The sequence below is a fragment of the Mustela nivalis genome (genome assembly GCF_964662115.1).
Source record: "Mustela nivalis genome assembly, chromosome: 19".
NCBI lineage: Eukaryota > Metazoa > Chordata > Mammalia > Carnivora > Mustelidae > Mustela > Mustela nivalis.
The window spans coordinates 27623260-27832687 of record NC_139038.1 but is presented as its reverse complement, the minus strand read 5'-3'; the positions used below and the strand labels follow the sequence as shown (position 1 = coordinate 27832687).

At 45.9% G+C, this 209428-nt stretch overlaps 3 protein-coding genes and 2 long non-coding RNA genes across 42 annotated transcripts; 2 read left to right on the top strand and 3 right to left on the bottom strand.

Moving 5' to 3' along the window:
• Positions 1-12871: 12871 nt before the first annotated feature.
• MPV17L (MPV17 mitochondrial inner membrane protein like) lies at positions 12872-25755 on the top strand. The gene is made up of 4 exons (XM_082715023.1): positions 12872-13232; positions 16186-16256; positions 20309-20338; positions 20626-25755. Exons 1-4 carry the CDS (start codon positions 12923-12925, stop codon positions 20803-20805), a joined length of 591 nt encoding a protein of 196 aa, XP_082571149.1. The 5' UTR covers positions 12872-12922; the 3' UTR covers positions 20806-25755.
• Positions 25756-50456: 24701 nt separating this feature from the next.
• Positions 50457-73117, bottom strand: LOC309855090. 2 transcript variants are annotated; one of them, XR_014306607.1, is made up of 3 exons: positions 73054-73117; positions 72806-72886; positions 50457-50796 (listed from the first exon to the last, which is right to left on the bottom strand). It is a non-coding gene; the product is annotated as an uncharacterized lncRNA (long non-coding RNA). The 2 variants fall into 2 exon arrangements; XR_014306608.1 differs by lacking the exon at positions 50457-50796 and adding an exon at positions 63240-63962.
• Positions 53350-159674, top strand: BMERB1 (bMERB domain containing 1). The gene is made up of 6 exons (XM_082715024.1): positions 53350-53621; positions 119579-119702; positions 147536-147609; positions 154269-154383; positions 155673-155755; positions 158113-159674. Exons 1-6 carry the CDS (start codon positions 53516-53518, stop codon positions 158223-158225), a joined length of 615 nt encoding a protein of 204 aa, XP_082571150.1. The 5' UTR covers positions 53350-53515; the 3' UTR covers positions 158226-159674.
• LOC309855093 lies at positions 159365-165270 on the bottom strand. The gene is made up of 2 exons (XR_014306614.1): positions 164290-165270; positions 159365-159979 (listed from the first exon to the last, which is right to left on the bottom strand). It is a non-coding gene; the product is annotated as an uncharacterized lncRNA (long non-coding RNA).
• A 3456-nt stretch (positions 165271-168726) lies between these two features.
• MARF1 (meiosis regulator and mRNA stability factor 1) lies at positions 168727-208800 on the bottom strand. 37 transcript variants are annotated; one of them, XM_082714966.1, is made up of 28 exons: positions 208620-208800; positions 204673-204874; positions 202764-202840; positions 201813-202502; positions 200893-201067; positions 199747-199973; positions 198324-198441; positions 197565-197737; positions 195919-196347; positions 195563-195720; positions 195317-195475; positions 194084-194273; positions 193201-193379; positions 191593-191673; positions 189185-189421; positions 188954-189073; positions 188059-188234; positions 186527-186747; positions 185621-185763; positions 185319-185452; positions 184014-184216; positions 182922-183149; positions 179430-179660; positions 176248-176460; positions 174956-175016; positions 174743-174868; positions 173122-173292; positions 168727-171353 (listed from the first exon to the last, which is right to left on the bottom strand). In XM_082714966.1, the coding sequence occupies exons 4-28, from the start codon at positions 202491-202493 to the stop codon at positions 171109-171111; spliced, it is 5079 nt and encodes a 1692-aa protein (XP_082571092.1). In that variant the 5' UTR covers positions 202494-202502; positions 202764-202840; positions 204673-204874; positions 208620-208800; the 3' UTR covers positions 168727-171108. The 37 variants fall into 37 exon arrangements, 35 of the variants coding, with proteins under 35 accessions (XP_082571092.1, XP_082571123.1, XP_082571120.1 ...); XM_082714997.1 differs by having other exon boundaries at positions 194084-194246; positions 208620-208750; XM_082714994.1 differs by having other exon boundaries at positions 194084-194276; positions 208620-208749.
• Positions 208801-209428: the final 628 nt, after the last annotated feature.

The following is a 209428-nucleotide window of genomic DNA, read 5'->3' as shown; positions in this document are numbered from 1 at the left end:
TCTCCCTCTGACCTTCTCCTCGCTCATGCTCTCTCTCACTGTCTCTCTCTCTCAAATAAATAAATAAAATCTTAGAAAAAAACAAAACAAGCAAACATCCACCTCTTTTTTCAATTACGTTTATGGTCTCAATTTTCCTCACACACGTACCACCAACTCATTTCTTTTTTTTCTTTTTTATCTTTTTTTAATTTATTGGACACAGAGAGAGAGAGAGAGATCACAAGTAGGCAGGGAGGCAGAGAGTGGTGGGGCGGGGGGAGCAGGCTCCCCACCGAGCAAAGAGCCCGATGCAGGGCTCGATCCCAGGACCCTGAGATCAGGACCTGAGCTGAAGGTAGAGGCTTAACCCACTGAGCCATCCAGGTGCCCCCACCACCAACTCATTTCAATCCGTCTTCATTCCACCCAAACCTTGCTAAAGTCATCCCCGTCCATGATACACAATGTGTCCGCTGCCTTGGATCCAGATAATGGCCTCCTTTTGGAAACTGAGACTCCCCTTGTCTCCCAGGATCAGATCTCTCGGTTGTGCTCTCTGCCTGCCTCTTCTGCATCCTTCATCCTCTCTTTGACATTTCATCGCTGGATTTCCTCTTTTCTCCCTCTGCCTTGTGTCCTCCGCTCTTTCCCTCAACATCTACACCAGTGTTGTTTTCAAACTGACAGTCAACTCGCTGATGAGTTGTGAAATCAATTTAGTGGGTCGTGACTAGCAATTTTTGAAAAACTGAAATGGAATAGAAAACATCACGGTGCATTATGGGGAGGAGGGATAATTAGGAAACAATCCAAATGTCCATCAACAGGCAAAAAGGAAAATACTTCTTGCCTACTTGTGCGACTCCAGCCCTATGAATACTGAACACCATAAAAGCCAGCATTTTCTGTAAGGATCCTGGTGGCACACAGTAATTATTTCAGGCTTTGGGGACCATTCAGCTTGTCACAACTTTGCAGAGCATAAAGGTACTCATAGACAATATGGGAACAAATGGGCCAATGGTATGTCTCAATAAAACTTTATTTATGGACACGATTTTGAATTCCATACCATTTTCACACTATGAAATATTCTTCTTCTGTTCCCCCCACCACCCAGACATTTTAAAAATATAAAGTCATTCTTAGTGCTTGTACTTTTTTTTTTTTTTACACTCCTCGGAATTTTATGTAGATAGTCGGTGGGCCAGATTTGGCCCATAGACCATAGTTTGCGGACTCCTACCCTAAATGAACCTCAGAAACATTATGCTGGCTGAAAGAAGCCAAATACAAATGAAGACATACACTGTGTAATTCCAATTACATGACATGCTAGGCAGTGCAGACTCACCTGTAATGACAGAAGGCCTGGGGCCAGGGATGGAGGGGAATTAACTGCACATGAGTGATAGAAATTTTTGGAGGTGATAGAAGTTTTATTTATTTTTTTTTTAGATTTTATTTATTTATTATATTTATTTATTATGATACAGAAGGACACAGTGAGAGAGGAAATGCAGGCAGGGGGAGTGGGAGGAGAAGCAGGCTTCCCGCTGAGCAGGGAGCCCAATGAGGGGCTTGATCCCAGGAACCCAGGATCATGACCCGAACCGAAGGCAGATGCCCAACAACTGAGCCACCCAGGCACCCAAGAAATTTTTATTTTAAATTGTGGTGGTATACAGAGGTGTACGCCTTTGTATAACTCATTGAACTGTACGTGTAATATGGATATTTTTAATTATATGTAAAACCTACTTCAATAAAGTTGGTTAAAAATTATCAGAGTGTATCATATGCAATAAGGGTCACCATGTTTCTGAAACTTGTGACCCCGTTACATACATTCATAGTTGGGCATCGAACTCATTCTCTTCGGCCCACAACAAAGAGCTCCTCGACATTCTCCTTCCAGTAAAGGCACCATCACCCACCAGGTGGTTTCTCCTTCCCCAACCTCATCCAGTCCTCTTAAATATCCCTCACAGCTGTCCCCATCTCGATCCACACTTGGACGGAGCCATACCGAAGCAATCTCTGTAGCCCCACCATCCTGAACACACCCATCAGAGTAGCCTGTTAAACAGGAAAATTGGATCCTCTGCTTAGAAACCTTGGGTTGTCCATGAAGTGAAGCATGCCTCTACAAATGCCCTTCACATGGTCTACAAATATGGTGGGGCCTCTTTCCACCTCCTTGGACCTCAGCTCTCATTTCTCCCTCCTCCCTCTCCTCCTTTTCCTTCTTCTCCTTTTTTAGATTTTATTTATTTGAGACAATGAGAGAGAAAGAGAGAGAGAGAAGGAGCAGGGAGAGAGAAGCAGGCTCCCCACTGAGCAGAGAGCCCGACGTGGGGCTCCATCCCAGGACCCTGGGATTATGACCTGAGCCAAAGGCAGAGGCTTAACCACCCTGGCACCCCTCCTTTGTGCTTCTTCTTCTTCTTTTTTTTTTTTTTTAAAGAATCTATTTATTTATTTGACAGACAGAGATCACAAGTAGGCAGAGAGGCAGACAGAGAGAGAGGGGAAGCAGGCTCCATGCTGAGCAGAGAGCCCGATGTGGGGCTCGATCCCAGGACTCTGGGATCATGACCTGAGCCGATGGCAGAAGCTTTAACCTATTGAGCCACCCAGGCGCCCCCTCCTTTGTGCTTCTAATACACAAGCTCTTTCCTGAGAAGTGGTTTTCTTTAACTGGATTGTTCTTTCCTTCCTTCCCCTTGTTAAACTTCTAACCTCTTCAGTAGAAGTTTAAGTATCATTTTCTCAGGGAAATATCCTAAGAGTTCGTATAGGCAGTTGTACTCCTTCCATGTACTTATTAGCAGAATTGTAATTATCTGCTTAATGTCTGTCTCCCTTGATAGACTGTAAATGTTATTTCTGCAGAGACAGAGTCTGTCTGTAATATTATTTTGTCCCCAGTAACTAGCAGGTAGACTCTAAAAACGGTTGTGGAATGAATGGATGGATGGATAATGAATCTACACCCTGGCACAATGGAAAGATTTTATTTCCAGACATATCCAGTGTTTCCAATCTGGTTTTAATGAGTATTACATATGAAAGACATTCCATAGGCCAAGCAAGCAATTTTACATCCCAAGTCTCCTCCATAGCCCAGTGTCTGGAACATAGTGAGAGTTCAGCGAATGTATGAATTTGTTTATTGAATGAATGAATGAATGAATGAATGAATTTATTGAATGCATTAATTCAACAAATACATTCTCAGAGTCCACTGTATGCCAGGCAGTCTTCTAAGAATCAGGAATACAATGATTAAAACAGTCTCTGCATTTGCGAATCTTCCATTGGAATGAAGAGATAACAAACAGCTCTGTAATATTAAGTAACTGAAGGGCACCTGGGTGGCTCGGTGGTTAAGCCTCTGCCTTCAGCTCAGGTCAAGATGATCCCAGGGTTGTGGAATCGAGCCCCACGTCCAGCTCCTTGCTCGCCCAGAAGGCTGCTTCTCCCTGTCCCACTACCCTTGCGCGTGTTCTTTGTCTCACTGTGTCTCTATCAAGATAATAAATAAAATCTTTAGAAAAAATATATTAAGTAGTTGTAAGTGCTGTCAGAAAAACAGCAGGATAAGAGAATAGAGAGTAAATTATGAATGAATCCACCCCTCAGGCTATAAATTCTGTTCCAAAACATGGAGAATATTTGTTCCCTGATAATTAGCTGGAAATAAAGGAAAATTAGCCAAACCAGCCACTACCATGGGCAGTTTATCATGACTTTTCAAGACCTTGAGGAAGGCATTCCCATTGATTTTTCTATTGCTCGAAGGACCATTCTTTGATGTTTGAGCAGTTCGTGCCATTCACAGACCTATTATCCTCCAAATATCATGTGAGCAGGGCTGGGCATGAGGTCTTGGAAAATCTGAAGCAGGTGTGTTAATATTGATGCAGCCATACGGCAAAAAAAAATTTTAACTGACATTTTAAGCTCCATTTCAACTTATGTTTTAAGACTCTTTCCTCCCTAAAGTAAAACTTTAGATGATACTTAATATTTTAGTTGACATGTTAAAAGGTAAAATAGTGTAAAAAAGATAAATTCTACCTTTCGTTTGTTTCAGATTCATTTATGTTTTATGAAATAATTCAGCCTTCTCTGAAACTTTGTGTCCCAAAAGATAATGAACAAAAACATTTACAGTAATTAAAAAGGAAAAATGTGCAAATGGTCAATAAACACACAAAAAATCAACATAACTACTGATCAAAAAATGCAAAAATCAAGTGAGATAGCATTTTAGCTTATTAAAGTAACAAAGTTTTTTTGTTTTAAAAAATTTTTTTTTTAAACATTTTGTTCATTAATATGACGGAGAGAAATCACAGGTAGACGGAGAGGCAGCCAGAGAGAGAGAGAGAGGGAGCAGGCTCTCTGCTGAGCAGAGAGCCCGATGCGGGACTCGATCCCAGGACTCTGAGATCATGACCTGAGCCAGAGGCAGCAGCTTGACCCACTGAGCCACCCAGGCGCCCAGTTTTTTTGTTTTTAATAATATCTACTGTTGGGACGCCTGGGTGGTTCAGTCCTTAAGCATCTGCCTTCAGTCAGGCCATGATCCCAGAGTCCCGGGATCGAGTCCCACATCAGGCTCCCTGCTTGGCGGGGAGCCTGCTTCCCCTCTCCCAGTCCCCCTGCTTATATTTCCTCTCTCACTGTATCTCTCTCTGTCAAATAAATAAAATCTTAAAAAAAATAATATCTACTGTTAGAGGTGCCTGGGTGTCTCAGTCAGTGAAGCATCTGCCTTTGGCTCAGGTCAGGATCTCAGGGTCCTATGATTGAACCCCACGTTGAGGGCTTCTGTCTCTTCCCCTCCCCCTACTTGTGCATGTTCTCTCCCTCTGTCTCTCTCTCTTGCTTTCTCTCAAGTAAATATATAAAATCTTTAAAAAAAATCCACTGTTAGAGTAGAAGAAAATAAATACACTTATTCGTTACTGATAGAATTTCAAATCGCTACTAAACCTTTTATAGGTCCCAATGACACTGAACAGAATGCAATTTGGGCATTTATCATCTTCTGACTCCAAAATGCATTATTTTTGCTTGCTCTGTAACAATGGATCTGGGCCCTGCAAATATTTGCTCCTTGTCAGCTGGTGCAAGGTTAAGTTTTGTCAGTAGAGGGCGCCGGGGAGCCACTGCAGGAAGAAAGGGTTTGGATTCCAAGTTCTTCCTGGTTCAGTGCCCAGCTCCTGCAACTGGTCTTGAATGTGAAGAAAACTACTGTGTGTCTCCTCTACTCAATTCTCTATTACAACACTACTTCATTTCTGACACCAGATGTGTGGGTTTTCCATTCACCAAGCCATTTTCTGTGTCCTACCATTTAACCCAGTTCTGACACTGTCTACCCAGACCTCATGTGAGATCCCACAAGGTTTCAGTCCCACAGCTTGTCCTCCCCCTTCAGATGCCCAATGCAAGAGGGTTGTTTCTCTCTAATCCCATGGTCGGTTTCCCTGGCAACCAAACCCCCACACCTCCTCCCATTCCCCCACCTGCCCCTGCCCAGAGGCTTTCCAAAATCCACTTCACTTTCAACTTCAAGGCTCTGGGGCTATTTCAGGAACTGAGGACAAAAGACCAAATACTGTAACAAAAAAATGCTCTCTTATCACTCAAGAAATTCCAAAAGTTTTAGGAGCTCTCAGTCAGAACCAGAATGAGGACCAAATATATATTTTTTATTATAAATCACAAGATCCCATGTTGGAACCCCCAGCCCCCAGTGGTTTTGCAGCAGAGTACCCTGCCCCATAAAAGCTTACCCTAGAGGGCAGATTTCCAGCAAGTGCCACCGGCCAGCAGGGCACGATAGCCACTGACATTGCCATTCCGTGAGCCAGGGCTGTGCCCTCCCAGCAAGGTCAGGATATCAGCCCTGGGAGGGCAGAAGTGTCTTCCTTGTCTGTTTTATTTCCGTCCCGGAGGTAGCGCTATCCCCGTACAGCTGCTCCTTCTAAACTCTAGACTTCTCGTACTATCCAAACCCTTATTATTCCAATTCCCCATGAACAATTCTGCACAGAGTCAATCCTCATTATCTGTGGATTCCATATTTGCAACTCAACTACTTGCAAAAGTTTATTTGGAAGCCCAAAACCTATCCTTCTAATACTCCTGCTGTTACTCAAAGTCATGATTCAACATTCGCTAATTTAAGTGTTCATAGCAACTTTATAGAATATAACTACTTTGAAAAATAAGAATTGACTGTATTATACTTCCTCCTTTTTAAAAATGATTTTATTTAAAAAATTTTAAAAGATTATTTATTGGGGCGCCTGCGTGGCTCAGTGGATTAAAGCCTCTGCCTTTGGCTCAGGTCATGATCTCAGGGTCCTGGGATCGAGCCCCGCATTGGGCTCTCTGCTTAGCAAGAAGCCTGCTTCCTTTCCTCTCTCTCTGCCTACTTGTGATCTCTGTATGCCAAATAAATAAATAAATCTTTTTTTAAAAAGATTTATTTATTTATTCGACACACAGAGAGAGAGATCACAAGTAGACAGAGAGGCAGGTTGAGAGAGAGGGGTAAGCAGGCTCTCCGCTGAGCAAAGAGCCCCATGCAGGGCTCTAACACAGGACTCTGAGATCAGACCCTAGCCAAAGGCAGAGGCTTAATCCACTGAGCAAGTCCAGGTTGTCACATCCCTAAAATTTTTTTTAAAAGATTTATTTATTTATCAGAGAGAGAGGGAGAGAGAGCGAGCACAGGCAGACAGAATGGCAGGCAGAGGCAGAGGGAGAAGCAGGCTCCCCGCCGAGCAAGGAGCCCGATGTGGGACTCGATCCCAGAACGCTGGGATCATGACCTGAGCTGAAGGCAGCTGCCCAACCAACTGAGCCACCCAGGCGTCCCCCTAAAAATTTTTTTATACAGTTTATTTACTTATTTGCCAGAGACAGAGCATGAGAGAGTACAAGCAGGGGGAGCAGCAGAGAGAGAGGAAGAAGCAGAGTCCCTGATACGGGGCTCCATCCCAGGACCCCAAGATCATGATCTGAGCCAAAGGCAGACAATTGATCAACTGAGCCACCCAGGCGCCCCTGCTTTCCCTGCTCTAATTACGATGTGACTTCTCTCTCTGATCAGATCAGACGGGTAGAGTACTAAACTCCTTCCCAGATCGGTATTCTACTAATTAGTTATTTCTTCCACATATTAGTAGAGTTCTACATTTCCTATAGTAACTGGAGTTTCAGAGGTTCAAAAAAAGCATAATTGGAGAAGAAAAGCCTTCGTAATTAATTCACCTTTTATGTGGAAATTCTTAATTCATTAGTATTTTGAATAGGCAGTATCTTTTCAGCTACCTCTAATGTTGGGTTTTTCATGATTTCAGATTTTAAAATTTCCTCTTTTTAATGCATTTAGGAGGACTTACTTGCAAAGCTATTTCTTTTTTTCCTAAAACTTAACAATGGAAAATTAATGAAATAAATGTAATTGCTCTATTATCCCACACCAACTGTGGGCAGAATAGTTACTTAAAATAAATCTGGTGAAAACAGAGTTTCTGAGCCAGAGAAAGGCTCTACTTCAAATATTTCTTCCAAATGGCACCATTTCAAAATACCAAGTTGTAGGTTGGAATCTCAAGTCCACCATCCCTGTGGAGAAATCCATGCAAATATTTTAGTATTCTATTGGGGGAAGGGTAGAAGGCTGAGGAAGTGTTCCAGACTTGCTAAACGAGAGCAAAGAACAGATACAGCTTTAGCCTCAGTGTTTTGTTCCAGCTCTGGCCAACATCAAGGTGTTCTAAAACCCATCCTATGGATCCAAGCACCTTTCCCATAATTTGTGTCAATGTCAAGTCAATGTCAATGTCAAGGGTGTGAGAGTTTCCTGGGTCCTAGAGACAGAAATTTTAGGCATGGCTTTTTCACATTAGGGCTGAGATGTAATCATTTCATGACAGAATTGCTTACTGTTGTTCTTGCTTAAAGGAGAAACTGAAGGGCGCCTGGGTGGCTCAGTGGGTTAAGGCCTCTGCCTTTGGCTCAGGTCATGATCTCAGGGTCCTTGGGTTCCAGCCCCACATTGGGCTCTCTGCTCAGTGGGGAGCCTGCTTCCCCCCCTCTCTCTGCCGGTCTTTCTGCCTACTCGTCATCTCTGTCTGTCGAATAAATAAATAAAATCCTTTTTTAAAAAAAGAAGGAGAAACTGAGGTTCTGGTGGGAAGCAGGCTTATAGCTTCTTCTCTCTAATGTCCCATCTGACCTTCTCCAGCTGGAGCACCTGTCCTTTATCTCTGAGTGCATGTTCAGACAGGGAGTAAAGTCACGGCGGTGCCTCACTCTTACCTCCATCATTTCAACCCCATTGCCCATCCAAATAAAAATAAATTTTAAAAAAGATTTTATGTATTTATTTGAGAGAGAGAGACAGAGCACGAGCAGGGGGAGGGCTTAAAGGAGAGGCAGACTCCCCGCGGAGCCGAGAGTCCAATACAGAACTCGATCCGAGGACCCAGGATCATGACTTGAGCTAAAGGCAGACGCTTAACCAACTGAGCCACCCAGATGCCCTCTCTTTTCTTTTTTACTTTTGAGGGTTAGCTTTGACTGACTGCTTTCTCCGCTTTTTGGAAAACAGCCCTGTCTTGCAGCCTTTTAAGCACAGAAGCCTTCTGTTTGTTAATAGAGACTTCAGAGAAATCTTAAAGAGGAGATCAAAGATTTTAGACACTGTGGCCCACAGGGTAGTTCTCACGAACTCCCCTCACTTAAATAATAGGAAATAACCACTATTACAATAAGCTTCATTGTAGGGGTGCCTGGGTGCCTCAGTCATTAACCGTCTGCCTTCGGCTCAGGTCATGATCCCTGTATCCTGGGATCGAGCCCCACATCAGGCTCCCTGCTCCGCGGGAAGCCTGCTTCTCCCTCTCCTGCTTCTGCTGCTTGTCTCTCTCTTTCTCTGTTAAATAAATAAATAACATCTTTTAAAAAAAAAGTTTACAATAAGATTCACTATAATCATCCTAATGTATTTTTAATGTGATCCATAGTCGTTCATTGAGACTCAGCTCCCACATCAGAGCTTACTCCCTGCTGAAAGGCCTCCTCGAAAAATTCCTCTCTTATATTTTCACAGAGTGCTGTGTTCTCCAGCTATCGCCCACTGTTCAGGGATATTAATGTCACATGGAATGCGTTGCCTCGTTATTGCCGGAGGGCTCCGAATCACAGCAGGCCCAGATGATGAAGCACCGATGTAATGAATTAATTTATCTTAGAGCATCTCCTCCTGTTTGAAGGCTATGCAAGTCCTTCAGCATTTGCTTGAGCAATAACTTGTCCTTAATAATCAGATTTTTTATTGTTTTTAAGAAGAGACAAGTATATCACAACCCATGTAAAACCATCTCAGCTTCTCAGTATTTATTTCTCTTTCTTTCAACTCCCATTAAGCGAATACGTTGAGCTGCTTGATAAAGACGACCATAGATTTTGGAGGGTCTATGTCCCTGCAGATGGTTGGCATGTCCCCCTCCCTCCCTGGGTTTCTAGGAATGAATGGGTTGATGCATTGGATGCTTTGTAGGTAACAGACCCAGGTGTGGGTTCCCCAGGATTGTCGGCACCACGCTCTGGGGTGCCAGATTTAGCAAAGTAAGCTTATAAAACAGAGAGTGCTCCGTCCACTTTGAATTTCAGATGAGCAGTGAAAATTTTTTAGGATAAGCCTAGCCCAAATTTTGCATGGGGTATACTTATACTGAAAAACGTATGCATTGTTCATCTGATAATTTAAAGTTAACTGGGTCTCCTGTATTTCACTTGACCACCGCCCTAATCGCTCCCCACCCCACTTTCCTGCTTCCGGTCTCCAACCTTGCTCTAGTATTCTAACAAATTTGGTCAAGGGAATGGTGTAGAAACCATCAGGGAAATTTTCTTTTTCTTTTTCTCATAACAAAGGCCACAATTTCTTCTAGGCAGCTATCAGGCTTTTTTTTTTTTTTTCCTAGATTTTATTTATTTATTGACATACATAGATCACAAATAGGCAGAGAGAAAGAGAGAGAGGCAGGCTCCCTGCCCAGAGATCCTGATGCGGGGCTCGATCCCAGGACCCTGGGATCATGACCTGAGCCGAAGGCAGAGGGTTTTTTTTAACCCACTGAGCAACCCAGGCACCCCAGGTTTTTGTTTTTTAATTAACATATAATGTATTATTTGTTTCAGGGGTACAGGTCTGTGAGTCATCAGTCTTACACAATTCACAGCACTCACCATAGCACATACCCTCCCAAATGTCCATAACCCAGACACCCTCTCCCTCTCCGGCCACCCCCCCCCCCTCCCAGCAAACCGCAGTTTGTTTCCTGAGATTAAGAGTCTCTTATGGTTTGTCTCCCTCCCGATCCCATCTTGTTTCATTTTTTCCCAACCTACCCCCCACGATCCCCTGCCCTGCCACTCAAATTCCTCCAATCAGAGAGACCCTATGATAACTGTCTGTCTCTGGGCAATCAGATTTTTTAAAAAGGCATTGCGAATACAAATCCTTGCCACAAGTGCATAGTTTGCATATGCTTGGCATATCATAGTGCTCGAGAATATTGATCTATTGACTGACTGAATGAAAAAGTGCCGGGGCAACAGAGAAAACGGGCAGTTTCATTTCGGCCAACATAATCAATGGCTGTCAGAAGCGATCAGAGGGTTTACAGAGAAGGAAAACATGATAAGGGGGTACAGTAGGCCGAATAATGGCTCTCTACAGATGTCCACGCCCGGATCCCCAGAAATACTTTATTTTACACAGCGAAAGGGACTTCGTAGATGACCCTTGAGGTAAGGATCTTGAGATACGGAGATTATCCTGGGTAACCCAGATGGGCTGAATGGAATCACAAGGGTCCTTCTAAGAGAGAGACAGGCAGGTCAGAGTCAGAAATGATCGTGCGACAGCAGAATGGGGGTGGGAGGGCGGCCTGGCTGCTGACTTTGAGCAAACAGAAAGGGTCAAAGAACACAGAAATTGGCAGATTCCTAAATATTGAAGAGAATGGGTGTATTAGCCAACCAGGGCTGCCAGAACAAAATACCACAGACCAGGTAGGTGGGTTAAAAAATAAAATTATTTTTCTCACAGCTCAAGAGGTTTGAAGTCCAAAGTCAAGGTGCCAGCTGGGCTGGGTTCTCCGGAAGCCTCTCCCCTTGGCTGGCAGGTGGATTCCTTCTCTCACAGGGTTCCCCCATTGTCTTTCCTCTGTGCGTGCACTGTCCTGGTGTGTCTCTGTGTACACATTTCTTCTTCTTATGAGGACATCAGTCAGATCGGACTAGGGTCTTATTCTGAGGGCCTCATTTTCCACACAATTACCTCTTTTTTTTTTTTTTTAAGATTTTATTTATTTACTTGACAAAGATCATAAGTAGGCAGAGAGGCCAACCGTGGGGCGGGGAGAAGCAGGCTCCCTGCTGAGCAGAGAGCTGGATGCGGGGGCGGGGGCGGGGGGGGGGGGGGGGGCTGGATCCCAGGACCCTGGGATCATGACCTGAGCCGAAGACAGAGGCCTTAACCCACTGAGCCACCCAGACACCCTCAGTTACCTCTTTTAAAGGCTCTATCTGCAAAACCATCACATTCTGAGATACTGAGGGTTAGGGCTCCAATATACCCAATTCAGCCCACAACAATAAGGTGGACAAGTGGAGGAAGTATTCAAAACAACCCATCAGTCCCCCAGAGTGATAGTAACAATGCAATGCAATGCAGAGAGATCCGGGCTTGGATACCTGGAGAAAGAACTTTAGTGGGACAACTGGCAATGATTTGAATGAGGTCTGTAGATCAGGTAACAGTATTACATCAGCGATTATTTTCTGGTTTTGATCATGGTACTATGGTTACGCAAGATGTCAGTATTTAGGGAAGCTTGGGTGATGCCTATAGGGGAACTCTGTACTATTTTTGCAACTTTTTCCTAAGTCTGGAATAATTTCGAAATGAAAAGTTAAAATTAAAACAAATTCAAATGAGGGGCGCCTGATGCTTTCCCTCTCCATCTGCCCCTTCCCTCCGCTCACGCGTGCTTTCTTTCCAATAAAATAAATCTTTTTAAAAAATTAAGATGAAATAAAATAGGAATAAAATGGATAGAAGGGAGAGAGAGAAAGAGAATAGGATTGGAGGCGTCAGGGAAGGAAGAAAAAGCAAGGAGGACTGAGTTCCTTGGGGTCAGAGATGGTACCTTGAGGTCCCCATTGGACACCCCCCCCACCCCCGCTTTTGGAACACTGCCTAGGAGCTCAGCATGTTTTGCGAGGCAATATTCAGTGAGTCACGCACTGAAGAGAAGGCATTAGGTCCCTCCAGCCTCCCTTCCCATTCACGAAAGGCTTCATATTTCGGGTTCCGGATTTGTCTCCTAAGTGACAGGACACCGGACTGCGTGCGTTGGAAGCATGAATTCTTTGCATATAAACATTTAACATACACCGTCCTTTGGGTAACTGGATTTTGGTATCCCTTCTTTCGCAGTTTTCTTCCCATCTCTTTCAACCTTTTTTTTTTTTTTTTAAAGATATAATTCATATACCATAGACTTCACCCCCCCCAAAGAACCGCACACCCGCCCACTCTCTGACAACCACGGGTCTATTTTCTGTCGCTAAGCATTAGCCTATTCGGGACATTTCATGCAAATGAATCATGCATTCCGTGGACCGGCCGCATTTTTAAAGCTCAGCCCCACAATGGCTAGTGGCCAGGGGATTGGACGGCGCGGGTTGGGTGTGCTCGGGGCGCCCAATGGCTCGGGAGCATCTGGGAAGACAGGTGCAGGTGGCGGAGGCGGCGCGGAGGGCAGGGCCGGCGGGCGGGCGGGCGTGGCCCAGGGAGCCGGCGCGGCGGTCGCTGGCGGGCGCCCCCCGCGCGGGCATGGCGGCTTGGTGGCCCGCGATGCTGCGCGCGGTCCGGCGCTACCCGTGGCCCACGAACGTGCTGCTCTACGCGGCGCTCTTCTCCGCCGGCGACGCGCTGCAGCAGCGGCTACGGGGCGGTCCGGCCGACTGGCAGCAGACGCGGCGCGTGGCCACCGTGGCCGTGACCTTCCACGCCAACTTCAACTACGTGTGGCTGCGCCTGCTGGAGCGCGCGCTGCCGGGCCGTGCGCCGCGCACGGTGCTGGCCAAGGTGCTGTGCGACCAGGCGATCGGCGGGCCCGTGGCGGTCTCGGCCTTCTATGCCGGTGAGGGGCTGGGATGGGGATTAGGGGCCAGGGCGAGATCCGCCGGGGGTAGGGGAGCAAAGGATCCAAGGTTGGGTGGACTGGAGGCAGGGGCTGGCGGGGCCCAGGGCTGGGGGCGGCAGGGGACTGGGATGGAGCGGGAGCCGGGGGCTCTGGGATCGACTAGGGCTGGAGGCCGTGGGGGGCGGAGGTGGAGGCAGAATTTCAGGATGTTTCCTGAGAGGGCCAGGGTTGAGGTTCCAGAGCAAAGTCTGGGAACCAGAGATAAAGTGGGAGAAGTTGAGAGGTGGTGCCCCCGGGGAGTGAAGGGGTTAGGGTCCCGGATTGCAGCTGGGACTCCAGGGTTGAGTATAAAGGTTTCAGGGGGGGCTTGGGGCATCGCCTAGAACTGGAGGGAGGCAGGGCTGGGGTTCCATTTCCTCCTGGAAAAGGTCCACATGAATGTCGAGGCAATCACAGCCTGTGGCCATGGCGGCTGCCACAGCTGTGACCCAGTCGCGGGACCGGGCTGTCCTGCTCCAAAGAAAATCCCCTCCAGGGACTATGGCCCTCCCTTTCCCCTGACAGACACTCCTTTTCAACACACCAAGCAAATGCAAGGGGCCTCAAGACCATGGGAGCAGAGCAGGTGGAACCTGAGGTAGTAACAGATTCCCCCAGAAACTTCATGCTCAAGGCCTTAGTCCTGCTTTGGTAACAAGATTTTCCTTTGGGGTTCTGTCCCTCTGTGAAAATCCAAGAAAATGTGCGTGGACCACGGACCCTGCCTTGGAGAGCTCTCTGCCTGTGAAAGTCCTGGGAGGCCCCTCCTCAGAAAATCGCCCTGGGGCCAAAGGCCAGACTTTGGGAATCCTCCTTAGGGCCTTAAATACCAGAAACAGTGGGCGGGTTTCTGTGGCCTCCACCCTCTCTAGCATTTTCAATAGCCTGCAAGGGAGGGGGTGGGGGCTGTCACCAATTCCCCAAGAAAAGGCAAGGGTCCTGGGCCTGGCATTTAGGGATAGAGAAGGTCTAGAGGAGACCCAAGAAGGTCTTCTTTGCAGTAGCTGCTAATGCCTTCTAAACCAGTGTCTTGAAGAGACCGACCCTGCCCTTTGGATCTTATTTTGGGGAGCCAGGTCTGGTTCCTTTTCTCACAAAGCCCAGAGGAAGCATGAAGGACCTGGGAGTCTCAGCCAACCGCAGGGCCGATGGGGTCCGTGGGGGCAGCGACATCCAGGACCCAGGGAGGGGGCGCTGCTGGGTGCCTGGTCCCACGGTGTGACTTCCAGGCCACATCTGCAGAGGGGCTCCTCAGGTCCATCACTACAATTACCTTGAACCCTGGTGAAGGAGTTGGGACCTAGGGGCTGGGCCTTTAGGAACTCAAACAACCCAGGAGGCAGATTCGCTTTGTTCTTGCCGTGTTACAGAGAAGGAAACTGAGTCTCCAAGGAGGTTAACCGACTTGCCGGAAGACAACAGAATCCAGATCTCGGTCTTGAGTGTTGTTTTGTCTGAAGCCCGGAAGGGGCCCCAGGAGGCCGGTGATTTAAATCTGAGGCTTCTGACTCGGATTCCGACCCACATGGCTGCTTTGCTTTGCTTTGTAGATTTCTGGCCCAATTTCCTTCCCTCTCTTCGTGTGAAAGAGAAGGTGGGGGTGGGGCGGATGTTTGTTCAAGGCATTTCCGACTTGGAAATTGCCTATATCAGGTGATCCTTTGTGCTGGAGCCACCTTGGGGAGCTCAGATTGTGATGGAGAGGTCTGGCCTGGAATCCACACCTCGGTTGGACTTGGTCCCATATTAACCTCCCTGAGATTCTTTTTTTTTTTTTTTTTTTTTAACCTCCCTGAGCTTCTTTTCTGCCTCTGTAACTCCCAGCCTCAGTGGATTGTTTAGGTGGGTGGGAGGGGCAGGTGTCCAATGAAATAAGGCATAAAAAGTGCTTAGTGCTTATTAATTATTATTTAGTGGAACCCGATACTACTAATTCGGGCCTGGGTATTATAAGTCCTGTTCTAAGAAGCTCTTGCAATTGACTAAAAAAACCCCACTCATTTCCCCTTCCTCCTAATCGGATTTGAAGGAGACTTTTTAAAGCACTTTTATTTTTACTCCTTTCTAAAATAGGAGGATTTTTGTCTTTGCTCCCTGAATTTCTTCTCAGGGTTGTTGAACATACAAAGTTTTCAGGATGTTTTTAGAAAGGCTGAATTGGTGTTCTGCTTTCACATTCTGATTGGGATAATTCTGATTAGAAGGCTGATGGGAACTTGGTAGTTGCCAAAATACCCAGGGTCCATCAGCCTTTTTTTTTTTTTTTAAAGAAGGAAATTAAATTTTTAGAAATTTATTTATTTAGAGATTTTATTCATTTGAGAGAGAGAGAGAGAGCATGCATATGAGTGGGAGCTAGAGCACAAGCCAGGGAGAGGGGCAGAGGGAGAGGGAGAAGCAGACTCCCCAATGAGCAGGGAGCCCCCATGTGGGGCTCCTTTCCAGGACCTTGGGATCATGACCCAAGCAGAAGGCAGATGCTTAACCAACCATCCAGGCACCCTAAATTTTTAAAATGTTAAACATTTTACAAAAAGTTTGGAAGGCAGAGGAGAAATCACTGATCGTCCTGAACACTGTGAATTCTCTTACAATTTATATATAATATAACTCATTTATATATAAATACAGATCTTTCTGCTGTCTCTTTGGTACCCTGCTATTTTCACTTCATATTTATCATTCCTTTAAGATTTATCTAGTTTTATTTTTTAAATTCTACTTATTTTTTAAAAAGATTGATCTCATTTTAGAATGGAGGTCATGTTGTTGTCAATGTCAGGTCAGAAGGGACATAATGAACCAGAGGTACTGTGGGTACTTCGCATATGAGAAGAGAAAACTTGAACTGTTACAGTTTTCTTTCTACTGAGTCTTGCAAATTTCCCGTGGTGTGTGTTTTTACAAATAGGTATGAGTATTCTCCAAGAAAAGGATGACATATTTTTGGACCTGAAACAGAAATTCTGGAATACGTATAAGGTAAGACAGACTTTGGAAAGGCAACCAAAATCTTTTAGTATATTTGTAACATTAGATACGTTTTAAGAAAACTAATTTTTTTTTTTTGAAGATTTTATTTATTTGAGAGAGAGAGAGCAGGAGAGAGGGAGAAGCAGACTCCCTGCTGAGCCAGGAGCCCAATGTGGGACTCAATCCTGGGACTTCAGGATCACGACCTGAGCCAAAGGCAGTCGCTTAACTAGCTGAGCCACCCAGGTGCCTTTTAAGAACTATTCTTAAGGGTTCCAATTGGTTGGCACAAGGGTATAGTATTTTGACAGAGAGATCTTAAATTTGTTTTGAGAGAGAAATGAGAAGAAGCTTTAAGAGTGTCTCTAAGTTAGGAGAGACACGGGTGTCTCTGAGTTTTGGTCAGTGTTCACGAAGATTCCTGTTTTTTAAATTTACTCTTGTTAGTGACTACAGTTTATTTAGTGAATTTTGGAGCCAAAGAGGCTATTGCAAAATAGGAAAAGCAGAATGTGAGTGATGAATGGAATCGTTCCGGAGCCAATGTTCCCAGGTGTCCATTCTGCTGAGTCCTTGTGAAGGATACCGTTCCCCAAGATTACTTCTAGACTTAAAGCAAGTTACCTGTTGTACTGTTTGCTCAGGGCAAATATTCACACCCCAGTCCAACAATAATTATTACCTTACTCAATGGAGATTTATTGAGCAGTATCCGTGAGGCCTGCCAAAAGCAGGGATGCCTTCCATCTCTCGCCAACAGGAAGCTTGATTTTTACTAATCCCAATGAAGTGAAGTTTCAGGATTGTAGAATATACAGACTCGCCTTGGGCTTTGCATGTACTTAATTCCCTATCAGAAGCCGTACCAAGCCACACCTGCTATTGCCTTACTCCTTCTGGAATTTTCTGTTGACACTGAGCCCCAGCATCACCATTGTCGCTTGATGGTTGCAGGGAGATGACAGGGAGTGTGGCGGCCACATGCTCAGGGATGGTCCTGTTCTTCCTTTTAAGGGGAAAGAGTATTCAGAACTTGTTACTTCTCCTGGGGCAGAAATTATGAGCCTGTTGCATCATCCGAATGCGATTTTCTTTGGCTCTATTTTGGAAAAAGGAAGATGTTTTCCCACTATGTCATGGATCCTGTGGAGGTGTATACATTTAACATTTAAGAAAAGAGCAAGCGAGCAGAATTGGGGAAGAAAGAGGCTTTAAACGGGGGTTTGCAGATGCTTCAAATTCTCCTCCTTTAATGAAGACACACAGGCCCACTTTGTTGGGTGTTGAACGTCATGCCAAGGATCCTGGATGTTGGCAATAGTGGCAAGAGAAACCAGCTGGAATGTTATGGTAACCAAGTTCACATAAGACACAGGGAATGGGAATAGGGATGACCGGAGAGCTATTGAGGAGGCAGAATTGGTAGCTCTGGGTGAATGGTGGTCGGGGTAATGGGCAAGGACCATCGAGGATGACCCACAGGTTTCTGGCTTGAGTCACTCCATGAGTGGTGACTCAATACTTGAGAGAGGACATAGTGAGCCAATTGGAAAAAGAAAGATAGATCATTTCAGTTTGAGAAATGCTGAATTCTAGGAGGGCCACCTGGGTGGCTCAAGCGATTAAGCATCTGCCTTTTGGGTCAGGTCATAATCTCAGGATCCTGGGATCGAGTCCCACATCGGGCTCCCTGCTCAGTGGAGTCTGCTTCTCCCTCTCCTTTTGCCGGCTGCTCCCTCTTGCTTGTGTTCCTCTCAAATAAATAAATAAATAAATCTAAAAAAAAAAAAAAAAAAAAGAATATGCAATGGAGATTTCCAGGTGCACAGAGGAGAACCCAGAGCTAGGGATGTTAGATACGGGAGAAGATGGGTTAAAACCAGGCTCTCAAGTCAACTTGGTCAATGAAACCAAGAGCACGAATGGTAGGAGTCAGAAGACAAGAAGCATCCAAAAATAATGTCACTAAAGGCTTTCTTGTAGCCCAAAGGATATGTGAGTAAGAGGAGAACTGTTTTGTTTTGGGGTTTTTTTTGGTGGCAAAGGAGTCAACCCCCTGCCCAATCCACATTCTTAGGATGAAGGTAGAAAGGACACTGCCTAGTTTCTTTGTTGCTGACATGTAGGTACTATTTGAGATTTTGGTTGATTTGGTGGGGGGTTTTTTTGTTTTGTTTTGTTTTGTTTTGTTTTTGTGTTTTGCAGATGACATGCCATTTCTGTCTCTTTCCACAAGCTAGGGTAGGGGGGCTCCGGGGGGCTCTTAGAAAGAAACTTATCTGATAATTACATTCATCTCTTTCATCGTTTTTGAAAACTTTAATTTGGAAATAATTTCAAACCGATGGAAAAGTAACATGAATAGTTCCAAGAATACCCTTTACCCATCGTCACTGACGGTTAACGTTTTGCCCATTATTACTTTCTGGCCGGATCCATCTATATCCATCCATCTTTCTGTCTGTTTCCCGGAAGCATTTGAGACTAAGTGGCACACAGAATTACCCTTTACCCTAGGACATTTACGTATCTGTTTTCTAAGTATCGATTTTCTAAGAATAAATAGTTCTCTAGGAAGCTCCAGCAGAGTTAGCAACTTCAGTACATTTAACAATGGTAGTGAGCCTTTTATCTCTTTCACCTTCCTTCTGCCATTTTTGTCAATCGACTATCTGATGGCCTTTATAGCATTTCTTTTTCCTTTTAGAGATTTTTTAAAAATTTTTATTTATTTGACAGACAGAGATCACAAACAGGCAGAGGCAGGCAGAGAGAGAGGAGGGGAGCAGGCTCCCCGCTGAGCAGAGAGCCCGATGTGGGGCTCGATCCCAGGACCCTGAGGTCATGACCCGAGTGGAAGTCAGAGGCTCAACCCACTGAGCCACCAGGCGCCCCTCTTTTTCCATTTAGTACAGGATCCAATCTAGGGTCAGACAGTGCGTTTAGTTGCTGGGCCTGTTTAGTCTCCACTAATTGGGAAAGTTTCCTCAGCCTTCTCTTACCTATTACAACACTAATATTTTTGAAGAATGCAGTTCTGTTCCCCCTCCCCCAAACAACAAGAACCAACAAAACAGCAGCAATAACAAATCATTCCCTTTTTGGGGGGCATTTTGTAATACACAAGAATGTCAGTTAAATTTATTCTATAGTAAGAAATAATAGAATATATTATTTGCCTTAAATCTTTTTTTAACAACAACAAAAAATCAAACATTTTAGATAAAATAGTCACCTATGGCTCTTACTGCCTGAAATAGTATAAGATATTATTGCTTTTTAAAAAGATTTTATTTAGGGCACCTGGGTGGCTCAGTTGATTGAGGATCTGCCTTTGGCTCAGGTCATGATCCTGGAGTCCCAGAATCGAGTCCCACATTGGGCTCCCTGCTCAGCAGGGAGTCTGCTTCTCTCTCTGACCCTCTCCCCTCTCATGCTCTCTCTCTCACTCTTTCTCTTAGTAAATAAATAAAATCGTTTTTAAAAAAACGATTTTATTTATTTATCAGAGAGAGAGAGAGGAGAGAGTGAGGAGGGGGAGGGGGAGGGAGAAGCAGGCTCCCCACTGAGCAGGAAGCCCCGAGATGGGCTCGATCTCACGACCCCAAGATCGTGACCTGAGCCGAAGGCAGACACTTAAGTGATGAATCACCCAGACACCCAAGTAGAACATATTATTAACAAATCATTCCATGAAGAATGACAAATTTAAAACTTGACTGATGATCCTTTTGTAAATATATTCCCGCAGCATTTGCCTGGGCTAACGTATACATATATGTTGTTATTTTGAAAGCGGCAGTTTAACAGAAATGGTGCTGATTCTGGACGCCTTCTCATTCTGGACCTGTGACTAGAACTCCTATAATCGCCTCACACCTCCAAGCTCTTTGCACTGCTCCCACCTTCTCCTACTGGAGGGACTCTAAGGAGTCTGATGTAATCAGCTTAGTCTGAAATACAATCTCACCTCCGGGGTTTATCTGCCTGGTATTTCTTAATCTTCTGCATTGCTTCTTTGTGATTAAAAGGCATACTAATTGAGTTTTTCTGTATTCCAGAGCGGTCTGATGTACTGGCCTTTTGTGCAGGTGAGTTTCCAACTACTCGGAATGCTAACTAATGGGGGCACCTGGGTGGCTCAGTCATTAAGTGTCTGTCTTCAGCTCAGGGCATAATCCCAGGGTCCTGGGATCCAGCCCTGCATCGGGCTCTCTGCTCGGTGGGAAGCCTGCTTCTCCCTTTCCCACTCCCCCTGCTTGTGTGCCCTCTCTCCCTGTCAAATAAATAAAATCTTTTAAAGAAAATATTTTAAAAAATGCAAACTGATGGCAGAGGTTGACATGGAGCTCTAGAACACTCTTTCTTTCTGTTGCAGCTGACCAACTTCAGCCTGGTTCCTGTTCACTGGAGGACGGCTTACACGGGACTCTGTGGTTTTCTGTGGGCCACCTTCCTTTGCTTTTCACAACAGAGTGGCGATGGCACGTTCAAGTCGGCTTTTGCCTTCCTTCATGTAAAGGAGGCCAGTGCCCTTGAAAGGTCTCCCAAGGAATGAGAAGCCAAGGACTCCCTAGCAATGCCGATTTCTTTCATTCCTTCCTTCTCTCTTCCTTCTTTCTCTCCTCCTCCCTCCCTCCCTTCCGCCCGTGCAGGGGCTTGCCTACAGATAACAGAGTCTCCTTACCAGTTACTTGCTCCATTTTGGAGACTGACTCTCACATAGACCCCATGGTTTCATTATCCATGAGTACTTAAAATTTTATCCAAACCTTTCTTTTCCCCCCATTTTGGTCTAAAGCCTCACTTCTCTAATATTTTTACTCCTCTAATTCTTTGGTTAATATTGGTAACAGTGACGTCGTGGCACTTTGCAGTTACTCCGATTTCTATGCTTATATTTTAATGCTGGTTGATTTAAAGAACCTGTTTTGATCATTTACTTAACGTCGAAAATCTCAGGTTATCCCCCACCCCCAACACATACTTTTGGGTCAGTTTAACTTTTATACCAAAAGTAGTCCTTAGAGAATATTTCTATTTACATAGAGCTCAATCGAAGAGAAGACTAAATAACCAAATTTTTTTCTCTCGAAATACTTTATATAATAATTTATGGTTATACTGATGGTCAGTTCTGTAAGTGCATTTTATGCTGTCAAAAAACGGTATCTGATGGGTGTGTCCCATATGGAATGTATTTTTCATTCAGAGATCTCATTCAGAGATCTTCTACTTTTGTAATTTTTTAGTTAAGCGCTTTTTAGTTAATGTGTTCTAATTTTGAACCTATTCAGTTGACTGAAGGACCCCATTTTTCTAGACAATAAGAAATTTACAAAATTTCTGGCTTCTTAAAGACATCTATTGAATGAAGTTTCTGTGAAAATGAGCAATTTTTCTTCCTCTGGAAAGAAAAACTCTATTCCATAGATTTCCAGAGAAAAGAGTGACCCCAAATTTCACACGAAGATTATATTTAAAACAAAAAAAAAAGCAATGCTTTCCAGGAGTACCTGTGGCTCAGGTGGTTGGCGTCCATTTCTTGATCTTGGCTCAGGTCTTACTCGCTCAGTCATGAGTTTGAGCCCCAAGCTGCCTCCACGATGGGCGCCGAGCCTACTTAAAAAACAAACAAACAAACAATGCTTTCCAATAAATCGTTATCAGTAATCTTTAAGCTAGACATGACAAACTGGATCCAGACTTTCAGATTTACTCAGTTTGTCTAACCTCAAAACCAGTGGATCTAAAAGTGATATGACTATCTGAAGAAGTTTCAGCAAACTTCACCTAAGAATTGTACCAAAATGCTGCTGCTTCCAGTCTTTTTTTTTTTTTTTTCAAAGATTTTGTTTATTTGACAGTCGGAGATCACAAGTAGGCAGAGAGGCAGGCACAGAGAGAGAGGAGGAAGCAGGCTCCCCGCTGAGCAGAGAGCCCGATGGGGACTCAATCCCAGGACGCTGAGACAATGACCTGAGCTGAAGGCAGAGGCCTTAACCCACTGAGCCACCCAGGTGCCCCTTCCGGTGAAGTCTTGTATGAATTTTAAGGTGGGAAGCACTGGGATGTTAATAATACATTCATCTTGCAAATTTGTATTTAAGATTAATTGAGAACATACCCTTCAATTTTTTACGCACCTAATTCGTAATATAAATTAATGTAGGTTCTAAGTATCTCATGTCTATGATTTATTTGAATTTAATTGGTATTAACCTATATTACCTTATTGGGACAATAGTAAGGAAATTTCTAGATACCTTCTAAAATAATTTGTTACCTACACTGTTTGAAAGTTGCTAATATAACGGAAAAGCTGTTCCATCACACTTAAGACGAATTCTTAAGTTTAGAAATTCATTAGAAATTGCATCTTGAGGGCGCCTGGGTGGCTCAGTGGGTTAAGCCGCTGCCTTCAGCTCAGGTCATGATCTCAGGGTCCTGGGATCGAGTCCCGCATCGGGCTCTCTGCTCAGCAGGGAGCCTGCTTCCCTCTCTCTCTCTCTGCCTGCCTCTCCGTCTACTTGTGATTTCTCTCTGTCAAATAAATAAATAAAATATTTAAAAAAAAAAAGAAAGAAATTGTATCTTGAGTAACTATGCGAAATTACTAACTGGCAATTTCTTAGATGAGCTTCAATATTACTTTTAGGATGGAAGAGCAGTGTTTGCATTTTGTGTCAAAGTCATTGGGAAAACAGACCTTGTTTAAATTGTCGAGAGGAAGAAGGCTTATTCATAAACAAGCACGCCTCATCCATCTCTACCCAAACCCGTGCTGCTGTATGCTGTAGAGAAGGCACAGCATGTGTTCTCCGCATTTCTGCAAGTAATGTACTTAGGATTTTTATGCAATAGTGCTTTTCTGTTTTTGTGGGTAAAATGGAAGATATTCCAACTAACGCAATGTTTGTCTATTTTAAAAAGCTGCCAGTCTTGGTATAATACACTCTGAACCTTCCCAGGTTTGCCACTGGACAGGTGGCCCCTACCCTTCCTCCAGATTTTCCTACTCTGTTAAGTGTCTTTAACTTGGTTATGTGTTGTTTCAGCAGGTTCTTCTGGCCCCTGTGCTTGCTCGGGCAAAGGGAAAAACCCATTATTCATTGTCCTTGACAGAGTGGAGACAGACTGGATTTTCAGTTTCCAGTATGTGTGGAAAACAAAAGGGAAATTTGAAAGGGGAATCTGTGAAATGTCGAAAGCATTTACAAAATTTTAAACATTTTTTAAAAAATTTAAATTCAATTTAAAATGTAATTTCAATGAACATAGAATGTATTATTGGTTTCAGAGGTAGAGGTCAGTGATTCGTCAGTCTTTTACGACACCAGTGCTCATCCCATCACGTGCCCTGCTCATGTCCATCACCTGTTAGCCCTCTTCTCACCCCACTCCTGTCCAGCAACCCCCAGTTTGTTTCCTATGATTCAGAGTCTCTTTCGGTATGTCTCCCTCTGATTTCATCTTGTTTTATTTTTTTTCTCTCTTCCCCTAGATCCTCTGTTTCAAAAGCATATTAAAAAAAAAAAAAAAAAAAGCTTATAGGATACTCAATTCTGATCCTCTTGTAAGTTAGCTTGAACTCAGGGATCACAAATCCTGCCGTAGGTCCAGGCTTTTGGGCTAGCTACCCTGTGGCTCAAATAGCGTCTCCCGGCATTCCTTTTTTCTCACTCTGATTGTCACTGATTGTCACCACTGACCACCCCCACCAGGGAGCTATCTCCTTGGCCCTGCTATCATTAAAATTAAGAGTGCTCCCATCCCATCTTATTGGACGCCTGGTTTCCATCTCCAGGCCCGGAAATGGGCCTCTTACTTAGATAACTCAGAAACGATGTCTCAGTCGAAGGGAGAGCTTTCTGTCCACACAAATGGATGTGACCATTGTTATCATCCACCATTATAACCGTAACCATAACCATGATGATAACTGTGTGGAAAGAATCATGGCCTATTCCAAGAATTATGGACTAGAAGTAAAAAGATGGATAATCAAATTCTCAGGACATTTAGTTCAATCCATCATTCAGTGCTTGAGCAGTGCCTGTGACAAGTGTTTCAATGGAAAGCTTGGATATTACCCAAGCAACGCCACCCAGCCGCAGGTTACTGGCATAAGCAGTGGGTACTTTGAAATCATGCTGCCCTGGGTAATCAAGGAAGGCTTCCTGGAGGAGATGCCTAAGTTGCGTCCTGAAAGGATGGAAAGTCACAAGACTAAAGGCCTGTAAATTGGAATGGGGATGGAGGATCAGATGAGAGGAGATGAGATCTTGAAAGAGAAAGCTGAGAAAAGGCCTGTAAGTTCTAACATAGTGGGACATTTCCATCGACTCGTTCCTCAACTTTGGGTAATGTAAATGGTCCTAGCCAGCTTACTTGTGTTTAAATATCATGTAGCACCTGCAACTTCTCAGTCTTTTTCATTTGTAGGAGAATTAATAAAAGTGATTCTCTTTTATCGATATCATGGTTGGGGGAGACAGAATTAGGGAATGTGAGAGTTTGTGTATGTTTAAAAATGTCCCGATACTGAGTTTGAAAGAAGCATGCAAAAATATTTTTCTTGGAATCTGTGCAGTAGGTGATTCTGTAGACAAAGTAATTATTTTTCCTAAGGATTTATTTGTTTGAGAGAAGGGGGGGGAAGGGGCAGAGGGAGAGAGGGAGAGAGAATCTCAAGCAGACTGTGCTGAGCACTGAGGCTGACTCAGGGCTTGATCTCAGGACCCTGAGATCATGACCTCAGCCGAAATCAAGAGTGAGATGCTTAACTGAGCAATACAAGTGCCCCCCCAAGTAATTAATTACTGACCCCCCTATACAGTCAGTGAATTTGGCCTTGGGGGGGCTCATACAAATGAGGGGATGCTTCAGGAAAACCTTTTCTCTTTTGTATGGATGCTTTGGGGCCAAAATAAAAACTGTTTCATGACCAGAAGGTATAAATACAGACAGGGTTCAAAGAGGGAAGCATTTTCACATTCTAGGACTTCATTAATAATTATAATTTTGATTCTTTAATACATTGAAGAAAAATATATTTCTTTCACAATAAAATCTGTAGATAAAGAGATCTAACTTTGCCGTTTGAGGCTGTATCTAAATAGGGTCCCCAGATCAACTATGTTAACCACAACCAACCAAATTAAAGGTACGTCGTCTCTTCAATTGAGGTACATTACCCAGAACTACAATTTCTAACTCACGTATCACTGCTTGATACTTTACTTGTTTACTGTTCTTCTTCCAAGGATTGTCATCCCTTAGACTTTGTTTGAAGCTCTCAAAAAATACTTTTCCCTGGGGCACCTGGGGGGCTCATTCATTGGGCATCTGCTTTTGGCTCAGGTTCTGATCCCAGGGTCCTGGGATGGAGCCCCACATTGGGCTCCCTGCTTGACGGGAAGCCTGCTTCTCCCTCTCCTACTCCCCATCCTTGTGTTGCCTCTCTCACTGTATCTCTGTTAAATAAATAAGTAAAATCTTAAAAAAATATATGTATATATATTTTTTCCCTGTGTGGGCAATTTGCTTTTAATTCAGTGGCACTTTATGTGAATTTCTAGAGTATGTGCCAAAACAAATTCTATCCAGAACACACGCAACATATTCTGGAAGCAGCTTTCATTTGGAAATTAGATTCATCTTCTGAAAGTATTAGAACGTTAGTAGATTTTTGTGTCTCAAGATTTAGACTTTGCATTGGCTACCTTCAATCTACCTTACTAATAATGTTTGGAACCTAAAGGAACCAAATCACAGAAAATGCAATTTATTTTTTTTTAAGGTTTTATTTATTTCTTTTGAGAGTGAGTGAGCAAAAGACCACAAACAGGGAGGAGGGGCAGAGGGAGAGGGAGAAGTAGACTCCCACTGAGCAGGGAGCCCAATGCAGGGCTCCATCCCAGGACCCCGAGATCATGACCTGCGCTGAAGGCAGATGCTCAACCGACTGAGCCACCTAAGTGTCCCAGAAAATGCAATTTAAAAACAATTGAAAGGGGTGATTGCTGGCTCAGTCAGTTAAGCATCTGACTCTTGATCTCAGCTCAGGTCTTGATCTCAGGGTTCTGAGTTCAAACCCCGCACTGGGCTCCACGCTGGGCATGGAGTCCACTTAAAAAAAAAATTGGAAATTTTCCTTTTAATACTGTTAATGGCCAATAAGTGGAAGGGGGAAATCTGGAGTTCAAAGATCAAGTGTGTGCTTGAAGTTTAAAGGTAACAGGAAGAGCTGTGAACGGTAGCCAACCAAGGGGAACAAAAGAGAGTAATTAATAATTGAGTGACATTTTGGGTGTATGTCAGTTCAAAGCGTTTCTTTTCCCAGTTCCCTTCCCCTCCCTAAGTCTGTCTTTCCTTACATAAAAATTTTTAAAAGATTTTATTTATTTATTTGACAGACAGAGATCACAAGTAGGCAGAGAGGCAGGCAGAGAGAGAGAGAGAGAGAGAGAGGAAGCAGGCTCCCTGCTGAGTAGAGCGCCTGATGTGGGGCTCGATCCCAGGACCCTGGGATCATGACCTGAGCCAAAGGCAGAGGCTTTAACGCACTGAGCCACCCAGGCGCCCCTCCTTACATGAATCTTAATTCATCCACGTATTCTTTCGAATGGCTACACCTTCGATCCCTGCCCCCAACCACGACTGCCACCCTAACCCTCCAGGAGAGAATCAGGGCCATGACAGGGACCAGAGCACTGAAGCGATGTGGCAGCCTTGCTTTTTAGAGGGTCGTTGGCAGAGATCTCCTCTTTGGGAGAATTCTGAAATGAGCAAACATTCGGAGGCAGCTTCTACCTGCAATTAGGCTCATCTTCTAAAAGTATTAGGAACTTAATGGATTCTCGCGCGCCCCAAGACTTAGACCTTGCGTTGCCCAATTTCTTTTCAGAGCTGTTCTCTTTCCTCCAGGTGCCCTTTACCCACAGTCTCTCAGGCTACAGTGCTGTGTCTTCCAAATTAGTTCTCATTTCCTCTCTTTGCCTCTCAAAACTCCCATTCTCTTCATGTGGCTGATTTCGGCGGGATGTAGAGATGTCGTTTATTACACTAATTTGCTGAAATGTGGATGAGAGCCTTTCTAGCTGAGTTTTTTTTTTTTTTTAATTGCTAGCACAAATCTCTGGATGGAATTTCACGAACTGTTGCTGGGGTGGGAAGGGGTAGAGAGAAGAGGATGTATTTTTGGCAGAAGACTTTGTGATACAAAGTTACACTGTGCACTTCCCACTGGCTCAGAGCCAGCCGGGCAACGATGCTATGAACTTTCCATAATGGGAGGCCGTGATCTATTTGTATATCTGTGTGTCCTACCAGATCGTGGGCTTCCTGAGGGAAGGATATATTTCTTATATATATTTGTATCTGAAGTGTCCAGCACACAGCAGAAACTCAGTTAACAGTGTTGGATGAAGTTAGGTAGTTTGTGGATTTCTCATCTGTTGTTTTTTGCTGGTGCTGAGAAATCTGCACTGATATCACTTTTTTCTTCTTTTTTTTACAAGATTGCTATTTATTTATTTGAGAGAAAAAGAGAGAGAGTTGGGGAGAAGGGGGAGAGGGAGAGGAAGAAACAGACTCCCCGCTGAGCAGGGAGCCTGATGGAGGGTGTGTGTGTGTGTGTGGGGGGTGATCCCAGGACCTTGGGATCATGACATGAGCCAAAGGCAGATACAGACTGAGTCATCCAGGTGCCCCCAGACTATTACCACTTTCATTTTCATCCCATTTGCAGACAGCTCTCCTGTCTTAAGCTCAGCACAGCCTAGACCTTCAACCTGCTCCATCTGTAGGCTCAGACAGTTCTGTTTTCTTCCGGATGCTTAGGACTTGTGGGCTTTGGTTTCCCTGTGCCCATCTTGCACATGTCCCCAGAAGGACGTCTCTTCACATCTCTACAAGGCTGGATTGTTTGTCTTTGAGACTAGGTGGAATTATGGTAGTTGGACTCTCTAATTACTGAGAAATCTTTTGTGATGCTTAATTTTATGCATCATCTTGACGGGGTCCGGGGAATTCTAGATATTTGGTCGAACATTCTGGGTGTTTCTCTGGGGGTGCTTTTGGATGAGGTTAGCATTTAAATTAATAGAATGAGTCACGTGGATTACTTTCCCTAACATGAGTGGGCCTCATTTCATCCACTAAAAGCCTGAGTAGAAGAAAAAAGGCTGATGTCCCCCAAGTAAGAAAAAAACTCTTCCTCCTGCCTGCCTTCAAACTGGGACGCTGGCTTTTTTTCCTGCCTTTGGACTCAAGTGGACACATAGGTCTTTCTGGGTTTCGAGGCTGCTGGCCTTCAGATAGGGACATGCCATCAGCTCTCCTAGTTCCCACGCCTTCAGACTCCGAATGGAACTAAACCATCAAGCTCTCCTGGGTCTCCAGCCTCCAAATCACATGGTAGAGGAACTTGCCTCACAGTCATGTGAACAACTTCCTTATAATAAATCCATATGTATACACACACACGTACATCCTATTGGTTCTCTTCCTCTGGTGAACACTGACCTATACCCCCTTGTTTATGTGCATTAGTATTCCATGGTTCGTGGTTCATGCCCTGTGGTTGTCTGTGGACCATGATCACCAGCTCGTAACTGTTACAGAATTACAATGAACATTACTTTCTGGGAGCCCTGAAATCATACCGTGTAGGTGGTCACCCACCCTGCATCTGTAGCCTCTTTAACAGGACCACTAATTATATAATCTGAAAACAGAGGTTCAGCCAGATAGCCAGGTAACTGGCAAATAACTAACTGCATATTCACTTAGCTTCACAGTGGATGGAATGTGCGTGTTGTGATTGTGTGAATGTTGGGGGCGGAGAATGGATTCTAGTTAGACTGTAAGCCCTTTTGGCGCTCAGACCATGAAGGGCTCCACCGGCTCTCTGCTCTCCCTCTGCCTGCCGCTCCCCCTGCTTGTGATCATTCTCTCTCTCTCCCCTTGTCAAATAAATAATAAAAATCTTAAAAAAAAAAAAAACAGTACAGCAAATGACTCTGCCTATATTGTGTTATTGTGCTGTGAATATTCTGGGAAATATGTAAAGGAAAGGAGATTCATATCCTGTAATCTTCCCTAATCATCTCTATTGGTAATTTGAAATTTATGCCCTTCCTTTGGATTGGGATACAAGTTGTCCTTATCTGTTTATATGTGTTATCTGTCACGGAATTCTTTCTAAACGTTTGGCTTATTTCCTATGTATGTACAGACGTACATATTCTCACAGAGCTGAAAACTTAGAATTGAAATTTTTCCCAACTGGTTTCTCAAAAGCCATTCTTTTTGAGCATAAGTAAGAAAAAAAACTGCAGTATTGGGTTGCCTGGGTGGCTCAGTGGGTTAAAGCCTCTGCCTTTGGCTCAGGTCATGATCCCAGGGTCCTGGGATCGAGCCCCACATCGGGCTCCCTACTCAGCGGGGAGCCTGCTTCCTCCCCTCTCTCTCTACCTGCCTCTGCCTACTTGTGATCTCTGTCAAATAAATAAATAAAATCTCTTTTAAAAAATCACAGCATTAGGATTCCTCTTACTAATACCGTGGAGGCAAACTTGAACTTCAAGTTACTAAGGCTACTTTTTCCACCATCTAGTGCTGACATGGCTCCTTTGGTCTGCAGTCCGCTATTTTCTTCTTTTGTGATTTAAATTCTTTCCTACTGTCTTGACGGAAATAGATTTCCCTGCACACAGTCCAGGAGAATGTGTTCATTCTCCACTGAGAAGATGCATTTGAAATATGTGTTGCATTGCTCTGGCGTTGAGTTCAGCAAACCTTGGTATGACTGTCCTGTTTGTGAATGTGTATACTCACGGGCCTCAAGGTCACATTGATCTTTTCTGTGGCTACTCTTGCCATATTTACTGCATCTTCATTTAAGGTTCCTTTCTGTTGCTTCACTATTAGAATCAAACTGTTGTGGGGGGGGTCCGGGGGGGCTCAGAAGGTTGAGCGTCTGACTCGTGGTTTTGGCTCAGGTCATCATCTCGTGGGTCCTGGGAACGAGTCCAGCATTGAGTCCAAGCTTGGCGGGGAGTCTGCTTGGACGTCTCTCCCTCTTGCCTTCCTCACATGCACGTGTTCTCTCAAATAAATCAATAATCTTTTAAATAAATCAGTAAGTTTTAAAAAATGTTTTATGTTTTTATTTGAGAGAGAGAGAGCAAGCAAGCAGGGGAAGCAGCAGGCAGAGGGAGAGGGAGAAGCAGGCTCCCCACTGAGAAGGGGGGACTCATCATGCAAGGCTCGATCTTAGGACCCTGGGATCGTGACCTGAACCGAAGGCAGCCGCTTAACCGACTGAGCCATCCAGGTGCCCCAGCAAATAAATAATTATTTTTAAAAAAGAAACTGTTGTAGGTAGAAGAGAGAGAGACACATGAACAAATAGACTCTTAACTCTAGAGACCCCACTGATGGTTCCCAGAGGGCGGTGGGTGAAACGAGAGTTGGGGATTGAGGGGCGCACTTGTCCTGGTGAGCACTGGGTGACGTATGGAAGTGCTGACTCGCTATATTGTACCCCTGAAACTAAAATTACACTGTATGTTAACTATCTGGAGTTAAAATTAAAAAAAAAAAAACTGTTATGGGTATAATGGACATAGTAAGCAGCTATCAGCTATATAACACAACGCTTGCCTTTTAATTCTAAAATGTAAACGGGAATTGATCGTATGGAATTAACTTACACATAAAGTTCAGGTTTGTTAAATTTTCGTGTACCATTCTATCTGAATATATTCTGTTTAAGAGTTGTAAACCGAAAAATTGAAATAAAAACAACTAAACCAAAGTGAAAATATTCCCTGTTCACCTGATTTCTGTAATAGCAGACTTCCAAATTGAAAATCAGGAGAATGTTCTTAACAACAACAAAAAAATTGTGTCAGTATAGGCTCTTGTGCATTTTTGGCCAGTTTTCCTTTTTTGCTACTAAAAGAAAGTGGGGGGGGGGGATCAGTTTATGCTGGGGCTGAATGCCAGAAAAAAATGCTTTATAATACTTAGAGGTCTTAATAAAGAAACATGAAATATTACATTAATATACTGAACAGTAAGATAAAAACCCACCAGGCAGAAATTATAATCTGTCACATTTTTGCAGACTGTTTTTTACTCCATTATGATAAATAATAGGAAAATGAATCACGATTTCCAGGATTTGGGCCAATAACAAATTTGTGAGGATAAGGTTAGAGAATTTCCTGCAGGTGATGTGTGAAAATTTTGAATAGAGTTAATGACTGCGAATGGTTTATTTTATCCTCTGGGAGAAATGATAAAAAGTGATATCTACATCTTGAGTCATTTCTCAACGGTTTGGAGCAATGATGCTTTCACCTGAAGAAATGAAAAGCTCACAAGGAAAATAAGAAACTATATAAGATACTCAATTGTAAGGTGAAGGCTAGAGGAGGCAATTTTTAACGGCAAATGCAGAGAAAGAATGATGAACGGTACTCGCCAATGTTAAAAGTGAAAAATTGACAATTCCTTTATTTCTCCCCTACACTGCCCCCCTGCCATAGACAGGTTTCTTCATGGTTCTATCAGAACGTCTGGTATTTGCTCATGCGTCCCCTCTTAGGATATTGTGTCTTTGCCTCTTTTTTTTAAAATCTGAATTCCACTCATAAATCCACTTCTGGGGGTTAGGGCGGGGGGATGGCTAAGTTAGTATTCATTCCTGTGCTGGCTTCGGTCAGTATAGGCTCAGAAGGCTCTCCCTGCTGTTTTTTCTCCCAGGGTTAGAGAAAACAGGGCCTGTGCACACGGGGTAAATTAGTGGGCTGGGCCACTTCGGAGCCACAGACATGTCCGTCTTGCTGGAAAGCAAGCACGCACGCAAAGAGAATCACCCTGTAGATCCTGCTCCCGGATCAAGGCGGGCGTTGGCTTAGGCAATGATCTGCACCATCTTCCAACATGGGTCTAGCCCCTCCTTGCTGGTGAGGTCAGTACTCACACTGGAGCCTTTCAGAGCTCATTCAACTCCTCTCCAGACACGGTCTCTCTGTTTCGAGCCCTCCTCAGACCTCTCTGCTCTGTCTCCTCGTTCCATTTCACCTCCATCTGCCTACCTCCTAGGGCATGGTGATCTGAGTCTTCGTTGATTCTCCACAAATCTATTAATCATTGCCAGAATTTATGCTTTGAGACTTTGGGACTCAACTTTTGATTCTCAGAGGTAAATTACTAGACTGTAAGGGATATTTAAAAGTCATCCTTCCATGATAAGTTTCCAAAGCCCGTTTTGAAATCCAGGAGCTAATGATTGACTAACTTCTGGGTCATCTCTGCTTTTTCACTGTGTCTTCCTTCCCATGAGCTGCTGGGGGTAGGGAAAGGCCACGGACACCATACATGGTGGTGGGGAACTCAAAGCAATTCACTATAGCACCTACTACTCATTCATCCATCTATCCTTTTTAAAAATTTTTCTCTTTCTTTCTTTTCTTTTCTCTTTTTTTTTTTTTTTTTTTTTTTTGCAGTAGGCTCCAAGCCCAGCATGGACCCCAAAGAAGGGCTTGAACTCAGGACCCTGAGATTAAGACCTGAGATCAAGAGTTAGACACTCAGGGGTGCCTGCGTGGCTCAGCAGGTTAAAGCCTCTGCCTTTGGCTCAGTTCATGGTCCCAGGATGCTGGGATCGAGCCCCACCTCGGGCTCTCTGCTCAGCAGGGAACTTGCTTCCCTTCCTCTCTCTCTGCCTGCCCTTCTGCCTACTTGTGATCTCTATCTGCCAAATAAATAAAATAAAAATCTTAAAAAAAAAAAGAGTCAGACACTTAACCAACTGTGCCACCTGGGAACACTTTCTATTTATCTATTTATTTAACAAATAATTAGTGAACTGAGTACCTACCTACTCTATGTTTTACACTCGGTGCTCAAAGCCCAGCCCCAAACACCTTGCCCTGAGGCCATCTCTGCCTGTTCTGACTATGCCTCTAGCTCTTCGCTTCTGATTCTCAGACCATGTACCACCCAACCCAATGCTTAATAGTACATTATTGTGTCTTTTAAGTCATCCCAATTATTTTTTCCTCCCAACAAAATTGAAGCTCATGGATGTTAAAGACTACGTTTTAGATTTGTTCTGTATCCCTCCAACCCAGTGCCTTGCCCAATGGCGTTCAGGAAATATTGGCTGAGTTCTGTGTAAATGGGCACTGACATTGGCATCCTTGTATTCATGCAGAGAAAGCTCCTGAAATTTGAGAAAATGGATTTCTTTGATTTTGCTAGCTAATATAATCAATAATATGCCATTAAATCTCAAGCTGGTGGAGAAGGAAGAGGAGAGAAAGGCAACTGGTTCTCAGCTGGGGATGAGTTTGCCCTCCAGGTAGCATTGTCAGATTTAGCAAATAAAAATAAAGAATACCCAACTAAATGTGAATTTTAGATAAACAATGAATAATTTTGTGGTCCAAATATGTCCCAAAGGTTGCATTTGGGGCATATGAATAAAAATATTTGCTGTTTATGTGAAATGTATATTTAACTGGAAGTTCCGTGTTTTATATGGCAACACAACACCTAGGGGTTATTTGGCCATGTCTGGAGATGTTTTGGGTCATCACGACCTGGCGATGGGGGGACGTGCTGTGGGCCTCTAGTGGGTAGAGGCCATGGCTGCTGTCAGATGCCCTACATTTCACAGTTAGCTCCCACAACAGAGAATTATCCTGCCCCAAAGGTCTATTGTATCACGTTGATAAACTGTTCTACACGTATAAAGAAACTAGTTCCAGGATATTTTGTCTTTGCGGCACTGTGAACACAGCGCTGAGGGTCTCTGGCCTTTTTAAGCGTGTATAGAAATGTTTGACACTTGGAATGTGTGGGTAGAGACACACACATATGCCTTTCAGGTATATCCATATACATATATGTAGACACACACAGAGGTATAGCTTCAAAATACAAAAACTCTCAGAAAATTAAAATGAATAAACTTATATGTCTTTAAAAAATAACAAGTTTTGGGGCACTTGGGTGGCTCAGTTGGTTAAGCGGCTGCCATCAGCTCAGGTTATGATCCTAAGATCCTAAGGTACTGGGATGAGTCCCGCATCAGGCTCCTTGATGAGCAGGGAGCCTGCTCCTCCCTCTGCCTGCCGCTCCCCCTGCTTGTGCCCTCTCTCTGTCTCTGATAAATAAATATTTTTTAAAAAAACAAAGAAGATTTTTAAAAAATCATGTTTGCTAATCATCTGCAGCTCAAAGCCCATAATTCTAGCATCTCTATTCTTTAAATGTATTTTTTATTTAAATTCAATTAATTAACATATAATGTATTATTCATTTCAGGCTATCATGTATATTAAATATGGGATGTGGGTGCAGTTTAATACATTTAACAGTATGTAAGGTAAGCCTCTAAAAGATGGGGTGTCTGGGTGGCTCAGTCAGTTAAGCGACTGCCTTCGGCTCAGATCATGATCTTGGGGTCCTGGGATCCAGCCCTGCGTCAGGCTCCCTGCTCACTGGGGAGTCTGCTTCTCCCTCTCCCTCTGCCCCTCTTCCCTGCTTGTGCTCTCTCTCTCTCTCTCTCTCTCAAATGGATAAAATCTTTTTAAAAAATAGAATAAAAGAGAAAACATACTTCCACGCATAAATAAATAAATAAATAAATAGGAGTCCAGGTTTTACAGAGGTTTAAAAATAGCTCTGCTGAAGTCCAAAATAGTGTTTCTGGGTCGGCACACGGAAGGAGAAGGATGAGGTTTCAAGATAGAGAGGATACCAGAATGTTAGGTCCACTTACAGATTATAGTTGAAAGAGCCATAGATGACTGGTTTGAAAGCACAGGGTAATTAAGGACAGAAATTAGAGACAAAGGGGAAAAAAGAAAAAGCTTTTCTGGGGACCTCTGGCTGGCTCATGAGTAAAACAAGCAACTACTGATGTCAGGGTCAGGAGTTCAAGCCCTGTATTGGATGTGGAGTCTACGTAAAAGTAAAAGCTTTTCTGCATTACCACAAATAATAGGAAATAATTTGTAGGAAAGTGGCCCAAACCCTACCCTCCTTTCTAGTCATCCAAAGGGTGAGCCATTTTACATCACTCCCCCAAGAATTAACCCCTGCAATAGCTCTTCATCTCAAGCTGAAGAAGAGCCAAGATTCTCACAACAGTTCAGAGATCTAACTCCAAACCACACACCCTAGTGTCTTGTCCCTGACTTTTGTTCTATGTCTTTTATCTTTTCCTCACATTGTCCAGGAACATTTATCTCCCATGTTGCTGTATAACAAATTGCCTCCAAATGTAATTCCAACAACTGACATTTTTCTTCTTTCATGGAGTTTCTGTGGGTCAGAAATCTGGGATTGGTTTAGCTGGTGGCTCTGGTTCAGGGTCTCTCAGGAGATTACAGTCAAACATCAGCCGGAGCTGCACATTTGTTGTCCCTGCACGGACAACACTGACCAGCGCTAGAGGATCTGCTTCCCACCTCACTCTTTTTCACTGTTGGCTGGACGCCTCAGTTCCTCATGACATGAACTTCTCCGCAGGGAGGCTCCCAACATGGCTTTCCTCAGAGTGTGAGACCCAAGAGAAAGAACACTAAAGAGAATGCCAACACATGCTATTTAGGACTTAGTTGTCAAGACACACTTCCACTTCTGCCACACTCTATTCTGTGCTCTTCTAAATCCAGCCTTCAAGGGCATGAATACCAAGAGGCAGGGATCACTGGGGGCCATCTTGGAAGCTGGATTCCATAGGGTCTTTGCATGGGCTCTTCCCTATGACAACCTCATGGCCAATTCTCTCAGGTTTCTCAATTCTTTGCTCTGATGTATCATCTCAATAATGTCTTCTACTCCCACCACCCTGGTTAAAAGGTCACCAGTTCCCGTTCCTCTTATACTCTCCCAATCCTTCTTACTCTGATCAATGGCACCTAACATCTTTTACTACAATAAATAGGTTATTTATTTATTACATTTATGTTTGTTGTATGTCTCCACCGTTCTCTTCCCTCAAGTTCCAGGTGGACAGGGGTTCTCTTCCCTCAAGTTCCAGGTGGACAGGGGTTCTTTATCTATCATACCCACTGATGTATCTCAAGCTCCCAGAAAAACACCTGGCATATAATGGGTACTCAACAGATATATTTTTTAAGATTTTATTTATATATTTATTTGCCAGAGACAGAGACAGAGAGAGAGAGAGCACGCACAAGCAGGTGGAGCAGCAGGCAGAGGGAGAGGGAGAAGCAGGCTCCCAGCTGAGCAGGGAACCTGATGTGGGGCTCAATCCCAGGACCCCAGGATCGTGACCTGAGCTGACGAAAGCAGACGCTTAGCTGACTGAGCCACCCAGACACCCCACTCAATAGATATTTTTCAGCAAATGAAAGAATAAAGAGCATAAGCAGAAACAGTTTATTTAAAATTTTAGAATTTTCTGATGTCTCAGATAAATAAAGCATGTATCAGAGACTCTTTATCTCAAAAGGGAAACTGGAACTTAATCAAGTTTAGCCTTCCACAGGGTAGAAGAAGATGGAAATGAGAGATAAACCAGAAGTCTTTTAATAGATGCATGCGGGTAAGAATGGACAATTCTGGCCCACAGAGTGCTTTTTATGGCACCCACAAGGTTGGAAGACTTGGAAGATTTCATATTAAAAATTCTGGGTTCCTGGCATCATCTAAAAAATGGGAAGATCTGGCCCCACGGTTGCTGTGGTCTCCATTAAGCGTTGTGCAATAGTATCTTCCCATTAGGAAGCTCACCATGGACTTCCACTGCTATGGTCTTACAACCCCCAATGTATTTATTTCCATCACCCACCTGAACACTGTACTGGGAGGGGGCGATCCCTGTTTCTGATGATACACCATGTTGGTGACGTTGGCCGAAAAAACCACACATTGAGCTTAGTTGATAAAGAACATAAGACAATGAAGGGACACAGTTCTGTGACAATATTTCCCGCATCTGTCCACTGATATAATGAGAGACCTATTGGTCAGAGATGGTCTAATTCCGTCTTGCTCACTATTTAGCACATGATATATTAATAGTGGTAACATTTGATGTGGTACAGTATGATTCAGATTTTCTGTTCCATTTCTCATGGCAACAACAAATGTTTTCCTTCTGAGTCAGCATTACCTAGATGCTACTGCTGACCAAAATTAGACCATGTATTCTCAACCACATAAATACGAGCCATTGAGGATTTTCTTAATATTGATGGCGTATGTGGGTCATATAATTAGCCTACGTTTATAGTTCTGTGATCTATGTTTGGCTGCTACAGAGCCAGAAGGGGAAATGCAAGAGCATTTTCTCTGTTATGCAAGCATCATTACATTATAATGAATAGGTAATTTAAAATTGGGCTGATGAGTCATATTACAGTAATCCAATATTTCCTTTGTAAAGTCCCTGAGGTTTATACAAGGAAATCTATTCTAGGAATAACAACGGGGATGATGGAGCTTGTGCCTTTCAGCACCTCAGTCTCTATTTACTAGTTGTGTGATCCTAGGGACAGAGTTCAACCTTCTGTAGCCTCAATCTACTCAGGATTAAATGAAATTAACGATGTGGAAGCTTGAAGGACAGTACCTGAACATAACAGGATCAATCCAGGTCAGTATATTTTTTAAAATAGAGATTGATTCTTAAGATTCACTAAATGATAGACGAGCCCTTCTCTTGAAATTTATGTCCCTGTGTAGTAGGGGATTACATATTGGGTGCACAGAGGATGGTTCTGGAATAGACATAAATGGGGAAAAGAAGAAGATTGATCTTTTTCCTTCCAGCTCTCAAGCCAGGCAAAAGGGACCAAGGCCCTTTATTTGGCATTTCTTTTCTGAATTGACAAAAAATTATAGCAGACCCCTAAAACATGTACTGGAGTAGATCCCATTTTTAATCCCAGTCTATAATTCAGCTGTATCCAGCTCACTTATCTTACTAACGCCATGAAGCAGCAAGAGTTTATGTTTTCACGTTCCCCAAAAGTCTTTCTTTCTCTTCTGGTTAAGATAATTCCTGTAACTTTATCACTTTGTATTTCCCATTCCGATCGTGAACATTAACAAAGATTTAAGCTATGGCCCAGCTGCCCTATGACACACAAGGGAATTGAGGTAAGAAGAGGACCCTGTTCTCAATAGAGAGACTTATGAGCAAAATAGAGCTATCAGATTTTTTGTTTATTTAAGATTTATGTATTTATTTGAGAGAGAGAGTGAGAGAGAGAGTGAGTGGGGGCAGGCACAGAGGGAGAGAATCCCCAGGCAGGCTCCCTGATGAGCATGGACCCCATGTGGGGCTTGATCCCACAACACAGAAAATCAGGACCGGAGAAAAAAACCAAGTCCCACGCTCAATCCACTAAAGCCACCCACGCGCCCCTTAGTGCCACCATTTATTGCGTGCCCAAAGACTGCTGACAGGGCTCCGTGCTACACCCTTCATCAAGCACTAACAGCAGTGGCGCAGTGAATAGTTACTAGATGCTTCTCCAGCATTCACTCTCCACTCACCCTCCCACTTTCTGTTGGGGATCTCAAGGATGCTACGCCCAATCCCGGCTCACGCAGGGGAGCACATGACCAGGGTTAAGCCAATCGGTGCACTTCCTGCCCCTGGTGCGTGATTGGTTCAGAGATGGCCACGTGACCCACTGTGGTCCAATTAGAGTGAACTGCCTCCCTTCTGCTGGGAAAACCAGGACCAAGGCCTGTACGCTGTCGTTGTCGGGTTTGGGTGCTAATACTGGACGCCTGTAACTGCCGTGACCCTTTTTATTAGCATGAAGGCAGGGCACATAAAGAAGCAGGTAGCACAGCAGGAATCTCAGACGAACAATGAGGATTTCATCATCTCCGGACCAGCCTATGCTGAAAGCCTACCCTGTCTCCCGGCTTCTCTGTTACAGAAGCTGATGGATCTTCGTTATTGTGTAAACCGCCGTGAACTGGGTTTCCTCTGACTTGAAGGAAAGCATCGCACATGATCTCATAGTAAATATCAGGCCCATTTTCATAGCTGAGCAAACAAGAGTATTTGTCTCCATCACCACGCCAATACATAGCAGAACTATGATCTCAGTCAAAGTCCGACGGACTCCGAAATCCACGCTCTATGACTGTACGTCCCGCAATCCTAACGCAGTGTAAGAGGTAGATGAAAAGTACCGTAGTGACAGAAAGGAAGGAAGGATCAACTCTGTGGGTGTGTGTGTGTGTGTCTGTGTGTGTGTGTGTGTGTGTGTGGTGGGCGTGGAGATATTCCCGGAGGAGGAATGACGTGTTCAGAGGCATGCATTGAGTGACTGGCTCGTGACATATACCGAATCAATGTTTTCTGTTTTATCTTCTTTCACCCATTTCTGAAAAATACACATTGCCAGAGAATCCTAACCTGAGGGTCCCCATCTCTTCATGGGGCCTTGAAGACAACACAGGCAACTGAAAGTAAAGTTACCATTCTAAAGCAGAGTTGCACAGATTAATTCAAACATTCCTCCTTTACCGTTCATAAGAGCTGTGTCAGACCACTGTGGCTACCCCTTGCCACTTGGTCAGCAAGTCCCGTTGTCCCTTTAATGTCATTTTGATCTAGACCCTCCTGCTGATATCACTGCCATTGTTCATTGTCATGTAAAGCCTTGCTACTCAAAGTATGGTCCACAGACCAGCAGCCTCAACATCACATGGGAACCTCTAAGACTTTCAGAACCTCCTCTGAAACCACCTGGATCAGAATGTCCATTTTAGCCCATTAAACTTTGAGAAGCACTTTTGTATTTTACTGCCAGAGCCTCCCTGCCTCTAATTTTATGTCACCTCCACTCCCCACCCAATTTTCCTGGGAACCACCAAATGACATTTCAGAAATACCGACTGTGCCACTATCCTGCTGAATATCAGTGGTTCCTTCCATGGTCCCCTTGTGGCCTTCTCTATATTCCTTTGACCTAGGTTGTGACTAGGTCACAAATGTGACTCTTTTCTGCCTGGGGAGTCTCATCTCTTGCTGGCCTTGACTCCTACCTATATGGCAGCTTAGTTGTGGAACAGCTCAGTGGTTGAACACATGGGCCTTCGGGTCACATAGACTTGGGTTCAATATCTGGCACCACCCAGGGTGACTTTGGAAATCTCACTTAACCTCCCTGAGGCTGTCTTTGTCTGTTAAAAAGAAGGGGGGACAAAAGGCATGTATGTGGGTATACAAGTAAAGCCAACTCACTGGCTTGTAACATGCATAGAACCCAGAACTCTGAGCCTGGCTCAGAGCAAGCCCTCAATAGAGCAGCCATTTTGGTTTGGACTTCCCCAAACTCATTTGCATCTTTTTTGTATCTTTCCACTTGCTGTTCCAGCTGCCCAGAACTCTTTCTTTCACTCTTCACTTGATCACTCCTATCTGTACCTCAAAACCTAGCTCAGGTGTCACCTCCTCCAGGAAGCCTCATTTGTCACCTTTGCCATCTAAATCAGTGCTTCTTGGCATTCGTGGCTTACCTCTATCATGACACTTCAGAAGTGCCGAATTACACAGGTATTTCTTTAATAAAATGGGAAATCATACGTATTAACAAATGTAGCTTGTTTATAGACAGAACCTAACAAAACAGGGCATCCCCAGGGAAATGAATATACAAGGTCTTGGTTGAAACGTTTACGTTCCTTCTCATGAGAATGTCCCAGGATGCACTTTGTGACACGGTTTTAAGGACCTTGTAACTGATATCCAACAAGAGGGTTCCTTGTTGAGAGAAGTGTGGGAAACACAGGGACAGGGCTACACAAAGCCGAATAGTTCTCAGAGCTTCTAAGGTGCTAATATTCGTAAAGAATTTCCAAGAAGGTGATACATTATGCACTGGCCAGCTGCCCCGGCCACAGTTTCTGCCAACTACCGAACAATACTTCTTCATGGATGAACCCTGGAATCTTGCACGTTCTCTGGCACTGAATTCAGGCTCACAATTACTTGTTGGAAGAGTAAATATTAAATGTATATTGCATTGTCCATGGGGAGACATCGCTGGAACTCAAATTAGTTCAACAGTAATAGAAACAGAGAGGAAGGGACAGGCTATTGGTTAACCAATGTCAAACCACTCAGCCTAATATCAGCAAGATGTGTAGGTCGAAATACACATTTTCTGGCTTGAATGACTGGCTGGAAGAAAAATGTCATCTGCTGTGGCTGGTTTTGAAGAGAAGGGATTCGATGTGAGGTGCTTCTGGGACATTTAGTCTCTAGTGGAGCTGTCCAACAGAGTTGCTTATACACATCTGGAAATACAGATCTGTGAACTTGTGGCTCCTCTACTCACTTTGCTATTAGGTTTATGTCAGCCTTTTTCTAAGAGAGTACGTGACCTGCCTCGGGGCTGACGGAAAATGGTAGAGAATAGAACTGGGTCTGTACCTACACAGCCAGTGTGGATAGGATACAAGGATTTTGCTCCCTGGATGGAGCAGTATTGTAGAGCATCTGGGAATATCAGCCTCGTGTACAGAGGGGGGCTCCCAATCATTCCACATGGAATAGTCAGGTGCACATAGAACAGCACAGAGCATTTGTGTTATGACATGCCTGTGAGAGCTATACACAAATCAGGGAGTTTTTAATAGACTTCTCTTCCACTTACTTAGTTCATTCATTCACTCAACAAACATTTACTGAGTACCTACTGTGTGCCATTCTGTATTCCAGCTCTGACGATTTGCAAATGAATAGAGCATAATTCTACTCCATGGATAGACTCATGTAAACATGTGAATTGTAATAAGCTGTAGTACACACTTTTTGTATAATTATTTTAAAAATATTTTATCTATTTATTTATTTGAGAGAGAGATGGAGAGTGGGGGAAGAGAGCACATGGGTGGGGGAAAGGGGAGAAGGAGAAGGAGAGAGCAAGAGGCAGATTCCCACTGAGCACAGGACCCAACCCTGGGCTCATGACCTGAGCCAAAGGCAGACACTTAACTGCCTGAGCCACCAAGGGATCCCCATGTAGTACACAATTCTGGTGAGTATAACTTGGCAGGACAACTCTGGAAGACAGTTTAACAAAAGGCATCAGGTGCCCTTGACAATGTATATATCCTTTGACTCGGCAATTTCACGTTTAGGAACTCCTCCTAAGGACAGAAAGGATGTCTCCAGAGCTTTCACTGCAAGACTGTTCTCACAGTTTTCTAGATCATTCCACGAAGCTGGGGATAACCTGAATTCCTCAAAACCAAGGAGATAGGTTACATCAATGATTCTGCAGGCAATGGGAATGCAATGGAGGATTAAGCACACGAGGGGCATTGAATGTGTGTGCGCTCCTGGATAATTTTAGAAGCAGTGTGGAGAATGGTCTCTAGTCGGGGGAAAACAGAGAAGATGGTTTTTGCAAGAGTCTAAGTGAAAGATGACGCAGAAGTGAGCTAAAACAAGGCAGTGGAATGGAGGGTACAGTTGGATTTGGGAGAGCTGTCCACGGTAGAACCAGTAGGATTTGTTGACCAACTATGGTCAGGGGGAGACCACAGCACATTGGAGAGTGAGGTACTGAAAAAAAAATGTGAGATTTCTAATTCAGGTGGAACAGATTTGGGCAAAGACCTAAGGACCTGATCTTGAAAAATGTTCGCATCTTGAGGTTATAAACCTCTTTTCCTGGGCATTGCCATGGTGATTCCTTGAATGGAAAGGAAAGCTTTGAGAGGTGGTGTGAACTGTGGGTAAGTGGCCTCTGGAACTGGTGGGCTGAGATTGAATGCAGGTCCTGCCTTTTATTGTAAGCAGTTTACTTACTTATTAATGAGGAATTCTCTGAGCAACAAGCCTCCATGTCATAGGATATTGTTTGGAGTACAGAGTTAAGTAGAGTAGGTACTGGGGTGCCTGGGTGGCTCAGTGGGTTAAGGCCTCTGCCTTCAGCTCAGGTTATGATCCTGGAGTCCTGGGATCGAGCCCCGCATTGGGTTCCTGCTCAGAGGGAAGCCTGCCTGCTTCCCTCTCTCTCTCTGCCTGCCTCTGCCTACTTGTGATCTGTCAAATAACTAAATAAAATCTAAAAAAAAAAAAAAAAGAAAAAAAAAAAGAAGAGTAGGTCTTGTAAAGTGCCCAGTTTGTAGTAACCGATCAATAAATGTCAGTTAAAAACAAAACAAAACAAAAGGGGCGCCTGGGTGGCTCAGTCAGTTAAGTGTCTTCCCTCAGCTGAGGTCATGATCCCAGGGTCCTGGGATCGAGTCCTGCATCAGGCTCCCTGCTCAGCTTCTCCCCCTGGCCCTCCCCTTCCCATGCTCTCTCTCTCAAATAAATAAATAAAATCTTTAAAAAGTATTAAACAAAACCAAAAAACTAGAAAAGCGCCATAATACAGAGAGAGTCCCCATGCACCCTGGGGATTTTTCTCCGACTCCCTCCATACCCTACACCGGAACATAGCCTTGGCTTCTCTCATAATAACTTCACGTCTCAGCATGGCTGAAACACCTGATGCCCTCCCCTTGAGCATTTCGTGCAGAAGCACCAGTCCCAGCTCTCCAACAGATGCAGGATTTCAGGTCTTAAGTCTTGGGTCTATATTTCCTTAGCTTCTTTTCTCTCTCCTAAGCCTCCTTCAAGAGTGTGCTTGAAAGCACACAGTGTGCTTTCTGGAACTCTCTTTAACTCTGTTTGCTCCTCCAAATCCATTTCCCTCTTTTGTCAATTTTACCAAGACGGCTGGGTATTTCCAAGAGGTGGTGGGGGCAGGGGTGGTGGAACGCGGGGGAGGAACAAGGGCTGCGGATGGAAATCAGAAGCCACTGGGGTCGGGGCCACCGCAAAGGATAGTTTTAAGTAGGAAGGGGTGAAGAATGAGAAGAGAAGAGCCAGGAGGGGATCAAGACCAGAGAGGTATCCCTGAAAGCCGTGAGTGATGGGGAAAGAGCTCGTAAGGGAGATGGAACCGTGGGGGCTGGAACCAGGATGAGCAGAAAAGAGGAGTTCTGGGAGGCAGGTGCAGTGGGAGTTTAGAGAAGGGTCTGCTTTGCAAGGCTATAATTTTTTGGAGGGATCAAGCAGGATGATGATTGAAACAAAGAGAATGGATATAACAAGAAATGGGGATCTTGAGCCATTTCAGTGGAATGGAGAGAGGCGACTTGCCCAAAGGTTATGAGCTGGGCAGCGGTGTAGCGAGGACCCCACGCACACTAGAATGTTAGTGGTGTCTCTTGTGTGTTTTGAAAACTAAGGATATGTTATTGCATTGTTCAGGAGACGAAACCCTACACCCCAAGCTCATACTTTTGTGCTTAATCCAGTATTCACTTCTCCCTAAGCTGGGAGGAGGTCTGTCAACACATTTGGTCTATTGTACCCCATCTGTATTTATTTGAGATGCCTAACAAACACATCCAGATTTGCTTTATGGAAGCTTATGAGCTCCTAAGACATTGATCACAGGCTTTACAAACAGAGAACTGTGGGATTCCCAACTCTGCATGAAGAAAAGTACACAGTTCTGCTTTGGAACCAACCCTCCTGGGCCCCCAGCCCTAGGCAACCACTCACCTGCTTCCTTTCTCTATAGAGTTTCTATAGATGTGCTTCCTATATAGACAGACATCCCAGGCACTCCATATAAATGGAATCATGCAATACACATGTGGTCAGTTACGACTGGTATCTATCACTTAGCATAGTGTTCTCAAGATTCACCCATGTTGTAGCATGCTATCAACACTTTTTATGGCCAAATACTATTTTACCTTAAGAACATGCCATGTTTTATTTGTCCATCGTTGTTGATGGACTTTTCTGCTGTTTCTAGCTTTTGGGATCTCCAGAATCGTGCTGCTATGAACATTGGTGCACACGTTTTTATATGGTCGTATTTTTTCATTTCCTGCGGGTGCATAGTCAGGATTGGAATTGCTGGGTCCTATGGTAACTGTGTTTATCCTTTTGAGAAAGTGCCAGGCTGACTTCCAAAGTGGCTTCTCCGGGGTACATATCTACCCGTAACATGTGAGAGGTCCAATTTCTGTCCAGAGTCTGTTTTAACAGATCTCTGCTTTGTCTTGGAGACCTGAATAAATGCCCTCAAGGTGAGAACTCCAAACCATCAGCCAGCACAATGTAGTAGCAGGAATAATAATACAAACAGCAAAGATGATGACAGTTGTTTTGGGGCCCTCCGATGTCACGACACACATGTTCTCATTTTGCCATGGCGGGAGTCCCCCCGCACAGTGTCATTAGAGGCTGAGAGTTAAAGAAAGTGAAGCTCAGGGAAATGAAATGGTATGTCACACGGGGTAACGCAGCTGGCAGGTGGCAGATTCAGGGCTGGAACTTAGATATTCCAGATTTCAAAAGCCTGCGTTTTTGAGCAACATGCTGTTCCGGATACGCTCGGGGTTGCATCCATTTACAAATTGTTAACATGCCGAATAAAGGATCAAATTACCAAGATGATATTGCATTATTTTCCCTTTCAATCAACCCAAATGACAGTTATACAAGTGTGTGGCACTAGCCCTTTGTAATCATCCAGCATCCCCTACGAGTCTGGCATTCCCAGAAGAGAGAGGCGCAGAGCCAGGATGGGAAGCCAGGGCTGGAAGAACCACTTAATAATTCCACGCAGATGGTTACTTCAGTCAGTTACCGACCTTGAAGCATTACCACCCTAGACTAACACAAACAGACAGGGTTCTGGGCATGGCTGTGGCAGAGCTCCTTTTGTCCCCTAGGATTACGGAATTGTATTACTCACACATTTTTAGAAACAGAATTCATCCGCCTTTCAACGATGCAACAGCACGTGCTCAGTAGAGATGACTGGAGAATTCAGAAGATTAAAAAGGAAAAGGTTTCCCCCAACTTTCTACTCTTAGAAACAACTACTGTGAATATCATTGTGTATTTGCTCCTAGTCCTATTTTCCATGCATTAAAAAACATTACTGATTCTTTTTCTTTTTATAAAAGTAACACCTATCCCTTCTGGGAACATTAGAGAATTCAAACAAAACATTATTTGTTATCTTGACGGTCCATAGGTAGTCACTCTTAATGCTTTGGTATATGTCATTTCAATGTTTTCTTTTGGGGCACCTGGGTGGCTCAGTTGGTTAAGCATTTGCCTTCGGCTCAGGGTCCCGGGATGGAGTCCCACCTTGGGCTCCCTGCTCAGTGGGGAGTCCACCTCTCCCTCTGCTCCTCTACCCACTTGTGCTTGCTCTCTCTCTCTCTCAAATAAATAAAATCTTCTAAATTTTTAAAAAAGATTTTTATTTATTTATTTCACAGAGAGAGATCACAAGTAAGCAGAGAGAGAGGGGAAACAGGCTGTCCACCGAGCAGAGCGCCCAATGTAGGACATGATCCTAGGACCCTGAGATCATAACCTGAGCCAAAGGCAGAGGCTTAACCCACTGAGCCACCCAAATGTCCCTCAAATAAATAAAATCTTAAAAAAAATAAGTCTTGTTTTATTGGGTATGTATATATGTGAATGGATAACAAAATTGGATCACAGCATTTTTCATTTAATTTCTACTATTATCATTTTATGAAATACTTAATATGACTGAGATCACAGTGTACACTTGATCTTAACAAAAGATCAAAAACAACAGCCCATACTTTGCATTACACCGTGTTCTCTACTTTTCCATCTTAAGTTTTGGTGAACGTTGTGTTACAATGTTTCCCTGTGATATTTCAAACTTTTTGTAAACATAATTTTACATTAAGTACAGAATTTATTTAGCCATTTCCCTTTTGTTAGATACTAGACTTTTCCCACATTTTACAGAAATTATAAGAAATACCTTGTGCATATTTTTCTTAATATTTCAAGTATTTCTTAGGGTAGATTCCTAGGAGTTGGATGATTGGATCTAAGAGGTCTGGCTATTTTTTCTTTTCTTGTTTTTTTTTTTTTTTTTAAATTATGACATTAATTTTAATTTAATTTAATACAGAAAATTAGAATAACATGACAAAGATCCCTGAACCTACTGACCATTTTGTCTTTAATTTTATTTATACACCCTTTTGTTTAGTTTCTTTAAAAAAAATATTTCATCTATGTATTTGAGAGAGGGATTGTATACATGAGCAGGGGAGAAGTAGGCTCCCTGATGAGCAGGATGAGTTGTGGGGCTTGATCCCAGGACCGTGAGATCCTGACCTGAGTGGGAGGCAGATGCTTAACTGACTGAGACATCCAGGTGCCCCATTTAATTAGTTTTTAATACTGAAATATAATTTCCACACAGTAAAGGGCATTTATATTAAGTGGTTTTCTCAATGAATACCCATATTCACATATATATTATATCCATGTAAGTCATATATATGTGTTTGTGTATACACACACACACCCCACCATGTCATCAATCATTTCAGTACATTTCTAGTATTTTAACGAATCCCTCTTCTTGTGTATGGTTCAGTAGCCCCCTTAAAGTAGCCGCCTTTCTGACACTTATCACTATAGATAAGTTTTGTCTGTTTTTGAAACTTACAGGATAGAATCATTCAGTATGTACTATTTTCCATCTGGTTTCCTTAGTTTAATATTAAGTCTCTACATGTCATCCCTTTTTTGGTAGTAGTTTGGTCTATTCCATTGATGCGGGTATAATCCCCCCAAATAAGTACGTATTGTAAGTGTTAGTGAGGATGTGGAGAAATGAGATCCCTCCTACATTGCGGGAGGGAATGTAGGATGGCTCAATCACATGGAAAGCAGTGAGGCTGTTTCTCAAAAAGCTAAACATAGAATTACCATATAACCCAGCAAATCCAGTCTTAGGTACCTTAAAAAAGGTACTCGAACAGGTATTTCTATGCACACGGTCACAGCAGCACTATTCACCATAGCCAAAAGGTAGAAACCACACACATGTCCATTGATGGATAAACCAAAGGGGGTATATTCATACATGGCGTGGCCGTCCAAAGGAAGGAAATACTGATTCATGCTACGGCATGGAGTACGCAAACAGTACGCAAAGAGCAAGAAGCTGGACACAAAATTCACACAGTGTATGATTTCATTCATGTGAAATGCCCAGAACAGGTAAATTCATACAGAAAGAAAGGACTGGGGGTTGCCAGAAGCTGGAGGGAGAAGGGAATATGGGATCACTACTTAATGGCCGTGGAAGTTTCATGAAAGTGTAATGAAATGTTTTTTCTTAATATTTTTCTTTAAGGTTTGTGTTTTGGGTTCTTAGCTAACATAAGCTTCTATTGTGAAAGAATAAAGATATTCTTCTATATGATCTTACAAATTTAAAAAAATTTGTTTTTTCTCATTCAGGTCTTTAATCTACCTGGAATTTTATATATGATATGTATCTATATTAGGAAGTCCAAGGTTGACTTTTTTTCTTTTTTTAGTTCTCCATTTGCTTAGGCAACTCATTTAGTGAAGAGTCTATCCTTTCTGTACTCATTGGTAATGCCTTCTCTGTCATATACCAGCTTTCCATATATATGTGGGTCTATTCTGGGGCTCTTGATTTTCTTCATATGTCTTAAAGTTTTACAATAGGTTTTAAAAAATATATTTTATTTATTTGATACAATTCTTATGCTTTATTTATTTTTCCTGTCTAGCCAGACCAGGATCTCCCAAAGTGGAGATGACAGACATCCTTGTTTTGTTCCTGACCTTAATGATCAGGCACAGAGAGTCAATAGTAAATGTCAAATGTTTGCTGTTGATTTTTTATAATGACTCTCTAGAAGGTTAAGGAAATGATCTTCTATTCTTAATTTGCTAAGAAAAAAAGACAGACATATATTTGACTGCTGATTTTTTCAAATTTTTTTTCTGTACCCCTTAAGGTCATCCAACAGGTTTTTCTTTTAATCTGTTACTATGGCATATTCTATCAATAGATTTTCTGATTATGAGGTCATTTCTACATTTTTAAAATAAACCTCATTTGTTCACAATGTATTTTAACATTTAGAACATTTGTACCTGTGTTTATAGGTGAGTTCACTCTAGAATTATTTCACTGTGCCATTTTAATCTAGGTTTGATATCAAGGTCATATATTATCCTTATAAAATGAGCTCTGAAATAATTTTTATGAAATAAGGATTATCCGTTATTTTGTTAAAGCTCACCTATAAGGGGCACATGGTTGGCTCAGTGGGTTAAAGCCTCTGCTTTCGGTTCAGCTCAGGTCATGATCTCAGGGTCCTGGGATCGAGTCCCGAATCGGGCTCTCTGCTCGGCAGGTAGCCTGCTTCCCTCTCTCTCTCTGACTGCCTCTGCCTACTTGTGATCTCTGTCTGCCAAATAAATAAAATCTTAAAAAATTTTTTTAAAAAAAGCTCATCTATAAAACTGTGTGAGCCTGATGCCTTTGTGGGATTAAGGAGAAAAATAAATTTTTATATTAAGAATTCAGCTTTTGGGGTGCCCGAGTGGCTTAGTTGGTTAAGCAGCTGACTCTTGGTTTTGATCTCAGGGTCCTGGGATTGAGCCCCGAGTCAGACTGTGTGCTCAGCGGGCAGTTTGCTTGAGGATTGTCTCTCTCCTTCTCCCTCTCCCCACCCCACACTCACTCTCTTTCGCTAAAATAGACAAATTAAAAAAAAAAGAGAATTCCGTTTTTGAAACAATTATTGATTTTTTTTTTTTACTTCTTAAATACATTTTAGTAATTTATTTCTTAAAGAAAGTTATCTATTTAAACTGGTTTTAAAAAAACCTTCCTGTATTTGTATCATGTATCCCTCTTCATTCTTAATTTTACTCATGAATACCTATCCTGGTGGGTCTTGAGTAGTTTGCTTTTTTTTCTTTTTAATTTTTATTTATTTATTTGACAGGCAGTGATCACAAGTAGGCAGAGAGGCAGGCAGAGAGAGAGAGAGAGAGAGAGAGAGGAGGAAGCAGGCTCCCTGCTCAGCAGGGAGCCTGATGCCGGGCTCAATCTCAGGATCCTGGGATCATGACCCGAGCCGAACCAAAAGCAGAGGCTTTAACCCACTGAGCCACCCAGGCGCCCCAAGAGGTTTGCTTTCTTTACTAGTAATATTCCCCCCAAGGAATGAGCTTTTGGTTTTATGGGTCTCCTCTACTGCTTCTTATTTTTCCATTTTTTAAATTTATGCTCTTGTTATGATTTTTTCTACTTCACAGGTTTGTTTTTTTTTTTTAAGATTTTATTTATTTATTTTAGAGAGAGAGAGAGTGGGGTGGAGGGGCAGGGGGATAGGGAGAGAGAGAGAAACTGAAGCAGACTTTGCATTTAGCATAGAACCTGACGCTGGCTTGATCTAACGAACCTGAGATCATGACCTTAGCCAAAATTAAGAGTCAGACTTTAGGGTACCTGGGTGGCTCAGTGGGTTAAGTAAGCCGCTGCCTTTGGCTCAGGTCATGATCTCAGGGTCCTGGGATCGAGTCCCGCATTGGGCTCTCTGCTCAGCGGGGAGCCTGCTTCCTCCTCTCTCTCTCTCTGCCTGCCTCTCTGCCTATTTGTGATCTCTGTCAAAAAAAAAAAAAAAAAAAAAAGAGTCAGACTTTAATCAACAGAGCCCCCAGGGCACCCCATCTATTCTTTTTCATCAAAGTCTTTTTTTTTTTTTTTTTTTTTTTTTTTAAAGATTTTATTTATTTATTTGACAGAGAGAGATCACAAGTAGGCAGAGAGGCAGGCAGAGAGAGAGAGAGGTGGAAGCAGGCTCCCTGCCGAGCAGAGAGCCCGACGCGGGACTCGATCCCAGGACCCTGAGATCATGACCTGAGCCGAAGGCAGCGGCTTAACCCACTGAGCCACCCAGGCGCCCATTTCATCAAAGTCTTTTGAGTTGAACACTTAACCCATTTTTTTTTAACCATTTTTAAGGGTACAGTCAGTGGTAATAAACTCATTCATTTGTATGCAGCCATCGCCATTCCTCCCCCAAATTATTTTCATCTTGTAAAACTATAAATACTCTACCCGTTTAACAGTAATGCTCTATTCTTCCCTCCCCCAGCTCCAGGCAATCAACATTCTACTTTCTATCTCTATGATATCTGACTCCTCTCAACAGCTCATATAATTGGAATCACACAGTTATCTGTTCATGACTGGCTTATTTCCCTTAGCATCGTGTCCTCAAGGTTTATGACATACTGTAGAACGCCCTTCCTTTCTAAAGCCAAATAGTATTCCGTTGTATGGCTAGACCATGTTCTGCTTATCCATTCATCCTTACCCACTTATTTTTAGCCTTATTTTTTTTTTGGGGGGAGTCTGTTGGAATTTATTTTTTAACCTAAATTCAATTACTTATTATATATAATTTATTATAATTAATAATAAATTCTAACTTATTACAAGTTATATATAATTTATTAATTACTTAATTATACATAATGTATAAGTATACAATTATGTAGTAATTATATATAGTGTAATAATTATAAATTACATATAATAATATATAATATATATTATATATACTATATTATATATTTTTATTTATATGCATAAATATTTTTATTGTATTTATTTATTTTTATTTTATTATAAATAAAATATTTTATGTATATTTATTTATATATAATATATATTTTTTCAGGGGTACAGCTCTGTGACTCATCAGTCTTATGTAATACCCACTGCTCATTATAACACATAACCTCCCCAATGTCCATCACCAATTTTTTTTTTTTTTACTGTAGGCACTGAAGGCTAAACATTTACTTCCACCAAAACTTAACAAGTTTTGATATGTGGTACTTTCATGGTTATCAGCTCTAAACAGTATATGATTTTCATTTTTATTTCCTTTTTCTCCCATGGGCTATTTAGAAGTTCATTATTGATAATAACTTTTTTTTTTTTAAGACTTCCCCGCTCATTTTGAGAGAGAGAAAATGTGTGTCTGTTGGGGGAGAAGCAGAGGGAGAGAAGCCCCAAGCAGACTCCCTGCTGAGCACGTAGCCCAGTGTAGGATTCGATCCCTTGATCCTGAGATCACAACCTAAGCTGAATCCAAGAGTTGGACACTCAACTGACTGAGCCACCCAGGTACCCCTATTGATAATGACTTTTTAAGGATACTTACTACCAGTGGCTAAATACTTTTCTTAAACAACTAGGCCATGCAACACTTCCACAAGCTAAACGGATATAAAAATCACCCCTGATGACATCTTAAAAGCAACAACAAACAACTCATATCCTCCAGCCTCCTTCCCACCCCTCCTGCCATAGAGAACACCATATCACAGCAGTGTAAGAAATCAGTCTGCTAAAGAGGCTATGTCCGGATTCAGTTGCTGACCAGGCTCCTTGGTAAGCGTGAAACTTGGAGCAAACCATCTTTTTGCACCTCAGTTTCATGCTCTGTAAAACAAGGCTGAGAAAAGAGCATCTGTTTCACAGTTATTAGGAAGTTTAGCACCCTGCCCTCATTCAATAAACTCTTCCTCATTTTTATCAATCTAGCTGCTGATTTTACTTTGTATTCTTAATGCTTCCATGCTGTGTTGCTAAGATAAACCTCTGAGTTTCTGGAAAGTAGAGATCCGTGATCCAAGCAGTTTTGTTATATTTGTGTCCAAAATATGTTCATGTCTCTCTCAAGTTCATGCAAACACCTAGGGAGTTGACACAGGGCATCGGGGTAGCAAGACTGTCCCATTCCACATTCTAGTTACATGCAGAAGCAAAAGCCCAGAGATTCTCACAAAATTGCACCCGACCAAGCTCAGAACCCCACAGATTCAGGACCACACTCTAGCTTCTGCACACTCCCCACCAAAGATGGATCCATCGCCCACAGGTAGAGAGGCGCTCACCAATCCCACTCAAAACCTAGCAGCCCGCTGACAGATCACAAAGCAGCGCAGTGTCCCGGCAAAGCATCACTACCGGCTTCAGCACGGGATGGGGCTATGTTTTTACTTCCTTTGGGTTGGTTCGGTTTTAGTTGTTGTTTTTGTTGTTCTTCTTAGAGTTATCATCTGCCCCTCTTTCTCTCTACCCAACCCCCCAGCCCCTCTCGCCTCCAGTGCGCATGCGCCCCACATCCCCCCCAACCCGCGCTGGGTACCAGTCAGCGCTCCCCGGCCCTGACGGCGGAAGAGATGTAGCAGCGTCACGAACGCCCGGCCCCTTAAAACGCTGCTGGCTGGAGCCGCCTCCCTCCCTGCAGCCCGCGGCGGGGATGGAGTAAAGGGGGACCCGTCGACCTGCCCGCGGGGATCAGCGATGGAGTTGAAGCAATCTCTGTCCACCCATCTGGAAACCGAGAAGCCTCTGAGGCGCTATGGGGCGGTGGAGGAGACGGCGTGGACAGCGGAGGGACTGGGGAGAAGTGAGTACTCGGTTGGAAGCTGGGGGAACCGTTGGGGATCCGTGCGCTGGAGCCGGTGGTCGCAGGAGCGCAGGGATCGTGGGGGAGCGGACCAAGGGGAGCGCCCCCGCAGCGGGGCTTTCAGGGCTGGGGGGGATGCGCAGCGCTGCGCAGCGACGCGCTCTTCCGCGAACCTTTTGTTAAGGGGAACCCTCCAGGCTGGGCTTCGCCGGGAGGCTTGGGAAATCTCAAGGCAGCAAGCCGGGAGCCTGGGGTGGACTCGGTAGTCCCGGATCCGTAAGCTCGCAGCTGGTCTTGGAAAGTAAGGTCTTGCCCGCAGCCGAGATTGGAGAGTCGGTTCTCCGGTTCTCCGCCTGGGATGCGCTAGGACGCTGGAGCGGTCGGACCATCCTGGAAAGCGCCCACGTCCCTGGAGGGGGGAGTGTCCGCTGGGTTTCTGCCGTGTTTCTCCCCCGGCGCCGCGAGGTTTAGGGCACACCTGAAACCCCCAGCTTTTCTTCCCCCGCCTTCTCCTGGGTCGCGGGTGGGACAGAAAGGGTTAGGGGAAGGTTAACCCTGTGTGCGCCCTTCTCCTTTCTCCCTTGACTCATTCAGTCTTTGGTTTGGGTATAATCCTAGAAGGCACTTCTGAAACGGGCCGACTTTATTTGCCGAGTCTGTCTACGGTATTTAGGTGTCCACAGTGTTTGCAGATAAACCAAGGATTTTTGTTGTTCATGAATAGGACGCAGCGGTTAAAACTCGTGCTTTCGAGTATAGAGGCAGCCGCAAGGGCCCCACAGAGGCACCAGCCCTCCCTGCAAAGCTAGGGCTCTCTGTGGTGCCCCTGCCTTTCCAGGGCTCCCCCTAGCACGCTGCCTCCTGCCGGGCTGGGAAGGGCCTCTCACCCTTCTGAAGGACCCTCAGCTTCCTGCCTTGGCTCTGGGTAACCGTGCTCATCTCCAGTCGCAGAGCTACGTTGGAATCAAAGTATTGAGTGTGCTCCTGTTTTGACTTGGTAGAAGACGGTGTGGGTCCATGCATGCGTGTGTGTGTGTGTGTGTGTGTGTGTGTGTGTGTGCACGCTCCTTCTCCACACCTGTTACGGCAAATTCAGAAAATCTTCCTAGAATGGCTCAACTGTCTTCTGGTTCTCAAGGGTTCAAGTTGAAATCACAATCAAATGCCTTCGTTCTGCACCTGGCACCCACAGTGCTCCCAACCTCTTTTCTTGCTCCTTTTAAAATCTGGATCCTTCCTCCTCTTTCCTCTTTTCAAACCCCGTTGGCTTTGGTACTTTGGCGTGACACGGGGGCTGAGGAGCTCTGCTTCCTACAAGCTCAGAATAATCCCCACAATGGCTGCCTTTTATTGCTAAGACAGACATGCACCAGGTTCTGTGCTATAAACTTTAAAGGCATTATCTCATTCAGTCCCCACAGCTATGTCCCGGGTGAATTCTGTTGACTCCCCATCTGCAGCTGGAAAAAGCACGGCTTGCTAGGAGCCGTGACGGTGAAGTTTCAGAGGCAGGATTTGAACCCAGAGCCCCTCTCCGCTTTTAACATGAAGGTTTATTGCTTTCACAGTTTCAGGAAGCTCTCTCAAATCTGTGTGAGTCTCAGAACATATACAAGTACACGGCCACCCTTTTGGTCTCTGGAGCCCCCAGTGGCCTTGAAAGAATGCTGGGTCCTTGCAGAGTGGAAGCCGTGTTCAAATACGCTCTGGGTTTGAATGCTGGCTCTGCCCCTCGCTGCCTATGGGACTGACTCAAGGCACATTTCTAAGCCTTACTCTGCCTCTGTTCTCTGAAATGGGGATGGTAACAGGACTTACCTTATAGCTCCACTGCAAAAACCCAGTAAGAAGGTATATGTCGAGCTCAAGGTTTAAGAGCTCAGTACATGTCAGCTGCTTCAATTATTTTATTACTACATCTGTAGAAGCAACAGATTCCATCCTTCCATCCTTTGCAAGGCACTGCATAAAGAACACACTGGACTCAAACTGCCATGATGGTCAGTTCCCTAATCATTCTCTTACAGCTTTTTATTTTCTCACCATTTTGCTAGGACAGTTTTCAAACATACAGGAAAATCACACTGAACACCTAATGTAAAGCTCCTGAAATTTTTATCCTTCTGAGTCTTAGGCTGCAAACCATTAAAAGCCTAGTAGAAAGGCTTTCTCATCTTCTCTGTTCCAAACCATCAAAGACTCTGACTTTTGCTTCCTATTCACATACAAGACTACAGTTTCTGATCTCCTTTTGCATAGATCCCCAAATCTGCTTTTTTCCCCTCCCGCTTGAACTTGAAATATTCTTAAGGCACCCATCCAGAGTCCCCTCTTGAATCATAAATCTGTGGTTGTTATCTTTAGAAAGCTTTGATCTCTGGACTTTTGTCTGCAATCTGACCTTTTTTATTTTTAAGTCTTTTTTTTTTTTCTTCTTCTTCTTAAAGATTTATTTATTTGAGAAAGAGAGAGAGAGCATGAGCTGGAGGGGCAGAGGGAGAGGGAGAGAGAGAATTTCAAGCAGACTCCATGCCCACTGCAGATTCCCACGCAGGGCTCAGTCCCAAAACCCCCAGGTCATGCCTGAGCCGAAACGAATGGTCAGACACATAATCAACTGAGCTACCCAGGCACCCCTTAAAAACAATTTTAAAAGGGGGGAAAAGATTGCAGAACTGGTCATTTTCAGGATAAGTTGTATGAACTATTATCTTCAATTTTAACTATAGTTTTTAGATGGAAGATACATTTCGATGGCAAGAATGGGAGTTTTGAAATCTGGTTAAATGGGTCCAAACCGGTTCTAACACTTTGTTGCTTTGTTAGAAATTGGTGAAACTGGTGAAACTCTCTGTGTGTCAGTTACTTCATCTGTAAAATGGGGATATGTTGGCTTGAGATGTTGGGAGCTTCTCCAAGGTGAAATTCAGAACCCCCACACATGGAGAGGAAGGAAGGAGAGACAGAGTCAGGATGCTCCAGAGAGACAGGTGGCAGGTGTAATCAGCAAGGAAATTTATAGGTGGCCGCAAGGCAAGTAGATCTCCATACCTACCCACCAGAATCTTAAATAGTTTCATAGTTTCATGCAGGCCTGAATAGGGTTCAGTTATATATACTTCCAGATGGTCCTGGCAACACCTTACTCTTTCAAGGCTGTGCCCTTGGAATAGCTCCTGCTGTGAAAATGCTTGTACATTTCAAGGACAGGGGAGGTAGTGAGGAGTCTGCAGTTGCTGGGGGGGGGGGCAGTTCTTGGGTCAAATGGTGGTCATGTCCTCTCCATAACCTCCCCCAACAGGATGATAATCATAATGATCACTTCAGGCTGTCAGGAGGTTTAATGGAATAATGTATATATTGCATTCAGCACAGAGTCTGGCACACTGTAGGCGCTCAATGCTATAAGGCTGTCATGATAGGACATAAGTGGATGGTGCCCAACAGCATGGGAGAGGGTTATTCCGAGCTCACCAGTCAGTTCTTGCTTGTGTCCATTGCTTTGTAAATCGCAGATAATGATTGTGTATACACCACGTTCCTCCTCGTGGGAATGTTTGGAGGAATGGCTTTTGAACCCTTGCAAACCACCTGGTATTTTCTCCTTTGAGAAGGATTCGAAGCAATTGCTTGCATCCACTTGAGACAGCATTTTGCCCCTAGCAGCGAGTTAGGTTTTTTTTTTTTTTTTTTTGTTTCTTTTTACTCAGTTGGAAAATGGATAGTGACATTTCAGTGTGGTTCGATGTATAAAAATATTGCTTTCAACCAACTGTAATTAATTGAGAGAGACACAAAGACAAGGTGACTTCTGAAAAAGCGTGGAGCTTTTTAAAGCACAATTGTCTGTGGTCATAGCCATTTCACAATAGGTTTTCATGTCCCCTAAAGGGTGATCAAGATTTTGGACAGAGGAAATGTGGGGTGTGGGGGTGGGTGGGGTAGGCACTGGAACAGCGGGGAGGAAATGCCCTTAGAGGTAAAAGCATTGGCAAAAGCACGGAGGTAGAAATAAATGAGCTGAGAGTGGGGGACTGGAATAAAGCAGAGAACTGAAACACCAGGGGAGGTGACAATTATTTAAAAGTCCAAGGGTGTGTGCTGACTAGCAAGCAGGTCATTCCACTGGCCAATGTTTCAGGTATTAACAGTGGGGGGGTGGAAATAACATGGGTTGCCGGCGATCTACGTAATCGATTCTTGGCAAAGGTTTTATGTTCCTTTCATCTGTCTGATTAACAATGCTAATTTTATTGTCTCAGTTTTATTTTGTTCTGGCATGATTTCTTTTTTCAAGTGTACAGACTAGTATGTGCACTTCATTAAAAAAACTGAAATTCATCAGAAATAGAAAAATAAAAAGTGAAAAATGACTTAATCTGTTCCTCCCGCCCATTCCCCATGTATTCATTCAACAAATAGGTATTGAGTGCTTTGTGACTGCCAGAAAGTGTTCTAGGGGCTTCAGATACAGTGTTGAGCAAGGCAGACAAGGTTCCCACCCATGGGGAGCTTCTGTTCAGGGAAGTGAAGGGGTCAGATAATACACAGGCAAACAAATAATGTAGCTCAAATGGTGTTACATGGGGAATAGGGGAGGAATATTTCCCATCTGGTGGTCAGGAAATGCTTCTCTAAGAAGGTGACATTTTGCCAGTAAACATCAGAGATCAAATGCAAAGGTCCTTGCCTTGTTAGAGGAAGAGACAGAAGGCCAAGGTGGCTGGCACCCAGAGAGTCAAGGAAGACAATGGAGATGAATCAGAGGGGAGCCATACTGGGTAGGGACTTGTAGGTTGTGGTTACCAAAAAAAAGTACATATTTTATTCCTTTTATGGAAGAAGCTACTGCTGAGTGTTAAGCAGGAGACTAACATGAGCTGGGTTTTGTATTTTAAAAGGTCACATAAGCTCCTGGATAGAGAATAAGACCACAGGGGCAAGTGAGGGTCAATGTAATTATCCTTTCCTGTGGTCCTAATGTTTCCTTCATCAATCCCATTGGTAAGTGGTAGGAATTTCCATGAGTGTGAAAGGTATGACAAGGGGTAGGGCAGCTCTGGCTGTCTGGTGGGAGACCAAGCTCTGGCTTAAGATTGAGGAACTGTGACCATCTCTGCTCTAGGCTGGATGGACAGCAAATGTGTAATTTACAGCAGGAACTATGTAGCAGGAACGCGAAGATTATGAACTTGATCGTTATCTAGTATGCACGTGGATCAAATCCAATTATTTATGTTTCTCTGTGTTCATACTGTTGTTTCATTGTTTTAAATTTATTTATTTGAGAGAGAGTGAGAGGGAGAGTAGGAGCAGGGGAGAGGGACAGAAGGAGAGGGAGAAGCAGGCTGCCCTTGGAGCAGGGAGCCCCATGATCATGACCTCAACCAAAGGCAGGTGCTTAAATGACTGAGCAACCCAGATGCCCCCGTTGTTTCATTTTTGCAAGCATTTCTTTCTTATGTATTAATTGAAGAAAAAACTATTTGTGCCTCTTCTTGGTCTCTGATTAGTTATTAAAGACTTATTAATAATAATGGTAGTTAATGAGCTCTAGCTGTGAACTTGAGCTTATTAAATTCTCATAACAACCCTATTATGTCAGCTGAATTCTCACTCCCCTTTTACAGGTGGGGACATCAGGGCTTCAGGAGGTTGAGAAACTTGTTCAAGGTCCCAAAGCTGGTACGAGGCAGAGGTCAAGCCCCCTGCCACTCTAGCCATCTGTGACTGTAAACGTTCCTCGCCTGTGTCTGTTATGCCTAGCATAGATGCTGCAGAGAATAAAAATGAGGTAAGACACAGCCCCCTATCCTTAGGAAGCTTCCAGATTTGGGAAGCGTGGAAACACAGAAGTAAAGAACAGCATAATCTGTAATACCAGTAACAAGAAACGAATGTGAAATGAAGGGACGGGGGAAAATGAGGAAAGAGAGCTCTGCTCTTCCTTGGGGACCCCAGCGTGACAGCAAGGACTGTCTGCACTGGGCCTGAAGGTTAAGCAGGGTTTCGAGGGATATTAGTGGAGAGAAGGGCATTTCAGTGAGCTGCCCAGCCCCAGACAGAGAAGTGGGGATCCCTAAGGCCAGGGTCCATGCACTAGGGTCCTTTTATTTTTTTTTTCCTGTTTCTTTCTCATTGGCTCTCAAGTCCTGGGACTCAGGTCTGTGTGGTTCACAGATGTCAATCTCTATTATCTGGAAGAGCCTGCGAGTTGGAGACCAGCACGGGCAGATGGTAATCATGTAGCCACGCAGACCAGTGCTCACAGAGCTCCCACAGGGATGCTGCCCAAATGGTTCATTTGTTCCTCCACTACTCACTTACGCGCCAGGCTTGTGCCCCTGTGGGGGTGCTAGCTTCAGAGGAAAAGAGAGGAAAAAGACCCAGGCCCCACCCTTACGGAGTTCTCAGGTTGTCTGTGTTCCAGGCCACCTCCTGCTGCATTTTCGCCTCATGATCTAAGCCCAATCACCTACCTTCCCTATACCTCAATTTCCTCCTCTGAGAAATGGGAGTGTACCAAATACCACTGAACTATTCTGGGGTCTGGAGAGAAAGTGGTTCTTAAAGCAGCCTGAAAAGATGAACAGTAATTCAGGCTCCTTGCTCAGCAGGGAGCCTGCTTCTCTCTCTGCCTCTGCCTGCCACTCTGCCTGCTTGTGCTCTCTCCCTCTCTGACAAATAAATTAAAAAAAAAAAAAAAGATGAACAGTATTTCATTAGTGATTGCAAGGAACAGCATTCCAGGCAGAGGGAACAACATGTGTGAAGACACAGACTGAAGCAGCAGAATATAGAAGGCTCACCACATTGAGACAAAACTTTCCTGCAGGGTCCAGGGGGGCACATAAGGACCAGATTCTTAGAATAAGTTTGAATGAATCAGAGTCAGACTTACTAATAATTACTTTTTTCTTAAAATGTCTGTACACATAGGGATGGTTAAAGGAGAAAAAAACAATTATTCTAAGGGAAGTAGAAGGGAATGATTATAAAAACTAACCCGCACAGAAACTTCCTACATGCCTACTTCATGGATGTGTTTATATACATCCTCTAGTTCAATCCTTACAAAACATCTTGTGATGTGAAGTACACAGAGATTATTTATTCCATTTTACAGATGAGGAAATTGGGACTCAGGGAGGTTCAGCAACTTGCCTAAGGTCACTCTGCCCATAGAGGGCAGAGTTGGAACTTGAACCCAAGCCTGGGAGACTGAGTCCTGCTCCCTTCTTGATGTCCTGGGAGTGGCTGGGGTTCCTATTCATTCAGACGGGTAAGGTCACTTAGTGCTTCTAGTACAGCTTCGTGTCTCCTAGTACTGATTCTGAATTCTTGGGCAACAGAGGGGCCGATTAGGGTCGTGTTTGAGAGTGGAACTGCTGCCTACATTTGAATCCTGGCTTTACCCCTCATAAGCTGTGTGGTCCTGGGCTGCTTCCTTAACCTCTCTGAAGTTTGGTCTTCTCCTCTATAAAATGGAGCTAATCACAGGACCTGCCTCATATGGTAACAAAGAAAATCCAAAGAGGAAGAGGAGTCATGAGGGCCGAGGTGGGTTGAACAGGGTCGCTACCCTCAGCCAGAGTAATCATGCCAGGTGTCTGGAGCAGGACAAGGGACAGAGGTAACATTTAGAAAGTAGCATTCAGAAAGACTTGTCTGGCAGTGGTTGCACCCTGGATGGAAGGGCAGGAAAGCTGGAGGGTTCTGGAAACATCTGGTCATGAGGTCACCTAGGCTGGGTTCTTAAAGCAGAGGCAGTGGGCGGGGAGGAAGGGGTGAATCAGATATCCCGAAGGGAGAAGACATTAGTACTCGATTACAGGGAGGAAAGAAGGAGGGTCTCCTACGAGCCACAGTGTGGTAGGGAGGGAATAACTGTGTGGTTAGCCTGGAGTCTTAGGGTTCAAATACACTGGCATCTGTGCTGCCCACTCTCACTTTCAATAGGGCTCGAAGAGGTGCAGGCGTTGTGTGTATGGGGAGAATAATGACCCCGTACATTCATACAGCACTTTCTAGTTCATACTTTTCCTGTGTTTTCTCATTTACTCTTTACAAGGAAGGGCTAAGAGCTGGAACTGTCTTGTCCTTTGGGATGTGGGTTAACAGGTTAAGGACTCACCCCAGGGAAGGGGTTAAGCCAGTAAGGACTGAGCAAGGATCTAATAGTGGAGGTGATTTGCCCTAGACCAAGGTTTCCAGGTACATTTTTTATTTGTGTAACATACAACCAACTGCATTATAAATGATATGTCTTGGGGCACCTGGGGGACTCTGCTGGTTAAGCATCTGACTTTTTTTTTTTTTTTTTTTACTTAGTTTTTTTTTTAGGTTTTCTTTATTTATTGTCAGAGAGAGAGAACACACAAGCAGGGGGAGCAGCAGGCACTGGGAGAAGCAGGCTCCCCACTGAGCAGGTAGCCTGATGCAGGACCCGATCCCAGGACCCTGGGATCATCACCTGAGCTAAAGGCAGACGCTTAACTGACTGAGCCAACCAGGCGCCCAAGCATCTGACTCTTGATTTAGGCTCAGGTCATGATCTCAGGGTTGTGAGATGGATCCCTGCATCAGGCTCCTCATTGAGCATGGAGCCTGTTTGAGATTCTCTCTCTGTGTCTCTGCCCACCCCTTCCCCCACTCTCCTGCCTCTCTCTCAAAAAAGAAAAAGAAAAACCCAAAACAACAACAAAACCCCAAAAGCAAAGAAACCCAAATGGTAATACTTGTGTCTAGATTCCATAACATCAAAATTGCAAAATAATCACAGTTCTGTGCATTTACTTGAAATCCCTGAGTAGGTCAGTCATTCATTCACCCACTTGCCCTTCTACCCATTCATTCCCTCATCCAGTCAACAGCATATTTATTGCTGGCCTCTTATATGCCGATTATTGTGCTAAGCTCTTGAGAATATTTTATTGAGTAGCATTTTGAGTAAGATGTTTACAGTTCCTGCCTTCAAAGTGATTTAAGGTCTACTGGCAAAAATAGAATTACCATATGATCCAGAAATCCCACTTCTGGGTATATATTTGAAAGAAATGAAAACAAGATATTGAAGAGATATCAGCACTCCCATGTTCATTGCAGCAATATTCCTAACAGCCAAGATATGGAAACAATCTACATGTCCACTAACAGATGAATGGATAAAGAAGATGTGGTGTGTATATCCAAAGTAGTATTATTCAACCAGAAGAAGGAAATCCTGCCATGTTCCCTTTGAGACAATGGAGGGTCCTTGAGGGCATTAAGCTAAGTAAAATAAATCAGACAGAGAAAGACAAAGACTGCACGATCACACTTATATGTGAAATCTAAAAAAAGAAAAAGAAGAAAAAGCCAAGTTCAGAGAAAAGTAGTAGAGAAGCAGTTGCCAGAGGCTGGGGGATGAGGGAAAGAGAGAAAGGGGTTGGTAAAAGGGGCAAACTATCATTTAGAAGAGGAGTAAGGGCAGAGGATCTAATGTAAAACCTAGTGACTACAGTTGATAACACCATATCCTATAATTAATTGAAACTTGCTAAGAGTAGAACTTAGATGTTCTCTTTCTCTCTCTCTCTCACACACACACACACACACATGAGATCAGTAGGTCACGTGATGATGGATATGTTAATCCCTAGATGATAGTTCTTTCATACTGTATCTCCGTAACAAATCACCACAATGTGATCTTACGAGATCTTACGATATCGTCAGTTACACCTCAACCAAGCTGAGAAGAGGGGGTCTACAGGGAGCGGTCCCTGTTTCCAGGGGTGCTGAACCAAAGGACCAAGAGATGAGGCTGTCCCTCTTAGTCCTTTGGAAACAGGATTCAGGTCAGTTGGGTGACCCAATGCGTTCTTAGTGAAATGCTGTCCAGAGATGAATTCAGTTGTTTTGCTAGATGTGTATTTCTGAAGGCCTTTGAGAAGATGAGTCCTAATGGGGTCAAACCACATTTTATGGGCAAATCCAAGTGCAGTGATGTGATCCCGTCTTCTTGCAAGAACAATGATTGCAGAAACCCTGGATGTCATCTGTCGCTGTTCAGTGCTGAATGCGCAGCATCGACCACATTGGCCGGCACTTAGAAGCCTCTCATTCAATCAATAGTTGCCGAGTTAGGGGGCTGTTAATCCACAAAGACTGAGGTGCAAAGGATTTAATCATGTTTTGCAAACCTCTGAAATCATCAAACTAAAGAGTAAAGTTAGCTGGAATCTTGGTCTGAATCGTCTGCCTGTCCCCTGGTTTAGACAGTTTGTTCCCGAGGCTGTAGTTAGATGAGCAAGCGCCCTTGCTTTCCTGCTTCCAGGGAAAGAGGCACGATTTTCAGATCTGATACAAAATAACAGGAATAGGCACTGGTTATTGCCAAGTGGCCCTGTACTAACAGTGTCACGATGGGAGTAGGCTTGGCTAGGTGCTTAATGTCTGAGTCATATCTCCTTGACAATTAGATGTCCACAGAGGCGGGCACGCCGCTCAGAGTTGCTCAGATCTTTTTGCAACCACAGAACCAAAACCCAGCATGGCCACATTAAATATACCGGGCCATTAAAAGACCTTTTAATTTCATGCAGAGAACAGAGTCATCTTAGACGCCGCTGGTGGAACTGTTTGGAATGTTCCAGGCTTTTTTGGAAAGCCACCGGATAACATCTATTAAAATTTAAAATGCTCAGATGCTTTGACCTAGCAGTTCCGACTCCTGGGACTCTGTCCAACAGAAATAAAAACACCAGCATACAAAAACATATGTGCACAAAATTTTTTTAAAAATGGACACAAAATCAAGGCCCAGCAGTAGCAGGATACATGAATAAAGTGTTCATCTTTGTGCAATGCTGCAAAGCCATTAAAAAGGAAAAAAGGTAGAGGAAGACCAGTTGTCTTAGAAGTATGATTGGGGGAGGAAAAGGAGAGCCAGGAAAACGTGTGTAACAGGATCTCGCTTCTGTAAAACAAAATTCTCTATGTCTCTGTCTCTCTAGCACATACAATATATAGCACTTATGTGCATGCGTCTGTGTGTGGTTTTATTAGGAAGAGAAAAACACAGAAGGATGCTTAGTAAGTTGATGCCATAGGCTACCTGGGGGAAGAGACTGGAGGCAGGGCTGATGTGAGGGAAGGAAGAGGAGGCGGCAGCCATCAGCCAGGGAAAAAAGAAAATTAAACAGCTATTTCCCTGGCAATAAAAAAAAAAAAAATCCTCTAATATTAACACACTTATCTATTTGTGCAAAGTTACACATTTGTGGGGTGGGGAAGAAGCATCCCAACGTCAGAAAGGTTAAAATGTGCTGGGAAAGGTGGGTCCCAGAATTGAGAGAGAATTTCCTCAGACTTAATCTTCACCACAATCCTACAAAGATCAAGCAGTGTGTGTGTGTGTGTGTGTGTGTGTGTGTGTGTGTGTGTGTACAGACATATATCCAGGAGCTTAGAGATGGAAATCTTGCCTCATTAGTCAAGAATGAAAGGATTTGAATCTCTAGACTTTCTGGTTAAGAAGTTCATACCTTTTCCTCTACAATGATTTGTAAATGTCCAAGCATATTAAATTCCATTGCAATTTCCCATTTTTTAAAAAAGGAAAGGCATCTGCAATAGTTTGTGGAGCTCTATTTTAAGAATCTGGGTCATCCCAGGGTGGACCATGTTCCTTTAGATCTTCTCTCTTTGCACTTCCCAGTTTCCCCCTGGTGGTTCCCAGCGCTGAGAAATGAAACCGCTCACTCCCCATAATCCCGGGTCTCAGAGACAAATTTGGGAAAAAGGCAATAATCAGGAGAGGCAGAGATCTAGAGGCTTTCCTCAACTCCTGTGTTGCTTCCTGTTACAGCTCAGGATGCTGTAACAAAAGGCCACAAACTGGGGGGTGGGGGGGTTATGAAAAACAGAAGTTTCTTGCTTATGGTTCTAGAAGCTAGACGTCCAAGGTCAGGGCATCTGCGGATTCTGTGCCTGCTGGGGACCTGCTTCACAGATTGTCTCGTAGCTGCGTCCTCACATGGCTGAGCATAGAGGGAGTTCTCTAGGGTCTCCTTGATCAGGGCACTAATCCCATTCATACTAACTTCACCCTCAAGACCTAATCACCTCTCAAAGGTCCCACCTCCAAACACCACCACCTTGAGGGTGAGATTTTTCACATATGAACTTGGAGGAGGGAGGGCAGAGACATTCTAGCATCCTCCTTAGTCTTGGAAGGAATTAAGATAGCTGGAAGTTGGAGATCTGTCCAGGCCCCTACTCTAGGGGTGAAATGCTTTTACCAGGTGGCCCTTAGAAAGTAGCCATCATTTTGACAAGGAACAAAACTGATTCCCATTTTGGTTCTCTTTGGTTTTTGCATGCCCAGCACCCCATGTGACGAGTTCTCCCACTGGGGTGTTTGCAGTGCTGTGTTCCTGCTGGAAACCAGCCGCCCACCGAGCAGGGGTCCGTCCATCTTCAACCTGTTGCCACAGACCTAGGGAAGGTGTTCCCAGAGCACGTCCTGCTGGTTAAATCCGGTGCAATGCCATCCGCCATCCACCATCTATAATAGCGGCTCAGCCCCGGCCCAAGGCGGCCCCGGGCTGGGTTCCAAGAGCTAAGACGTCTGCTTTCCCAGGGATCAGTTCTGCCTCAGAGCAGGGTTTTTGTTATTTCCCAAATGCTTAGCCAGGACTGGTTTAGTTTTATGTGTCTTTCTTCTCTACAGAAATAGAGATTTTTTTAAAAAACTGAGATAAAACTCAACAATACCATAAAATGAATGCTGAACACTGAAGTGTACAAGTTAGTGGCATGTAGCACGTCCACCATCTTATGCAACCCCTGCCTCCAGCTACTCCCAAGAAAGCGTGTACCCATGCAGCAGTCCCTCCCCATGCACCCTTCCCCTAGTCCCCGGCAACTGCTTTTTGTCTCTATGCAGTTACCTTTTCTGGATGCTTCAGATAAATGGAATGGATCAGTGTGTAAGCTGGCTTCTTTCACTGAGTGTAGTGGTTTTTTAAAAAAGATTTTATTTATTTATTTGAGAGAAAGAGCACAAGCAAGGGGAGCAGCAGGCAAAGGGAGAGGGAGAAGCAGACTCCTGCTGAGCAGGGAGCCCGATGTAGGGCTCCATCCTAGGATCCTGAGATCATGACCCGAGCCAAAGGCAGATGCTTAACCTATTGAGCCACCCAGCCACCCCCTCATTAAACCTAATTACCTCCTTATAGGCCTTACCTCTAACTACAGTCACATGGGGGGGGCGGTGCTAAGGCCTTAAAACAGGAATTTGGAGGGACAATTAAGTCCCTAACAAGAGACTTGGGATTTGGGACTGGACATCATGTTTTAGCATCATGAGGTCTTAGGGCTGGAGGGAAATTTGTGGAGTTCCTTTGTCCAGGATTTCTCGACCTTGGCCTTACTGACATTAACATTTGGAGCTGGATCATGCTGTACTGTGGGGGCTGTCCCAGGCATTGTAGGATGGCCAGCAACATTTCTGGCCTCTGCCCATTAGACGCCAAGTAGTACCACGCCCTGCACTCCTGCCCAATTGTGACAACAAAAAACCACCTCCCAACATTGCCAGATGTTCACGAGAGGGGAGGACTTGTCCCCAGTTGAGAGGCGCCGTTCAGATGTAATTCCTTTTTGATACAGACACCCTAATTTTGTGATGCGGACGATTCCAAAGATTTTTCTACCCCATCTCTGCACTTTGGTCCCAAGGTTTCTGGCCTCTTTTTCTCCACATGCCTCACAGTTTTCTGTTCACATGCACAGAAAGTACTGTTGATAAAAACTGTATGGGCTGTGTTCAGGAGTAAGCCAAGAGAAACCCGATTATGAGCTCCCTAAAGCCTAAAGAAATCTCCCCATGCAAAATGGATTCGATTTTCCTCAAGGCATTCCTGCCTGGGAGGATTTCTATTCACTATTGAAGTGAAGAAGAAATTGTCGCTTACACTGACAACAAAGAAAATGTTTCAGGGAGATAAACATCAACTCTTAGCTCTGCTACCAAAATAAGGGGGATTTATGTCAGCCTGGAGAACATGGACTCAAGGTTTTCTCTGGAAAGCTCTGTCCAGGGACTGACCATTTTTTTTTTCTCTATTACTACCCCAAAGAGCGCACAGACCATAATGAAAGGGACCAAGAAAACAGCACAATGGGTTACAGATGACATCTCCATTCTTGTGAACTGAAATGAGCCCTTGGTTTGGTGAGGTGGAGAGGAGACCGAACACATGGTTCCTTTAATATACCAGATGAATTTCTTTAGCGTAGACGTGTCCTGAGAAATTTATTTATCAGTATTCCTGTATTCCAGTATTTATTTATCAGTATTCCTGATGATTTGGGTGTCCTCTCCTCTTCTTAAGAATGACTGTGTGGGGGCACCTGGATGGCTCAGTGGGTTAAAGCCTCTGCCTTCGGCTCGGTCATGATCTCAGGGTCCTGGGATCGAGCCCCGCATCGGGCTCTCTGCTCAGCGGGGAGGGAGCCTGCTTCCCTTCCTCTCTCTCTGCCTGCCTCTCTGCCTACTTGTGATCTCTGTCAAATAAATAAAATCTTTAAAAAAAAAACGACTGTGTGTATGTGTCTGCCTATTAAAGTGTTTACGGTTCTAGTCCTTCTACAGGGCATAAGACAAAAATTGTTATTTCTGGAGATAGCCTAGCTCTGTGTGATTCTCAGCTCTGACTATACATTAGAATCCCCTGAGTAGCCTTTAGTACAGTTAGCCCACTTCCTCACATCCCTTTTTTTTTTTTTTTAACATTTTTTTTTTTTAAGATTTTATTTATTTATTTGACAGAGAGAGATTACAAGTAGGCAGAGAGGCAGGCAGAGAGAGAGGAGGAAGCAGGCTCCCTGCTGAGCAGAGAGCCCGATGCGGGACTCGATCCCAGGACCCTGAGATCATGACCTGAGCCGAAGGCAGCGGCCCAACCCACTGAGCCACCCAGGCGCCCCCCTCACATCCCTTTTTTATAAAGATTTTATTTATTTATTTACTTGAGAGAGAGAGAGAGGGAAAGTGTGTGTGTGTGTGTGTGTGCACGCACGCGTGTGCATGAGTGACGGTGGGGGGAGGCAGAAGGAGAGGGAGAGAGAAAATCTCAGGCAGACTCTGTGCTGGGTGCAGAGTCCAACGTGAGGGCTTGATCTCACAACCCTGAGATCATGACCTGAGCTGAAATCAAGAGTCAGATGCTTAAATGACTGAGCCACTCAGGTGCCCCCTCCCCACTCCTTTTTCAATGGACGAGATATTCCTGCCCCACAAGGACGGTGATATTCCCAAATGCTCAAGCTGCGCAGAACCAAAACTTGAACCCATTTATCCTGTCTATTCAAAAGGAGCTAAGTAAATAAGAGTTCCCTTCCTTTTTACAATATTATTTTATTTTATTTATTTGAGAGAAAGAGGAAGCATGAGCAGGGGTGAGGAACAACAGGAGAGGGAGAAGCACACTCCGGGCTGAGCAGGAAGCCCCATGCAGAGCCTGATCTCCAGGCCCTAAGATTATGACCTGAGCCAAAGGCAGATGCTTAACCAGTTGAGCCACCCCAGGCGCCCCCAGAGTTTCCTTCCTAATAAAGGAATTCCTCCCCCAGACCTGAAAACTCTCAGTAAAATAAATTACTCTCAGTAAAATAAATTACTAAATCCTCAACTGTAACTCTGTCCTTGCTCTTGGCAGAACAATTCAACCCACGAGTCCTGTTGCCCTAGATCTGCCATCCATTTCTGAATACAAAAGATACTACTGCTATTATGATTAGCAAACATGGTTCTAAAATTTGTCCTGGATCGAGAGAGGCATACCCAGTATTAGATGGACCAGCCTCTCCATTAATGTAACTCCTTTTCTGAAACACAATCATCTATATTTAGAAAAGATAATTGTTTGCTTGTTCATGTTTCTCAAAGAAACAGCCGGCTACTACACGATGATGTGGCAGTAGCAGGAGAAATTCACCCACAGTTCTAATGGGGCATAGGGCAAGAGACAGGGCATATTTGAGGGAACACAGAAAAACATTAACGTATCTTTGTTATTGTTAAAAGGTAATTTTCAGGGGTGCCTTGCGGGGGTGGGGGTGGTGCTCAGTTGGTTTAGCAGCTGACTCTTGGTTTCAGCCAAGGTTGATCTCAGGGTGGTGGGATCGAATACCACGTCCACCTCTGGCTCCACACTCAGTGGGCAGTCTGCCCGAGATGGTCTCTCTCTCCCTCTGCGCCCTCTCCCCCGTTCACACACTCTAAAAATACATAAATCCTTAAAAAAAGATAATTTTCAGAAAAAGGTAAAATCACAACTCTCATGATGATATAAAAACAAACATGTCACAGGGCACTGGGGCTCAGCTGATTAAGCGTCTGATTCTTCATTTCAGCTCAGGTCTTGATCTCAGGGTCAGGAGTTTGAGCCTTACTCTGGGCTCCGTGCTGCGCATGGAGCCTACTTTAAAAAAAAAAAATTATTTAACAGGAGAGCCTGGGTGGCTCAATGGGTTGAGGCCTCTGCCTTCCGCTCAGGTAATGGTCCCGGGGTCCTGGGATTGAGCCCCGCATCAGGCTCTCTGCTCAGTGGGGAGTCTGCTTCCCTCTCTCTCTCTGCCTGCTTTCTGCCTACTTGTGATCTCTGTCTGTCAAATAAAATCTTTTAAAAAAATTTATACACACACACACACACACACACACATATAGAAAAGAAAAAATTTTTAAAGACCTACATGGTGAAGATTTTATTCTGCTCAGTCCTGGGGGGAACCAAGTAGATGTTACAACCTGAATTCAACAGTCTGAAGAAGAGACTAATATACAGATCAGGAATATCGATACGACGGGGTAACAGAAAGTAAATCTGGATTTTCTTGAAGGAGAGATAAGTCAGTCGGACCTCTACTAGCTAGCTGAGGATTTGCAAGTGCACGAGCATTATTTTTGCCTCATTATACTACTACTTACAGAGCTGTAAAACAGCTCAAAGACAAGGAAAGACCAGAATCAGATAAGCCGGGAGGCGAGCCCTAGGTACATAATCTCCCTTCCAAGCCCTTTCCCCCTTACCCGACCCATGCCCACTCCTCAAGAGGAAGCAGGGGGAGATCAGGTTCTGAATTAACCAGCTTTCCCGCACAGAGAAAGCGACACGTTTTCAAGAGTTAACGGTTAGGAAAATCATCCTTGAGAGCTGAAAATGATTTCAAATGAAACCTGGTCTGGGGAAAGTCTGTACTTGCAAACGAGTCCAGAGGGGACGGAAAAATGAGGGAGAACACAGTCTATTAATTATCCAGACGTTGATCTCTTGATGCCAAACATTTTATAGACTTGAAAGCACCATCCAGATGTTCAGCTTGATTGAAGCTGAGAGAGGCTAAGTTGCTGCTCAGCAAATGAAAATTATCTCGTGTGTGTGTGTGTGTACACATGTATGTATATATTTTCAAGTTCATGTATGTATGTATATATTTTCAAGTTCAGGGTCATTTCCATATATCCTGTGACATATCTCCTAACCCTGCCTGGTTAACAGATCTTCCTTTCAAAGAAGACGCTGTTAAACATGGGAATTGGCACACACTAGGAATTCCGTGCGTGTCTGCCGAATTGCATTGCAGTAATTGATTCCTAAGCAACTGAGGCATGTTGCTTCTTTTCCAGGAGGAGGTAGGGATACTGGGCAGGATGTTCACAAGCTTCTAAAAATGGCCCTGAGAAAGAAATCACTTTGGCCTCTGTGGGACTGGAATCGGGTGTCTCCATTTACAGTACGTACTCAGCTGCCACTTGTATTATCTAAAAATAAAGCCAAGCAGCTTGGAGTTGGCAAGGGAGTCCAAACCCCTTGGTGTTCCATTACTTACTAGCTTGACATACGCAGCGGCTCGGTGTATAAGATCTGGAGACTCCTCACAGAGGCAAATCGGAGGCAGGGTTTAAAGATAGAAATCTGTGCATCCATTTGTCTTTTTGCCACATTTATGAAATCCGCCATCTGGACGCTCGTGGTCCAATAACATGATCTCTCATATGACCGGAGGCCTTTTCTCAAAGGCAGCATTTCCTAAGCCGTGTTCTGAGAAAGAGCAGCTGGTAATAGGTTTTCTAAGAAAAAGGGAGGACTCGGGGCCGTGAGCTTGGGAATTGCTGGGTGAAATTTAGTGGCGCACAGATCTTCATGGTAGGGATCTTCAACAGGCTAACGCCCGCTGTGAATTTCAAAGGTGCAGGACGTGCCTTGGGGCTGGTGTCCTGCCCTCACTTCTGCCCGCTCTGCTGCTGACCAGCATTTTTATCCCCCTCCTTTTTGGCTTATCTCCTCTTTCCCCCAAACTTCCCATTGCCTTTGACATCAAGGGCAAACTCCTCTACCATAGACAGATAGATAGACAGACAGAAAGATGGATAGATGGATGTATAGTTTTTTTTTTTTTTTTTTTTTTTTGAGAGAGAGAGAAAGAAAAAGAGAGGGGTAGAGGGAGAGAGGATCTTAAGCGAGCTCCACACCCAGGGCTTGATCGCAATCTCATGATCGGAGCTGAAATTAATTAAGCTGGGCACTTAACTATCTGAGCCTCCCAAGTGCCCCACCTCTATGATTTTTATGTTCTTATTTATTTAAAGGTTTATTGGCGTGAGAGCACGATTCAGTGGGGGAGGGGCAGAGAGAGAGGGAGAGAGACAGAATTCCAAGCAGGACGACCCGCCCAGTGCAGAGCCCGAATCAGAGCTGGATCCCACCACCCCAAGATCATGACCTGAACCGAGATCAAGAGGCAGATGCTCAACAAACTGAGCCACCCAGGTTCCCCTCATATTTACTTTTTAATTTGAGGATAATACACCCTGCCTGGTCTTCCCCACCCTCCTTAATCCGCACCTTCTCTCCCTCCCGACAGACTTATTTCCCTCCATGGTCTGCAATTCACCTCTGATCTGGGATCAGCTGCCTTCACATCCTCATCTGTAAAATGGGACTAATACGTCCCTATCTCATCATAGTGATGGAGAGTAATCAGTGGAGGTGAGGCACTGAACACAGTGCCCAGCACGTGATAAGGGCCTGAGCATAGCAACTGTTATTATTACTGTTGTCGATATTGTTGTGACTCCCTTCTTGGTGCCGTGCCACCCTCCTTTCTTCTTGTCTGCTTAAGCGTGCTCCTACCTTGCCTTGGTGGCAGGTCCAGTGAATTCCCTGCTTTTGCAGCTCCTTTCCTGCGGTGTACACAGCGGATCTCTGCTCCTTCTGTAAAAGAAAATACCAACATAGCCCCCAGGTCCCACCCAGACTGGCTCCAAGTCCCACCTACAAAGAATACACATGTTGCCAAGGTTTCAGGCTCCCCTCCTCCAGAAGCCCCCATATTGCCTTCCAGTCCCCCCGTATTTCGAAGAATTTCTTCCATCTCTGACCTCCTGTTATACTTCCTGTCCTGGGTCCTTGATCTGCCTCACCCCATTGATCCTAATCTCCCCTAGAGCAGGAAACAAGCCTTACCTTTGTTTTAATCTCCCTCTAGCGTTTCAGCCAGGGGTTGGCAAACTCTTTCCATGCGGGGCTAGACAGAAAATACTTTCGGCTGCTCAGTCCATACAGTCTCTTTCAAAATGACTCGGCCCTCCTGGCGGAACCCCAGAGCTGCCGCGCACGAGAACGCCCGAATGAATGGGCACTGCCATGTTCCTTATGAACTTTATCTCTGGACACCGAAATTTGGATCTCATGCCATTTTCCCACGTCGTGAGATTTTCTTCTTGGGATTGTTTTTTTCCCCAACCATTTAAGTGGGCGTCTTTGGCCTGCAGGCTTGTCAACCCCTTGCCTAGACAAATGCCAGGCAGAGAGAAGGCGGTCAGATCCCAAGTGACGGTTTGTTTGCTGCAGGAGGAGAAAGTTCTGGCTGCTTTGCCTTTGCTGTTGTGCCTGCTTCTTCCAGTCACCAGTGGCAGGCTTTCAGCTTGCAGAGCTTGTCCTGCAGGTGGGGAGAATATGCTGCCCGAGAGACCAGTTGGCGTGGTTTGGTATTTCTCTCATAGGTGCTCGTCTGGGGGCTTTCCGCACACAGGAGATAGGACTGGTTGACAAGCCAACAGAAATCGACTCTGGATAACCGAGAGGCTTTCCATGTGTGGGGGTAACCCCCTGATCAGCTTAAGGGGCTGCAAACAGAGTTTAAACAATGAAATAAAAGTGAATAGAAAATATGAGGATGCATCTAAGGTACTAAGGGTAAATATTAATTTGATTCTTTTTTTTAAAATTTTATTTATTTGACAGAGAGTACAAGTAGGCAGAGAGGCAGGCAGAGAGAGAGGGGAAGGAGGCTCCCTGCTGAGCAGAGAGCCCGATGCGGGACTCGATCCCAGGACCTTGGGATCATGACCTGAGCCTAAGGCAGAGGATTTAACCCACTGAGCCGCCCAGGCAGCCCAAATCTGTGCGATTCTTATTTTACTTCTGCTTATGAGCGTATGTGGATGACGGGACCACTCTGTGTGGGTCTCACTGTGGATCCCATTTATGTAAGCTTGCAGAGCAGAGAACCTTAAGGAGAAAAAAAAAAGGAGTTTATTGGAAGCACGCGGAAATCGTTACAAAGTAATAATAATTTTTAAAAAGGCTAAATAGCCAGGTTTTGAAAGGAAGAGGACCCATGATACTACCGAGTTCTGGGTACAAAATCAATCAATCAATCCAAGTGGCAGAAAATTCAAGCTGACTCAGCACACCCTTTCCTGGCTTCAGTCTCCAGACACTGTGCTCAAGATTCAAACACACAAGGAGAGGACAGAGAGACAAATTTCTGAGTTAACCAGTGTCAGCTGTGTTGCCTGAAAAAGATCTGACCTTCTGTGTGCAAAAGCTCCCGAAATGAGAACCTAGAAAGGCAGGCCAGATCCTACAAACTTTCCCAGTGCCTCCTCCCGATACTGACCTTTGCAACTACCCTCAGGCAGTGGGCCCCCCCTGGTCACGGTCACAGGACCGGCTCCATGAGCCAACAGTGGCTGCAGGACGGTTGGGGGAAGCCACACTAAGGTCACAGACAAATGCCTATGTTAGTGTAGCTCCATCGGTACCCAAGCCTGGGCTAGCAAGGGTGTGGCATCTTGACTGGCGGTCCCAGCACACAGCACTCCACAAGGAAGACTCTCACAAATACAACGGAGGTGCAGGGCCAGGGAAAGGACAATGGGTTTGCAGAGCAAAATCTCTCCATCCCTCAACAGATGACCTCCTCAGGCAGGAGGCTGCTTTTCCCTCTCCCATAAAAGTACCTAGGTTTTTTATTCTGATAACAAGAAGATGAATGCTCATTAATTTTTTTTTTTACTAGATCATCAGTTTATTATAAAAGGATATAATTTAGGAAGAGCCGATGGAGGAGATGTGTAGGGCGAGGTATGGGGGCGGGGTGGCGAGTTTCCAGAGGCCCGTCTCCCTGTCTGTCCACATGTTCAGCAGCCCGGAAGCTCTCTGAACTCTGTCCTTCTGCGGTTTTATAAAAGCTTCATCACCTAGGCACGGTTGAGTCATAGTCTTTTTTAATTAAAAATACTGCAGATTATCAAAGAAAGCAAATGTCACTTAAAATAATGCTGCCACCGTCAGATAGCCGCTGGCGACATCCTCTCAGGTGTCCCTTTGTCCTCCTCCCTTTCCTTCCCCTTTGCCCACCCCCGCCCCTCCTCCTCCTCCTCCTCTGAATCCAAGAGAGACAAATCATAGTTTGGAATCAGGTCCCTTTTCTCACACATTTCCACGGTTCTAGGGCACCCCCCCCCCCACTATGGACAGGAGGGAGGGTTCTTCTCTTTTTTAGTGTTTGGAGGCAGAGCTGCCTGCAGCTCACAGCAGGTGAAAAGGGGCAGCTCTTTCTCAGTGAGAAAATAGTCCTTGACAAATTGGATGTAACTCACACAATTTAAAGCCACGGTAACGAGAATGGGATGCAACCGAAAGTCTAACTTGACTCAATAAACACACGTTCTGATCCTTTGTGTACAAATGGCTTGCTGGGCACTGGGAGAGGGAGGAAAACCAAGGTGAATAAGGCAGAGTCACTTCCTTCCAGAAGCTCACCTTCCAGTAGGGGAGAGAATGACAGACAATGGGCCACGCCAGCCAGTGGTAAATGCGGGAAAACGTGATTAACATGCAGCTATCAAATGGGTTGGTTCTCATACATTTTCATTTCACAAATCAGCGGCATCCGGTCTGTCTTGCGTTCCACCCTCGCCTGGATCCCCTCCTGGTTGGTTGTTTTACTCTCAGTTCCCAGAGTGGGGAACCTATTCTGCAGGGGGCCTTTGCTTGGATTCTTGCCTTTCTCACCTGGCAAACTCCTCCTTCTCACACTTTAGGTGTTCAGTATCAGTGCCCCCCCTAAAAGGCTTTCCCTGGTCTCCCGCAGGCTCAGTACCCTTCTGTCTTGCCAGTTTCCTTCCCATCACACGGTTACTCTATCCATGACTCTGTTACAGAGGGGCTCACACGTGCTCTGTTTCTCCAGCGCTTGGCAAGGACTCAATTATGACTGGTTGAATGAATGAGAAATAAGTAAACGCGTCCAATGGGAGAACACACTTTTTGAAAAACAAAATCCAACCGAATACATTTTAAAGATCTTAAGGGCTTTAATCACGATTCGGGCAGCAGCCAATCTAGTAGATAGAACAGAACTCTGAAAAGCGGTACAAGGTAAGAGATTTTATAGCCACAAGGGAGCAGGAAGAAGAAAGTCGTACTAGACAAAAAGGTGGGTTGGTTATGACATGGTTACTGTCTTTAAGGGGATGGCACAGGTTTGCCAGGTAGAGGATGTAACTAATCTATCAGGCAAGTCTTGATTGGTTTAAGGTTCCATTTCTGGGAGAGCTAAAACTGCAATTAAGTTAAGTCTCAGTGGGGCCTGGCATCAGTTATTCCATTTGGGGTCTGCTGTCTAGTTTCTAACACACTCCAATGAGAAAAGGGAACTGAGACTCATTGTCCTGATTCAGACAGGGCAGCTCTGATTAGTTAACAAAGGGAGACACTAAAGCAGTGTGGGAGGCTGGACTGAATCTTGCAACAGAAAAAGAACATTAATGGGAAGAGTGGTGAATTCAAATCAAGTCTGTGGCTTAGGGAATAGTATTGCACCAGGTAAATTTTAAGTAGACTCCACACCAAGCATGGAGCCCAATGTGGGGTTTGAACTAACGACCCTGAGATCGAGACCCAAGCTGAGATCAAGAGTTGGATGCTTAACCGACTGAGCCACCTGGGCATCCCTAAAATTCTTCATTCGACACATGTGCCATTGTTCTGGAAGATATTAATACTGGAAGAAACTGGGTGAAGAGGACATGGGAACTTTCTGCAGTATGACTAGAACTTTTCTCTAAGACTAAAATTATTCCAAAATAGAAACTTCATTTTAAGAAGGGAGGGAGATGAGAAGCAGCAAAGAAGTCAGTGTGTGGGTATGACCAGTGGTGCAGAAGCTCTCTGAAAGTGTGAATATTATTATCTTGTTCTGACCTTTGTTTAGAACTTCTTCCAGAATGCTGGGATAGTGTGGGTCTTTGTTTCTGGCTCCATGATAGCCAATCCAGAAAGGTTTATCTGTGGTTAGTAAACTCATTCAAGTTTTGGAGGTATGGGATAACACTTCAGAGAAGGAAGCAGAGGGACCACACTGAGCTTTCTGTTCCCTCCTGGGCAGTGACCTGTGAGGGGTCACTCATTTTCAAGGCTGAATGAACAAAAAAGTCAACCACACTCAAGAATACGAGGGAAAATATTTAAAAAGTTTTTTCTTCCCATGTGCCAAGTTTTATGGCCCAATTTTGTATTTTCAGAGAAATATCAGGTCTCCCCATTTTTAATCACATTTTAAAAATTTTTTAATTATTTATTTGAGAGAGAGAAGAGAGAGCCAGAGCATGAGCAGGGGGAGGGGATGAGGGAGAGGGAGAAGCAGACTCCCTGCTAAGCAGAGAGCCCAATGCGGGGCTCGATCCCAGGACCCTGAGATCATGAGCTGAGCTGAAGTTAGATGCTTAGCCGACTGAGCCACCCAGCCACCCCTAATCAAAATTATTTAAAAAAATAAGAAATTCTCTAAATAATAAACCCTAATTTGATGCTAACTGAATAATGACTAACTCTATTTCTCCTACACTTGTCGAGCACCTCAATTCAGTCTAGGACATTTATCAAGGTTCTACTGAGTGTATGGGACAACAGCAGCCGTTATTGAAAAAAACAAGAAATCCTACCTCTGGGATCAAATAATTTTCAGTCTCCTAGAAGAGGGTCTTTTGTGATATCAAGAGTGTTTTATTTTTATTTTTTTAAGATTTTATTTATTTATTTGACAGACAGAGATCACAAGTAGGCAGAGAGGCAGGCAGAGACAGAAGGAGGGGGGAAGGCTCCCTGCTGAGCAGAGAGCCCAATGTGGGGCTCCATCCCAGGACCCCAGGATCATGACCCGAGCCGAAGGCAGAAGCTTTAACCCACTGAGCCACCTAGGCATCCCAAGAGTGTTTTAACTCTCAAAAAAAAAGGGCACATGGGTGACTCAGTCAGTTAAGCCCCTGACTCTTGGTTATGGTTCAGGTCATGACCTCAGGGTTGTGAGATCGAACCCCATCTCAGGATCCAAGCTCAGCGGGGAGTCTGCTTAAGATTTTTCTCTCTTCCTCTCCCTTTGCCAACCTCCCCCTGTGCCCAGGCACATGCACATGATCTCTCTCAAATAAATAAATAAACCTCTTTTTAAAAGTCTCATAAAGTGGCACCTGGGTCGCTCAGTGGTTGAAACTTCTGCCTTCAGCTCAGGTCATGATCCCAGTGTCCTGGGATCAAGCCCCGAATCAGGCTCTCTGCTCTGCTCAGCAGGGAACCTGCTTCCTCCTCTCTCTCTCTGCCTTCCTCTCTGCCTACTTGTGATCTCTGTCAAATAAATAAATAAATAAATAAATAAATGAATGAATAAATAAATAAATATCTTTAAAAAAGAAAGTCTCATAAAATGAGCTTGCAAAATTAATTCCTTTGCATTGCAATAATAAACACATGCAGTATACTTGTTTAAATGTATTTTGCAAAGTCAAGTTATACCTAATCAGATCATAGTGTCAAAACTTATGTCTCATTTTGTTAATGCCTAACTAATTTTTCCTTCTGTCGTCTAACTTGTAATCATTATAAGCTTAGCCATGGCCAGTATTAATTATTAACTGCATTGATGGAGAGCAGTCATGCTTGAATGTGTCCTTCTCAAACAAGCCACTGGAAGGGACCAAGAAGAACTGTCAAGTTTCCGGCCCTACTTGCCTTCCTTCGGGTCCGTTTCTCTTCTGAAGTACATATTAAAATCACCTATGCCCAGACAACAGCTCAATCTCAACACAGATTCTAATATCTGGGAACATGCAATAGGCTTTTGACCATAAATGACTTTGCATGAAGCTACAAGATCAAGATCACTACTCTGTTATACTGTGAACATGGTGGGGGCTGAGCAGGAAAAAATGGAGCTCAACACTCAGCAAATTACATTCGAAAGACTCTCCTTTGAACAGAGCAATAGTTCAGTTAGTGGAATCTGGTTACAATGAGTATTTTGTGAGAAATCATTTACATGGGCTCCGAAGCATCTATAATCTCTTGCGACAAAGAAGGCTTGAAATGAATAGGGGAAGGATAGAAAAATGTCACCTGAAAAATGCACAATGATGGCCACCACCAGGGTGTTCCAAAATCTTGATTGGCCTGGGACTGCCCCCAGTTGAGCACTGATAAGCCCTGCATTCCAGGAAGCCATCAGCCCCGGAGCAATCTAGGCTAGTTGGTTGCCCCTACTACCTGTTTTATGGAGATTGCAACATAAGAAAGTGTTTGCTACCCAATGGTGCACAATACAACTGGTCACCCCTGCTTATCCCTGACACGAAAGGCCAGGTACTGTGATGCTGGAGGTAGCTGCTTCAAGAACATGGCCCCCAAGGAGAAAAATATATGCATGGAATGAGCCGGTATACTGGATGCACATGAGCCAAGTCAACAAAGCAGGCTGATGTTAACTAGATATCAAGATAGGAAATAGCTTTATTTTAAGGAACAGTCCTTCCCCACAATTCCGGGTTGTGAGTTCGAGCCTCACATTGGGTGTATAAGGAACGTTCCTTTGAAGCATTCACCAACAAGGCAATTTAACCTCTATCCTGAAGCCAGGACCTTCTGGCCTGATTTTCCTTCCATTTTCTCAGAAAGGACTGTAGTTAATGTTTGACTGTTCTTTATAGCAATTTCTGGCTAAACAAGTTGACATTTTCCTTTCTCTTCAGGCAGTGGAGACGTAAGAGATTGAATTAATTTTGTGGTATTTATTGCAGGGGCTGCAGGAGATGCTGTCACTAGGCTTTTAAAAAGTCTTTTAAAAGTCATATGTGCTCATTATAAAAATTCAAGCAATACAGAATGTAAAAAGTAGAAAGTCAGAGCCATTTCTCACCCTCAAACTACCCCCAAATTTGGTGGACATATATTACCTTAAGTATTTCTTTAAGGAAAGGAATTATATGTAGTAAACATAGCCTAATTTTTTCACTCAAAATATCATGGCCAACTTCCTATGTCAATAATACAGAACTAGCTCATCCCCCCCATCCCCAACTTTTTTAAAAGATTTATTTATTTGACAGAGACACACAGAGAGAGCAAGCAGGGGGAGGGGCAAAGGGATAAGGGGGGGCGAATCGGACTCCCCACTGAGCAGGAGCTGGACTCAGGGCTGGATCCCAGGACCCCAAGGTCATGACCTGAGACGAAATCAGGAGTCTGATGCTGAACTGACTGAGCCATCCAGGTGCCCCGTAGCTCATCCTTTTTGATGACTGCATAATCTTCCAATGTCTGGGTACCCCTAACCAGTTCCCTACTGATGGACATGTAAGCCACATAATATTTCTGCTCTTATTGTCAATGCTACAGTAAAAATCTTTTTTAAGTTTCTGTCACATCTATCCCATTATTTCATCTGTTTAAATTCTTAAAAGTGGAATTGCTGGATGAAAGGTGTTCTGTTAGGTTTAGATTGTGAGAGGTATGTAAGTCTGAATTCATTTTGTGGGGTTCATTTTGAAACTATATTAAAATTTCTTAATTATGCCAAAAGAAAATGTGATTCAAAGTGAACATGATGTAGTAGAAAAAGTAGCAGACTAGAAGCCAAATTCCTTGGTTCCAGTCCTTGTTCACCCCCAACCTAAATGTCTGATCTCTGACAATTCCCGTAAGCTGACTCTTGTCTCCCACTCTCTGTCTCGTGAATCTTCCAAACAATTGACAGAGTCATTTTGTACAATATGAGTGTGACCCACTGTTTAAATCCATTAGGAATTCAACATTGCCTTCAGGCTGCAGCTGAATTCCTTTCTAGCTCCCTAGCAGCTTGCCTTTCTAGCTTTCTCTCCTTCCACATACCCTACCAGGACCTTGGATGCAGCTGCCAACATTTCCTTATATTACTTGCAAGGCTTACAGTTTAACATGTTTCCAGGCTGTGTTTGAGGTTGCTCCCTCCTTCTAGAATACACAGTTCCCACTTCTCTGACCTGTTAGTTCCTCCTCATTCTTCAATAAATAGCCTGGGCTTCTTGCCTCCTTAGAAGGATTTCCTGATCTCCCCAAGTTGAATGGGTATCCCTCCTTTTGGCTTTCATGGACATAATGTATTATCCCATGCGTCCTCGGTAATGTAGCACTAATCATACTGCACTATAATGGCTGACTGTTTTGTCTGGGTCACATCCCTCTTTAGAGGGCAGAAACTAGGACCTGCTCATCTTTGAGTCCCCAGCGTCTATCACAGTGTCTGACACAAGTAGGTGTTGGCTAAATCCTTGCAGAATAAACAACTGATCTGACAAAGAAGTGATTAGATTCAGTGATACAAAATTCTGTAATTTTATGAGAATTAAAAATTGACAGGAGCCCCAGAGCAACCACTAAATACCTCAAAATAAGATAGTGATGGGACTCCTCGGTAGCTCAGTTACTTAAGTGTCTGCCTTCAGCTCAGGTCATGAACCTAGGATCCTAGGATTAAGTCCCGCACTGGGCTCCTTGCTCACCAGGGAATCTGCTTCTCCTTCTGCCTTCCTCTCTCCTTCTCTGACAAATAAATGAATAAAATCTTAAAAACAAAACAAAGATGGTGGAAAACAAACAAACAAACAAAAGAATTAAAATGGCACACTAGAAAATAGAAAATAAAAGAAGTCCTTAAAGGAGCAACAGAAGAATAAAAAGACACAGAGAAAACAAATAGCAAAATGGCAGGTGTAAATCCAATCACATCAAAATCACATTAAAGGGACACCTGGTGGCTCAGTCTTAAGCCTGCCTTCCACTCAGGTCATGATCCCAGGGTCCTGGGATGAGGCCGATGTGGGGCTCTCTGCTCAGTGGAAAGCCTGCTTCTCCCTCTCCCCCTCCCCCTGCTTCTGTTCCCTCTCTTGAATGTCTCTCTCTGTCAAATAAGTAAATAAAAATTTTTTTAAAAATCACATTAAATGTAAATGGATTAAATGCTCCAATCAGAAAGCAGAGATTGTCAGACTGGAGGAGGGGAATGGGGAAGACCCAACTACATGCTGCCTATGAAAGACAAATGTTAGATTCAAAGACACAAACAGGCTGAAAAGGAAAAGATGGGAAAATATATACCAGGCAAACACAGGAGAGCATGAATGATTCTACTAATGTTGAACAAACTAGACTTTAAGACCAAAAAAAAAAAAAAAAAAAAAAACCACTAGAGACAAGGAGGGACATTTTGTCATGATGAAAGGGTCAATGTAATAGGAAGTTCCAACATTTATAAACAGAGATGAATCTAACCACAAAAGTAGAAGGGAAGAGTAGAATGAGTGGTATGTGTTTTCAGAAGCATCCCCTGGAACCTCTCCAAGTTCTTTTCTCTATTCCATTCAAAGGCATCAAGCTCAGGTGTACCCTAGTGGGGTCTCTGATGCAGGAAAGAAATCACAGCAGCATCGGTAGGAAAGAGCCTAAGGGAGGAGCCACCATCATTTTTAGGTGGGGCAGTGGGAGGGTGTTCGAGAGCCCATTCTCAACACAGCACCCCTGGTCCCCAGACTTTTGTTCTCTTCTTCTCTTCTCAGGTCTCTGTTCCCTTGGTTGCTCTCCCATTGCCACATGGCACATCTCATTAGCTCTGGTCTTGATGCCACCAACCTTCCATTTTCTGCATCGAATTAGCACATTTTCTACTTTAATTCCTGTCCCACTTTCAGATGGATAGTACCACCTTCTGGTGTAACCAGGAAGCCCTAACTTAAATGATTGCTTTAAAATTCCCCTAGCCTTCTCCAACTTCTAAGGGAGTGGACTCCCAAGAAGACTTCTCTGAGGGGGGTGAGGATTCTCTGATACAAACTGGAAAAGTCCAGAGAGGACTAAACAGCCCTACCTAAGAAAAAAACCCTAAAAACTACAGGTACAGGGAGTTGGGGGCAGTGCTTGGGACCCTGGAGCCAGCTTGCCAGAGAGGGGTGGGGGACAAAACTGGAGGAGATTCAGGGAAGTATCAAGGGTATACGAGGAAAAGAGATGCAAAGTAAGAAGACATTTAGATATTTTGCTCTGGGATGAGTCAGATAACCATCTCTCCCTAAAGCTTCAATTAAAGAAAAAATACATTACTTCCTGTTGGAGTTGGGTTTGTTGTCTTTGTTTTTCATTTTCATTTTTGATGTTGTTATGTGCCAAAATCAGCCTGAAGGTGGTCAAAGCAAGAAGCAAGGGTGGGCCACATTGAGACTAGGCAGTCAGTGTGACCCGTCAGCAAACCAGCTTAACACACCAATGACTACTGGCTGAGCACCTACCTACCAGCTCTGCCTAGTTCCAGGGATTCCAAGATGAATGACCCACTGTGCCTGCCCTGAAGGAATTTATGGGCTGATGAGAGAGACAGCCACATTAATACATAATGATCTCCTATGTTAAGTACCTCATAAGAGGGAAGATCTGGGTACATTGGGAACTCAGAGACTTCTGGCGCAGCCTGGGGAGCCCAGGAGGGCATTCAGACAAATGACCCCTGTGCTCAGGTGACCGGATGAGGAAGGAAACCAACAAAGTCACAGAAGTGCAAAGCAGAGTAGTGCTTCCGGAAACTAAACACAGTTCATTGTCAAGAGAACGTACCTTGCATGGGTTCTATTCTTACCCTTCCTTCCTCCTCTCCCCTTCCTCTCTTCCTTCCCAACCACCCACCCACCCTCCTAACCTCTCTCATTCCTTCCTTCCTTCCTTCCTTCTACCTCGAACTCATCCATTCACCAAAGAGAGTTCATTCCATGCCCTCTGGTTTCAAAACTTGCTGCTAGAAGCCAGGAATAAAACACGGGAGAAAGGAACCTACCCATGGCTCTCAATGGAGCTAATGATACCAACAGAAATCTAATTTCCACCTGAGTTAAGTGCTATGCAGGAGAAGTCAGGCTGGGGCTGACAGATAACAATGCCCGGTTAACTTCGAATTTCAGACCACCAAGAAATCATTTTTGAGGTATAAGTATATCCCATGCCACATCTGGAACATACTTATACTAAAACATTGGTTTGTCTGAAGTTGGAGTCAAGGGTGGGTCTGGGGCACAGACACGGAGGTGGTCGGAGGCTGTGTGCGTGAGACCTGTAGAAAAGAAGCCTTTGCCTGGGAGAGGAGTCCAGGAAAAGGAAGGTGCTTCTGGAGGAGGAAACCACAGGAACCAGAGCAGCAAGCAGCCTGGACAGAGAAAGCATTTGAGAGAGAAGCCCCCACCCCCTGGCTGGGGATGGAGGATAGAGATTTAATTCACTGGGACGTGGAGAGAGAAGCAATTGAAAAATGAATAAATAGATCATGTTTTTAAGGAGGATGCTATAAATGTCAGGTATAGTGACTCAGGTTATTGATTCTAGAAGATTAGTCAAGGGGCAGCTGTGCACCGGACTCGCTCAGTCCTTCTGTTGCCAGATGTCAAATAACTCAGACGCGGGGGCTGGGAAGCGGACAGGCCAGGATTCTGAAAGCAGCAGAGTCATCCCTCAGTGCGTGGGACTTGGCCTGTAAACACGCATCCACAGAGAGTCTGAAAAACTGGACAGGGTTCTGGGAGGCCCATTTGTTTCCTCCTGAATATAACGTGCTGCCTAACCGATCCGGCTGAGGGACACCACTGCGGAAACCTCTCAGGAAAGGAGAAGCAAACGTTCCTTGGCTATGCGGCGACAAGGCCAGGAGGTGAAGAGGATGAGTGCGCGGGCACCTGGGGGGCTCAGCCGCTGAAGCCTCTGCCTTCCGCTCAGGTCATGATCCCAGGGTCCTGGGATCGAGGCCCAGGTCGGGCTCCCTCCTCAGTAGGGAGTCTGCTTTTCCCTCTCCCCCTGCTTGTGTACTCACGCTCTCTGTCTCTCTGACAAATAAAAAGTAAAATCTTAAGCACCCTGGACCCAACCTGCTGCTGAAACCATAGGGTAGCAGGTGACCTGAACCAAAATACCCCATAACTGTGCATCCGGCCAACTGCCTGGGGCAATGGTTCCCAACATGGGATGAAGTGGTCCCAGGGTGCTTTGGCAATGTGTGACACATTCTTCCCTGGCCCCCTTCCAGGGATAGATAGAGGGAGACAGAGGTAGAGGCAAGGTGGTGGGACCAGAGGGAGAGAGAGAAACCCAAGCACACATCCGCACTGGGCACAGATTGGGGCCCAGTCTCAGGACCCTGAGATCATGACCTGAGCCAAAATCAAGAATTGGAGGCTTGACCTACTGCGCCACCCAGGCGCCCCCGTCTTAACTGTCACAACTGGGGCTGAAGGCGTGCTGCTGGCATAGACACATACTGCTAAACCTGTGATGTGCGGGTCAGCCCCCCTCCTCCCCAACGAAGACTTATTTGGCCCCAAATGTCAATGTGCTGAGGGCGAGAAATCCTAGCAGGGATGCACCGACGTGGGGAGGAGCAGAAACGTCACTCTGAATCCAACAGCAGGAACGAGGTCCTGTGCCTCCTACTAATGGCATCATGGGCGGCAGGGTCTTTGAAATACCTTTAAAAGCCTCCATGGAGGGGCGCCTGGGTGGCTCAGTGGGTTAAGCCGCTGCCTTCAGCTCAGGTCATGATCTCAGGGTCCTGGGATCGAGTCCCTCTCTCTCTCTGCCTGCCTCTCTGCCTGCTTGTGATTTCTCTCTGTCAAATAAATAAATAAAATCTTTAAAAAAAAAAAAAAAGCCTCCATGGAGTCACTGTTAAAGGCAGAAGCAGCCGGGTCCTAACAGGAAGGCTGAAGCAGCCCCGGGGGCAGGAGGATGTGGAGGTGGGGGAGGGGGCATAAAAGGCGCTTCTCTTTGCACACCTGCGGTGGCTGCCCTATCACAGGACCACTGAACAGCCTGCCCTTGGCTTTCACACAGCCTCTTCTGGTAAACCTTCGCTGTAGCCTTGAAAAAGATCACAGTAACTTCTCACCTCACCCGAAAAGATACCAATTAGAGTCACCTTCATGCCTCACTCTCCCTGCTACCCCACACCCCTCCTCAACCACCACCTTCCCCCCCCCACCGCCCCCCCACCCCGCTCCAGCCACGGCAAGTGCCCTAGTAGTGAGGCTGTGGGTTTTCACATGGGGAGATGCCCCAGCATCCTGAAGCAAACATGAGGTTCTTTCTGTGTGTGTGTGTTTTGTTTTGTTTGTTTGTTTGTTTGTTTGTTTTTAAATTTCAGGCACAAGAGTAGCACAGAGAAAGCCTAACACTCCCATATCTATCGTCCAGATTTGGCTACTGCTGAGATCTTTATTTTACATCAATTTAAAAAAAAAAAACCCTTAAAAATTCAGCCGAAGATCCCTCTTTTTTTCTCCCCCCAAAGATTTTATTTATTTAAAGGAGAGAGCAGGGGGAGGGGCAGAAAGAGAGGGAGAGGGAGAAGCAAACTCTACACTGAGCAGGAAGCCCAAAGTGGGGGCTCAGTCCCAGGACCCTGGGATCATGACCTGAGCTAAAGGCAGATGCTTAACCGAGTGAGCCACCCGGGCACCCCTGAAGATCCCTCTTTCGTCCCCTTCCTTTCCAAAAGTGACTCCTGTATCCTTCGTATCATGCTTATGTTTTTACTGTATGATGTATATATCCATAATATATCCCATATATATGGAATATCACACTGTACATACCTTTTGCCACCAAACATTATATTTTTAGGATTTATGCACAGTGATACATATAGACCAATTCTTTTTTTTTAACTGCTCAAAGTATTTATAGTCTATGAATATACCACAAATTCTTCACCCAATGTCCTATTGATAATATCTGGGGGGTTTTTGATTTGCCCCGTTTAGCAAACACTGCTCTCATGATCATCCTGGGATGTATCTTTTTTTCCGGCCCAGAAACAAGAGTTGAGGCAGGGTATTTATCTGGAAGGGAAAGGACTAAGCATAGAGTATGCCCATCTTCAGTTTTAGCAAACACCCTCAAACTCTTACCCAACTGTGACTGTACAAATTCACAACCCTCCCAAAAGGGTATGAGTAGCTGGCTTTTTTAAATATCTACACTGAACAACCGTCAGCTCTCAAGATGATTAAAAGTTAGCCAGTCTGATATTTATTATTTTATTTTTGCATTTTCCTGATTACCAGTGAGGTAAAAGATCTTTTTATATGTTGACAGGACATTTGAATTTCCTCTTCAGGGAATCCTCCATTCCTTTCCTTTTTTTTTTTTTTTTTAACTCCTTACCATGTTATTTTACTTGGTTCCTGATCATAGGTATATTTGTGGGTGATAAATACCTTCACTCAGTCTGGCCTGTCTGTGTTTTGTTTTGTTTTAACATCTTAGAGATAATTGTGCTGTGCATGCAGCTGTTAAGAAATCCTGGTCTACCTTCTACCCGTGTTCACCCAGTGGAGAACTGTGCATAACTATGGGATAATATAAAAAGCAGAAGGCTGATATTTATCCAATCTGTTGATTTAATTCAGATTTCCCCAAATTTATAAATACTGTATATATATATTAGTGTGTATGTGTATGTTAAAACTATACAGTTTTTTTTGTTTTGTTTTTGTTTTTTAAACTATACAGTTTTTTTTTTTTTTAAAGATTTTATTTATTTATTTGACAGAGATCACAAGTAGGCAGAGAGGCAGGCAGAGAGAGAGAGGAGGAAGCAGGCTCCCCGCTGAGCAGAGAGCCCGATGCGGGGCTCGATCCCAGGACCCTGGGATCATGACCTGAGTGAAAGGCAGAGGCCTTAACCCACTGAGCCACCCAGGTGCCCCTTAAACTATACAGTTTTTTTGAGATTTATTTATGTATCTGAGAGAGAGAACGTGCACATGTGGGTTGGGAGGGCAGAGAGGGAGAATCTTCAAGCAGACTCCATGCTGAGCGCAGAGCCCCACATGGGGCTTGATCTCATGACTCATGAGACCATCTGAGCCGAAAGGAACAGTCAGTCGTTCAACTGACTGAGCCACCCAGGTGCCCCAATTTTGTTGCTTTTTCTCTATTGTTTTGATGTTCTTGGTTCACTGATTCTGCTCTTATCTTTATTATCTTCTTCTTTCTGTGTTCTTTGGGTTTTTTGCTATTTTTTAAAATGTCCTTGAGATAGGAACTTAGATTATTGATATGAGAACTTTCCTCTCTCTACTAGAATTTCCCTCTCTCTACTGTCTTAGCTGCATTCCATAGCTGCATTCCATATATGTTGACATATTATATTTTTATTTTCTTCTTTTTTTTCCCTTTGCGGTTTCTTTTTTGAACCAAGGATTATTTAGAAGTATATTGTTTAATTTCTAAGTGTTGAGAGGTTTTTTTGTTACATTCCTGTTACTGAATCCATTATGTTCAGAGAACATAACTTGTATGCTTTCAATTGTTTTAAATTTGTTAAATTTGGGTTTGTGGTCCAGATGTGGTCTATTCTGACTAATGTTCCATGGGCAATTGGGGGGAAACTGCGTTCTACTATTGTTGGCTCAAGTGTCCCAGAAATATCAGCTACATTGAGTTAATCGACAGAGCTCTTCAGTTATTCTCTATCTTTGCTGATTCTCTGTCTAGTAATCTCATCAGTGCGTGGAACTGACAGTGGAGGGTTGAAACCCCTAACTATAACTGCGGATCTGTCCATCCTTTACGCTCTGTCAGTCCACTTCATATATCTTGATGCTTTAATGTTTGGTGCATAAATAGGGTTGCTATATCTTCTTGATGGAATGACCCTTATATAATGTCCCTCTTGTAATTTTCTGTGCTCTGAAGTTTACTTTATCTGATATTAGCATAGCCACTCCTTCTGTCTTTTGATTAGTATTTGTATACTTTTTTCTGTCATCTTACTTTTAATCTGCCTATGCTGTTGTATTTGAAGTGAGGTTTTTTGCAGATAATATATTGCTGTATCATGTTTTTCTATTCACTCTGCCAATTTGGGGGGCTACTTTAGTTGATATATTTAGACCATTTAATTTAAGATAATTATTGATGTGTTAGGACTTAAGTCTTAACTCAATTCTGCTAGGAATCACTATGTTCTTCACTGCTATGCACTCACAGTTAAAAACAAGTAGACATCAGTTTCACTTAAGACTGTCTTGATGCGTGCTTTAGTCAGTTAAGCATCTGACTTCAGCTCAGGTCATGATCTTGGGGTCCTAGGATCGTTCCCTGCTCAGTAGAGAGTCTGCTTCTTCCTCTGCAACCCTCTTCCACTCGCGGTCACTCTCACAAAAATAAATAAATAAAATCTTTAAAAAAAAAATGTTCTTGGTGAAGCAATAAGAATTACTAATTTCTTGGGGCACCTGGGTGGCTCAGTGGGTTGGGTCTCTGCCTTCTGCTCAGGTCATGATCTCGGGGTCCTGGGATGGAGCCCTGCATCAGGATCTCTGTTCAGCGGGGAGCCTGCCTCCCCTTGTCTCTCTGCCTGCCTCTATGCCTACTTGTGATCTCTCTCTCTCTCTCTGTCAAATAAATAAAAAAATCTTTTAAGTTAAAAAAAAGAATTACTAATTTTTTTGACTCTGGACCCTTGAGAATGTGTCTTTTAAATATTCTGGATAATGGGATGCGAAGGACGTATAAAGCACTGAAGGAAAAACACTGCAATTGTTTGAACTAGCTGCTTTTTTTTCTGTATAGAGTGCCATTTTTACTTAAAAGAATAACTGACAATTTTCAAGGCTTGGATGTCTGCCAGACAATTTCTCAAAAGTGAATGAAGTGAGCCTGTCACTTCAAGGAAAACAAGTGAGAATATTTGTTGCCAGTGATAACACTTGAGCTTTCAATAGACAATCAGGGTTTTGGAAAACTTGCCTCTGTTCCCATGAGCTTGACAGCTTCCCAGTACATGACTTCTTGGATGACACTGGTAGTAATGTGAAGTAATGTGATTTTTCTGACGAAATGCATCAACATTTAGAGATTAGCATAACTCAATGAATCAATATTTTCTAAATGACCAATGCATGACATTAAAAAATTATGCCTGGTTAAAAGATTTCTTCAAAGAGTAAGATAGACCAATGGATTTTCATGTAACACTATAAGAAGTTCATTGATATAGTTTCAGAATCCACATTGCAACTAACCTTGAAGATACTACTTCGTGAGTTTTGGTCTAGTAGAAAATAAGAATATCCACAATAATCTGGAAGGCTATTAAAACTACAATAGCCGGGGTGCCTGGGTGGCTCAGTGGGTTAAAGCCTCTGCTTTCGGCTCAGGTCATGATCCCAGGGTCCTGGGATCGAGCCCTACATCAGGCTCTCTGCTTAGCGGGGAGCCTGCTTCCTCCTCTCTCTCTGCCTGCCTCTCTGCCTACTTGTGATCTCTGTCTGTCAAATAAATAAATAAAATATTAAAAAAAAAAACTACAATAGCCAACGACAGAGACAGCCTAAGTGTCCATCTACTGGTGAACTGATGATGGGGTATATATATGTACAATGGAATATCACTCAGCCGTAAAAAAGAATGGACTCTTGCCACTGACAATGACACAGATGGAATTAAAGAGTATCATGCTAAGCAAAGTAAGTCAGTCAGAAAAAGGCAAATACCACATGATTTCACTCAAATGTGGAATTTAAGAAACAAAAGAAATGAACAAAGGGGGAGAAAAGAGAGATAAACCAGGAAGCAAACTCTATAGAAAATACAGCTGATGGTTACCAAAAGGGAGGTGGGCAGGGGTGGAGTGGGGTAGGTAGGTGGGATGGGTGAAACAGGTGACAGGGATTAAGGAGGGCACTCGTCACGATGAGCACTGGGTGTTGTATGGAAATGCTGAATCACTATACTGTACACCTGAAATTAATATTATGCTGTATGTTAACTGGAATTTAAATAAAAACCTTTAAAAAGGCTATTAAATTACTTCTCTTTGCTAACCACATAATCCCTGTAAGGCTGGATTTTCTTTATGTGCTCCAACCAAAACAAAATCACAACAGACTGAATGTAGAAGCAGATAGGAAAATAACCAGATGTTAATGCAAAACGGTGCCACTCATGGAGTTTTTCTTGTTTGGAAAACAGGTTTTTTTTTTTCCTAATTAAAAATGTTATTTATGTTAACATGTAATGAGTTTGTGGCAATTATTTTTAAATGAATTAATAAATATTTCTAAAAGTTCTCAGTCTTAGGTTATTTATATAATAAATGTTGATAGATGTATAAACAAAACTCTTTGAGTCCTCAATAATTATTTTAAAGCATTGAGAACTACTGATGTATGGCTTGAAACAGAGATATAATTTTATTTTTTTCTCATGTGAATAACTAGTTTCCCCAGAACTGGGGAATCTATCTGTCTCCACTGATTTATAATGGAACCTCCTGCCTTTAGCACATTTCCATATGCTTGCATGTTGAGACCCTTTTTTATTATGTTTTTCTATTTCTCTGTCTACATGTCAGTTCCACGGTATCTTCATTACTGTTACCTAATATTATTTTGCTATCGGGGAGAATTTGCCCATTTACAATACAAGTCTTCCCATCTATGACCAAGGTATAGATTTCCATTTTTCTCTTTTATGTTCTCCAATAAACTTTCATCACTTTCTCTCTGAACATTTCACATATCTTATTAAATGTATTCCTACAAGAACTCTAGTTTTATTTGCTGTTGTGATTTTTTAAATGAAATTTTTAATTAATAGTTACTGGAGTATAGGAATCTCACAGGTTTGGGGGGATATTAATCTTATAGCCAGCAACTTTACTAAACTCTTTATAATATATATGCTCTTAATTTTCTTTGCGGACCATCATGCAATCGGCAAATTAACACTATTTTGTTTCTTTCTGTTTCTTATACTTTTTTTTTCTCATCTTATTGCATTGGCTCAGCCTTCAAGTGTAATGTTAATAGTGGTGATATTGCGCTTCATCAAATGCCATGACTTACTGAATCTGAATTCCTGATGATGAAGAAGGGTGTCTGTGAAAGGGCTGTGCAGGTATGCTCTTAGGGTCATGGTGTGTGGTGGATGAGGCATTTTAGCATGGTGGTTAGAGCATGGCTTTGGGAGTCACGTGATCTGAGTTCACATCATAGTTGTGTCTTGTTCTAACTTTGGGATCTTGGCAATCATCTGATTTCTTACAACCTTGGTTACCTCACTTGTAGAAACGGAATAAAAATAGGGGTACCCGGGTAGCTCAGTTGGTTAAGTGTCTGATTCTTGGTTTTGGCTCAGGTTGTGATCTGATGGGTGATTGGATCGAGCCCTGGGTTGGGCGTGGAGCTTAGTGGGGAGTCTGCTTTAAGATTCTCCCCCTCTACCCCTCTCTTGATTCATGCTTTTTCTCTCTCTCACAAATGAATAAATAAATCTTTTAAAAAAAGAATAAAAATAGAAACTTATGGTGTTTTTGTGAAGATGATATAAAATAAACGTCGGTTTTTGTTTTGAGCCCCTCTACCTTAGAGGGGACAATTAGTCTGTTACTGAGTTCCCATGTGGGCAGTGGTGGATTTTGTCAAGACAACCAAGCGCATTTTATTGCTCTTTCCCTTAGGTCAACTATGTAATTATCTCTTCTATCTTACATTCAAGTTCAAGGTAGTGAATGTGCGTATTCTATAAATATTTATCTCTTTGTGGAGATCCCTTGAAAGGAAGGAAAATATAGGGATAAAACAAACTTAAAATACTTTTTCCTAAACACATATCACAAGTGTCTGTTAAATCTAGACAACTCAGCATCTACTCGAAAGACTGAATTTGGAAATTCATTTCACATTTCAGAAAGGCCCCTTGGCAATATTTAACAATATTTTAAATGAACCTCTCCTTCGCCTCAGGAATTTCCCTTTTATTTGTGTTTTACACATATTTGCATGAATGCATAAAGCTCTCTATAACAGAATTTCATTATATTATTGTATCTAGTAATGAAAATGTGGAGACAACACAATGTCTATCAATAGCGAAGTGATCAAACTTTGGTAAAGCTTAGCTTTTTTTTAACTTTTTCTTTTAAAAAAAATTGTACTTGTTTGAGAGAGAGAGCACAAAGGGAGAGAGGTGCGGGGGGGAGAAGCAGACTCCCCACTGACTGGAGAGCCTGACTCTGGGCCCTGATCCCAGAACCCTGAAACCATGACATGAGCTGAAGGCAGACACTCGACTGTGTCACCCAGGTGCCCCAAACTTTTTCTTTTTTTTAAAGATTTTATTTATTTGAGAGAGTGAGCAAGAGAGAGCACAAGGTAGGGGAGGAGCAGAGGGAGAGAGGAACAAAGTCCCCACTGAGCAGGGAGCCCAATGTGGGACTCGATCCCAGAACCCCTGGATCATGACCTGAGCTGAAGGCAGCCACTTGACCAAATGAGCCACCCAGGCACCCTGGTAGAGTTTTAGAGCAAAGTACTATGTAGCTATATAGAAAAGACTGTAGTAGATCTATTTTGAAAATCAAGGAAAAGGTCTTCAAGACATGTCAATTAGGTAAAAATAAAAAACAAGTTGTACAACATGTATTCTCCCATTTCTTTAAAAAATAAAACCAAGAACCCTGCACACGTGCATATATGTATATGCCTGCCCAACTATCACCAATGGTTGGTTACCTCCAGGAGAGGCTTGGGCATGGATGAGAGATGTCAAGGGAATACTCTCCTTTCCTTTCTTAGTATACTTCTAGAATGTTCCATTGCTTGTATAATTCTAAAACTGATCTTAGCCAAAAGGCTGAGAAGCGATTATTGCTTGTGTAATTCTAAGACATCACTGGGACCCTGAACCAAACCTTCTGGGAAAGACACACAAGTTTCCTTGCAGGATATAATCCACTGCCATTGATATGGGCACGATACCCACAGCTCCCCAGCCTGCCCCAAGTGGCAGAGTGACCTTGAGTAGGAACCAACCTTGAGAGAAAGACAAAAAAGGCCAAGTCCTACTCCGAGGAACTGCCTAGAGGTATGGGATGATGCTGAGGCTACATCTTCTCTATTTCTAAAGGAAAAAGTCTTTGCCCCACATGGACTGAATTGGATGCCTTGATGTCAGTACCCACAACAAGAACCCAGGAAGTGAGCAGAGATGCTCTTCCTGATTGCCTAGGGTTGGAAGTAGGGAGTGAGATGTCTTGGTGGCCATCAGAACCATCTGCTGATATGGCTTTGAGTCCTGTCACCTTCTGTGGAGTAACTCCCTTTGGAGGGGCAGCCTAGGGACAGAGTGCTGATCCTGGAAGAACCTAGTTGCTTTCTACACAGAGCAGCATGGAGCTGAGTCAAGCTCACATTTCAAGGGCACCTGTGGAAGCAGCCATGACTCACTGCCCCCTCCAGTTTCACACCTGGAGGAGGATATCACTGACAGAGAGCAAAGAGAGGTGACTTCAGGGGGCTGGGATGTAGGAGTGTCCTATATTTAAAACAAAAGCCGAGAAACAAAAAAGGTTCTACAGGATTCTGAAATAGCATTTACTGCCTGTGTTCCCAGTTACAAAATTAATCCATGTGCCTGATAATATTTCTAGTTCCAGTTATTTTAATTGGGCATTTATCCTAAGTCAGACACTGTGCTTTAGACTTTACATACATTATCTCATTCGGTCTTTGTAACAATTTGATGGGAGAAGTCCTAATATTATGTCCATTTTACTGACACGAAAACTGGGGAAAAAATTATAAAATGTAAGAGGAGTATCACCCACAATTCCACCTTCCTAAGTTAACCAACATCCTGATGCATGTTTTCTGTCCAGTCATTTCTCCATATATTTTTTTCCCATGCATCTAATAATAGGCAACTCTTCACTTTTCCATATTACACCTTTTTTTACTTGGTACCATATATTGCAAGCATATTCTCAAGTCATCAAGTATTTATTCTTCAATAACTTGATTTTAACCATCCCTTGCAGCTCAACATTTCACATTTCCAGTTTTTCACATTGTAAAGAAGGCTGTTATGGGTATATATCTAGTGGATTAGTCTTCCATGAAGAACCTGAGGAGCGTAAATTCTTTTTTCTATGGAGGTATAACTAACATATAACATGCTATTAGTTTCTGGTGTACACCATGACGACCCAGGATTTGTATATACTGTGAAATGATCCCACTCATCTAATGCTCGTCCCCACACACAGCTATGCATTTTTAAAAATTATTGTCATGAGAACTTTTAAGATCTACTCTCTTAGCAACTTTCAGATGTACAATACGGTAGTATTAACTGTAGTCACCAGCTGTCCATCAGGACTTACTTTTTTATTTTTTTGAAGATTTCTTTATTAGGGAGAGAGAGGGAGCATCTCAAGCAGACTCTGTGCTGAGCGCAGAGCCCATCTCGAGGCTCGATCTCATGACCCTGAGATCCTGACCTGAGCCAAAATCAAGAGTCGGACGCTGAAATGACTGCACCACCCAGGCAGCCCAGGACTTATTTCTTTTATAACTGGACCTTTCTACGTGTTGACTTCTTTCACCCATTTTGGATAAGTTAATTTAAAGGAGAATTCCAAGTGTACGTGCTTTTCCTTCCATAGAAGACAGCTCTGCCTGGCTGAGTCTAAGCCTGGATCAGATCCCAGCTCTCCACTACTCCCCAGCGCTGCAATCTTAGACGGCTCATTTCCCTTTCTGGGACTCCCTCCTCTATCTATAAAACAGGGTAATGTATTGCTTCCTCCTTGGAAGGCTTGCCCTGAGGATAACTGATGTAATTAAGGCTCACATCTTTATTAGGCTCAGGGAATGACTCTTACCCTCTTCCTGCCTCCCGACCTCCGCAGGACAAGACCCAAACCATCCGTCAGGATCCAGCACCAATGCCACCTCCTCCATGAAATCTTTAGTCTCTTCCCGGCTAGAATTACGTCCTTCCCCCGGCCCCTTGTTCTTTTCTTATTTTTGGTTTTAAATGGAAGCAAAATTCACAGAGTGTAAACTTAACCATTATACAGCGTACCCCTTAGGGTGCTTAATACATTCACAATGTCATGCAGCGGTCACCTCCACCTACTTTCCAAACATTTCGTCCCCAGAAGAAAACTCATCACTTCTCATACACCCCCTCTCCTGGACTACTCTTTCTGTCTCTCTGGATTTGCCTGTTTGGGGTATTTCCCCCTAAAAGGAGTCATACAGCTTGTGGCCTTTTGTGTCTGGCTTCTTTCACCATCTTTACTTCTCTGACACTGAAAATACTTGTTCTAGGGGCGCCTGGGTAGCTCAGGTGGTTAAGCGTCTGCCTTTGGCTCTGGTCATGATCCCAGGGTCCTGGGATCGAGCCCCGCATCGGGCTCTTTGCTCAGCCGAGAGCCTGCTTCTCCCTCTCCCTCTGCTTCTCTCCCTGCTTGTGCGCTCTCTCTCTCTCTCTGTCAAATAAATTAAAAAAAAAAAAAAAAGCAAGGGAGGGAGGAAGGAAGAAAATAGTTGTTCTACACTTGCTTTTCCTTTTTCCTCATGAATTTCTCTCTCTCCATGAGCTTCAAAGCTCCTCCGCCCAAGACGTCCTTCCGTGTGTTCCCGACACCAACCCTCAGACCCCGCCATCCAGCAGGCGGTCCTGCCCGAAAGAAGCCCCGAACCTGCTTCGCTGAACTGAACGGGCAGTGCGGTCCTGCACAAGTCCTCCGCCTCGGAGGCTAAAGAATTCAGGGAAGACCCCGGAGTATAACAAATCATTACTCACTGTGAAGTGACTCAGAGCAGCCTAGCTGGCTTCGTCCTCACGGGCACGATCCCTCTGGCCTGCTCTTCCGGTAGACCCCCCCCACTTCCGGTAGACCCTCCCGCTTCCGGTAGACTCTCCTGCTTCCCGTAGGCCCTCCCGCTTCCGGTGGCCCCGCCCCTTCCGGCAGTCTGACCACAAGTCCAGAGAAGGGCTTCAGGCTCTGAGTTAGAGATAAAGATGAGCTCTTCCGCGTGCAAAGTGGAGACCTGGTCGCAGGAAGAGCATCTCCTTTCCGGGCTCATGTTCTTTCAGTGGCTCCCTACTGCCTTCACCCGCGCAGCCGTGGGATAAATGGATTGTGCGGGTTCAAGCCTGGGACCACAGAGTGGGGGCACCTGGGTGGCTCAGTCGATTAAGCATCTTCCTTTGTCTCAGGTCATGATCCCAGGATCCTGGGACAGAGTCCTATATCGGGCTCCTTGCTCAGCGGGGAGCCCGCCTCTGCCTGCCACTCCCCCTACGTGTGCGCTCTCTCTAATAAATAAGATCTTAAAAAAGAGAGAGAGAAACTGGGATCATGGGGTTCTAAGCCGTTGCTTGGCTGATGGGGCCCTGAGACGGTGTGAAGTGGATGGATTCAGGATAAGCTTTAGGAGTCTACTTAACAGACCTGTGGAGGAAGAAGAGAGAGGAACCTTCAGCCTTGTCTCTTGCCAGTTCCTAGCTCAAATCCTCAGCTGCCTGCCCTGTGTTCTCCTTTCCTCGTAATAGCTAACTCCTTCTTGGAGTGTCACATTAACGGTCACTTCCTCAGGGACACCCTTTTTTTGTTGTTTTTTAAGATTTTATTTATTTATTTGACAGATCACCAGTAGGCAGAGAGGCAGGCAGAGAGAGGAGGGAAGCAGGCTCCCTGTTGAGCAGAGAGCGGATGTGGGGCTGGATTCCAGAATCCTGAGATCATGACCCTATCAGGGACACCTTTCTAACCCCTAAACTAGGCGAGGCCTTGATGCCTTCCCCTCTCCCCGCCCAAACACGTATGTACTGTATTGTAATCCTGGCCCCTGTGATCGATGAGGATGGAGGGAGGCCCTATCCTTTTCACCTCTGTGTCTGCAGCACTGGGGGCAGCATCGGGCATGTAGTTGGCACTCACTAAACAGTGCGTGCAAGAATGGCTGTTGTCACCTTCAGTCATTGCTAGGTGTTTGGAAGGTCTAGGGCAGGAAGCCATCAGCCCTGCAGACTATAAGATGATGGTTGCATTACTCAGGGCTCTCAGGTTCAAGCAACATGATGAATTCAACTGCCTTAAGCTAAAGAAGGAGGTTACTGGGGGCACCTGGGTGGCTCTGTCCGTTGAGTGTCCGACTCTTGATTTGGGCTCAAGTCATGATCTCCGTCCGGGGAAAAAATGTCCCACCCAGCAGGGAGTCTGCTTGAGGATTTCTCTCCCTCCTTCTCTGCCCCTCCCCATCCCCCACTTATGCTCATTCTTGCTGTCTCTCTCTCTCAAATAAATAAATAAAATCCTTAGAAAAATAAAGAGGTTATTGGCTTATGAATAGATTTCAGGCATGGCTAGATCCAGGGGTTCAGAACCTCATCAGTTCAGTCATGGGTCAGCCGGACGGAGTGTTTTCATCTTCTCTTTATTCTGCATCTAGCAAGTGTTAGATTCTTTCTCAAGACAGGTGCTTTCCATGTGGTGACACCAACCGCTCCAAGCTTATGTGACCCATCAGCTAGCAATCCTAGCAGGGACAGTCATCTTCTCCGGTAGTTTCACTAAATGTCCTGAGACTGACTCTCATTGCTCCAACTGGGATAATCCATCCATCTGAACCAATTATTGTGGCAGTAGAGGGAGAGGAAGAGGTGGCAGGAATATTTTGATTGGTCAGTTTCTGGGTCACGTGTCCAGTCCTCCAAAGGAAAATCAGTAAATGCACAGTAGCTGGGGCAAAAGAAAGACGTCATTCAGAGGTCACTGGGCTGGACTCGGAGGCTGGGGGCCTGATTCTGACGTTGCCATCAGTTAGCAAATCTCTGATTCTGACGTTGCCATCAGTTCGCAAATCTCCGCGCTATTCGGGTCCTTCATCCATAAAAGGACAGTCACACCCATCAAATGCCAATAAGTACCAGCCCCGGGAAGACATCGCTCCCTTTTTCCAGCCCCCTTGCTTACCTTCTTCAGAAAACAGTCTGGATGATGTCTGAACCGTTTCGACCTGATGTGACTTACAAGGAAATTATGCATGTGTTTTATATCCATTCCGGTCATTTCGGTAATTGGTTCTGAGACACTGTTTATCTCCCCCAGCTCCATCCCAAGTATAAACTGCCATTTCCAGCTGTTTCACTGGAGGAAGATGGGGAAGGATGCTTTTCTTGGGAAAAAAGAAGGGACGTAAACAAACATCCACCAGAAAAACAAAACCAAAGCCTGAAACCAATTTGCCAACTCCCAGATTGTCCATTTTAGGCATATTCAACTAGTTTCTCCACCTGCAAACCAGTAATTCTTGGGAGCTGGGCTAGTTAGTGCACAACGGAGGGAGTAATTAGAAATCCAGAAAATCCATTATTTGAGAGGCCCATGCTGATGATTCAGAAGATATAAGATGTTTTGCCTTTAGCTGGGCTATGTGTGAGGATCCTTTCGGGTGTAGGCAACTGAAACCCATTCGACTTAGCCAAGGGGATATTGTTTAGGATTTGGGGGTGAGTTAGGATTGCCCAGAGAAACTCAACATGAGCTATATATCTATATCTCTGTATCTATCTACGTAGATAGATTTTTCTCTCTATATAAACATACATATATATATATATATATATATATATATATATATAGATTATTATGAAGAATTTGTTTTGTTCATGTGATTATGGAGGCTGGAAATTCTCATGATCTGCCATCTGTTCATTGAAAACCCAGGAGAACCTGGGGTGTAAATCAGTCTGAGTCCAGAGGAAGGCCTGAGAACCAGGGGAGCTGATGATATAAACACCAGGTCTTGGGCAGGAGAAGATGAGCTGTGCTGTCCCAGCTCAGTCAGTGAAGTAGAAAAAGGAAGGGGTGAATTCCTCTTTCTTCTGCCTTTTGCGCTGTTCAGGCCTTCAACGAATTAGACGCGGCCCACCCACACTGGGCGAAGGCAATCTCTTGTTGCCTCTTAAACCACACAGGTTGGAACTGTGCAGATTCTCTTTTATGAGGATATTTTTCAATAAATGCAGTACAGTCCTACAAATGTATTTTCTCTTCCTTATGATTTTCTTAATACTATTTTCTTTCTAGCCTACTTTATGGTATATGATACATATAATGTATGTTATTGTTTATGTTACTGGTCAAGTTTCTGGTCAACAGTAGCCTATTCCTAGTTAACTTTTGGGGGAGTTGAAAGGTATACATGCATTGGACTATGTAGGGAGTGGGGTGTCATTGGCCCCTGTGTTGTTTGAGGGTCAACTGTGTGGTGTGCCTAAGTAAATTCCCAATGACAGTGAGATCTTGTTACAGTCACCTCTTTTAGATAAAGCTGAGATGGTCTACCCCATAGCACAGCACAGGTTAGGGGGCCAGAGTCCTGGGGTTTGAATACTGGATCCAATATTCAATGACTATGTGAACTTCTTAGGCAAATTAACCTGCCTCCATGTCTTAGCTTTCTCACTTACCAAATAGGTATGATAATAGTACCTACCTGATACATGGGTTGAGACCATTAAGTGTGTTAATATAAGAAAAATGTTCAGAATTCTGCCTGGCAAATAGTAAAGACAATAAATAATAACTATTATCTTTACAGTAAAGTTTATTTCAATCATGGCTTGGATTATTTATCAGATTATATGAAAAAAATAGAAAGTGCTAGAAAGAGAAGTTTTGTGAGTATGGAAAAATAGGGCTAAGTAACCATTACTAAGATTGAATATATCATTGCTGTTGCCTTTGAGATTATTGCTTGAATTCTAGATCGAAATTCATTTTACAACTTTAAAACCTTAAATAGGAGTTTCTTCTAAACAAACTTGTGGAAATAATTAGCTATTCTGCTCATGTTACCTGGCAAGGAAGACCAATTGTTTTTGGTTTTGTTTTTGTTTTACCAAGTTTATCAGCATAAGAAGTTTGGAACTTAAAACCTTTGACATCCTCATTTTTTGTTTTTTGTTTTTAAGATTTTATTTATTTACTTGACAGAGATCACAAGTAGGCAGAGAGAGAGAGGAAGAGAAGCAGGCTTCCCACTGAGAGGAGAGCCCAATGCGGGGCTCGATCCCAGAACCCTGGGATCATGACCTGAGCTATAGGCAGAGGTTTTAACCCACTGAGCCACCCAGGCGCCCCGACATCCTCGTTTATAAAAGACAAGTCACAGAGTCACTTTTCCTAAATGTCTAAAGTACCCCCTTTGGAGAAGGGTTTGCAAACCTTTTCTTAAAGGGCTAATAGTAAATATTTGTGTCTTTGAAGCCATATGGTGTCTATCCCAACCATCCAACTCCGTGTGAAAGCAGCCATAGACGACACATAAACAAATGGGCACATGGCTATGTTCCAATAAAGCTTTATTTATGGACACTGAAATTTGAATTTTGTATAATTTCCACATGTCATGATCCAGTCCTTTCCTTTCGATTTTTTCCCCCAACAATTTAAAAATGTATCAAAACCAGTTTTAGCTCCCAGGCTGCACAAAACCCGAAGGGTCTAGATCTGGCCCTCAGGCTGCAGTTTGCAGACCCTGCCTTAGGAGCCGGGTGTGCAGGCTTTCTGAAGGAAGGCAGGTGGGAGATACTAGGACCGCCCTTTGCTCCATAGCTGGGTTACTCTAGTGGCGTTTTCAGCCCCCGCTGCTCAGCCTCACACGTTTTTGGATGTTGAGTGGGATGCCTGGGTGGCTCAGTCATTAAGCATCTGCTTTCAGCTCAGGTCATGATCCCAGGGTCCTGGGATCAAGTCCCTCATCGGGCTTGCTCCACAGGAAGCCTGCTTCTCCCTCTTCCACTCCCCCTTCTTCTGTTCCCTCTTTCTCTGTGTCTCTGTCAAATAAATAACTAAAATCTTCAAACAAAAAATAAAACAAAAAAAAACCCTCTAAGCACAATTAAAAAAAAAAAAAGAAAGATGCCAGGTGTTAGTGTGACTCTCTACAGGAGACTTCCAAAATGTTTAAGCAAAAACAGGACACAATAGGTTCTATTTATCCAGGAATGGTTGATTCGGGGTTTCAAAATACCTCATTTGTTGCTGCCCATCTCTTGGTTCTTTTTTTTTTTTTTTTAAAGATTATATTTATTTATATGACAGAGAGAGAGAGATCACAAGTAGGCAGAGGCAGGCAGAGGTGGGGGGGAAGCAGGCTCCCCGCTGAGCAGAGAGCCCGATATGGGGCTCGATCCCAGGACCCTGAGATCATGACCTGAGCCAAAGGCAGCGGCTTAACCCACTGAGCCACCCAGGCACCCCCATCTCTTGGTTCTTGACCTCCTTCCATGAAGGCTTTGCTCTCAGGATCCACGTGACAGCAGGTTCATGTCCAGCAGGAAACTGGACAGAGTTTCTCTTCCTGCAAGAGTTCACATAAGAGTTCTGGACCGGATTCCTTGTGTTTTGTCATGGGGCCCCTTGCCCATAAGAACCAGCCCCGGTGTCTAGGGACACATAATGCTATGCCACTCCACAATCCCCAAGACTGGGGGCTGGTGGCCTCATTGGTTCCCCAATGGATGTCGGGGTCTTATTACCAAAGAAAGGCGAAGCATGCAGGGAGGCAGAATCAACAGATGGCCACTGCATGTCAGAGACATCACAGGATGACATTTAGAGCTGAAATGCCCTGATCAAAATGAGCCCGCAGCAGGAACTTGCCCTTTAAACTCCCTTGTCTCAACGAATTGCTGGTCTCCCCTTAGGCAAAATGTTCTTTGCGGGTTCCAGCTTCCCTCGGAGCAGACCCTCTGGGCTTGGCACAGCTGGAACCATGGAAAGTTTTATTTTTCATTTTCCATGCATTCAGGTGGCCTAGACTCCTAGTACTCTGTTGATTGAAATTCTGTTTGGGGGAAGCAGTAACTTGAATAGCTAACAGGCTGGCTCAGCCCCTCGTCCCTCTCAGGCAAGGCAGACCCAGTCCAACTCTAGCTGTGCTCCAAATAGCCCCTTCCTGACGTGGGCGCTGCATGATTCATACTGGAGTTTTCCAGGCTCACAGGTGTTGTTGACAGTTTCTCCTGCTCTTCTCTACCCCATGGCATTGAGCTTTTCCTACCTTTTCCCAAATACCTTTCACTACTTCACATTCACAGTGGGGTACTCTTCATTCCCAGGCTGTTTTTCTCCCCCAGCTTATGCCAGAACCAGACTTCAGCCCTCAGTTCCTGGCACCCACTTTAAGAGATGCCAAGCAGTGGGGAGGTGCCTAGGTGGCTCAGTCAGTTTAGTGTCTGCCTTCAGCTCAGGTCATGAACTCGGGGTTCTGGGATCGAGCCCTGCATTGGTCTCCTTGCTCAGTGGGGAACCTGCTTCTTCCTCTCCTTCTGGAGCTCCACCCTGCTTGTGCTCTCTCTCTCTCTCTCTCTCTCTCTCTTTTTCTCAAATGAATAAGATCTTAAAAAAAAAAAAAAAGGCACCAAGCAGGTGTAGGGGAAGAAAAAAAAATCTTTTTCTTCTATGCACATTAGGGTCCTGGGCTGGGGGTCTGTAAATTAAACTGACAAAAGATGGATTTACAAGAGAGGAATGAACAGAAGTTTGTGACCATGTGCATTGCACATACACACGGCCTCCATGGTGAGCAGCTCATGGGAGTGGTTAGAATTGGGACAAAAGAACAATAAATTTTTAGAGAAGTGACAAGTCACTTGACTTGGAGCTGCCAGGCAGTACATCGTGGGGAGGTAAATGAACGTGGGAAATTCATGTCAGGGAAGGGCTAATTTTCAGCAGAGTTTGTTTTATAGATTTGTCTGGTAATGATAATGGTCTAGAGTTCTCTCTGGTGATTAACCTCTGCCCTTCCTGATAGTGAGAGGAAGGATACACCTCTGCAGACTGACGTCCTATTTTCAGGCAAATCACGGAAGGGCAGAGAGCTTTCTTTGTTTCTCATTCGTTTGCTTTTTTTCTTGAATGCCTTTAGCTCAAAACAATTCTTAGGCCAAGGGGGCAAATTTGGGGATGCCACATTCTGCTGGCCTTCACAAGGAACCTTCTGGATGCCCTCCAGGGCTAACTGAGGACTGGGCTGGTGTTTCGGACTCCACTGGGTGCGCCTGGGTGTACGCCCCAAAACACTCTGCCTCCTCATGATTTGAGTGCCACACCCCAGGCCGGTTGGCCGGGTCTGTGGGAAGAAGATGGGACGTCAGCGGGCTGTGGGCTGTCCCACTCTCAGAAAGATCCACAGGACCAATTGCTGCTGAGTGGGGAAAAGCAGCAGGCATGTGCCTAATTGCATTTGAAATGATTGCCTTTGTTTTATTTTATTTTATTGCATTTACTGATTGCTCGCAATGACCAGGCCCTGGGCTAAGCACTTTGCACGGGTTGTGATGCATTTAATCTGAGGCAATGGCAGGAGGCTGGGCTGGCTTCCTCTGGGCTGTTCCCTCCGCTGTGTGCTCTCTTCCAGGAGACAGCAACTGTGGAAACCACCACCAGATCTCCTCACTGCCCCCGTGAAACGGCCTTCTGTAGGTCAACCGCCAGGAATCCAGCCCTGGCCCTTTCCCATCACCTCCTCTGGCCCTTTCCCATAGCTGCCTCCCAACAGCGCTGCTCCCCTTTCTCATTTTGCTCCAGCAACATGGACCTTCTCTCTGTTCTTGAATATGAAGCCTGTAGAATTGAGGGCTTCGGCACCCACAGCTTTGTCTGCCAGTAGTGGTCCTTCCTCCCATCTTCTCAAACCTACTCCTCTTGGCCATTCGATGGCAGCTCAGATGTCATTTTCTTGGAGCAGCCTTCCCAGACCCCAGTGTCAGAAGGGGTCCCCCATCCATCGCTTGGTAGCTCATAAGCACATATTTCTCGCTATGTAATCCAGCCAACTTAAAGGATACTGTCTATCTCCCTTGCTTGTTGCCCATCTTCCCCCAGTAGGAAGGAGGTTTCATTTCCATAGGCCAGCTTCTGGAACATTGGCTGGTGTACGGTAGTTATGCTGAACAAACAGAGAGTCACCCAATGACATGGGAAGCCATGTCATTTGTCCAAAACTCCACAGAGGAAGGGCCACTCGAGGGGACAGAGCGCTGAGTGTTCAAAAAGGATGAATGAACTGAATGAAAAAAATCAGAACCTATGAAAAGAATACGATCTGGTTGAACTTCTGCCTTGCTTTGGTGTCCAGTTTTGTTTTGTTTTGTCTTAGTTTTGTGTGTGTGTTTTGTTTTGTTGGTGTCTTCAGTTTTTCTGAAGTCAAGTTGACCCTTGGACGTAATTTTTGCATCTCTTGAAGCATTGCTGGGGGAAGCTGGCTCGATGCCACCCCTCCAGTTCAGGCGGGGACACACAAGAAATTCTGGGCTTTTGCTCCATTTGCATGTGATCCTCTTCATCTTTTACCGTGGGAATATTTTTCTTCCGATTTTGAAAATAACACCGGAGTCTACCCGCAGGGAGGTGTATGTAACTTCCCACCCTGTAAATGTGGGCTGTGCTTGGTGACTTGCTTCCAAAGAGGACAGTATGGGAGGTAGTGGGGCGGAGGGCGAGAACAGCCTTCCAGTGGAGGGATCTGACAAATACTACTTGGCCAGGTGGTCAAGGTCAGTATCAGCATGGATAAGTCATCTTGAGAACATGTGCCCTTGATAGAAGGTGATGAGAATGGCTGATCCCCTCTGTGGTCTTCCTCTTTCGAACCCATTGCCCCAGTATAAAGATCAGAGAAATAATCAGACAAATCTCAATTGAAGGACATTCTCTAAAACAGCTGGTGAGTACCCCTCCAAACTGTCAAGGTCATCATCCAAAACAAGGAATACTGTCACAGCCAAGAGGACCCTAAATGTCATGGTAACCTGAATGGAATCGGGAATAGAAAAAGGACATTAGGTAAAAACTAAGGGACTCCGAACAAAGTCTGGATTTCAGTTAATTTAAAAAAAAAATTTTTTTTAATTAAAAAAAAAAAGTCCTAAACTCTTGTCTCTGTGATTGATCTCCATGGTGGGGCCATGGCATACTTCTCATGCTGGACTTCCCATCCAGAATCTCCATCTCCACTTTGGCTTCTCTTTCCTTCCTCTCCCATGATCCAGCTCTGCCCCTGGCATCCCAGTGTGCCTTCTGTGTTGGTGAATGTTGACCTTGGCCTACCCATGCTCGCATGCAGTCCTTGCACTGGCTTCCTTGACTGAGGCTCTCTGACCCTAAGACACCTTGAATCACACCCAAATCACCCCTATTCATACATGGTTTATCCCATGCGATTCCCCTCTCTGGCATTCTCTGAATGAAAATAATATTCTCCAAGCAGTTTATCCCTAAGTTTCCAGCCAGTGAAGGATGAAATGAGCCACATGATTTCCAGGCTAGGCAATTTTTAAAAACTGAAATATTACTTTAGACAGTTGCAATTAATTTTCCTCTAGATCCCAATAATTTTAGCCCCACCAAGCATGGTTTTAAGCAGCACCATCTGGTTCTCTAGCCATCCTTGCGTGACCTTCACCCTTCACCTACTTCTGAATTGGTTTGTAAATTGCAAGTGTTAGGGAGTCTTAGTAGAGATGCATGAATCACAGCTCAGGATAGATTCATAATCGTCTATATTCGTGAAATTGTTCTGAGATTGCTGGGCTGGAGGATTTTTTTTTAATGGGCTTTGAATAATAGAATGAACCTGGAAAAGTACTACAGAAAATATTAGTTGTCTGTGCAATTTTATTTTTTATTTTCTAAAGATTTGTTTATTTGAGAGAGAGAGAGCATGAGTGGGAAGGGCAGAGGGAGAGGGGAAGAGAGAATCCTGAGGCAGACTCTGTGCTGAGCATGGAGCCCGACACAGGGCTTGATCTCAGAACCCTGAGATCACAGCTGGAGCTGAAACCAAGAGTCAGATGCTTAACCAGCTGTGCCATCCAGGCACCCCATGTTTATGAAATTTTAATTAAATAATCATATTATTATTATTACAAGGTTATCAATTTCCACAGTTTAAATTTGACATCTCTACCAACTCCCGCTGAATTAGTAAGAATATCTGATTCTCTTACATGGTCTCAAAGGACTTTTGAAACCAACCCAAGCCCTTCCACTCGGGGCTGGGAGAAATATGACAGAGCTGTTTGGTGACTCATTGAAGGTCACTTAGAAGTGTTGGAGGGAGGATGCCAAGTAATGAAAAATGACATTACACATTGTCAAATAATCTGCCAGAACTCGTGTGTCATCTCCTTCAAAGTCCCACCTTGATGGTAACACACACATTATTCAGATGAAAACCTTTCTAGAAATCCTCCTTTGGATCTGTAGTCCCAGTCTGTGTTGAGATCTTGTCAACAGCCCAGTAATGATAAAGCTTTGCCTTGGAGAGGAAGTTTGATTTTTTGGAACTACCGAAAGTCGTTCCAAGCCAGCTTGTGCAAATAAAGTGGGTAATCAGATCATGCGAATATAAAAACATGAATTTAAATGTGCTAAACTGCTTTTCTTCAGTGGCTCATAAGCTGATTTGAAAGTAATTATCAAAGAGTTTGTTTATTAATATCTCTCAATATTCCAGAAAGGATTTAATAGTCATGTAAGAGTCTAAGAAGTTTTAAAAGGCTCAAGGAATGTTGGTATTATTAGAAACATAAAGCATTCCAAGATGATTCTTTGAAGGATGATATTCTAGAATTTTTTTTTTTAAAAAAGAATTTATTTCCATTACCTTAGTATCACTCCTCCACCCCAGGCTTAATGTTGGTTTTGTGGATGATGTAGGTGGGGCACAAGATTTTTGGTGCTTCTCATCCTTCCTAAGAAGGCATGAGATGGGATGGTGTATGAGTGGGGTATTCCCAATGAAGAGAGTTCTGGGACAGAAGGTAAAAGGGAGAGGCGCTCCCAAAGGACTGATCTCCTCTGTGCTTTGCCACCCATAGCTCCAGCTGTGATGGTGTCTGTGGTGGGGTGCTGTCTCTTTTGATGATGATGGTGATGGTGGTGGGGATGGTGTGGTTGTGGTGATGGCAATGATGGTGGGGATGGTGACGATGATGGTGACAGTGATGATGCAGGTAGTGATTGTGATGATGGTGATGGTTATGGTGGTGATGATGGTGGTAATGGTGATGATGGAGATAGTGATTGTGATGATGGTGGTCACGGTGATGGTCATGATGATAATGATGGTCATGATGATAATGATTGTCATGGTGGTGATGGTGGTGGTGGTGGTGATGGTGATGATGGAGGTAGTGACTCTGATGATGGTGGTCATGGTGATGATGACGGTGATGATGATGGTGACAGTGAATGATAATTGACACTCATCAAGATCTAACTTGGTCTTTTTGATGTACTAGCCTTAAAATCTCTGACTCAGCCCTCACTATGACCATTGTTTAGTTTCTATTATTGTCCTCACTTACAAATGATGGATACTGACAGTAGGTTAGCTTGCATAATCCCTGCACCAACTGTGCAAATAGTATGGAATGAACAAATATTGTAAGCAAGTATTGTTAGACCCACTTTAGTGAGAAAGAGGAAACTCAAAAGAATTTAAATTACTTGTCCAGGGGCACTAGCCAATAAAGGGCAGAGCCAACATTCTGAGTTGATTCATGTCATCAGCTAAACAATACTGTGCCATGGCTGCTGGAACTGAGCTGGGTGACATGGACAATGGCCAGTGAGCTGGAAAACAGTCTCTCTGCTTCGTTGTCCCACATCCCTCACTGAGGTCCCCACCCTACAGACCATAGTTTCTTCCCTCAAAGATGATAATGACCCGGTACTAGGACCCTCCATGTAGGTTTCTTCGGCCTTCTCTATTACATAGACTGTGGTAGGCTCAATAATGGCACCTCCAAGATGCCCACAGCCTAATCTATGAAACCTGTGCATATTACCTTGTATAGCAAACAGGAAGTAAGGTGTTCCTAGGAGCTCTCCTGAAAAAGTGGATCTAAACCAGTGATTCCCAGCCAGGGACACTTTTGTACCCCAGGGGTTATTTGCAAATGTTTGAAGACATTTGGGGTTGGTGGGAGGATGCTCCTGGCGTCTAGTGGGTGGAGGCCAGGGACACTGCCAACATCCTACTGCCCCTACATGCCCCCTGCTAAGGGGGCATAGGACAGCCCCCTTAGCAAAGAATGATCTGGCCCTAAATGTCGGTAGTGGTGAGGGTGAGAGACTCAGGTCTAAACAAAATGCTTGGAGGCTGCTGAGCAGGGCTGAGATTAAACCCTTGCCATAGCTTCAGTCTCTGACTTTTCAGAGCAAGCCTTCGATGTTCTCGTGCTCTACTTCCTTACCCGCATTTTACAGATAAGGACACTGAGGCTTAAAGAGGTTAAATCATTTGCCCAAGGTTGGCAGTTAGAAAGGGACAGAGCCAGAGCTTAAACCCAAGTCGGCTTGGCTGTGGCTTGTGTTTTTTAACCCCAGGGCTGGGCGCGCATTCTCCTAATAATTTTTGCCATTTGGACAAGTCAGATGTGGCTGAGAAAACAGAAACTCAGGGAAGCTAAACAATTAGCCCAAGGTCACAACAGAGACTAAGAACCATAAGGTGCAGAACTTGTCTCCAGAACAAGGTCTGGAGACAAGTCAGCTTCCTCAGCTGCAAAACCTTCCTTGCAGGGTGATTGTGAGTATAGAGTACATTCAGGAAGGCCTGGTGCAGCGGGAGGGGCATGCAGGACCCAGCGGCATCCTCCTTCACGAGGCAGGCTGCGGTGGGGGGCGGGGAGGAATGGAGCAGCCGGGAGTGCTGGAATTAAAAGCAGTTACTGCATCTTCTTGGGAAATGATGACTCATTAAAAGCAACCGCCTGTTTCCTATAATATTCCCGTTATAGCGAGAAGGCGAGATGCTTGGTGCATCCCTTAAGGCAGTGTTCGGGGGTTGAGATGAGCTTCTTTCCTCCATGAATGATTGATGACAATAAAAGGCAGGGGTGTCACCAGGAGCCTTAGAAGTGCATCAGGATATAGTAATGGGGCTTAGATATATTTCCCTGGGATTTAAGACTAATGGGTCAGAAGACATGCACGGGTATGCTCAGTGGTGAGCCAAGAATGGCTCTCAACAGAGGGTTGCTAGGAACCCTCTGGACCCTGCTTCCAGGGCAGGTGGAGTTGGAGGATTGAAGTCTTACCTAGAGGGACAGAGGAATGGCCCAAATGCAACCTGCTGATCTCCAGATCTGAGGGTCCTCACCCTGTCTTCTTCCCCGTGTCAGTCTGGCTTCTTCCAGGGCAAAGACATGTGAGGGTAGTCAGAATGATACCGAGTACCCTTTATCATGCCAGGCATAGCGTCAAGCACTTCACATCTTATGTCCCCTCCCGAGCAGCAGCTCTGTGAGATGGGAGACCTATTTTACCCAAGAGGAAACTGAAATTAGGAGGATTAAGTGGTGAGTCTGGATCACACACTCGGCGATAGAAGCAAAACTTGAACTAGAATCTGTCTAGATCTACTACCATCGGGGATTGGCTGATGGTATACTAATGACCTTCCTCCCTACATGTAAGGTCCTTCCTAGAAGGTCAGCTCAATGAGGGCAAGGATCTTGTCTGTTTTGTTCCATCCCCGTTGCTTAGAGAAGTAGCTGGCACAAAGTGGGTTTCCGATGCATACTTATTAAAGGAATAACAAGGGCAAATATCACAGAGGGAGTTAGAGAGAGAACTTGTTATGTGCCTGGCACTTTCGCAAATTACCTACGAAATGCGTGTGATTGTTCCTGCATTGCAGATGAAGAAACTGAGGCCCAGAGTCATCAGTGGATGAGACCAAGGTCAGCATAGGAGCCAACCCTGAGACCTCAAAGCCCATGCCCATAACAATCCCCTTCGCTTGCCCTCTTCAAAGGCTGTCCTGGCTCCCACAGTGCCTGTATCCACCAACTCTTTTCCTTTGCTCTTTCTTTCTTTCTTTTTTTTAATCTACCTTGACTTATACCTGCTTATGCTAAAATTCAAATAGAGCCAAAAGCAATGCAACAACATCAGTGTCTTGGTGATGCTGGCAATGGCGGGAGAACTAGGAGAAGGGTATATGGGAAGTCTCTGTGATATCTTTGCAACTTCTCTAGAAACTTAAAATTATTCCAAAATGGGAAGTTTATTTAAAAATTCAAACAATGGAGGGGCACCTGGGTGGCTCAGTGGGTTGAGCTTCTGCCTTCGGCTCAGGTCGTGATCTCAGGGTTCTGGGATCGAGCCCCACATCGGGCTCTCTGCTCAGCAGGGAGCCTGCTTCCTCCTCTCTCTCTCTCTCTGCCTGCCTGTCTGCCTGCTTGTAATCTCTATCTGTCAAATAAATAAATAAAATCTTTAAAAAAAATTCAAACAATGGAAAAGGTTGTATTAGGTGGGAGGGGCTCCTCGTAACACTGAACCCCTAACCCCACAGGCAATCCCCAAGGCCCTTCTCTCAGGTGTCCTTCTGAGGGCATTCTAAGGATGCTAGATACTTCATAAATGCTCGTTGGGGCTGAGATTAGTATGTCCACTCACCTAATTGTTTCCATGATATGAGCTGGGTTGGAATAATGACTCAATTGACTGATGCATCTTTGGATGAGAAAGTTGACGCATGGTTGTGACTTTTCCTTCAGACTTGTGTTCTCATTCCATTGTCCAGAGACAACTCTGGAGTGTAGGCCTCCTGCTGTTTGTCAAGGGACTCTCAGAACCCAATCTTGATGTGTCCGGTCACACCCTGTTGGACAGGGCTATGAGACTGACTGAATGACCTCTACTACCCTTGCAACCCACAGGGCTGGAATCCCAGTGTATGACTGCTTTTCTAGGGTGGGTGACCGGGGTACCCCCAGTGGTACTGAGATGCTTCTAGCATCAAACAACATCAAATTACATGGTTGCAAAATCATTTTTTTTCCTCCCCCAATTATCAACATTTATGATTACCAGAGAAAGCTTTGCCTTTAATACCTCCTGGGTACTTCCTCACTTTCTAGGACTTGCTAATCCACCTAGCTGAGAAGGAAGAATTTGGCTTCAATCTGAGCTTTTAGCCGGAATTTAACAACATTGGTTTGTTTCCATTGGAATTATTTTTATGGCTACTTCCCAATTATGCTAAGTAATAGTGACTTATTCTTCACGGATACGATACGAATTTCCTTTAAGGAGCTTATTTGAGTGGAAAAAAAAAAGCCAATCTAAAGAAATATTGAGTAAATGATAATATTGTGTCTCTGCTTGGGCAGCTTTAGCAAAATTCCATAAACTGTAGGGCTTAAGCCATGAATACTGACTTCTCCTGGTTCTGGAGGCTTGGAAGTCCAAGATCAAGGCACCCGCAGACGTGGTGTTTGGTGAAAGCTCCTCCCTGGCTTGTTGAGAGCAGTCTTCTCGCTGTGTCCTTGCATGGGGGAAAGCCGAAAGAGAGAAAGTCAGCTCCGTAGTCTTGTCTGATAAGGACGCTAATCCAATCATGGGGCCCCACCCACATGACCTCTCTAATGCTGATTACCTACCAAAGAGCCCAACTCTTAATACCATCACACTGGGGTTTAGGATTTCAACCTATGAAATGAGTCAGGGGAGGGTTGGGGTGAGAACAGCCATTCAGCCCATTGCAAATCCACGCAGTGATGGACGGTTTGGAAAAGCTTGTCTGTAGCCCTTCGATCTGCAACGTGGGTTTTGAACTCAGACACAGGTCGGAGTTCCAGCTCCGGCACTCACTGGTTCAGTGATTTTTTTAGCCCATGATTTACGATCTCTCTGAGCCACATCTTAGCAGTCTGTAAAGCAAGGGTAATAGTGCTAGCATATGGTACCAGGTGCGTGAAAGTTACGAAGCAGAAAGAAGTAGGGGATGGTCTGGGGGATGCTGGGTTTAAAGTCCTGTTTGGACCCATGGTTGGAAAAGAGACTATAGGGAAGGCTTCTCTGTTCCCTGGCATGGCTTTACCCTTCCTTGCCCACATTTGAATCTCAAGCTTCTAGGAGATGGCCCGCTTTCATCTACGACCACCACCACTGCTCCCACCCCATCCCTGGACTGCTTTCAATTTTCGAGGTATATGGTGAGACATGCAGGTGCATCTCAGTCATGCCCAGTGCTCAGCTCTTATTAGCTGGCGCTGCAGGGCTTGTGAGCCATGCGTTTCCCTGATGTGGCATTTGGGGATAAAAAGATGGATTTAGCTGCCTCATCCCCCAGAAGTGACTCAGCTCCCGGGAGCTCAGTGACGGCAGTCCCAGTTGGAGCCCTGGGGACCTCCTTGGTTTAGTGCTTGGCGCTCTCTCTATACAGCAGTCCTGGAGACTCATGGGCACGTCTTCTCTAGCGTCTCTGTCATTTTTTTTCCTTTAAGATTTTATTTATCTGTCTGAGAGAGAGAGAGAGAGACAGAGATGAGAGCATGAGTTGGGGGGTGGGTGGTGGATAGGCAGAGGGAGAAGCAGACTTCCTGCTGAGCAGGGAGTGGGACTCAATGCAGGACTCGATCCCAGGACCCTGGGCTCATGACCTGAGCTGAAGCCAGATGCCTAACCCACTGAGCCACCCAGGCGCCCCGCTTGTCCATCTTCTTCCAGGATTTGTCCTCATGGACACGCTCATCGGCAGCTGTTGGATGCCTGCCCTCTAGCTGGGAAATGTTGCCGGGAAGGTTCCCATCACGCCAGCTCTGTTTGCAAGTTCAGACTGAAAAGCAACCGACTGTGTGTGACGCGCATTTATTTAAAACCTATACCAGCGTTTCTCAGGGTCTGGCCTGGAGGCTTTCTATGGAAGTTCCCTGGACACGACTCCCCAGCCCTGTTTTAGCCTAATCCCTGGGGGGAACCTCTGGGGGTAGAAGCAGAGAATCCGCCTTTTTAACAAGCTACTCAGATAATCACCACGCCTGCTAACACTTGAGAACAGCGACTCCCCATCTGCTCAATTTTCTCTCTTGTCAAGATGATGATGATAGTTCTTAAGTGGGGAGGTAGTTCTTAAATGAATGTGATTATTACGACAAGGGCTCTGGAGTAGGACACATCTGACTGGAAATTTCAGCTCTTCTTATTCCTTTTCTTTTTTTTTTTCTAAAATATTTTATTTATTTATTTGACAGAAAGAGAGATCACAAGTAGGCAGAGAAGCATCAGAGAGAAGCAGGCTCCCTGCTGAGCAGAGAACCCGATGTGGGGCTTGATCCCAGGACCATGAGATCATGACCTGAGCCGAAGGCAGAGGCTTAACCCACTGAGCCACCCAGGCACCCTTTATTCCTTTTCTTGAGCTTCAACTTGCTTGTCTGTGAAATGGGGGTGCTATTAAGTAGGGCTATTTTGAGAATCAAATAAGGTGATTTGATCCTAAAATCCAATAAATATTCAATCAATGTTAGCTCTTTTTGTTACTGGGTAAATCTTTTTTTTTTTTTTAATCTTTAAGCAGGAAATTATAGTATCTACCCTCTAGGGCAGGTGTTTTTCTATAAAGGGCCAGACAGCAAATATTTGAGGTTTTATGGACCATGTGGCCTCTGTCGCTGTTAAAACTCTAGCATTCTGTACTTGTAAAGTGGAAGCGGCCATAAATAATATGTAAATGAATGAGCATGGCCAATGCTTCAATAAAACTTTATTTGCAATATCAGGGAGGGGGCCAGTTTTGGCCCATGACCATAGTTACTAATCCCTCACCCAGGATGCTGTGAAGATTAACTGCCATGAGGCTTATTGTGAGCCCAGCACAGTGCCTGCTCCTTTCTCCAGGAGAAGGAAAGCACTCAGGAGTGAGACTTTTCAACAGAGGTATCAGCCCTATTCTCGGCCCCAGGTCAAGGCTGAATGTTCCTCTCAGCACCTGGAGACTGGCTGAGCCATTTCCTCCATCCTCCCTCGAGGAGGGAGGTAAAATGCCAATCCATGGGGTGTGAGTAAGTCTTTGTCCCACATTTTGCCCCGGGGTACGTGGCCATTTTCAACCTCTGTCCATGGAAATCAGACTGCGCATCTGGATACTTATCTCTGTGGGGTGGTTAATGACACACTTTCTCAACCACAAATGTCTTTAGCCCTGGTCCAGAAGCTATATGATGTGCTTGAGAGAGAGAGAGAGAGATTGAGCCCTGGGTTTGCATTCTGTCTCTGCAATGTTCTGATTGTGTGATGTTGGCCAAGTCCCTTCCTTCTCGAAGCCTCTGATTCATCAGGTATAAAATAGGGATGGAGTGAGATCATATAAAGCCTCAGCACAGCATAGAACATGGTAGCTACTGGAAAAGGCAGGAAGAGATGCTAAGAGGTAAAGAACTCATTCAAGGTCACGCAGCTATCACTGGCCTCAGACCACGGATCTCTACCTCTGCCCCTCCTCCTGGCTGCTTCCTGGCACCCCGGCTGCTTCCAGCGAGGGCTGGCTCCAGGAGCAGTGATCAAGGCTCCCCAAGAGGGGACGTGACCTTCAGGGAACTTGCAAGCCCATGGCCGTTCATCCCTGTGCTGGGTTAAATAGTGCCCTCCCCCAATTCACATCCGCCCAGAACCTCAGAATGTGACCTTATTTGAAAATAGGGTCTTTACAGAAAAAGACCCAGAAGGGACATGCAGAGCCACAGGGAAGATGGCCCGTGAACATGGAAGGCAGAGGTTACAGCAATCCTGCCACAGGCCACGGATGGCCAGGAGCTACCAGGGTCTGGAAGCGGCAGAGCCTTTGGAGAGAACACAGCCCTGCTGACACCTTGATTTGGGACTACTGGCCTCCAGGACTCAGAAAAAATAAATTCCCGTTGCTTTGAGCCAACCAAATTTTGTTGATCTGTTCCAGCAGCCCTGGGAAACTAAGACACTGACCTTGACTCTAAGATGAGGATGGACAGCAGGAGGTGGTCTTAAAACATCTGCTTGCACAAAGGGCAGCGGTGATGGGGTGAAGTACCTGTGTTTGGAGGTAGTTGAGGGCTCAGCTCCTTCCCTTGCCAGCTCTGAGCCTCTGTTTCCCTCTTTGTTCCACAGAGAACATCTTGATCCTGCTGGTGGATGGTGAGGACTAAAAGAGAGGGCAGGGCCGAGCGGGCTGGTGGTGATGGCCAAGGGCATGGTAACCACACATGGAGGCTGACCGGCCTCCGTTAATTTCATCCTCGCAACTGCCCTCTGGTGTCCTCACATGACACAGGGGGAAACTGAGTCACGAGATGTCAACTAACTCTCTAGGGCCACACAGGGAGTGAGGGGCAGAGCTGGGACTCAAAACCGAGCCACCTGAATGCGCCCCCCCACCCCACCCCTGGTCCCTACAACCCTCTATTGCCCTGTGCCCAGAGTCCATGCTCCTTCAACATGGGCCTCCAGCCTGACTGGAGCTGGGCACACAGTAATGCTCAATTAGCCTTACTGCTTTTATTCTGTGTCTTCCCTCTTCCCTCTTTCCTCAGGTTGGCCCTCAGTTGCCCCAACCCCAGAAGCCATCCGGTCTCGGGGAGGGGTGGCCACAATAAGTCCCCAGATCTGATTCCGGGAGCCTTGAGGTCCTGACTCAGCATGTCACATGGACAACTCCTAAAATTCCTCCTTGGACATCTGAGACAGCTCCTCTGATCCCCTTCCTTCTCCCCTCTTCTTTCTGACTCTTACCCCTTTCATTCTCCCTGTCTCCACTTCCACCCCCGTTTCCACCCCCAGCCCAGCCTGACCGCAGGCTCGTCTTCAGGACATGCCATGCTTGGAGGGCTGTGGGAAGGGTCTAGAGAATAACCCCGATTTCGCATGTCCTCCATCTGCCCACCTCCCCACCACCCATCTAGACACTCGGCCCTCCTCCTGGCTCAACACCGCGCCTTGTCCATGCTGGAAAACCCGGGAGTTCTCAGAAAGTATGAAGAGAAGCAGATGTTCCTCTGAGGGGCCGAGCCGAGTGGAGACAGGATCTCCAGTGGGCCCAGGGTGGCCATACCACAGTTTCTTTGCCCTGACTCATTTCTTGGTCTTGCCCCTTGGTTTCTCTCTTACAAATTACAAAATACCTCCGAGAGCATTGGGGAGGTCATTCGTTTCAAGGTCAGAATCACTGGTAGGTCATGGCCTTCCTCCTGCTTCCTCAGCAAGACGGAGAGTTCTGAGGGCTGGAGGGGAGGCTTATGGAACAGACGTGTTAGGGGGCACATGAGGGAAGGCAATTTACCCCAAACCTGGTATCCAGTGGAGAACCGAGGGTCAGGAGTTTCCCACAGATGAGAAAGCAGCCCTGTGGGCTTCTGGCAGCGGGCAACGGTTCGAGATGCAAGCCGGAAATACTCAACTTAAGGGAAATCTGCAAATCACAAATCCCCAGGCCCTAGGTCAGGGGTCCAGATCTGGGGTCAGGGCTTCAGGTTGTAGGAGGGAGACGGTAGAGAGAGGGCAGCTTTCCAAACCATCGACTTGGAGGTAAGAAAAAAGACAGACGCCAGGCAGCAGAAGGTGCTGGGCGTAGAAGGAGAGAGAAAGATGTGGGTCATGTGCAGTCGGCCTCCGTTAGAGCAATGTTATGTCCCCCTCTCTATCTGTTTTTCTCTGTGAAAGATCTTGGGATACTGCAGCCTTTAAAACCAGCCATTCACACCGGCAACGTGGCCTAAAGTCACCCCCGAGATGCACGCAAGGACTGAGCGTTGAGGATGCTCGTCACAGGGCTGATTATGGTGGGGGAAATGGAAAACAACCTAAATGTCCGGGGGCTGGTGGAGTGATTCACGATACAGCCACAAATAGAAGACCACGCCACCTTTCCCACTGCTGCGGGGAGGGACCATCCAAGGATGTGGGGAAATGCTCCCGATAGGTTATGTGAAAAGAACAGGTAATAAAGTGTGAGCCCCTAGCTTTCTATGGAACTGGACCTGGGTAATGGTGGAAATATAGATATACAAGGGTGTGGGTGTCTGTGGACATTTTTAACTACTCTAACATTGTAGCATACATTTTTCCAGTTTTCTTTTTTTTTTTTTTTTAAAGTTATGGCTGTTGGGGCATCTGGGTGGCTCAGTCGGTTGAGCGTCTGCCTTCAGCTCAGGCCAGGAATCCCAGGGTCCTGGGATCGAGCTCCGCATCAGTCTCCCTGCTCAGCGGGAAGGGAGACCATGAGATCATGACCTCAGCTGCTTCTCTCCCGCTCCTCTCCACTCATGCTCTCTCATAACACTATCTCTGTCTCTCTCTCAAATAAAAAAAATAAAATCTTTTTAAAAAAGGATGTGTATTTACTCCGTATTGCAAGTTTGTACCCTTAAGAAATCTTAAACTACATCAATTGTATCCGCCCTCCCATCCCCCGGTAACCACCGTGGTACTGTTTTCTACAAGTCTGACTTTTTAGCTTCCACAGGGAAGCAGAGCCATACAGTACTTGTCTCTGTCTCCCTTTCCTCACTTAGCATAAGGTGTTCAAGATCCATCCATGTTGTCCCAAAGGATATCCTCCTTCCTCGTGGCTGAGTACTATTCCATTTGGAAACTTCATTTGTAATGAAATGCAAATGTAATGAAATGCAAAATTCATCTGCAATGAAATTCCGTTTTGTCCCACAGGAAAGCGTGTAAAAAACCCAGATGTATTACCCTAAATATGCATACCGCATATATAATATATAATCATCTAGTTATTCTAACCATATAAATTATCATATATAGTTATATGATATATAGTTATTCTAATATACAGTTATTCTAATCATATAAATGATCATACATAGGGGCGCCTGGGTGGCTCAGTGGGTTAAAGCCTCTGCCTTTGGCTCAGGTCGTGATCTCAGGATCCTGGGATCGAGCCCCGTATCTCTCTCAGCGGAGAGCCTGCTTCCCCCACCCCCTGTCTGTCTCTCTGCCTACTTGTGATCTCTGTCTGTCAAATAAATAAAATCTTTTTAAAAATAAAATAAATTATCATATATATATGTACATATATATGGGAAGAATGTACATCAAATAAATATGAGGCAGAAAGAATTTCCATCAACATGTAGATTGTGATTCTCTCTGGGGTTCTCTTAGTGGGGGTATGGATGACTTTTTCCTTCATTCTTTTATTTTGCCTAACTGTATGACCTGAATTTTCTACAACAAACTCGTATTCTTCCTATTACTATTCCTTACCTTACTTAGTATTCCTGTAAGATACTAGTATTGCTGTAAAAGAATGATAATAAAATGATTTTCTGCCTGAAGTTGCCCTTGGCCTTGAAGCTGGGACAAGGGACAAAGAGGCTCAGGAGCTGGGACCAGGCAGGGACCGTAAAGCCACATAGATACCCGCGAGCAGGTTTGGTGAGCCCATCTGAGCCTCCTCGTGCCATCCTAACAGGATTCCCATGGAAAGTGTGTTTTCTGGTTTCCAAAGGTTTGACTCCTAAATTGTGGCTCAGAGGGCCATCTGGATGCCCTCGGGGTGCGCCCAGGGAGCTGGGGCTAGGCTGCTCCCTGGACCGAGGACAAGGATGGTCCTCAGAAACCGGGTGGCCTTGGGTTCTTGACACCCACGTTTCGTGTCTCCTGCGCAGATCAGCTGGACATCATCTCCATGGCAGAGACAACCATGATGCCCGAGGAGATAGAGCTGGAGATGGCGAAAATTCAGCGCCTCCGGGAAGTCTTGGTCCGCCGGGAGTCTGAGCTCAGGTTTATGTGAGTGCCTCGGGGAGGTGGCCGAGAAAAGGAAGTGGCGGGGAGGGGAGGACCCCCAGAGAAGCTACCGGGGCCAGGCGCTGGGATAAAGGCTTTATGTATATATAACTGCCTAGAGGAATGGGTATCAGAGTCTTTCATTTTATGACTGATTGATTGATGATTTACTTGGGGGGGGGGTGTTGAACATGAGCGGGGAGGGGCAGAGGGAGAAAGGGGGAGAGTCTTAAGCAGTCTTGGTGCTGAGCGCAAGCCCAGTGCAGGGCTCCATCGCACAACCCCAAGATCATGAGCTGAGCTGAAACCAAGAGCTGGAGGCTCAACTGACCAGACCCACCCACGTGCCCCAAAGAGCCTTCATTTTTAAACAAGACCTTGAAGTTGGGATTGAATTCAAGCCGGTCTGACTCAAAGACTCCAAGAGCCCAAGCTGCTTCTATGTTTGTTTCTGAGAAGAGAAAAGGGAAGAGAGATAGGCAGACACGGGGACCCAGTGGTGGTACGTGTGTCAGTGTCGTTAAGAGCACAGCCTCTGGGTTCAGAGAGTTAAGAGATCCAAGAAAGTTGGGAGAGTTTGGGGCAGGTTCTCTCTGAGCTTCATTTCCCTGACTTGTGAAATGGGGGAAAATGATAATACCTCTCCTGGGGTCACCGGCACTGGAAAAAGCAGCAGCATCACACCTTCTGGGTGGGCGCTGGAAGGTACATATTCCATTCTTTCTTTCACTGATTTCACTGAGGCCCGTTATGCAATAAAAATACGAATAAAAAACACCTTCCCTTTGATCTGGGGATAAGCGAAACTAATACATACATGAATGTGGAGAAACAATCCCTTCCTCCTCGTGGGTTTTCTGTTTTTTGGTTTTTGGGGTTTTTCGGGTTTTCGTTTTTCAAAAGAACTGGAGGAAGGATTGGTTGTGTGGGAGAAGCATTGACTAAGACCAGGTGTTTGACTAAGTCAGTGATTCCAACCCCCAAGATAGCCAGGACCGGGCAGGAGTTTCAGGTGCCTGTGGATCACCCAAGTACAGAGGAGTGGCGGAAAGTTCTGGGTCTTTGCGCGGGACACCACGGAACTAGACACAGATTCTCGGGGACAGCCCTCAGAGAGGCTAGTAATGGGTCGAGTCACCCCATGGAAACGAGTAGAGAGAAACAGCCAGGACCCACGCATAGGATGAGGCAATGTTGACATCTCCGTGCAGACTCTCCTTCTCGATGGACTCCGGGCAAAGGGAAAACCCAAGAAGTATGGAATGGTTGATAGTTCAGTGGCAGCAAGAGAGTTGGGGATAATCACAGTCTCTAAATAATACAGGTGTGCCTTAGAGGTATTGTGGGTTCGGTTCCGGGTCCCTGCAGTCAAGCAGAACTCGCTATAAAGTGAGTCAGGTGAGTTTTTTGGCAGACAGTGAAGTCTGCTGCATGGATGGATTCTTCTTTTCAAGAACAATTTCTCTGCTGCCTGTGATGCTCCTTGACGGCATTTCACCCACAGCAGAACTGCTCCAAACCGGAGTCAGTCCTGATCCCGTCTTTTTGCTCGTCCGCGAGAAGCAGCTCCTTATCTGTTGAAAGTTTTATCAAGACATGGTAGCAGTTCAGTCCTGTCTTACGGCTCCACTTCTCATTCCAGTTTTCTTGCTAGTACAGCCACATCTGCACCGACTTCTTCCACCGAAGCCCGGAACCTTCCATTTGTAAAAAATGCGGGATCTCGAGGTGTGCCGGTACATGCAAATTAAGTCTGTCTTCCTCCTTTCTACCTTTAATCCCCATTCATAAAAATGACCTATGCTAATAGTAATGGTCTTTATTAATTCTGACGGATAGTTTTATGACTGTTCTTCTATTACTTAACATATAACCTTTAATTGGGGCACCTGGGTGGCCCAGTCAGTTAAGCATCCACCTTTGGCTCAGGTCATGGCCTCAGAGTCCTGGAATTGAGCTCAATATTGGCTGCCCTGCTCAGCAGGGAGTGTGATTCTGCCCCCCCCCACACCTCAAATAAATAAAATCTTAAAAAAAAAAAAAAAAAGATTCTGTCTCTCCCTCTACCAATTTCTGCTCTCAGGTGAGCTCTCTGTCTTAAAAAAGAAAAGAAAAGAAAAGACGGAGAACCTCTGAGTTCCTTTCAGGCCCCCGGGTGCTCAAGAGGGAGCAAAGGTTGCTCTTGGAGTGCAGGAATAATGGCCGTCACTTTGCATTTACTGACCTTTGCATCCCGTGTGATTGTGCGCATGCTCACTATCCCCAGCATCTGGCCCAAGCCTGGCACGTGAGCACGCAATGACAAGAACGACTAGCGTGTAAGGTCTAGCCCTGGGCCAAGCATGGCCTGACATTCTTGACTCACTGAATTTCCCCATCGTGCCCACCTAGGATAAATTGAAAGCAGCTAGGCTCACCACTGTACCACCCATGCCTCAGTAGATACTGGAATAAACCAAGTTATTCAAAGGATACAGAAGGATGTCAGTGTAGTCAGGACCTAAGAGGGGGCTCAGTGCCATTCTCCAGGGGAGGGACCCGCTCTCGGGCCCCCAGGGAATGGGGAGACTTGTTAGGAGCCTGTAGACAATAGTGGGATCTACTGAACAGCTCCCCCACCAGGCCCAGCCTGGAAGTGTACCCACCTTATCAATCTCCGAGGTGTGCGATGGACCCAGGGACCACAGGATGGAGATCACTGCCCACTCAGACCTGAGCAGGGCTAGCAGGCCAGGTGGGGGCCATTCTTGAATTCAGTTTCCTGTCTCTTTCTCGGAGCCAGGCCTTCACACAGCTATAGGGCTCCTATTCTCCCGTCCCTATTAGAAAAGAGAAAATCGGAGGTTAAAAAATTTGCCCACGGTTGCATTAGCTAATCAGAAGCTGAGCTAGGAGTCAGTGATCCCAGAGTATTGATTCAGTGAGTGAATGAGAGAAGGGAGGAACGGGGGTGGGGAGGAAAGATGGAAATCCTTTATGGAGTATACACCACAAGGGTAGGAACCTTTTCATCTTCCTCACTGTTCTATCTTCCCAGCCTCTTGAATAGGGCTTAGCATTTATTAGGGCAATTAATATTTGCAGAATATGCACATTCCATCCTTTCCCAACAACTTCCCTACACACACACACACACACACACACACACACACGAGGGCCCCTGGCCCAGTGTAAGAGGGAAACAGAATTTCAGACCATACTAAGCATTTTCAGGCTCAGGCGGGGAAGCTCTGAGTGACAGGAAGGTGACAGCCGTTGACTGAAACTGTCCCAAGGATTGTAGCTGTAATAACCAGGATGAGATTGGTTTTGTCATACCTGCTCCAAAGTAATCAAGTTAATACCCATCGGCTCCTATGGAGACCATGGGAGTCAGACCACATTTCACGGTTGCCAGTGTCTTCTCACTTTTACTGTCTCCCGCTGTATTGATTGTTTTATGAATGGGCCCAATGGCTGCTGCCCCAACACCCCCAAAGTTTAACATTTTTCTTTCATGGACTTCCATGCTCTTGTCTTGCTGGTTCAACCTCTCTTCTTGCCAGGATGGTGAGGAAGTAGAAGAGTGAGATTCACCTAGTCCTCGGGGAACTAGCATGGATTCAGGAGAAGTAGAGTCAGGGGTTGTCCTGGCTCTCCTGTGTCCTCAGTGGATGACCTTGGGCACATGACAGAGCATAGAAGAACTGCTGTTTACTCTTTATTCCCTCTCTCCTTTGCCCAGCACTTCTAGAATGTGAGGACAAACTCCTCGTTGGACGCCCACAATCCCACAATTGTGCAATCCCACGTTGGGTTTTGTCTTGTTCCGCCATCTTGAATTAAGTGTGGTGGAAATGGAAAGGATTTTACTGAGGGAGGCTCAGTGAACCGGACTCCATCAGAACTTTTCCACACTCTTTCTCTGGAGAGAAGCAATTTATTTGGAACCCGAAATGATGAGCTCTAACTTAGATAGATGGCCAGGTTTGCAAGTCAACCTCCCAACCTACCCTCTCAGGGGGCACAGCAGTCAACATTCAGTGAGCCCTTCCAGCGGGCCAGCCCTGAGCACACGTGATCATACCATCTATGAAAAGTACCTACTAATGAAAGGATGAATCAGGGCAACCCCCTATTTTTTTTTTTAAAGATTTTATTTATTTTATTTATTTGTCAGAAAGAGAGAGAGAGAGCACACAAGCAGGTAGAGAGGCAGGCAGAGGTGGAGAGAGAAGCAGGCTCCCTGCCCAGCAAGGAGCCCGATGCAGGACTTGATCCCAGGATGCTGGGATCATGACCTGAGCCGAAGGCAGCGGCTTAACCCACTGAGTCATCCAGGCTCCCTAGGGCAACCCCCTATTCGCCTTGACTAAGAGCCACAAGGTCAGGCTTGGGGAAGGGCTATGAGTGGACCTTGGGGGGCAACTTATCTTCTCCACCTTCCTCAGCGTCTCCTCTGGTTTACAGATTGCTACATGGCAGCTGGAGCTCTCCCACATGAAGTTTGGTGATTTTATGAGCTTCATGTGAATGAGTCAGTAAACCCCTCCTTATCACAAACACACCCCTGTAATAGGTACCAAATGTCCGGGAGGTAAAGCCTGGAGTCCGCTTTGTTCTCTCCGTGATCCTCCGTAACCCACCTCCCGCCCCTCTGTCCCTCTGCCGCTGCCCTGGGTCCCTACCACTCCCTCTCGCCTGTCCCACCTGGACTGTCGCCAAGCTCAGACTCCTGTTCTCACCTTTAATTCCAGGCACTGAATCACACCATTAGCTTTTCCTAACTCAGCAGCCCGTGCTCGCCTGCCTGGGCTCTCCTGCCGTCTCCGAACAATCCCAGCCCTGCCGTTTCTCTGGGCTTCAGATAATTAAGAATCTTACGCCTCTGAGCAGGGGCCGGGGGTGGTTATCTTCCTTTTACACCCGCTTGCCGGATTTTCTTAAAAGGGATAGCGTGCTCTGTCTCTCGGCTTGCCCTGGGCAGTGGCGGGTTTTAATCAGGGAGTGTCAGCCGCGCAGTGGGGAGGGAAGGCGGGCTTGTGCAGGATGGATTTCAGGGGCATAGCACTCACTTTCTGCTGTTTCCAGAGTCACGGCCTGAACCCCAGTCACTTGGTTTCATTAAGTAGTATCAGCATGGTGGAGAGGTCAAGTCCTAGGATCCCGATGGCAGGGAGTCCAGTGGGTAGGATAGAAGGTGCATGGGTTGTGAACAGCAGCGTTCCGAGTACTTGCTAGGCTGAACAGCATTCTAAATATTTCATGTGCATTGACTCATTTAATCCTCACCACAACTATAGAGGTAGGCAGCAGCCACGTCCCACCCCGCTACTTCTCATCTTATAGAGGACGTGGAAACTAATGCACAGAGAGGTCGCGTAACTTGCCTGGGGTTGCCCAGCATTCATTAAGTAGCAGATACTGGTTTCTCCCAAGTATTCTAGGTCCAGCGTCCATCCCAACCACCATGCTATGGGGGTCTCTCAACTGACTTTGAACCCCAGTTTCTTTCTTTTTTCTCCTTTAAAGATTTTATTTATTTATTTGACAGAGAAAGATCACAAGTAGGCAGAGAGGCAGGCAGAGAGAGAAAGAGGAGGAAGCAGGTTCCCTGCTTAGTAGAGAGCCTGATGTGGGGCTCGATCCCAGGATCCTGGGATCATGACCTGAGCCGAAGGCAGAGGCTTTAACCCACTGAGCCACCCAGGCGCCCCTGAACCCCAGTTTCGACTTGTAACCAACCGTGTGGCCCTGGAGCAGATTTTTAGCTGTGTTTCAGCTTCAGTTTCTCCTTCTGTACAGTGGGGCATCTACGCTTTTCTGGCAGCAAGACAGCCGGAGATGAAAAGAGAGGATGCGTCTGAAAGTAGGTGGCTTTTCCTCCTAAGGAAATAAGCAAATCCTCCCTTTCACTGTTAACGCCATGCTTTGAAAGATCACAGGAGATCAGGGTGCTGAGTCATCCCCAGAGAACACCCAGAACAAGCTCCTCTCCCCGGGAAGCTGGAGAGCGGCTCTCTACCAGTAAGACCAGCTCCACCCCGGGGCCTTGACTTTATTATCACCCGTGTTATTTTTAAAAATGTTTTATACACCTGCATTGGTTTTTTTTTTTTTTTTTTTTTTTTGGTCTTCAACGAGCTGGCGATTCTCAAGTCCGTTAGGAAGAGCTTCAAGCCAAGGGCAAAACGAAGCCTGTGCGTTTATGTAACTTGACACATCTTAGCCACGTTTGGGAATTCTGCCTCACACCCGTTGCACGCCGGGTTTTAAATAGCATCCTCTAAGAACAGGTCACTGTTGACAGAGCCACTGTAGGTATCAGGTGGGAAGAGATGCTCTCAATGCAGAAGATCTGAAAAGCTTTTTTTTTTTTTTTTGGACAAAATGTGCACAGATTTGAGGAGTTCGGGGTGGGGGGGAAGGAAAGAGGGAGGGGTAGGGAACTGGAGGGAGAAGGAGAGAGGATGGAGAACATTGCAGGCTGGACCTCTGAGTGGAAAGATCCTCCTGAAGTTCTAAGCATGCCAGGAGGTAGGGATGGGCGTGGGAAACTGGGCTGATCAAATGGAGAAAGATTATGTCCCCCACTCGACAAGTGTCTGCTGTTCCAAGTTGCCTTTTGCAGTCAGAACACACTTCAGGAAAGGAAACTCTTCTCCCTGGGAACTCAAGACAGTCTTACCATCCAGGACTTGGTTCTCTTACCTCCGAGGGTCTGAGCGTCCTGTGTGCTGGTGAGCTGGGAGCTCGCGGAGATCACAACAGTAGGCTCTTGTGATGGTGAAGTTTATGTGTCAGCTTGACTGGGGCTGTGGGGTCGCCAGGCATTTGGTTTTACGTTATTCTGGGGAGTCCATGCGGGGAGTTCTGGGTGAGACGAGACATTTGGATCAGTGGACGGAGTAAAGCAGATTTCCTTTCCCGGAGCTGGTGGCCTCGTGCAACCCACTGAAGGCCTGAAAAGAACAAAAAGGCTGAGAAAGCGGGAAATTTGCCTGCTTTCTGCTGCGATATTGATCTTTTCCTCCCTGTGGACTTGAACTGAAAAATCAACTCTTCTCGGGGCTTGGGCCTGCCAGCTTTTGGCCGGGAGCTATACCATCGGTGCTCCTGCTTCTCCAGGTGACTGACGATAGATCTTGGGACTTCTCAGCCTTGATGATCAAGTGAGCCCCTTCCTTATAATGAAATAATCAATCGCTCAATCAGTCAATCAAATCTCCTATTGCTTCTGTTCCATGGGAGAATCCTGACTACCACAGCCCTGTTTATTCTCAGAAACTTCCATCTGGATGCTTTCTCTGGATAGCAAAGACCTAGGAAGTTGGCAAAGGCTCATTAAGATGAAGGGATATTGGCTCTAGCACTTTGTAGAACAATCTGGAATTACCTAGTAAAAATGAGCATGTACTTACTCCACAACCAGTAGTTTCTCCGTTGGGGATACCCTGGAGCGGCTCTGTTATGACTGGGCAAGCCCAAGCTCCATGTGGCTATTTCAATTTAAATTCATGGAAATAAAATGAAAAGTATAGTCCTTCATTAGTGCAACTACATTTCAAGGGCTCGTTCATCGACTAAGCCTAATGGCTGTTCTATTGGAAAGCATCCGCACTGTTGTACATTTCCATCAATCTAGTACTGCCCTACAGAAACTCTCAGACTGACTAGCTCTCGGACACTCTCTCTCGGTGACCAAGCCACCCAGGCACCCCTACCTGACCCTTTTTAAATGAAAAATGCTAAGAAACGGAAGCAAGTTTATGATCTTTGATATCTTTGCATCAATGTCTCAGATACATCGAACCCAGTATGTCCAGGTCCAAACTCATGATCCCCGCGCCATCCCCCAGGCCTGCCCCCACCAAGCGCAGCTCTGCAAGCGGCCCGGCACCACCATCTACCACGGAAATGCCAAATGCTGAAGTCAGACATCATTCTTGACTCCTTCTAATTTGCCGCCTTGCGTATTCAATCCATTCCCAAACTGAGTCCATTTTACCCCCTAAAGTAGTTTTAAAAACTGTCCACTTTCCTCCTCCGTCGTCATAGCCAACACCCAAGTGCACATTCCCACCTGTGTCCCTGATCTCAAGAACCTCCCAGCCTTCTACCCAGCTGCCCTCCGGACCAGGGTACCACAGCCAGAGGGAGCCTTTGGAAATGCAAATCAGACCACGCTCCCAGTTTTAAACACTTTCCAGAATGTGTTAGTGTGATCAAGCCTACCTGATAACGCCAGGTCCATTCCTGTCTCTTCTGCTTTCTGTTCAACCTTCATCGTTCCTTCGCCCCAGCCTCTACCCCTGATCTGCACCCCACGCACACTCCACGCCCTTTCCTGCCACTGAGGCCATTTTCCATGCTGTTCCCTCTGCCTGGACCCCTTCTCCCACCATCCTCTTTGCCTGGTTGACTTTCCCTCTCCCTCCAGAGCTCAGATGCAGAGAAGGGAAGCCTTCCCAGGACTTCCCGGTCTGTGTCCAGTGTTATTCCCCAACCACCTTCCTTTTCTTAGAAGACTTTCCCTCCACTTAGACCTCCGTGCATTGGCATGAGTATGTGCTCACTGTCCTTCTCCTCCCAGACACCCGCCTTGCTGAGAACAGAGGCTGATCTGTTTTCACTCCCAGCACGTGCCCAAACTCAGAGCAGGTGCACAGTGAATACTTACATCATCGATGAACAAGAGCCCATCTTCCCGCTTCTCCCAGTGCCTGACCCATTGCAAGGGCTCCCCTGGGGCTGGCAAGTCCAGGTAGTGAGAGGGGCCTGGCCCTGTGAGGGTTAGACAGATGGTGGATCCAGTTCATAGCATTCCAGCGGAATGACATCATGACACACAACTTGCCGTGTAGACACTTTGCAAAGTGTATGAGTTTCCCATGGCTGCTGTAACAAAGTCCCACAGAGTTGGTGTCTTAAAATAACACACATATATGCTCTTACACTTCTGGAGACCAGAGGTCTGAAATCGGCATCACTGGGCTGAAATCAAGCGTCTGCAGGACGACACTTCTCCTGGAGGCTGCAGGGGAGAATCTTTTTCCTCGTGTTTTCCAGTTTCTAGAGCTGCGTTTCTCACAGTCCTTGGCTGGTGGGCCCTTCTGCCCCCGACAAAGCCAGCAGAAGGGAATCTTTAAATCTCTCTCTGTTGACATCATCCCATCTCCTCCCTCTTCTCCACCCAAATCTCACTCTGTCTCGCTCTTATGAGGCTGCTTGTGAGTACATTTAGAACCCGCCCAAATAACCCAGGGAAATCTCTCCATCTCAAGATCCTTAATGTAATTCTACCCGCAACGTCCCCCATATTCCTAGCTTCCAGGGATTAGGCCATCATATCTCTGAGGGACATTATCTCCAGCAGGCCACATTAGGAGAGACAGATAGCAAATGGCACTGGGGCTCAGCATCGAGCTGGAGTCTCAGCGTGGCCACGATGGTGACAGATAGGGCCGTGGCTGAGCTGAGCAGAGGGGAAGGCACTCTCTACATGGAGAATGTACATTGCTTGATCTTATGCTAAATTCTCATTATTTTTTGAAATCTCCCAAAGAAGGGGCATCTTATGAGACAGAGAGAGGGAGAGGGAGCGCCTTGGTAATGCACACACGGCGGCCTGACAATTAAGGATTTTCTCACTCTCACTGCGTGTTTCTGGAGCAGCGCTGATTTGAATGGCAGCAGAACTTGAGAAGGGCTCGGCAGTATCTCTTGATGATCTCAGCGGAGGGTTCAGCTTTTCCTTAGCGCGTATGGAATCAGATAACGCTGGACTGGGCTGGCTTCATTTCCACATTGTCTCTTCGCATGAGAGCCAGCCTTCCCTTGATATTTCCCAGGCAGGATGCTCACAGAGAAAAGGAAGGACGGAAGGTACAAACGGCTTAGAGGGTGTGCCGTCCATGAGCTTTGCTGGCCCCCATCCTCCAAGAAATGTAAATATCCTGATTCACATCTTTCACTTTATTTAATTGGCTACTATTCATTGAACGATCAGATACGTGGATTTTTTTTTTCCTTCTGGAATTCTGACCCACTCTGGGTCTTTCTTTCCTCCATCCCTTAAAATCCTCAGGTGTTTTGAATTATATGAAGTCAATCCAAGACACTCCTAGTTGGGGTTCTGCCAGTGGGAAAAAAGCCTGTGTTGTCACTTCTGGGTGTCCTCATCTTGGACAACATGGCCTTCTGATCAAGGGAGAGACCTATACTTGCTCTAGGTTAGATTATACGTACGTTGGAACTCTAAATCTGCCATTTACAGGCTGTTTAGTCTTGGTCAAATATTTAACCTCTCTGAGCCCCAGCGGTCTCACGTGTCAAACGGCAATGGCTCCAACATTGCACAGGGTGGTTATGGGGAGTAGAGGAAGTCATTTATACATGAAGTGCCCGGACCAGTGCCTGCTACATTGTAAGTACTCAGGAAATGTTACTTCCCTTTGCTTCCGGAAGAAATCGAGTTTGGAAAAGAACAGATGCCTTTGTAAGAGCAGACGTTGGGCCCGCACCCTTGGTTACTAGTTGTACAGTTATTTATCTTGAATAGGGGGCACGGGAGAAGGGAGGGAGATTGGAAGGTAGACTGAAGCTCTCCTCCATGACAAGGAATTTCAGACTAGAGAGAAGGCTCAGGGGCACTTGAGATGTGTCTACTGCCTGGTAGAATAGGGAGTCTGTTTCTTCTTTGTGCAACCGGGACCAAACACCGATGCCGCTGGCGAATCAGGTTACCATCTCAGCCTTGAGAGAGGGCACCCCAAACACTTGGAGCTGTAAAAAGTGGGAGACTTGGGAGATCTTGAGTTTCCACACCTGGGGATGTTCAAGTGTTGATTTATTCCTTCCTTCATGCAGCCGGCATCTACGCTATTACCATGGGTCAGGTCCTGGGAACGTGGGAATGAACCGTGTAGATGAGAGCTCTGTCTTAATGCCATCTGGGGGAGGACATTAAAAAATGCATGACTCCTGGGAAGGATATGGAAGCTTCAGATGGGTGATGGAGAGGAGGGACAGTGAGTGCCAGGATACTCTGCTCAATTCTTAAGGTCTCTGTGTCTCCTTACACCCCTCTGCAGGCCAGAGCTGACTGGTCCAGACTGACTCAGAGTCTCTCTCCTTGGGATACAGGGAGACTGGGCCAGTTCGGTGAGGGATCTGCAAACCAAAGTCAGTGGATGAGCACAGAAAGCCTGTCTTTGGGAAGGAAGGAGGATAGCACAGCTGCCTCAGGGTAGCAAACAAGAGGCACTGTCGTCTCGGAAAGCAGAGAACGATCTCGGCTATGACATTCCCATTCCAGTCCCCAAGCAGCTCAGCTGAACTGGGCCTTTCTATAGGATGTTGTATCTTCTTACCCCCTGGGTGTCTGCTGTCCGGACCCTTGGAGAAAGGCCTCACACTTGTGTGGCCGCAGCCTGGGGAAACCCCAAATCTTCCACTGTGCTGTTAGTGAATTTCAGGGTTTCCCTGCTCAGCTTTTCTCTGCCCCCAGGCTTGGTTCCCTGCATCCTGGAACCCCATCCGCGTGGGTAGGTGACTTGGATGCTTCACCAGTTTCCATAACAACAGAACAGGACAAAGCCCTATGCTACTTCCACAGGTCATTCGAGGAGTTGTCTAACTAAACATCCAGAAAGGGCTTGCACTGAGCCCTTCACAGCTATTTAAAAACCCAGCTTGACATTCTCAGCTAATGGGCTCCTTTTAGGCATCTTGTACCAAGCGATTGCTTTTTCCTGGCCCTTCTCTACTTCCAAGGCCCTGGCTCATCTACCTAGCTCAGACCTCTCCGTTCCCAGGAAAACAACTTCCCCTTCCTGTCTTTTTTTTTTTTTTTAAGATTTTATTTATTTATTTGACAGACAGAGATCACAAGTAGGCAGAGAAGCAGGCAGAGAGAAAGGAGGAAGCAGGCTCCCCGCTGAGCAGAGAGCCCGATATGGGGCTTGATCCCAGGACCCAGGGACCATGACCTGCGCTGAAGGCAGAGGCTTTAACCCACTGAGCCACGCAGGTGCCCTCTTTTTTTTTTTTTTTTTTTTTTTTAAAGATATGTTTCAGGGAGGGACAGAGGGAGAGAGAGAATCTCAAGCTGACTCCATGCCAAGCATAGAGCCTGATATCAAGGACCTGGGCCAAAACCAAGAGTCAGGTGCACCCTCCCTTTCAGTCTCACGCAGAGAAACTTCACCTGCTTCCAAAAAGCCATTGTGCCAAAAGACACCTAGGCTCTTGGACACATTACCCCAGCTATTTGTCAAGTTAAGATTCTGAGCAAAAACTCTTTCTTCCCCAAGATAAATCTGGGCACCAGCTATCAAAGTGATAACATTTCTCCCCATTTTTTTTTTTTTTTTTTTTTTTTTTTTTTGGTTAAACTATCTTTCATCAGATGAGCTTGAGACGATTTCTGTTCCTTCTAGCCCATGCTGGGAGGGTCTGTCAAAACCATAGCTCAGTGAGGAACCCCAGAATCCCATTCCTTGTCTGTTTCCGGGTTAAAGGTGGGAGATCCGAGAGGCAGACAGGAAGTGCAGTGTTGATTCACTGAGGGCCGCCATGTTTGGATGAGGAGGCAATCAGATAGAGAAGGCATGGAGGTTCCGGCTCCTCCTAACTTTCGCCGACTTCCCAGCCAGCTTGTCATCCCCAGGGCTGGCCCTGCTGACCAACAGCAGTCCTCCATGTTTTAGACCCTTGGAAGCCAAAACAACAGCCTCCCAAAGACCCCTCCACCTGCCTTCCCTCTACAGCCCCACCTTGATGGCTGTATGTACCTGGCTTCTCATACGGCTGGTGACTCCTCTGGTCTTCCGCCACCCCTCCCAGACCTGCGTGTCCCCAACTCCTCCCACGATGGTAAGAAGTCCAGTTCCTACCGTGCATCCCTTCCCCCATAATTCATGGTGGTTCTGCTTTCCCGAAGGAGCCCTGACTGACACACATCCAGAGCCTTTCCAGAAGAGACTCATCTTATTTTCTTTTCCTAATTTTTTCTTGATGAGAATTGGCCTCAGTCTGAAAGTGTAAAATCTGCCCAGCGTTAGCATGGCTCCTGGAACGGTAGTAGGTACCTCTCTTTCCAGTTGCTTCTAACCGTGATCAGAATCAGAATGAAATGTATGTTTGTGGTCTCTCGTGGTTCATGAAAATCCCAAAGCCATCTGTTGTCTTCATCTTCGTGTCCGTTATCAAAATACACTGATTAGGCCTTAAATTGAAACTGGTGCCGTATTTATCGAGAAACTCACAACAATTAGCTTTCTAAAAGCTTATCACCAGAACCCGAATATATAATCATTCAGCGACAGTCACTTTCAACTCGCTCCATGGCCTACCTGTGTTTGCCCTCGAAAAACCAAGACACGGTCTCCTTTTTTTTTTTTTTTCAAGAGATCAAGTGAGCAAGCTGAGAGCTAGCAGAGGGGGAATTTCTGAGCTTCTTTACCAAACTGCAAAGGGATTTGGGGGATCAGAATAGAATAGGATCAATGTGGATTCTGGAGCCGGTGGTGCAGGGAGTCACTCCCAGCCTTACCACGGACGGACTGCGGAAACTTTAAGCTTTGAGTCCCTCATCTGTAAAACCGGTACAAATATAATTCACACCCTTTGGAATGAAGAATAAATGAATGAATGTGCATAAAAAACTAGTATAGAGCCCAGCTCCTGTAAGCATTTTCGATGTAGTCATGAGAAAGCTTATCCATGCCTTCTGTGACCCCAGGAGGGAGTCGAGGACCTTGAGTTTGGCCGGGGACAGAAATAGTGCAATTATAAAATGAGATCTGAATTTCACTTTGAAAGCAGCACTTTAGAAAATGCCTGAATAAGCTAACATTTTGGCTTCCCGTGAGGTTTCCCCAGATAGAGGTTGGTGAGCTGGACCAGGTTATGAAAAGGGACCTCTGCACCCGCCTTCCCCCGGCAGAGGGTGATTATCCGCTGTTGCTCCTTGTCTCCAGGTGCTGGTGCTACCTCTTAGACGCGCTAGGACTGGCCTTTCGGATTCTGGGGGGAAATTCCACCTGCTGCTAGGACAATTTAGAGAGGATATGTCTCAGGCTGTGATGATCTCGGATTAAATTCAGGGAGACTTGCCCAGGGCATCATTAACTGCCTGGAGGAGTCAGTCCTCCAGCCATCTGTCGTCTGCCATCTCTCTGTCTGGTTTTTCCTTTGTCACATTGAGCCATCTTGAGAAACTTGGAGAGGACCTCTCCTCTTGCTGCGTTGGCACGGTGAATGAGAAACACAGCGTGGTCAGGGGTTCAGTGTTGGGGCTGAACCAGCACCAGACTTAGAGATGGTACCTGGGTTGAGATCTTGGCTGTAGGACCAAGTGCTGCTGGGGAATGTGACGTAGTCAGCAACAGCTAGAGGAAGCCTACTGGAGCGATCGAAGGTCAAGAACTTTGTTTGGGTAAGAGCTGATATCCCAGCGGAGCCAGTCACCTGCTCTGTGATCTTGCGAAATTTGCTTACCTTCTCTGTAACTCTTTGGTTTAGTGTTTGATGTTTTTGAGCAAATACACATCCTTCTTCCATACCAACTTTCTGATTCTCTGACCCCAGCGGAATATCCAACCATTTAATTCAATTTTGACACCACCTACCTGGAGTTAGGGTCGGATCCCACAAGTTAAAGGGCTCATTCCCTGCCAAGACTGCACTCACTTCAGATGCTGGTCACAACTACCGGGCATACCTACACTTCTGTCCAGCCAACTACAATTTTGGGGTTCCCACATCCCTCCCCCTAGATTGGATAATTCGCTAAATTGGCTCAGAAAATTTAGGAAAGCATTTTTGCTTGTGTTGACTGGTGTATTTTGAAGGCTACAACTCGGGAACAGCCAAATGGAAGAGAGGCGTGGGGCACAAGACAGGGATGGTGGAGTGACGCCGAGCTTCCATACCCTTTCCAGGCACCCTAGCCTGCCCAGCCCATGTGCGTCCACCAAGCCAGAAACTCCTTGAATCTCACTGTTCAAGCGTTTTTATAACTCAGTCTGTATTCCTTTCCTCTCTCTCTTCCGAGGCTGGGGAGGGAAGGAGGGACTGAAAACTCCCACCTTCTAATCACAGGTTTGGTCTTTCTGGTAGACCAGCCCCTACATGACACTAACGTGTAGTTCCACTCTGATCACCCCATTGGCAGGAACTCGGGCGTTTGTTCTCAAGGGGATCATTAGGAATGACAAAAGACACTCCTTTCCCTTGGGAAATTCCGCCCAGGGTTTTAAGAGCTCTGTGCTAGTAGCTAAGGACAAAGACCAAATATATTTTATGATAGTTCCACTGGGATACTTCCCAGACCCACAAGTGGAGGCCTGAAACTACACAGACCACCAAACTCTACATGTATACCATGCTTTTTTCTTAAGATATACATACATATGAGAAAGGTTCATTTATAAATTAGGCACGGTAAGAGATTAACAGTAGCTAACAATAAAACAGAACAATTATTAACAATACAGTGTATAAAAGATATGTGAATGTGGCCTCCCTACATCTTGGAGCTGACCCTTGTTGAAGGCATTTGAAGAGGCTCCTGATGGCAGGGATGGGACAAAGGACGGGGATCCTGGGGCAGAACGGGACAAGCTGGCGTGTCTGTGGAGCATTTCTAGTCAGTGTGTTGCAGTGACATTTGTCAGGGCTCCGGAGTCAGACTGCCTCCTTGCAAATCTTGCCTTCGTCCTTTGTCAGCTGTGTGATATTGGACAATTTACTCAACCTCTCTGAGCCTTCTATAAAGTTAAGAATGATAATACCTGCCCTATAGATTAAATGAGACAGTGCGGGTCCAGTTCCAGACCGGGGTCCATGCTCAGGTGAAGGCTAGGGGTTGTTAGTACTAGACGTGCTAGTAGGTTTGGCAGAGGAGCTGGTGCACGGATGGGACCTCAGCAGATAGCCGAGAAAGGACTGCGCAGGAGGGCCCCAGCGCCACCCAGAGGGGGGTCAAGAATAGAATATTGATACCCAAATGCAAAGCAGGATATGTAATTGGATTTCTCGGCGGGGGGCAGGGAGGTGTGACTCACCCCCTTTGATAAATGCTGTTGCCCTCCTGAGGTCTCTATCATGCGATTTGGAAAATTTTCCACCTGCACTTGAGGTCTCATTTTAATAAAACTCCAGGACTGTGTGTACTCTGGGCCCGCCTGCCCGCCTACTTTTCTTGATCACAGGCTGACTGCCATGTGTCAGGCACAGGTGACGTTCGTCTAGCATGGAGGGAGGAGGCAGGGTGCTTTAAAGGGTGCACATGGGCGATTTAGGGAGAAACACAAGTGCCCAGGTGATTATCGGGGCTGGGGGAGGGGAGGTGGAAGGACGGTGGTAGGACATGGGGTCTTGGCAATGAGAGTGTAAGAGCACCTGACCAAGCCCGGAGGCATTGGCAAGGCCGTCCTGGGGGCTGCTTAAAAATTAGTCTGAGTTGAAGGTGCTCTGATCCCGGCAAGATTGAAGGGAGAATGGGCTTGAAGACTGCCGGTCAGGATTCGCACAGACCTGCAGGTGGGCTGCTAGCCCCAAATGGGCTCTCCCTGGCTACAGAGGAGGCCAAAGAGATAAAAGGCCATGGAGGGGTTTCTGTTATGGTTACAGTGACCCAAGGCTGGCAGGGTTTGGCTCTGCAGAAAATGGTGTCCCGTGGTAATTTTAAAACAAAAACAAAATGTCTTTAAAAAATTTTTTATCTACTTATTTGAGAGAGAGAGAGAGCACAGCAGGAGGGGCAGAGAGAGAAAGAGAGAATCTCAAGCTGACTCCACACTGAGCATGGAGCCCCGTACAGGGCTCGATCCCATGACCCTGAGATCATGACCTGAGCCAGAATCAAGAGTCGGCTGCTTAACCAATTGGGCCACCATGACCCCGCAAAACACAAAAGGCTTTAGAAGTCATCAAGATACCATACCAAGCGTCTTTTCCAATCACAGTGGCTTCAGATAATACATGCATATGGTGAAAAAAAGAATTAAAATGCAGAGAAGCAAATGAAAGAAATAAAGTTTCCTTCAAAATCATCATCGTAACATTTTGAATGGAATTTATGCATTGGTACTGTGCAAAATTGGATCCTAACCTTTGTGAACCATTTTTATATGGTTTATTCTCTGATATCAATCACATCTCTCCTGAGCGCCATTTTTAATGCCTGTGTTATGAATTTCATCATGCATACATCCCATATGTAAGTCAGCAGTCTGCTATTATCGGTGGATACTTAGGTTGCTTTTTGTTTTTTGTGATTGCAAATAAGGCTGTCCTGCACATAATCACTGCTAAGTTTTCATGGTACCCTTTCAACGACCTCTTTAGGGGTGCCTGGGTGGCTCAGTGGGTTAAGCCTCTGCCTTCAGCTCAGGTCATGATCCCAGAGTCCTGGGATTGAGCCCTGCATCGGGCTCTCTGCTCAGCGGAGAGCCTGCTTCCCCCTCTCTGCCAGCTTCTCTGCCTACTTGTGATCTCTCTCTCTCTGTCAAATAAATGAATAAAATCTTAAAAACAAACAAACAAACAAACAAACAAATGAATTCTTTAGGATGAAACCTTAGAAATGGAATCAGTGGGCTCAAGAGTTATTGTTTTCAAAGCCCTAGACGCAGAAAATTGTTCCCAATTTTCTCCACCCATTAGCCCATGGGCTGTATTTGCTATTTCGTGTGTTTTTTTTTAATAATTTTTCATTTTTTAAATTAACATATCGTATTTGCTATTTCTTCTTGAGGCTTTTCGTCCCTGTCTTCTCAGGCTCCCACACTGCAAGAAACCGGTCAACAGAGGGCTCTCCAGTGGCCATGGGAAGAGATGAGTCTAGGAGAGGCAGCAATTACTCTAACTACTGAGGCCTTCAGGACACTTCCCACTTCCCTCGGCCCAAAACGACCCCCCATCCCGCCCCTGGGCTTGGAAGTGAACCTCTTGCTGAAACTCTGGCCTCCCTCTTCTCATAGAATTGCCAGAGAAAACACGGGATGCCATGTTAGATCTGAATTTCAGATAAACCAAAGATTCTGTTTTTACAGCAGGTATGTTCCAAACAAATATTGCCTGAGCCATTCTCATACTAAAAATTATCCGGTATTTATCGGAAAATCCAATACAATTGGGTGTCCTGGTTTTTGTTTTTTGTTTGCTAAATCTGGCAACCCTAATCCCTTAGCATCTTCCCTCATCAATTCTCTGTTGGCTGTATTGTCTTGAGAGGTCCTCTTGAGAAAAGCTTGCGGGTTGGCTGGCCATAGCTTTGTAATGGTTGTTGAGTTCTTCCTTGCAGAGGTGGAAAATTATACATGGAACCACGTGCTGTTACTGGGCATTTATGGTGATTCTTTTTCTCTCTTCCCTCCTCTTCTCTTTTCCCCTCCCATCCTCATTGTTTGAGCCTGAATCTTTATCCACATCTTTAATTCTTTTTTTTAAGATTGTATTTATTTGAGAGAGAGAGAGAGAGAGAGAGAGAGAGAGCATGAGCAGGAGGGAGAGGCAGAGGGAGAGAGAGAAGCAGACTCCCCACTGAGCAGGGAGCCCAGCGCGGGGCTCCATCCCAGGACCCCGAGATCATGCCCTGAGCTGAAGGCAGATGCTTAACCAACTGAGCCACCCAGGCGCCATATCCACATCTTTGATTCTTGGTGAACCACTCAGCCAAGGGACTCAGGGCTAGCATTAGAGAAACCCCGGGCCAGAACCCCTCTCCTCTTCCTAGTTTGCTGAGCCGTCCAAGGGAGAACATACGTCTCAGTCTAGGCTCTATCTTGGTAGGAGATTGGGGAACAAACATAGCAAATAAGGAATGAAATCTCAGAACTTTGTGTCTCCTTTAGAGAGACAGAGGACAGACAGAAGGACAAATATGGTTGCAGAAGCTGCCAGATTACGGTAGCTGGTGCCTGCAGGCAATCTGTTGGCAAACCTTCTATGCTTTGGGCACAGCCCAATACCCCATAGGAGCCTGGAGCAGAGAGTGGGCTGGACCGTTAGTGAAAAGCAGCAAGACCCAGGAGAACCCCACTGGCTTGCTGCGTGGCCTTGGTGGCTGGCCTGGGTCCTCAGTGGCTGGTGCAAGTGAGAACTGAGTCAGGAAGGCCGGCACACAGTAGGCTCTTAGTATTTTCTGGATGACTGATTTATTAGATAAGTCTGCAAATCAATGCATCCAGGATCAATATTCCCTCTCTGGGCTTCTTCATCCATATAAGCTGAGAGCTCTTCCAGCCCCCGCAACTTGATTAGTCTCTGATTGATGCAGGATGATGAAGATCAGGATGCAACAAAACATTTCTACAAAGAACCAGCCAGTAAAAATCTGAGAGTCCAGCAGGCCACAGTACGGTCTCTATTCCGATGACCTCTGCTGTAAAGCGAGAGCCGCCAGTGACAGCACATGAATGAATGGGCATCACTGAGTTCCAGTAAAACATTATTTATCGGCACTGAACTTTGAATTTCATGTAATTTTCATGTGTCCGGAAATTTTATTCTTCTTCTGATATTTTGCTATTTAAAAATGTAAAAACCATTCTTACCAAGGGCCGGCTGGAAGGCTCAGTCACGTTAAGTGTCTGACTCTTGGTTATGGCTTAGGTGGTGATCTCAGGGTCGTGAGATGGAGCCCCCTGCGGGCCTCCGCGCTGAGTGTGGAGTCTGCTTGAGAGTCTCCCTCTCCCTTTGCCCGCCTCCCCACCGCATATGTGCATGCTCTCTCTCGCAAAAAAAAAAAAAAAAAAAAAAAAAACACCAAAAAAACAAAAAACCCAGAAACAGAACAACAACAATAAAAAACCCCTTCTTACCTCATGCAATGTACCAAAGCAGACGGTGGTCTGGGTTTGGGCTGTGGGCCATAGCTTGTCCACGCTGCTCAAGATTCATGAACAAACCTGTCCTCTACGAAGTCTCCTGAGTACTTTAAACAGAAAGTTTAGAGTGAGGGTGCTCTTTCTTCTCGCTGTGTACATACGGGTCCCCACATCTGCCAGACTGGCTTGCACAGACCCATTGCTGGGCCATGCTGTCACTCTAGAACCTAAGATGACTCCCATGGTCGTCCTTTGTAACCCAGACCCACCAAGATGTCCTGTGCTGGTGGATGCTTCACGGCCACATCCTCGGGGACACCACGCCCTTTTCTCGAATCAGTATTTGAGTGAGCTTCCCTCTTTCCACGAGTACCTGGCACCCACCCTTCTTCCTGACCATCCAGGTTGTGCTCCTGTAAGTGGCCCTCGAGCTAAGAAAATTGCTCCCCCGCAACTACTCTGATCTCTGTCTTCCCTGAACTCCTCCCACCGTATGGCTTGGAACCTGCATATTCCCCACTGCAGAGACCAGACTGCCTACGTTCAAGTCCCTGTCACCTACTCCGTGACCTTGAACAAGTTCCTGACATCATGGGAGGGGTGATAATAATAGTACCCACCTAGGAGGGTCGTGGTGAGAGTTAACTGAGATGTTTTGTGGAAAATGTTTAGGCCAAGGCGCTGGGGTGGCTTGGTTGGGTAAGTGCCGTCAGCTCAGGTCATGATTCCAGGATCAAGTCCCTCCTTGGGCTCCCTGCTCAGCAGGGAGCCTGCTTTTCCCTCTCCAGCTTCCCCTGCTTCTACAGTCTCTGTGATAAAATTAAAAAAAAAAAAATTTTTTTTTTAAAGGGAGTATTTATACGGTAACAAAAGATCAGAAATACCCTTCCAGGCCTTCACCAATATTGTTGATAATTTTTTTCAGGTCAATTGTTAATTGACATGCAACATGCACACAGAAAAGGGTACAGACCCCCACGGTTCAGTGTGAGGAGTTTTTTCAGTGTTAGTAATTTCCTTTGACTCAAAAAGGAGCTGGTCTAGAAAAGGGGACAGAAGAGTCATCTGCGCTCCAGGGAGGTGACATTCTTTTGGGAACAGAGGGTCGCATCTAGAAACAAGGGTAGGGTTAGGGTTACAACTGAAGGAGAAGCCACTTAACACACAGACCTTGAACTTGCCTCAGGGAGCAAACAGGCAGCTTACTTCTCAGTCATGCCTCACAAAGATGTCCCTCTCATAGATGCGTCACCTAAGCCCGTGGCAGGCACCTGTCTGGGTCCTTGACCCCTGCCAGGATGTGGAAAGGCAGCTGAGCCCACGGGCTCCCTGGAGATGTCTCAGTGCTTCTTCTCCCTCTGGGGACAGCATCTGAGCTCATTAATCCAAGAACACTAAACAGATGCCCACATTCGTCATCTCCAAGCCATTCGGTTTGAGGACATGGAAATAGCTCACGAAGGTGAGGCTCTTTCTCTGATGCAGGAATGTTGGCAAAGATTTTTCAGGAGTGTCTGCGAGGCAACCGCCAAGGCTGGAGGGGCTGACAGAAGTGGCCTTCTCCTGTGCACCTACTAGATGTGTGCAAAGCTCAGGGCTGCCTGCTCTGGGCCCTAAGCTTTCTTCACGTTCATGCAACCCAAACACAAGGGTGTCATTCCGTTTCCAAGTGAGGGCAGTGAGCCCCAGAGCAGTGAAGGGACCTGCCCACAGGGTACAGTCAGTGAATGGTGGAACTGAGATGGGCACTCAGGTCTGGCTGGCTCTGGGTGCTAGTATAATATGGCCCCAGGGGTCACCTCATTTTATACATGAGGAAACTGAGCTCCTGGGGGGAGGAATGGCCTGCCCGAAGTTATTACGGTATAATAAGAAGAAAGGGCACCGCAGCCCTGTGCCCCTTTCCCGTACTTTGCTCTGTGTTTCCTCCTCCTCAGGCTGTTCACCTGTATCCTTTGTGATATTGTTTATAATAAATCAGCAAATGTAAATAACTGTTTCCTCAAATTTCACGAGCAGTTCTAGCAAAGTACTGCACCTGAGGAGGGGGGGTCACAGGAACCCCAGTTTATGGCCAGTTTGTCAGAAGAACAGGTGATTGGGGCTGGCAATCAGTATCTGAAGCAAGGGTAGGCTTATGGGACAGAGCCCTTAGTCTTGGGGTCTTGCTAACCCGAGGCAGCGAGTATCAGAGTTGAGTCAAACTGGAGGACACCTGCCTACAGTTGGACATCCGTCAAGAACTGCAGAGTTGCTCGGTGCAGAAAAATGCAACATTTGATGTCAGATGTGTAGAGTGTATAGAAAAACAGAATTTTCCTTTTGGGAGAGGTTTGTGGTGGGACATAGGCTGGGGTCCAGGCTCCAAGTGCTAGACTCATCTCTGGATGAGTGTTCCTGCCTTTTACCCATCCCCAGAATGCCAAACATCCACATTTTATAAAAGAGCCAGATAGGGCACCTGGGTGGCTCAGGTCACGATCCTGGACTTCCAGGATGGAGTCCCACATTGGACTCCCAGCTCCTCGGGGAGTCTGCTTCTCCCTCTGACCTTCTCCTCTCTCATGCTCTCTCTCACTCATTCTCTCTCAAATAAATAAATAAAATCTTTTTTTAAAAAATTTCTTAAAAAAAAAAAAAAAAGAAGGAGCCAGATAAATATGATTTTTTAAAAGCAGTGCTTCTCTTCCATCAGTCTATTTTGACCTTCACATGGCGGTCTCTGCTGGATTTCCACTAGGCTCCAGACCATGTTATTTTCAAAGATATTTTGTAAAGTAGGTGCATTATTATTCTGACAGAGCTTGATCACCTCTCCAGCCCAGAGCTGGTAAAATGACCGATTTCCTCCATTGTCCCAGCATGAAAGGCTGGGATGGAGAATAGCACAAGCTGGCTTCTTTTCCCTGCTGCGTTCATCAGGTTCTTGGAGATGACATCTCTCTCTCTCTCTCTCTGGAACAAGCTGGCAACAGTAGAGTTTGGTTTCCAGGACTTAGCTCTCTTCCTGCAGAGAACTGCACTAACATGCCTTACTCGAAAGGTCCAGCTAAGCTTCACAAGTGCTTTGCATGAACTACTGAAATGCTTTCGTAACAATATAATTTAATAGGACTGAAATTTCATTCATGCTTGCATTGAGCAGTACATATATTTTAGTCAAAGCACACATACCCATGCACATGTATCAGTGAAAATGTCTTCAACTCTAAGTAACAAAACATTCTCTTAATAGTGTCTTAAATCTTAAAGCTCCTGGGTGGCTCAGTTGGTTAAGCATGCGACTCCTGATTTCAGCTCAGGTCATGATCTCAGGGTGGTGAGATCAAGTCCCATGTTGGGCTATGAGCTGGGCATGGAACCTGCTTCAGATTCTCTCTCTGCCCCTCCCCTCCCCCCAATTTTTAAAAACCTAATGTCTTAAATCTAGGATGGCCAACTGTCCCTGTTTGCCTGGGACAGAGCAGTTTCCCAGGACATGGGAATTTCAGTGCCGAAGCTGGGACAGTTTCCAGGCCAACCAAGACAGCTGGTCAGTCTCCTTAAATCATAAGGACATTTAACATTGCCTTACCAAGAAGTCTGGATGCGGGTGATCTGAGCGTTAGCAAGGTACCTCTTAGCTCCCTTCCCCTTGTCACTCTCGCCACAGTGACTGCAGAAGCATCAGGACGAGGAGGTGGGTAGCACTCGGGTCTCTGATCATCCTTCCCAGGAGTGCCCCCAAGCAGACTTCCTCTTCTAGCTCATTGGCCGGAAGTGGGTCTCATGGCTACCTCTAGCTGCAAAGGAGCCGGGAAAAGTGGATGTCTGGCGAAGGCAGACGGGATTGCCACCACTCTTGCCGAGGACTGAATTCTCCCTCCTCGATTCCTATGGTGAAGCCTTGGTTTCCAATGTGATCGTACTTGGAGGTGGAGCCTATGGGAGGAGCTTAGGTCATGAGAGTGGAGGCCCCATGAGTGGGATTATGGCCCATAGTGACACAAGGGACCCCAGAGAGAGGATCTCTTTCTTCACCATGTGAAGATTTAGCAAGAAGGTGGCCATCTCCAAACCAGGAAGGAGGCCCTCACCAGGAGCCACACTTGGCTGATATCTTGATCTTGGACTTCTTAGCCCTTCAGAACTGTGAGAAATTAACGTTCGTGGTTTAAGCCACACAATCTATGGTGTTTTGTTATGGCTTTGGGCACGTTGCTTCATTTCCATTTCCTCGTCTATAAAATGGAGATAAAAACAGCTCTCCCATAGGACGCCTGTGACGATATAGATGAGTTTATGGGTAGAACGTGCTGAGACACTGCCTAGCCCATGGTAAATGTTCGGTACATGGTGACTTTTTGTTTTTGAGGATAAGAGCAGGATCGAATAGAGATTTTTATGAGGAGCTGTGTTGTGACTCCCTTGAGAGCTTCTAAAGAATTCCTCACCTGTTAATGGTGGTGAATTTGAGTGTGTTTGGGAGAACTCAAAATCATGCTGACTGCAGCTTTGAGATGGGCAGAGAGTGAGTGAGAAGGCCTCCCAGGGCAAGCCCGCCATACTTGAGTTACAGAAAGGAAACTCAACTGAGCATGAGCTGGCACGAGCTACACGGAAATACTTGGAGTGGAAGAGTGGCCCCTGGGTGCAGGGGAGGTCAAGGTCATGAGTCATTTTAGTTTCCTTCTTCATACCCATTGGTGTTTTCTAAAACCTCTGCAGAGAGCAGGTGTGTCCTCTACGATTACATAAGAATTTATTTCAAAACTTTGATATAGAGGAAAATACCCAGTAAGGATGATTATTTTTAATATTGAACATGTTCCATTTATCACCTATTTCCCCAGCGTTATTTTCTTTCTCTCCCTGCTTCTTTGTCATAGCGAGTAGTTGTACTAGACACAAATTACCGAGCACTTTACCTGTCCCAGGCACGTGCTCAGCCCTTGACATGGGCAGCAAGACTGTTATTATTCCCATCTGAAATATTTTTTTTAAATTTATCTATTTGACAGAGATCACAAGTAGGCAGAGAGGCAGGCAGAGAGAGAGGGAGAAGCAGACTCCCCGCTGAGCAGAGAGCCTGATGCAGGGCTTGTTCCCAGGACCCTGGGATCATGACCTGAGCCGAAGGCAGAGGCTTAACCCACTGAGCCACCCAGGCACCCCTATTATTCCCATCTTAAAAAGGAGGAAAGTAAGGCTCAGAGAAGTTCAGCTGCTGGTGCATTGACCCCTTTGAAGGAGAGCTCTTGGGTACCAGGGCTCTTGCTTCTGACCACAGTCTGTCTCTCTTTTGTCCCTTTCATTGCCTTTCCTTCTTTCATCTCTTGAAAATGATCAACCAGGTACCTGTCTCAATTCTGAAGTCATAACCCATGATTTTTCAGCGTGAGAATGACTGACATTCAGATCAGATCATTCTCCACTGAGGTGCCATCCTGCATGCTGTGGGACATTTAGCAACATCCCTGGACTCTACCCAGTAGATGCCAGCAATGATCCCCACACACCAGCCCCAGCTGTCACAACCAACGTGTCTCCAGACGTCGCCAAATATCCCTGGAGACCAAAATCATCCTCATTAGAGCCACGGATGGAGGCTGATCTCAGCAGTCGATGTGGCAAAGGATTCTGGAGGCCCTCCAGTTGAACGATCGCCGACGAGAGCCCATGGGAACAGGCTGTGCCCTACTGGCAAGCCCCCAAGCTCACTCGAGGCAGCTGCCACCTGCTAGGACATTTCAGGGCAGGGCCTGACAAACGCTTGGGGGGCTCTGGCAACAGGGAGATGATTCTGCAGCTTGTCCCAAAAGCTGGGAGCTAGGATGAGAAGGAGTAATAATGGGCACTCCTCGGCCAGCAAAGGGAAGGGGGCCCCATGCTGGTCTATGGAATGCGCGGCAACAGATCCGCGGAAGGAGGTAGGAAATCAGCAGGCTCAGAGGTGTTGATTTCTAGTCCTTGTCCTGGCCCCTCCATACCCCCAGCCCCTCACTTGACTCTTCTTCAGAGCATGTGACGTTCTGTTGTATTTGTGTTCACGCTCTGTCACCCCACCTAAATTTCAGCTCCCAAGGGCAGAGGAGCCTCGGAGGCTTGGAGCCCATGACTGTCCATGGCAGGCACAGGAAATGTTCCATAAAGACGTGCACAATGAAGGCAAATACCCTCCACGCCCCACGGGGCAGCGATCTGAAAATACATCTTAACAGCCACAGCTGTGTCAAGCCCTTCGTATGCAGTGGCGCCACTTCTGAGAATCCACTGCCCCCACTCCGACTAATCCAACGTGAAGAAAAAGCCTTGTATGAATCCATGTGTAGTCAACAGTGGCTCAAATGGCAGCCCCCAAAAACCCAACCTAAGCCTCTGCTTTCGGCTCAGGTCATGATCTCAGGGTCCTGGGATCGAGCCCCGCATCGGGCTCTCTGCTTGGCAGGGAGCCTGCTTCCCTTCCTCTCTCTCTTTTTGCCTCTGCCTACTTGTGATCTCTCTCTGTCAAATAAATAAAATCTTTAAAAAAAAAAACCAACCTGAAAACCCCACCTAAGTAGTCAAGATAAGGGGATAATTAAAGCAGCCTTGAAAAATACACTTGGTGAAATTCCAGATTCGTGGTATACATACCGTGCACAACAGTTACAAAACTGTGAAGCAGTACTTACTTACCTGGCAGGAGAGTTACTGTGATCACGCAGATGTTTTTCCCAGGGCAAGGGTTACCCATTGCACTCTGGATATGCTGACCCCTGCGATTTCCCCAAATGTGGGAAACTCGAGTGCATAACGTGTGGTAGTGGGGGACTGTGTTCACGCTTTCCCCTGGGGAAAAAACAAAACAAAACAACTATAAAGCATGTTGCAAGGCTGTCTGGGTAGCCCGATAGCAGAGATTATAGGAGTGAGCCTCCTTTCCTGGTGGGAATATGACGCATCTGGAGGGCAATTTGCAAGTTCCTAATTAAAATGCAAGTGTTGTGGCACCCGGGTGGCTCAGTCTGGTTGAGCAGCTGATCCTTGGTTTTGGCTCAGGTCATGATCTCGGGGTCCTGGGACCGAGCCCCGCATTGGGCTCCTCGCTCAGCTTGGAGTCTGCTGGAAATGGTCTTTCTCCTTCCCTCTGCCCCTCTGCCCTGTGAGCGTGCATGCACCCACACTCTCTCTCTCGAATAAATAAATAAATCTTTTAAAAAAATAAAAACAAAAGGTAAAATGCGAGTGTTCGTGTCCCTTGACCCAGTGATTGCATTTCTAGGAATTAATTTTTCTAGGGATTGATGTGTTTCTAGGAATTTATCCTAGAAACATACCAGATGTCTGCGCCTAGGAGAATGGTTAAATAAATCACCGTGTATCACGATAATGGAATACTACACAGCCATTAAAAACAAGGAGGTATGCACATACCGACGTGGAGAAACGCCCAAGATAGATCATTAAGTTAAAAAAATTGCAAAACATTTTTGTATGATAGTAATGATGTCATAACTTATAGTATAAACATAAACATTTTAAAAATCTGGAGGAATATAAACCAAGGTATTGACTTTTTTTTCTAAAGGACTGAGGAAGATTTTTCTCTACATTGTGAACTTCTACAATGTCTGAAATTTTTAGCATAGCTGCTAATGGAAAACACTGGGCCTGCAGCAAAGAAGTAAGGATGTGAGGACCAAAAGCAATTCCATCAAGGGGTCATTAATAGTGATTGATCATTTCTCAGTAGCAGGGTAACACGCACTTTCTGTTTTTCTTCTTTTTCTTAAGTTGTTATTTATTTAAGTAATTTCTACACCTCACATGGGGCTCGGACTCACAACAGTGAGGTCGAGGGTCCCATGCTCTTCCCGCTGTGCTAGCCAGGCACCTCTGTTTTTCTTCTTTTGAGGGGGAACTTGTAGGAAGAGCGTGTGAGGCCTTTACAAAGGACAACATCCTCCCCAAACACTTTGTTTAAACTGGGTGATGCTCAGGGTCATAAGAACATTCTGTCAACATAACCTGCTGTGGGATGGTGTCCTGTCTCCCCAGGATGGACGACATCCAGCTCTGCAATGACATTATGGACCTGAAGCAGGAGCTACAGAACTTGGTTGCCATCCCAGGTAAGCATCGGGGACTCCAGCCTAAGTTAAGGAGGCGCCCAGAGCCCCCCGGCCAGCCTGGTCTGTGCCCCTTAGGTCTGGAAGGCTGAGTTCATCTCTGCTCCTAGCACAGCCCCATTCTTGCTCCCTGTCAGGTAGACCTGGCTTCAAGTCTTCATTCTGGTCCCCTCCTTGACCTTGGGAAAGTCACTTTATCTGACTTTCCATTTCCTGGCCTCTGAAAATAGCGTAGTACTAGTCACAGCCCTTAACTCATTGGGTATAAATCTCATTGTGATACATTGAACATGGCAAGCCATGGGCTTAGCTTCACATCTGGTCCAAAAATGAAGAGTCCAGGAAGTATTAATGATTATTACTATTACTATTCTGTTTGGGGGTGGGTAGAGTGTGGGGGTTACAAGCTCTGACTTTGGAGTCCAAACTAGATCTCTCGATTACTAATGAATGAAATGACCGGAAGCATCTTACTCCACCAAATTCAGTTTCCTCGCCTGTCAGCTGGGACAATAATGGTATCTACTTCATAGGGTCATTATGGAATTGACTGAGAGGAAAAACATGTACGGTGCTAGACACAGTTCCCATCCTTTAGTAAGTGCTTAAGAAATTGTTACTGTTTTCTTTGTCGTTAACTGAACAAACTTGTGCCCACTTTTATGTTTATACACTCATTCGTTTTAACCTGATAGTAGCAAACCTATTACCTTTTGACCTAAGTTCCTTTTTATGGATCCTAATTATCTTTTCTAAACCCACAAATATTTAGTGAAAAGTGGCATGTTCAAAAATTTTTTATGAAATCTCTTTTACATCTTGTTTAAGATATTGCTCTATCTGCTTTGGTAGGTATTGGTAGGGTTGGAAAATATGGTTTTGCTTCAAGTATATGGAATAAAGCCAGATACACACACACACACACACACACACACACACACACACAGAGTGTCTACCCACTGCTTCGGATCCGAATTTATTTGGCCTCTTTTCCCAAGAGAGCTTTCCCTGCTCTCCAGGCTGGGTTAGGAATGAGGGCCTGGAAGGTGCTAAGGGAAGGTGTATTGGGTGCAGAAAACAACCCTGTGTCAAGAATCTTGCGTAGAGGACACCTGGGTGATTCTGTCAGTTAAACATCTGCCTTTGGCTCACGTCATGATCTCAGGGTCCTGGGATCGAATCCCACATTGGGCTCCCTACTTGGCAGGAAGGCTGTTTCTCCCTCTACCTGCTGCTTCTCCGCTGCCTGCCTGGGCTAGGTGCCGGGCACGTGACAAAGACAAAATGATTCCCTGCTCCAGCCACTCACAAGTCAGTGGGAAGATGGGGCTTGGCGCTAGTGGTACCAGCTAGTGGTAGCTATGACTGGGCAGGAAGCATAATCGAAGGGGTTGTAGGTCTAGAGGCACCTGGGTGGCTCAGTCAGTTAAGCGCCTGACTCGGTTTCAGCTCAGGCCATGACTGCAAGGTCGTGAGATCGAGCCCCGTGTGGGGCTCCACACTCAGGGAGTCTGCTCAGGATTTTCTCTCTCCCGCTGCCCCTCCCCCCACCCCCACTTATGCACACTCAATATCTCTCTCTCTCTCTCTCTCTCTCTCGTGCATTATGGAACCAAGCACTGTTCTAATGCCTTCTCACTAGAACATGTAGGGCTGGGCCATTCTTTGTTGGGGCTGGTGGGGGGTCTGTTCTGTGTGCTGTAAGGTACTCGGCAGCAGCACCCCTGGCCTCTACTCACGAGATGCCCGTAGCAACCCCTGCCCCACAGCTGTGACAACCAAAGATGTCCCCAGGTGTTGCCAAATACACGCTGGCAGACCGGTGCAAAATTGCCACCTAAGGGCCCTTACCTTATATTTTTATTTGTTTAAAGATTTTATTTATACATTTGACAGAGAGAGAGAGAGCACAAGCAGGGGGAGTGACAGAGGGGGAGGGAGGAGCAGGCTCCCCGCTGAGCAGGGAGCCTGATGCGGGGCTCCATCCCAGGACCCTGGGATCACAACCTGAGCCGAAGGCAGACACTGAGCCCCCTGCGTGCCCCGAGAACCCCTACTTTAGAGTCCAGGACCTGGCTTTGAATCCATGCTGGCCAGACAGGTGGCCTTCGTGTGGCAACTTAATTTCTCTGAGCCTTACGTTCCTTGTTTGCAAAATGAGGCCAAGAATGCCAGCCTCGCCGTGCAGATGCTGTGGGGCGGGAGATGCGAAGCGTGGGAGCGCTCGGTCCATTCCTCTTCTGATGGCAGGGCGGGTGTAAGGGGCCAGCAGATCCTCCGGACGCCGCTGTCCCAGCGATCACTCGCCAGGTGCCAGGCACGGTGCGGGAGGACGGCACTCAGGGACCGGGCATCTCCTTGAGGGACCAAACTCTTCTAGGAGGGCTTGTTGACACGGTTGCATGACTCGATGGGGGACTTGTAATGCAGCGTGAACTCTATCTCGAGAACACCCCTACCACAGAAAGCCAAATGCCCAACGCAAAGCATCCAAAGAAGGGAGCAAGAACAAGGTCCAGACAGCACCTGCTAGAAATTCGATCCTGGGAGTGCGGAGCTCTGGCATGGGTCATTTCTTAGATGGTAGCAACACCAAGAGTGTAGAGCCACCCCTGAGGACGGCCGGTTCTTCTGTCCCGTTTTTATATCCCGCCGAGAACCAGTTTCAAAGGTAGAAAAACCCACCGCAGCTGATGGCAGCACTAAATGGGCAATTACTGGAAGGGCAGAGGAGGCTTCTGGAGCCCTGGGCCATTGCATGAGCTCTCTGTCAAATTCCCTCAAACAGCATGAAACCACCCAAATTGATTCTCTTAGTTCCGGAGGCCGGAAGTCCGGAATCTGGGCCCTGCTCCCTCCGGAAGCTCTCGAGGAGAATCCTTCCTTACCTCTTCCCACTCCCAGTGGCTGCGGGCGGTCTGTGGTGCTCCTCGGCTTGCGGCTCACTTGTTCCAATCTCTGCTTCTCTCATCCCATGGCCTCTTTCCTGTACATCTAGACATCTTCTCCACGTCTCCCAGGACAGCTGTCATTGGATTTATGCTCCCCCTAGTGAATATGATCTCATCTCACTAAGTACATCTGCAAAAATCCTCTTTCCAACCCCACTAAACAAGACATTTTGGAGGGGGAGGGGGATACTATTCAACCCAAAACTGGCCTGAAGCTCAACCCAATCTCACAAGGGTTCGGAAACAAGAAAGTTGTTAGAATATTCCCTCCTTCTCTGTCTGTCTTTCTCTCTCCCCCTCTGTTTTGGATGAGCCAAGCAAGTCTACTCCATCTCCCTCCCATGATCTTATCACCCAAAAACCCAACTCTTCTATGTTTAGGAGGACAGATTAGCATAGCGTATCCTTCCTGTAAACAGATCCTCCTAGTTCCAGTAAGACCCCTTGTCACACATCACTTGCTTGAGAAACAGTGACAAAGATTTACGGTTATCCAGAAGGACCAAAACGGTGGGAGCAAAGAAGAGCAGACGGTCTTCTCTGAGCACTGACCCTCTTGCCTTCTCTCTCTCTTTTTTTTTTTTTTAAGATTTTATTTATTTCTTTGACAGAGATCACAAGTAGGCAGAGTCAGGCAGAGAGAGAGGAGGAAGCAGGCTCCCCGCTGAGGTGAGAGCCCGACGTGGGACTCGATCCAAGGATCCTGGGATTATGACCTGAGCCGAAGGCAGAGGCTTCAATCCACTGAGCCACCCAGGCGCCCTTGCCTTCTCTCTTTCACAGCAAAAACAAACAAACAAAAACAAAACAAAACCCCAAAAAACCAACTTTTTAGGGCCTCCGTGTCTTAATTTTCAGCCTCTGAGAACTCTGATAGGCCTAGCAAGGGTTGATTTCCAGGATCACTTTTGTCTCAGCAGAACACATGGGAGCTCCCGAGGCAAAGGAGACATGGGTGTGTGACCACTGGACCAGCCAGGGCCAACTCAGGCCTCAGGGGCTCCAGTCGGGGCCATGGAAGCTTCTAGAACACAGGTGGAAATGGATGGGAGCAGCGGTTCTTGGCTGACGCAGTCCCTGGGGTGCCTGGCTGACCCAGAACAGGGACTAGGATGAGGAGGACAAGGACAGCCAGGTCACCAAAATATCCAGTAACCACGACAAAGAATATATTAATGCAATATTTAGAATACCAAAATAGGGGCGCCTGGGTGGCTCAGTTGGTTAAGTGTCTGACTCGTGATTTTGGCTCTAGTCATGATCTCAGGTCATAGGATGGAGCCCCGCATCAGGCTCTGCACTCACCAGGGAGTCTGCTTAGGATTCTCTCTCTCCCTCTGCACCTCATCCTACCCACATGCACTCTCTCTGTCAATCTTTAAAATAAAGTAAATAAATCTTTTTAAAAAATTTTAAAATACTAAAACACACACACACAAATCCATAATAAACAAAATACCAAAATTTTAAGTTAAGATCAGTACCCACACTCAGCAGGCAAAGTCCAGGGATGCCAAAACCTGCAGCGCAGGAGTCCCACGTGAAGAGTGCCTTCCGCCTGAAATGTCATTGACTATCTGGCTAAGAATCATGGGTTGATAAGGTCATGGGACCAGTTAGCAATAGAGCTTAGGTCCTCAATGCCGGTTCCATTGATTCCCCCAGGAAATCAAGTTTTCCGAGGGACCTTTGTGTAGAAATTCACATATTAAAATTTTCTTTCTTCTTCTGCTTTCCTACTGCCCTCTCCCTACCTTCTCCTCCAACTCCTTGTCGAATCCTTCTGTGTATTCCCTGGGCCAGGGCCAGGTGTCTAGATGGATTCAGCTGAGTGCAGGCAGGGGAAGAAACAGTGCTCCTGACGACACATCAATAAAGGTATCAAGCAAAGAGATCACTGAATGGCCAAGAAATTCACACCTCTCCAGCCAGGGTCAGAAGATCATTCACCAGCTCCCCAGTGGTGGATGCAGATGTCTGGCTGGAGAGAATGCCTGGGGCCTTCTCTGCCTTGAGGACTCCTCTGGGACAAGCCAAGATATGTCATCTCACCTCCACGGCCCCCACTGTCTCCTCAGAACTGGAGAGGTCATGGCATCTTCCCTTGGACATAATATTAGTGTCTCCCTCATACGGTTGTCAGAAACGACTAAAGTTGTGGTTCTCAACCAGGGGTGATTTTGTCTCCCCTCCAGGGGACATTGGGCAATGTCTGGAGGCGTTTTTGGCTGTCACACCTGGGGTGGGGTGCTGCTGGCCCCTAGTGGGTAGAGATTGGGCATCTGGCTAAACATCATGCAGTATACAGGAAGGCCTTTGCAACAAAGAAGGATCCAGTGTCAAATATCAGTGGTGCTGAGGTTGAGAAACAGGACTAAATGGAAACAACAAGCTCAGGGAAATAAAAATATAACAGCTGCAATTTATGAAGCACTTCTCATTTGCACACTTAGGCTGAGATTTGCTTTTCGTTCATTAAATAAGTATTTCTTTTGTACCTGATTCGGTAAATATTTAAGAGGGGAGCATTTAGTCATTAAAACAACAGTGACGATATACAATGATAGCTTATAATGGAAGAAGCTGACGGTTCATGAGCCCTTACGAGATACCAGGCAGTGAGCCTACTTTCCTTGGTCTCTCTTAAAATTTGCAGCAACTTCATGATCACCTATGTTGAGAGACTGGATGCCCAGAGGGGTTGAGGGACATGCCCAGAGTTGCACAGCTAGGGAGAGGAGAAGGTAGGGTGTGAAAGCAGGACTGTTTGGTTCTATAATGGGTGTCCAGTTCGGAGGGCAGTCCACGGAGTCCAGTTAGGAAGGCACACATGGTCCAGGAAGAGATGGCCTGGGCTAAGTAGGTGTGTTGGAGAAGACGAGAAGCCCAGTTGGAGAGTCACATTGGTAAGCATGTGGAGATGTTGGGAATCAGGTGTGTGCTGCCAGCAAACAGGGGGTGAAGCTGGCAAGCTGGCAATTCTCATTGGCAAGGAGGTGGATAATGTTGGAAAGCAAAAGGATCACATCACCAAGCAAGTGGTGGTGCTTGGAGTGGTGAGTGGTGCATGGAGGCAGTTGGAAGATGCCTGGTAGAAGGTGCGGGTGCCGAGAGGCTGGTGGGTGATGCCTGGGGGCAAGTAGGTGGTCCCTAGAGGCCAGTGGGTGGTGTCTGCAGACAAGTCGCCCAACACTTTTCACCTTCTGAAGGGATCCGGGCAGAGGGAGCAGAAGCAGGTTCAAGTTTCTGCCTCCTTTTCTCAGTCATCTCTAGCCCTGACTCTCTTGTTCTCTCTTTGGCCTTCTAGGCCTTGGTATCTAGGATAGGACAAGAGCCATCAGGATGGATGATGCCCTTGTACACTTTGGTTGGCCCTGGCTGTAGAGTAACTCCCTCCTACACCCCTGCCTGGGCCCTCTGAGCCCCTTGCCTTCTGCATGACCCCCTTGTTGCATCATTAACCGCCTCCTAAGTACCTGCCGCGGGCCCAGCTCTGTGCTAAGCCATTCACTAAGACTGCTGCCATTAAGCCCCACCATGTGTCTTTACAGGAAAGGAAACTGAGGCTTGAAGAGGTCCAGTTGAACTTGAAGATCAAGTTCACCCAGCGAGTGACATGGCAGAGCCAGGATCCCAACCCAGGCCCCTGGACTTATGTGCTTCTAGCATTTGCACTTGACAGTTTCTTTGCTGGTGTTTTCTTTTTCCCAGAAAAAGAAAAGACCAAGCTGCAAAAGCAGAGAGAGGATGAGCTAATCCAGAAGATCCACAAGCTGGTGCAGAAGAGAGACTTTCTGGTGGATGATGCGGAGGTCGAGCGGCTAAGGTGAGTGGGCTCCCAACCCAGCGCTGCTAGAACACAGTCCTAGGTCTCCTCTCAAAGCCGTCTTCTGCTGCAGGGACTCGTGGCCTGGCCTGACAGATGTGGCCTCAACAAATGCTCCCACAAACTGGGTCCAAATGAACCCCCAGCCTTCCGGTCTGAGGACCTATTGCACATCCCAGGGAAACTGGAATCCAGCTCCAGAAAGTCTTGCAAAGGCCTGTGGGTCCTAAGACAATGTTACTTGAGGAGGTGACCAGGGAGGAATTATATGACATGATGCGTGACAGAGCCTCCTATGCATTCTCTTCACTGACCAGGCAAACTGGTCATCAAGGCCACTTCCTGAAACTTCTGTGGGTTTCTACAGAAACCCTGCCCCTTGGGCTGACTTGCTTCCTTGCCTGCCCTGTCCACTGCCCGGCTTTGTTCTCTTCTCCTCCCCCTCCCCAAAACCCCCTCACTGTCCCCCACCTTGGTGGCTCCAGCACCACTCCCTAGCTCTCAGGGTCTCCTATTTGCAGATGCACCTGCCACTTCATCTGGACAACCATGGGCACTGGAGGCACAGGGCACCCACTCAAAGGAAAGGAATGTTGATTCTTGAGTATTTTTGTCCTGGAGCCATGCCTTTGGAAAGCCCCACAAGGACAGAGGCTCACAGGTCTTCTTCCAACCTAGGAGGCATCTAGCTCTTTATTGTCTGTCCTCCTGGGTCCTCTGAAGGCTGGAATGTACCTCGCCTGGCTCAGCCAGGCTGGGCCTGCTGACTTTGTTCCTGATGACCCTTGGAAGAGTTCAGGTGAATTGCTGACACTTACCACAGACCTCATGGGAACACAGATGTGTAGGTGACTTAAGGGTACAGGGTCAGGAGAGGTATTACTCAGCTCACTGAAACCCTTGCAGAGGCTGGGTCCTAGCATGGCCTCGCCTTTGCCCTGGGATCTCACCTGGGCCCCAGGGAGATAGTTACTCCATTGTTGATACATGTCTGTGGTTCAGAGTAAGTTCTTCAGATGCAACATGTACACACCACTGACACATAACACACACACAAAAAAACATGGGCACACCACCGACGCATAAAACAGAACATACATTCTCCATCCACATGTAACATGCAGCATACACGTATCAGCCGCACATAATACACAGAAGCAAACCCACACCAGCCACAGAGCCTGATGCGTGGTCCCACACACTTAACCTCTGGCCCCATTTCCTCAGTTCCCGGATGCTTTCCTTGCTTACTCTACTTCCCTCTTGTCTTTACATGCCTGTCTCCACAGGGAGCAAGAAGAAGACAAGGAAATGGCGGATTTCCTGAGAATCAAGTTAAAACCCCTAGATAAAGTAACCAAATCTCCAGCCAGTGAGTGCCTACATTCTTCTTCCTCCTTCCCCCATTCAGGAGAAAAGGAAATTTTAAAGAGGTCTGGGAGCCAGAGGGGGGACAAGAAAATACTTTCTAGAGATCAGACTTGGGCACACGATGGCTGCAGGTGGGGCCAGCTTCATGGGCATGCCTCCAAGGAAGCTGCCCAGCCCCCGATGGCCAGAAGGGCACTGTGCTTGTTTTCATGTTATGCTCCTGCTATCTTGAGGTTCTTGATAGTTTTGGAACAAGGGGCCCTGCATTTTCATTTTGCCCGGGGCTCGGCAGACTGTAGCTGGTCCTAGCAGCAGCTATCTCTTACCAATTGTAGGTTTGGTGGATTTCTCAGAAGTTGCATGGCCACTGAGGCAGAAAGGTGGGGGCTGAGGCTCAGGGAAATCTAGCCTCTGTTGATAATCAGTGCAAAAAGGTTCCATGTGAAACAAGTTTGGGAAATGCTACATATCTGACCTGTTTGGTGCCAATATCTATTAGCCTAAAGAAGTAGTAACAGGTTCTACTTCTCTTTGTTGACCCAGTGAGGCTACTTTTAGTTATAGGAAACATACTCAATTCAAATTTGCAATAGCACGAAGGGGGATTTGTTGGAAGAAGTGCAACAGGAACCAGCTTCGAGAACCAGACACTTCATTTTCCTTCTATTTCTGCCCCTCTTTGTATGTGAGCTTCATTTTCTCCTACTACATGGATGGGCCTTCTTCCTGGGGCCTGCATTCTAGAACCATAAATTAGCAGCAGCAAGACAACACCATACATTCTCTCTCCTGGTATCCAAACACATCAATCTCGGGGGAAAACTCTGGCCCTTCTTGGATCATTTTCCCACCTCCTAGGACTTCGCCATCATCAAGAGGCTGGGATGCTATGATTGGCCAGATCTGTGTTGCATGCCTGCTTCTGTAGCCCCAGAGACATCAACTGTTACCAGAGTTAGGGGACTGGAAATCTTGCTAGGAAGATAAAACCCAAAGGCTGCCACCATTTACCATGGCCACAAACTCAGTTTTCCTTGACCATCTATTAATATCCCATGAAATGTGGGGTAGAGTACAAGGGAATAAAGAAAGAAGAAGGTCCCCTTCTTCAGGCCCCTAATATCACAAGGCATATGGTCCTTGCCTAAATCCAGCATCCTCAGTGGACTGTCTCTTTCATGAAAAGCCAATCAGAAAAAGTCCACCTAATGGGAGAGAGGAGGAGCAAGGAAAGCACGGTTATGAATAGCAAAAAGTAATCTGGCAAGAAATCAAAACACCCAGTTTTTTGTACCTCATGCAAAGGGCCAAGTGTCCAAATTTACACAAATCTTCTAGTGCTGGGATCTAAAGTTAAAAAATTAAAATAATAAAAAACCACTGAAATCTCTGGGGTCCCAGCAAAGTGATGCAAAACTGCTCAGTGAGGACCTTTCTGCATCCCACAATATGTAACCCACAGTTTGGGGAAAAAACAACAACAAACAACTCTATGAAAATGAACTGTTGATAAAAATTTTAAAACCATAAAGAACTGAACCCCATGAGTGGAGTCAGTAGATACCACAAAGAGAATGTCTTCCCAAGAACTGGAGATAACAAACTATCTAAAAGAGAAAACAAAGAATATTTGAAATGAGGAAAGAGGTAAGAGAAGGGACAAAACCCAAAATGAAATAGCAGGATGCCATGAGAAAAGAATTGGTAGATTTGCAAATAATTACGTTTCTTAAAAAACTGTCACAGAAGTAAAAACCTGTAGATTAAACAGAGCTGAAGGGAGAATTCATAAATTGGAAGACAGAACTGAGGAAATTAACCAGCACATAACACAAAGAGACAAAGATATGGCAAATGTCTTCCAAAACATGGAAGAGAGAATAAGAAAGTCCAGCTTACTTCAAATAGGCATTCTAAAAGGAGTGATAACAGAAAACAAGGAGTTTTCTGGAAGGATAATGTATGACCAATTCCCAGAATTGAAAGACATGAAACCCCAGATTAAAGTGACTTGGACAATATTTCCCATTTATCCATTCACCAAATACTTTGAATGCCAGACCCTGTGTCAGGCTTGGCAGATACAATGGCGAAGAGAAGTGAATAGGATAAGAGCTCAAGGCTGTGACTGGAAGCTAAGGACTGAAAGCCAGGGGGCTCCTAGGGAAGTGGGAATAGTTATTGGAACCATATAAAACACACGCCAGCTCTCCACCGTGCCTGATCTGTAGAGTTGGAGCAAGGCCTGGCTAGGGGTTGGGATGGGACAGGAGCTTCTGATGGTTGGTGCTCTCCTTATGTCACCTCTTCCTCTCTCCCTTTTCCCCTCTCTCTTTCTGTGCCCCTATCCTGCTGCAGGCTCCCGAGCAGAGAAGAAAGCAGAGCCCCCACCTAGCAAGCCCACAGTGGCCAAGACTGGGCTGGCACTCATCAAGGATTGCTGCGGAGCCACCCAGTGTAATATCATGTAGCCCCCCATGTGGGGTGCCCCCGGGGCACGGGGAACCCCCCCTCCCACCCTCTTGTCTTCATAGCCCCCATTTCACAGGGGCCCAAGAGCTCTCCAAGGCAGAAGGGGTTGAAGGCAAGCCTGTGACTGCCGCCAGGGGCCGTGGGCGTGGCGGGCGGGCCCGGCCGCCCTGTACAGAGTGTAGCAATAGGGAGTCCCTCACTGTCGCATGGCCCCCCCCAGAGCATGCCAAACCCAGGAGTCTGTCTCACTGTTTATCCAACCACCAGGAAAGGTCCTCCCTTGAAAAAGTATATCTCCACTTCTATCTATCTATATCTAACCTACCGTGCGAATGAACTGGGAGAGGGGCATGATCCCCAGGTGTGTATAGTCGTTACTTTTCAACAATCTAGCACCATGTTGGACACATCCCCCATCCACCCTTCTAGCTCTGCTATCAGGCCTGCCCTGGATGGGCACAGCTCCCATCCCCCGTCTGTCCTCTCCCAGGGGCTGTGCTCTGGAGGGCTCCACACAGCCCATGCATCTTGGAGACATGAAGGCCCATCTGTAAAGACTGAGCTTGTGTGTGGTGTTGTGGTTACATCTGCTTCTACCCCTCCTGTGTCTGGGCACGGTTCACATCGGGAGTGTGTCCATTTGCTCTTGGCTCTTCCTTCCCTTGCAATGTCTGCCCCAGGTGTGTGGAGCAAAGTGGGGATGAGGGCCTGGGCTGGAGCACAACCAGTGCTCAGAAGAGGTAGCAGAGTGCTGGAGGCTCCAACACCAGGCATGGGCAGATGAGAAGGGGACCCAGAGCAGATGCTGACTCAGGCACTCTCCACCCACTGGGGACCACTGGAGGGAGTGCCAGCAGGACACCACTCACCAGCCTAACACGAAGACCTCCGGAAACAGCAGCGGCAGGCGGGAGAGGTGGCCTGACCCAACCGTGTCCCATCGTTTGGTGGTGTATTTTAACCAGCCTAATAATTCCACCTGTTTAACTTGATGTACATTTGCGACAGCCAGCCCGGCACAGGCCATGTGACCTCTCTGTGCGTGTGTGTGTTGTGACCGGCCTAACGTAGTTAGCGTAACTCAAGATTCGCTGATGTGCAACCATCCATCAGAGAAAATAAAAATGGAAACCACGTACACAGGATTTTTAACGTTTTTTACTTTTTCCTTGACTATGGAAGTTATCCACATACCCAGTAAACCTTTTAAAAGTATAGAAAGTATAAAGAAGTTTCTCGTTTTCTGTTTGTATCTCCCACAAATTTTCCAACTTGAGACCATGCTGCCCTTGTGGCAGATTTTCCTTCATGCAATTTTTTTTCCCCACAATCAGCATCATATTGTACCATTTTATAACAAGTTTCTTTTTTCATCTGGTGTTATATCACTACCATTTTCCCACATCATTAAGACCTCTTTGTAACATTAAACACTCTTTACAAATATTTGTAATGGCTGCTTAGTAATCCATCTTGTAGGTATGCCAATAATCTATCTAACTAACCCTACCTTACTATCGGACATTTAAGCTGCTTCTACTTTTTCGGTATTATCAAGAATGTCATGGGGTACCTGGGTGGCTCAGTTGGCTTGGTGTCCGACTCTTGGATTTTGGCTCAGGTCATGATCCCAGGGTCCTGAGATGGAGCCCCATGTCAGGATCCATGCTCAGTGCAGAGTCTGTATGTCCTTCTCCCTCTGCTCCTTCCCTGCTCGTGCTCTTTCTCCCTCTCCCAAATAAATATATGAAATCTTAAAAAAAAAAAAAAAAAGAATGTTAAGATAAATACCATGGAGAACAAAGCTTCATCTGAATTTCTGATTTTTCCTTAAGACGAAAGTAAAGTTCTTAGGATCACCTTTTTCAAAAACATTTGTGAATCTGTAGGTCTTTCAAGTTATAGCAGCTTTGCCTTTGACTCATACTATCTCAGACTGAGGACCCCAGAGCCTTGGGTTCCCTGGCCCTTGTAGTGCGCAGCACCCCCTCAGTCCCTCCCACTATTTCAGATGTGTTTGTGCCTTAGTCCAAGCTTTGGCCTGCACACACTTCCTGCCACTCTGAAGCCGAAGAGGCTGCATTTGGCCACTGCCTGTGCCACCACGCCAGCCTTACGGGACCCCATGGCCTCCTTCTCTGCCCTAGACCAAGCATGAAGTCAGACTCTGTGAGCTGCCCAGGATGCTCCCATAACATGGTACCTCAACCAGGTGGCTGAAAACAACACAAATATATACCTCTCACAGTTCTGGAGGCCAGAGGTCTGAAATCAAGGAGTTGACAGAGCCATGCTCCCTCTGGCAGCTCTAGGGAAGCATTCTTCACTGCTTCCTACTCCTGGCAATCCTTGGCATTCCTTGGCTTCATCGTCCCAGTTTCCACCTCTGTCCTCATATGACTTTGTCCTCTGTGTGTCTGTATCCTATCCTCTTCTTATAAGGTGCACCTAAAACCCAGGGTGCTTTCCTGTAGATCCCTAGCTTACGGACTTCTGCAAAGACCCTACCTATTTCCAGATAAGGTCACATCCTGAGATAGCAAGTAGACATGAATTTTGGCAGGGGGATGGGTGGGAGACATGCTCTTCAAGCCACTCCATGGATGCTTCCCACTCTTGTAATAAAAACCCACAGGCTGCGAAGGGTCTGCTACTTTTCTTTCTTTGTAGAAAACATGGGTATTGAAGGCTTGACCTCAGACCAATTAGAGAGCAGTCACTCACTGATCCAATGAGCCAAAGGAGATCGAAAGCCTCATAAAAATCCTGCCTCTAGTACATCCCCTGAGCCCTGGGGTACACCTAATTTATGTTCCTGCTATTTCTATTGATTTTTTTTTCAACAAACAAACAAACAAAAACCCCACCATTTATTCAGGCTTTCACACAAGAGCCAAAGAAAGTAATAATTCAAGGGGTTTCCAGATCACCAGGGCTGCCTGCCAAGCCAGGAAACCTTACATACCCAGACTCACTCATTTTGGAAGCTGGAGCAGTAAAGATGCAACAGGAGAAATGTTTACTGAGAGCCACGTGGGCCTTTTCTCTGTAGCTCCTCACATCAACCCCAGAGGCAGATGTTCTCATCACTTCTCTACAAATGAGGAGGTTGTTCCAAGTCCTTGGAGCAACGCCCTATGGATTGTTGGTGGTGGAATCATCATTAATCCAACTTTCTCCTGCATCCTAAGAGGCCTTTGTTTTCCTATTAGAATTGAAACAAATCTCTCCCATCACCAACCAACCAACCAACCAACCAACCAACCAAGCAACCAACCCCCCATCCCATTTTCCCCTGCAGCCACCATCTCTCTGTCCCTCTTCATAGCCTTACATGTTCCGAATTATCTGCCATCTTGCTATCTTCATTTCCTCATCTCTAGTCCCATCCTCACCCTATTTCAGTCTGGTTTCTGGCACTCCTTTGTCCCTGACCCCTCTCACTGGGGATGTCACCATGTGGTATGTAGGGAAAGAAAAATCCTTTCCTTTGCCTGTCTCACGTTCTGGAGTCCTTTCAGTGAGATGGGCCAAAGAGAAGACCAAGAGAAAAACAGGCAGGAGTATGTGAACACGGGCACTGCACAAGTACATGTGGGGGCACTGGGCAATCAACAACGCAACGAGGTCCTTGGAACTTGAACTTACATACCACCTGAACTAAAAGGGGAAGAGGTTCTGGGCTTCCGGGAGGGTAGCAAGTTATGGGAAGAGGGCCCCAGAAAAGTATGGTAAACAAAAGTTGTGTGGTTAGGTTTGTTATGCAGAGGTAAGACCTGCCTTCTCCACGGATGAGACTCCTCCTCCTGGTGTGGGAGAGGGAGACACCTTTTACAAGTGGGAATTTCCTTTATAAATGGAGCTCTCCTTTATGAAAGGAGAGCTTTCACTGCACTTGTTGGTTCTCAAGGAACTTTAGTTCAAAATAATCCCTATGCCAAAAGGGCATGACTTTGGCTGGCGTATCCTGGCACCCCGCATTTATGTCGTATCCATGCAGTCAGCCCTCAGGCTAGCTCTCTGAGATGTGTCATGGCCCAGTTACGATACTACCAAAATACCCCATCTCGAGGAGAACCCCACCACCCAGGAAGACCTCTCCTGGGTCTCCTTTCTCTCTTCCTTGACCTCAGGGCCTGGCCCTCAGCATTCTGCTCTTGCCCGCTGGGGGCCTTAGAAGGCCTTTGCCCCCAGACTGCTCCTGGATTCCTTCCTTCACCTAGAATAGACCTTTCTCCTGTACTCAGAACCACTTTCCCCACTGCTTCCTAGACTCTCCATCTGGAACCAGAAGAGGCACATCAAATGTGACGTGTCCTAAACGAGGGGCCAGAGAACCGTCACCTCACCTGCTTATTGTAAATTGAGTTTTATTGGTGGGTAACCAAGAGCAATTGTGCATATATTGTCTCTGGCTGCTTTTGGGGCTACAAGAGCGGAGCTGAGTACTTGTGACAGAGACCCCATGGCTGACGAATCCTAAAATATTTATGGTGGCCCTTAAGAAAAAGTTGGCCAGCCCCCATCCTAAGCTGCCTCAGTTTCCTCTGGGGTTTCCCATTTCAAGAAAGGTTATGGCAGGAGGTGACCTGGACTCATCTGTTTCTCCTCACATTCCCCCAGTTCCCAAGTCTTTAGCTTTTGCACCCCCGAGTCTCCCTAGAGTCCGTGCACACTGCCATGCTCCCAGCGTAACCGCCATCCCCTTTTGCTCAGTCACCCACAGGAGCTCTGAACCGGCCTCCTTAGCACCTGGTCGTGCTCCACACCATGGCCGGCTGCTTTTCTGAGTCATACAAACCTAATTGTCATTCTGTTCTTTATAACAGTGCCTATGCCCTTAGGTTGAAATCCAGGTTCTCTCTGTGGCTAAAAAGGCCTCAGCACTCTGACCCTCCCTCTATTCCTGGCTTCATCTCCGCTCCCCTGCTGTGCAGGGCCACCAAAGCTTTCTTGGGTTTTTACAGTTCTTCTGGCTATGCCGTCTGTTAGCCCCTCTCACGGGCCCTCGTACGTTATTCCCTGTGCCAAGAACTTCTCGGATTCCCTGCCAGTTCTTTCTCTGAGCTATCTGTGTGCCATGCTGAAGCCAAAATGACCTTCTTAATGGGCAAATCTGGCAGGTCTCCAGCTCTCCCGCACCTGCCCCCCAACCCTTGTGGTCCCTGGGGCTGGGGCCTGGTTTGCAAAGCCGTTTGTAAACCAGCATCTCTGGGGCCTTCCCTACCCCCTTCCTCCCGACTCCTCCAGCTTCTCACCCTTGCTCACACCGTCGTTTAAGGGAACAAACATAGAAGCAGCTGGGGAGGAAGAAGGAATACCTGGTTGTGTCAAGGCGGGGATTCTGCAGCATCCAACTTGACCCACACATCGGGTGGCTTTAAAAACTGTGTGAAAAGGGCCCGGGGGACATGGCAACAGGAGGGGGTTGGTGTGAACAGTTTCAGCAAGGGGCTGGCTCAGAAGCCAGATGCATCAGGCAGGAGAGTGCCCCCTCCCCCACTGTCCCATTGTATTTCCATGTGACAAATGGGGAAAGTGAGTCTCAGTGAGGGGAAGTGATTAGCCCAAGTTCATACAGCATGTCCGCGGGAGAGCTGGGACCGGAGTCTGAGACCAAGGTGAGAATCGGGCTCAGTGTTTTTCTCATTTCTAACTCCAACAGCCTCACACCCCACTCCCCACTGAGCTGTCCTCAGATGGAGGTTAGCTTTGGCCACAAACACAGCAGCTGAGCCTCTTCTGACCCTTTCTGTTCCCTGGTGGCCCGGAAGCCCTGACCTGTGGGAATGCACCAGCTCAGCTCGAGTACAGCTCGAGAAGAAACAGAACGCACCCACTGCCAGCAGCCAAGGCTCAGATACCTGCTACCACCAACAGGACAGCAGGGTGGGCATCATGGGCTGGGGCAAGACATTCGGGAAGGTTGTTTCGAGGAACAAATGTCGGGGTCATTCTTCCATCCGTTCACATGTTTAATTCCACTACGGAACGGAACACATGGCAGGTGCCAGGGAACACCGATAAACCAGACAGGGAGGGTTCTGCCTTCCTGTAACTTACGTTCTAGCGAGGGAGAAGGACATTCGACAGGAGCGCGGAGGTAGGCCTGCTCAGTGGCGATGAATCTGACCAAAACCCAGTGACATGCAGGAGTAGCCAAAGGGAGAGCCATCTGGAAGGTGATGAAGGGCTTTGGCTTGGAGTCAGTCTGCCTGGGGTACGATGCCAGCTGCTGCTCTCCCTGGGTGATGTCTTTCCCTCTCGGCAACTCAGGGGCCAGACCTGTAAGATGGAGAGAACACACTGGGGCGTTTATGAGACATCAACCGTGCGGGGTGGCTGAGAACAATGCAGGCGGTAGATAATGCACTTCGAGAAGTGGGTTCTTGTCGGCCACGGCCGAAGGCAAGAAGCTGTGGGATCAGAAGGCTGCTCAAGCCTTGCTATGGTTCTGGAAGTCCTGGGGTGGAGAGGGTGAGTGAGACCTGCTGGGTCCTGCCTTCATGAAGCTGACAGGGAGGAGATGGCGGGCAGCAGTGACAAAAGTTATTGTTCCCTGAATGTCCACGGGAGCCCCTTTCCACATGCTTCCCCAAGGTGTCTGCACCTTCCCTGGGGCTTACGGGGCCTCCCCATGACCTGGCCTGTGCCCCCACTAGCTCTGTACACCCCTCAGATCCCTTCCTATAGCTGTCCTCTCCCTCCCCCCGCCAAGTCCACCGTGAAACTCACCTCCTTTCCTCACTCACCACAGAACCCAAGCTACATAAAGCCTCAGGACATGAAGCCGACCTTCTGGAATGTTTATGGAGGTGGGTGTGGGTTCACATCACAGCCGCACACGCCAGTGAAGGTCGGCAGCTCCTGTTCCCACCAGCTTTGCTACCAGCCACTCAAGGGCTCACCTCTGTCCCCAGTCCTCCTCGTGAGCAACTGCCCTCCCACTTATTGGAACAATACAGCTCGCTCTGGCCTTCACCCTAACCAGACTCCAGGCCCCAGGGCCCACTCTCCCCGCCAAGGTTTATTTCTCTATGGATGCGGTGGCTCGTGGCCTGTCCACCCACAGGAGCAGTAGCTGCCACGGGTTTGGGTTTTGATGAATAGTTGAGGACTTTCTGTCCCACTGAGGCCATGCGAGCATGGGAGGGGGCATCTACCGGACTCTGGGGTTCAGGGATGTCCCTGCAGGAGGAGGCACCTCTGCAGCGAGACCAGCACAGACAGGAGTAGGAGGAGGTGAGGCTGGGTGGGGACAGGAGGCCGCTGGGGGCTGCCAGGAACTCTCAGTGGCCACTTCCAGCCCCCTCCACCGTCCCCATGGGGAGCTGGAGCTCTGCGGTAGGAAGCTCTAGGTTGTAAGTAACCGAAACAGAAGACCAAGAGACCAAAACCTAAGAACATTTCCTGGTTCCTGGGCCAAGATGTGGGGTACCCTTGGGTCCAGGGGTTCAAGCACTGTCACCTGGACTTCATGTTTGTCTGCTCTCGGCCTGCCTCCCTCAGGGTGGAGGGTAGGCTTTATCTTGGGCAGAGTCTCCTGGTGAGGCACAAAGGCAACAGCTATAGGCGCTCATCCTCCTTGGGGCATCCTGGACCCCAGCATAGGGTCTTCCAGGTGTGGCCAGATTCAAGGTAAAAAATAAACTAAGGCATATTAAAAACATTAAGTTTGGGGCGCCTGCGTGGCTCAGTCAGTTAAGCATCTGCCTTTGGCTCAAGTCATGATCCCAGGGTCTTGGGATTGAGCCCCGCATTGGGCTCCCTGCTCAGCAGGAAGTCTGCTTTTCCCTCTGCCTGCGGTTCCCCCTGCTTGTGCGCGCTCTCTGACAAATAAATAAATAAAATCCTTAAAAAAATGTTAAGTTTCCTTGAGCAAAAATCAGCTGGAATCAGGCAGTATCCAGTGGAGCAGACAGTAAGGCTCTCTGAGGAGCTGTTACAGGCAGGAGACAGCAGGAACCGGAATTTCTACCAGGCACACAAGCAGGTTGGCTACTGCAAGGCCACCTCCCTTTAGGGGACGACAGGGGTCTGACAGGCACGTCACCTGGCTAGTGCTGATCAGACTATTCCTGATTGACTGGTTTAGGATTCCATTTCTGGGAGCGGCGAAATTGTCGTCCAAGTCGCGGTGTGGTGACATGGAGCTTAGCATAAACACTTCCATTTTGGGCCTGTTGTCCTGTTTTTTTTTTTTTTTAACGGTCACATGGCCAGCCCAGAATTACTGGCTGGGTCAGAGGGGGTGGTTCTCTGCTCAGCCCCCGCAGCCTCCCGTTCCCATCTGGAAACCTGAGCGCGGAGGTGGAAGCTGGGTGGGCTGTGAGCCGGTCTATCACGGCTCTTGCGGCTTTGAAACTTGGTGGCTGACCCTCAGCGGCTTTAGCCCCGGATTCCTTTCATTCCTCCCCGGTCACTTCCTCCAGGATCATGCGGGAGCCCCTGTGGGGCGGGCTTCCACCTGCTGGATGCTGGCAAGGACCATGGGAAGCCGCTCCCTTAGTTCGGTTACTTTCTGTGGGGCTCCCTCTCAGCCGACTGGAGATTCTCCTCACGGGTTTGATGAACTAAGCTGCCATTTTGAGGGAGCCCATGTGGGCGGCCTCTGGATTTACAAGTGGCTTCCAGCTGTCGGCCCACAAAACCTGGGGTCCGCACTCAGGACAGAGGACAGAGGGGAGATGCAGGAGGTCAGCAGGGATCGGGACTCACAGTCCATGTGTAAAATCCTCTCGTCCTCATGCAGGGAAGCGCAACAGGCTATTTGAGAACGGAGAGATCTTTCCTGATTCTGCATCCGGGCTCCACACCAGATCCAGAGGCTGCGAACACAGAGGGCAGGGGCCCTGCAGGGCCGTGGGCAGGCTTGTCTGTACTCACTGTGAGCGACATCAGAAACTCTCAGGGAGAAAAGAGTGGAGGTGGGAGTGGGAGTTCTCTGTGCCAGGCCCTGCAGCCCAGCTGGGAAGGCCTCCTGGCAGAGGCGGAAGCAGAGGCCTTCCCACGAGCGGCCTGAGGTCGGAGAAGATGGCGCCACCCTGCCCTTGACCTCTGCAGCACTCCTGGCCACTTCCACATGTGGTGGTGGCTGCCGAGCTTCCCCCTGCCTCCTCTGTGCTCAGAGTCCCCCATTTCCAAGTACTTCCTTCCCAGGAAATGGGGATTCTCCTTGTCTTGCTGACTTGCGATCTAAGCTCCTGGCCCCCTACATCTGAGAAGTGAGGGGGCTCTCTCTCTTTGCAGCCATTTCCATAATTTGCTGACCATGTCCCATAGGCAAGCAGCTGTTTCCTCCTATTTCCCCAGGGGTGCCTCCCTCTGAGGGAGAGATTAGAACTTTCCTGGGAAAGTGTTAATTCAAACAAGCAAATAGGCTCAGTCTGTCCCCCAAGAGCGTTAACAGAGGCAGCCTAGAGGCTGGCCGGCTAAGGCAGGAGTGTGCAGTCAGGCAAGGCAGTGGTGGGACCATGCTGACTGCCTGTTTATGGGATGGTGAGTAGGGGTGCCTGCTCCTCCCACAGTCCCAGAGCCAAGGTGTGACCTGTCCCAATCCACGAAGCAAGCTCATTGGTGGGGGAAGACAGTGAGGATGCTTCTGAGACACAACTGGGTCTCTGCCCATGTGAAGCTACTAGAAAGCAGAGAAGAGACATCCAGAATGCCAGGTTTTAGATGTGGACACCTGTCTCCTTGCACGGACAGGTGCGCCTTCATTCAGCCGGCCATCTTCAAAGCTACCACCCCCAGACCTCGTGGGGAACGCAGAGAGAGAAAGGCAATGCCCCATTGCAAGTCCCAATCCAGACCTACAGAATCCCCCCGTGTCAGTTGAAAGGGGCATGGCGGCAGCTCAAGGTTTTCTACAAAGATCTGCTACCACAAAAGATGTTTGGAAGGACTGCCAAAGGTGTTCAAGAGCAGTTTCGTGTTGGAATTTTAAAAATGGCACTTCATCAAGACGCAATCTACCCCAACATTCAAGGGTCTTCTAGGTCTTTTCAGACATCTTGCAAGTGGGGTGACACCTCCCAGTGGCAGGTGTCACAGTGGCCTCAGAGGAAGGACTTCAACATGGAATTGATGAAGGAAGTCTTCTCCAAATGGGCTTATTGGAAAAGCATGCTGAGCAGTGACCAAAAAGGTAGCCTGCAGAATGGATTTCTCTCTCCCAGGGTGAGAGAGACCCAAGGGATGATCTCAGGTTTCTACCCAGAGGGGTCTGTGGTTACTGGATTTGCCCCACAGGTGATTCCACACCGGAACCTGGCTGGAAATCTCCGAGGGCCTGGGGTATCAGGAATGCAGACACCTGTCAGGGCTGCGGGCTCACTGAGAAGGGCCCTGAAAATGTCAGACTCCTTCACTCTCCCCAAAACAGCTGGATTTTCAGAAGGGGTGAGAAGTTGGGGAAACCCTACGTGGCAAGAGGACAGGCCTGGACTGGCTTCCCACCCCTCCCCTCAGACAAATAACACAGCACTTGGCAAACTCAAGTTTGATGCTTGCTTTGTAGTTTATTGACAACTGTTTGGTCCCAACACACAAAACAGCACTTGAACCACAAAAAAAGTGTTCTAACAAAGTAGACAGTTAAGAAAAAACATCTCTTCCCCCAAGCCCAATCCGAAACAAACAGTGCAAGATGGGAAAGGGGGTTGTGGTGATAACTTTTTATCTTTTTTTTTTTTTCTTTAAACAGATATATCTAATCTGGTACATCTTTCCACCCAGAAATAAAGAATTTCTTTGTCTTAATTCTCATACATCATTTCATCACATCATTTAATTAAAGCCTCTGGATAAAAAAATAGATAGCAATCAGACTGTCCGTTGTGGAGTACATCACGGACACAACGAGCTCACGCTGTCTTTATTCTCGTATCTTCCAACAGCGACGGTTGGTCACACACGCGTCCCAGACTGGCTGGCGACTCCGGCTAATGGTTGGGTTCGACCACATTCCTGGGACAGCATGAGCCCGCGGGCTCCTCTCTGCTGCCCAAAGAAGCTGCTGAGGCTGTTCCTCATGACTTGTAATGGTACCTCTGAATGTTTTTAAAGTCGATCCCGCCTAGGCGAGCAAAACTAAAGTCCGAGAGTGCAAACTCAGCCTTAAGGAGTCTCAGAATAAGGCCACTGAGGTTCTCAACACCAACTTTCTCACACTGGTTAAAAACTTCTTAAAAAAAAAAAAAAATTGCTCATCTGCATTTGACTTCTTGCCGTACTATGTCTGTAGGACAAATGCCTTCATTCGGAGAGGCTTCGCGGAGGGCCGTCTGCTTGCAAGGCTTTTCCAGGGTCGTTCCGTCTCCGGCCGGGGCCACGTCTGGAGAACTGGGAACCACTGGCTTCATTTTAAAGATTTTGGGGAACAAAAACCCACCTTGTAGAAATCTCTCTGGAGCCCTTGTTTTGTGGCATTTTATCAAAATGCTGGCTATGAAATCAGAGCCCATTTTCTGGCTTTCTAGAAATTACAAAATACAAACATTTCCCCAAAAGAAACCATCTCAGTAGTGGAAGACCTTATGCCCACAGGTTCTTTCTGCTCTATGAATGAATCCGCCTTTTTGCCCAACAAATACAACCCATTGTAAATGTCAGGTTTCTCCAGGAGGGGTAAGAGACCACCCGTCACCTCAAGGCGAAGGTCATTCCACAGGGCAGTGCTCTCTCAAAGGCTGGCTTTTCCCAAATGCCAACATCAGACACCACAAAAACCCAAACATGCTTCCAACAGTGAGAACTAACAGTAGAAGCAGACACTATTAAAACACACTGAGCGCTCCCCCCAACACACTCACACATAAAGCTTCCCAGCTACCAAAACCAGCTTTAAAATTACAAATACAAGGTTAAGATGATCAACCTTGGCCTTCACATGTATAGATAGAATTTCTGTCTCTTCCTAGTGGAAAGAGTATCGATATCGCTCTGGTTAAAGCACCTCGCCCCTCAACTCTGATTTGTAATTTATGCATTTCATGCATATTTTAGAAAATCAGACTCTCTTCCCAACATTGCCCCTCGACACACAGTACTGTGTGCTGGAATTCAAATGCTGACTTTAAATTCATGACATCAAGACCATTTCCTTTTCCTTAACCTAATCCGCGTCACACTGGAACGTAACATAAAAGGGAAGCTTAAAACATCCTCAACTGTCTAGAAAGCTCTTACATGGCACCCGGAAGTGGAAGCAGGGTTAAAAAAAAAAATCTGTGATGAAGCCACATTTGTCCACTACAGACATAGCTCAATAAAACAAACAAGGCACGCTTACAAGTCACATGGAAGCCAGGAAGCTTCATATCCAACCCAAAAACACATTCTCCCCGCCTCGCCTGCCTGCCCTTCTGCTTCCGCATGAGAACACACAGGGCCGCAGAGCAGGCTCTGTGCTATCACACGCCACGCACTTGATCGGCACCGTCTGGAAACATCAGTAAGCAAAGGCTGAGAGGCTATCTTAGGCTACATGTAAGATCCAACCACGGATGTGGCTTGAATGGCAGTAAAACCACTCCCTTCCAGCTGAGTTCTCACCACTTTCTCCTTACAGAACACCATTACTAATTAAGAAAAATTTGGTAAGATATATTGAGGATTCCTTAACAACTGCCAGGAAGGGTTTTTTTTGTTTTTTGGTTTGTTTGCTTTTTCCAAATAATTGGGGGAGGGAAAAAAAGAAACATTTCAGCTCTAAAGCTGTGTTCAATGTCAAAGAAACCAAACGTTATGGGATAAATCTGATAAGAAATTGGCTTCTAGGGGGTTTGCATTCAAACGGAAAAGGCTGTGTTTTCTGAACCCACTTTTGTGTGCAGAATCAGACAGTGTTTCCCCATCCTAATTCTATGTTCAAAACGCGAGTCAAAGCTTGGTTATAGGTGCAAAGGAAAAATTGGCTGCCAATTTTACTCTATTTTTGGGTTGCTTTTTGGCTGGGCTTTCCACGGGGTCCTTGCTGGGCAGTGACTCTGAGGTTTCCGAGGAGGGGCAGGGAGGCACCGGGACAGCTGCAGAGATGCCAGAGGAGCTGGAGTCCGAGGCTGGGTTGTTACTCTTTACTGGTACTGGAATTTCAATTTTCTCTTCTTGGTTTAAAATCATAATTTCTGTAAACACCAAAGAGCAAACACATTCAGTTCTAGGACCTGCAAGACGTGTGGGGTCTTAGTTTCTCTTGTCTCATCTCAAAAAGTATTTTTAAAATCACCCACCAAACATCACGCCCATGCCGCAACTTCTGTTATCAGCTATGTGGCCAACAAGTCACGTGAGTCTGGTATTTATAAATAAAACTACACTTCAGCTCGCTCTCCCTGGGATTACAAAGTTCTAGAAAGCTCCATTTTGGGCTATAACTCAATGGGCAATGGTGTAGACATTTTTACCCCCAGTTTGGATTCTCTGCCCATTCATTTGCTCTGTCAGGTAGTTAAAGACCTATGAGCCTCATGGGACCTAACGACTTTTCCCATGAGGAGGGGCCTCCGTGTCAGGAAGCCCCAGGCCCATTCCGTTGACTGAGGGCTGTGCCCTGCATGGATCTAAGGTGGGCAGACAGGGAGAGAAATGCACAGAGGCAGAATTAGCCTGAAATATTCAGGCAGAGAAACACGGCCATTTTTCCTGCAGTGTTTGCAGGCTGCTCTTTGGCAGAGCCCCGCCAACACAGGGGGCCACTTTTGCTTCCATGAGATGTACTGCAGCTCAGACTCCCACTGTGTGTGCATGTGCAGGGGGCCCTCACACCAGAGGCGCGGAGAGGCCCGAGTGATGGAGGGGGCGCTGAGCCCCAGCTCCCTTCTCAGGCCGGCACGCAGGAACATAGCACACAGAGCTGCCTACGCCATGCGGCATCTCTCTGTGGACCCACACATCTGCTTGAACTCGCGCAGACTAAATGCACCGCAGCTGCAACCCCACAGGCGCACTGCTATCCATCTCACACCGGCTCCTGTTGTCCTTCCAGAGGAGCACACCCCTGCTTCTGTCACACACTACATCTTCCAGTGGCAGAAGCCACGTATATGTTTCCCTACCTCCTATTCTCCAGATAAACAGCCTCCGTTCCCTCACTGGGCAACACGAGGCTGCCTCTGGATTCCCCCTGGAACGGTAAGCGGAGTGGAGAAGCACCCCTCGTGAGACACAAAGGGGAAAAGCCTCGACAAAGCAGATGGCCACCTCTCTGGAGGCCAGGCGACACAACAGCAAGACAAGAGGCTTGGGGTTCAAATCCCAGTTCAGACACTTCCCAGTCCGGCACCTGGGGCTAGTGTGGTCCTTGGTCTGTCACCCATCCTGCAGGGCTGCGGTGAGGAGGAGGTGCGAGTGTGCCGGGAGCCTCATCCCACCGCAACCCCCACCCCCCAGGTCAGTGCTGGCTGCAGCCAGCTTCCTGTCCCTTCTCAGCCCACCGTGCAGGGTCCAGAGCTCAAGTCACAGATGATCTTCCCTCCCCTGCTCATTCCACCATGATGCCCCAACCCAGGGCCATCATTGACCTGTAGGTCGGACCAGAGCTGCCGTGCACGCACGTGGGCCACCAGGTGTACCCACGAGCGGCTGCACCTTTACAAAGGCGGGCAACACAAGCCCAGGGAGCCTCCGTGGGCTTCTCCACGGCCCAGCTGCGTCATCCCTCCAGACGCACCATCGTTCCTGGGCTTGGGGCTCCCCAAGCCTGCCTGGGCTATGAATCCAACTCCGCAGGAAGACCGACCAGAAAAGAGGGTCCTGAATAATCAGTGTAGGTATTCTTGTGCCTGAAAATACGGTGTCTCCCCACCTCCGTCAAACTTTTACCATACAGGCATCGTGCTTTGATTTTTTTTAACCCAGAGAGAAAAACCTCGCGACCGAAACAGCGCATCCTACCAGAACACTCCTGAGGGTGTTCCTCAAACTGAATGAGATCAGCAGACTGGAGGACCACAGGATCCGGTCTCAGCTGTGGGGACGGCAGGCACGAAGGGACGGGTGCACACAGAAGGTCCACAGGGGAGTCACTGGTCAGGCGGAGAAGCTCCTGCTCTGTCTGGTGGGGCCCTGGACAGAGAAGGCAGGCCGGGGCTCAACTCAGGACAGCAGTCTACCATGAGTCTGTGCCTGAGGCTTTCTTTCTCAGCCTTCAAGATGAAAAGGCCAGGAAGTACTCCAGAACACAAGGTTAACAACGACAACAACAAAAACAGCAACAACTAAGCCATTAAGGGAAAGGTCTGGGTCATTCTTTGGTAAATGAAGTGCCACAAGCCAGGCTCTCCAGAATTGTGTTCAGAAACAGCAATGCCCCAAAGGGCCACACAAACACCAAAAAAGGCTCCACAATCAGGGGGAGGGGAAAGTAAGTCCTGAGAAGAGATTTAAAGTAGTTAAAAGGAGCAAAAGCTAGACCCTGGTTCTGTCACTCCCTTACTAAGTGATTCTGGGTAAGTTTTTTTTTTTTTTTTTTTGAAGATTTTATTTATTTATTTGACAGAGAAAGACACAGTGAGAGAGAAAACACAAGCAGGGGCAGTGGGATAAACATGCTTCCCGCTTAGCAGGGAGCCTGATGATGCAGAATTCCATCCCATGACCCTGGGACTAAAGGCAGACACCCAACTACTAAGCCACGCAGGAGCCCCTTGGGTAAGCTCTTTAACCTCCCAGAACTTGGGTCCCTTATTCGGAGACTGGTGGTAACTTCCCTGCAGGCTGTGCTGACAGCTGAGGGCGGGGAGTTGCTTCCCATGCTTTATGAAACGTGTAATGTGTCCTCCACACAAAGGTCACAGCAACGCTTCCAATTAGCGACTTACAGAATCATACAAAGATAAAAGTCTCATATGCAGCAATGGATTCAAACGTCTTTTGGTAAAGTTACAATTGCTACAGAGCTCAAGCTAGTCAATTTCTACCTACAGAGGAAGCTCCACATAAAATCTGAGTGGATCAATGTTCTCAAGAAGGCCCTGTGACAAAGACTCTCTCCATCCAACTTGAGCCTGGCCCTTTGAGCCTTCTTTTCCACGAGGCCTTGACCTTGGCCTTCCATGTCTGTCTGGTCCTTACCGAGCCCAGTCTTGGCAAGCATCTTGGAAGTCAGTTCTGTGAGAACTCCGCACCCCTGCTCTCTAACCAAGGCCCTCAGTCCTCCACCTCTGATATCTTCTCCTGGTGATGTGACCCCCCGCTGACCCCGCTCTGCTCCTTAACTAAAACGTCCCTGTCCATCCTTGTACTCAGAATTAACTTCCACCTCCCTCCTTGGGTGCAGCAGAGTTGACCCAATTGCAATAGTCTTAAAATACTGTTTTAGCAAATGTTCAAGAACCTGAACCATAAAATGCTATGAAGTGCCGGCTCGTTTTTCTGTTACCAATCAAACACAAGTCTGCTTTGGAGAATATACGAAGACGGCTCACTGTGGTCCTTGCCCTCACCCACTCCCCAGCCCACACCCCACCGGTTCTCCAAGAACTTCACAAGCTTGGCTGTGTTGTGCCTCGCTTACCATCGCTGCCTGCTCCAAGTTCAAGTTCCATAGCTGTGCCAGATTCAGGCACCACCGAGATGTGCTCTGTGGCCAAGGGCTGGTTTTCAGATTGGGTGGGGGCAAGCCCAAAGGAACTCAATCGACCTGGGGGACCAAGAGCAGCCGTCAGAGGGAAAAGTCAGTGGCAGAACCGGGGTTTCTGAAGCAGGGAGGGGATGGGTGCTTACTTACATTTCATGTCATTTTTTAACACTACAATTCTCTTATGACCATGTCCTTTTATCCAGACCACCTGCAGGTAAGACATACTACTGGTTAAGCAGTGGAAAAGGAGGGGAAATAAGCCCTAAGTCCAGGAAGAATGGGACCTGTTGCGCTGACCCTAGATATCTTAGAAGTCAGAAACTAACGTCAAGGAAAGTTTTTCTATACTTTCTTTAACTTTTAAAGTAACAGAAGCTGACAGAGACATGCACCTTGTAAGAAAACATGGAGTCTAAAAATGATGAGACGCAGCTTTAAAAATATTCTTTAGGGCTCTCAGAAAGACCACCTCCCCAGCACCAGTTCTGGTCTGTCAAAAGAGACAGTTCTCACACAAGAGTCCTTCCTATTTCCTCCAGAAACTAAATATACCCTAAAAGAACTAATGGGGATGTTCCAGACCCCCCAAACTAAGCTCCTGGTCCTAATCCTGAAACAGAGTCCTCGCTCCGCCTCCTCAGCAAAGCAGGAGTGGCAGCGGAGGACCCTGGCTCCCAGCACCCCCACATGCGTCAGCACCGAGTCCGGATCTCAGCCTCCCTGGGTCTTTCGCTGCCTCCTGCAATACTTTCACGCAGGTTCGGTCTCGTTATCACTCTCACCTGGGCTGGCCACATCCAGGGTCCTCGCCAAGCTCCCCCCTCCCTTCCTGCTACTCTGGACACAGCACTGACACTGGTGTTTTCAAACACAAGCCCGAGGCTCTCCACTTCTCTCCTCCAGGTCCTTCTGCTCACCTGGAGGAGCAAGGCCCTCCCCAAGTGAGCTCCCACTGCACTGGTAGGCCTCCTCCTGGTTTTTAATGCCCTCAACGTTGCACACTATTTGTCACTGCTTTGCATCTGCTTTTCCAATCCCCTCTGCCCAGACCATCCCATCTTCGTCATATAGTTCATGTCTATAAATCCTTGACATCTGGGCTCTAGAACGAACCCTGAGCCTGGGCGGGGCCCTGCCTGTGCCCCGCCTTGGGCTACCCACGGATGGCTGATCACACTGCCTCGTCATCTGCCAGGTGCCCCACTCTCCATTGCCTGACACCTTCCTGAGGAACGGAACTGCAACTTACTCACCTGGCATATACGCATTTAATAAAGGCTTGCAGAACCTAGGAGAAACGCTAGCATCATCCCTTTCATGCCAACAGTATGTCCTTCAAAATGCCTGCCATGTCATTACTCTGGCAGCATTTCCTGACTGTGTTCAGGAGAGTCTGGGGCTCTCCCGGAAGACCCCCTCCAGGCTCCAGGGACACCCACCTGCGGGATTGCTCCCAAGAGCTCCTCCACGCTGCTGCAGCCATAGGTCTCGGGCTGCAGGGTTTCTCCGACGTATTTGGTATAGGCCACGGAAAACTCATGGAGAAAAAGCTGCTGGTAGTGGTATGTATGAAGCAAAGAGCGCACGTTCTTGGCAAACAAGTAGAGGCTCGTAAGCCTCACACACTCCTCTGTCTTATCATTGGTGAAAACCTGATCCAAGAGAAAAATGCAACATTAGAGATTCCCGAGTGGCGCGCCTGCAGGGGTCTCAGCAGGTTAAGTGTCTGCCTTCAGCTCAGGTCATGATCTCAGGGTCCTGGGATGGAGCCCTGTGTCGGGCCCCCTGCTCAGCGGGGAGTGTGCTTCTCCCTCTGCCTCTGCCCCTCAATTGTCCTCTCTCGCCCGCATGCTCCTCTCTCTCTCTCTCTGACAAATAACTAAAATCTTAAAAAAAAAAAAACAAACAAACAAAGAACAAACTTCCGGAGTGACTAGTCCCAGCCTCCTGCTGAGAGTAAAAAGGTACCAAATCAACTGAGCCTGGGAGGAGGGGGGCGCTCATTCAAGGATCTCCGCCCACAGCAAGTGCTATCTTAGAGCAAACTACAGTTCTCCCTGTCTGTCTCAGATGGCTGAGGTCTGGGGAAATGGCGTGTCAGAAAGGCAGGAAACTAGAAGATGTGCGGTCTCAAAAAAAAAAGGAGACCGTAAGGAGAAGAGGCAAACCCCCAGAGTGAGAGCACTGCATCAGACAGCGGGGACGGAGGCCAACGAACCCCCTCGCCCAAAGTGGGGGTCCCAGGAACTCTGTGCTGCAGGATGACATCAGTCTTCTTTAAAAAAAAAAAGGACGGGGTGGGGGGTTAGAAGGAAGAAACCCCAAAGCTCTTCTGTCCTCAAGTAAACAAATTTCTTTACCATAAACCTTTCTAGAGTCTTTAATGTGCACTGATAAATCTCCAAGGGAAGGGGTATTTCCCAGCCCAAGCTGGCCGCGGAAAGCCTTCTGTCTTGGGTTATCCGTTCATGCTGCCTAGAACCACTATTCACGTAATAGATAATCAACAGAGTTTTCAAAATGTTGGATGTGATGCTTTTTTTTTCCTTCTTAAGATTTTATTTATTTGATAGAGAAAGATACAGAGAAAGAGGGAATGGGGGGGTGGGAGAGAGTGGGAGGAGAAGCAGGTTTCCTGCAAGGCAGGGAGCCCAGTGTGGAGCTCGATCCCAGGACCTTGGGATCATGACCCGAGCCAAAGGCAGATGCTCAACCACTGAGCCACCCAGGCGCCCCCCTGTTGGATGTGATATTGTGAGGACAAACCAGAGCTGGACAGTAAAGGTGGAAAACAGTTTTTATTCAAGAACTATCCCCAATAAAAGGAAAGAACCTCAGTGCAGAATTGGGCTCCAACAAAGAGAAGTGAAGATTTATAGCTGGTGGAGGGCTGGCGGGTGTTGGTGGACGGAAAATTACCAAGACATCCAAGGTCATGGTCTAGTCTAGAAGGCGGCTCCCAGGAGCCTGGCCTGGGTATGGCTAAGGAGAGAGTTTCTGTCAATCTCTCTCAATTATTTAGTTATCCATCATATGGTTATATGGTATCAATGGGGCAACACATTTTTCCCACGTTGCTAGACTTTACTGGTTAATACCCTATTTAGAACCACTGTGTTTTGGAGGACAAAATTAGTTAGGTTTTCGGTATTAAAGTTGCTTTGGATTCATAAAATTAAGTGGTGAGGTTTTTTTCTTTTGTCTTTTTGTTTTGCTTTTAACATGGCCTACATGGTTTTTAGGAAGCTGGGAGTTATTCTTCAAAGTTAGTTAAAAATTCGCCTGGGTGGGGCGCCTGGGTGGCTCAGTGGGTTAAGCCGCTGCCTTCGGCTCAGGTCATGATCTCAGGGTCCTGGGATCGAGTCCCGCATCGGGCTCTCTGCTCAGCAGGGAGCCTGCTTCCCTCTCTCTCTCTCTGCCTGCCTCTCCATCTACTTGTGATTTCTCTCTGTCAAATAAATAAATAAAATCTTAAAAAAAAAAAAAAAAAAAATTCGCCTGGGTGGCTCACTGGGTTAAGCCGCTGCCTTCGGCTCGGGTCATGATCTCAGGGTCCTGGGATCGAGTCCCACATCGGGCTCTCTGCTCAGCAGGGAGCCTGCTTCCTCCTCTCTCTCTCTGCCTGCCTCTCTGCCTACTTGTGATCTCTCTCTGTCAAATAAATAAATAAAATCTTAAAAAAAAAAAAAATTCAACTGTTAACCTATCTGGTTCCAGTGTCTTTTTCATTGGTAAAATTTCAATGATCTTAGAGCTTCCTTTGTGGTAACTGGTCAAAATTTTTTTTCAAAGATTTTATTTAGGGGCACCTGGGGGACTCAGTCAGTTAAGCGTCTGCCTTCAGCTCAGGTCATGATCCCAGGGTCCTGGGATCAAGTCCCACATCAGGCTCCCTGCTCAGTGGGGAGTCTGCTTCTCCCTCTCACTCTGCCTGCCACTGCCCCAGCTTGTGCTCTCTCTCTCTCTGCATCAAATAAATATTTTATCTACTTGAGAGAGAGAGAGATCATGAGCACGGGGGAAGGGTAGAGGGAGAAGTAGACTCCCCACTGAGTAGATAGTCTGATGCGGGGCTCAATCCCAGGACCCGGGGATCATGACCTGAGCTGAGCCAGAGGTAGATGCTTAACAGACTGAGCCACCAAGGTGCCCCAGCTGGTATAATTTTTCACTTCTTGGGTCAATTTTGTTAATTTGGCAGGGGTGGGGGGTGCTTATCTACATCTGTAATATTCTTCTGTGATTCTTCTCATCTTAAGTGCTATTCTTATAGTCTACCCGGATGACCAGCCTTCACTTCTGACCTGTGTCTGACTGATGACAGCCCCCCAGCCACCCACACACCATCTATATCGTCAGAAAGCGCTGCCAGCAGCAAACTGCAGCCTGGCATAGCATGAAAGCACCCCAGCTCAGGACTCAGGAGGCCAGGGCTTCCCCCTTACCTGGGCACTCAACTGGGCAAGGTGCCTGCACCCCTGCCCTGCCTCATATGTTCAACCACAAAACAGCTGACTGGTCCTTCACTGCTCTACAGCCTCCAAGCCAGACCATCAGGTGACCCCGGAGCAGTTCAGCAGACCTCAGGAAGATGGCTCTACAGAACCGTTAGCACTCGTACCTCCACTAAGTAGGGCAGACTCTTCAGAAGTTCGGTCAAGGTCATGAATCCGTATTCACAGGGGTTGAGGGGAACACTGTGGGTGGTTTCGTAATGTCTCTTGAGTTCATCGACAGAAAGGTGGGCAGCTCCTTCCCAAGACATCAGCAACACCAGCAGCTGGGCAGTGAGGGCGCGCAGGGACTTGCGGTTGATCAGCTGGATCTGTTTGCCCGACTCCATGTCAGCAATCTGGGGGAACAAGAGGCCCAGGGTTCCCCAGCTCGAGAGCGGCACACTGGCCACAGCCACCCGGTTCAGCTACTGTCCTCTGGGCTAGGGAGACCAACAGAGGGAAAACCTCTACTCCCTTCTCCTACACAGAAGTCAATGCCCGAGTTTGTTTTCAGCTGCTGTGAGACACCGGAGCGGGAACTGTCCTCTCCCTTTCCGCGGGTCCACGATCAGAGTGGAGCCCTCTCTTACAGCACTCCTCCCACTCCCCTATGGAAGGAGGTAAGACTGGCCGGCTGACATGCAGTGACCCAAGACCCTGAACTGAAGATTGCTGCACTCAAGTCAGGGACAGTCTAGACTGCCGGCGACGGTCCACAGGGCTGCTCTGCAGACCGACTCACCCCCCCTCTGGGGCCCAGAGCAGACTGAAGGCCCACTCTGACTAAAGGCCCCCGCACTTCTCTAGTCCATCATCGCTAGCCTGCAAGTGAGTATTTTCCTATCAGACGACATGTCTCACCCTTGTTTCTCAAGGAGACACAGGGTCGGAGGCGGGGGGCTTCTGGAAAAGACACAGGTGGGCACCGGTGGGCACACTTGGGATTGCCAGCTACTTTGGGGGACCAAAGAGCAGGTAAAGAAACAAGCAAGGGCTAACCGAGAGCAGCCTTGGGCCGAGGAACAGGCTGATCTGAGCCATCCCTGGACTTAGAACCAGCAGAGCTTCAGTATGCACAAGCTTAGGTGCTGGGAGGCGAGCCAAGTTTACAGTTGTCTGGTCTCCCAGCCAAGACCACAGGTCTCAGTGCCTCGGTCAGGGCTGGGTAATCAGAGGCTCGTACTCTCTGGGGCTCTGGGTTCATAATCCCAGACGCTCACCCAGAGCCAAGGCAGGAGGTTAGCAGGTAGACCCTCTACCCCACTTATAGTGGTTACAGATCCATGGAGATTTATTTCAACGAGAGATTTCCTCTGCAAACACAAGGTTTAATCAAGCAACAGATTCAAGTCTAGGGGTATCCAAGCCATATCCTCTGATGCCCAGACCATTGCTACAACTCCATTCTTTCAAGGAAAAAAAATTAAAAGTTGCCCTTTTGATGCTACTTAGAGACATCTCCCAACTCTGAACCCACACTACACAACAGAATCAACTGCGGAGCCTATAAAAAATGCCAACGCTCAGAGCACACTGGCACTTACTACATCAGAACATCAGAGGCAGGGGTGAAGTTCGGGCATCAGCATTTCCCAGAGGCTCCTGGGAGAGGCAGCAGCAGGCTGGGAGCACACCAGAGCCCCTCCGATCCCTCCCCATCCTGACTGCTGGCGCCCCAACTCCCCACTCACTTGCCCTGGCTCTTCCAAGTGTCTGCTCACGGCTTAGACTTGCTATCGACTGGAGCCCATCACTGCCTTCGCACACTGGGTGACCGAGCAACCAGGAGGGCTACCCCACCGCATGGCCTCTCCGTTCCTCATCCACCCCATCTCCAGGCACATCCTCTCCTACTTGATTCCATCCAGAACCCCACGCCCAGGTCACACTTGGGATTGCCAGCTACTGGCCACTTCCCAAGCAGCTCATGCACACTCCCCACGCAAACCGCATGCGAAAGAATGTGTGGGCCAGACGCTGCGGTGGGGAGGCTGGAAAGAGAGTCCAGTGATCGGCTCTGCTTCCCGTTCCCCAGCTGCACCTGCATGGACTCCCATGTCCTCCAATTCAGGGCCTCTCCCTTCTTCACACGCTCCTCTTTTGTTCACGTTGGCACACAGGTCATTAATTCATTGCCTTTCTGGTCATATTCCCTAAACTCCTTTGTCCCTGGGCCTTTTCTCTGCACTGTCTGGCAAACTCCCGCCTTGAGGCCAACTGTCTGCTTTCCCCGTGCCTGCGCCAAAGCAGCCCGATGCCACTGACCCTCCCCGAGGCAGCCCTGCAATAGCGCTACGGGTCCCACCTCCCTCCTGCAGAGCTCCCCCTACTCCCAGTTCCCCCGCCTGAGGTCCTGGCGGGTCCCAAGCACCATGACAGCCACTTGGATCTTGAATCAGGTCTCTTTCAGTCCCTCCCTCTTCTTCCCAGTCAGGAACATCAAACTTACGCAGTCACCCTACATTCTCTCCCTTCAGTCACAGTACTAGCATCAGGGCTGTGCCTCCTTCCGCTGAATGCAATTCCCAGGCCTGCCTCCCCAGGAACCCCACCCTGCCACCTTGTCTCCACTTTGTGTACTTCTCTTCCTCGAGCAGATCCTTCCCTGTGGCTCTCATAATGCTCAAGGCTCTCCACCTGGGAGCGAAGCAGCCACCAGAGCGCACACTGGCCCACTCTGTCCTGTGCTCTCCTCGCGTGCTGCTCGCCCTCTCCTCCCCACGGATACACAAGCCAAAAAGCTGTCTGCATTACCTGTCACTATTGGCATGTCCTAGTCCTCCTGCCTCAACCCACTCCGTGTGCCCTTCTTTGGTCCCCACACACTGGTGCTGACCCTGTCCTGGCCCGCCACACTAAGTCCCCCCACTAGCTAGGCCTGAAGGTCACATTACTTAGTCCCTCCCTCACCCATCCTCCCAGCGGGCGGCACTGGGAGCAAGCCACACTCCTGGTGTCCTTCCTGCTCTCCGGCAGCTCCTTCTCTGTCTCCTGAGAAAGTTTTTCTCCCTTTAATCACACAGCACATAACTGGATTCCATCCAGATTTGGAACTGGGGCTGACCCCAACTAGGTATGTTTTCCCTTTCACGGCTCCCTCCTTATAGTGAGTTTTCTTGGTCCTGTGCAGGAAGCAGCCTGAGACTGTCCAGCTGCTCTGCCTAGGATGGGGAGGGTCAGCTCAGCCCCGGGCAGGCAGAGGAAGTTACCCTCTCCAGTTGTAAGCCTGGCCTGCTCCTAAATCTACTCAAGTGGGTCAGAATCCGAAAGGGCTGTAACCTGTGATTATAGTCTCCCCACACTGTCAGAGACCACAATCGGCTTAGAAGGATACTCCTGAGAAGAAACAACGTCAGATAAAACAGAGACCTCCTCAGCTCAGAGAGACATTACTTCCGCGAGGCCTCGAAGAAACACACCAGAGCGAGACCAAAACTCTTCAAACCAAAGTCCCCTCCTACTACCTAGTAATGCATTAATGGCACATGAAGCACTCACTTCCTGTGAAGAGAGAACCAGCGCTGGGGTGAACAAGGAAATGCTAAGCACAGGTAAGCATCCCGGGGAAGATGCTGCCGCGGCCATATTTTCATCCATAAAAACAAAGATCTGCTCACCTTTACCACATGGCAGAGTTTCTGTGTTAAAGCCGAAACTGAACTGACATCATAGTCTTGGAGACGAAATGTGTAACCGAAAGTTTTAGCGTATTCTGTAAGCAGATCTGTCATCATAAGGCAGTTATCCTTCTGGGACCGAAGGAGTTTGACGAACTGGGCAGCCAGAGCTTTGACTCGTTCCACCTCTGTCAAAGTGAGGATTTTTTCTTCTCCGCATTCCAATACCTTGGAAAACACGCAGGGAGGAGGAAGGCAACAGTGAACCAGTTCGGACTGTTCACGCAATTCCAGGGCACGTAAACATATACACTTAGTAACTGAGAAGCACTCGGGGGGCTCTTCTGTGGATACAGAGCTTCAGTTTTGCAAGATTTTAGTACCACTGAAATGCACACTTAAAAAAGGGTTAACGAGGGGCACCTGGGTGGCTCAGTGGTTTGGGCTGCTGCCTTTGGCTCGGGTCATGATCTCAGGGTCCTGGGATCGAGCCCCGCATCGGGCTCCCTGCTCCGCAGGAAGCCTGCTTCCCTCTCTCTCTCTCTCTGCCTGCCTCTCTGCCTACTTGTGATCTCCGTCTTTCAAATAAATAAATAAAATTAAAAAAAAAAAAAAAGGGTTAACGAGGTAATGTGTATTTTATCACCTATGAGAAAAATTTTAAAAGTTCTTGAAGGGTCAAAAATAGTAATACGAATAAAATCAACAACAGAAATCTGGTTCAACGTCACTCAACAGCCAAGCATTCACATCACCTCACAGACTCATCCCCACTGCCAACCTGAGAGATTCGAGAAGTATGGCACTAACAGAACAATATTCCATTTAAGAAATCAAACTGTTTAATCTTTTTTTTTTTCAGTAATTACCCTGAAACAAATTCAAAGAATAATTTCTTTATTAAAGTTTAAAAACACACATTTACCTAGAAATACTAAGTACTGAGCCAACAACAAAGCTTCTCTGATAAAAATATTGAAGGTTTCCCTCCTATTTCCTAACTCCCTATTCCCAGGAAAAACAGACCTGGAAAAGAAAAATTTCCCCCCATATATTGCTCAGAAAAGGAAAACTGGAAACCTCTTCACTCACTTGTAAAATATCAGGTATGGCTTCAAAAAGTTCAAGTAGTTTAGTAAACCCGTAGTACGCGAGCTTGCACTGCCGGCCAAAGTGGTGGTGGTAGGAGGGAATAAACTTGTTAAAGGGCATCCGGAAGTGCGGCTGATGCCGCAGCAAATCCACAACATCCTTGGAGAACTGTTTTGTCCTTTCTATTTCATCCTGGGTACGCTCTTAAAAAAGAAAAAACAAATCACAGTTTTCTTCCATTCATATGTGTCGAACCTGACTGCTGTATTAGTCCTATGCACAGATGACAAGAGATACCATCTCTGCCTTCCAAACACATGCAACCTAAAATAAACACGTTCATGTTCTCTCTCTGCAGAATGGTTTTCAAACTCAGTCAAGGGCACAGCACCAGGAAGCCAGGAGACTACTACGGTGTACTATGAAAGACACATACATACACCCCCATGTAGTTTCGCCTTACAAGCTAGGTGTATTTTCTCTAGCTCTCCATCCCTCACTTCTATCCTGTATATATGCACATGACATACTTCTAGGTCTCTGTACTTGAAAGAGTAACCAAGAAATTATTTCTGTAAAGTTGCATTTCTGAAAAGCTACACATTTTTTGTGCCTTCTAATCTTCGGTTAAAATTGCTAGCAGGACAGAGTATCAGGCAACAAAAGTTTATCAAAAACACAGGGGAGAAAAAGCTTCAATTGCAATTTTTGCTTCTATTAATTTTTAAATCAGAATCTGGAAGACTGACATGACTCACTCCAAAAGCTTTCAGAGATTATGATTTCACGAACAGGAGTGTTCTGCAGGAGCACAGGTTAGGAATCACGGATTAATAATACTGGGAGAACATGGCAGTAGGTACACGTAACTTTACTTATCTCAGCTCCCAGAGCTTAATCAGAAGGACCAAAATGAGAAAGTCAAAACATTTGCTTGGATCTTCTTTCTTTCTCAAGAGTGCACAGTCAAGTAGCTCAGTTAAAGAGGAGACAAGCAACAGCCATGGTAACTGTCTCTCAGCTGGATAATTATGGGGCCAACAGCCACAGACAGGCTGAAGAAGGCGTTTCAAGAAAGTGCTGCTTATGCCCGTCTTTCCCCTACAGTGAATTCTAAAAACCTAGCTTGCTTTTCTTGTTGGCAAGTGGCCGCACCTGCTCTGAAGAACCCCAGATCCAATGTACCTCGATAGTTCTCACGATGCACTTTCCATGGAATCTTCAGGAACCATGGAGGCGGGGAAAGGTCATAGGATTCCTTGTTAAGATACACAACTGTCGAACAGCACATTTAGGTCAACATACCTCTCTTGGGGATACAAATCACCGTTTCATTATCTTGTTGGGACAAGCAGATCGTTGTGTCTGGGATTTCTGAGACAATATCGATCAACTCACAAACACCATATTCGGTGACATCCCAGTCTTTTGAGAAACACCTAGAATTCAACCAGGGAAGTGGGTAAAGAATCAGAAATATCACTTGCAATCTTTCTCAAAAATCCTAAACAGAAAACGCTGGATAATGATTTTAAATCTGTGGGAAGAAAAAGTGTTCTGAAGTATGTGCTTTCTTTTTTGACCCCCCGCCCTTCTCATCAACTCACCAATGATAAGCCTGTGAGAACTCCCTCACAATGACCTGTTTGCTGGCTTGGGATTTGAGAAGTTTTAGTAAATCCTGAGTAAAGCGCTTCACCTGGGCCCTGTGGGTAAGGGTCAACAGACGTTTGGAGCCCATTCCGAGAATCTGCAAATCAAACACTTTGATTATTTATACTTGTCAGACCTTGGCACGTACTGACTCTCTGGGTGATGGCATTCCCTCTCTCTCCTGTTACCCGTCTTGGAGAACAAGTACTTTTATGTATGGGATCTGCATTTTTAAATACATGTAGGTCAACAGAATGCAGACGGTCAAAATGAACGACTGTCAAGTGCCAGAGGTCCCTCCCCCGTTTTGTTTGCCCTTTATACCCCTTCCCAACTAGTCATGAGTACGGAAATAAAAAGCCCATTATTAATCTGGGCAACCAATTTCTACTAAATTTCAACTAAATGCAACTACTAATTTCAACTAAACTCTACAAAAGACAGCCCAGGTGTTCCAGGCCAGTTTGTAAGCTGGAAGCTGTTTTATGGGTAAGAAGCTATGGAACAAGCTAAATTAATAGGGTCAAGACTCCTTAGGAACCAACGCTAGGCTCCAGCCCAGGAGCTGGTCTTTAACTCATTGATGAGAGCTAAGCCCATGTTCATGGCAGCTCCTCTGTAAGAGTGAACAATCCTGGAGAGTCCTGAGCTAGGGAGAGGAAGGTCAGTCTACAGAGATTAGAAGGAAAATACTCTCAGTGCTCTGAGGGGTTCCTTTTTTATGTTTAAACTCACAGTTTTCTAGAAAAACTGAGAAGCCACCCCGAATGAGGTTACCAGCTATTCTGTTTCCCTGAAGGAGCCGAGGCCATAGAAAAAAGTTCCTGTCATTAAGCAAATAATCCTTAATCCTTCCTTACCTGCAATACGTGAGGCACGGCTTCCAATAATTCTATCAGCTTGGAATATCCATAGTCTGATACCCGACACTGCTTTGCAAAATGGTGGTGGTAAGACGGGATGAAATTACTGATGGGGATGACACAGGACGGCTGGCTCTTCAACAGGTCGATCACTTCCCTGCTGAACTGGATCAGCTGGGGGTTGCCCACAGGACTTTTAGAACGCAGAAGCCAAGGATCTAGACAGGGAGAGAAAGAGAAAATGCCTGAGACAGGATCTCACCCCTGAAAGAAAGCCAACTAACTTTGCCCTCCCTTGCCTCAGCTCAACCATAACCAAGGAGATGAGACCAAAGGGCCGCTGTACTTCTCAGCATCTACACTCAGGTCCCATATAATCTATGGACAAGCACAACTTCTTCATGGGCTGGCAGATGCTTTACCACTACTTCTCAAAGTTCTGTAGTCAAAGTAAAGCATAGGTCAGCAGAGTGTTAACTTAAAGCAGAATTACACAGGAGGTTTCCAGCTTGTAAACTGGTTGTATTTCAGAGGTTCATTTGGACTTGGTCCCATGGAACATACTTTCCGACAGAAACAAATTTACAAATGGGGAGCAAGCAGGTAGCCCAGAAAAGTCTAATTAACCTGTAGGGAAGCCGAAAACATCGTGCAGGAAACCATGGAAAGCAGTAATGTAAAACCTGCCGATATAAAACTAAGAAAGAGATTCTTGTATTTATCTTGAATGTCCATGTAATTAAGAAAAAGTTTTAATTATGAGAGTAGAATCCAATGGAAACGTTTCTACAAGACTAATAGACTGACGACAAAAGAGGAAGAGAAAGAGCACAGTGCATGGGAGCCTGAGCAGTCTAGGACTGAGGGGAAAGGCAGGAGAAGGTGGTAAGCAGCTCTGATACAAATGTTTCTCCTTCCCTGGTAATCCTTGCGGGGGGGGCGGGGGGGGGGTAGGCGCATAGGAGGAAGTGGTCAGGGTCAAAAAGAAGGAAGTATCGTTAGGCAGGCAACAATATTCAGCCCCATTCACAAGTGGTAGGATTAACACCTGCAGCCTGGGAGGAGGCCTGGAACCACTCACTCACCCAAAGCTAGGTTTACATTTCCTGGTCCTTTACACGGAAAGCTAAATCTGTTTTCACATTTATCCAAGTCACAAACGTTGACCAAAACAAATTTGAAAGATAAACCTGCATTTAGCAGTATTTCTTTCAAATACCTTGAAACCATTTTTTAAAAAGGCCGGTCAACTGACGAGCCAAAAAGCTTCACAAAATTAGGTGGATCTAAAGGTATTTGTAACAGTGAAATGTGGCTTTTAAACTTTTTTACAGAATTTACGCTGGAACTTGCAAGACATCTGGTTCTGTCAGACCTTCAGCACCTTGGAGAAGTTTCAGTTTTTACAACAACAGCCGACATTAACGGTGCTTCGCGCTTGGCAGACAGTGCTGCCATGCAAGACAAAAGCCAACGGCTTCCTCTCCCAGTGGCTGGTGGCTCAGAACACTCCAGGGCCTGCCTCCTACCTGTGTTTGGAGGCGGGGGCTTGTTGTGGATCCATCTGACCACTTTGATGCCACTCTGCGCAGTGGCAATGTTTACTCCCGGAACGCAGGTGACGAGGTGTTCTAAGGGAACGCCCGCTTGATTCTCCTGCACTACTTCCAGCTCGCCAAACTCTGCAGCGTAACAATCTGGAAAGCTGCAGTGGGGGACAGGGAGGCTAATCAAACTAACGGAAAAGCAAAGCACCTGCTACACAGAAATCTTTATTTGAATATATCCACTCATAAATCCTTTCTCCTTAAATCCTCAGGATTTGGGTTTGAACGTGAAAATTCATGTCTCAGGGACAGGGAGGCCATCACCATGGCATTGACCTCTTTGGCGCTGAGGATACCAGAAGTACCCAAACAGTGTTCCAGCACAGGGGGGTGAGAAATAAGGTACCTGGGTTCCAAGCGCAGTTATTTACCTGCTTTAAGGTATCAGTGGCTTTAAGGCAAATGGGCTTTAGGGCCCATGTTGGCCCCTATAGTAAGTCTACCTGGCCCCGGGATGCTTACAGGCCTTCTGAAGAACACCTCTCTCTCAAGCTTTACAAGTTACTGCTTGAGGTGTGTGCACTCTAGCAGCACACGCACATACTTCTAGAACAGCGCTTACACTAATCTCATCTCTGTGGGGAAGAAATGTTCCTATTCGTTGCTTATGTTTCTAAAAATCTGCACACACACAAATTTTTTTGTGGAAATACCAAGCAAATGCATCCCATTTCAGATATACTTTGACTGCAAGTCACCAAAAATGTTAGGATGAGGCATTCTATGATACTCGCTTGGGAAGAGGGGTGGGCAGGGGGCAGACTTTCTAGAAAGAGGAGAACCAAAGCATCGTATTCGGTGGCTTTGACATGTTCACCTTAACAAAGGCACGGTGCCCTCGTGTGTCTGCAGAAGACTGTGAACCTGGGGCGCAAACGTCTTCAAAGAGAGAATCACAAAAGGAATCTTATACGAGTCTGGATCAAATTCATGTTCACTACAGAAAAGAGAACACAAGAGTTGGCTAAAACATTTGCAAGGTAATTTTAACAGATATTCCGTGATCTTATGCACAAGGATGATTTCTAAAAGGAAATGAGTGTTATACCTGAAGTCCTTATTGGAACAATGCTGTCTGCAGACAGGTTCGTGATATTCTAACTCTTCAAATATAATTGGGCTGCAATTTGTCGAGGAGCCGTCGTGCGACTGGGAAGACCCCAAGGGGCTCTGCCGGGCCTGACTGCTGGGGAGGAGACATACCAGTCTGCCATTCCCTTGCTCACGGATTGTGACCGTGTCTGTTAATTTATATAAATCTGACACATTCAACTTGTGTCCAAACCTAAAAGTGAGGAAAAGGAGAGATACACTGACTTAGAACGTTTTTCGTTGGTTACACAGAAATGCCTGTGTATCTGACGTAATAAGGAGCTACTGCCAAAAATGGTTCCTCTGTCTCCTCAAACGTAAAACTGGAATAATTCTACTATAAATTCATTCACTACCAAACCAGTAATGCTTGGCAATTCTTCAAGTCACCTCTGGCACACTGCCCCTTAGTCACTATGTCATTTGGTTCTTATTCCTCGAACCCTAAAGTTTCTATAAATGATCTCACCTAATTTCCTGAGATGGAAAGCTATAGGATATGACCTCTTAACTCGGCTCCCCACAACTGGAAATCCCTCTGGATTACCTACCCCTCTCACCATCTCTGCTCTCCTCCCTCAGAAGAGGTATACTCATTTTCAGCTACTCCTTCCCCTCATCTATGCCTCAACCTCATTTCCAGAGGGTCAACTCCTCAATCATCCCCCCAAGGCAGGTCTCTTACACATGGAACTTAAAGGCACCGGCTCAGAAGGCAGAAAGATTTGAGTTCACATCCTGACCCAGCCTGTGTGGCCTCAGTCACCTTGGTTCTAGAAACTTCTAGAACCTTCTAGAACCAAGGTGACTGAGGCCACACAGGCTTAGCTTTTCCAAATGCAAAATGGGAAGATAATACCCACCTCACAGGGTTGATAGGAGGATTAAATGTTATGTCTGGAAAGAACCTAGCACACATTAAGTGCACATCTGCCACTCCACTGGTTTCTTCCCAGGGCCTTACACTGATGCTAGACCAAGTTCGGCCTCACACCCTCGCCCTCACTCAAGCTGTCTGCTCCTGCACATAAACACCCCTGGTGCTCTCGCTCAGTCCTGTAACCTTGTTATACTTCTAATGGGAACAGCTGCTCTCTCAGGAGCTGCTCTGCCATTTTACCATCCAGTCTGTCAGCCTGTTGCCCCCAGATTTTACCCACAGGGCTCTGTAGGGATGGCTCTCAAGTCACCAAGCAGCCTCCTCCTCCCAAACCTCGCACCATCCCCCCATGTCCCGATGTCACTCTCACCTCTGGGTTCTCTCCCGCTTCCTGTCCTTCGTGGCATTTCATCCAGTTCTACCTTTCTCTGGGTTGCCTCTCCCTCCCAATCTGCTCCCCTATCCCACGATCCCCTTTAGGAAAATAACTGCCACATCTTTCTATCTTCAGTGTCCAAAAACCAAGGACAAAAATTCACTGCACCTCCTGAACATGCTTTCTTTATTTCTCCATTTCTGATTCAACCATACAACCATCCGCCTAGTCCATCTGGGGCAAAAAAACCCACTCAGAATCGAAACAACCTCTACCGTTTACCTCTCCTTCCATGCAAAACTAGTCACCAAGTCCTGACTCACTGACAACTCAAACTTCGGTATTCCTACAGCATCCGCCCAGGTCTGGGGACCGGTGTGGCACTGTCCCTCCGTCTCCCCCTCTGCCCTGTCCATTCCACTTCCGACGGAACCGTCACCAGAAAAGCTTTCCAGAAGCACGGTTCCTGCACCCACACCTCCCCTTCCCTCCTCCACAGAACAGGGCTCCCACGGTTCAGAGACTAACGCTCCCAGCTCCTTGTTCCTTTCATCCTCATACCATTTTCTCCTCCCTGCACTTCCTTTATGACAGTTTTCTTTGTTCTAGAATGATCTGTGAATGTTTTCTCTTCTGTTCCAGTCATAAAGTCCTCAGGGACAAGGGTTGTGTCCTCCCAGCTCCGAGCTCTCCACAGAGCCCCACACTTTCATTCCACTAGTACCTGCTAAGTGCCTGCTAAGCCCTGTGCACTGACGAGACTGTCCTTAAATCCTTGGTGTCCAGGAGCTTATGGTCTAGAAGATGCTCAAAAATGTTCACTCGATGAAGAACAAAACTCATCAGTCAAATTGGAAAAAAAAAAAAAAAGTACAGCTTTAGGCACTGAGGTCTGAATTTGCTAAAAACAAAAGATGTTTTTAAGATGTATGTTAGAACTGAACTCTGAACTTGAATACCACTGCTTTTATGTCTTTTCCTCCACCGGGCCGGTGCAGAGCGGCTACCACAGTTTTACGCCAATCACCAATCAATATAAGAATTCTGGAAACTGCCAATAAGTACAGACTAGATCAATGAGAAAAAAAAATAAATAAACCTAACTTACTTTTTCTCATAGATATCTGTAAATTTAAAAAGAGGCAGACAGCAGGCAGGGGCATCCTGAAGAATAGACATTGTTTCTGCACTGTAAAACAAAATTTCACTTTGTGAGGGATGTTTTTGGACATCAACAGAGGATTTCCAAGTTGTATCTAAAAAACTGAGTTCACATAATTAACACCAATGACAGCTGACCCTTGAACAACTTCACGAGTTGGTGTTCTTACGGATTTCTTTTGATAAAGGCAGTACAGTCCTGTCAGTGTATGTTCTCTTCCTTGTGATTTTAGTAATGTTTTCTTCTATCTTACTTTATTGTAAAAATACAGTACCTAACGCATGTAACATACAAAACAGGTGTTAATCGGGTGTGTATGTTACCAGTAAGGCTACTGGTGAACAGTATGCAATTAGTAGTTAAGACTGTGGGGAGCCAAAAGTTGTATGTGGAGTTTTGACTGCATGGGGACAGGGTTGGCACACCAACCCCTACGTTATTCAAGGGTCCGCACAACATAAATTTACCAGTTTCTGTTATGTCAAAATTAATTTTCCGTAAAAACTTAAATAACTTTAGGGACAAGGTGATTAAAGAATATAAAAATCAGACACAAGCATAGGGCTTCTCACACCTGTGTATCAGAAGAATGCTGACTACTCTGTGAGACAAACACCCTGTTGACTCAGAGTAAAAGAACAGCTTGAATGTCTCCTGCCACATTGTGGTTCACATAGTTCATGAACTCCACGTGGGAGTGAATTCCCACAGTTGAGGATACAGAACTGAATACAATATATCATCCCAACTATGGTCTTAAAAACCAAAAAGGCAGCCAAAAGCAGAGAGAAAACAAAAAGGCAAGCTGTTGAATGATCTGGCTTGGAGCCACAGGATTATGGTTTTTCTCCCCCTCTTCTTTTATGTTTCTGACCTTTCCAAAGTTTCTTCCATGAGTATTACTCTTATTCTAGGGGATAAAAACTAATTTAAAATAATGGTGAAGTACATGTCACATAAAAATATCTTTAAGAATTCAAAAAGATTTTTTAGAATTGAGTTCTGTTTTATTTGTTTCCCCCAAAACAGGGAGAGCCGAAGAATCACCAAAGTGCATCAAGAATAAAATCACGACCAGATTCCTACAAGTGACATAATCACAATGCAGGCTTACGGAGTGTCTATTTGATATTAAGCATCTACCTGTAGGTTGAGAGCTTGGATCTTGGTAGACCTACCCTTTACAAACCAACCAACCTTCTCCCAAGATTTGGAGGTAGTATTTCACACTTTCCAGGCTTATAAACTTTTATCATAGAGGGCTACTATTTTTAGAACCTGTTCTGGATATGTGGTGTATTATTTTACTCCTAACTGCCTGCCAAGTTTAAGCTGTACTTCACCTTTGAGTAGTGACTTGAACAACAGTCGAATTATTCTAACTAGCTTCTTGCTGACTTCCAGCTTATCTCTAAGCTCTATCGATTAACAAATAAACATTACTGCATATGTAATCATCTAAGAGGGCTGGGAAAATGATCGAATCTATTTTCTTATTTCTAAAATTGTTTCTGGGCCAAATATTATTTCCTGAAATAAATGGTTTGTTTTTACCTCAGTAAAGAGAGTGATTTATTAGCAGCTCCTGTGGCAAGTGAGACCAGGATCTTCTTGCTGCCAATTTTGTATCTGTGGAGGCTATTCACCGCACTGATTGCTTCTTGTAAGTTCTCCATCTGAACAACAGCCTTGAGCTGATAATCTGTATGGGGGCTGAGCTCAACACTCTTCACCTACAGCAGTAAAAAGGAAAATGGAATGCTATGTCTACCCAGAACCCTGTCATCTTAAAACTGAAGGTGAATTATTAGGGAACATGTTTGCAGACTTCCGTGCTTCTGTGAGGGAATCTGTCCGAACTCTAGACTTTTGTCAAGCAAAACCTAAGTGAACTAGGACGGGGTGACCTTCGGGGATATGAAACCGGCCTGGCCTGCCCGCACGCTCCTGTGCACACAGTACTCCCATGCAGGCTCAGGAGCCAATACGTGGGAGGAGTCTTGGGGGTCTTCTCTGGACCCTGCAAACATCTGGGGGCATAGCTATTTAATAATCTGGAAAAGGTGCACTTCTAGCAAACAGCACCTAAAAACTGCATTCATACAGAAATATGTTAACAAAAGCAGCCAATATTATTTCAGAATCCTATTCCTGTATTCTAGCAGTCAGAGCTAAATAAAATCCATCAGCGTTTTATTTCCCAAGGTGCCACTTAAATCTCTGCCCAAGACCACAAGTGCTTCTTCACTAGGTCTCTTGCTCTCTGGGGCTATGTCCTAAAAACTGGAGACATAGTATCACCACGAGCAGACCACACAAAAAACTCATTCAGTAATCCTCATATCCTGGCTGTAGTTAAGTGTGTTGAAAGACATGCTCTCGACTTGGAGGCTAGCACAGGGTAAAAGAAAGGCAGGAACGAGAGAGAAAAGGTTACCTTGCCGTGCCTAGAAAACGCTTCCTGCATGAGCTGTTGCAGCTCCTTCCGGGACAGTCTGTAGTCGATGTTGCTGATCTGGATGTCGGCACCATTTGCAAATGGGTCTGGGCTGTCGGCACCAGTGCTCGGATTTGCAATGTTGAAAGCAAGTGGGGACGTTCTGTTTAAAAGGTTTGGAGACATACTCCTGCTTAAGACATACATACTGAATTATTTTTAAAAACCGTGGTTCTACTTACTTAGTTCATATCATTTAGGATTTGTTTGAATCTATACAAAGGAACAGCTTTCCACAAAGCAAACAAACTGAATATTTGGTATTTTGTTTTGTTTTTAAATATTTGGTTTTCAAACGTATGTTTATCTTAAATATACACAGATTTATTGTCAGAAGTACTACCTGTTGGCCCCTTATTGACCAGTACATGATTTAGTATCAAATATCCTTTCACTGGATTATTTAAAACTACAGACAAAATATAGGTTGGCCTAATGAATTAATTTTCCACTTGGAGTATTTGTTCTTGGTTAATTAGCCTGTGAGACTAATGTAAGGCACTTAACCTCTCCCTGGCTCTGAAAACACTAGATATTCTTGCTCATGGGCTATAGTCTTTCTCCACATCAGGAAAACTTTCACATGTATCTTAAAATCTAACTTTACAAATCTAAAGTCACTTTCTGGAGGGAGCCTTCACCAACTTAGCAGAAAAAGACAATGCTTGAAGGAATTCACGGGACGCAACGGTGCCTTATGGCTCCTGCCCTCCAGGCCCCCGAGGAGAACTGTGAGTGTGGAGGGCTTAGGTAAGTGTTACTTAGGTAATGACAGTGGTTTAGAGACTTCTCAAACAGCTCCTGGTAATTACCCTAGGAGTTATGAATAGCCAGTGCGTGTCCAGTTCGGGCTTCTCTGACAACATGCTGACGTCAGGAGGAAATGGTAGGGACATCTTAACGTGCATCCCATCCAGACCAGGGAATCCCAGACAAGTTTCTCTGACCTCTGCTTACCCAGATCCCCACGTGGAAGAGGGAGAGCAGGTGAGCAGCAATGCCCACACCACCAGCTAAGATTACCCTAGGAAAAGGGGAGCTGGACGAGGAGGGGTGAAAGATTCCTCTTCTACCTCACGCACTCCTGTATCGCTTGTATTCTTCCAAACAGCTGTTATTTCGTAATCCCTCCTCTTGCGAGCAACTACCCCACGATTAAGCAGCCAGACTCACCGAGAAGACCAAGACTGTGTGGCGAGCAGAGGACTGATCTGCCTTGATGTGATCAACTTGCTGAAAGCCGACGGGTAACTCACTTGGAACGGGGTCTCCTCTTTATCTCTCTTCTCCACAGGAGAACTGGTGACACTTCGGGCACAGAGGTTCTCTTTTCTAATGGAGGGAAAAGTTGCAGGGGAAGGGTTACTGGATTTCCTTCACATTAGACAAGCATCTGCGAGGAAGAGTGAGCGAACCTACTTCGGATTGGTTTTGTACGCAGATTCTGGAGTCCCCGAGTTCTTAGGTGTGGGTGCTGCGGCACTCGAGCTTCTGTGAGGAGGTGCGGCCAGCCTCGGGTGACCCTGCTGGGAGTCAATGCTTCTAGTTCCAGTCCTCGACTCCAGGCGGCACAGCTCCTTAAAAGAGACAAGTGCGGTGCAGGTGAAAACGTAAGTAACCATGGCGTGTTAAAGCCTGTCGGGGAAACACGGAGCTCTGAGTATGGTCAAAAATGAAAATTTCAAAAGGATACGCCAAAAGCAAGCGGGCATATCAAACACAGACACAAACCAAACCTACCATAAACTTCAGAAAGCAAGAGGTATCGAAGTTACCTGTAAACTTTTAACATTTGTGTTTTTTGTAGCAGATCCAGAATTTGCCTGCGACCCTTTTCCAGGCGTGGCTTTGGCACTGGAAGATTGTTCACTTGTATCTTTGATGAGGCACAATTTTGGATTCTTAAGTTTTTTGGGAGACTTCGCTTTATCGGCAATTGCACTGGAACCCTTTGTCTCACAGAGTTCTCTAGTTTTTGGAGTAAATGACACAATGATCCTATTACCAAAGACATCTTCGTTTTCCATTCGCTTCTGCGCCCGTTCCGCACTATCTTGGTTTATGAAGCGGAGAATCGCACTGCGGCCCGTGATACTCAGCACTCTCCCACCACAATTATCAGACAGGCGCCTGAGCCTGCTGCTGACGCTCTTGCCATCTTTATTTGCTGGTAGGTTATAAACATAGAGCAGAGTGTGGCACTGCTGATACAGAGGAGAAGTGTTACAACAGGTTAACGGAGGGGCACACGTTTAATCACACAATTAGAACAAGGAGCGATATCCAGGCTTAAGCTAACAGCCTTAGCCTTGGAGGGGAGGTCACAATGATGTAGAGGGGAGAAGGTGAACTTATTTAGACTGAAAAACACAGGAAGAGAGAAGTGTACCTTAAACGATCGCTCTTGTGGGTGAGAATGGCAAGATTTAAAGTCCTAATTGATCAAGTTTCTTTTTCTTTTTTAACCATCAAGAATAAGGAGCTCAAAAGTGGGCAATGTGTTACCTAAAACACTACAACTGACTTAAAGGCCTTGGAGATTAGAAAAAGGAATGCTGCTCTCTTCAGAGTCACCGATATATTCTCCAAATAGCTTAAAAATAGTTCAACACTGCAGTAAACACGCTCATCCAAATCAAGACTTTAAGACATGCTCACCCTGCTGGAAATATGCCCACATTCCCCTAGCACGTGGCTCTACGAGCTACAGGTGTAGCAATAACAACTACAAATTGTGCAAGTGCGTGTGCATGATGGGGAATGCAACTGTAGAAAACAGACCTCCCAATGCCTAAAAAGAGTCAATTAGGGGCACCTGGGGGGCTCAGTCAATCAAACCTCTGACTCTTGGGTTTCAGCTCAGGTCATGATCTTGGGGTCATGGGATTGAGCCCCATGTGGGCCTCCATACCAAGCACAGAATCTGCTTGAGATTCTCTTTCCCTCTGCCCCTCCCCCTGTTCACTCGCACCTGCGCCTCTCCCTCTCAAATAAATAAATCTTTTTTAAAAAGTGTATAATTTCTCTGTTTATTTGACTCCAATCTTGAATGTGTACAAACCATCACCATATTCTTTACCCATGCCTGGAAGCAAAAGGAGTAATCAACGTTTCCATTACTTCCATTCAATGGATACAAAACACTGCTAGCTTTGGAGAAACTGAAAAGTGGCTGTTGGTAAGGTTAACGTACATGTCAATTCCTTGTGATACTGTGCAACAAAATAAAAGCAAAATCCATACATATCAATTCTCTGTATGTTTGTAAAAGAAGAACTATTTCAAAGCCTTATTTCAAAACTCTGGCCAGCCTCCTACAAAGACCAGCCTCACTTGGTGGCCCGTTATGGGGTCGGGGGTGGCCTTCACCTTCCATAATATAACATCAGAATACAATAAAAAGGAACACAAACCCACTTACTGGCATTTTTAGTGGTAACCTAGGGGGCAGGTCGGAAATGAACTCTTCAAATCTGATCAGCTCATTCGCGTGATGCAGCAGTGCTTCTGAGGCCTGGTTTTTATGGACCAAAATTATGTGGAAACCATGCCTGTGTCTCAGGTCACTGAGTTCCAATGCAAAATTGACATCAGCTGCAAGAAAAGGTACAGCCCGCCCCCGTCCCCAAACATTAGGAGGACTGCACAAAGACACACAACTTCCCTGACACCCACTGAGAAAAAAAAAAACAAAAACGGCTGGACTATAGAATTCAGAGTTGCTCCCCACCTCCCACGACTTCTTGGACCAGGAACACATTTGGTATTGGAAGAATTAAGACCACAGGACAATTTCACCACATACTTCTACGGATTTCAAGACACATGTTACTTCCCGCAGTGAAAGAAAGCAAATATTAACATTTCGGGGAACATCAACTTTGGAAATGCTTCTTCTTAGTTTTTTTAAAAATTTGCTGGGCCCAGGGTAAAAAAAGGATTAAAAAAAAGTTACATTTTCTTTAACTGGCCCCACAAGAATTCTTACTCACATCCTAAGGAAAAAATACACAAAACCCACACAGACTCCATTTCTTCTCTAAACAGCTCTCAGACATAAGCATAAATATGTCTGGTGTAGGTCAGTCTCTCGGGAGCATATTTTACTTTAACATGTTCTGGCTTCTGTAACAATTCCATCCATGAGTTTAACTGAAACTGGCAGACTTTCCGCACTTACTTGACACAAGAACCACAGTGGCCGGAGCAGTGTGCGTGTTCGCGAACCTTCGGAGACTCTGGCGGAGCTTATCGTCAGCCGCGTTCTTTGCGGTAGCATTGATGTGGGCAACAGTTACCTGCATTAATTTAAAGTAAGGACAAATGAGCAAGAGCTGAGGTCAGAAAACCACAACACACTCTGCCTGTAGCTTAGAGATAGTCCCTGAGGAAAGATACTCTTGTTATTACTGCCACTTAGGAATGGAAAAAATTCTAAGTGGATCTCAATAAATTCAAATTTGTCTCTCCATACAAAGGAACTAGACCCATTATCATCCCTGCTCACCTCTCTAATCTTCTGCTTTTGCACTTCGTCCATCCGCCTTTGAGAAAACAGGCAGAAAAGGAAGTGAAACTTGAAGTAGGTAAATTAGCTCTCCCTACGAGTTTTTGCCAACAGCTAGGGAAGTAGCAGAGATAGGTGTATGAGGAAGGGAAGATTTACTGCTGCACTGGATGTCATTTGTCTCCACCATACATCGTCTGTGGCTTTCAGGATCTGGGGTCAGGTAATGAGAGAGGAGAGACATCTGTCCCCGACAGAGCTCAAATGTGTTTATTTCTGTTAAAGCTACCAGACTCACTGAATAGTCTCCAGAGCAAGGAAAGGTTTTGAGCGCTGCTTCAACTATGTGCAATACACAGTAGGGTTTATTAGTTTTTTTTTAAAGGAGCACAAATATAAAATTTTTGGCAAAATGGCATATCAACAGAATTACTTGTCTAAGAATCAAGAGAACTGGATTCTAGTTCCATCTTAATAAACTGTGCAGCCCGACAATCTGGATTTAAATCCTAGCTCATCCGTTTATTGGCCATATGATTTTTTTAAAAGTTGCTTAACACCTTGGTGCTTCAGTTGAATTTGTGTATTTCAAATAGTAAATCCTGTGAGCCCTTTCCACAGAGCAGTCATAAAAACCAAAAGAAAGGATATAAATTTATGTAACCATCATATTAGCAGAGCACTGTCACACATAAATAGATTACTAGAAATTCAGTTATGATTAAATGATTTCTAGTATGTTAGATATGATCTTTTTTTTTTTTAAGATTTTATTTATTTATTTGACAGAGATCACAAGTAGGCAGAGACAGGCAAAGAGAGAGAGCGGGGGAAGCAGGCTCTCCGAGGAGCAGAGAGCCTGATGCGGGGCTTGATCCCAGGACCCTGGGATCATGACCTGAGCCGAAGCCAGAGGCTTTAACCCACTGAGCCACCCAGGCGCCCCTAGATATGATCTTTTGATAATTTCCTTTATTTGCAAACTCAGCACAAATGTATATTAAACTTTAAATTAAAATTCTTTAAAAAAAAACTGCATATGCTTATTCTTCTATCATAATAGTTAAAATTATTATTATTATTATTATTATTTTACCTGGCAATTATTCAGCTCTTGAATAACTTCTTTGTTTTCTTTACTAATGTCGCACACACAGATGAATTCTGCTTCTCTGTGGCCTTTAAAAAACTTCTCACGGATTCTCTGTACAACAGCAGTAGCTGAGCGGCCAGAGGGAACTGAACAGTTTTCAATATCCCAAAAAACTCCAATGGGGGGTAAATTTTCCAGCACCTGTCCGGCTAGTGCAACTTCTGGTGACCCTTAGGAAATGTTAACACTTTCAATCATACATACTGAAAAACAATGGCAAACTAAAATAAATAGGTAGCTACCTAGCAGTCTTAGCAGCAGAAAAATGAAGTTACTGATTGATGTTAAGCTTAAGGACACCGACCTCACCGATTGACCTAATAGCACAACTACAAGCTCCAATAGTTATTTCTAAGTGATTATTCCTATTTTTCAGGAGAGAACAAATCTAAAGGCCAAGTTACTTCAAGCCCACAATAAATGCACTGCAAAGCATGAGCCGTTCTCATGCTGGGCGTAATGTGTCTCTGAACACTAACATGGAGGTAGATGGACACTGCAGCTCTGGGACCTGATCGTCATGATCTGCCCATGCTTGTCTACCTGCTCAGTACAGAAGACCCATGAAGAGGTGACAAAGGGTGAACTTGTTACCATCTTTGATTTAAAAAAAAAAATAAAATTTTAACCTGCATTAACATCTGATTTAATATTAAAAAATGTTTTTAAAAGATAAAATACCACATTAACTACTTTTTTGGGGAAATAATATTTAGGTTTTTTTTTCAATGAGCTTTTCATCAATCATTACTAAATTTTTCTAAATATTAAGTATTTCTACGGAATGTACCACTAACAGCAGGATTATGAGCCTAAGTTGACAAGGAGTCCCCTCTAGCACTGATTTCTAATACTACGCTCCCTATTTTTCTTCTGGTTTCAAGTAGCCGTAGCTCAACATGAAAAGCAAATGGCTTGCTGGTCTATAGGGATAAAAAGATTTTTTTTACCAAGAGGTAGAAATGAAGACTTATATACCCAGTAGCTTCAGAACCACAAGGAATCTTTTCAAGGCGATTAAATGCAGTGTTAGTATCAGATACTGAGAACTACTTAAATATGCACATTTTATACCATACTGTCATTTACCAAATTTCGAAGCAGCTTTGCCTAGACTGGTCGCCAATAACAACGTGGTCTCCTTCCCTGTTCCTTTGGTTCCACAGCCATTACACAGAGGAATAGTAACAGGTGCAGTTTGAGTATTTGGAGGTGGTATATTTGGCCAGACTTTAGCAGCATCAATTATACTATTTCTTGCCGGCTGTTTTAAAAATTTTTTTAAGAAAAGGAGGAGGTTTCAGATACATCATTGCAGAACCTAGAGTGATAAACAACAACTGAAAACACAGTCTGTTTCTTCTTTCCGCCTGTTAACCTCTGATGGAAGGTATTTTCAATACTTCAGAGCACTCCCAGAACTATCGGCTATCAATTCGTAAGCTCACTTCAAGGAGTGACTTGAAATGACCTGGGAAGATAGTCACGTGATCGTTCTAGGGCATGTGTATCCTCCAAAGGTGAGCCCAAATATACTTTACAGGAAGGTCAGAGATGTCTACTTTAACAGCCGTGTGATCGAGGCCAAGTTCCAAGTCCCTCAAATTGTTATAGAGGAACGACACGGCATGACCTGCGCCGCCTGAGTGGGTCCATGTATGAGGTCAGTGGTATGAGAAATCGCAATCGTGCTCTAGCCTTTAAGGTCCAAAGAGAACACGAAGCCTTGCCGAACTCGGTTTGCATCATGTAGGAAACTGATTACAGCAAAAGCCTGTAAAAGCATGAACTACATAATGACTCTGCACTTTTTTGGAAGGGCCCTTCCCATTTCACCCTATGCTTCTTTCAGAGGTGAGAGAAGCCACGGTGATGGGGCGAGAGCTACCTCGCAGGAGAATCTTCACCCCCGTGCACAACCAAGATTGCTCAAGCAACACCTAGCTATGTTCACAAAGTCATTCCTCAAAGGTCAGCTGCACCCAGAGAACAAATAAAAAGATACACACCTTGTTCAGACAGTCTTCGCAGTAAAGTGAGCCCTTTAAACAAACCGGAGGTACCACATTTAGGTGCAAAGAATTGGTGCACAAGTGAGGCGTAAGCTCCGACTGTGAAATGTGCTCTTCCAAATGCCCTGGAGCCCCGCTTGTGAAATCGGAACAGGGGAAGTAGCCAGCGGAGGTGCAGCCCTGGAGAGCCGGGAACTGATGCAGCTTGTGCACGTTACTGTGACATGATTGGAAATGAAGCTTCCCGCAACAGGGCAGGTGTTTGCAGGAAGACAGATTACTTTCTAGACACATGCTGGGAAAGTCACTTGCAATGCCGGCCACACTGTTCCTAGCTGAGGCATTCTGGAGTGAAGACGCAGACTGGAAAGCGAACCCTGACCCTACCTGACACGTGATGGTCCTGGTGCTCTGCGAGTCTAACAGTGCGCCGGGGTGAATCAAGCTACCAGTACCTCCACTACCGCCACCACCGCCACCACCAAAATGCATTGGCGACGTGGAGGGTTCATTAGGGCAATGAGTACAGCAGCTTACTTTGGGGACAGGTGAAAGCTGTATTTTAGGTTGCTGAAGAGAATGGATATCTGGAAGTGGGACTGCTGGAAAAAGCTTAGAGCCAGCATGAAGGGGAGATGGCACATCCTTTAATTCCACAGCAACTTTCTTGTTCTCCATGTAATCTTTCTGGGAAGAGAAGATCAGAACGCCAGTCAATGTTATGAGGCCAGTGACTTTTGGTTACTCACATCCTACTGCAATCCAAAAATGGAAGTAGCGTTCAATCCTGTTTACATAACTCAACCATAACCAAGCGATATGGAATAGCAGCTGAAACCAGGGGTATTCTTCAGAGAGGCCTGCAGGAGGTGAACACCGAAATAGACAGCTAAAATCAAGACCGTGTCCTTCCTCAATTTCAGGAGACTGGGGGAGGGTTCTGCTTACATGTTCAGCAAGGCAGGTTAACCATCTGTGCCTCAGGGACTTCCCTTTGATAACTTCCCCTTGCCTCACAGGGTCTTCTAAAGACAAAACAGGTGGTATGAAAATAACACAGTCACAAACAGCATTCAATAAAGGCGGCTTACAAGCCAAGCACTCTGAGGAAAAGACTTAATAGTTCCTGCAGCCAGACCATAAAGGGTTTCGGAAAGTCCTCCACATGATTCCAGACATTAAGGATGAGATCAGCCATCTGCCCCAGTGGCCCATCCATGGAGAAGTTTTACAGGTGCTGTTGACATTAAGCAAACTCTAGGATACCATAATCTAAAGCCATAATGTCAACAATTACTTTGCAGCCAGGGACAAGAATCAGAGTAGTTAGAAAACTATTTAGAAATAAGATTCCAGAGAAACCGTTTGTCATATGCCTCTAACGTAGATACAGGAGGCCAGTATATTTACAAGGTTACAGCATGGCTCCTGTGTCAGAGACCTGGCTTTGAATGTGATACTCACTGTTTTAGGAACTTAGGTAGGTTATATAACCTCTCTACATTCCAGTTTTGTCAGCCTTCAGTTGGGGACGACAGGATGAACTTCCTATAGTTGTTAGAAGGATAAAATGAGAGGTACATAAAGCACTCAGCAGAGTACCTGGCTACTGAAAGGGGATCTAACTAATCAATAGCCGCGATTGGCCGACTGCAGGAACTATTAAGAGAAAGAGGATGTCCTGATATAGTGAGAGAGACATGCTCTTCCTTCAGAGCACAGAAAGGGCCATCTGACTGCTATGATTTCACTCCTTTGGCTGTGGTTCTACACTCATCTGGGAGAGTACACTCATTTGGGAAAAATCTGGATTTTTCACTCGACATTTCCTAAAAGGGAGGAGACAGCAACTGACTGACTGCCAACAAGCAGTGTGTTCTGCCCTCTTGGTAATTACAGTCTAGGCTAGAAACTACTGGCATTCTGATTTATAGAGATCTGGCTCTCAAAAAGGTGGGGGGGAGGATCTGGCTCTTATGGTCAGGGTTATTATGAGTTGGTTTCCCTGAATCTACTCAATTCTGGGTGCCACGAATAAAATCAGGTTTCTGGATCTGTAAAGTTGAGTGCAAACCAGTACTGTGTGACTCTGTAAGGGTCAGATCCTCCATTCCAGGAAGCCCTGTCTGCGCTGCCAACCCTGTTGCCAAGTGTCCCTAATGTGAATGACCTCAATTACTGACACCATGCAAAAGAAATAACTATATAATGAAAACCTGGAGAAGACAGGGAATTTAGTTGAGCTTTTAAATAGTCACTAATACCCTTTTGTAGATTCATAGTAAAGACTCATGTAAAACCCAAATGCAGTATCAAAAAAGAAAAAAAAGACATAGCAGTGAAATGTGCTAATACGGTGCATGGAATGAAATCAGAAAAAGTCACAATCACTATGAAAAGGCAAAGGAAGTTACAGACACATTTAAATATTCAAGAGAAATCTGGAATAGAAAAAGACTGCCAATAAGATCCCATCAATCTTCCCTTGATTTTAAGACTCAAATCTCAGAAGGCTAGAATGAAATAAAATCTATTTTATACTTTCCTCTGATTTGACTCTACAATTTGGATTTTACCTTTGCATTCTGTGACTTCCCTAAGAAACAAATCTTCCCCAAATGTTAACGTTAAATATTTAAAGCACCTACAGTTCCTTACACTAGGAGTATAAGAGTTAAAAAAAAAACTTACGCTCTCCTTGAGTCAGGAATTATAATCATTGCTATGAGCAGGAATAAGCATGATAGAAGGTGAAACTCAGCACAGACTCCAGGGAGAGAGAAAACCCCAGACCAAATGGACCACACGTCTATTTGCATAAGGAATTTGCTATGTCCTCAGTCTTGCGCATAGTTACCGTTTGGGGACTAAGTGGCAATGTCTGCTCAGGACGAGAAAAGCAATTAGAGAATTTCCAAAGCCATGGCTTAGCATCATTATTTTGTTGCAGCCATCCAGGTGTTCTACTGCAGGAGTCCTCAGTTCCGCTTCCTTCCATCATACAGCCATACAAAGTGGTTCAACATTCTTTCATCTTTCTTTTCTTTCATTCTTCCACCCTGTTAAGAATGAGGTCTCGGTGTTATTTATTTGCCTAAGTACAAGTTTCACTATCAAAATGTGAGACTTAGGGCTCCTGGGTGGCTCAGATGTTAAGTGTCTGCCTTTGGCTCAGGTCATGATCCCAGGTCCTGGGATCGAGTCCCATGTTGAGCTCCCAGATTAGCAGGGAGTCTGCTTCTCCCTCTCTCTCTGCCTCTCCCCTTGCTTGTGCTCTCTCTCTCTCTCTCAAATGAATAAATAAAATCTTTATTAAAAAAAAAAAAAGGGGGCACCTGGGTGGCTCAGTGGGTTAAGCCGCTGCCTTCGGCTCAGGTCATGATCTCAGGGTCCTGGGATCGAGTCCCGCATCGGGCTCTCTGCTCAGCAGGGAGCCTGCTTCTCTCTCTCTCTCTCTGCCTGCCTCTCCGACTACTTGTGATTTCTCTCTGTCAAATAAATAAATAAAAAATCTTTAAAAAAAAAAAAAAAAAAAAAGTGAGACTGCAGGGGCACCTGGGTGGCTCAGTCAGTTAAGTGTCTGCCTTCAGGTCACAATTTTTGGGTCCTGGGATCTAGAGTCCTGAGTTGGGCTCCCTATTCAGTGGGGAGCTTGCTTTTCTCTCTCCCTCTCACTTGTGTGTGCGTTCCCACTCACTCTCAAATAAATTTTTTTTTTTTTTTTAAAGTGAGACTACAACTGTACTTATGGTATAACTATATGGTACAATGGCTCCCAACAAGAGATCAGTGCAGCCAAGTGCCAACTTCCTCCAGCCCCGAGCAGGCCTTTTCTAGTTTTTCTTAATTCTTTGTGACCATTATTCCCTGAAGACCCTACGGGTGAGGGTGAAAAAGTTAACAAAAAGCATGTAATTTTTGGGAAAAAAAAATTATGTGTCTTCATTGTCAATTACAAAAGATTCTGAAATTGAGTTAATAGCAACCTATACCGCTATGTCGTTGATATGACTGTGGAAGGTCCAAATTAAGTGAACTCTGTGAATTTGATTCTGCTACAGAACAAGCAAACCAATTTCTTCATGTATGTATTACAAAAGTGCAATCTGATATACCACCAAGAAGCTAACCAAGAAATCTCAAGTCACAGCTGTGCTGTATCTACTCTAGTGCGAACACATTCTTACAAGTCTTAAACAGTACAATAAAAGCAGATCAAATCGATAACAGCCAGTGGGCATGGAGGCAGCCTGCCAACAGTAAGGACAACTGAACCTCATTTCCAAGTCCTCGCCATCATATAGAACCACCACCTATTGTTATCTACGGTGGCCATTTTAAGGTTATCCATGCATCAGAAATTTCACCCAGACATAAAGAAAACCATTTCTTTTAGCTCTCTCTCTCTCCAAGAGGCTCTTCTCAAGAGATTGTAACATCTACATAGTACAGTGAAGGCAGAGAGGAGTACTCTAAGATATTGAACTGATCACATAAAGCAGGAGCAGGCAAACTATATCCTGCCAGCCCAAACCAGCCCACTGCTTGTATTTAAATGACCTCAAACTAAGATTTAAATGACCTCAAACTAAGAAGGCATTGTATACTTTTAATTTTGGGGAGAGAATCAAAATAATATTTTGTGACACTAAATTATATGAAATTCAACTTCTGGTGTCTGTAAATAGAGACATTTGTTTAATATGGTCTGTGGTTATTTACACACTACAGCTACCTAGTCCAGTATCTGCAACAGAAACTGCATGTCCCACAAAGCCTAAAATATTGACTATTTGGCCCTTATGTGGAAGTTACAACAACTTCATTAAATTTCAGTTTCTTCCTCTGCAGAGTGTGGCTAATTTCTCCCCTTCCACAACATGGCTGAGGGAGGAAAATGAGAAAAAGGAGCCCACTATCTGTTTTTGTCTTCCCCAATGTAGAGCTTATGCCAAGCACAGGGCTTCTAACATAGCATATACTAAGTAATTACTTGTTAAATTAAGGAGTGTTTACATCAACTCTTCACCTACTATGTACAGTTAGGAGTTAGTGTGGAAGCAGAGATGGAGTTAACTGCCACAATGACAACAAATTATGATTGTTGTTATTCCTACTAAACAGAGGTCTTGGAGTCCCCCAACAAGCTCCTCCCCAGACCACAGAAATCTGTGATATTCACAGTACACAACTTCCACATGCTCTCTCAAATCTCCTCAAGGCCAGTCCTGACAGTGAGCTAGTAGGTAATGCACAATACCAATTACAAAGCCTTTTTATGTAACATTATTTCCTCAATCAGTAATTATTTATTTACTATCTACTATATTAACAGGCCTGTGTTTGGCCCAAGAAATACAATGATGACAATAACCAGACAGTAAGATTCATTTATCTAATTTCCCCCCACAGTAAATCTGTGAGAGAGTCAAGGGAGAAATAAGCCACAGATTTTACAGAGGAGTAAACAAAAGTTTAATTAAGTTTTATAACTTGCCAAGATCAGATAATTAGAAAGGGAGCAGAATCAGGCTTGTCCTCTTTCCACACACCAAGATGCCTTCAGTATTGCTCAACACAATCAACAGAAAGTACAAATGTACTAGCTTGTTAGTGGCCCGAACCCAGAAAACTTCCCAAGCATTCCTGGGAATGCCACTAAGTACCTTAGGTAGCCTAAGCAAGGTTTCTATTAATTTGAGTGGGATTCTCTGAAGAAGTCAGAAAGTGCTTGAGAGCACAGACTCTGATGTCAGTCTGTGTATTAATCCCCAGTTTTGCTGCTTCCTTTATGTGTCCCGTTGTAGAGTTCACAACCTCTCTGAACCTCAAATCCTATGTGTAAAATGGGCCTGATAATAACTGTAGCATCCTCATAGGGCTGTTGTTGGGGTTTAATGAGGCAATCAAAGTCTAAAATCTAGAATTGGACTTCTCTACCCAAGTTAGTCTTGGAACCCCACACCACCCAGTCCTATTACTTTTTTTTTTTCATTGCCCTTCTATCTAAAATTGTTTATTTGCTTTATTATATATCTCTCCTACTTGAATATAACTCCATGACAGCGTCATCATGTCTTCTCATTCATTGCTGTGTTTCCTGCACCTACCAGTGCCTGGTGCATATCAACAACTGCTGAACGAATGAAGAGTTCGATAAATATCTCGGAACACCGTTTAGGTTTTGATTTTCCTGTATGCAAAAACAGCATACTTAGCGCTCAGAGAAGTGGGAAAGTCCAAAAGATACAAATGTAATCAGAAAGCTCTGGGAAATACCAGAAAGGTGCTTGGGAAACGAAACTGTGTATCACAGTGTAGCGTTACAATTGTTAGTGGGAGTGGCTCATGCCCTAAGGCAACTCAACACTATCTGTCAAGCCCGGAGACTACACCCTAGGGAGCGCTGAACTACAGGAAAGAATGCAAAAACGCTCAAGCAGGTTGAAAAACACCGCCCCTTTCTTCCTCTCTTAACCTTCTAAGTGTGCACACTCCTCAGGAAAGGTTGCTGAAAGCCCCCCAGGGTGCACGGGGACAGCTGCGGACGGGAAGCCAAACACCCCAAAAAGGGCAGCAGCGGTGCAGCAGTGACAGTCGCTAACGGGCCTGATAGGGAGACAACCCGAAACTAGGGTGGGGGCCTGACAGGTGAATCTCAATCTTCCCCCTCGGAGTAGCCAATCTCCCCCACGCCCGCCAGCAAAGGGCAGGGAAGGGGGGGGGAGCTGTCCCGCTTCCAGCTGGTGCCCCAGAGCAGTGAGCCCGTCTGGAACTAGTCCCCAGAGCTGCCAGCCAACTCACCTCGGCCGCCGGCTCCACCTCCGCTCACATTCCGGCCCCGCCGCCTTCCCCCCGCCCCCCCAGGCCCTTTGTTTTGATTCCCGACTCCGCAGCTCCCGCCGCCGCCGCCAAGCGCACCCTCCACTTCCGCTTCCGCACCGCACCGCCCCTGTCGCAAAACCGACGCCCTTCTCTTCTCCCCACCACCACCCCTCGCTCCGCCCCTTCCTCCACCCAGCCCGGGCCGCCGCGTCCTCCTCGCGCGGGGCGTGCTGGGAACCCCGGGGGGGGCGGGGCCTCGCGGCCCTGCAGCCTCGTCAGGCTCAGTCCCCTCCCGATAAACCCCTAAATAGGGACCTTCCCTGGGGGAGATCCCGGGTTTTTTGGCGAAAACCCCGAGTTTAAGGAGGCCTTCCCCCTGGCTTATCGTGGTGGCGTGGAAAAGAACCTGATAAGCGAAGAATGAGGGGGCTTGTGAGGGGGAGCCGGGGGGGAAAAAACCTGCCAACCGGGATTTGATACAACTCAGCTCTTTCGGTCTTTTAAGGGAAGGCGATTTTAAACGGGATTTGGATGAAAAACCCGATTGTTTTGGCGCTGTCGCTCGTGCGCGCGCTTCCCTCTCTCCCGCTCCCTCGCGTCACGTGATGGGTCTATTTATTTATTTTTTTAATTAAATGACGCATAATTTCCACAGCATCTTTAATCTAGTGTGCAACCTAGTGGCGAGTGGAGAGAAAAATAACCGCCGGCGGGTCTTCCCGCGAGGTCCTTCCTGCCGGCGGGGTTGGTCTCGACGTGGCGACCCAGCGGGCACCAAATGAAGTGTG

Bases quoted from the DNA above. Each gene is read 5' to 3' on its own strand.
- MPV17L (XM_082715023.1), top strand. From the start codon at position 12,923: ATGGCGGCTTGGTGGCCCGCGATGCTGCGCGCGGTCCGGCGCTACCCG. The intron at 13,233-16,185 runs GTGAGGGGCTGG...TTTTACAAATAG, and splicing joins GGTCTCGGCCTTCTATGCCG to GTATGAGTATTCTCCAAGAA. The intron at 20,339-20,625 runs GTGAGTTTCCAA...TTTCTGTTGCAG, and splicing joins TGTACTGGCCTTTTGTGCAG to CTGACCAACTTCAGCCTGGT.
- BMERB1 (XM_082715024.1), top strand. From the start codon at position 53,516: ATGGAGTTGAAGCAATCTCTGTCCACCCATCTGGAAACCGAGAAGCCT. The intron at 154,384-155,672 runs GTGAGTGGGCTC...CTGTCTCCACAG, and splicing joins GCGGAGGTCGAGCGGCTAAG to GGAGCAAGAAGAAGACAAGG. The intron at 155,756-158,112 runs GTGAGTGCCTAC...ATCCTGCTGCAG, and splicing joins AGTAACCAAATCTCCAGCCA to GCTCCCGAGCAGAGAAGAAA.
- MARF1 (XM_082714964.1), bottom strand. From the start codon at position 204,816: ATGATGGAAGGAAGCGGAACTGAGGACTCCTGCAGTAGAACACCTGGA. The intron at 189,422-191,592 runs GTAAGTTAGGTT...CCTCACTTTTAG, and splicing joins ACAGATATCTATGAGAAAAA to GTTTGGACACAAGTTGAATG. The intron at 175,017-176,247 runs GTGGGTGTCCCT...TCTTACCTGCAG, and splicing joins TCTTGGGAGCAATCCCGCAG to GTGGTCTGGATAAAAGGACA.